A 274,640-nucleotide genomic window follows, 5' to 3' on the forward strand; every position below is an offset into this window, starting at 1 on the left:
CATGACCAAGGAAAGAACGGACTTATTTAACATTTGTAGGATAAGGCAGATTTTTAATTGTGTCTACCTTAGCCTTGTCTACTTTAATTCCTTTAGCTGAAATAACATGTCCTAAAACCATACCTTGATTAACCATAAAATGACATTTTTCATAATTAAGTACAAGGTTAGACTCAAGGCATCTTTATAGGATTTTTTTCAATTTGGCAAGGTATTCGTCAAAGGAGTTACCATGTACCGTGAAGTCATCCATGAATACTTCAATTGTCTTACCCATATAGTCAGAGAATATACTCATCATGCATCGCTGAAAGGTGGCAGGTGCATTGCATAGTCCAAATGGCATTCTTCTAAAGGCAAAAATGCCAAAAGGACAAGTGAAGGTGGTCTTCTCTTGGTCCTCTGGAGCAACTGGAATCTGATAAAAACCTAAATAACCATCAAGACAACAATAATGGGACTTACCTGCAAGCCTTTCAAGCATCTGATCAATGAAAGGTAGTGGGAAGTGGTCTTTCCTTATTGCAGCATTTAGCTTTCTGTAGTCCATGCACACTCTCCATCCATTCTGAACTCTTGTGGGAACAAGTTCTCCTTCAGCATTTGGAACAATGGTAATTCCAGTTTTCTTTGGAACTACATGCACAGGACTTATCCATTTGCTATCAGAGATAGGATAGATAATACCTGCATCTAGGAGCTTGACTATCTCCTTTTTCACCACTTCCATCATAGGAGGATTCAGTCTTCTTTGAGCATCTCTGACTAGCTTGCATTCATCCTCCATGTGTATTCTATGCATGCATGTGGAAGGAGAAATACCTTTGATGTCATCTATGGTCCACCCTATGGCTCCTTTATGTTTCTGCAGTACTTTCAAGAGGCTTGCTTCTTCATGTTGGCTCAACTCATTGGACACTATTACTGGTAGTGTCTTGTTAGCTCCCAAGTACATGTATTTCAGATGGCCTAGAAGAGGCTTCAGATCTGATTCTGATGCTTTCTGACTAGTGTTCTGCGTTGGACTCTTTGCAGTTGTTCCTTGCGCAAGTTCTGACTGCAAAGGCGGACTGGAAGAGCTTGCCTGGGCTGAAGGATGAAGAACTGTGCTGCAGATGGTTTCAGTCTATGATGGGAGCTGAGGTGAAAAGTTCTACGGCCGAAAGATGGTGGAGTTCGGCGGCCGAAGGGTGGTGGAGTCCGGTGGCCGAAAGGTCATGTCTTCAGTCCGTGATGAGAGCTGAGGTGAAAGATTCGGCGGCCGAAAGATGGTGGAGTTCGGCGGCTGAAAGGTGGTAGCTTCAGTCTGCGCAAGGTCTTTCTGAATTGGTGCAACTGAGATCTCTTCAATCTGTGCTTGGCTGCAATTTACCTGTTGGATGCTATAGACAGTCTCCTTCAGTTTTGGTTCTTTCTGGCTCTCATTCCTGCAAAGATCATCATTCAGAATACAATCTTGATTTTCATCAAAAATTTCCTGGCTGAAGCAGTCAACAATATCAAGACCATAAACAGGGGACATATCATGTGGATATTTCATAGCATCATAGACATTATATTTAATGACTTCCCCTTTAAATTCCATAGTTAAAGTACCATCATGCACATCAATCTTAGTCCTAGCAGTACTCAAGAAAGGACGTCCAAGAAGGATGTCAGAACTAGCATTGCAACTATCTTCCTTAGTATCAATCACATAAAAATCTGCAGGAAAGACAAGTTCATCTACTTGAACTAACACATCTTCTAGATCACTTACGGGATATACCACAGATCTATCAACTAATTGAATCACAACTCTTGTGTCTTTCAGTGCATATGCATTCAGAGAATTATAGATGGAAAGAGGCATAACATTGATGGATGCACCAAGATCACACATAGCTTTCTTAATACCAACATTCCCAATTTTGCAAGAAATAGCAAACATACCTTTTTCTTTGCATTTAGTAGGGAGTTCTCTTTTAATCACATCAGTAACAACTTCACCTACACTTACTTTTTCTCTCTCAGCAAGCTTTCTTCTATTGGTGCAAAGTTCTTTTAGAAATTTTGCGTACCTTGGAATCTGCTTAACAGCATCTAGCAGAGGTATGTTGATCTGGACCTTTCTGAAGGTGTCAAGGATCTCCTTTTCTTCCTTTTCTTTTTGTGTTCTTTCAAATCTCTTTGGAAAAGGAGGTGGAATGTGAAAGCTTACCTTTTGATCAGTCTTCTGCACAGGAGGTGCTTCAGGTGGAGCTCGGCTGGTCGGCTCATGGAGATAGGGTTGCGCAGATGTTTCAGTTTGCGCAGGAGAGGTTTCAGGTTGTACAGGCTCTTGTGCAACTTGCTTTTCTTCCTCATATCTGGCATCTTGAAGTTCTTTTCCACTTCTCAAAGTAATGGCACTAACATTTTGTCTAGGATTAGTTTTAGTTTGAGAAGGGAGCTTACCTTAGGATTCAGATCTGCTTATGGACGCAGTCAGTTGTCCTATGTCCTGTTGCATGCCTTGCATGGCATTTACTATTGTTTCCATCATCTTTTCAAGGTGCTGGATGGAATTTGGAGGTGCTGGTTGGGCTTGATTCCTTTGATAGTTCTGATAGTTCTGATTGCTGTTGGCCCTTCCATAGCTGAGATTGGGGTGGTCCCTCCAACCTGGGTTGTAAGTGTTGGAATATGGATCATGTCTAGGCTGGTTGTTATATCCTCCAATGGCATTAACTTGCTGGTTGTCTTCTTGAAAAGTAGGACATTGATCAGTTGGATGTCCTACATATGCACAAATACCACATGGCCTAGGTGGCTGGGTTGCTTGAATCTGTTGAACCAGTCCTATGGCAAAATCTTTCATAACAGATGTCAGTTCAGAAATAGTAGGTGAACTTACTTCATTGACTCCTCTCTGTAGTTGCTTTTCTTCTCCATATTGCCTAGATGAGGCTGCAAGTGTGGAGATCAACTCTCTCATCTCCCTAGGTGTCTTGTCTGCAATGGATCCACCACAAGCTACATCTATGAATCTCCTTTCTGATGAGAGCAATCCCCCATAGAAGAACTGTATGAGGGACTTGTCTGACATATCATGTTGTGGACAACCTGTACACAGTCTTTCAAACCTTTCCCAATAATCATATAAATCCTCAGTTGGTTTCTGTCTTATGCTAGTGATTTCTCTTATTATGCCAATTGACTTAGATGTTGGGAAGTATTTGTTTAAAAAGGTTTGGACCATATCATCCCAAGAAGTTATAGATCCAGGTGGTAAATAAAATAACCAATCTTTAGCATAGTCATCTAACGAAAAAGGAAAAGCTCTTAACTTAACATGATCTTCAGAAATACCTTGAGGTCTTATGGATGAACAAACAATATTGAACTCTTTCAAGTGCTTGTGTGGATTTTCATTTTGCAAACCTCTAAATTTAGGAAGAAGATGGATAAAACCTATTTTCAGTTCAAAGGGAACTGTCAGAGGTGGATAGGTGATGCAAAGTGGTGTTTGATCGCCTACAGGTGTTGCCAATTCTCTCATGGTCCTTTCTCTTGGCATTGGGGCTCTAATGGCTGGATTTTCTTGAATTATTTGGTCATGGACAGCCTGTCCATTTTGGGCAGCATGTTGTGCATTAGGTTCAGCCATTGGTGCTAAGTTTGGCGGCTGGAGAAGGGAAGGTTCGGCGGCCGAATGTTGATGAGGTTCGGCGGCCGAATGTGCAGCAGAATGTTCAGGCGCAGTGGCTTGCTTTTCGAATCTCCTGATTGTGCGTTCAATTTCCGGATCGTAAGGCAGAGTGTCCCTACGTTCAGATCTGGTCATGAAAGAAAAATAAACAAGTTAGAACAACTCTCCGGCAACAGCACCAATTTTTGACTCGCGGTTGTCGAAGCCGGTCAAAAATAACCTTTCCGGTTATCAATAATTTTACAACTGCAGATAGTGGTAAAGGATCGAATCCATAGAGAATTGAAAACTTATCTATTTTTCTTAACAAGACCAAGAGATTAAGCTGAATGAGAAACTGAAAGCAAGTAACTGAAAGCGGAACAAAAGTAAAGTGCAATAAAAGTAAAAAGGGGGGTTTTGAGATTGATTTGATTAGCAAACTACTGAAAGCAATTAAATCAGCAAGTAATTAAAATAAAAGAGAAATTCAATATGAGAAAGGTCTAGTTGAATAGATGGATCCACTTTGGTTGTTTGGATTGATCATTGAAAGTTATGTTCACTTGATTGATTCAATAGATTGGTTATGTCTCTCCTTATGATTAAATCAATTAGGGAATGTCCTCTAATCAATTACTAATTAATAAATTTCCAAGGAACGTCCTTGGGCTTTAGACATCAAAACAATTATCAATTGCATGAAGAAATAGAGAGATCCAATCCTAGCTACCCAAACACATGGAAATGTTGCTAGATCATACAATTCCTTAGTTTTTACACCAAGTGTTCTTATGTTAGAATAATTCTAGCAATTACGGACTAAAAATTATCCCAACTAACAATCAATTACCTTGCAATCAAGAATCAAGTGGCCAATTTGATCAAAACAACAAAGTGATCATAGATTCAAGCACCAAATTGTATGAATATTGAACAAATCAAAGACAAATAGTTTATGTTCAGATCTCACAATCCATAAAACAACCTTAGTTTCAATCAATCTTCAACTAGAATAAAAGGTTTCAGCCACTCATGGCTGAAACAAAATAGAAAATAAAGAGAGAACACAAAGGGAGATGAACCGAATTGATGGTGCTTGGTGCGCCTTGCTTGGCCGGATGGGGGAGAAGGAGTTGCTGTCCAAATCTACCTTGGATGGCCTCTTTGAGATCTTTAAATATGTCTAAGGTGCTGTCTTAGGGTTTCAAGAGGCTGCCCACGTTTTTAGAGGCTACCCAAAATGCCCTTGGTCCAAGATGTGCCATTTATGCACATGTGTGAAGGAAAAACGTGGGGCATGTGTGGCTTGTGCAAGAGTGAGTCTTTTGGTCTTTGTTTGCTGCCCAAATGTCTTCAAGATGCTGCCCAAATGTCTTCAAGATGCTGCAGAAGGTACTCAAGACTTGCCTTCACACTCTCCTTGCCGCCCATGAACAATTAAGGAAGGTGGAGCCTCCTTTGCAATTTGAATTTTGAATGTGCAAGGCATGAGGTGGCAAGCATGTGATCTTTGGATTTGGCTTCCTTAATAAGCTGGATTTTGAAATTCAAAATTTGAATATGAATCTTGAAGATTTAAATTTCAAAATACTTTCCTTATTTGGCTCTTCATATATGGCAACTTGAGACTTGGCTTCTTGAATAAGGAAGAGGCTACTTGGAGATTTGAAATTTGAATTTCAAATTGCTTTGGCTGAATGTTCTTTCCTTCTTTGCCACTTTCCTTATTTAGCTTCACTTGAATTCAATTTGGTAGGCTTGCACTCATTTGCTCCAATTAAGGCAGTTTTAGGGGGATTTTCTTCAAAATGTCCTTTTACACTATTTTCTGCAAAATAATGTCAAGAGCACTAAATTAAGTAGAAATTATGTAAATAATCGTCAATAATATCAAGATAAAATGGACTAAAATATGTTCTATCATGCACTCCTTTCCGTATCATATCATCACATATCGAGAGCTAATGGATCATCCAATATCCATCCACATCAACAACAATTTATGTAATGCATCATATTCGTGAATTCTAATGCAACAATCTAATCCATAAACATGTATCCATAATGCATGAGCATGCTTAAAATTTTAATTGCTTTATAAATAAGAGAGTTATGTTCAACTCACCTCTGGCTGACTCTGAACTAACTCTGAAGCAGCTAACACTGCTGGCCTCCTCGGTTCCTCTGGTCTGATCCTACACAGGTGGACTCAAATGAGGGACCAAACAAACTCTGACATGACTCTAAGCAACTCCCCCAAAACCCCCTAAAACACCATAAAACATTCATAGAAAACATGCAAAGGAAGGTTGGACAGGGCACTTTCGGCGGCAGGTTCAGCGGCCGAAAGTCCCTCCAGAGCCGAAAGTCAGGCACTTTCAGGGGCAGGGTTCGGCGGTCGAAAGTCCTTCCAGAGCCGAAAGTCACCCACTTTCGGGGGCAGGTTCAACGGCCGAAACTCCCCTCCAGAGCCGAAAGTCCAAACTTTCGGAGGCGAGTTTAGGCGGCCTAAACTGCCTTCCCTGGCAGGTTAGGCGGCCGAACCTTGCTTTGGCGGTCGAACCTGGATCCTTCTAAGTGGCAGAACCCGATTCTGCCATCCCACATTCACCCATCCCAACTTCCCAACAAGCATCAAAACTATACTAAAACATGCATAAACACATTTCCAAGCATATAGGGACATAAAACTAACCTATACCCCAACAAACATCACATTAAGCATACATTTAACAATAACCACACATAAACCCTAACACAACTAGCCTAAACATGCATCAAAACCCCTTAACCCTTCATAAAACTTACTTAAAATATGAAAGAAGAGAATGATCTACACTTACCTCTTGAAGATCGAGAGGAGGGTGATCCAAACATGGAGATTGGGAGAAATCGAGCTCCAGGGGTCTCCAAGCTTCAAAAACTTGATCTTAGCTCAAAAATCTTCAAAACAACGTAAAACTCATCAAAAACTTGAAGAGATTGAAGGAAAACACAAAATCAACCAAAGGAGGGCGAAATCTCACCTATGCCTGAAAATAGAGAGAGAAAACTCGCCCATTTTAGGACATGGGGCCTTTTATAGGTGGCTGGCCAGACCACCATCGGGGGCCAAAGGTGCCTCCGCAAGAGGCCAATGTTCGGTGGCCGAACATGAGGTTCGGCGGCTGAACTTGGATTTTTTCCTTCCTTGGTCTTGTCTTTCAAAACTCAATTTATTTCTTTATTAAAATTATAAAAACACATGAAAACACTTTAGAAAACCATATTTTACCATTCTAGAGGGTTCCGACATCTGAGATTCCGCCGAAAAGTGGGAATTTCGATGCCGGAGTCTAGCCGGGTATTACACTTTTAGCCCATTAATATGTCATAGCACATCAACAACATTCTTTTGTATGTGACCCAATAGGCTCACATTAATTGGCAATAGGCCCAGTCCCACAAGGCCCATAAGTTATAAGTGGCCTCTAGCAAGACATTATGACTACCCAACTAATATGAGGATCAATAGTCCGATAAAGCCTAATAAATAGAACATGTATTAATCCCTTTGTCACACGATATCTAGTTTGAACATAAGTCATGGTCAATGTCAAACTTATAATGTTCAAACTTATGATTTCTCGATCTCTAAGTAGATTGATAAATTCAAATGATATTGATCACACTATCAATTCATTTGAGCACGGCCATGTATTTCTCAGTCTCACTTATCGAGGGGCTTAGAAGATATCTCTCTCAGAGAGAGGGACAAATCCTATCTTGATTGTTCATTATCCTCTACATAATTTCTATTATGCTCAATCATAACCTTTATGATTGTCCGATTAAAGATAATGTTTGGTTATGTCAAAACATAATAGTCCTTATGTTGGAAACTATGACAATCTCAAGTCAAAGGATTAAGACATAACTACTTTGAGATTCACTTATGACAATAACTCATGTAGTGATCTCAACGCGGGTCCATCCAATACTTTGTTCTCTAACAAGTATCTATGATTATTGAATTATATCAACATATAAATAATCATCTCATGATTATCAATCAATAATCATACTAGCTATGTTTTATTATTATCAACATAATAATAAGTAACCAGGGATGATAATCATTATTATGTAACATGCAAACAAATAATAATGATAAAAACATCTTTTATTAATAATCAAAATGACATACAAAAAAGGCCCAAGATAATGGCCTAGGGCATATACACTAACACTACAATCCAGGTTGGAGAGACCACCCCAATTTCAGCTATGGAAGAGCTAACAACTACCAAAACTACCAAAGAAATCAAGTCCAACCAGCACCTCCAAGTTCCAATACTAGTCTTGATGAGGTAGTGAAGACTCTGCAAAGTCTCCAACAGCAAATGGAACAAATGGCCACTTCCATAAGCAAGCTTGAATCCCAAGGTAAGCTACCTTCCCAAACTGAAACTAATTCTAGACAGAATTGAGTGCTATCACATTAAGAAATGGAAAAGAGCTCCAAGATGCCAAATCTGAGGAAGAAAGGCCAATGACGCAAGAACAAGGTGTTTCAGAAGAACAACCGACGCACCACCTCTCCAAGCCGAATGAGCAATCCAAACTGGTTCAACAGCCAAATGCAAATCAACAAGTAAGTTTCAGAATTCCACCTCCTTTTCCAAAAAGATTTGAAAGGACACAAAAAGAAAAAGAAGAAAACGAGATCTTTAAGACCTTCAGGAAAGTGAAAATCAACATATACCTCTGCTAGATGCTGTGAAACAGATTCCAGGTACGCAAAATTTCTGAAAGAACTGTGTACCAACAGAAGGAAGCTTGCTAAGAGAGAAAAAGTAAGTGTAGGTGAGGTTGTTACTGCTGTGATGAAAAGAGAACTTCCAACTAAATGCAAAGATAAAGGAATGTTTGCTATTTCTTGTAAAATTGGCAATGTTGGGATAAAGAAAGCTATGTGTGATTTAGGTGCATCCATTAATGTTATGCATGTTGCTATTTATAATTCTTTGAATGCAGGTGCACTGAAAGACACCAGAGTAGTGATTCAGTTGGCTGACAGATCAGTGGTGTATCCAAAAGGAGTTCTAAAAGATGTTCTAGTACAAGTAGATGAACTTGTCTTCCCAGCAGACTTTTATGTGATTGATACAAAGGAAGACAATAGCAACGCTACTTCAGACATCCTACTTGGACGTCCTTTCTTAAGCACAGCCAAGACTAAGATAGATGTGCATGATGGCACATTGACCAAGGAGTTTGAAGGGGAAGTTATAAAGTTTAATGTTTATGATTCTATGAAATATCCCCATGACATGTCCCCTGTTTATGGTTTAGATATCATTGATTTTTTGAGCCAGGAAGTTTTTGATATGAATCAAGATGATATACTAAACAGTGACCTTTGCAGGGGAGAGAGCCAGAAAGAGCCAGAAGTGAAAGAAACAGTCTGCAGCATTCAACAGATGGACTGCAGCCTTGCGAAGAAAGAGGAAAGTCCAGTCGCACCTCTGCAGCTCCAATCGCAGATCACTCCCTCCAGCCTTCCACTGCAGACAAGTCTTGCGCAGAAGGAGGAAGCTGAATCCAGTCCTGCAATACACCCCTCTCAAAAAGGTCTTGCGCAAATGGAAAAGGGAGAATCCAGCTCAGCCAGACAGCCAACGCAAACATCCCATGTGCACAAGGAACAAATGGAATTTCAATCGCCCAAAGCAAAGGAGCATGAGGAACACTTTCTGCCCAAGCCACCAGATAAGGCAGAATCTTGTCTGCCCAAACAAAAGCTCTCAATGTGGCAACCTCCTGAATGCGTGGAAAGCGACTTCCCCTTTGATAGGCCCAAGCACACAAAAGACAAAATCAAGAAGCATGCAAAACATGATGTTTGGGAGGAACCATATCTGAAACCATACTACGAAGGGTTCACAATGCAAGTAGTGGAAGAAACTCCACTACACCATCTCACTCAGTCTGTCTAGTTGATCGCACCATGCAACACCACACCAGGGAGCACGCAGTTTCCTTTGAACTTTAATATTTCCAATACATTGAGGACAATGCATGAATTAGGTGTGGGGGTGCATATCTCTGAATTTATTTTTAGTCATTTCTTTGTTTTCAGTTTTAGTTTGAATAGCCACAGTTTGAATTTTTTTCCTTTTGTTATTTTTGCTTTCATAACACACACTTTAGCCACAGTTTTTTTTTTCTTTTTTGTGTTTTGATTTGCTTTATTCAAACTTATAGACTATGTTGGATGAGCTTTCTTTCCATGACCCCATTGATGTGATGACTCTTTAAACTTAAGTTGAATCAATTGCAGTGAGTTGTATTCATGTTTGGGAATTGCCTTTTGAATTGAATCTTTGAGCTTGCCATGGTGAAAAATATATGTTACTCATTAGAGAGAATGAATTGAAAGATGTGTGAATGAACTTAACATGACTTGTTTTAGCAATTGGTGTTGATTTGCACAATCCATTGAGATAGGAAATTCGGCAAAGGCTTAGACTTCAAAGCACAAATTTTAAACTGTTACAATGGTTGAAAGACTATGAACAAAGCTAGTAGCCACTTGGACAGGTGACCAACTGAAAATATATACTTTCACATCAAAAGGTTGGTGACTTTTTCAAGCAAGATTTAAGTGCAAAAGGCTGAATATAGTACTTCAAGATAAGGGCAAATCAATCTGAAAGCTAGAAAGAGTCTTAACTGAATTGTAATATGTGCATGTGTAATCTCTCTCTTGAGTAAAACAAATACTAGCCATGGTAGGTGAAGGGAGACAAGGAAAGAAGGTGAGTAACCTTGATGCATACATTCTTCACTGCAATGATTCAAAGTAAGTATCTAGAGTAAGAGCTTAAGTGGAAATAAAGGATCAAGTAGCAAAGAGAGATTGTCTGACTATGTTTATTTGCTTGAGGAAAAGCAAAAGGCTAGGTGTGGGGATATTTGATAGAGCATAATTTAGACCATTTTATCATGAAGTTATTGAGGTTAATTTACACTTTTTCTGCCTAATTTTGTGATTTTGATCTCATTCTGTAGAAAATGGTGTAAAGAGACAATTTGGTTAAAATGCCCCTAAAACTATCTAAAATGGAGCAAAGGAGAGCAAGCATGCCAAGTGCAACTTGAAAGGAGCCAAATAAGGAAAGTAATTTAAAATTCAAATTTCAAATCTTTAAGAGAATTCAAAATTCAAAATCAAGATTTAGCTCATTAAGGAAAGTGGCAAATAAGGAAAGTGCATTCAGTAGAGCATTTTGAAATTCAAGATCTTCAAGAATCATTTTCCTTATTAAAGAAGTCAAATCTTATGAAGATGCACATTCAAATTTGAAATTCAAATTCAGCTTGTCAAAGAAGTCAAAGAAGTCATGCATGCCACCTCAAGTCTTGCACATTCAAAATTTAAAATTCAAAAGGAGGTTCCACCTCATTAATGCAAGGATATGGGCGGCATGGGCATCACTTCGGCAGCCAAGAGTTCAACTTGGGCAGCAAGGAAGACCTAGGGCAGCACCTAAAAACTATATAAGGATCTTCTAAGGCCAGCTGAATCTCTCTTCCCCATTCACTCCAATCGGCCGGCACTCTCCAAGGCTCTCCATCTTCGGTTCTTCTTGTTTTCTTCTTCTTTTCTTTAATTTTCTGTTTTGGTTCAGCCATGAGTGGCTCAAACCTTTTATTCTAGTTGAAGATTAGGTGAAACTTTGGTTGTTTTATGGATTGTGAGATCTGAACATACATTGTTGTCTTTGGTTTATTCAATATTTATACAATTTCATGCTTGATTCCATTATTGCTTTGTTATTATGATCAATGTGGCCACTTGATTCTTGATTTTAAAGTAATATATTATTAGTTTGAATAATTTTGAGTCCGTAATTGCTTGGATTGTTCAAACACAAGAACACTTGGTGTAAAAACTAAGGAAGTTGTATAATCTAGCAATATCACCATACGTTTGGGTAGTTAGGATTAGATCTCTCTATTTCTTAATGCAATTGACAGTTATTTTGATGCGTAAGGCCCAAGGACGTTCCTTGGCAACTTGTTGATTAGTGATTAATTAGAGAACATTCCCTAATTGGTTTGTGATTAAGGAGAGACATGGTGGTGAGAAGCGTCTTCCATCTCCATAACTAATCTATTGAATCAATCAAAAGAACCTAAGTTTCAATGATCAATCCCAACAACTGAAGTGGATCCAATTCTTCAACTAGAGCTTTCTCATTATTGATTTCTCTTTATTTTAATTATTCGCTTTCTTTTATTGCTTTCAGTGTTAGTTCAACGGAATCAATCGCAAAACCCCCTTTTTTACTTTGCTTTCAGTTTACTTTGCTTTCAGTTTACTTTCAGTGTGTTCGCTTGGTCTTGATAAGAAAGATAGATAAGTATCAATTCCCTGTGGATTCGATCCTTTTACCACTATCTGCAGTAGTAATATTGTTGTTAACCGAAAAGATTATTTTTGACCGGTTTCGACAACCGTGAGTCATTCCTCCTCCCTTGCAAATTCTGTAACACATTCTAATAATCAATAAAGTTATTTTCTTTTATGCACTTTTTCTCTGTTTCTATTTATTGTGTTTTCTCTCTTGTTTTCTAACTTGGAACTTTTTGTATGATGACCTATGGATGTTTAATAGCTTCGTGTATTCCATATCAGTGTATTTTCACTTGTATACTTAGACTATTTTTAAATATGTGACTTTCTTTACTCTTCTGAGCTGTTTAGTCCTTTGGGACTTAGTTTGACAGCGCTTACTTCTATTTGTGTACTTAGATAATTTTTTAAGTATGTGACTTTCTTTGCTCTTCCGAGCTGTTTAGTCCTTTGGGACTCGGTTTGACTACGCTTATGTATGGAACTATCTTTGTATTATGGCTTACGAGCTCGTTTTAGTTTATCTTGGCGTGAAGTGCTTTGGGTTGTATGTTAAGCTTGTAAGCTTAACTTGCTTGGCTTACTTATCCTGTATTAACGAATTTAAGCTGTCCTTTGCGCAATCTACCAAGTAGATATAGGCTATCTTTCTGTGATTTCTCCTGGGCCACGAGCTCGATTATTTCATACTTAGTTTACTTTCACGTATTTACCTCGTGAGCTCGTTCACGCTTATGGGAATGATTGTCTTATATTTAAGCTTTTTTTGCGTGTTGTGGGCCCTTGAACTTGTCCGTGTTGTGAACTCGGATGCTTTATATTTGGTATTTTCGTGCGTTTATGACCAGCTAGGCCATCCATTCTGGGAGCTCGGTCATTTTATACTTAACTATTTTATCATATGCTTATAGGCTGCGAGCTCGTCCGAATTGCGAGCTCGTTTATTATTTTTTATACTTAGCCTATTTTATCATGTTTATAGGCTATGAGCCCATTCGTGCTGCGAGCTCAGTTATTTTTTATGCTTAGGCTATTTTTGCATGCTGATAACTTGTGAGCCCATCCCTGCTGTGAGCTTGGGGATTTGGATCTTTGCTTCCTATACCTTGCTGCCTCGAGCTCTTTTGTGAGGTCGGGCTCAATTTTTCGTTTACTCACTAAGCCTTATGTGGGCTATATTTTAGGTCGGCAGTTTGCTTGCTTAACTTAGCTTTTCTTTTGAGGGGAGGCTCAAGGCCTTTACTTATTCTTTCTTTGTTGATTTTCTCCCTCTTAGCCAGTTTTATGGTGCCGACGGTCATTCTCCGAGACCGATCACCTACCTTACTGTGGGCTTCTTCCTCTCAGCTGGTTTTGTGGTGCTGGCAGTAATTTTATGAGACCGATCACCTACCTCACTGAGGGCTTCTTCCTCTTAGTCGGTTTTATGGTGCCGGCGGTCATTTTCCAAGACTGGTCACCTACCTAACTGAGGGCTTCTTTCTCTAAGCCGGTTTTATGGTGCCGATGATTATTTTTCGAGACCGGTCACCTACCTAACTTGGGATTTCTTTCTCTCAGCCAGTTTTGTGGTGCCGGCGGTCATCTTTCGAGACCGGTCACCTACTTCATTGAGGGCTTCTTCCTCTTAGCCGGTTTTGTGGTGTCGACAGTCATTTTTCGAGACTAGTCACCTACCTCACTGAGAGCTTCTGTACCTGCTTCAAGGATACTCAAGATAGGGAAAATAGAGGCAACATTTCTCATTTATATTTTTAAAGTATAGGGTTTTACATTGCATGTTGCTTAAGGAAAATACCTCTTTAGGTGTTGGATGTTCCAGGTGTGAGGCTCCGGGTTCCCTTGCAGGTCTTCTATCCAGTATACCCCGGGCTTGATGACTTTAGTTATCCTGAAGGGACCTTCCCAGGTTGGTGCCAGTTTGCCCACAACTGCTCTTTTTCTAGTTGCTTCGAATCTTCTCAAGGCTAGGTCTCCGGCTTTCAGGCTCCTCTCTCGGATCTTTTGGTTGTAATACCGAGTTGCCTTCTGCTGATAAGCGGTAATGCGTATTTGAGCCTCTTCTTTGATTTCCTCCAGGGCATCCAAGTTGCTTCTCAACTTCTCCCCGTTGGTATTCTCGTTGTTGAATTGGACCTAGTGAGAGGGGATATGCAGCTTTATGGGGACTATCGCCTTGGTTCCGAATACCAATGCGAATGGTGTCTCCTTTTTTGGTGTCCGAGGTATAGTCCGGAATGCCCATAGGATGCTATTAAGCTCGACTGCCCAATTTTTCTCTGCTCCATCTAGCCGCTTTTTCAGCCCCTGAAGGATAGCCCGATTCGTCACTTCCGTCTGCCCATTTGTTTGGGGTTGAGCAACTGAGGAGAACTTATGCCATACACCCATATTCCTCGTGAAATCTTTGAAAGACTTGCAGTCAAACTGTTTGCCATTATCGGATATGAGTGTCCTTGATATGCTAAATCTGCATATGATGTTGCCCCAGACGAAGTCTATCACCTTGCGGGCTGTGATTGTGGGTACAGCTTCCGCCTCAGGCCACTTGGAGAAGTACTCCACAGCGACTATCACGAACCTCTTCTGCCCCATAGTTTTTGGGAAAGGGACCAAGATGTCAATTCCCCATTATGAGAATGGCCAGGGGCTGGATATACTGGACTGTGGTGTGGCCAGGCTGTTAATGGCGTTGGCAAACCTTTCGTAGATGTCACATCTTCTGACGAACTCTTTTGCTTCTTTTTTAACCGTAGGCCAATAGTACCCTTGCCTGAAAATTTTGTTTGCCAATGTAGTTGCCCCTTCATGTGCTCCATAAATTCCCTGGTGCACCTCCTGAATTACCCTGGCAGCCTCCTCAGGACCCACACATCTCAGCCATAGGCTAGACTTCCCCCTTCGGTATAAGGTTCCTCTTACCGCCTGGTAATTCGCCTTAGCTACGACTCTTCTTGCTTCTGTTTTATCTTCAGGAAACTTTTCGACCTCTAAGTATTCCAAGTACGAGGTCATCCAGCTTTGCCCTTCTTTGATCTGCATCACGATGGCTGGTTTGTCAAAAGTAGGAATATTAATGTGCTGTATATATACTTCATCTGGAAGTTGTTCCAGTTCTTCTTGGAAAATCTGCTGAGTAGGTTTGCTTCTTCATTTTCTTTCTTGGGTATCCTCTAATATTGTATATCAATCCCTTGTTCACCGAGCTCAGCTTCCACAGCTCGTACCCTGGCCAGATACTTTTGCATGACGGGGTCCCTCGCCTGGTATACTCCTGTTATTTGATTGATTACCAATTGGGAGTCACTATTTATCTTGAGGTCGGTTGCCCCCACTTCCAATTCTATCTACATCCCATTTATGAGGGCTTCATACTCAGCCATGCTATTAGATGCTGCGAACTCCAGGTGTAGGGCATAGTAGACCCAATATCCCTCTGGTCCTTTCAAAAGTATTCCTACTCCACTGCCCCCGGCACTGGATGCCCTATCTACAAATAAGTTTCAATTGAACTCCCGCGGCTGTTGGTCCCCGTCCCTTCCTTCAGTTGAGCTCAGTAACCCCTCACTCTATTCCTGTTGATCTGAGCTGAAAGAGCATTCAGCTATGAAGATAACTAGGGCTTGGGCTTTAATGGTTGTCCAAGGTCGGTATATGAGACAGTACGAGCTGATTTCTACAGACCAAGCCAGCATTCGTCCTGAAGTTTCAGGTCTGTGCAGGATTTTCTTCAAGGGCTTGTCTGTCATTACAACTCCTTGGTGGCACTCGAGGTATACTCTGAATTTTTTTACTGCTAGCAACAAGGAGAATGCCAATTTCTCTATGTTCATGTACCTGACCTCAGCATCCTTGAGCATTTTGCTGACATAAAAGATAGGCTTATGTTCCCCTGCTTCCTCTCTCACCAGTACAACACTTATGGCTTGTTTTGAGGTGGCTAAGTATATCAAGAGTTCTTCCTTGGATAGAGGGCTGCTGAGCACATGTGGTGAACTGAGGTATTACTTGAGGTTTTTGAAGGCCTCTTGGAAATCTTCTGTCCATTCGAAGTTTGGAACCTTCCTCAGTTTCTTGAAGAATGGGAGACACCTTTCTGCAGACTTTGACATAAACCGGTTAAGTGCCACCACCCTTCCTGTGAGCTTCTGCACATCCCTTACACAGGTCATCTCTAGCATTCTCAATATGGCCTCCACCTTTTCTGGGTTCGGCTCAATGCTTTTCCCACTGACCATGTATCCCAGGAATTTTCCTCCCCTGATAAAGAAGGCACACTTCACCAGGTTTAGCCTCATTCTGTATTATTGTAGCACTTCAAATACTTCTTTTAGGTCGGCCAAGTGCTGCTGGAAGGTTTGACTCTTTACCACCATGTCATCGACGTACACTTCTACATTCCTCCTATATAGCTTTTAAAAATCTTATTCATCAGTTGTTGATACGTCACCCCTGCATTTTTCAGCCCATAGGGCATGGCCTTATAATAGTATGTCCCATCCTTAGTTATAAATGAGGTCTTCTCTTCATTCAACATGTCCATAGGAATTTGGTGATATCCAGACATAGCATCAAGGGACGACATATAATCAAAACCGGCCCTAGAATCGACCATTTTATTTATATCTGGAAGGGGATAACAATTTTAGGGCGGACCTGGTTTAGGTCAGTAAAATCTTTACACATCCTGTATTTTCTATTGGCTTTTTAACTAAAATGGGGTTAGCTAATCACTGTGGATACACAACTTTCCTAATAAAACCAGCCTCCTCCAGCTTTTGGACTTCTTCCCTGGTAGCTTTTTGTTTCTCCTTCCCGAATACTCTCTTCTTTTGTTTTATTAGTTTGGCTCTAGGGAGGACATTCAGCTTATGTGTCATCACTTCAGAATCTATCCCTGGAATATCCGAAGGCTTTCAGGAGAAGCTTAAGGAATATTCTCTGATAAGAGCCATTGCTGTCTTTTTATGATCCTTTTCAAGGTTCACGTTAATGCTGAAGACTTTGTCAGCTTCCTCTTCAGATAATGGGAATGTCTCCAGCTCATCAACGGGCTCCGTCCTGGTTTCCTTCTTCTTATCCCAGACCTCCATAACTTTCGGATTCACCTCTTTTGAAGCTGTGCTTGGCTCTGCCACTGTGGCCAGATATACCACCCGGGCTTCCTCCTGCCTTCCTTAGACTACACCCACCCCTGCCTCCGTGGAGAACTTCATGGTCAAGTACCGTATATTGATTACTGCTTCAAAATCGTATAGCACCGGCCTTCCCAGAATGACATTGTAGCTCAGGGGCAGCTTCACCACAAGAAATATCGCATAGTGGGTGCGAGATATGGATGGTTCTCCCAGTGTCAAGGCCACTTTTATCTTTCCTTCCACCACCATAGGAGTCTCCCCTATCCCCTTAACTGGGGCGTCATCTCTAACCAGTTGTTCCTCTGGGATGTTCATCTGTTGAAAGACTCTGTAGGGTAGCAGGTTTACTTTACTCCCGTTATCCACCAGGATCTTGCGAACCCAAAAGTTGTGAATGATGGCCTCAATGGCTAAGGCATCATCATGAGGCATATGGACTCCGTGGGCATCTTCAGAAGAAAAGGAGATGGCCACTAAGGAGTGCTCCACTATTTGCATGACTTCATTGTTGCTTCCATCTCCGCTCCGGTTCCTTTTCTTTCCTCTCCTGCTCATCCGTCCTCCAGTTCCCCCCACAATCATGTTAATTGTCCCATTGGAGCTGTCATTCACAGGCCCTGCCCCCTGTTTGCAAGGTCTCTCTGCCACCGCATTCAGTTGAGGCCTCTCTCCCTCTGGTTTTTTCACGAAGTTCTTGAGGTGCCCCCCTCTTAATGAGTCTTTCTATTTCGTTTATCAACTGGTAACAACTATTGGTATTGTGGCCATGTGTTCGGTGGTACTGACAGTATTTGTCTGGATCCCTTCGGTTGGCCTCGGCTCTCATGGGTTTAGGCTACTGTATGAAGTTTTTGTCCTGCACAGCCATGGGCACCTTGGCTTTAGATACATTTAAAGGAGTGATTACCTCAAGGATCCGGGGCTGATATGCTCTCTGCTCTTTCCTTTCCCAGGGTTTTCTATTCATCTCTGGTCCCCGATCTACCTCCTTTCCTGCCTTTCAGGCCTTCTATCCTCCACTGCCTTTTCTCTATCCCCTGATTCCCTGGTTAACCTGCTTGTAGTCAAAGCGTCATCCTGCCTTATGTACTTTTCAACCCGTTTCATCAGTTCAGTCAGGGTATTGGGCGATTTTCTGCACAATGGGCCAAAAAACTCAAGAGACATGGTCCCTTTCTGCATGGCCTCCACGGCCCTTGCTTCGTCTAGCTCGGGGATTTGCAGGGCCTCCGAGTTGAACCTGGCTACATACTCTCTTAGAGACTCGTTCCTTCTTTGCTGGACTATCTCCAAGTAACTGATTTTTCTCTGTGTCGAGACCCTTGCAATAAACTGGCTGATGAAGATATTTGCAAGATCTGTGAAGCCTTTGATGCTTCCTGCCTCTAGGCTGTTAAACCACGCCCGAGCCAGTCTTGTGAGAGTGGTAGGGAAGACTTTGCACATTAGGGAGTCTGAGTGAGTTTGGAGCTCCATGAACGTCTTTTAGTTAAGGATGTATTCCCTGGGGTTTTCCGTGGCGGCATCATGTACTTCTTGGGGATGATCTCCTGTTGTATCCATCTTGAGAAAGGTGAGGATGTAGGTAAGAGGGTGTGGTTATTGTCTCGTGCCCCCAGTTCAGCTAGGAGTTGTTCTTTCAAACTCTCCAACTTTTGGTCCACATCTGTTTCCTCCTGCCTCAGCCTCTTTTCTAGGCAGTATCTCCTCTCTAACTCTTCGTTTTCTGACCTCCTTGTTGGCTCAGCGGAATAGCTCTCAGCTTCATTATTTTCGATGAGCTCTCTAACCCTCCGGCCTCTTACTCTAGCAGCATGCTCATTTTTCTTGTCAGCCTCTCCACTTCTTTCGCCCATCCTCTGGTTGCTTTGTTAGGGAACTTGGTAGTTGAAGGTGGGTTGGGGTTCGATGGCGTTGAAGCTTTTGGTTATAGGGGGTACATTTAGTGGGATATTGAAACCCCTCTGCTGCAGCATTTGCTCTAACCAGTGGGCGGTGTTTTGGAGCTGGAGAGCTATGGTTTGCAGCTCTTGGTCAGATAAGGTGGTTCTGAGTATGTTCCTTGCCGAGTTTGGTGAGGGGTTAAACAATAAGGGTGGTTGGTTTGATGGGGTTATAGGGCTGGAGAATGAGAACTGCTGACCTTCATGAGTAGAACTCAGGTCGTTTGGAGTATTGGTGGTATGGTTTTCGTTATGGTTAGTCATATGGATCTCAATGGGTGTTATGAAAATGAAAACATCTCTTTCATTCCCACATACGGCATCAGTTGATAATCTGAGATTCAGAAATAAGTAGGGTTTCTGTGTGTATGAGAAAACTTAGCCTAGATGGTTCACGCCTTTCTCTTTTATTCCTTTTTTCCTTATCATCTAGTGACGCATAACCGCCACCCTGCCACAGTATCACTTGTCATTGTCATACAGAGCCGTATGTACAGACGTACCTGCCTTCTCATCCCTGTTAGGCTGCCATTTAATTCCCTTCCGACGCTCGTACTGCTAAGGCCGTGGCATAATTGGGCCTATTCCCTACTCCCCTATCACGTCAGAGGAGCTGGGTTCCCTTTGGAGGAGTTTTGGGCTCCGATCAGCCGGCCTGCTTAATTGGGGACGAGGTTGTGCGCTAATGGATCATTTTACGTAGTGAATTTTGGTGGATTTTGAGTCTGACTCTCATTTAAGGGTTCGATTACGGCTCGGGTATTAGTGGCCCAGCGGTCATCACCGATAAAATAAGAGTCTCCCAAAGAATCAAAGTTCCAATAATTGCACTAGTTAGTGATAAAATAATCTTATTTAATTAATCTTAATAAGTGTAATACATTTATTAAAAACCAAATAATATTAATAAAAAAATTAGTATTATACAATCAATTGCGAATGCTAATTCCCATCCCATCAGCTTTTGATTTCAACAGTTTTTTTTTTTACTTAAATTCCTGCAATCTTTGTTTTCCATTTTCTTAAAAAAAAATTTACAAACTTGTGTTAGTTATTATTAGAACTGAGGTCTCCATATCGATTTTGCATTCATTTATTTTATATATGAATATATATTCTACATTGACTTCAAAAATAAATTGGATAAAAAGTATAAATTTTAATATTTCTAAGCTATCATACAAGACGGACTGGACTAAACTTTCATAAACTGACTTTGGATTTGCAAATAGACAGAGCTTGCTGTGGCAAGATAAAAATAGAGATATCACAAATGGTTAAACTGGTAGCTTTTGCCTTGAACAAACTCAACACACTCACTTTTCCATGCAAAGTTGAAGCTGAAGTAATATTCACGATCCCTCTAAGAAAATCTTGGGTGAAATTACCGTCTTGACGAAACAATTTATCAGCAAAAATGGTGACAGAAGTATTTAAATCATGCTTACTTCGAGCTGAAATTGTATCTGCAGCAATTGGAGCTTGACCTATCACATTTCCCCGATAACTAACATAAGCAGTAGTATTCTCGAACTTGAAGCCTCCATAATTTTTGTTATCGATTGTGACCCCTATGCCCAACGTAAAATTTAGAAACAGCTCTGGCCAAGCTGCTTTGTACCTTTCCAGGGTAACATATCGATTGGCTATGTGTGGTTCCTTAGGCTTAAAGATGGTGAAGAAAAGAATAACTAGAACCACAATTATTATGATCAACAGAAGAGAAGAGACAAGACAACAGATCTTGAGGCGACCATATGATTTTTTCTTGCTTTCCATGATAATTATGAGAAAAGGGTAGGATGAGAATGAGAGGAAAATGATCAATCAATTCATTAATTAATTAAGACACTGTGTATTTATATTGTGACTTCTCCAATGTGAAACTAACCATGGAGATTGTTCCAATGTAGCTTATTTGACATGTAGATGAAAGCCATGGAAGAAAATTTCTTTAATTGTTTTTGGATGGACGGTTCACTTGTTTATTTCCATTACTCTCTTTTTTCTATGGGCATTACAATGTTTTCTTTTGGCTTCATCCAAGTTTTTTTTTTTTTTTTTTTTTTTCATTCAATTTAGCAGGTATGATTAACCCCTTTAAGATTACCAAAAAAAGAATCAAGTTACTATTGAATTTTTCTATCTTGACTTGAAAATCTTTGATTTTTTTTTAATTTAAAATTCAATTTTTAGTGGTCAGAGTAGTAATTTTAAAATATAAACTAAATAATATTGTTTCATTTATATAAATATAAAATTTATTTCTTATTATTTATGAAAAAAATAATCTGTAAGTGTGTGTGTATGAGACGGCTATAAATGGCTTAAACGGGCCATGATGGGCCTATTATGCAAGAGGAGTCCGAAACATATTGTCCAGACCCTGTATTTAGATTGCCCTGTTTGCGGAAGTGATTTGCAGCCTCTCCCAAGTCCTAAAGCTTATATTAAGATAAGAAATCAGAGTTACAATAGAATATAAGCAGATATCAATATTGATTTTTCAATCCCATCAGTGCGAAGGCAACAAATACAGGAAGAGCTACGTGTAAAAGATTTACATGACAGTGGTTTCCATTTGCTATAGGAATTCTTTTAGGAAGCGAGCACTCTTCTCCATTAAACAAGATCTTTGAAGGAAATCCATCTCCTTTAACTATGTTGACCCTGCGGTGATGTTTCTTTGTAAAAGAAATCACAGTTTGCTGCTTTCCAGGAACCTTGGGATCAGATTTTGGATTCGTACCATTTGTTTCTCCCATCAAGAAATTCAGCCCAACTAACCCCTGTAAGAAGATTGTGTTCTTGTGGTCTTTGAGAAGAGTTCCATTGAAAGAGTAGGCTTTTTCATAGCCACTAGATGTTTTCTTCAGTTGAATTGCGGTGAACCAATTCTCAAAATTGATTTCTTGCCAGTTGAACAGAGTGATTCTTGCAGACCATCCAGTTTTGTAGTCAGTATTGATATGCCAGTTTATGCTCACCCCACAATTGTCACCGCAGGGCAAGCGCTTAGGAATCCGAAAATGCTTTAGTTTAGCCCAAGCTTTAGCTTTGGCTGTCCTGTTTGAGAAGGGGACTAAAAGTGCTTCTGATGGTAGAAGCATCGCCTGAGCATCTTCATTGCAAGTTGATGTGTCATCGCAGCCACAAGCACAAGTATTGCAGGGTATAACAGATTCATTATAGTAAGCAGAGAAGGAAACACAGCATCTTGAAGTCTTAGCTTTTCGCGTTGTGATGTTACAAACAATTTGCCAAGTTGCAATTGCAAGAGTAGAGAACTGAAGCCCACTAGTGTCAGGAAATTCTGTTGGAGCAACTCTAATTGGAGCTGAACATTTATATTCAGGGTTTAGAAGACCAACGATTTTCCATCTCTGAGGAGGATTAATAGCTGTTCGATTCATATCTGGTGGCAATTTATAGACTTGCATTTGAAACGCTGATTTTGATTGGCTTGGATCCATGAGTTTTGGCAAAATTGTACCATTCCTGCAGCAGTTTGGTACTTTTCCAATCTTTGTATCGTTTGCTCTCTCTTTAGGCAGGTCACTGATGATGGGCTTCTTCTGACAATTCAGGACGTTAGAGAAATCCATTTGCTGGTAGAATTGTCCTGCTGCTCCATAGATGCAATCCGTGTAGTCTACAAGACGAGTATAAGCTCCTTTCATTGAGTATATGAATTCTCCTCTCATCCATTCCCAAGTCAAGTTCCAGTGATCAAGACGTCCTAAAGGACTATTGTTCTCCATTGTCACCAGGGCCATGTAACTACTGTCATAGGCTGCAGTAATATCATATGAAATCGAAAGATCTCCTTCCTGTCGCGGAAAGAACTTCGTTTTGACAACTTTTTTTGGTTTGCGCTTTATTTTTTCCTTGGTGCAGCACACCCACATTGCTGTCTCTACAGATCAAAATTCCAGAAAAAAAATATTGAATCATGAAAAACTGATAAAAGAAAGCAAAAGAAAGAAAGGAAAAGCTGATGATCAGGTACTCACTGTGTGTCTTCACTGCTGGACATTTGTATCCAGGATTTACAAGTTTTATTGTTTTAGGCATCGGTATCCTAGGTGGTTTAACACCAAATTGAGTGCCAGTCAATTTAATTTGCACCTGCATTTGGTCAAGATCTCCAGCTGTGTCAGCAGCTGTTTTCAAAACTGAGGACGCGGATCCTGAGAGATGAGTCCCATTACTGGCATCTGCCGGGAAATCGTCACTGCCAACCAGAATGGCTCCCTCTGCACCAACTAAAACCTCACGATGTTGAAACCCAATATATATCTCCCATGCTTCAAGTTCAACCATGCCTGTGTTCAATATTGTTGCAGTGGATTGGAAGGCCCATCCTTGTGCGGTTGCATTCTTCAGACGGGGATATTCTTTCGTCCTTGAAAGGAATTGATAAGACAAGAAAATCCCATTGCATTTTTCTACTGATGGGGGTGGGGCAGATGGCGTTGCCTGTTCCTGATCTTCTTGGGCTAAAATCAAACGATTTGTTAAATAAGACAAATGTAAGAGAAGAAGAACATGTACCCATCCAAATTTCATGATTGTCTTGTAATGTTTAGCAAAAAACAAGGATATGAAACTCAAAGATGGAGCATAGATTCTGTAGGGAAAAGATTTGATCAACTAGGGGAGGTAACCGAGAAGGAACAATGGTGAAAAACAAAGATTGTTGAAAAGTTTTCTTGGCAAATCTGTTGAAGGACACTAGAGAGAAAGAGAGAGAGAGAGAGATTGATTGAGAAAGAATGAGAAAAGAAGGAAACCTGAATTGAGACTTGGAATTGGAATGACAAAATAGGTGGAGAATAAGTCAGCTAGAATCTCCTCCTCAAGGTGAGCGATGTACTTGGCAGGGTACAGAGACATTAACGGTAATTTGAATTTTTGTAATTCTGGTACATGGTGGAATAACAACAACACGCTTATTTAACTGTTTCTGTTCATTTAATTTTCAGAATGTTGAATTTTTATAGGAATTATGTTTTGTTGGAGATTTAGTGAAATCAATCACAAAAAATTCTAAGATAAAAAAAAATCACTAAAAAAATGGAAAATATATGAAATATAAAAGATATTCTTGATTAATATATAAATTAATGTTTCATAAAGGGAAAAATTGACAATTACATTAGGAATTTGCTTAATTTTAGCTAACTTTTTTTTCTTTATTAATTACAAAAGAAAATCTTTATAATTATTTCCTCATGACGTGTTTTGCGAAATTAATCAAAAGTAGCCGATCGATTTCTTGGACTCTGCAACCAATTGGAAAGGCTACTCTAGAAATTTTCTTAGTAAAATTTTATTTTGGATATCCCATTTTACCAAATTTAAATAATTATAATCTAATTCAAAATTTTAAATAATTATAATTTAATTCAAAATAAATTTATTGTGAATTCGGATCAAATTCAAATGATAGTCACTCATTATCCGAATTTATTTATATAAATAATTAATTTAATATAAAAAATATATTTTGCAATAATATTTATAAATTTTTTTATATAATTTTTATTTAAAAATTAAAATTAAAATATTTTTAGAAATATTAAATTTTTTAAATAAAAATTATTAATGAAAAATATTTTTATATAAATTATTAATTAAAATATAATAGAGTAAACAATTTAGATTTTATTCGAATAATAATATTCAGATTTAAAACGAATTTAGTTAATTTAAATTAATTTTTAATTGAATTCGAAACAAGATTCTAATATTGCTAATATAAATTGAATTCGAATGGTAATGAATTACTTGTTTACATCCGTCAAATCATTTGAATTGGCAAAAATTTTCACTAGCTCAATTTACCCATTACACATTTCTCAGTAATATATGGGTAGGAGGACAAAAACTTTTGCATCTTCACATTTTTCTCCATTGTAACATCTAACTTCCCTTGTGCTCTTGTGACACCGATCTCATCTTGAACGGTGACCTTTTGCAATTTTTGGCATGCAAGGTGGTAGTTTTCTGTGTTAATTTGCACCAAATCTTCATACTTCTAGATCTCTAACTTTGGTGATGACAAGTTCATGTCATGCAGCCTTGGAGTTCATGGCTGGTGGGGATCTTGAAGTGGTAGATGAGGATGTGGGGGAGGAACTTTTCGTCTTCTTTTTCCTTTTAGGTTTCTTGGTAATACTTGAAAGATGATCTGAAGATGAAATGTTAATGAGCGAATTGGGTATGGGTTGATTTCCAATAGATTGATCAAAATCTGTTGCAAAAAATCAAAACAAGATGATGAGAAATAGAAGGAATGTTATCCAAGAATTCTGTAAGAAACAACTGTTAGCAGTTATTGTGAGCTAGTGCTTCTACTCCACTTTTTGTCACATCTCTCTTTCAAATTTCTCTCTTCCTCAAGATTCCAAGTTGTAATAACTCCCAACTGAATGCTCTTTCTTACACCCTTATTTAATACCAACAGTTGGATAGGGTTAATTAAGATTATTTAAGACAAATCTGAATTCGAGTCAGATCACTTATTATGAAATATAATGCAGTAGTTGGATCATTATTGCATGAAAAGGATAAATATTCACAAAATTAGAAACCCAGAGTAATTATTTTTTTATTAATTATGATCATTACATAATTAAGAAATTGATTCCAAAAAAACATAATTAAGGAATTTTGAGAAAAAAATTAAGGAAAAAATGTTTTGATTATATAATTATAAATATCACAGGAAAACGTAACTCAATAGGCAATATTTAAGGAAATAAAATTTTAAATTATATTTTACATAATTAGTAAGTTGAAACCAATAAAAAAGGAAATAAAAAAATTAGCATGGGCATAGGAAATTAATATAATTGAAAAAGGAAATGATATAATTAAATTAAACACATAATAAGTTGAAAATTCCATTTCAAAAAAAAAAAAAGTTGAAAATTATGCTTTCCATCGGCTAAGGAAAATTCTAATTCCGTTTGTCATGATTTATTTTATAAAAAAAATTTAAATAAATGCTTTCAAAATTATATATAATTTTATTTTCTTTACAATAAAATTTTTATAAATTAAAAAATAAATAAATTCTTGTTTTTTTAAACATAAAATTTAATAAAAAAAGAAATGTATATGAAATTTTTGATTTTAAACTATGAATTTGTAATTTTTTTTTTATCAAAGTCATAGTAAAATTAGAAAAATAAAATATAAGATTTCTTAAATATATTTATCATTAGAACTAACTATGTAGAAATTTTAAATGATAAGTTTGTAATAACATTTTTTATTTTTTTTAGGAAAGGCCAGAAAATGTTGACTCCACAAAAAGTAAAGACTCGTGACACAAAAGCCAAACTCTGACTGTTTTGAGAGGCAAAGAATCTCATACAATACAAAATTACATTGGCTTTAATAAGTTTAAAAAAGACATTATAATAATGTACGTTTCCCCAGCAATGGGACAACTGAAAAAGACATATTCTTACTATGCTTGAAAAAAAGTATCAACAAGCATATAATTAAGAAGTAATTATTGGGTAATTAACTTAACAATTAATACCTTGAGAGGACCATGAGGGGAAAGCAATAGAATTAGGATCTCTTGCATTACTGAGCGTTGTTGTTGCAAAATCAGGAGTTGTCTTGAATTCATTCATCTGCAGTGCCCAAAATAAATCATAACTTATAAATTTGATCAGTTGAAAATTTTATAAACTGGCTATGCATGTGAACATACCCAACTGGGTGCATTACCAGAAGAACCATCCCAACCTATGTGTGCCACGTGCTTGACATCTGTTGGGTACCCAATTTCCATCTCTCTCTCCTTCACCACTGCTGAATAACAAAATCCATTTTCTCATTTCTTAGCTAGCTATATGCACAAATGAGAAAAGAAAAATGTGTAAAGGAAAAAATGGCTTACCAAAGATTTGGGTGATGTACTTGAAGCTCTTGTAGATCCCTTTGATCTTAGTAGCCATGGTGGAAGATGCAACAGCGCCTTTAACAAGAGAAGGAAAATCCAAAAGAACCCACTGCAATTTTACAGCAGAACAGATGCAAAAATACAAGAAAAGCTGCAGCAGATTATCAGAGAAGATAATAAAATGCATGTGATTTAGGAACTAGGAAAGCAGATTGGAATCAAAGCTTGGATTAAAAGAAAAGTACCTCTATAGGGAATGTTTGTGATGGTGCAGAGAAATGGGAGAGGTTTAAGAGAGAAGCAATATCTTCTTCTCCAGGCAACTTCTCAATGCTTTACTCTCCATACTATTCTTGATTTTTCTATCTTGAAATCACAAGCTTATTGATTTGCAGTAACAGAAAAAATAACCCACACTAAGGCAAACAGAAACTCAAATGGAAACGTTTAAAGAGAAATGAAGAGAAAGAGGGAAGCCATGAAAAGAAAAGGCCAATATTATTGATGAGAAGAGAAGGAACTAAAGAAGAAGAGATAAAAGAAGATAGGGAGCCATGAAAGAGATAAAATGCCAAAAGCAAAGAGGGTTTTAGATTTTAGAAAACAAAAACAAAAACTGGCAACTAGAGAATAAAAATTAGGTGGTGGGTTTCTTGACCTCAGGTCCTTTAATGTTTTATCTCTTATATAATTCTCTTAAGATGCGGGAGAAATTTCACAAGGGAAAGACGGGAAATTAAGAGTGAGGACAGAGTGGTTGAACTGGTATGCATAATTTTTTTATTTTGAAATAGATATTTGGGATTGCGGGGTAGAATATGAAACTATTTTAGATTTATTAAGATGCATTTATTACTATTAAATTAAATTTATAAATACAATAAATAAACTTATAAATATGTACAAAATTAATAGTATTTAATAATAATATTCTAACTATAATACTTTCAATTAATTTATTATTATATATATTTACAACATTTAAATTAGTTGAGCACATACACCTCCAAATCTAATAAATAAATTTATTTTTTTATTATTGAAATAGAAATGCTTCTCTGGCAAATATCGGACAAGCCTTTAGGTATTATTGTTGGTAATGTACTAAGTATGGTGGATGGTCGGAGCCACGTTTGTGGTGGTTGTTTCTTACAAGAAAACATAATCTTAAAAACCAAGTTTATGTATAGAGAGAGTTACCTTCAACGTTTGCTTAATTTTGTTTCTAATTTTTTTTTTTTCTTGTTTCTATTATTAGCACTCCAGATTTGATATTTCTTTTTGAAGAAAGAGATGTGTATGATTTTTGAAGTGCATAATAAAGTTGACATTTTTTTCATTAATTCAAAAGACTATTCCCTGCTAATCTGTCGACGTGGAATATAACCTCAAAATCCTGCCGTCATAATTGAAAGGGACTGGCTGAAGAGAAGATCTGGTGACCCATATGATATTCAAGCCAGGCCACAGAACTATCTAATATTTAGTTTTTAGCTGATAATATTACCCATTTTTAGGAAAAATGAAGTTAATAATATTAAACCCATGAAAAAAACTTTATTCAAACAAAACAACAGCCTGAAAAAAAAAAAAAAACAAAAAGAAGCAAAGTTGACCCTCTTGGTCCCGAATTTTATTTTTGCCGATTCTCCACCCATATTTATTCTCATAAAACATATCCTTACTAAATAAAAGAAAGCCTAATCCATGATTCACAGGCCTTCAGTATAAGCAACTCCAGTAGATTTCAACCATACCCCTCCTTGGATCAGCTCTGCAACCGTGAATTTCTCGGCCTCAGCAGTATTAAGGAGATGGTAACCTGGCCATTTGACTCTGTTACTAGTACCAGCACCTGCTCCCTTGTTCATATATTCCCCATAATACAATGTCTTCAGTGCAAAATCTCCATCCCAAGGCGACCACCCTGAAGGATCAATATGGTCACCGATGATTGACTGCATCACTACAGTTCTCGAATACTCTTTCCATGGACGGCCCAAGTATGCTTTGATCGACTTCTTAACTGGCTCAAGATCTGAGCTTGCTATTACGTCACATTGTTGGATTGAAGTGCCTGTATTTTGGTTTGGGTCAGTTCGGCCTTGGGCTGTCACCATGTTTTTTTGCCCAGTCATGGGCTTTCGAGCTACGATTTTGCACTTTTGGAACACAACAGCTGCGTTCCCGAATATAAAATCCACTGTGCCTGTGATGAAGCTCTCTCTGTAGAATTGACGATTGCTGTGAGCGTAGAGTGTGTCTTGGTAAGCATCAATACGGCAGCGGTTTATGACTGACTGATCGGCACCAACCCGGAGTGCCACCGCTTGATGTTTCGCCGGCCCTGCTGTGTTTTGGAACCAGATGTCTTGGGCTATGAATCCATCACCAACAGCAGCTGCAAAAAGAAGATTTTAAACATGCTTATATGAGATCATATATGAAGACTATGAGGCTGCAAATAAATTAAGAAGATGGTTACCTAAGGTTGCAGAGTTGAAAGTTGTTGATCCATCAACAACATTCAAACTACCAGTTATGATGGTTGAATCCATGCCATCACCAACCAGCATCACATTCTTTTTACTCTTTCCCACTTCGACATTCTCTTTATATGTCCCTTTCTTCACATAAATAACATATCTTGTCTTTCCATCATTTGGAGCAGAAGCCACAGCTTCTTTAACAGTCTTGTAATTACCACTCCCATCTTTCGCCACTATAACATTGGCCTTCACATCCCCAGGCAAAGCTTGCAAGAGTTTTCGATCCCTACTCGTTACCCATGACGGAAACTCTCCCTTCAATGGCCAAAGCAGGCCATCTTTCTCCGGTGAAACTTCCACCAGTATGGCTAGAGAGGCTCTTGCTCTTGCAATCAGGTCCTTGAGCCCTGGCTCAATTGAGAACCTGAATGGACCCTGCAGGTTTAGACCATCTAGACACGTAACATGGTTGGAAAGCACACTACTGAGCCATGTATGAGCATCTGCATGGGAATTGGGTGTAACACTTTGAAGAGCCAGTATAGAGTCTGCAAGTCTATCTATAGATAGCTCCATCAGATTCACACAATCAACTAGAGCACCTTGATTACCAGGATCATTGATCCGGTGGCTGTAATGGTTGGCTTGTTGGATGATATTTTGAATTTGAGATGTGGATTTCTTTAGCAAGAGTTGAAGTAAATGGACATGGTTGAGTTTGGTGGTGGTGGTGGTGTTGGAGGATATTTCTGAGACGATGGCTAGGCATGACTGGTGATCATGGGCATGGACACATATGTTTTGAAATGGAGGATTAAATAATAAGTTATTATTGATAACATAGAAGGTGAAGAAGATAGATGCAAAACAGAGAAGTAGATAAAGAGATTTGTGGTGAGAGGTTTTTGATGATGAGTGTAGCAGAGGCTGAACAGTTGTTTCCATGGTGGTACTTTCTCTGTGCTAGCTACCAGGCTCACCTAAGGGTGTCTTATTTATTTATTTATAAATCAGTTCAGTTTAATTTGATTTTTCAATTTAAATCCATCTCAAACCTTCATGTTTAAACTTATATTTTGATTATACATGCATTTCACATAAAATTTCCTAATATATGATTAAACTATGATTTTCTTTTCTTTCTCAATCTCACTTATAAACAATTAAAAGAACATTATTGTTTAAACTTATATTTTGATTATACATGCGTTTCACATAAAATTTCCTAACCCATGTTTCTGTGGTTTAAACTTTGATTTTCTTTTCTTTTCTTTTTAATTAATTGCTGCAACTTGCAATTTAATACTTCTAACTACAATTACTTAATAAATTAGTACATGCTTTTGAAAACTCTACTTAATTAGAATTGAAGTTGGAAGGTGAAAAGTTGTTTATTTAAAATAATATCTTTTAAGATATTGTTGAAAAATAATTAATTTTTTAAAATTAAAATATATTTTACTTTAATTTACATTTAATATTTTGTAATTGTAAATATTTTAAAACAAACAATGACCCCAACCAGAATGACTTTATTATGTGAGGGTCCAATTCCAAAAGCAATATGTAAGTGGATAAACATCAACACTAGTGCTTCTGTATCAAGTCTTAAATTCTCATCATTAACATGTCCAAAACATTTTATATTTTTAATTAGGGATAATTTTTTTTAAAGGACTCAAAAATTAAATTGAGAAAAAACTAAACGAATAAATTAAAATATAATCTCTAAAATTGTGACTCTAGCAGCATTATCTATGAAGTTTATTTAGATAGAAAGATCAACCAACTCCACTAAGCACAGCTTCCAAATAAAACTAGTGAAAGCCAATCAGTTTACATCCTCCTTCCCATCCATTAACAACACTTTGCAACAATGACATCAAGCAAGACCTTGCACATTTTTAGATTTTCTATTTTATTCACCATCCTTAATAACCTCATTGACTTCAGGTAGTGATCATGACTAAAATGCAGCTTATATGCTAATGCTATGCTGTAGGTAACCAAGCAAAACATTGGTGAAGCTCTACTCCATGTGTTGTCTATAAATATACAAGAACATAATTGAATAGGAGAAAAAAGGAACAAAATCTAGCTCATATGCGACTAAACGGACAAACATGCTGACTTGGGGAATGGCTTCCCTGGGTAATTGACTGAGGTAGACCTTGTGATAAATTAACTTTGTTCTTCCCAAACATGGATGTGATGTGATGAATAACTTGATTCTCAGTTCCAAAAAGAAAAGGAAACAAAGAAATACAGATCCTATGTTGCAGTTTTGTAAGAAAACACATTGGAAGATGACCACCAATGAGCCTTCATCTACCAGAAATATGATGGCGGGTGAAAAACACGTATATCTCATGGACTCTACTGACTTGCCATCCATTTTTCAAATAAAAGATTCTTGCCCAGCGATATGGTTTTCCAAACCCGAAAGATAGGAAGGATGCCTACTTCCTAAGATACAAAAACTCCCAACTTTTTCTTTTTTTTTAAAGCAAGATGCGCCTAAAGAAAAGAAGATAGGTTCAAAGGACACCTTAATGAGCCAAACCAACATACCTTACCTTCAGCAACTATAGATGCCAAGATTCTGAAGGCTCAATGAAACAGATGCACTGCCAATTTCTTTCCAGAACTCTCAAAATAATCAATATCTGGCTTTCACTAGAAAAAGCTAATAATACCATTTGGAAGATTCCATGGATCCTCCAAAAGCTTAAATGAAAAAACATTAGCAGGAAACTTATAGATAAGCAGCCACAAAGGCTTAGTATTACTATACCTGTCAATCTATGATTTGCTAATCAACACACACTTTGATATGGTTAAGACAACTTCCTGCCCCAAAGCTTTTCCAAAAGAATCCCAGTTTTTCCCCAGGCCTATCTTAATCCGGGGGTTTTTCCTTTGAAGGGGTAATTCAAATACCTTTTTCCATCAAAGCAGTGGGGAAAAGTAAATTTCCCCAGAAGGGGTGAATTATGCTGACTTGGAAAAGTCCCCCTCCAAATCGCGAATTATCTGTATAAAAGGCGACTTGTCAAGCCTGCACATGAATCTGTAATGCCCATCAAACAAAAGCACAAGTCATGTTTATTAAACATGACTAGAATGAATATATTTGATAATAAAATAAAATAATATTTATAAGTAAAAATTATTTAAATAAAAACTTTTACAGTAGAAAAATCAAGAATATTGCATAGAGTCAAAATACTTTTTCCACAGTTTTTTTATCACTGCCTCAGGGTCAAAAAAGTTTTTATTATATTTTGTTTCATAACCTATGCAAAAATAATTTTAGACTTCAAAAAATTATGAAAAATTAAATTTTGAGTTCCTCGAAGAATTCTTGATTGTTTTGATGTGAAAGTTTCTGCGTCTCACGCAAATTAGAATTAGCATCACTAGGACTCTTTCAAATATATGATTTAATACTTTTATAATTTGAACCATATTCAGTCTGTCATGTTTGTTAAACAGAATGTGCTTTTGTTTGATGGGCATTGCAAGTCACACTTCATGAAGGCAACTTGACCAAAAAATTCCAAGTCTCTGGTTTTACTCGTGACTCGGAGGAAGACTTTTCCATGTCAGCAGATTTGTTTTCCCCATCCCTTTCATAAAAAAAAAAGTTTTTGAATTACCCCTTCAAAGAAAAAAGCCAAAGAATCCCACTATAATTTGAAGTATGAAGCTATTTGGACTTAGTAACTATTGTCAAATTTCATTACTGATTTGAGTCATAAAGTACTGTAGAAGAATTTCGAATCTCCAGTCCTCATCTACATGATACAGACAAAAGCAGAGCCCAATACGATCAACATTTAAGAAAAAACTAATGGTTCTACGCCAGGTTGCATTTAAAATGAGAAACATAGGTAAAATCTCAGAGCCAACGGTCATCAGAAGCATATGACAATGATGATATAGCGTCAGCCATGCATAACTGCGTACCTCTAGGAGGAAAGGAATTCAAGTAATACTCACATGAAGTACCTAGAAAAATTTATCCATGTATGCTTCATCTATACTCCATGAGAATAGTCACTCAGTGAGAGGTATCTATACTTCAATGTCCAAACCGGAAATAGTTCAAACTAGCAACCAAAAAACAAACATGCACCATGACAAATTCTTTTAGCATAAAAACAGTAAGTATATGTGAAACAGCAAAATATTTCTGAAGCTAAAGTTCAAGCGAACCCATCTATTCTTAGTACATTGAAACATCAAAGTTTTGCACCAATATGACTAACGCATCCTTATCACCTTTCACTTCTCGATGTCTGAACTGCATTCTCATTTCCAACTTGAAGGCCAGAAAGCATGAACCCCATACCCAGTCTTCCAATTATCCAGGTAGATAACCTTATTCACAGCCCAAAATGAAACCACCAGTGAACCGACCATAATCAATCTCTGAGCAGCCACATTCTTAACAGTCACAAGCGCATGAGTCATAAACGCTAACAGTAGCCCCACAATGGTGTACAAGAACCCAATGGCGAACCCCTCTGTTCCCAGCTGCATCGCGGCCCCCGGGTAAAAGAAAACCAGATTGCTGGGGTCGTTTGGGTCTGCCAAAAACATGGGTATCTTACGAATTATATTGTGCATTGAGCCAGAAACACTGAAGAAGTACACAAATAACGCCCCACCAAGCCATATTTTCGGATCGTGAAGCAATGTCTGGCCGGTCAATACCTTCTTAACCATAAACGGCGTCCAGATTGAAAAAACGACGAATAAAAGACCCAATTGTTTCGTTGAGAGAAATGGGGGACGGTGAATAGGCCCCACAGAGACTTTGATGCTGGACTCGACGAAATCTGACATCAATTCAGCCGTTCCAGGGACATCCCCCTGTTCCACCTCATCAGAATCTTTTGGGTTCTTCACATTGGGGCCCACGAGGCGGATGTTAGGGACGGCATCGACGCCGAAGAGGGAGAAGGAAGATTCGGACTCCTTAAACTCGACATCACAGAAGAAAAGTTTAGCGTAGGACGCGGAAGATTTATCAGGGTTGTTGAGGATGAAGGAGGAGGCAACGAGAGAGAACTCGTCGTGGAGGTATTGGAGGCGGAGTTCGTGCTTGTCATGGAGATGCGTAGCGTCGAAGAAGATGAGGAGGGAGTAGGGGCGTGGAGTTTTGGTGGAGGTTAGGAAGCGAGAGATGGAATTGTCATCTAGATGGATTACGCCTGTTTTGGATTGAGATTGTAGGGAGAGGAGTTCATTGACGAGCTCTTCTGGGTCAGAAGCAGAAGTGGTGAGAGAGACAAAGAAGGAGAGGAGCGTTGCTAAGAGGAGGAGACAGGTGGTGGTGTTTGGAGAGAGCGCCATTTTTCTGGGTGGAGAGCAATTGTTTGGTTTCATTTCGTTTTTGTTTGGGTCAAGAAAATTGGAGTCAATATAAGAGGAGAGTTTTGACTTTTCCTTATTAAAACAAAAAATTCATTCATTCGTGTAGGCATCCAACGAGAAATTGACATGCACGCAGTCGTGGGCAACAAACGTCGAAACGACGTGGTTTCAACGTAAAATTCACCATGGCCTGGGAATTGCTCCAAGCCCAGAAAGACCATTTTGGTCTTCCTGACAAAAGAATTACAGATGCTTGATAAGCACTTCATTATTATGATACACCTCTCCTTTTCTTTCTTTGGGGAATGCCTTTTAAGTTACATCAACAAGTAGTTATGACCTTTTAAGTTATATCAACAAGTAGTGATGACGGTCAGGCTCTAGGCAGTCGTCTTGCGCTTTCAAGTCTTGGCTAAGTATGCACTAGAAAGATTGACCTTTAATTTTATTAGGATTCAATGCATAAGCTTACTTCTTATACAAGCTCAGGACTTATCTCAATAAATTGAGTTAGGTACGAACTTGCACATGAAAAATCTAGTCTTGAATATTCGTTAGTCCCGTAGGACAATAAATCTCGAAATGTTCGACATCGTATTCAAGTGGCATCGGATGAAATTAAATGGTCACTTCACGAAAGAAAAGAATGCAGTACTAATCAAATATAATTTAGCCACATTTTTACTATTATTATTAATGCTAAATTATATATTTTTCTAACTAATTTTGTATTTTTATAATATTTTACAGAAAAAAATGGAGAATGAAGAATTGGTAAAAAATGGCCTTAAATACATGAAGTGTAATATCCGGCTAGACTCCGGTATCGGAATTCCTACCGTCTAGTGGAATCTCGGATGTCGAAAACCTCTAGAAGGGTAAAATCATATTTTTATAAAATGTTTTAATGTATTTTATGGTTTTAAGCAAGAAAGAAATTAAGTTTTGAATGAAAATAGTCTTGAGAGGAAGACTCAGGTTCGGCCGCCGAACCTCAAGTTCGGCCGCCGAACTTGCATGCGCTTCGGGAGCGCTTTAGGCCCCCGAAGGCATAAGTGAGGGAAGTCCAGGTTCGGCCGCCGAACATGGCATGCATGCGGAGGCACGTTAGGTGTAATACCCGGCTAGATTCCGGCATCGTAATCCCTACCTTCCGGCGGAACCTCCGTTGGAATCTGGAATTTTGATGATGCCAGAGTCTTCTAGAGGGTTAAAATGTGGTTTCTAAAATGTTTTTAATGATTTCATGGTTTTAAATGAAAAAGATTTGAGGTTTGAAAAGAAAAGACCAAGGAGGCTTTTGTCAGGTTCGGCCGCCGAAAGTGAAGTTCGGCCGCCGAACATGGGAAGGTTTCGGGAGAGCCTTTGGCCTCTGAAAGTCTTGTTTGAATGAACCAAAGTTCGGCCGCCGAACATGCATGAGTTTAGGGGGCACGTTAGGCTGCCGAAAGTGGTTCAGCAGGCCAACTATAAAGAGCCCTCAGACCGGAAATGGGCGAGTTTTCTCCCCTTTCTCGAGCTCAGGTGAGTTTTTGTCCTCCCTTGGCCGTTTTCATGTTTTTCTTCATATCCTTCATGTTTTCATGAGATCCATGGTTATTTTGAAGAGTTTTAAAGCTTAGATCGAAGTTTTGGAAACTTGGAGCTTTTGGAGCTTGGATTCTCCACACCTCCGAGTTAGAGATCACGCAACCCTCGATCTTCAAGAGATAAGTGTAGATATTTGCTTTCCTAGTGTCTTTTGAAGTTTTATGAAGGTTTTAATGGTAGAGTATGGGTAGATATGCATGTTAGGGTTTTTGTGGGTTTTGTGCCCAAAGTGTGTTTATGTGATGCTATGTTGAAGGTTTGAGCTGGTTTATGCATGTGGGAGAGTGTATGCATGATTGGGAAAGAGCAAGTGAGATTATGGGTTGTTTTGGCCCATGTGGGTCATAAGCTATCTATGCATGCTTTGGATATTGTTTTTGGAGTTTAAATCTAGTTGTTAAGCTCCTTTATGCATGACTAAGGGTTTATGCATGGTTTTGAGAAGTTTATGCATGTTTAAAAGGTTGGATGCTTGTTTTGGGGGTTTTGGGAGGCTTGTATGCACAAGGGCTGAGTTCTGGAAGAACTCAGGTTCGGCCGCCGAAGGTGGTTTCGGCCGCCGAACATGCCTATGGATGCATGGATTGGCCGCCAAACCTTGCCCCCGAAAGTTATGTTTCGGAGCTGAAGCAGACTTTCGGCCGCCGAAGGTGATGTTCGGCCGCCGAAAGTGCATGGCTTTCGTCTCTGGAGAAAGGGTTCGGCCGCCGAAGGCGCCCCCGAACCTGCATGACTTTCATCTCTGGAAGGGACCTTCGACCGCCGAAAGTGCCCTGTCCAGCCCTTTCATGAGTGTTCTGTATGCATGTTTCCTTGATGCTTTAAGAGATTTTTGGGGAGTTGTTTATGAGTTGTTTAGAGTGTGTTTGGCACCTCATTAGAGTCCACCTGTGTAGGATCGGACCCGAGGAACCGAGGTGTTTAGCAGTGTCAGCCGTTTCAGAGTCGGGCCAGAGCTAGTCAAAGGTGAGTGGAACTAAACCTAATACCTTAAATTAAGAAATTAAATGTTTTTAGAGCATGATCCATGCATCATGAAATGCCATGATATGTATTAGGTTGTTTTGCATTAGAATCCACGAATATGATGCATTGCATAATATGTTGTTGATGTGGATGGATATTGGATGATCCTTAGCCCTTAGTATGAGATGAGATAATATGATATGAGATGACATAGTATGATATAAAAAGCCCAGGTGTGGCCTAATTGCCCCTGGCATTATGTATATGTAAGGAAAGACCAGGTGTGGCCTAATCGCCCCTGGCATAGTTGGACATGTTATGATATGAGTTATGTAAGCGAATACTAGGTGTGGCCTTATCGCCCCTGGTATAGTTGGACATATTTCGATATGTAGAGGGCTAATGGTGACAAGTTCATCCTTGATGTGGTATGTTTGTGATGTGATGCATTCCATGATGGCATACTTGTAAATGAACTGTTCTACTAGTGTGGTTTCCGCTCACTGGGCTTTTTAGCTCACCCCTCTCCCCTAACCCCAGGTATGCAGGGTCAGAGATAGATCAGGAAGTCACCAAGCTATGGCTATGGTTATGATGTGTAATAGAATAGTAGTGGACATGATGTAATGTAAGTTTATGTAATGATGTAAAGGAATTGTATTGTAAAATGATTTTATGTAATATGTTCAGAGTTATAGTATTGTGCTCGGCCCGAGTTGGATAATCCCTTTGTGCATGAGTTTTATATTATGTTGATATATGTTGGACCGAGTTTGACATAGGGTATGCTGACCCTAGGGGTTCTATGAGTTCAGTCATAGTGCATACACAGGTCAAACTGGGTAAAGGTAAAGTTTTAAATGTTTTATGGAAATGTTTGATCATGTTTGGGATTATACCAGCTATACAGGATGCATGGTAGGCTTGCTACGGGTCCCGGCGGCCTTATGCCGATCTGGATCCTAGCGCCGGTAGCGGTCCGGATTTCCGGGTCGTTACAGAATGGTATCAGAGCCCTAGGTTCACATGGTCGGACCTATAGTGTGTCGGGCTCATAGAGGTTATAGAAGGGCAAGCACAATAGGAAAGATCATGTCCACTAGGATAGGATGTGAAGTCCTGTCTTGTATGATGATGTGAAATGCCATGATTTTATGCATGTGCATTAATGATATGCTATGTATGTGATGCGGGTTCATGTGTTTGCACATGAACCATTTGATGTTAATGTTTATGCGTTATGTTATGCTTTCAGAAGTCAAGATGAGAGGAACTCGTCGATCGGTAAGGTTGACTGGAGCTCCGCCAGAGAATGAGGGCATGGATGCCCATTCCCCTGCTCTGCAGAGGGCAAGATCTTGTAGAACAAGCAGAGAAGGTACATCAAGGGACCCTAGAAGGTCTTTTGATGCAAGTCGGAGGAGATCAGTTCAGGGTGTTATGTCAGCGGATGTGATGGAAACAGAGGAGGATAATCAGAGAAGAGATAGTAGTTTGGGCATGAGTATGTCAGTAGAGGATATGGGAGAGTCCCAAGGAGGCACTCAGGCCTCGGGCTTTGTTCCACCACAGTATCCACCCTACCCGCAAGGGTCAGGGTATCCGATGGGAGGTACATCGGATTTCTTTAGCTATAACCCATATCCCACCTTTATGCCCTATCCTCCCTTTTACCCACAGTACCCCATGTTTCCACCCTCATCCTTTTACTCAGGTCCAGCAAACCCTAACCCAGAGAATGCTACACCTCCTCCACCAGCAGAACCAATAGTCCCTGATGTCCAGATACCCAAACCTGGTTCATCAGTTGGGGGTAAAGTAAAGATGACAGACTATCTAAAGTTGGATGCCCCCAAGTTTGAATCAGGTGATGACCCTTTTGAGTACCTCAGAACGGTGAAGATGATAACTGATGAGTTGGGAGCAAGTGACAGTAGAGCCATTCAGATGGCAGGGTTCACATTGAAATACAAGAAGGCAAGGGAATGGTTCAAAAACTATGTGGACCCAAGGTTGGAAGGCTTATCCTGGGAGCAGTTTGCTAATGAGTTTGCAGGATGGGCTTTTCCAGATAGTTCCAGAGAACTGAAGATGATTGAATTTGAACAGCTAAGGCAGACAGAAGAGATGAGTGTAGATGAGTTTACAGACAGGTTCCTGAAGTTGTTGCCGTTTACAGGACAAGGTCTTGATACAGACCTGAAGAAGTCTAGGAGATATGTTATGAAGCTTCACTCCAGGTATTCCTCGTTGATTCAATCAGCAGAAAGGGAGAGTTTCCATGCTATAGTGGATATGACACGGAAAATTGAGGCTAGTGCCACCCTTCAAGGGACAGTTAAACAGTACGTGACACAGTCTTCGGGTTCCAAAGCCCCGGGGACAAGTGATGTTAATCTCTCCCCTCTGAGCGAGGCTGTCACAAAGAGTAAGAAGGGAGGCAGAGGCCTCAGAAGATCGAAGAAGAGCAAGTTTTGGGATCAGATAAAGTCTGGTCTGGGTTTAGGTGATGGTTCGAGCTCTGGTTCGGGTAACTCCAGATGTACGAGGTGCGGTAGGCCGCACAAGGGAGTCTGTTTGGTGGGGACAACGGCATGTTTCAGGTGCGGACAAGAGGGGCACATGGCACGTTAGTGTCCCACCGCGACCTTGGTGACACAGTCCCAGCAGACAGTTTCAGGTAGAATGGCTCAGCCAGGAGCTCCAGCCATGGCGCAGGGTAGAGGCAGAGGAAGAGGGATAGCTCCTTCTTCGGCAAGTTTCCCAAGTGAAGGTCCATCAACTCCAGCCCGGATCTTCACTATGACCTAGCAGGAGGCTAACACATCGAACCCGATGGGATCAGGTAATCTCATTCTGATATGTTCTGATGTGTATGTTTTATGAACCCTGATGTTTCTCTTTCTTTGTTTGCTTTGCGAGCCATTGTGAGGTTGGGCTTAATAGCTTATGGGTTAGAGTATCCCCTTTGGGTCGGTGGACCCAAGTGTGATCCATCAGTGGCAGAGTCAGTCTGCCGGTATATGAGTAGATGCCTTTCAGCTGGCCTAACGGTTCTAGATTTGACTGTTTGACTTCATTCTAGGGTTGGATTGGTTCTTCTACTAGTGGTACTACCTAAGTCTGCAGAGACAAGGTAGTCAAGTTCAGAGGTCAGGATGGATCAGAGGTAGTCCTTAGAGAGGACAGAGTAGGGATACCTAGAGGTTTGTTATCAGCTCTATAGGCTTGTATGTTGCTCGGGAGAGGTTGTCAAGGGTTTCTAGTTTATGTGAGAGTGTATAGCAGTCAGGTCAGGGAGCCGCCTCAGTGCCCGTTGTCAGAGAGTTTTTAGATGTTTCCCCAGACGAGTTCCCAGGACTACCACCTGTCAGGGAGATAGAGTTCAAAATAGAAGTAATGCATGGAGTTGGACTAATCTCTATCCCTCCCCACAGGATGGTATTGACAGAGTTAAAAGAGTTGTAAGGATCAGTTGCAAGAGTTGGTAGACAAGGGTTCCCATCTGACTGAGCACTTCACCTTGGGGTGTTCCAGTGTTGTTATGAGGATGAAGGATGGATCCCTAGGACTTTGTATCGACTACAAGTCATTGAATAAAGTCACTACCCAGAATAAGTGTTTGTTACCTTGGATCGACGATCTATTTGAAATCAGCTAGCAGGAGCTGGTTGCTTTTCCAAGATAGATCTGAAGTCCAGGTACCATCAGTTAAGATCAGGGAAGAAGATGTACAGAAAGCAGTGTTTAGGACCAGATATGGGCACTATGAGTTTCTAGGAATGTCGTTCGGGTTAATGAACGCCCCTACAGCATTCATGGATCTCATAAGTAAAGTTTCAGTTGGTTTCTGGACCACTCCGTTATTGTCTTCATCGATGGTACCTCGGTGAGTTCCAGAAATGCAGAAGGGTATGCCCATTATCTGAAATCAGGATTGCAGATCCTGAGAGAACATGGCTTGGACGCCCAGTTCTCCAAATGTGAGTTCCGGTCGAGGAGCATACCTTTCTTGGGTCATGGTATGTCGGGAAAAAGAGAAAAGTGAGGTAGACCCGAGAAAGTTGAAGTTGTAGCTGACTAGCCCAGACCCATTGTAGTGACACAGATCAAGAGCTTTTTGGGTTGGGCAGGTTACCTACTGGAGGTTCATCTAGAACTTCTCTAGAGTTGCCGCTCCTATGACCAGATGGATTAAGAAGAACCAGAGGATTGTGTGGTCTACTCAGTGTGAAGGAGGATTTGAAGAGCCGAAGGAAATGTTGATGTCAGTACCAGTGGTGGCTCTGTCCGCCAGTAATGCAAATGTCACAGTGTCCTGTGATGTGTTCCGAGTGGAACTAGATTGTGTGTTGACGTAAAGTGGCTGGATGATTGCTTATGCTTCTAAGTAGCTGAAGAAGCATGAGTTGAATCATCTTACACATGATCTAGAGATGGCGATGGTAATCTTTGCACTCAAGATGTGGAGGCGATACCTGTATAAGGTATGATGACAGATCCTTACAGATCGAAAGAGCTTGCAATACATCTTGAGTCAAGGGAGAAGAACCGAAGGCAGAGGAGATGGGTAAAAACTGCGTAGTGGTTATGACTTCAAGGTTCAATATCCGGGTGAGGCAAATATTTGATAGATGCCCTCGACCGGAAACCACTCGACAGCTTATCCCATAGAAGAAGATCAATAGTCAAAGAATGAGAAGAATCAGAACTGCTGTGAGTCAGCAGGAGAGTTATGAAGTTGCCCGCAAGAGGCATGTAAGGTTTCAGAAGCAAGAAGAGTTTTGTCAGAGTGCGCAGCGGAAGCATGAGAAGGTTCTCGAAGAAGTTGAGGTTTGCTGGAGGTGTCTCCTAAAGAGAGAGTGATTCGTTATGGGCAGAAAGGTAAATTAGCTCTCAAATACATTGGACCCTTTGAAATCCTGCAAAGGATTGGGAATGTATCTCACGAGTTAGATTTACCCACTTCAATGGAAGAGATCCATTCATTTTTCTATGTTCCCACGGTATATGAGTTCGTGTCGGGTCCGAGCGAGGTTCGTGAAGGAACCAGAGGTGGAGACCGTAGAGGATCTCACCTATGTTGAGCAGCTAGTACGGACCGCAGACACACAAGTTAGAAAGTGTGGAAACAAGGAAATCCCGATGGTGAAAGTCCCTTAGAATCACCTTAAGATGAAAAGTGCACCAGGGAGACCGAGAGTTCGTACTCCAGTGATATCGTGTTTCTTTATAGATTAGAACTTATGTGTTGTTATGATTGTGCTTATGCTATGTATATGCATGTGTCTGTTTGTTTGAACATTCGGGGACGAATGTTCTTTAAGGGGGGAAGAATGTAATACCCGGCTAGATTCCGGCATCGGAATCCCTACCTTCCGGCGGAACCTCCGTTGGAATCTGGAATTTTGATGATGCCAGAGTCTTCTAGAGGGTTAAAATGTGGTTTCTAAAATGTTTTTACTGATTTCATGGTTTTAAATGAAAAAGATTTGAGGTTTGAAAAGAAAAGACCAAGGAGGCTTTTGCCAGGTTCGGCCACCGAAAGTGAAGTTCGGCCGCCGAACATGGGAAGGTTTCGGGAGAGCCTTTGGCCTCTGAAAGCCTTGTTTGAATGAACCAAGGTTCGGCCGCCGAACATGCATGAGTTTAGGGGGCACGTTAGGCTGCCGAAAGTGGTTCAGCAGGCCAACTATAAAGAGCCCTCAGACCGGAAATGGGCGAGTTTTCTCCCCTTTCTCGAGCTCAGGTGAGTTTTTGTCCTCCCTTGGCCGTTTTCATGTTTTTCTTCATCTCCTTCATGTTTTCATGAGATCCATGGTTATTTTGAAGAGTTTTAAAGCTTAGATCGAAGTTTTGGAAACTTGGAGCTTTTGGAGCTTGGATTCTCCACACATCCGAGTTAGAGATCACGCAACCCTCGATCTTCAAGCGGTAAGTGTAGATCTTTCCTTCCTAGTGTCTTTTGAAGTTTTATGAAGGTTTTAATGGTAGAGTATGGGTAGATATGCATGTTAGGGTTTTTGTGGGTTTTGTGCCCAAAGTGTGTTTATGTGATGCTATGTTGAAGGTTTGAGCTGGTTTATGCATGTGGGAGAGTGTATGCATGATTGGGAAAGAGCAAGTGAGATTATGGGTTGTTTTGATGGTTTTGGCCCATGTGGGTCATAAGCTATCTATGCATGCTTTGGATATTGTTTTTGGAGTTTAAATCTAGTTGTTAAGCTCATTTATGCATGACTAAGGGTTTATGCATGGTTTTGAGAAGTTTATGCATGTTTAAAAGGTTGGATGCTTGTTTTGGGGGTTTTGGGAGGCTTGTATGCACAAGGGCTGAGTTTTGGAAGAACTCAGGTTCGGCCGCCGAAGGTGGTTTCGGCCGCCGAACATGCCTATGGATGCATGGATTGGCCGCCAAACCTTGCCCCCGAAAGTTATGTTTCGGAACTGAAGCAGACTTTCGGCCGCCGAAGGTGATGTTCGGCCGCCGAAAGTGCATGACTTTCGTCTCTGGAGAAAGGGTTCGGCCGCCGAAGGCACCCCCGAACCTGCATGACTTTCGTCTCTGGAAGGGACCTTCGACCTCCGAAAGTGCCCTGTCCAGCCCTTTCATGAGTGTTCTGTATGCATGTTTCCTTGATGCTTTAAGAGATTTTTGGGGAGTTGTTTATGAGTTGTTTAGAGTGTGTTTGGCACCTCATTAGAGTCCACCTGTGTAGGATCGGACCCGAGGAACCGAGGTGTTTAGCAGTGTCAGCCGTTTCAGAGTCGGGCCAGAGCTAGTCAAAGGTGAGTGGAACTAAACCTAATACCTTAAATTAAGAAATTAAATGTTTTTAGAGCATGATCCATGCATCATGAAATGCCATGATATGTATTAGGTTGTTTTGCATTAGAATCCACGAATATGATGCATTGCATAATATGTTGTTGATGTGGATGGATATTGGATGATCCTTAGCCCTTAGTATGAGATGAGATAATATGATATGAGATGACATAGTATGATATAAAAAGCCCAGGTGTGGCCTAATTGCCCCTGGCATTATGTATATGTAAGGAAAGACCAGGTGTGGCCTAATCGCCCCTGGCATAGTTGGACATGTTATGATATGAGTTATGTAAGCGAATACTAGGTGTGGCCTTATCGCCCCTAGTATAGTTGGACATATTTCGATATGTAGAGGGCTAATGGTGACAAGTTCATCCTTGATGTGGTATGTTTGTGATGTGATGCATTCCATGATGGCATACTTGTAAATGAACTGTTCTGCTAGTGTGGTTTCCGCTCACTGGGCTTTTTAGCTCACCCCTCTCCCCTAACCCCAGGTATGCAGGGTCAGAGATAGATCAGGAAGTCACCAAGCTATGGCTATGGTTATGATGTGTAATAGAATAGTAGTGGACATGATGTAAAGTAAGTTTATGTAATGATATAAAGGAATTGTATTGTAAAATGATTTTATGTAATATGTTCAGAGTTATAGTATTGTGGTCGGCCCGAGTTGGATAATCCCTTTGTGCATGAGTTTTATATTATGTTGATATATGTTGGACCGAGTTTGACATAGGGTATGCTGACCCTAGGGGTTCTATGAGTTCAGTCATAGTGCATACACAGGTCAAACTGGGTAAAGGTAAAGTTTTAAATGTTTTATGGAAATGTTTGATCATGTTTGGGATTATACCAGCTATACAGGATGCATGGTAGGCTTGCTACGGGTCCCGGCGGCCTTATGCCGATCTGGATCCTAGCGCCGGTAGCGGTCCGGATTTCCGGGTCGTTACATTAGGCCCTCGAAAGTGGCCTGGCCAGCCACCTGTAATGGGGTCCCTTGTCCGAAACGGGAGAGCTTTTCTCCCCATTTTCAGCCAAAGTGAGCTCTCCGCCGTCCCTTGTTGATTTTGAGCTTCTTCCTTCGAGTTTTCATGATTGCTTATGGAAGTTTAGAGTTGTGCTTGACCATAGTATGTTGTTAATCCCTTTTTAGTACATGATTTTAAATGTTTAATGATGACTATGTAAACCAAGCTTAATGTATGTTATGATACCCCATTGGAGTATTTGATGAGGACTCCAGTGAGAGGTTTTATATTATGATTTGTGCATGCACAGGTTAAGCTTGGTGAAGGAATGAATGAATGAATGAATGAACGAATAAATGAGAAAGTTTTAAATTTTTATGTAATTGTTGATCATGTATGGGATTAAACAGGTATACAGGATGTATGTTAGGCTTGCTATGGGTCCCGGCGGCCTTAAGCCGATCTGGATCCTAGCGCCGGTAGCGGTCCGATTTTTGGGTCGTTACAGATTGGTATCAGAGCCCTAGGTTCATATGGTCGGACCTAGAAAGTGTCGGGCTCATAGAGATTATGGAATGGTAAGTTCTATGCAAAGCATCCAACAACACCTAGGACAGCTGACTGCATCCATTAGTAAGTCTGAATCCCAAGGTAAGCTCCCTTCTCAAACTGAAACTAATCCTAGACAGAATGTGAGTGCCATTACTTTGAGAAGTGGGAAAGAGCTTCAAGATGCCAGATATGAGGAAGAGAAGCAAGTTGCATAAGAGCCTGTGCAAACTGAAACCATTCCTACGCACCACCTCCTTGAGCCAGCTGGCCGAACTCCATCTGAAACCACTCCTGCGCAGAAGGCTGACCACCAGGTACGTTTTCAGATTCCACCTCCTTTTCCAAAAAGATTTGAAAGAACGCAAAAAGAAAAAGACGAAAAGGAGATCTTTGAGACTTTCAGAAAGGTAGAAATCAACATACCTCTGTTAGATGCTGTTAAGCAAATTCCCAAGTACGCAAAATTTCTGAAAGAACTTTGCACTAATAGGAGAAAGCTTGCTAAGAGAGAGAAAGTTAGTGTAGGTGAAGTTGTTACTGCTGTTATTAAAAGAGAACTCCCTGCTAAGTGCAAAGATAAAGGCATGTTTGCTATTTCTTGTAAGATTGGGAATGTTGGAATTAAAAAAGCCATGTGTGATCTTGGTGCATCAATAAATGTTATGCCCCTCGCCATTTATAATTCTTTGAATGCAGGTGCACTAAAAGACACAAGAGTTGTGATTCAACTAGCTGATAGATCTGTGGTGTATCCCATAGGTGTTCTAGAAGATGTTCTAGTTCAAGTAGATAAACTTGTCTTTCCTGCAGACTTTTATGTGATTGATACAAAGGAAGACAATTGCAACACTACTTCTGACATCCTTTTGGGACGTCCTTTCTTGAGTACTACTAGGACTAAGATTGATGTGCATGATGGTATTCTCACCATGGAGTTTGAAGGGGAAGTCATTAAATTTAATGTCTATGATGCTATGAAATATCCACATGATATGTCCCCTATTTATGGTCATTATATTATCGATTGCTTGAGTCAGGATATTTTTTATGAGAATCAAGATGAAATGCTAACCAATGATCTTTGCAGGGAGATTGACTAGGTAAAGTAGAGAGCCAAAAAGAGCTAGAATTGAAGGAAACAGTCTGCAGCATCCAACAGGTGAACTATAGACAACCACAGGAAAAACAAAAGCATATCGCACCACTTCAGAATGGTGCGCAGATTAGTCCTACGCAGAAAGAAGAACCTAAAAGCATTTCAGGCGCGCCTCTTCAACTTCCATCGCCGCCTCTTCAGCTTCCACTTTAGGTAAGTTCTGCACAGGAATGAAAGACTGATACTAGCTCAGCTAGGCAGCCAACGACCCATGCACACAAGAAACAAATGGAATTCCAATCGCCCAAAGCAAAGGGGCATGAGGAACACTTTCTGCTAAAGCCACCAGATAAGGCAGAATCCTGTCTGCCTAAATAGAAGCTCTCAATATGGCAACATCCTGAATGTGTAGGAAGCAACTTTCCCTTTGACAGACCCAAGCGGACAAAAGACAAAGTCAAGAAGAATGGAAAACATGATGTTTGGAAGGAACCATATCTGAAACCATACTATGAAGGATTCACAACGCAAGTAGTGGAAGAAATTCCACTACATCATCCATCTCATTCTGCTTAAGTGGATCACATCATGCACACCACACCCCAGGGGAGTACTCAGCTTCCTTTGCTCTTTTATTTTCTTATACATTGAGGACAATGCATGAGTTAGGTGTGGGGGTGCATATTTCTTCTTCTTCTTCTTCTTCTTCTTCTTCTTCTTCTTATCCTTTCAGTTTTTGCGCAAATTTTTCTTTTAGCTTTCTGTGAAATTTTTTTTTTCTTTTTCTTCCCTTCAGTTTGCGATTTTTGCTTTCTTTTATTTTAGTTCATGCGATTTTTTCTTTTTAATTTTCTTTTAGTTTATTTTCAATTTATGCTTTCAATAACACACACAACCACAATCTTCTTCTTTTTTATTTGCTCTACTCAAACTTATGAATTATGTTGGATGATTTTTTCTTTCCATGACCCCATTGATGTGATGACTCTTTAAACTTATGTTGAATCAATTGCAGTGAGTTATATTCATGTTTGAGAATTACCTTTTGAATTGAATCTTTGAGCTTGCCATGGTGAAAAATGTATTGATGACACTCATTAGAGAGTATGAAGTGAAATTTATGTGAATGAGCTTAACATGACTTGATTTAGCAATTGGTGTTGATTTGCCCAATGCATTGAGAAAGAAAATTCGGCAAAGGCTTAGACTTCATGAGCACAAATTGAAAACTATTCCAATGGTCAAAAGACTATGAACAGAGCTAGTAGCCACTTGAACAGGTAACCAACTAAGTAACTGGGGGGTGGGTATCACCAATATGTACCTTCACGTCAAAAGACTTGTGACTTTTTCAAGCAAGATTAAAGTGCAGAAAGCTGAATATAGTACTTCAAGATAAGGGCAAATCACTCTGAAAGCTAGAAAAAGTCTTAACTGAATAGAACATGTGCATGTATAATCTCTTTCTTGAGTAAAACAAATCCTAGCCATGGTAAGTAAAGTGTAATACCCGGCTAGACCCCGGCATCGAAATTCCTATTTTTCGGTGGAATCTCGGATGTCAGAAACCTCTAGAAGGGTAAAATATATTTTTCTAAAATATTTTAACATGTTTTTATGGTTTTAATGAAGAAAGAAATTAAGTTTTGAAAGAAAATATTTTGGAGGAGAAATCCAGGTTCGGCAGCCGAACCCCATGTTCGGCCCCCGAACATGGTGGAGTTGCGGAGGCACTTTTAGCTTCCGAAGGTGGTCTGGTCAGCCACCTATAAAAGACCCCCTGTCCGAAAATGGGCGAGTTTTTCTCTATATTTTCGGGCAAGGTGAGTCTTCGCCACCCCTTTTGTCGATCTTGTGTTTTCTCCTCAAATCCTTCAAGTTTTGACAACTTTTAACTTAGTTTTGAAGGTTTTTGAGCTAAGAATGAAGTTTTGAAGCTTGGAGACCTCAAAGCTTGATTCCTTCCATCTCCAAGTCTGGATCGCCTCCCCTCTCGTTTTTCAACAGGTAAGTGGGGATCCTACCCTTCTTTTATGCTTTATGTAAGTTTTGAGGGGTTTTAGAGAGTTTTAATGCTTGATTAGGCTAGTTGTAAATGTTAGGGTTTATGTGAGTTAAATGATAAAATGTATGTTTATTATTTGTTAAAATGTATGCTTATGCCTCTAGACAACTAAAGAAGCATGAGTTGAATTACCCTACACATGACCTAGAAATGGCAGCTGTGATCTTTGCACTTAAGATGTGGAGACATTAACTTTATGGAGTAAAGTGTGAGATCTTCACAGATCATAAGAGCTTGCAGTACATCTTGAGTCAAAGGGAGTTGAATCTGAGGCAGAGGAGATGGGTGGAACTGCTTAGTGACTATGATTGCAAGATTCAATACCATCCGGGTAAGGCAAATGTTGTAGCAGATGCCCTAAGCCGGAAGTCACTTGGCAGTCTATCCCATATTACAGCAGAGAGAAGACCGGTGGTGAGGGAGTTCTACAAGCTCATTGATGAAGGGCTGCAGTTGGAGTTGTCTGGTACATGTGCTTTGATAGCTCAGATGAGAGTAACACCCGTGTTTCTGGAGCAGGTGGCTCAAAAACAGCATGAGGACCCAGAGTTAGTGAAAATTGTCAGGACTATTCAGTCGGGCAAGAATGAAGAGTTCAGATTTGACAGCAAAGGGATTCTTCGCTATGGGAGTAGATTATGTGTACCAGATGACGTGAGTCTGAAAGGTGACATTATGAGGGAAGCTCATAATGCCAGATACAGTGTGCACCTTGGAGCCACCAAAATGTATCAAGATCTGAAGAGAGTTTATTGGTGGCCAGCTATGAAGAGAGAAGTGGCACAGTTCGTGTCTGCCTGCGAAGTATGTCAGAGGGTGAAGTTGGAACATCATAAGCCGGCTGGAATGCTTAACCCACTACCTATTCTAGAGTGGAAATGGGAGAATATAGCTATGGACTTCATGGTAGGGTTACTGGCAACGTCCAACAGATTAGACTCCATATGGGTGATTGTGGACAGACTGACCAAATCTGCTCACTTCATCCCTGTTAGGAGTGGCTACTCTGTGGATAAATTGGCACAGATGTTTGTTGATGAAGTGGTCAGGTTGCATGGGACTCCTGTTTCAATTGTGTCTGATAGGGGACCCCAGTTCACCTTTAGCTTTTGGCGGAGTCTGCAGAATGCTATGGGTACCAGGTTGGATTTCAGTACTGCTTTCCATCCACAGACTGATGGACAGTCAGAGAGGACCATCCAGACAATTGAAGATATGCTCAGAATGTGTGTGCTAGATTTTGGCGGTTCTTGGAGGCAGCATCTACCTTTGGTGGAGTTTGCCTACAATAACAGCTATCATGCTAGCATCGGGATGGCTCCTTATGAAGCTCTTTATGGGAGGAAGTGCAGGTCACCTGTTTGCTGGGAAGAAGTGGGAGAACGGTCCTTAGCAGGGCCTGAGCTTATAGAGATCACCAGCAGAGTAGTGCCCATCATCAGAGAAAGGATCAAGACTGCCGTGAGTCGGCAGAAGAATTATGCAGATGTCCGCAGGAAGCATATGGAGTTTCAGGAGGGAGATTTGGTATTGCTCAAGGTGTCTCCTATGAAAGGGGTGATTCGTTTTGGGAAGAAAGATAAGCTAGCTCCACGGTACATCGGACCCTTTGAAATCTTGCAAAAGATCGGGAATGTATCGTACAAGTTGGACTTACCTGCTTCAATGGAGAGAATCCATCCAGTTTTCCATATTTCTATGTTACGGAAGTTCGTGTCAAATCCGGGCAAGGTTCTTAGTGAGCCAGATGTGGAGATCCTAGGAGATCTCACCTATGTTGAACAGCCGGTGCGGATCCTAGACACCCAGATCAAAAAGCTGAGGAACAAGGAAATCCCGATAGTGAAAGTCCTTTCGAATCACCACAACATAGAAGAATGTACTTGGGAGACACGGGAGTCTATACTCCAGCAATACTCTAATCTCTTTTAAGGTTAGTATCTGTGTGTTTTTATGTGTTATGTGTGTTATGCCATGTTATGCTTGTTTGGTGAACATTCGGGGACGAATGTTCTTAAGGGGGGGAGAATTAATACCCGGCTAGACCCCAGCATCGGAATTCCTATTTTTCGGTGGAATCTCGGATGTCGAAAACCTCTAGAAGGGTAAAATATGTTTTTCTAAAATATTTTAACATGTTTTTATGGTTTTAATGAAGAAAGAAATTAAGTTTTGAAAGAAAATATTTTGGAGGAGAAACTCAGGTTCTGCCGCCGAACCCCAGGTTCTGCCGCCGAACCCCAGGTTCGGCCGCCGAACATGGTGGAGTTGCGGAGGCACTTTTGGCTTCCGAAGATGGTCTGGCCAGCCACCTATAAAAGGCCCCCTATCCGAAAATGGGCGAGTTTTTCTCTCTATTTTCGGGCAAGGTGAGTCTCCGCCACCCCTTTTGTCGATCTTGTGTTTTCTCCTCAAATCCTTCAAGTTTTGACAAGTTTTAACTTAGTTTTGAAGGTTTTTGAGCTAAGAACAAAGTTTTGAAGCTTGGAGACCCCAGAGCTTGATGCCTTCCATCTCCGAGTTTGGATCGCCTCCCCTCTCGTTTTTCAAGAGGTAAGTGGGGATCCTACCCTTCTTTTATGCTTTATGTAAGTTTTGAGGGGTTTTAGAGAGTTTTAATACTTAATTAGGCTAGTTGTAAATGTTAGGGTTTATGTGCGTTAAATTATGAAATGTATGTTTATTGTTTGTTAAAATGTGATGTTGTTGGGGTATAGGCTAGTTTTAAGCCCCTAAATGCTTAAGAATGTGTTTATGCATATTTTTGCATGGTTTGGTTTGAGTTTGGAGGGTTTGGGAGGCAAATTGTGCATGAGAGGCTGAGTTCTGCCATTTTGGAAGAACTCAGGTTCAGCAGCCGAAGCCATGTTCGGCCGCCGAACCTGCCTGTGGTGGCATGTTTTGGCCGCCTAAACTCACCCCTTAGCTCTCAGTCTGCGAAATTTTTTTTCATTTTTTCCTTTCAGAATTTGTGCTTTTTGCTTTCAGTTTTCCTTTAGTTTGTTTTCATTTATGCTTTCAATAATACACACACAACCACAACCTTCTTCTTCTTCTTTTTGTTTTGCTCCACTCAAACTGATGAACTATGTTGGATGAATTTTTCTTTCCATGACCCCATTGATGTGATGACTCTTTAAACTTATGTTGAATCAATTGCAGTGAGTTGTATTCATGTTTGAGAATTGCCTTTTGAATTGAATCTTTGAGCTTGCCATGGTGAAAAATGTATTGATGACGCTCATTAGAGAGAATAAATTGAAAATTGTGTGAATGAACTTAACATGACTTGATTTAGCAATTGGTGTTGATTTGCCCAAATCATTGAGAGAAAGAAAATTCAGCAAAGGCAAAGACCTCATAAGCACAAATTAAAAACTATTCCAATGGTCAAAAGACTATGAACAGAGCTAGTAGCCACTTGGACAGGTGACCAACTGAGTAACTTGGGGTGGGTATCACCAATATGTACCTTCACGTCAAAAGGTTGGTGACTTTTTCAAGCAATATTAAAGTGTAAAAAGACTGAATAAAGTACTTCAAGGTAAGGGCAAGTCAATCCGAAAGCTAAAAAGATTCTTATCTGAACAAATAATATGTGCATGTATGATCTCTCTCTTGAGTAAAACAAATCCTAGCCATGGTAAGTAAGGGGAAACAAGGAAAGAAGGTGAGTAATCTTCATGCATATATTCTTCACTGCAATGATTCAAAATAGGTGTCTAGAGTGAGAGTTTAAGTGGAAATAAGGATCAAGTAGCAAAGAAAGCTTATTTGACTATGTTTATTTGCTTGAGGACAAGCAAAAGGCTAAGTGTGGAGGTATTTGATAGAACATATTTTAGTCCTTTTTATCTTGATATTATTGATGATTATTTACATGATTTCTGCTTAATTTAGTGCTCTTGACATTATTTTGCAGAAAATGGTGTAAAAGGACATTTTGGAGAAAATCCCCCTAAAACTGCCTTAAATGGAGCAAAGGAGAGCAAGCCTGCCAAGTTGAATTCAAGTGAAGCTAAATAAGGAAAGTTCTAAATAAGGAAAGTGGCAAAGAAGGAAGGAACATTCAGCCAAAGCAATTTGAAATTCAAATTTCAAATCTCCAAGTAGCCTTTTCCTTATTCAAGAAGTCAAGTCTCAAGCTGCTATAAATGAAGAGCCAAATAAGGAAAGTATTTTGAATTTCAAATCTTCAAGATTCATATTCAAATTTTGAATTTCAAAATCCAGCTTATCAAGGAAGCCAAATCCAAAGATCACATGCTTGCCACCTCATGCCTTGCACATTCAAAATTCAAATTGCAAAGGAGGCTCCACCTTCCTTATTAGTGCATGGGCGGCAAGGAGAGTGTGAAGGCAAGTCTTGGGCACATTGGGCAGCATCTTGAAGATATTTGGGCAGCAAACAAAGACCAAAAGACCCACTCTTGCACAAGCCACACATGCCCCACGTTTTTCCCTTCACACATGTGCATAGATGGCACATCTTGGACCAAGGGCATTTTGGGCAGCCTCTAAAAACGTGGGCAGCCTCTTGAAACCCTAAGAAACCACCTTAAAACATATTTAAAGATCTCAAAGAGGCCATCCAAGGCAGATTGGGGTAGCAACTCATCAATACACCATTCGGCCAAGGCTCTCCAAGGCTTCTCCACTTCGGTTCTTCATCTTCTTGCTTTCTTTTCTTTTATTTTCTGTTTTGGTTCAGCCATGAGTGGCTGAAACCTTTTATTTTAGTTGAAGATTGGTTGAAACTAAGGTTGTTTTATGGATTGTGAGATCTGAATATAAACTATTTGTCTTTGATTAGTTCAATATTCATACAATTTGGTGCTTGAATCTATGATTACTTTGTTGTTTTGATCAAATTGGCCACTTGATCCTTGATTGCAGGGTAATTGATTGTTAGTTGGGATAATTTTTAGTCCGTAATTGCTGGAATTAATCTAACATAAGAACACTTGGTGTAATAACTAAGGAATTTTATGATCTAGCAACATCTCCATGCGTTTGGGTAGCTAGGATTGGATCTCTCTATTTCTTCATGCAATTGACAATTGTTTTGATGCCTAAGGCCCAAGGACATTCCTTGGCAATTTGTTAATTAGTAATTGATTAGAGGGCGTTTCCTAATTGATTTAATCATAAGGAGAGACATAGTGGTGAGAAGCATCTTCCACCTTCATAACTAATCTATTGAATCAATCAAGAGAACATAAGTTTCAATGATCAATCCAAACAACCAAAGTGGATCCATCTCTTCAACTAGACCTTTTTCATATTGAATTTCTCTTTTATTTCTATTACTTGCTTATTTAATTGCTTTCAGTAGTGTGTTAATCAAATCAACCTCAAAACCCCCCCATTTACTTTTATTGCACTTTACTTTTGTTCCGCTTTCAGTTATTTGCTTTCAGTTGCGCTTTCAGTTAATTCTCTTGATCTTGTTGAGAAAAATAGATAAGTTTACAATTCTCTATGGATTCGATCCTTTACCACTATCTGCAGTTGTAAAATTGTTGATAACCGGAAAGGTTATTTTTGACCGGCTTCGACAACCGCGAGTCAATAACCCAAAAATTTACCTCCTCTAATGAAGAAATCACACTTCACAGAATTAAACCTCATTATGTACCGCTACAGTACCTGAAAGACTTCTTCTAGGTCAGTCAGGTGTTGCTGGAAGGTTCGGCTTGTAACTACCATGTCATCGACGTACACCTCTACGTTTCTCCCTATCTAGTCATTGAGGATTTTATTCATCAGTCACTAGTATGTTTCCCAGCTTTTTTCAATCCAAAAGGCATAGCATTATAGCAATATGTCCTATCTTTAGTTATAAAGGAAGTCTTCTCTTCATCTGACTCATCTATGGGGATTTGGTGATACCCTGACATAGCAACCAGAGACGATAAGTAATCAAAATCGGTCGTAGAATGGACCATTTTATTAATATCAGAGAGGGGATAACAATCTTTAGGACAAGCCTAGTTTAGGTCGATGAAGTCTATACACATCTTATACTTTCCATTGGCCCTTTTTACTAACACAGGGTTAACTAACCACTATGGGTACATTACTTCCCTAATAAACCTGGCCTCTTCTAATTTCTCCACTTCTTCCCTCGTGGCCTGTTGTTTCTCCTTCCCGAATACTCTCTTCTTCTGTTTCACTGGCTTGGCATTAAGGAGGACATTTAATTTGTGGGTCATTACCTTAGGATCGATCCCTAGCATATTCGAGGGCTTCCAGGCAAAGCTCGAGGCATGCCCCCGAATCAAGGCCATTGAAGCTTCATTTTGGCTTTCTTCTAGGCTCGAATTGATGCTGAAGACCTTGTCACTTTCTTCTCTAGATAATGGAAAGGTCTCCAGCTTGTCCACAGGTTTGATCCTGGCCTCTTTCTTTTCATCTCTGACTTTCATAACTTCAGGATTTATCTCCTCTGACTGGGTACATTATTCCTCTATCATGGCTAGGTATACAGCTCTGGCCTCCTCCTGCCTTCCCCAGACGATTTTGACCCCTACCTTTATTGGGAACTTCATGGTCAGATACTAAATGCTGGTCACTGCTTCAAAATCATACATCATCGATCTTCCCAGGATGGCATTGTAATTCAGAGGTAACTTCACCACCAGGAATATTGTGTAGTGAGTCCGTGACAGGGGTGGGTGGCTCCCCTAGAGTGAGGGCTACCTTTACTTTTCCTCCCATCACTACCGAGGTTCCCCCTATCCTTTCGATTGGGGCTTAATCCCTGACGAGTTGCTCCTCAGGTATTTTCATCTATTGGAAGACCAGGTAGGGTAATAGATTCACCTTGCTGCCATCGTCCATTAGCACCTTATGAACCCTGAAATTATGGATGACTGCTTTGATGACCAAGGCTTCATTGTGGGGCATCTGCACCCCCTGTGCATCCTCTGGGAAAAAGGAGATGGTTATTAGGGGGTGCTCAGTGACTTGCATCACCTCTCACCTCTGTGCTGCTTTCATTTTCATTTCTTCCTCTTTTCTTCCCTCTCTTACTCATACGGCCTCCAGTCCCCCCTACAATCATGTTGATTGTTCCATTGGAGTCGTCGTTGATTGGTGCTTCGATCTGTCTCCTAGGCCTTTTTCTAGCCACACCTTGTTGTCGCCGGAGCTCGTAGCAAGCCTACTATACATCCTGTTATATCTGATATAATCCTATACATCATCACACGAACAACAAAAACATAATCATTACATGAACCAAGACTCGACCTGTGCATGTATCATAACTGAAAACATAAAACCCATACTAGAGCCCTCATCAATTGCTCCAGTATAGTCAACATAACATGCCTCAAGCTCGGTTCAAACATAAACTTATACTTAAAAACTTTTACATAAAAGGATCATGAAGCAGGGATTACAAAGAAGAACCTGGGCAAAGCACAATTCTAATCCACAAATGAATACATGTCCACAGTTCTACTATTACAATAGGCTATACCAGCAACTCATCCGACTTCCGGAGCTAACTCTGATCTTGCAAACCTGGGGTTAGGGAAAGGGGTAAGCTACGAGAGCCTAGTGAGCAGAATATAAAAAAATAGTTCAATAAACATATAATCATATGAATGCGTCATAATACAAATAATTCACATCAAGATGGACTTGTCACCAGTAACCCTCTACAAATTCCAATAGTACCCAGCCCGCGACGGGTGCTCCTCAGAACTTCCTCTTAAACATAACATAACATAACATATCCATAGTACCAGGGGCATAGAATGGGCATCGACTTGGACTTTCTCTTAATATTACTAGAGGCGTAGAATGGGCCTCGACCTGGACTTCCGTATCCATCATAATATATCATAATATACTTGAGGGCTAGTGGGTCATCCAACATCCATCCACAATAATAATAAATTATGCAATGCGTCATATTCGTGAATTCTAATGAAAAACAATCTAATTATATATACATGGCATTCATGATACATGAGCATACTTAAAAAGTTTGATTTCTTTAAATAATGATTCAATTTAGTTCTACTCACCTTTGGTTGACGCACGCCTAATACTGAAGCAGTTATCTCACTACAAGCCTCTTCGGTTTCCTAAGTCTGATCCTACACAAATGGACTTAAATGAGGGACTTAAATTTTACAATAATTAAAACAACACCCCAAGAAAACACAAGAACACTCATAGGAAACAAGCAGAAAAAAGATGAACAGGAGACTTTTGGCGACAGATTCAGCGACCAAAGGTCCCTCATAGATCCGAAAGTCAAAACCTTCGATGCAAGTTAGGCAGCCAAATGGCTGCTTCCACAGATAGGTTCGGGGGCCAAACCTTACATCAGCAGCCGAATCTGGGTTCTCCAGCAAGGCAGAACTCGATTCTGCCCTAAGCTCATAGCCCCAAAATGGTTTCCAAACATACATGCAGAAGCTTTAAACAGCCATACTCACTTAACACGCATAAGGAACACCTAAAATTGACCTAAACTCAATATGCATCAATCAAGAACCCTAGAGAAAACATCCATCATCAAAACTAAACTCAAACGTTACAACTTAAACTAGCAAACATGCATGCATTAATAACCCCTTAAACACCAATAAAACTTGTTGAAAACAGAAGAAAAGCAAGGAGTGAACTTACCTCTTGAAGAACACGAAAAACACAGAAATCACGATGAGAAATTTAGGGGAGAAGGACGGACGAGCTTTGAAGATTCCAAAGAGTTACAATTGGAAGGGATGATTTCGATTCTTCAAAACCACAGTTAAAAACCATGAGAAAGCTGTTGTAAAAGAGGTTTTGAGAGGATAAAGGGCAGGGGACTCACCTTTGCTTGAAATGGAGAGAAAGTTCTCTCCATTTCAGGTAGAGCCCCTTTTTATAGGTGGCTGGAGAAGCCACCTTCGGCAACCAAACTTGAAGGTGCGACAGTCGAACCTTAAAACTCCTCTAAACTTCTTTTTTTTAAACACGTTTAAAAAATGCTCCAAATTCATTTTATAAAAGCCCTATTTTACCCTTTTAAAGATTTCAGCTTTGAGATTCCGAATTTCGATGAGGATTCCGTCGAAAAGTGGGAATTTCGATGCTGGAGTTTAGCCGGATATTACATTCTTCTCCCCTTAAGAACATTCATCCTCAAATGTTCAACAAAGCAAGCAAGCAAAACATACACTTCAAGAAAGCACATGAAACCATTTAACAACTTACTTTAAAAGAGATGAGGATACTACTTAAGCATCGACTCTAGGGTTTTCCAGGTGCACTCTTCAATATTGTGGTGATTCCATAAGACTTTCACCATCATGATTTCCTTATTTCTCAGCTTTCTAATCTGCGTGTCTACGATCCACACTGACTGCTCAATATAGGTGAGATCTCCTAGGATCTTCATATTAGGTTCACTAAGAACCTTGCCCGGATCTTATACGAATTTTTATAATATAGAAATATAGAAACCGGATGGATTCTCTCCATGGAAGCAGGTAAATCTAACTTGTAAGATACATTTCTAATCTTTTGTAAGATGTCGAAGGGTTCGATGTACTTTGGAGCTAGTTTACCTTTCTTTACAAAACGAATCACCCCTTTCATAGGAGACACCTTAAGCAGTACTATATCTCCCTCCTGAAAAAAAACTTGCTTTCTGTGGATGTCTTCATAGCTCTTTTGCCTACTCACAGCTGTTTTGATTTTTTCTCTGATGATGGGCACTACCTTGCTGGTGATCTCTATCAATTCTGGCCTTGCTAAAGCCCTTTCTCCTACTTCTTCCCAGCAGACAGGTGACCTGCACTTTCTCCCATATAAATCTTCATAAGGAGCCATCCCAATACTAGCATGGTAACTGTTATTGTAGGCAAACTCCACTAATGGTAGATGTTGCCTCCAAGAACCACCAAAGTCTAGCACACATATCCTTAACATGTCCTATATAGTTTGGATGGTCCTTTCTGACTCGCGGTTGTCGAAGCCGGTCAAAAATAACCTCTACGGTTATCAACAATCTTACAATTGTAGATAGTGGTAAAGGATCGAATCCACAGAGAATTGAATACTTATCTATTTTTTCCAAACAAGATCAACTGAAAGCACACTTGAAAGTAAGTAATTGAAAGCAAAACAAAAGTAAAGTGCAATAAAGTAAAAGGGGGTTTTGAGATTGATTTGACTAACAACTATTGAAAGGAATTAAAACAACAAGCAATTGAAATAAATTAAAGAAATCAATATGAGAAAGGTCTAGTTGAAGATATGGATCCACTTTGGTTGTTTGGGTTGATCATTGAAACTTATCTTCTTCTTGATTGGTTCAATAGATTAGTTATGAGGATGGAAAACGCTTCTCACCACCATGTCTCTCCTTATGATTAAATCAATTAGGGAACGTCCTCTAATCAATTACTAATTAACAAATTGCCAAGGAATGTCCTTGGGCCTTAGGCATCAAAACAATTGTCAATTGCATAAAGAATGAGAGAGATCCAATCCTAACTACTTAAACGCATGAGATGTTGCTAGATCACACAATTCCTTAGTTTTTACACCAAGTGTTCTTAGGTCAGAATATTTTCAGCAATTACAGACTAAAAAATATCCCAACTAACAATCAATTAACTTTGCAATCAAGAATCAAGTGGCCAATTTGATCAAAACAACAAAGCAATCTTAGAATTAAGCACACAATTGCATGAATATTGAATAAACCAAAAGCAAACACTTTATGTTCAGATCTCACAACCCTTTAAACAACCTTAGTTTCAATCAAACTTCAACTAGAATTAGGGGTTTCAGCCACTCATGGCTGAACCAAAACAGAAAAATAGAAGAAGAGAAGAAGAGAAGGTGGAACCGGCAGTGGCACAAGGTGGAGGAGATCAGCGGCCGAACCTTGGAGAGGTTGGGAGATTGAATTCTTCAAATCTGAAAATCTTGTCTTCATGAGGCCTTTAAATAGGTCTTGGGAGATTGCCTAGGGTTTCTTGGGTGTCCATGCAACTTTTAGAGGCTATCCAAAATGCCCTTGGTCTTATATGTGCCTTCTATGTGTATTGCAAGGACTTTTTAGTCTTTTAATTGTTGTCCAAGTGTGTCCAAGAAGTTTCCTTCACATTATTGTTGCCACCCATGCACTAAAGAGGAAGGTGGAGCCTCTTTTTGAATTTTGAATGTGCATGGCATGAAGTGGGAAACATGTGATCTTCAAGATTTGGCTTCTTGAATAAGGAGGAGGCAGTTCGGGGGGACTTTTAGCCGCCTAAGCTTAGTTTCGGAAGCTGGACTTTCGGCTCTGGAGCAAACTTTTGGCCGCCGAAGGTGCCGCTAAAGATGGGTGACTTTCGGCTCTGGACCAGACTTTCGGCCACCGAAGGTGCTTCCGAAGATGACTGACTTTCGGCTTCCGAAGGTGGCTTTTCCAGATTTGGCACTTTTTGGCAGTTTTAAGAGCATTTTCTCTTGATTGTCTCTTTACACCTAATATCTGTAAAACATGATTAAAACCACAAAATTAGGTAGGAAAGGTGTAAATAAACATCAATAAGATCATGATAAAGTGGACTAAAATATGCTCTATCACTTTTCGACTGTCCATCAGTCTGTGGGTGGAAAGTAGTGCTAAAGTTTGGCCTCGTGCCCATAGCATTTTGCAGACTCCACCAAAACCTGAAGGTAAACTGGGGTCCCCTATCTGACACTATAAAAACTGAGCCCGATGCAACCTGATGATTTCTTCCACATAGATCTGCTCCAATTTGTCCACAGAGTAATCGCTCCTGACAGGAAAAAAGTGAGCAGATTTGGTCAATCAGTCCACTATTACCCATATAGAGTCATGTTTGTTGGACATTACTGGTAACCCCACTACAAAATTTATTGCCACGTTTTCTCATTTCCATTGTGGAATCGGTAGTGGGTTGAGCATTCCAGCTGGCTTCTGATGTACCAACTTTATCCTTTGACACTCCTCACAAGCGGACATAAAATGAGCCACTTACCTCTTCATAATGGCCACCAATACACTTTCTTCATATCCTGATACATCTTGGTGGCTTCAGGGTTAACATTGTACCTGACATTATGAGCCTCTCTCATAATGTCTCCTTTCAAGACTATGTCATCTGGTACAGACAATCTGTTCCCATAACAAAGAATCCCTCTATTGTCAAACCTAAAATCACCATTCTTACCTTTCTAAACAAATCCTACTATTTTTACCAACTCGGGGTCCTCGTGCTGTTTTTGTGCCACTTGTTCCAGAAATATGAGTGTCACTTTCATTTGTGCTACTAATGCACCTGTACCAGACAACTTGATTAGACCAAATTTAGACCGTTTTATTATGTTGTTATTAATGTTAATTTATACTTTTTCTGCCTAATTATGTGGTTTTGATCTTATTTTGCAGAAAATTGTGTAAAGAGACAATTTAGTGAAAATGCTCTTAAAACTGCCTAAAAGAGGATAAAGGAGAACAAGTTGTTTGCCCAAGTCAAGTTGCAGCTGAAGTGAAGATCAATAAGGAAAGTACAGTTAGCAGAGTAATTTGAAATTCAAATTTCAAATCTTCAAGAAGTCTTTCCCTTATTGAGGAAGCCATTCCCTTATTGAGGAAGCCAAATCTCAAGAAGATGCACTTGCCCCCCAAAAATTCAAAATTCAAAATTCAAAGGAGAACATTCAAAATTCAAAGGAGAACATTCAAAATTCAAAATTCAAAATTCAGCATTCAAAATTCAAAATTCAAAACAAGGCTCCACCTCATCAAGGAAATCTAGGGCAACACTTTCAACTATAAAAGGCCACATAAGGAGCTGCACAACCTTTTCTCTTACCACATTCGGATTGCACACCTCTCCCTCTCCAAGCCGCCGATTGGCTCTTCTTCTTCTTCTCTTTCTTTTATTTTTTGTTTTGTTTCAGCCATGAGTAGCTGAAACCTTTTTTTCTAGTTGAAGATTAGGTGAAACTTTAGTTGTTTTATGGATTGGGAGATCTGAACATACATTGTTTATCTTTTTTTTTCAATATTTATGCAATTTCATGCTTAATTCCATTGTTGCTAATCAATAGGGCTTATTGATTCTTGATTCCAAAGTAATAATTTGTTAGTTTGGGTAGTTTTAAGTCCGTAATTTCTTGAATTATTCAAACACAAGTAACTCTTGGTGTAAAAACTAAGGAAATTGCATGATCTAGCAGTATCACCATACGTTTGGGTAGCTAGAATTAGGTCTCTTTATTTCTTAATGCAATTGACGGTTGTTAGATGCCAAAGGCCTAAGGACGTTCCTTGGGAACTTGTTGATTAGTGATTAGTTAGAGGATGTTCCCTAATTAATTTATGCTTAAGGAGGGATATGGTGGTGAGAAGCGTCTTCTACCTTCATAACTAATTTATTGAATCAAATAAAGGAATCTTTGTGTAAATGATCAATCCCAACAACTGAAGTGGATCCAATTCTTCAACTAGAGCTTTTCTCATATTTGAATTACTTTACTTTATTATTTGCTTTACTTTATTGCTTTTAGTATTAGTTTAATTCATCAATCTTAAAATTCCCCTTTTATTTTACTTTCAGTTTATTTACTTGGTCTTGATAAGGAAAATAGGTAAGTATCAATTCCCTATGGATTCGATCCTTTTGCCACTATCTGCAGTTGTAAAATTGTTGATAACCAAAAAGGTTATTTTTGATCGGCTTCAACAACCGCACAGTAAAAAATTGGCGCCGTTGCCAAGGAGTTGATTTAACTAATTTATTTTTCTTTCATGACCATGATTGGACGCAAGGAAACTCTGCCTTATAATCCATAAATTGAGCGTACAATCAGGCATCTTGGGAAGCAAGTCACCACACTTTGGGAGCAAGCCACCACCGAATCTGCCGCCAAGGAACCTGCAATCACTGAAACTGAATCAGCCCTTGCTGAACTTGACCAAACAGCCGCAGAGATGGCTGAAAATAATTTACAACCTGCTGAACATGCTGAACCTGCTATTCATGATGAATTAATACTAGAAAATCCAGCAATGAGGCCACCAATACCAAGAGAAAGAACACTGAGAGAGTTGGCAGCCCCTATAGGCGATCAAGCACCTCTCTGCATCACCTATCCACCATTGACAGTCCCTTTTGAGCTCAAAACAGGTTTGATACACCTCCTACCTAAATTCAAAGGTTTGGAGAATGAAAATCCACATAAGCACTTGAAAGAATTTCACATAGTATGTTCATCCATGAGGCCGCAAGGCATATCTGAAGAGCATGTAAAACTGAGAGCATTCTCATTCTCACTTGATGATTATGCCAAATATTTACCTACCACATGGTTCAATCACTTCTTGGGATGGTATGGTTAGAGCTTTTCTGAATAAATATTTCCCAACTTCTAAAGCCATAGGCATAAGAAGAGAGATAAGTGGCATTAAGAAAAAAGAAACTGGAGGATTTGTATGATTATTGGGAAAGATTTAAGAGATTGTGTACAAGCTGTCATCAACATGACATTTCAGATAAATTACTCATAAAATTCTTCTATGGAGGTTTGCTACCATCCGAAAGGAAATTCATTGATGTAACATGTGGAGGTTCAATTGAGGATAGAACACCTCAAGTAATCAGAGAGTTGATTTCAACACTTGTAGCAGCATCTAGACAATATGGAGATGAAAAGCAGCTGCAAAGAGGAGTTAATGAGGTAAGTACATCTGTTCTCATTTCTCAAATTTCTGAACTAACCTCTGCTGTGAAAAGTTTTGTCATAGGTCCAGCTCAACAAGCTCAACAATTTCAGCAAATTAGACCATGTGGGATATGTGCACATGTAGGACACCCAACTGATCAATGTCCTACACTTCAAGAGGATGACCAGCAAGTAAATGCAATTGGAGGATTTAATGGCCAGCCAAGACATGATCCCTACTCTAACACCTACAATCCAGGTTGGAGGGACCATCCGAATTTGAGCTATGCAAGGGCTAACAACTACCAAAATTATCCAAGAAATCAAACCCAAGCAGCACCTCCAAGTTCCAACATGCACCTTGAGGAGATGATGAAGTCATTGGCAAACTCTGTCTAAAGCCTTCAACAGCAAATGGGTCAAATAGCCACCTTAGTGAGCAACCTTGAATCTCAAAGGAAGTTACCTTCCCAAACAGAGGTCAATCCCAAGCAAAATATAAGTGCTATCATGTTAAGAAGTGGGAAAGAGCTTCAAGATGTCAAGGCTGATGATGGAAGTTCACAAGTGCAAAGACAAGCTGCTCAAGAAAAACAACCAGAAAACTGTTTGTCCAAACAGACTGGGCAAATAGAACCAATACACCAGCAAAACACAAATCAGCAAGTAAGTTTCAAGATTCTGCCTCCCTTTCCAAAAAGGTTTGAAAAATCACAAAAAGAAAAAGAAGAAAAAGAGATCCTTGAAATATTCAGGAAAGTGGAGATCAACATACCATTGCTTGATGCTGTAAAAGAAATTCAAAGGTATGCAAAATTCTTGAAAGAACTGTGCACTAATAGAAGGAAGCTTGCTGAGAAAGAAAAGATAAGTGTGGGAGAAGTTTTGACAGCTGTCATAAAGAGAGAACTCCCAGCCAAGTGCAAAGATAGAGAGATGTTTGGTGTCTCTTGCAAAATTGGCAATGTGGGCATCAAAAAGGCCATGTGTGGCTTAGGTGCATTAATTAATGTTATGCCTCTTTCTATTTATAATTCTTTGAATGCAGGTACACTTAAAGACACTAGAGTAGTCATTCAATTGGCTGATAGATCTGTAGTATATCTAAAAGGAGTTCTAGAAGATGTTTTAGTGCAAGTAGATCAACTTGTCTTTCCAGTAGATTTCTATGTGATTGATATGGAGGAAGACAATAGCAACACTACTTCAGACATCCTACTTGGACGTCCTTTCTTGAGCATCGCTAGAACTAAGATAGATGTGCATGATGGCAAATTGACCATGGAATTTGAAGGGGAAGTAATAAAATTTAATGTTTATGATGCTATGAAATATCCCCATGACATGTCCCCTGTTTATGGTTTAGATATCATTGATTGTTTGAGCCAAGAAGTTTTTGATATGAATCAAGATGATATGCTAAACAATGACTTTTGCAGGGAGGCCAGCCAAAAAGATGAAGGAAGCCAAAGGGAGCCGAAACTGAAAGCAACAGTCTGCTGCATTCAGCAGATGGACTGCGACCAAATGAAGACAGACAGTGGACCGCCCATCCCACTTCAGCAAGCAGAACTCAAATCACCCAAACAAAAGGAGCAAGCAGAATCCAGTTCAGCCAAACATCCAGCACAGACAGACACTTATTTGCCCACACAAGTCATGGAGTTGATACAAGTAGAATCTTGTCTGCCCAAACAGAAGCTCCCCATGCGTCAACTTCCAGAATCTGAAGAAAATAAGAGTGACTTCTATGAACATATCTTCCATGCCCCAACTGATAAACCATTGTACGCAGACAAAATAAAGAAGAGTGCAAAACACTATGTTTAGGATGAACCACACCTAAAACCATACTATAAAGGGTTCACAGTGCAAGTAGTGGAAGGAGTTCCACTGTATCATCCTCCTCAGCTTGCTTAATGGATCGCACCACACAAACCACACCAGGGGAGTACTCAGTTTTCCTTGAACTTTAATATTTCCAATACATTGAGGACAATGCATGAATTAGGTGTGAGGGTGCATATATCTCTGAATTTTTATTTTAAGTCCATTTTAACTTTAATTTTTTTTAGTTTGGACACATTTTTCATTTTTGTTATTTTTGCCTTTAATGCACACACATGTAGCTACAATTTTTTCTTTTTCTATTTTGGTATGCTTTACTCAAACACATATGCTATGTTGAATGAGCTTTCTTTCCATGACCCCATTGATGTGATGACTCTTTAAACCTAAGTTGAATCAATTGCAGTGAGTTGTATTCATTTTTGAGAATTTTCTTTTCAATTGGATCTTTGAGCTTGTCATGGTGGAAAATATATTACATTACTCATTAGAGAGAATAATAAAGATGTGTGAAAAACTAAATATGACTTATTTTAGCAATTGGTGTTGATTTGCCTAATTCATTGAGGAAAAGAAATTTAGCAAAGGCAAAGACTTCAAAAGCACAAAATTAAAACTGTTCTAATGGTTAAAGACTATGAACAGAGCTAGTAGCCACTTGGACAGGTAACCAACTGAGTAACTAGGGGTGGGTATCACAAATATGTACCTTCACGTCAAAAGGTTGGTGACTTTTTCAAGCAAGAATAAAGTGCAAAAGGTTGAATAATGTGCTTCAAGTAAAGGCAAATCACTCCTAGAGCTAGGGGAAGTCTAAACTGAATAAGAATATGTGCATGTATAATCTCTCTCTTGAGGAAAATAAATACTAGCCATGGTAGGTAAAGGGAGACAAGGAAAGAAGGAGTGTAACCTTGGTGCATACACTCTTCACTGCAATGCTTCAAAGTAGGGGTCCAGAGTAAGAACTTAAGAGGAAATAAAGGATCAAGTAGCAAAGAGAGCTTGTTTGATTGAATTTATTTGCTTGAGGACAAGCAAAAGGCTAGGTGTGGGGGTATTTGATCAAACCAAATTTAGACCATTTTATTATGTTTTTATTAATGTTAATTTACACTTTTTATGCCTAATTCTGTGGTTTTGATCTTATTTTGCAGAAAATGGTGTAAAGAAGCAATTTGGTGAAAATGCTCTTAAAACTGCCTAAAAGAGGATAAAGGAGAACAAGTTGTTTGTCCAAGTCAAGTTGCAGCTGAAGTGAAGATAAATAAGGAAAGTACAGTCGGCAGAGTAATTTGAAATTCAAATTTCAAATCTTCAAGAAGTCTTTCCCTTATTGAGGAAGCCAAATCTCAAGAAGATGCACTTGCCTCCCAAGAATTCAAAATTCAAAGGAGAACATTCAAAATTCAAAATTCAAAATTCAGCATTCAAAATTGAAAATTCAAAATTCAAAATTCAAAAGAAGCCTCCACCTCATCAAGGAAATCTAAGGCAACACTTTCAACTATAAAAGGTCACATAAGGAGCCGCATAACCTCTTCTCTCGCCACATTCGGATTGCACACCTCTCCCTCTCCAAGCCGCTAATTGGCTCTTCTTCTTCTTCTTTTTCTTTTATTTTTTATTTTGTTTCAGCCATGAGTGGTTGCAACCTTTTTTTCTAGTTGAAGATTAGGTGAAACTTTAGTTGTTTTATGGATTGGGAGATATGAACATACATTGTTTATCTTTTATTTTTCAATATTTATGCAATTTCATGGTTAATTCCATTGTTGCTTTGTTGTTTAGATCAATAGGGCCCATTGATTCTTGATTGCAAAGTAATAATTTGTTAGTTTGGGTAGTTTTAAGTCTGTAATTGCTTGAATTATTCAAACACAAGTAACTCTTGGTGTAAAAACTAAAGAAATTGCATGATCTAGCAATATCACCATACGTTTGGGTAGCTAGAATTATGTCTCTCTATTTCTTAATGCAATTGACAGTTGTTAGATGCCAAAGGCCCAATGACGTTCCTTGGCAACTTGTTGATTAGTGATTAGTTAGAGGACGTTCCCTAATTAATTTATGCTTAAGGAGAGATATGGTGGTGAGAAGCGTCTTCCACCTCCATAACTAATTTATTGAATCAAATAAAGGAATCTTTGTGTCAATGATCAATCCCAACAACTGAAGTGGATCCAATTCTTCAACTAGAGCTTTTCTCATATTTGAATTACTTTACTTTATTATTTGCTTTACTTTATTGCTTTCAGTATTAGTTTAATTCATCAATCTCAAAACCCCCCTTTTATTTTACTTTAAGTTTATTTACTTGGTCTTGATAAAGAAAATATGTAAGTATCAATTCCCTGTGGATTCGATCCTTTTGCCACTATTTGCAATTGTAAAATTGTTGATAACCAAAAAGGTTATTTTTGACCGGTTTCGGTAACCTTACAGTCACAACTCTAGCCGCAAGCCTCCTTTAATAAGCCTGTAGAACTCTTTCACCACTAGTCTTCTTTCCATTGAGATGTGGGATAAATTGCCAAGTGCTTTCCAGCTAAGAGCATCTGCCACCATATTTGCTTTACCCAGATGATACTTGTAACGACTCGGAAACCGGACCGCTACCGGCTCTAGGATTCAAATAGACTTAAGGTCGCCGGAACCCGTAGCAAGCCTAACATACATCCTGTTGTACTTGATGAAATCCCATACATGATCATACATTTTCATAAAAATTTAAACTTTTCGTATACCAAGCTTGACCTGTGCATGCATCATAACGGTAAATATAAAAACCCTATACTAGAGCCCTCATCAAATGCTCTAGTAGGGTCAACATCTCATACATCAAGTTTGGTTCAACACATATCACTATTAAAAACATTTGCATAAAGAATCATGTACAAAAGGGATTACAATTGAAATTAGGGCCAAGCACAATACTAGTCCATAATACATTACATGTCCACTACTAATCTATTACATTAACATAAACATCACCCTTGCCGACTTCCCATGCTATCTCTGACCTGTAAGCCTGAGGGTTAGGGGAAAGGGGTGAGCTACTAAATCCCAGTGAGTAGAACAATAAAAATAATTTAGTAAACATATGCTTTCATGAAATGCATCACAACATAAACAATTCACATCAAGGATGGACTTGTCACCAGTAACCCTCTACATATCCAACTGTGCCAGGGGCGTAGAATGGGCAACCCTGGTCTTTCCCTTACATATCATAACATAACATGTCCAACTGTGCCAGGGGCGTAGAATGGGCAACCCTGGTCTTTCCCTTAATTCGTGCCAGGGGCATAGAATGGGCAGCCCTGGTCTTACACATCCGTATCATATCATAACCTGCTCGAGGGTTAGTGGGTCATCCAACATCCATCCACAATAACAGCAAATTATGCAATGCATCATATTCGTGAATTATAATGCAATACAACCTATTACATACATGGCAATCATGATGCATGAACATGCTTAAAAGTTTATTGCTTTGAAAATAAAAGAAGTTATGTTCTACTCACCTCTGGCTGACGCTTGACTGACTCTGAAGTAGCTGACTCACTGCTGGTCTCTTCGGTCTCTCAAGTCTGATCCTACACAGGTTGACTCAAATGAGGGACCAAACATACTCTAACATGACTCTAAACATCTCCCCAAAAACCCCCCTAAAACATCATAAAACATGCATAGAAAATAGGCAAAGGAAGGCTGGGCAGGGGACTTTCGGCGGCAGGTTCGGCGGCCGAAGATCCCTACAGATCCGAAAGTCAGGCACTTTTGGAGGCAAGGTTCGGCGGCCGAAAGCCTTCACAGACCCGAAAGTCACTAACCTTCGGGGGCAGGTTCGCCGGCCGAAACTCCTCTCCAGATTCGAAAGTTCAACTTTCGGGGGCGAGTTTAGGTGGCCAAAACTGCCTCCTTTGGCAGGTTCAGCGGCCGAACCTTGCTTCGGCGGCCGAACGTGGGTTCTCCAGGATGGCAGAACCCGATTCCGCCTCACACATCCAGGCACCAAAACTCTCCAAAACACACACCCAACTATTCTAAAACATGCATACACATTTCAACATGCATAAGGGGTAGAAAACTAGCCTAAACCCCAACAAACAACACATATAAACATAACATTAAGCATAAAGCTAACATAAACCCTAACATTTAGATCTACTCTAAACATGCATTAAACACCCTTAAAACCTCTTAAAACTTACTTAAAACATATAAAAAGGTATGGATCTACACTTACCTCTTGAAGATCGAGAGGAGATGCGATCCAAACTTGGAGATTAGGAGAATAGGTCTCCAGAGGTCTCCAAACTTCTAAAACCTTGGTCTTAGCTCAAAAATCTTCAAAACAAGGAAAAATCTTATAAAAAACTTGAAGGATTTGTAGGAAAACATAAAATCAACCATGGAAGGGCAAAATCTCACCTATGCCCGAAAATGGAGAAAGAAAATTCGCCCATTTTCGGACAAGAGGACTTTTATAGGTGGCTGGCCAGACCACCTTCGGGGGCCAAAAGAGCTTCCGCAACTCCACCATGTTCGGCAGCAGAACATGAGGTTCAGCGGCTGAACCTGGACTTTTCCTCCATGGTGTTTTCTTTTAAAACTCAATTTTCTTTCTTTGATTAAAACCATAAAAACATTAAAACATTTTATGAAAACCTTTATTTTCACCCTTCTAAGGGATTTCGACCTCAGGATTCCGGATTCCAACGGAGATTCCGCCGGAAGGTTGGAATTCAGATGCCGGAGCTTACCCGGGTATTATATTCTTCCCCCCTTAAGAACATTCATCCTCGAATGTTCAACAAACAAACAAAAGCAACAAGGAAGCACACATAAAAACATAAAACACTAACCTTAGAAGAGATAAGGGTATTGTTGGAGCATGGACTCCCGTGTCTCCCAGGTGCACTCTTCCATGTTGTGGTGATTCCAAAGAACCTGTTGACTCGCGGTTGTCGAAGCCAGTCAAAAATAATATTTCCGGTTATCAATAATTTTACAACTGCAGATAGTGGTAAAGGATCGAATCCACAGAGAATTATAAACTTATCTATTTTTCTCAACAAAACCAAGAGATTAAACTGAATGAGAAACTGAAAGCAAGTAACTGAAAGCGGAACAAAAGTAAAGTGCAATAAAAGTAAAAAAGGGGGGTTTTGAGATTGATTTGATTAGCAAACTACTGAAAGCAATTAAATCAGCAAGTAATTAAATAAAAAGAGAAATTCAATATGAGAAAGGTCTAGTTGAAGAGATGGATCCACTTTGGTTGTTTGGATTGATCATTGAAACTTATGTTCTCTTGATTGATTCAATAGATTAGTTATGGAGATGGAAAACGCTTCTCACCACCATGTCTCTCCTTATGATTAAATCAATTAGGGAACGTCCTCTAATCAATTACTAATTAACAAATTGCCAAGGAATGTCCTTGGGCCATAGGCATCAAAACAATTGTCAATTGTACGAAGAAATAGAGAGATACAATCCTAGCTACCCAAACGCATGGAGATGTTGCTAGATCATACAATTCCTTAGTTATTACACCAAGTGTTCTTAGGTCTGAATAATTTCAGTAATTACGGACTAAAAATTATCCAAACTAATAATAAATTACTTTGCAATCAAGAATCAAGTGGCCAATTTGATCAAACAACAAAGTAATCATAGATTCAAGTACCAAATTGCATGAATATTGAACAAATCAAAGACAAATAGTTTATGTTCAGATCTCACAATCCATAAAACAACCTTAGTTTCAACCAATCTTCAACTAGAATAAAAGGTTTCAGCCACTCATGGCTGAAACAAAACAGAAAATAAAAAGAGAATACAAAGGAAGATGAACCGAATTGGAGATGGAGGCTTGGTGCGCCTTGCTTGGCCGGATGGGGGAGAAGGAGTTGCTGTCCCAATCTGCCTTGGATGGCCTCTTTGAGATGTTTAAATATGTTTTAAGGTGCTGTCTTAGGGTTTCAAGAGGCTGCCCACGTTTTTAGAGGCTGCCCAAAATGCCCTTGGTCCAAGATGTACCATCCATTCACATGTGTGAAGGGAAAAACGTGGGGCATGTGTGGCTTGTGCAAGAATGGGTCTTTTGATCTTTGTTTGCTGCCTAAGTGTCTTCAAGATGCTGCCCAAGGTGCCCAAGACTTACCTTCACACTTTCCTTGCCGCCCATGCACTAATAAGGAAGATGGAGCCTTCTTTGCAATTTGAATTTTGAATGTGCAAGGCATGTGGTGGCAAGCATGTGATCATTGGATTTGCCTTCCTTGATAAGCTGGATTTTGAAATTCAAAATTTGAATATGAATCTTGAAGATTTGAATTTCAAAATACTTTCCTTATTTGGCTCTTCATATATGGCAACTTGAGACTTGGCTTCTTGAATAAGGAAAAGGCTACTTGGAGATTTGAAATTTGAATTTCAAATTGCTTTGGCTGAATGTTCTTTCCTTCTTTGCCACTTTTCTTATTTAGAACTTTCCTTATTTAGCTTCACTTAAATCCAACTTGGCAGGCTTGCTCTCCTTTACTCCAATTAAGGCAGTTTTAAGGGTATTTTCTCCAAAATGTCCTTTTACACCATTTTCTGCAAAATAATATCAAAAGCACTAAATTAAGTAGAAATTATGTAAATAATCATCAATAATATCAAGATAAAAAGGACTAAAATATGTTCTATCAAATACCCCCACACATAGCCTTTTGCTTGTCCTCAAGCAAATAAACATAGTTAAATAAGCTTTCTTTGCTACTTGATCCTTATTTCCACTTAAGCTCTTACTCTAGACACCTATTTTGAATTATTGTAGTGAAGAATATATGCATGAAGATTACTCACCTTCTTTCCTTGTTTTCCCTTACTTACCATGGCTAGGATTTGTTTTACTCAAGAGAGAGATCATACATGCAGATATTATTTGTTCAGATAAGACACTTTTTAGCTTTCAGATTGACTTGCCTTTACCTTGAAGTACTTTATTCAGTCTTTTTACACTTTAATATTGCTTGGAAAAGTCACCAACCTTTTGACGTGAAGGTACATATTGGTGATACCCACCCCCAGTTACTCAGTTGGTCACCTGTCCAAGTGGCTACTAGCTTTGTTCATAGTCTTTTGACTATTGGAACAGTTTTTTAAATTTGTGCTTATGAGATCTTTGCCTTTGCTGAATTTTCTTTCTCTCAATGATTTGGGCAAATCAATACCAATTGCTAAATCAAGTCATGTTAATTTCATTCACACAATTTCAATTTATTCTCTCTAATGAGTGTCATCAATACATTTTTCACCATGGTAAGCTCAAAAATTCAATTCAAAAGGCATTTCTCAAACATGAATACAACTCACTGCAATTGATTCAACATAAGTTTAAAGAGTCATCACATCAATGGGGTCATGAAAAGAAAAACTCATCCAACATAGTTCATCAGTTTGAGTAGAGCAAAACAAAAAGAAGAAGAAGAAGGTTGTGGTTGTGTGTGTGTTATTGAAAGCATAAATGAAAACAAACTAAAGGAAAACTGAAAGCAAAACTGATTAAGAAAAAATCGCAAATTCTGAAAGGAAAAAAAATGAAAAAAATTTTGCAGACTGAGAGCTATGTAAATTCGCAGAACTGAAAGGAAGGAGAAGAAGAAAAGAAGAGGAAGAAGAAGAAGAGAAGAAATATGCACCCCCACACCTAAATCATGCATTGTCCTCAATGTATAAGAAACATAAAAGAACAAAGGAAACTGAGTACTCCCCTGGGGTGTGGTGTGCATGGTGTGATCACTTAGGTAGAATGAGTGATGAACAGATGTTCGTCTGGAAAGTCTTCCTTGACTGGGCAAGGCGCAGAGCAAGATGGGAGCCAGCTGAGGTGGTCAGCTACAAGATTTTCTTTTCCTTTCTTGTCTCTTATCTCCAGATCAAACTCTTGTAATAGAAGAACCCACCGAATGAGTCTCGATTTTGCTTTTTTTTTTCTTGATCAAATATCGCAAAGCTGCATGGTCAGAATAGACAATGACTTTGGTCCCTGTAACGACCCCAAAATGGACCGTCACCGGCGCTAGGATTCAGGTCGGCTTAAGGCTGCCAAAACCCGTAGCAAGCCTGCTATACTCTCTGTGTACCTGTAAACTCATACATGATCATACATTTTCTGTGAAAATAAAAACTCTTTTCTGAACCAAGGCTTAACCTATGCATGCACTATCTCTGTACTCTGTACTCTGTACTCTGTACTCTGTACTCTGTCCCCCTGACTAGAGCTTGCTCTAGATGGGTTACCTCATACCTGTTAAGCCTGGTTTTTCACATACAGTAAAATATAACAGATCATGTACATACCAAACATCACTAAGGCAAGCACAAATCTAACTTTATACACAACTATTACATCTCTTTAATATTACATGTCCACTTTAAGCTATTACAAATCTCTTTACTCTTTCTGTACTCTGTGGTTCTCCTCTGTATACTGTACACTGAACCTGCAAAACTGGGGTTAAGGGAGTGGGATGAGCTCTATAGCCCAGTGAGTAGAACAGTAAAACATCTCAGTAAAATATGATCTCATGGAATGCACCATATCACAGACAAGCCACATCAAGGGTAAACCTGTCACCACATAGTCCCGGTAACTCTGCCGTGCCAGGGCGTAGAATCGAGCACCTAGTCTTCCTGTCATATATGTATATGTGTATATAACACCTCTGTACTTACCATTGCTAGGGCGTAGTCAAAGGCTCATGGACTTTACTATATACCTGCCAGGGCGTAGTCAAAGGCTCCTGGACTTCTCTATACCTGTCAGGGCGTAGTCAAAGGCTCCTGGACTTCTCTCAGAGACTATTGGATCATTCAGCATTCACCCACAACAACAATTAACTATGCAATGTAACATATTCGTGAATGCTAATGCAAACAACCTACTGTATACTCATGATGCATGACGTATGCTAAAAGCAGATTATTTCTCAATTAAAAACTGTAAGTTGAGTTCCACTCACCTCTGGCTAACTGGACTGACTCTGCAGGCTCTGACAAACTCTGGAGCAGGACTCACTGCTGCTCTCTCTGGTTCCTCTGGTCTGTACCTATACAGATGGACTCAAATGAGGGACCAAACTAACTCAAGAACACCTCTAATAAACTCCCCAAGAATCCCCTTAAACTCACTCTACTATCCATGCAAAGCATGCAAAGGAAAGCTGGACAGGACACTTTCGGCGGCAGGTTCGGCGGCCAAAAGTCCTCTCCAGAGACGAAACTCAAGCACCTTCGGCGGCCGAATCTCTACTTTCGGCAGCCGAACCCTTTCGGGGGCAAGTTTCGGAGGCCAAAAGGCACTCCAGAGACGAAAGTCTCTAACCTTCGGCGGCACCTTCGGCGGCCGAACTTCCCTCCAGAGCCGAAAGTCCAAAAGCTCGGGGGAAAGCTTGGGCAGCCGAAGCCACCTCCTCTCACCACCTCAGAGGTTCGGCGGCCGAATGTTCTTTCGGCTGCGAACCTGAGTTCATCAGCAGGGCAGAAACTTGCCCTGCCTCTCGCCAAATGCCCAAAACTCCTCCAAACTCACCTACCTCACTTCTTCAACTTGCATACCCTCAAGTATATGCTCAAAGGGGTCAAAAACTACCTAAAAACCCCAAACACACAACACATACAACACAGAAACAAGCTTTACTCACAAAATCATCAAAACCTCACAAATAAACCCTATTCATGCAACTCTCTCCCATAACCTCATAAAACCTTCAGAAAACATAAAAACAAGCTCAGGATCTTCACTTACCTCTTGAAACCAAGAAGATGAACGATCCTAACGTGGAGTTTTGGAGCACCTCTCCTTCAAACTCTCCAAACTTCACAACTTTGAGTTTTAAGCTTAAAACCTTCAAAATACCATCAAAACTAATCAAATCTTTGCAAGATTGAATGAAAACATGAAAGAAAACTCTACAAAGGACAGGGTCTCACCTCAGAAGACAAAAGAAACGGTGATCTTACCGCTTCAACCGACTGAGGGCCGTTTTATAGGTGGCTGGCCAGACCACCTTCGGCGGCCACACGTGAAACCGAAAGCCATGCATGTTCGGCGGCCGAACCTCAACTTCGGCGGCCGAACCTGGCTTTTCTGCCTTGGTTCATTTCACTCAAAAACTCATTTCCTTATGCTTTACAACAATGAAACATACCAAAACATTTAAGAACAACATAACTCTAACCCTTCTAGAGACTTCCGACATCCCGGACTCCACCGGAAGGTAGACTTCCGACGCCGGACTCCAGCCGGGTATTACATTCTCCCCCCCTTAAGAACATTCGTCCTCGATTGTTCCTAAAACAAACAATTAACACATAAAAAGGAGGAAACTAACCTCAAAACAAATATGGATACTGCTGGAGCATAGACTCCCGTGTCTCCCAGGTGCACTCTTCGAGATTATGGTGATTCCACAGAACTTTCACCATTGGGATCTCTTTGTTCCTTAGTTGTCTGATCTGCGTGTCAAGAATCCGCACTGGCTGCTCTATATACGTGAGATCTCCAAGGACCTCCACATCAGGTGCACTCAGAACCTAATTTGGATCTGACACAAACTGTCGTAGCATAGAAACATGAAATACCGGGTGAATTCTCGCCATAGAAGCAGGTAAATCCAGCTTATACGATACATTTCCGATCCTCTGCACAATCTCAAAGGGTCCAATGTATCGTGGGGCTAACTTACCCTTCTTCCCAAAACGAACCACTCCTTTCATTGGAGACACTTTTAGCAATACCCAATTACTCTCCTAAAACTCTAACTGCTTTCTGCGAACGTCTGCATAACTTTTCTGTCTGCTCTGCGCTGTTCTAATTCTCTCTCTGATCATGGGCACCACCCTACTGGTAAGCTCTACTAACTCTGGCCCTGCAAGAGCCTTCTTTCCTACCTCTTCCCAGCAAACAGGTGATCTGCACTTCCTCCCATACAAAGCTTCATAAGGAGCCATCCCTATGCTAGCATGATGGCTATTATTGTAGGCAAACTCCACCAAAGGTAGATGCTGCCTCCAAGAACCGCCAAAGTCTAACACACACAGTCGAAGCATATCCTCTATGGTCTGGATGGTCCTCTCTGACTGTCCATCAATCTGTGGGTGGAAAGCAGTGCTAAAATCCAATCTCGTGCCCATCGCACTCTGCAGACTTCGCCAAAATCTGGAGGTAAACTGAGGTCCTCTGTCTGAGACTATAGACACTAGAACTCCATGTAATCTCACTATCTCATCCAGATATACCTGTGCCAACTTATCCACAGACTAGTTACTCCGAACTGGAAGAAAATGAGCAGATTTCGTGAGTCTGTCCACAATCACCCATATAGAGTCTATCCTGTTGGATGTTGCTGGTAAACCCACTACAAAATCCATAGCTATGTTCTCCCATTTCCATTCTGGAATCGGCAATGGGTTAAGCATTCCGGCTGGTTTCTGATGTTCTAGTTTCACCCTCTGACAAACCTCACAGGCTGTCACAAACTGCGCCACTTCTTTCTTCATGGCTGGCCACCAATAGACCCTTTTCAGATCCTGATACATCTTGGTGGCTCCTGGGTGAACACTATACCTCACATTATGAGCTTCTCTCATAATGTCTTCTTTCACACTGCTCCTATCTGGTACACAAAGTCGACTCCCATAACGGAGGATCCCTTTACTGTCAAATTTGAACTCTGCACTGTTGCCTGACTGAACAGTCCTGGCAATTTTCATCAACTCCGGGTCCTCGTGCTGTCTCTGCGCTATCTGCTCCAGAAACACAGGTGTCACTCTCATCTGTGCTATCAATGCACCTGTACCAGACAACTCTAGCTGTAACCCTTCTGCTAAGAGCTTGTAAAGCTCCATCACGATTGGTCTCCGCTCTGCTGCAATATGGGATAAACTGCCTAGTGACTTCCGGCTTAGGGCGTCTGCCACAACATTCGCCTTACCCGAATGATACTGGATCTTACAATCATAATCACTGAGCAATTCTACCCATCTTCTCTGCCGCAAATTCAGCTCTCTCTGACTCAAGATGTACTGTAAACTCTTGTGATCGGTGAAGATCTCGCATTTAACCCCATAGAGGTAATGCCGCCACATCTTGAGTGCAAAAATAACTGCTGCCATCTCTAGGTCATGGGTAGGGTAATTCAACTCGTGCTTCTTCAACTGTCTCGAAGCATAAGCTATCACCCTATCACTCTGCATCAAAACACAACCCAATCCCACTCGAGATGCATCACAGAACACTGTGAAATCCTCATTACTGACAGGCAGAGCTAATACTGGTGCTGTTGTCAATCTCCTCTTGAGCTCCTCAAAGCTCTCTTCACACTGGTCTGACTTGACAAACTTCTGGTTCTTCTGAGTCCGTTTGGTCATAGGAGCTGCTATCTTTGAGAAGTCCTGAACGAACCTCCTGTAGTACCCTGCCAGTCCCAGAAAGCTTTTAATCTCAGTCACTGTCGTGGGTCTGGGCCAGTTAGCTACAGCCTCTATCTTCTTGGGATCTACCTCAATACCCTCTGCTGATACCACATGTCCCAAGAAGGAAATGCTCCTCAACCAAAACTCACACTTCGAGAACTTGGCATATAAACCATGCTCTCTCAGTGTCTGCAAAACTATCCGCAGATGCTGGGCATGCTCCTCTGCATCTCTGGAATACACTAATATATCATCGATGAAAACAATGACAAAGTGATCCAGAAACTCACTGAAAACTCTGTTCATGAGATCCATGAATGCTGCAGGGGCGTTAGTCAACCCAAACGGCATCACTAAGAACTCATAATGCCCATATCTGGTCCTGAAAGCTGTCTTTGGTACATCTGCCTCTCTAACTCTCAACTGATGATACCCGGATCTCAGATCTATTTTCGAGAAACAACCTGCTCCCGCTAGCTGGTCAAATAGATCATCAATCCTAGGTAAAGGATACCTATTCTTGGTAATGACCTTGTTCAACTGTCTGTAGTCGATACAAAGTCTGAGGGATCCATCCTTCTTTCTGACAAAGAGCACTGGAGCACCCTAAGGTGAGGTACTAGGGTGGATGAAACCCTTATCTACCAAATCCTGCAACTGTTCTTTTAACTCTTTTAACTCTGCTGGCGCCATCCTGTAGGGAGGAATAGAGATAGGTCTGGTATCAGGCAGCAATTCTATTTCAAACTCTATCTCCCTACTAGGTGGTAGTCCTGGAAGTTCGTCTGGGAAAACATCAAGAAACTCTCGGACTACTGGTACTGCGGCTAGTTCCCTCACCTGACTGTCTAGCTCTCTCACATGAGCTAGAAACCCCTGACAATCCCTCCTAAGCAAACGAAGAGCCTGAAGGGCTGAAATCAAACCTCTGGGTGTACCTCTCCTGTCTCCTCTGAAGACACACTCTGACCCATCCTGGTCTCTAAGACTAACTGTCTTCTCTCTACAGTCCAAAGTAGAACTATATGCAGATAGCCAATCCATCCCTAGAATGACATCAAAATCTGTCAAGTCTAGAACCACAAGGTCAGCTGGAAGGCATCTACCCTCTATGAACACTGGACTGAAACGACAGACTGACACTGCCACTGATGGGTCACATTTAGGTCCACTGACCCAGAGAGGATACTCTAACTCAGAACTGATCAAACCCAATCTCTCTATGGCTCTCGAAGCAATAAAGGAATGAGAAGCACCGGGGTCCATCAAAGCATACACATCGGAACACCCAATGATGAGATTACCTGACACCACTGTGTTCGACGTGTTAGCCTCCTCCTGTGTCACAGTGAAAATCCGTGTTGGGGCTACTGGATTTCCACCTCGGGAACCTGCTGCTGAAGTAGAGGCTGCCCCTCTCCCTCTACCTCTGCCACTACTCTGAGGCATGACTGGCGCTGCTGGCTGTACAACTGGCTGTACCACACTGCCTGAACTCATCTGCTGGGATGGTGCAAAAGTCACCTGAGGACAATCCCGAGCAATATGTCCTTCCTGTCCACATCTAAAACAAGCTGTAGATCCCAACCGACAAGCTCCTCCATGTGGTCTTCCACATCTTCTGCATACTGGAGCTGTGCCAGAGCTTGAGCCACTACCTATTCCCAGACCTGACTTGACTTTACTCCAGAACTTACTCTTTGTTCCTTTTGCTCTATCCCATCTCTTGCTGCCTGAACTGGGGGTCTTAGAACCCGAAGCCTGTGCCTTTGACTGTTTCTGAATATTGGCACGAGCTTCCATTTTCCTGGCTGCGTCTACTATCGTGTGGAAACTCTCCTTTTCTGCTGGAAGAATCAAGGAAGAATACCTGGGATGCAGTCTCATAATATATCTCCTTGCCTTCTTCTGATCAGTATCATAGGCTTGACCCACATACTGAAGCAAATCCAGGAACTTATCTGTGAATTCATCAACACTCATCTCATCTGTCTGTCTCAACTGTTCGAACTCTATTACTTTCATCTCCCTAAAACTGTCAGGAAAAGCCCACCCTGCAAACTCATTGGCGAACTCTCCCCAAGACATACTGTCCATCCTGGGTTCCACATAATTCTTGAACTATTCTCTGGCCTTCTTACATTTAAGTGTAAACCCCGCCATCTCAATGGCCCTACTATCATCAGCTCCCAATTCACTAGTTATCATCCTAACTGATCTGAGGTATTCAAATGGATCATCTCCCGTGTTGTATTTAGGAGCATCCAATTTCAAGTACTCTGTCATTTGTACCTTACCTCCAGATGAGCTAGGTTGATGTCTGTCAACAACAGGGGCTACTGGTTCTGGTGGTGGTGGTACTGGGTCATTTGGCTCTGGGTGTGCTGCACTTGGATGGGTAGGGGAAGGTGGATACATCGGATATGGTGGGTAATAAGGAGGATAAGGCATATATGGCATATAAGGAGGATATGGGACAAAACTAGAGTACTCCGACATACCTCCCATCGGATACTCTGAGTCCTGCGGAAAGACTGGATAGCCAAAACCTGAGGCCTGAGCACCTCCCTGCGACTCTCCCATACCTTCCTCAAAACCCATGCTGTCATCTCTAGACTGGTCAATCTCCATAGACTCTCTCCTTTCCTCTGATCTTACTCCTCTAGCTGTACCTCTTCTGCTCTCGTCTACAGACCGTCTCGGGTCTATTGACGTACCTTCCCTGCTAGATCTCTGAGACCTTGCCCTTGGCAATGCAGGAGGACGAGCAGTTGGTCTCTCACTATCTGGTGGGACTCCAGTCAATCGAGCTGATCGACGAGTTCCTCTCATCTTTACTCTCTGGAAAACAACACAGAAGATAGCAATTTAGCACATAAACAGCACCTATCACGCAGGCACATGCAAAACTCATGGCATATCATAGCAGTAAACAGATAGGACTCAAAACCCTATCCTAGTGGACATGCTTTCCTATTGTGCTTGACCATTTCTAACCTCTATGAGCCCAACATTGTCTCTATAGGTCCGATCATGTGAACCTAGGGCTCTGATACCAATCTGTAACGACCCCAAAATGGACCGTCACCGGCGCTAGGATTCAGGTCGGCTTAAGGCCGCCAAAACCCGTAGCAAGCCTGCTATACTCTCTGTGTACCTGTAAACTCATACATGATCATACATTTTCTGTGAAAATAAAAACTCTTTTCTGAACCAAGGCTTAACCTGTGCATGCACTATCTCTGTACTCTGTACTCTGTACTCTGTCCCCCTGACTAGAGCTTGCTCTAGATGGGTTACCTCATACCTGTTAAGCCTGGTTTTTCACATATAGTAAAATATAACAGATCATGTACATACCAAACATCACTAAGGCAAGCACAAATCTAACTTTATACACAACTATTACATCTCTTTAATATTACATGTCCACTTTAAGCTATTACAAATCTCTTTACTCTTTTTGTACTCTGTGGTTCTCCTCTGTATACTGTACACTGAACCTGCAAAACTGAGGTTAAGGGAGTGGGATGAGCTCTATAGCCCAGTGAGTAGAACAGTAAAACATCTCAGTAAAATATGATCTCATGGAATGCACCATATCACAGACAAGCCACATCAAGGGTAAACCTGTCACCATATAGTCCCGGTAACTCTGCCGTGCCAGGGCGTAGAATCGAGCACCTAGTCTTCCTGTCATATATGTATATGTGTATATAACACCTCTGTACTTACCATTGCCAGGGCGTAGTCAAAGGCTCCTGGACTTTACTATATACCTGCCAGGGCGTAGTCAAAGGCTCCTGGACTTCTCTATACCTGTCAGGGCGTAGTCAAAGGCTCCTGGACTTCTCTCAGAGACTATTGGATCATTCAGCATTCACCCACAACAACAATTAACTATGCAATGTAACATATTCATGAATGCTAATGCAAACAACCTACTGTATACTCATGATGCATGATGTATGCTAAAAGCAGTTTATTTCTCAATTAAAAACTGTAAGTTGAGTTCCACTCACCTCTGGCTAACTGGACTGACTCTGCAGGCTCTGACAAACTCTGGAGCAGGACTCACTGCTGCTCTCTCTGGTTCCTCTGGTCTGTACCTATACAGATGGACTCAAATGAGGGACCAAACTAACTCAAGAACACCTCTAATAAACTCCCCAAGAATCCCCTTAAACTCACTCTACTATCCATGCAAAGCATGCAAAGGAAAGCTGGACAGGACACTTTCGGCGGCAGGTTCGGCGGCCGAAAGTCCTCTCCAGAGACGAAACTCAAGCACCTTCGGCGGCCGAATCTCTACTTTCGGCAGCCGAACCCTTTCGGGGGCAAGTTTCGGAGGCCAAAAGGCACTCCAGAGATGAAAGTCTCTAACCTTCGGCGGCACCTTCGGCGGCCGAACTTCCCTCCAGAGCCGAAAGTCCAAAAGCTCGGGGGCAAGCTTGGGCAGCCGAAGCCACCTCCTCTCACCACCTCAGAGGTTCGGCGGCCGAATGTTCTTTCGGCTGCCGAACCTGAGTTCATCAGCAGGGCAGAAACTTGCCCTGCCTCTCGCCAAATGCCCAAAACTCCTCCAAACTCACCTACCTCACTTCTTCAACTTGCATACCCTCAAGTATATGCTCAAAGGGGTCAAAAACTACCTAAAAACCCCAAACACACAACACATACAACACAGAAACAAGCTTTACTCACAAAATCATCAAAACCTCACAAATAAACCCTATTCATGCAACTCTCTCCCATAACCTCATAAAACCTTCAGAAAACATAAAAACAAGCTTAGGATCTTCACTTACCTCTTGAAACCAAGAAGATGAACGATCCTAATGTGGAGTTTTGGAGCACCTCTCCTTCAAACTCTCCAAACTTCACAACTTTGAGTTTTAAGCTTAAAACCTTCAAAATACCATCAAAACTAATCAAATCTTTGCAAGATTGAATGAAAACATGAAAGAAAACTCTACAAAGGACAGGGTCTCACCTCAGAAGACAAAAGAAACGGTGATCTTACCGCTTCAACCGATTGAGGGCCGTTTTATAGGTGGCTGGCCAGACCACCTTCGGCGGCCACACGTGAAACCAAAAGCCATGCATGTTCGGCGGCCGAACCTCAACTTCGACGGCCAAACCTGGCTTTTCTGCCTTGGTTCATTTCACTCAAAAACTCATTTCCTTATGCTTTACAACAATGAAACATACCAAAACATTTAAGAACAACATAACTCTAACCCTTCTAGAGACTTCCGACATCCCAGACTCCACCGGAAGGTAGACTTCCGACGCTGGACTCCAGCTGGGTATTACAGTCCCCAAGAGATATGGTCTGAATTTCTCTAAAGCAAATACAACAACTAAGAGTTCTTTTTCTGTTGTTGTGTAGTTGCTTTGTGTAGCATCCAGTGTGCGAGAGGCATAGTGAATGACGTGGGTGAGTTTCCCACACGTTGCCCCAAGACTGCTCCTACAGCATGGTTGCTTGCATCACACATGATTTCAAAAGGCAGGTTCCAGTCAGGTGCCTGAATAATTGGAGCAGTCATAAGCAATTCTTTAATCAGATCAAATGCCTTTTTACAATCTGCATCAAAATCAAATGTTACATCCTGTTGGAGCAATTTGCATAATGGCAATGTAATTTTAGAGAAATCTTTGATGAATCTTCTATAGAACCCTGCATGGCCAAGGAATGACCGAATTTTCCTAACATTTATGGGATAAGGCAGATTTTTTATGGTATCCACCTTAGCTTTGTCCACTTCAATTCCCTTAGCTGAAACAACATGACCTAAAACCATACCTTGATTAACCATAAAATGACTGTAATACCCGGCTAGACTCCGGTATCGAAATTCCTACCGCCCGGTGGAATCTCGGATGTCGGAAACCTCTAGAAGGGTAAAATCATATTTTTATAAAATGTTTTAATGTATCTTATGGTTTTAAGCAAAAAGGAAATTGAGTTTTAAATGAAAAAGACCAAGGAGACATTTCCAGGTTTGGCCGCCGAACCTTAAGTTCGGCCGCCGAACGTGGGATGGTTTAGGGGGGCAAGTTAGGCTTCCGAAAGTTTCAAAGGTTCGGCTGCCGAACCTCATGTTCGGCCGCCGAACTTGCATGATTTTTGGAGGCACTTTAGGCTGCCGAAAGGTGGTCTGCCAGCCCCTATATAAGAGCTCCATGGCCGAAATGGGCGAGTTTTCTCCCTATTTTCGGCCACGGTGAGTTCTTGCTCTCCCATGGTTCATTTTAGATGTTTTTCCTTCAATCTTTCACGTTTTAACAAGCTTTATGTTGATTTGAAGATATTTGAACAAAAAGAGCGAGTTTTGGAAGCTTGGAGACCAAAGAGTTGAGATCTCTCCCATCTCCAAGTTGGATCGTCTCTCCTCTCATTCTTCAAGAGGTAAGAGTAGATCCATAGTTCCTTTAATGTTTTAAGTAAGTTTTATGAGGTTTCTTGGGGTAGAAATGCATGTGTAGGTTTATGTGGAGTTTATGGGTTTACTGTGCGTTTATGAACAATGTATGTTGGTTATGCATGTTTGATGTGTTGTAGATGGGGTTTAGGATAGTTTGAAACCCCTAGGAGCTTGTATGCTTGAGTATGCATGTTGTAGAATAGGAAAATGCATGATTGAATGAGTTGGGAGGCATTTATGCATGTTGAGCTGAGTTTTTGTCCTTTGGGAAGAACTCAGGTTCGGCAGCCGAAGGCTCTTTTGGCCGCCGAACCTGCCTTTGGTAGCATGTATCGGCTGCCGAACCCTGCCCCCGAAAGTGGACTTTCGGCTCTGGAAAGGAGTTTCGGCCGCCGAAGGTGCCGCCGAACATGCATGAGTTTCGTCTCTGGAGGGAACCTTCGGCCGCCGAAGGTGCATGACTTTCGGCTCTGAAGGGCCTTTCGGCCGCCGAACCTGCCGCCGAAAGTGCCCTGTTCAGCCCTCATTTTCATGAATTCTTTGATTGTTTTAAGGTGTATTAGGGGTTTTTTGGGGAGTATTTTAGAGTCATGTTCATGGATGTTTGGTCCCTCATTTGAGTCCACCTGTGTAGGTTCGGACCCGAAGAACCGAGGATCTCAACAGTGAGATAGCTGCTTCAGAGTCATTAGAGCTTCAGCCAGAGGTGAGTGGAATAAACACTTATGTTTTAAAGCAAATAAATATAGATTTGAGCATGTTCATGCATCACGAATGCCATGTGATATTCTAGGTTGTTTGCATTAGAATTCACGAATATGTTGCATTGCATAATTTGATGATGATGTGGATGGATGTTGGATGATCCTTAGTCCTCATTATGATACGATGTAATATGATACGGTATGATATGGTATGGAAGTCTGGTTGACCCATTCTACGTCCCGGCACTATGTAAGAGAAAGACCGGTTGACCCATTCTACGTCCCGGCATGTTGGAATGTTATGATATGTTATGTTTAAGAGAAAGACCGGTTGACCCATTCTACGTCCCGACACCTTGGAATGTAGAGCACTATTGGTGACAATACCATCCTTGATGTGATTTGTTTGTGCTGTGTTGCATTTCATGAAAGCATGAAATATGAATTGAATATGTTATTATTCTGCTCACTGGGCTTTATAGCTCACCCCTCTCCCTTAACCCCCAGGTTTGCAGGTACAGGGTAGACCAGGAGGTCAGCAGGAGTAGAGTTATGTTGTTGTAATAGCTAGATGTGGACATGAATATGATGTAATGTAAAAGTATAAGTATTGATGTTTATGGAAGTTTAGAATTGTGCTTGACCATAGTAGTATGTTAATCCCTTTCTAGTACATGATCTTAGTGTTTAATGATGATTATTGTAAACCAAACTTAATTTATGTTATGTCACCCCATTGGAGCATTGATGAGGACTCCAAGGTGGGGTTATATTTATGTTTATGAATAATGCATGCACAGGTTGAGTTTGGTGAATGAATGAAAGAAAAGTTTAAAAATTTTTATGTATGTTGTTGATCATGTATGGGATTAAACAGGTTCACAGGATGAATATTTGGCTTGCTACGGGTCCCGGCGACCTTAAGCCGATCTGGATCCTAGCGCCGGTAGCGGTCCGATTTTCAGGTCGTTACAATGACATTTTTCATAATTAAGTACAAGGTTAGATTCAAGGCATCTTTGTAGGATCTTTTCCAAGTTGGCAAGGCATTCTTCAAAAGAGTTGCCATGCACTTTGAAGTCATCCATAAACACTTCAATTGTCTTACCCACATAGTCAGAGAATATGCTCATCATGCATCGCTGAAAGGTGGCAGGTGCATTGCATAGTCCAAATGGCATTCTTCTGAAGGCAAAAGTGCCAAAAGGACAAGTGAAGGTGGTCTTCTCTTGGTCCTCTAGGACGACTGGAATCTAATAAAAACCTGAATAATCATCAAGACAACAGTAATGGGACTTACCTGCAAGCCTTTCTAGCATCTGATCAATGAATGGTAGTGGGAAGTGGTCCTTCCTTGTTGCAGCATTGAGCTTCCTATAATCCATGCATACTCTCCATCCATTCTGAACTCTAGTGGGGACAAGTTTCCCTTCAGCATTTGGAACAATGGTAATTCCAGTTTTCTTTGAAACTACATGCACAGGACTTACCCATTTGCTATCAGAGATAGGATAGATAATACCTGCGTCTAGGAGCTTGACTATCTCCATTTTCACCACTTCCATCATAGGAGGATTCAGTCTTCTTTGAGCATCTCTGACTGGCTTGCATTCATCCTCCATGTGTATTCTATGCATGCATGTGGAAGGAGAAATACCTTTGATGTCATCTATGGTCCACCCTATGGCTCCTTTATGTATCTGTAGCACTTTCAAGAGGCTTGCTTCTTCATGTTGGCTCGACTCATTGGACACTATTACTGGTAGTGTCTTGTTAGCTCCCAAGTACATATATTTCAGATAGCCTGGAAGAGGCTTCAGATCTGATTCTGATGCTTTCTGATTGGAGTTCTGCATTGGACTCTTTGCAGTTGTTCCTTGCACAAGTTCTAACTGCAAAGGTGGACTAGAAGATCTCGCTTAGGCTGGAGGTTAAAGAGCTACACTAAGGATGGTTTCAGTCTGCGATGGGAGCTGAGGTGAAGAGTTCGGCGGCCGAAAGATCATGGCTTTAGTTTGCGCAGGTCCTTCCTGAAGTGGTGCGACTGACTTTCCTTTATTCTGCGCTTGACTGCAGACTACCTGTTGGATGCTACAGACTGTTTCCTTAAGTTTTGGCCCTTTCGGGCTCTCAATCTGTAGCTGATCAGTATCTCTGCAGAAATCACTTTTAAGAATATCATCTTGATTTTTATTAAAAATTTCCTAGTTCAAACAGTCAATAATATCAAGACCATAAACAGGGGACATATCATGTGGATATTTCAAGCATCATAGACATTATATTTAATGACTTCCCCTTCAAACTCCATAGTCAAAGTACCATCATGTACATCAATCTTAGTCCTAGCAGTACTCAAGAAAGGACGTCCAAGAAGGATATCAGAACTAGTATTGCAACTATCTTCCTTAGTATCAATCATATAAAAATCTGCAGGAAAGACAAGTTCATCTACTTGAACTAACACATCTTCTAGGACACCTATGGGATATACCACAGATCTATTAGCTAATTGAATCACAACTCTTGTGTCTTTCAGTGCACATGTAAATTTGCAGAACTGAAAGGAAGGAGAAGAAGAAAAGAAGAGGAAGAAGAGAAGAAGAAGAGAAGAAATATGCACCCCCACACCTAAATCATGCATTGTCCTCAATGTATAAGAAAGAACAAAGAAAACTGAGTACTCCCCTGGGGTGTGGTGTGCATCATGTGATCACTTAGACAGAATGAGTGACGAACAGATGTTCGTCTGGAAAGTCTTCCTTGACTGGGCAAGGCGCAGAGCTAGATGGGAGCCGGCTGAGGTGGTCAGCTATAAGATTTTCTTTTCCTTTCTTGTCTCTTATCTCCATATCAAACTCTTGTAATAGAAGAACCCACCGAATGAGTCTCAGTTTTGCTTCCTTTTTCTTGATCAAATATCACAAAACTGCATGGTCAGAATAAACAATGACTTTGGTCCCCAAGAGATGTGGTCTGAATTTCTCTAAAGCAAATACAACAGCTAAGAGCTCCTTTTCTGTTGTTGTGTAGTTGATTTGTGTAGCATCCAGTGTGCGAGAGGCATAGTGAATGACGTGGGGTGAGTTTCCCACATGTTGTCCCAAGACTGCTCCTACAGCATGGTTGCTTGCATCACACATGATTTCAAAAGGCAGGTTCCAGTCAGGTGCCTGAATAATTGGAGCAGTCACAAGCAATTCTTTAATCAGATCAAATGCCTTTTTGCAATCTGCATCAAAATCAAATGTTACATCCTGTTGGAGCAATTTGCATAATGGCAATGTAATTTTGGAGAAATCTTTGATGAATCTTCTATAGAACCCTGCATGGCCAAGGAATGACCGAATTTCCCTAACATTTGTGGGATAAGGCAGATTTTTTATGGTATCCACCTTAGCTTTGTCCACTTCAATTCCCTTAGCTGAAACAACATGACCTAAAACCATACCTTGATTAACCATAAAATGACATTTTTTATAATTAAGTACAAGGTTAGATTCAAGGCATCTTTGTAGGATCTTTTCCAAGTTGGCAAGGCATTCATCAAAAGAGTTGCCATGCACTGTGAAGTCATCCATAAACACTTCAATTGTCTTACCCACATAGTCAGAGAATATGCTCATCATGCATCGTTGAAAGGTGGCAGGTGCATTGCATAGTCCAAATGGCATTCTTCTGAAGGCAAAACTGCCAAAAGGACAAGTGAAGGTGGTCTTCTCTTGGTCCTCTGGAGCAACTGGAATCTGATAAAAACCTAAATAACCATCAAGACAACAATAATGGGACTTACCTGCAAGCCTTTCTAGCATTTGATCAATGAATGGTAGTGGGAAGTGGTCCTTCCTTGTTGCAGCGTTGAGCTTCCTATAGTCCATACACACTCTCCATCCATTTTGAACTCTAGAGGGGACAAGTTCCCCTTCAGCATTTGGAACAATGGTAATTCCAATTTTCTTTGGAACTACATGCATAGGACTCACCCATTTGCTATCAGAGATAGGATAGATAATACATGCATCAAGGAGCTTAACTATTTCTTTTTTTACTACCTTCATCATAGGTGGATTCAGTCTTCTTTGAGCATCTCCGACTGGCTTGCATTCATCTTCCATGTGAATTTTATGCATGCATGTGGAAGGAGAAATACCTTTTATGTCATCTATGGTCCATCCTATGACTCCTTTGTGTTTCTGCAGTACTCTTAGGAGGCTTGCTTCTTCATGTTGGCTCAATTCATTGGACACTATGACTGGTAGTGTATTGTCAGCTCCCAAGTACATATATTTCAGATGGCCTGAAAGAGGCTTCAGATCTGGTTCTGACACTTTCTGATCTGCAGTCTGTAATTTGGGTGAGCAAGGAGGTGTCTGTGGTGACTGTCTAGCAGAACTGGATTCAGGAACATCCTTCTGCGCAGGACTTGACTGAAAGGGAGGCGGAAGAGAGCTGATTTGCGTGGGAAGCTGAAAGGGCGCGCCTGAGAGGCTTTAAAATGCCTCTTTCTGCGCAGGAATTGTCTGCACACCATTCTGAAGTGGTGCAACTGGATTCTGTACTTCATGTGGTTGTCTGCAGTTCATCTGTTGGATGCTGCAGACTATTTCCTTCAATTTTAGCTCTTTCTGGCTCTCTGTCTGTACCTGATCAGTATCTCTGCAGAAATCACTGTTAAGAATATTATCTTGATTTTTATCAAAAATCTCTTGGCTCAAGCAGTCAACAATATCAAGACCATAAATAGGGGACATATCATGTGGATATTTCATAGCATCATAAACATTGAATTTAATGACTTCCCCTTCAAACTCCATAGTCAAAGTACCATCATGCACATTAATCTTAGTCCTAGCAGTACTCAAGAAGGGACGTCCAAGAAGGATATCAGAACTAGTATTACAACTGTCTTCCTTAGTATCAATCACATAAAAATCTGCAGGAAAGACAAGTTCATCTACTTGAACTAACACATCTTCTAGGACACCTATGGGATATACCACAGATCTATCAGCTAATTGAATCACAACTCTTGTGTCTTTCAGTGTACATGCATTCAGAGATTTATAGATGGAAAGAGGCATAACATTGATGGATACACCAAGATCACACATAGCTTTCTTAATTCCAACATTCCCAATTTTGCAAGAAATAGCAAACATACCTTTATCTTTGCATTTAGTAGGGAGTTCTCTTTTAATCACAGCAGTAACAACTTCACCTACACTTACTTTTGCTCTCTCAGCAAGCTTTCTTCTATTGGTGCAAAGTTCTTTCAGAAATTTTGCGTACCTTGGAATCTGCTTAACAGCATCTAATAGAGGTATGTTGATTTGGACCTTTCTGAAGGTGTCAAGCATCTCCTTTTCTTCCTTTTCTTTTTGTGTTCTTTCAAATCTCTTTGGAAAAGGAGGTGGAATGTGAAATCTTACCTTTTGATCAGTCTTCTGCGCATGAGGTGCTGCAAAGTGCGCCGGAGAGGCTTCTAAATCAATTGGTTCTTGCGCTACTTGCTTCTCTTGCTCATAACTAGCATTTTGAAGTTCTTTTCCACTTCTCAAAGTAATGGCACTAACATTCTGTCTAGGATTAGTTTCAGTTTGAGAAGGGAGCTTACCTTGCATTTCAAATCTGCTCATGGACGCAGTTAGTTGTCCTATGTCCTGTCGCATGCCTTGCATGGCATTTACCATTGTTTCCATCATCTTTTTAAGGTGCTGGATGGAATTTGGAGGTGCTGGTTGGGCTTGATTCCTTTGATAGTTCTGATAGTTCTGATTGATGTTGACCCTTCCATAGCTGAGATTGGGGTGGTCCCTCCAACCTGGGTTATAAGTGTTGGAATATGGATCATGTCTAGGTTGGTTATTATATCCTCCAATGGCATTAACTTGCTGGTTGTCTTCTTGAAGAGTAGGACATTGATCAGTTGGATGTCCTACATATGCACAAATACCACATGGCCTAGGTGGCTGGGATGCTTGAAGCTGTTGAACCAGTCCTATGGCAAAATCTTTCATAACAGATGTCAGTTCAGAAATAGTAGGTGAACTTACCTCATTGACTCCTTTCTGCAGTTGCTTTTCTTCTCCATATTGCCTAGATGAGGCTGCAAGTGTGGAGATCAACTCTCTCATCTCCCTAGGTGTCTTGTCTACAATGGATCCACCAAAGCTACATCTATGAATCTCCTTTCTGATGAGAGCAATCCCCCATAGAAGAACTGTATGAGGGACCTGTCTGACATATCATGTTGTGGATAACCTGTACACAGTCTTTCAAACCTTTCCCAATAATCATATAAATCCTCAGTTGGTTTCTGTCTTATGCTAGTGATTTCTCTTATTATGCCAATTGACTTAGATGTTGGGAAGTATTTGTTCAAAAAGGTTTGAACCATATCATCCCACGAAGTTATAGATCCAGGTGGCAAATAAAATAACCAATATTTAGCATAGTCATCTAACGAAAAAGGAAAAGCTCTTAACTTAACATGATCTTCAGAAATACCTTGAGGTCTCATGGATGAACAAACAATATGGAACTCTTTTAAGTGCTTGTGTGGATTTTTATTTTGCAAACATCTAAATTTAGGAAGAAGATGGATCATGTAATACCCGGCTAGATTCCGGCATCGGAATCTCTACCTTCCTGCGGAATCTCCATTGGAATCTAGAATTTTGAATATGCCACAGGTTTCTAGAGGGGTAAAATGTGTTTTCTAAAAGGTTTTTACTGATTTCATGGTTTTAAATGAAAAAGAATTGAGTTTTGAAAAGAAAAGACCAAGGAGGCATTTGCCAGGTTCGGCCGCCGAAAGTGAAGTTCGGCCGCCGAACATGGAAAGGCTTCGGGAGCGCCTTTGGCCTCCGAAAGTCTTGTTTGAACGAGCCAAGGTTCGGCCGCCGAAAGTCAAGTTCGGCCGCCGAACATGCATGAGTTTAGGGGGCACATTAGGCCGCCGAAGGTCTTCGACCAGGCCGCCTATAAAAGGCTCTCAGATCGGAAATGGGCGAGTTTTCTCCCCATTCTCGAGCTCAGGTGAGTTTTTGTCCTCCCTTGGCCATTTACATGTTTTTATTCATCTCCTTCAGGTTTTCATGAGTTTTATGGTTATTTTGAAGAGTTTTAAAGCTTGGATCAAGGTTTGGAGAGCTTGGAGCTTTTGGAGCTTGGATTCTCCACACCTCAAGCTTTGGGTCACACCAGCCCTCGATCTTTAAGAGGTAAGTGCGGATCTATGCTTTCTTTTATGTTTCATGAAGTTTTAAGTAAGTTTTAAGAGGTTTTAATGGTTGAGTATGGGTAGATATGCATGTTAGGAGTTATGTGGGTTTTATGCCCAATGTATGTTTATGTGATGTTATGAAGAAGTTTTAAGCTAGTTTATACTTGTGGGAGTGAGTATGCATGATGGGGAGAGAGTATGTGAGATTATGGGTTGTTTTGATGGTTTTGGCCTATATGGGTCATAAGCTATCTATGTATGTTTTGATGTTGTTTTTGGAGTTTAATCTAGTTGTTAAGCTCCTTTGTGCATGGTTAAGGGTTTATGCATGTTTTGGTGAGGTTGGGTGTTTGTTTTGGGGTGTTGGAAGGTTTAGGAGGCTTGAATGCATGAGAAGCTGAGTTCTGGCCTTCTGGGAAGAACTCAGGTTCGGCCGCCGAAGGTGGTTTCGGCCGCCGAACCTGCCTTTGGATGCATGGATTGGCCGCCTAACCTTACCCCCGAAAGTTGAGTTTTGGCTTGAAAGCAGACTTTCGGCCGCCGAAGGAAGGATTCGGCCGCCGAAAGTCTGAAAGTGCCTGACTTTCGTCTCTGGAGTGGGACTTTCGGCCGCCGAAGGTGCCGCCGAAAGTGCCCGAGTTTCGTCTCTGGAGGGAGGGTTCAGCCGCCGAAGGTGCCGCCGAAAGTGCCCTGTCCAGCCTTTTCAAGGTTGTTTTCTATGCATGTTTAAGTGATGTTCTAGGGGGTTTTTGGGGAGTTGTTTATGAGTTGTTTAGAGTGTGTTGGCACCTCATTCGAGTCCACCTGTGTAGGATCGGACCCGAGGGATCGAGGAGGCCATCAGTGTTAGCAGTTGCAGAGTCGGTCCAGCGTCTGCCAGAGGTGAGTAGAACTAAACTTAATCTTTTATATACAAAATCAAATGCCTAAAGCATGTTCATGCATCATGTTTATATGTAATAGGGTTGATTGCACTAGTTTCACAAATATGGCGCATTGCATTATTTGATGTTGATTCAGGAGGTTTGGACCAAGGCGACTTCAATAGCCCACTTCTGTCATTGAGTCTTGGGTAAGTCCTTTGAGAGCCGGACAAGTACATATAGGAAAGTCCCTGTGCGCTCTCTGTGGACTAGGTACCCTGTCATGTATGTGAAAGTCCTGTGTGAGCTCCTTTGGGGGAGCTGGGCACCGACAGAGGGAATTTTGAGGTCATGTCCGATCCTTGAGAGGAAAGGATGCTAGCAAAAAGAACTCTCAGAAACAGGTCCGTGGGGAGTAGATAATTGCATGTTATGATGCATTTCATGAGAGCATGTAATTAATGAATTGTTTTCTTTGTTTCTACTCACTGGGCTTTTAGCTCACCCCTCTCCCCTAACCCCAGTTTTGCAGGTTAGAAGTAGTCCAGGAGGACGTCAAGGGTAAAGGTTATGGTTATGTAATAGATTAGTAAGCTTTTAGTGTGGACATGTATTAAGATTCGATATCCTTTTTGTAAGATGTTATGTATTGTAAGAGTTATGTTTATGGATTAGAAATGTGCTTGGCCCTAAGACTTGGTTAGTCCCTGTTCAATACATGATGTATGTTATGCTAGATGTTGAGTGGAGTTTGAACTAATCTTGTGGCATGTGTTGTTTACCACGTTATGTTATGGATGAGGACCCTAGTGGAGGTCTTATGTTTGTGGTTTGATGCATGCACAGGTTAGGTTCTAGTTCTTTGGATGTGATTCCGGCTTGATGTATGTTGTGTTGACCCAGCTAGAGTGATGAGGGCTCTAGTAAGGGGTTTCTTTAGTTATGTCGCATACAGGTCAGGCTCGGTTTGTACATCAGATGTTTCAGTTTTTATGTTAAAGTTTTGTTCATGTATGGGATTTGACCAGGTGATAGGAGGTATGTTTGGCTTGCTACGGGTCCCGGCGGCCTTAAGCCGATCTGGATCCTAGCGCCGGTGGCGGTTCGGGCCGTTACAGAGGGGTATCGGTTTCCGCGCTGTTACAGTTGGTATCAGAGCTTTGGGCCTCAAGAGTACGGTGTGTTGCACATCGGAAAGAGGTTGGTTTAAAGGTCATAGAAGGGCAAGCACAATAGGAAGAATCATGTCCACTAGGATAGGATGTTGAGTCCTGTCTTGATTGATGATGTGAAATGCCATGATTTTATGCATGTGCATTAATGTTATGTATGTATGATATGTATGCAGGTTCATGTGTTTCCATATGAACCGTATGATGCTAATGATTGATTGTATGCTTGTGTGTTGTTCTTCAGAGGAGCTAGAATGCGAGGTGCTCGTCGATCTGTGGAATCGACTGGAGTTCCATCTGAGAGGGAAGGTTTGGACACCTTTCCCCCTGCTCTGCCAAGAGCGCAGTCGTGGGGAGTCAGCAGATGGGAAACATCAAGGGACCCTGGAAGGTCTTTTGATGCACGCAGAGAAGGAATGGCTCCAAGAAGGATGTCAGCTAGTATGAGGGAAGTGGAGTTGGAGGTTCAGAGAAGAGATTTCAGTTTGGGAATCAGAGTGCCAGAGGAAGGCATGGGAGATTCTCAGAAGGATGCTCAGACTCAGGATTCTAGGATTTCAGGTTCAGGAGGGATTGATCCCTCCACTTTGAGTACAGCCTCCACGAAGAGTAAGAAGTGGGGCAGAGGCCTCAGAAGGTCGAAGAAGAAGTTTTGGCAGAATTTGAAGGCTAGTTTGGGTTTTGGTGGTTCGAGCTCTGGCTCAGGCAGTTCAAGATGCGTGAGGTGCGGAAGGCCGCACAAGGGAGTCTGCCGTTATGGGACTAATCTATGTTACAGGTGCGGACAGGAGGGGCACATAGCAAGTGAGTGTCCCACTGCGCCCAGGTTGGCTCCGTCCCAGCCAGCAGCTCCAGGTAGAACAGCTCAGCCAGTAGCTCCAACCATGTTTCAGGTTGGTGGTCGAGGCAGAGGAAGAGGGTCAGCCCCTCATTCCTCAGGTTTCCGTGAAGAAGGTCCGTCAGCTTCAGCTCGGATCTTCACCCAAACTCAGCAAGGGGCAGACACATCGAACACAGTGGTGCCAGGTATGCTCACTTTTAGATGTTCTGATGTGTGTGTTTTTATGAACCCTAGTGTTTTTCTCTTTCTTTAGTTGCTCTAGGAACCGTCGAGAGGTTGAGTTGATAGCTTCTGGGCGAGAGTGTTCTCTTTGGGTCGGTAGACCCGAGTGTGATCCATCTGTGGTAGAGTCAGTCTGCCGGTCCAGTTCTGTGTTAGTTGAGGGTAGATGCCTTCCACTCGATTTTGAGGTCCTAGACTTGACTGTCTGGACGTCAATCGAGGGATGGATTGGTTTCTGCTCGTGGTGCTATCTTGGTCTGTAGAGATAAGGTAGTCAAGTTCAGAGGACAGGATGGGTCAGAGGTAGTCTTCTGAGGGAACACAGTAGGGATGCCTAGAGGTCTGATGTCAGCCTATCAGGTTCGTAGGGTACATAGGAGGGGTTGTCAGAGGGTTCTAGCTCTTGTTTGAGAGTTTAGCCGTCAGGTCAGGGAACCAGCCTCAGTGTTAGTTGTTAGAGAGAGTTCTTAGTTGTTTTCTCAGGCTAGTTGTCAGGTTTACCACCTTTCAGGGAGTTAGAGTTTGGAGTAGGAGTGGTGTCTGGAATCAGAACCATTTCTTTCCTTCCCTACAGGATGGCGCCTACGTAGAGAGAGGTAGTAGTCCGAGTAGAGGCGAGACTTGGTAGACAAGGGGTTTTATCCGACCTAGTACCTCACCCTGGAGTGTTCCAGTGTGGTTGTGGGAAAAGAAGGATGGATCCTTGAGACTTTGTAACGACTGTAAGCAGTTAAACAAGGTCACTACCAAGAGCAGGTATTCCCATACAGGATGGATGATCTATTGGGACAGCTAGCAGAGGCTGTTTGTTTTCCAAGATAGATCTGAAATCCGGGTACTACCTGTGAGAGTTAGAGTTAGTTTTGGGTTAACAGTGAGAAGGAGCCAGTTAGTGAAGATGAAGAGAAGAGTAAGGATCAGAGTAGCGCAGTGGAAGCGTGTGGAGTTCAGGAGAAGGTTGGGGTACTGTTAAGGTGTTTCTTTTGGGAAAAGCGTGCCTAGAAGAACCGAGAGTTTTTACTCCAGCAGTACCTGTGTCTCTCTTTTAGGAGAGAGGTTTTTTAAGTTTTGCTTGCTTGTTGCTTGCATGTTATGTATGTTGATGCTATGTTTTGAGATGCCTGTTTGTTTGTGGAACATTCGGGGACGAATGTTCTTAAAGGGGGAAAGAATGTAATACCCGGCTAGATTCCGGCATCGGAATCTCTACTTTCCGGCGGAATCTCCGTTGGAATCTAGAATTCTGAATATGCCAGAGGTTTCTAGAGGGGTAAAATGTGTTTTCTAAAAGGTTTTTACTGATTTCATGGTTTTAAATGAAAAAGAATTGAGTTTTGAAAAGAAAAGACCAAGGAGGCGTTTGCCAGGTTCGGCCGCCGAAAGTGAAGTTCGGCCGCCGAACATGGAAAGGCTTCGGGAGCGCCTTTGGCCTCCGAAAGTCTTGTTTGAACGAGCCAAGGTTCGGCCGCCGAAAGTCAAGTTCGGCCGCCGAACATGCATGAGTTTAGGGGGCACGTTAGGCCGCCGAAGGTCTTCGACCAGGCCGCCTATAAAAGGCTCTCAGATCGGAAATGGGCGAGTTTTCTCCCCATTCTCGAGCTCAGGTGAGTTTTTGTCCTCCCTTGGCCGTTTTCATGTTTTTCTTCATCTCCTTCATGTTTTCATGAGTTTTATGGTTATTTTGAAGAGTTTTAAAGCTTGGATCAAGGTTTGGAGAGCTTGGAGCTTTTGGAGCTTGGATTCTCCACACCTCAAGCTTTGGGTCACACTAGCTTTCGATCTTTAAGAGGTAAGTGCGGATCTATGCTTTCTTTTATGTTTCATGAAGTTTTAAGTAAGTTTTAAGAGGTTTTAATGGTTGAGTATGGGTAGATATGCATGTTAGGAGTTATGTGGGTTTTATGCTCAATGTATGTTTATGTGATGTTATGAAGAAGTTTTAAGCTAGTTTATACGTGTGGGAGTGAGTATGCATGATGGGGAGAGAGTATGTGAGATTATGGGTTGTTTTGATGGTTTTGGCCTATGTCGGTCATAAGCTATCTATGTATGTTTTGATGTTGTTTTTGGAGTTTAATCTAGTTGTTAAGCTCCTTTGTGCATGGTTAAGGGTTTATGCATGTTTTGGTGAGGTTGGGTGTTTGTTTTGGGGTGTTGGAAGGTTTAGGAGGCTTGAATGCATGAGAAGCTGAGTTCTGGCCTTCTGGGAAGAACTCAGGTTCGGCCGCCGAAGGTGGTTTCGGCCGCCGAACCTGCCTTTGGATGCATGGATTGGCCGCCTAACCTTGCCCCCGAAAGTTGAGTTTTGGCTTGAAAGCAGACTTTCGGCCGCCGAAGGAAGGATTCGGCCACCGAAAGTGCCTGACTTTCGTCTCTGGAGTGGGACTTTCGGCCGCCAAAGGTGCCGCCGAAAGTGCCCGAGTTTCGTCTCTGGAGGGAGGGTTCGGCCGCCGAAGGTGCCGCCGAAAGTGCCCTGTCCAGCCTTTTCAAGGTTGTTTTCTATGCATGTTTAAGTGATGTTCTAGGGGGTTTTTGGGGAGTTGTTTATGAGTTGTTTAGAGTGTGTTGGCACCTCATTCGAGTCCACCTGTGTAGGATCGGACCCGAGGGATCGAGGAGGCCATCAGTGTTAGCAGTTGCAGAGTCGGTCCAGCGTCTGCCAGAGGTGAGTAGAACTAAACTTAATCTTTTATATACAAAATCAAATGCCTAAAGCATGTTCATGCATCATGTTTATATGTAATAGGGTTGATTGCACTAGTTTCACGAATATGGCGCATTGCATTATTTGATGTTGATTCAGGAGGTTTGGACCAAGGCGACTTCAATAGCCCACTTCTGTCATTGAGTCTTGGGTAAGTCCTTTGAGAGCCGGAAGAGTACATATAGGAAAGTCCCTGTGCGCTCTCTGTGGACTAGGTACCCTGTCATGTATGTGAAAGTCCTGTGTGAGCTCCTTTGGGGGAGCCGGGCACCGACAGAGGGAATTTTGAGGTCATGTCCGATCCTTGAGAGGAAAGGATGCTAGCAAAAAGAACTCTCAGAAACAGGTCCGTGGGGAGTAGATAATTGCATGAGCCCCGAGACGGACAAGATACGGTTATGTGATTCCTTTGTGTTATGACGCATTTCATGAGAGCATGTAATTAATGAATTGTTTTCTTTGTTTCTACTCACTGGGCTTTTAGCTCACCCCTCTCCCCTAACCCCAGTTTTGCAGGTTAGAAGTAGTCCAGGAGGACGTCAAGGGTAAAGGTTATGGTTATGTAATAGATTAGTAAGCTTTTAGTGTGGACATGTATTAAGATTCGATATCCTTTTTGTAAGATGTTATGTATTGTAAGAGTTATGTTTATGGATTAGAAATGTGCTTGGCCCTAAGACTTGGTTAGTCCCTGTTCAATACATGATGTATGTTATGCTAGATGTTGAGTGGAGTTTGAACTAATCTTGTGGCATGTGTTGTTTACCACGTTATGTTATGGATGAGGACCCTAGTGGAGGTCTTATGTTTGTGGTTTGATGCATGCACAGGTTAGGTTCTAGTTCTTTGGATGTGATTCCGGCTTGATGTATGTTGTGTTGACCCAGCTAGAGTGATGAGGGCTCTAGTAAGGGGTTTCTTTATGTTTTCAGTTATGTCGCATACAGGTCAGGCTCGGTTTGTACATCAGATGTTTCAGTTTTTATGTTAAAGTTTTGTTCATGTATGGGATTTGACCAGGTGATAGGAGGTATGTTTGGCTTGCTACGGGTCCCGGCGGCCTTAAGCCGATCTGGATCCTAGCGCCGGTGGCGGTTCGGGCCGTTACAGAGGGGTATCGGTTTCCGGGCTGTTACAGATCAAACCTGTTTTCAGTTCAAAGGAAACTGTCAGAGGTGGATAGGTGATGCAAAGTGGTGCTTGATCGCCTACAGGTGTTGTCAATTCTATCATGGTTCTTTCTCTTGGCATCTGTGGCCTCATTGCTGGATTTTCTTGAACTATTTGGTCATGGACAGCATATCCATTATGGGCAGCAGGTTGTGTATTAGGTTCAGCCATTGGTGCGGCTTGGTGGTGCATTCTGGTGGTGTTCAGATGATGGTCTGTGCAAGAAGCTCCTTCAGGCGCAGGTGCAGCTTCAGTTGGGTGTTCAGGCGCAAAGGCTTGCTTTCCGAGTCTCCTAATTGTGTGTTCAATTTCCGGATCGTAAGGCAGAGTGTCCCTACATTCAGATCTGGTCATGAAAGAAAAATAAACAAGTTAGAACAATTCCCCTGCAATGGCACCAATTTTTGACTCGCGGTTGTCGAAACCGGTCAAAAATAACCTTTTCGGTTTTCAATAATTTTATAACTGCAGATAGTGATAAAGGATCGAATCCACAGAGAATTGTAAACTTATCTATTTTTCTCAACAAGATCAAGAGAATTAACTGAAAGCGCAATTGAAAGCAAGTAACTGAAAGCGGAACAAAAGTAAAGTGTAATAAAAGTAAAAGGGGGGTTTTGAGGTTGATTTGCTTAACACACTACTGAAAGCAATTAAATAAGTAAGTAATAGAAATAAAAGAGAAATTCAATATGAGAAATGTCTAGTTGAAGAGATGGATCCACTTTGGTTGTTTGGATTGATCATTGAAACTTATATTCTCTTGATTGATTCAATAGATTAGTTATGGAGGTGGAAGACGCTTCTCACCACCATGTCTCTCCTTATGATTAAATCAATTAGGAAACATCCTCTAATCAATTACTAATTAATAAATTGCCAAGGAACATCCTTGGGCCTTAGGCATCAAAACAATTGTCAATTGCATGAAGAAATAGAGAGATCCAATCCTAGCTACCCAAACGCATGGAGATGTTGCTAGATCATACAATTTCTTAGTTATTACACCAAGTGTTCTTATGTTAGAATAATTCCAGCAATTACAGATTAAAAGTTATCCCAACTAACAATCAATTACCTTGCAATCAAGAATCAAGTGGCCAATTTGATCAAAACAACAAAGTAATCATAGATTCAAGCACCAAATTGTATGAATATTGAACTAATCAAAGACAAATAGTTTATGTTCAGATCTCACAATCCATAAAACAACCTTAGTTTCAACCAATCTTCAACTAGAATAAAAGGTTTCAGCCACTCATGGCTGAACCAAAACAAAAAATAAAAGAAAAGAAAGCAAGAAGATGAAGAACCGAAGTGGAGAAGCCTTGGAGAGCCTTGGTCGAATGGTGTGTTGATGAGTTGCTGTCCCAACCTGCCTTGGATGGCCTCTTTGAGATCTTTAAATATGTTCTAAGGTGCTGTCTTAGGGTTTTAAGAGGCTGCCCACGTTTTTAGAGGCTGTCCAAAATGCCCTTGGTCCAAGATGTGCCATCTATGCACATGTGTGAAGGGAAAAATGTGGGGCATGTGTGGCTTGTGCAAGAATGGGTCTTTTGGTCTTTGTTTGCTGCCCAAATGTCTTCAAGATGCTGCCTAAGGTGCCCAAGACTTGCCTTCACACTCTCCTTGCCGCCCATGCACTAATAAGGAAGGTGGAACCTCCTTTGCAATTTGAATTTTGAATGTGCAAGGCATGAGGTGGCAAGCATGTGATCTTTGGATCTGGCTTCCTTGATAAGCTGGATTTTGAAATTCAAAATTTGAATATGAATCTTGAAGATTTGAAATTCAAAATACTTTCCTTATTTGGCTCTTCATTTATGGCAGCTTGAGACTTGGCTTCTTGAATAAGGAAAAGGCTACTTGGAGATTTGAAATTTGAATTTCAAATTGCTTTGGCAGAATGTTCCTTCCTTCTTTGCCACTTTCCTTATTTAGAACTTTCCTTATTTAGCTTCACTTGAATTCAACTTGGAAGACTTGCTCTCCTTTGCTCCATTTAAGGTAGTTTTAGGGGGATTTTCTCCAAAATGTCCTTTTACACCATTTTTTGTAAAATAATATCAAGAGCACTAAATTAAGTAGAAATTATATAAATAATCATCAATAATATCAAGATAAAAAGGACTAAAATATGTTCTATCAGTTACGTGGTCAGTGGGAAAGACATAGAGCCAAACCAAGAAAAGGTAAAAGCCATATTGAACATACCTAAGCCGACCTACATGAGGGATGTACAGAGGCTAACATGGAGAGTAGTAGCACTTAACAGATTCATTTCCAGGTTTGTAGAAACATGTATACCCTTCTTCAAGAAGTTAAGGAAAATCCTAAATTTTGAATGGTCAGAGGATAGCCGAGAGGCCTTCAAGAGCCTTAAGGAATATCTCAACTCCCCACATGTGCTCAACAGTCCCTTAGAGGGGGAAGAGCTGTTGATCTACTTATCTACATCAGAACAGGCGGTAAGTGACATGCTAGTAAAAGAAGAGGCAAGGGTCCAGAAGTCAGTCTTCTATATCAGCAAGGTACTTAAGGACGCCGAGATCAGGTATATGAACATAGAAAAATTGGCATTTACTCTATTGCTAGCCATAAGGAAATTCAGAATGTATCTGGAAGATCATCAAGGAGTGGTAATGGCTGATAAGCTTTTGAAAAGATCCTGCACAAACCTAAAACTTCAGGATGGATACTAGCACGGTCAATAGAAATTAGCTCGTACTGTCTCATTTACCGACCTCAGACAATAATTAAAGCACAGGCTGACTCGCGGTTGTCGAAGCCGGTCAAAAATAACCTTTCTGGTTATCAACAATTTTACAACTGTAGATAGTAGTGAAAGGATCGAATCCACAGGGAATTGAGAAATTACCTATTTTTCTTATCAAGACCAAGAGAATTAACTGAAACAAAAATAAGCTGAAAGAGAAATAAACTGAAATGAGAACTAACTGAAAGCAAATAAATTGAAACGAGATAAATCTGAAACCAACTAAACTGAAAGTAAAATGGGGGGGTTTTGACATTGATTCAAGAGATCTAAAACTGAAAACAATAAAAGAAGCAAATACTAAAAAGAAATAAAGAGAAATCAAATATGAGAAAGATCTAGTTGAAGAGTTGGATCCACTTTAGTTGTTGGGATTGATCATTAACACTTAGTTTCCCTTGATAGATTCAATAGATTAGTTATGGAGATAGAAAACGCTTCTCACCACCATGTCTCTCCTTATGATTAAACCAATTAGGGAACGTCCTCTAATTAATTGTTAATTAACAAATTGCCAAGGAACGTCCAAGGGGCTTCAAAAGCATGGGGAGGCTCCTTATGTGTCTTTTTATACTTGAAAAGTGTTGTCCTAGATGATACTTGCTTCCTAATTAGTGAAGAGGTTGCCCAAGGTGTCAAGAGGCTGCCCAAAAGACTTCAAGAGGCTACCCAAAATGCCCTTAGTCCAAGATGTGCCATCCATGCACATGTGAGAAGGAAAAAACTGTTGGAAAATCCCGAGATTATTGCAACCCAGTTGCGCAGCGAAAAAATAAAATCTCTGTTGATTTCCTTTCCCAGAATCCGAGTGCTTCGTTTAATTCAAAAGATGGATATGAGACTAACCTGTTAATCTCGTCAAGAAGATACAATGCTGGACTGATGGTGCTGCCTTTTCAAACGAACACCCTCTATGGTATCCACACGAATGTCTTCTATCCTTCTAGAGTGCTAGCTCTCTCAAAGATGGATAGATTATGTGCTCCACAATCTGCAGCTATTAGACTGAGTTTTCTCAAAACGTCGTCAACCCCCACAATTCGTAGTAGGAGTATATATATATTTCAGTCTTTTATTTTCCACCAACTCTTTTCCCAAAAGAGTTGTGCTCAGAACCCACTATCACAATCTTGCAGATACTCAAATCTTATGTGATAGAGTCCTTTATCTGTAACACTTACAGATAGACTGCAGATCTTTTGAATATTATTATCTCATAATAATAAATAATTAATAATAATAACACTTTATTATTATTAACTATATTAATAATTAATATTAATAATAATAATAACACTTTTTTATTATTATTAATTATATTAATGATTAATAATAATAACACTTTATTATTATTAATTATATTAATGGGCTTTGGGCTTTTAGCCCACTAATATGACATAGCACATCAACAACGTTCTTTTGTGTGTGACCCAATAGGCTCACATTAATTGGCAATAGGTCCAGTCCCACAAGGCCCATAAGTCATAAGTGGCCTCTAGCAAGACATTATGACTACCCAACTAATATGAGGATCAATAGTCCAATAAAGCTTAATAAATAGAATATGAATTAATCCCTTTGTCACACGATATCTAGTTTGAACATAAGTCATGGTCAATGTCAAACTTATAATGTTCAAACTTATGATTTCTCGATCTCTAAGTAGACTGATAAATTTAAATGATATTGATCACACTATCAATTCATTTGAGCACGGCCATGCATTTCTCAGTCTCACTTATCGAGGGGCCCAAAAGATATCTCTCTCAAAGAGAGGGACAAATTCTATCTTGATTGTTCATTATCCTCTACATAATTTCTATCATGCTCAATCATAACCTTTATGATTGTCCGATTAAAGATAACGTTTGGTTATGTCAAAACATAATAGTCCTTATGTTAGAAACTATGACAATCTCAAGTCAAAGGATTAAGACATAACTACTTTGAGATTCACTTATGACAATGACTCATGTAGTGATCTCAATGCGGGTCCATCCAATACTTTGTTCTCTAACAAGTATTTATGATTATTGAATTATATCAACATATACATAATCATCTCATGATTATCAATCAATAATCATACCAGTTATATTTTATTATTATCAACATAATAATAAGTAACGAGGGATGATAATCATTATTATGTAACATGCAAACAAATAATAATGATAAAAACCTCTTTTATTAATAACTAAAACGACATACAAAAAGATCCAAGATAATGGCCTAGGGCATATACACTAACAATTTTCCACTTGCACTAGGCCTAATTATATAAGTATCTAATACCCATAGACCTAGTGTGCTGATCATGCTTGACCTGTGAAAGAGGCTTGGTCAGTGGATTTGCAATGTTGTCATTTGTGTCTACTTTGCATATTTTGATATCTCCTCTATCAATGATCTCTCGAATAAGGTGATATCGCCTGAGTATATGTTTAGATCTCTGGTGAGATCTGGGCTCATTTGCCTGTGCTATGGCACCGTTATTATCACAATAAAGGTCTATAGGATTTGCAATGCTGGGAACCACTCCCAACTCTGTGATGAACTTCTTCATCTAGACTGCCTCTTTAGCTGCATCTGATGCTGCTATATACTCAGCTTCTGTTGTAGAATCTGCTACAGTGCTCTGCTTGGAACTTTTCCAACTAACAGCTCCACCATTTAATATGAATATGAATCCTAACTGCGATCTGAAGTCATCTATGTCGGTTTGGAAACTAGCATCTGTGTAACCACTTACAACTAGCTCATCTTCCAATCCTCCATAAACTAGGAATGCATCCTTAGTCCTTCTAAGGTACTTTAGGATATTCTTAACAACTGTCCAGTGACTTTCACCGGGATCTGTCTGATATCTGCTTATTGTGCTCAAGGCATATGAGACGTCTAGTCTAGTACATAACATGACATACATGATAAATCTAATAGCAGAAGCATAAGGGACCTTATTCATCCATTCACGCTCATCAGATGTCATAGGACATTGATTCTTGCTAAGATGAATACCATGAGACATGGGCAAGATTCCTCTTTTGGAGTCTTGCATGCTGAACCTTTTCAGCACCTTGTCAATATAAGTACTCAGACCGATTATTCTCTTGGATCTATCCCTATAGATCTTAATACCAAGAATATATGCGGCCTCACCTAAGTCCTTCATTGAAAAAGAATTCCCTAACCAAGTCTTAACCTTTTGCAAGGTAGGGAAATCATTTCCAATGAGTAATATGTCATCCACATATAGGATTAGAAACACAACTGCACTCCCACTAACCATATTGTAAACACAAGGTTCATCTTCATTTTTTATGAATCCAAAGTCCCTGACTATCTCATCAAAACGAAGATTCCAGCTCCGAGAAGCTTGCTTCAATCCATAAATGGATCTCTGAAGCTTGCAAATCTTTCCAGAATTCTCAGGGATTACAAAACCCTTAGGTTGTGTCATGTACACATCCTCGAGCAAAAGTTCACGACTGTCAGTCATGAGAAATCCATATCTCTCAGGCTGATGACGTGTCCTATCAGATCTGCATGGGACTTGTGTCACCTTTTCAGTTTCCACAACTGTTTGTGGTTCTGAAAGTGGTTCTACTAGCGGTTCAATGCTCTCTTGTGGTACTTGAGTTTCCTCAAGTCGCAATGTACTCCCACTGAATCTCTGAGAGATAAATTCCTTTTTCAAAAAGGTACCATTTCGAGCAACAAACACTTTGTTCTCTGAGGGAATATAGAAATAGTATCCTTTGGTTTCCTTAGGATACCCCACAAAATTGCACTTGATAGATTTTGGAGCTAGCTTATCTGAAACTGGGCGTTTCATATAAGCCTCACAATCCCAAATCTTAAGAAAAGACAAATTGGGCAATTTCCCAGTCCATAACTCATATGGTGTCTTTTCAACCGCTTTTGATGGTACTCGATTTAAAATGAATGCAGCTGTTTCCAAGGCATAACCCCAAAATGATAAAGGGAGATTCGTTTGACTCATCATAGATCGAACAATATCTAATAAAGTTTGATTTCTCCTTTTAGAAACACCATTCCATTGTGGAGTTCCTGGAGGAGTTAATTGTGAAACAATTCCACAGTTTCTAAGATGTTCATCAAACTCTTGGCTCAAATATTCACCACCTCGATCAGATCGAAGCACTTTAATATTTCTACCAAGTTGATTTTGTACTTCATTTTGAAAAGTTCTAAACATTTCAAAAAATTCATGCTTATGCTTCATTAGGTAGACATAGCCATACCTACTGAAATCATCAGTGAATGTAATGAAGTACTGATAACCTCCCCTGGCACTAATGCTTAGTGGGCCACATACATCTGTATGTATTAAGCCCAATAAGTTTGAAGCCCTTTGACCTTGTCCAGTAAAAGGGTCCTTTGTCATCTTACTGAGTAAATAAGATTCACAATTTTCAAATGATTCAAAATCAAATGAATCTAATATACCATCTTTATGGAGCTTAGATATGTGATTCTCATTTATATGGCTAAAACGACAGTGCCATAAATATGTTGGGTTTAACTCATTTGGCTTAGTTTTCTTAAAAGTTATGTTATAGATATTGTTGTCTCTAAAATCATCTAGATCAAGGACATAAAGGCCATCATATGAATTTGCAATACAATAAAACAAATCATCTTTATTAATGGAGCATTTCTTATTCTTAATAAGAAATGAAAAACCTTCATCATCCAAAACAGAAACTGAAATAATATTCCTACTCAAAGTAGGAACATAAAAGCAATTGTTCAGAACTAACAAAAGCCCATCGGGCAAAATAAGTTCATAAGTCCCTACAACTATGGCAGCAACTCTTGCTCCATTGCCTACACGTAGGTCCACATCGCCCTTTTTTCAGTTTTCTACTCCTTTTGAGACCCTTCACATTTGTATAAATGTGAGAGCTACATCCGGTATCTAATACCCATGAAGTAGAAATAGATAAATTAATATCTATAACATAAATACCTGAAGTCGTAGTCTCACTACTCTTCTTCTTCTTACACTCATCCAAATAGAGTTTGCAATTTCTCTTCCAATGCTCTGGTTACTTGCAATGGAAGCAGATTCCTTCCTTAGAAACTATTTCCTTAGGAACTTTTTCCCTGGATTGCCATTTAGGCTTGCCTCGTCCCTTAGGCCCATTACCACCTTTAGGCTTGGGCTTCCCCTTATTTTTCATGGGCTTACCCTTATTGACATTCAAAATTTGGGTAGGCCTTTTCTTGATATTTACCTCAACTGTCTTTAGCATCCCATGCAGCTCAGGAATGGATTTCTCCATAGTGTTCATGTTATAGTTCATGACAAATTGAGAAAAACTATTAGGTAAAGAATGTAGGATCAGATCCGTAGAGAGTTCTAAACTCGGAGGGTAGCCAAGTCTAGCAAGGTGATCAATGTAGCCTTTCATCTTTAAAACATGAGCACTAACTGAATCACCTTCAGCCATTTTGCAATCATGCATTGCGATAGTGGTTTCATACCTGTCCTGCCTAGCTTGTTGTTGGAAAGCCTGTTTGAGATGGACACTCATCTCATAGGCCTCAAGGTGCTCTAGATCCTTCTGAAGTTCTAGGCACATAGTTGCCAACATAAGACATCCAATGTCATTAGAATCATCCATATGCTTCTTATGCTTATTCTTAACAGCATTAGTAGCATCAGCAGGAGGTGGTTCTGTGATAGCTTCATCAAGCACATAGGACTTTTTCTCTTGCTTGAGAACAATTCTCAAGTTTCTAAACCAGTCAACAAAATTAGTCCCATTTTCTTTCAGTTTATCCTTCTCAAGGATAGATCGCAGTGATAAGGTGGAATTGTTATTAGTAGCCATAATTATCTACAAAAATATGCAAACATAATCAATTTAGTAAATTAATATTGAGGTGATAATAATCTCCCACTAAAATATAACCCTCAAAATAATAATAATATTTTAGTGGACTAAGATCCATATTTCACCTAATTCTAAGTCAGCTTTGGCATGACACTTAGAATTAAGTTATTTAGGTAGGTAACCCCTTACCAATTACATCTAATGTAACTCTTAGATTATGAGGTATTGACATCATATGTCAAATGCATGTTATACCCCATCTAATGCCTTAGGCCCAAAACCGTTTTGATAGCCTAATTAAGCTCAACCAAAATTAAATAAATGAGTAACCATTACTCATCCTATCTTACTAGGATAACCTAATGCACTTTACTTTGGCAAAACCTGTATTTTGGTGATCTTAGTCTTGATAGGTGTTTAATATATGGGTGGCATTAAAACTTAAAATTTTAGAGTGAGGGTTCAATCTTTAATTTTAATTATTTTGTCTTGCATATATATATATATATATTATAGCATCCAATATGCATACATATATATATTTAGACTATCATGCATAGTATCTCATACTAATGTATAACAAAATAATAAAAATTAAAATAAAATTATTTTACATAGTCATTTAAATCTAATTTAAAAACTAAAATAAAATAATTTATTTTATATTTTCTTATAATTATTTTGTCTAGCATATATATTATAGCATCCTATATGCATACATATATATATAGACAATAATGCATAGTATCTCATACTAACATATGACAAAATAAAATATAGTCATTTAAATCTTATTTAAAGACTAAAAGAAAATAATAAAATATAGTCATTTAAATCTAATTTAAAGACTCTAAGAAATTTTTTTTTTAATTCCAGGGGCAGAATTGTAATTAGGGCATCTTCTTTCTCATGAGGAAGCCCAAGCCGCCGCCCCCACCATCGCGCGACTCACCGGCGCGCGACCCACCGGCGCGCGGCCCACCGGCGCGCGACACGCCGGCGCGCGGAGCGCGACCCACGGGCGCACGATCCACTGGTCGCGTGACCCATTGGGCGCGCAACCCCCGGGTTGCTCGACCCACCGGTCGCGCGACCTCTGGGTTGCTCGACCCACCGGTCGCAATAGCCCCCTGCGCATGCTGGCCATGCCATGTGCATGCTGGCTATGCCATGTGCAGCTTCACATCTGCCATCGCTTGCTCACCTTTGTTCAGCGCAGGTGATATGGCTGCAATTGGTCCTTGCCAATTTCTGGGTTCACGATGACTGTTCATCGTGAATTCCTTCTTTTTTTTAATTAATTATTTATTTTAATTTAATATTTAAATTAAAATAAAATTATCTAAATGATCCAATCATTCATCCAAAATTATCATACCATTCTAATAAACATATATCGCATATAAAATATCAATCATGGCATAATTAATTTAAACGAAAAGTACAGGTTGGCTCTGATACCACTGTTGGGAAATCCTGAAATTATTGCAACTCAGTTGCACAGCAGAAAAATAAAATCTCTGTTGATTTCCTTTTCCAGAATCTAAGTGTTTCGTTTAATTCAAAAGATGGATATGAGACTAACCTGTTAATCTCATCAAGAAGATACAATGCCGGACTGATGGTACTGTCTTTTCAAACGAATACCCTTTATGTTATCCACACGAACGTTTTCTATCCTTCTAGAGTGCAGCTCTCTCAAAGATGTTATGTGCTCCACAATCTGCAGCTATTAGACTGAGTTTTCTCAAAACGTCGTCAACCCCCACAATTCGTAGTAGGAGTATATATATATTTCAGTCTTTTGTTTTCCATCAACTCTTTTCCTAAAAGAGTTGTGCTCAGAACCCACTATCACAATCTTGCAGATACTCAAATCTTATGTGATAGAGTCCTTTATCTGTAACACTTACAGATAGACTGCAGATCTTTTAAATATTATTATCTCATAATAATAAATAATTAATAATAATAACACTTTATTATTATTAACTATATTAATAATTAATATTAATAATAATAGTAACACTTTTTTATTATTATTAATTATATTAATGATTAATAATAATAACACTTTATTATTATTAATTATATTAATGGGCTTTGGGCTTTTAGCCCACTAATATGACATAGCACATCAACAACGTTCTTTTGTGTGTGACCCAATAGGCTCACATTAATTGGCAATAGGCCCAGTCCCACAAGGCCCATAAGTCATAAGTGGCCTCTAGCAAGACATTATGATTACCCAACTAATAATATGAGGATCAATAGTCCAATAAAGCCTAATAAATAGAACATGAATTAATCACTTTGTCACACGATATCTAGTTTGAACATAAGTCATGGTCAATGTCAAACTTATAATGTTCAAACTTATGATTTCTCGATCTCTAAGTAGACTGATAAATTTAAATGATATTGATCACACTATCAATTCATTTGAGCACGGCCATGCATTTCTCAGTCTCACTTATCGAGGGGGCCAGAAGATATCTCTCTCAAAGAGAGGGATAAATCCTATCTTGATTGTTCATTATCCTCTACATAATTTCTATCATGCTCAATCATAACCTTTATGATTGTCCGATTAAAGACAACGTTTGGTTATGTCAAAACATAATAGTCCTTATGTTGGAAACTATGACAATATCAAGTCAAAGGATTAAGACATAACTATTTTGAGATTCACTTATGACAATGACCCATGTAGTGATCTCAATGCGGGTCCATCCAATACTTTGTTCTCTAACAAGTATTTATGATTATTGAATTATATCAATATATACATAATCATCTCATGATTATCAATCAATAATCATACCAGTTATATTTTATTATTATCAACATAATAATAAGTAACCAGGGATGATAATCATTATTATGTAACATGCAAACAAATAATAATGATAAAAACCTCTTTTATTAATAACCAAAACGACATACAAAAAGGTCCAGGATAATGGCCTAGGGCATATACACTAACAAAAACGTGGGGCATGTGTTCAAGTGCAAGGAGTGGGGCCTTTGGTCTTTGCTTGCTGCCCAAGTGTCTTCAAGATACTGCCCAAGGTGCCCAAGACTTGCCTTCACACTCTCCTTGCCGCCCATGCACTAATAAGGAAGGTGGAGCCTCCTTTGCAATTTGAATTTTAAATGTGCAAGGCATGAGGTGGCAAGCATGTGATCTTTGGATTTGGCTTCCTTGATAAGCTGGATTTTGAAATTCAAAATTTGAATATGAATCTTGAAGATTTGAAATTCAAAATATTTTCCTTATTTGGCTCTTCATTTATGGCAACTTAAGACTTGGCTTCTTGAATAAGGAAAAGGCTACTTGGAGATTTGAAATTTGAATTTCAAATTGCTTTGGCTGAATGTTCTTTCCTTCTTTGCCGCTTTTCTTATTTAGAACTTTCCTTATTTAGCTTCACTTGAATTCAACTTGGCAGGCTTGCACTCTTTTGCTCCAATTAAGGCAGTTTTAGGGGGATTTTATCCCAAATGTCTTTTTACACCATTTTCTGCAAAATAATATCAAAAGCACTAAATTAAGCAGAAATCATGTAAATAATCATCAATAATATCAAGATAAAATGGACTAATTTATGCTCTATCACAGGCCTTAGCCGACTTCATAGTTGAATGCTCCTTCAGCATGATCGAGAAAGAATAGAGTGATGTGCTGCCAACCTCAGATGAAAAAGGGGTAGGAAGCAAACCCCCAATGAATTCGTATTGGATCTATTTGTAGATAGCGCATTGAGTTCAACAGGTAGTGGGGCATGAATCCTTCTGAAAGGGCCTGATGAGCTCAAAGTATGTTATGCCTTGCACTTTGAGTTCCCAATTTCCAATAACATGGCTGAGTATGAAACTCTTCTAAATGGAATACAAATATCCTTGGAAGTGGGAGCAACTAACCTCAGAATAAACAGTGATTCACAGCTGGTAGTGAACCAAATAACTGGGATATACCAGGCGAAGGACCCAGTCATCCAAAAGTACTTAGCTCAAGTATGAGTCTTGGAAGCTGAGCTCGTTGAGCAAGGGATTATAGCTCAATACAGATGAATATCTCAAAAAGGAAATGAAGAGGCAGACATGCTCAACAAACTGTCTGTTGAAGAGCCAGAGTAACTCCCGGACAAGGTGTATGTGCAACAAATTAATGTTCCTACTTTTGAAAAGCCGGCCTCCATTATGCAGGTTGATGAAGAACGAAGCTGGATGACCCCTTATCTTGAGTATCTTGAAGCTGAAAGTTGCCAGGAGACAAAGGAGAAGCTTGGAGAATCATGGCTAAAGCTGCTAATTACTAGGCAGTAAGAGCGGCTCTATATCGGAGAGGGAAGTCCAGTCCGTGGTTAAGGTGTATAAGGCCAAAAGAGACATCCATAATAATCCAAGAAATAGAACAGGGGGTCTGGGAGTTCATGAAGGAGCAACCACGTTAGCGAATAAGATTTTTCAGTAGGGGTATTATTGCTCAACAGCAAAGGAAAAAAGCTTGAGAATTTGTGAAGAAATGTGATGTCTGCCAAAGGTTCACTAATGCAATCAACAGCCTACTACACCACAGTCAAGCATATCCAATCCGTGGTCGTTCTCACAGTGAGGGATAGACATTCTGGGACCATTCCCTAAGATTGTGGGGCAAAAGATGTTTGTGATCGTGGCTATGGAATATTTCTCCAAATGGCCTAAAGTAGAGGCTGTGCCCACCATCATAGCTCGAAAAATGATAGACTTTCTGTGGGGCAACATCATCTACCGGTTTGGGATACCCAAGATACTCATATTGGATAATGGAAAGCAATTCGATTGCAACTCTTTTCGAGATTTCACAAGAAAAATGGGTACATGGCATAAGTTTTCCTCGGTAGCTCATCCGCAGAAAAATAGCCAAACCGAAGTGATGAATTGAGCTATCCTTTAACGGCTGAAGAAACGATTAGACGGTGCTAAAAAGAATTGGGCATCTGAGCTGCACAAATTCCTGTGGGCACTCCAAACTACACACCTCGGACACCGACAGGGCAAATCCCATTTGCACTAGCATTTTGGACAGAAGCCGTAGTTCCTGTAGAGCTACAGATCCCCACTCATCGGGTTCAGTTTAATGATGAAGACACCAATGGTGAGAAATTGAGGAGCAACCTGATGCCTTAGAGGAAATCAGGGATGAAGTATAAGTGCGAACAGTCGCCTATTAGCATAAAGCAGGTCGGTACTACAACCAGAAAGTTCATAAGAGGAACTTGAAAGTTGGAGATTTAGCCTTGAGAAGAATAGAAACCATAAAGAAAGAGCTGCTATGGGAAAGGTAGCACCGACCTTGAAAGAATTATTTTGAGTCATCAAAGTCATCCGACCGAAAGTATACAGAATTGAGGATTTACAGGGGAATCTAGAACCTCACGCCTGGAACATTCAATATTTGAAAAGGTATTTTCCATGAGATGTACAGTGTAACTATTATAGTGAAAATATGAATAAAAATCCTCTTTTTACTCTTAAAATGCTTCTCACAAACAATGAAGACCTCAATGAGATAGGTGACCAGACTCAAAGACCGTTGGCACCACAAAACTGGTTGAAGAGATGAAAACCTCAATGAGGTAAGTGACCGGTCACGGAAATAAGACCGTCGTCACCACAAAACCAGTTGAGGAGATGAAGACCTCAATGAGGTAGATGACCAGTCTTAGAAATAAGATCGCCGACACCACAAAATCGATTGAGGAGATGGAGACCTTAATGAGGTAGGTGATCGGTCGGAAATAAGATCGTCGGCACCACAAAATCGGTTGAGGATATGAAGACCTTAATGAGGTAGGTAACTGGTCTCAAAAATAAGACCGCTGGCACCACAAAATCAGTTAAGGATGTGAAGACCTCAATGAGGTAAGTGACCAGTCTCAAAAACAGACTGTCGGCACTATGAAATCGGTTGAGGGGGTGAAGGCTATGCTAGAGACTTGTACTAGCAAAAACATAAGCCAAAAGAAATAAAGCAGAAGGCATGGTACCGACTTTAAAAATGGACCTTGGCACAAAGACCCGACTAAAAATAAAGCTAAAGAAGGGTGCCGACCTCAAAAGTGGACCTCGACACCAAGGCAAAATTAAAATAAAGCAAAGGCTAGGTGCTAACTTCAGAAATGGATCAAACAACTGAAAAATGACAAAAAGGTTCAAAAATTTATTAATGTATTTATTCTTTCCCTACACCATTTGAATAGGTTATAGAGCAGTAGAGAAAGGGGAGCAGAACTAATTAAGTCATTTACAGGGTTGCCCTCCTACAATGCAGGGGGCAAAAAAGGGGGGTTCTTAGGAAGAGGATTATCATCCTCTATGTAGCAGACCTCCTCACCATTGGAATCGAGTTTGGAGGCTTGTAAGTCACCCAACGGAGTGGAGGGGGCATCACGAGCAGCTTTGAGGCCCTAGTTGAAGCTTGAAGTGAACATGCGGAATGCCTCATTATATATTTTTTCCTTTAGCTCCGCCGAGCCCTTATACTCCTCCAATCATGCTTCATAGGCCTATTGAATTTTCTCCTTTAACTCTGCGAAGTCCATGTACTCCTACAACTGCGCTTCACAGGCCTGCTAAATTCTATCCTCTACAGCCTGGGAATCCCTCAATAAGGAGGCACATCTCTCCTCTAGGGCAGAAACCTCTTAGCGGAGTTGCTATTGTTGAAGTCGGGACTCCTTCGGTACTGAAGTCATGCCCTTCAGGTCCTCAATATGCTTATTAAACTCCTGCTAGAGGATATTAGCACGAGTCAAGGCCTCATAGCGCTGGGCCTAGGCCTCATCATGCTGACAATGGATCTCCTCCAAAGCAGATAGCTGCACGAGGGTTTCATCTCATTGAGACTCTACCGCAGAAGCTCGTTGGGAAGACTTAGCGACCTCCTCTCTCATCTTCCCTAATTGCTTGGTGAGATCTTTAATTTGACCCTAGAACTGGATAATGTGCCCACGAGCCTTACCAGTGGCAATCAGATTTTCATCCCGACGTGCCTCAATAATGCGACATCAATCTCTATAAACACGCCAAAGGACTGCCACAGAAAAGAAAAAGTAAAGTTAAAAAAGCTAGAAGATCAAAAAAACATTTTCGAGAAGGACATCTCCAAGGAGAGCAAGCTAAAGACTGCCTGTTATTTGGTAGCACAGGCTAGATGGCTGACAAGGGCCAGAAAGCGGGGGTCAGAAGCATTGGGGAGCCCCCCAAACATCCTTTCACACAGCATCCAAGCTATAAAGGCTGGCGTAGACTCAATAGTCACCTCGGCAGTGTTCAGTAGCTCGTTGTCCGGGGTAGATGACAAGTACTCTATTGCCTTTTCCCCTTATCAACAAGAGGGGAAGGGGCTGCCCCTGCGGGTTCTGAAGTCTGAGCACGTTAAGCAGCCTGCCGTCGATTGTGATAATCTCCACGGCTTGAATGGGTGGGACATCCAAGGGAGTAGTCCTGATGCCCTCTTCTGAGCTGCTCTCAACCGACTTGCTAATCTCGATAGGCTCCTTAGGGACTTCCTGTGGAGCAGGAGGAGCCTTAGAAGAAGCCGACACTTTAGGAGGGACCGATGTCCTAGAAGCTGCTCAATGAGAGCCCCCTGACACGGGCACCAAAGCCAAAGAAGGTGCGGGAGTAGGAGTAGAGCGACAAGCTAAAGATGCGGGAGCTGCAACCTGAAAAATCTCCCTAGCCACATCAGCTATAGACTTGTTGGCCTTAAAGGCGGCCAGAGTCTCCTTCATACTCTCTGTAACGACCCGAAAACCGGACCGCTACCGGCGCTAGGATCCTGATCGACTTAAGGTCGCCGGGACCCGTAGCAAGCCTAACATACATCCTATATACCTGTTAAATCCCATACATGATCATACAAAAACATAAAACTCTAAACTTTTTCTTTCATTTACCAAGCTTAATCTGTGCATGCACAGACTCATAACCATAAAACCCCACACTGGAGCCCTCATCAAATGCTCCAATGGGGTAACATATCATACATTAAGCTTGGTTTACATATACATCATTAAAACATTTCATTAAAAAGATCATGTACCAAAAAGGGATTAACATACACTAGGGTCAAGCACAATTCTATCCTCAATACAATTCTTTACATTACATCACATTATAATATTTTACAATACATGTCCACATCTAACTATTACATAAAACATGACTTCTTTACTCTTGCTGACTTCCTGGTCTATCCCGTACCTGCAAACCTGAGGGTTAAGGGAATGGGGTGAGTTACTAGAGCCCAGTGAGCAGAATAGTAAAACATTATATTAAAATTCATGCTTTCATGAAATGCATCACATCACAAACAAATCACATTAAGGATGAACTTGTCACCAATAACCCTCTACATATCCAATAGTGCCAGAATGTAGAATGGGTCTTGGTCTTTCCCTTACATAACATATCATAACATTCCAATATGTCAGGGACGTAGAATGGGTCTTCCTAGACTTTCTCTTACATTGTGCCAGAGACGTAGAATGGGTCTTCCTGGACTTCCATACCGTATCGTCATCATATCATATCATTCCATACGAGGGCTAATGGATCATCCAAAGTTCATCCACATCAACATCATATTATGCAATGCAACATATTCGTGAATTCTAATACAAACAACCTAATATATCTCATGGCATTCGTGATGCCTGAACATGCTCAAAATTCATTTATTTACTTTGCAACATAAAGAGTCATTCTACTCACCTCAGGCTAGCTCTGAAAAGACTCTGAAGCAGCTATCTCACTGTTGGGGTCCCCGGTTCCTCGGGTCCAAACCTACACAGGTGGACTCAAATGAGGGACCAACATACACTAACATGACTCTAAACAACTCCCCAAAAATCCCCTAAAACATCATAAAATAATCATGGAAATCATGCAAAGGATGGCTGAACAGGGCACTTTCGGCGGCAGGTTCGGCGGCCGAAAGTCCCTCAAGAGCCGAAACTCAGCCACTTTCGGCGGCACCTTCGGCGGCCAAAAGTCCCTTCTAGAGACGAAACTCATGCATGTTCGGCGGCACCTTCAGCGGCCGAAACTCCCCTCCAGAGCCGAAAGTCCAACTTTCAGGGGCAGGGTTCGGCAGCCAAAAGCTTGCCTCCACAGGCAGGTTCAGCGGCCGAAAGTCCTTCGGCTGCCGAACCTGAGTTCTTCCAAAGTGGCAGAACTCAGCCTCCTCATGCACATTTTGCCTCCCAAACCTTTCAAACTCACATCCAACACTTCCAAAACATGCATACACACATGCATAAGCATATAGGGGTCTCAAACTATCCTAAACCCCAACAACAACACAAAGCATATACACATACAACATACATTATCCATAAACTCAACATTAACTCTAACAAAAAATCAACTAACCTAAACATGCATTTCTACCCCATAACCTCTCATAAAACTCGTTTAAAACATGGAATAAGCTAAAGATCTACCCTTACCTCTTGAAGATCGAGAGGGGAGGTGACCTACACTTAGAGAAATGGAGAAAGAGAGCTCCGGGGTCTCCAAGCTTCAAATCTTGATCTTAGCTCCAAAAACTTCAAAAACCAAATTAAAACTCGTTAAAACTTGAAAGATTTGAGGAAAATCATCAAAACCAACCATGGGAGGGCATGGACTCACCGTTGACCGAAAATAGGGGAGAAAGCTCTCCCATTTTCGGCCATGGGGCCTTTTATAGGTGGCTGGCTAGACCACCTTCGGAAGCCAAAGGTGACTCCAAAACTCCACCAAGTTCGGCGGCCGAACCTGGATTTTCCTCTATGGTCATTTTCATTCAAAACTCAATTTATTTCTTATTTAAAACCATAAAATACATGAAAACATTCTATAAAAATATGATTTTTACCCTTCTAGAGGTTTCCGACATCCGAGATTCCACCGGACGGTAGGAATTCCTATACCGGAGTCTAGCCGGGTATTACACTCTCCTTAGACAGAATGAAGTTCTTGAAAAGATTGGTGGAATCCATTGGCACGACGAAAGCTGAAAAGAAAATATCAGTCCAGTCAGATCTCAAAACAACACAAGAAGAATATAAAAAGAAAGAAAACCAAAAAATATCAGCTTCTCGGCAGTCCTGCAAGTTAGACATAAATATGCACTTCTCAATGTCATATTTCTTCTTTACAGAGGTTAGTCAAAGAAGGCAAATTTGGTTTACTTGGTTTAGCCTAGGGAAGTCATTACAACCCTGAGTAACTTCTTCCCAGGAGAGGTCGATATTCTAGTTAATCCTTGAGCTTTTCTTTAGCTCAACAACCTCTTTAGCTCAACAACCACAAAATTTTCTGTTCAACCTTTAATCGAATTCTTGTACCCCGCGAATATAGACAACCCAGCCTGGGGACCGAAATAATAAAACTTATGATTGGACCTAACAAGGTGAAAGAAAGTAGAAAACAACTCGATAGAAGGGGCAAAACCCTAACATAGATAGACGGACTCAAAACATCACATAAACAGAATAGAGTTAGGGGATAACATTCAAGGAGTCACCCTTAAATGACAGAAAATCTCGATAAAGAAAGGGATAAAAGGGAAGGTCAGCCCGAAATTGTGTTGTTTGACGAAAAAAATCAAGTTACGTTCCTATTGAGCATCTATCAAGTCTGTCGGCGGTTGGTAGACCCACTACATTGGGAATTCTAGTAGAAGCCATGAGAAGGAGTAAAATGTACCTCATATTGGAAAATCAAGGATTATAGAGAAGGAAAAAAGCAAGATAGCAGAAGCAACGTAAGAGGCAGAGCAACGAGTGAAAGCAAGAACGCAAGTTTGAAATGGGTAAAGGCAAAAAATGGACGTTTTGATAGAACTCTCCTAGAGCTGCGTGGTAATAATTGAGATTTTAAAATTTACCCCCTCATAAATTATGGAATAATTGATGAGCGAGTAAATGGGCACTTGATGACGGCCGGGCTCTAGACGTCCAAGTCTTGGCTAAGCCGCACTAGAAAGACTGAGTCTTAGTTCTATTAGGACCCAATACACGGGCCTACTACTTGTATAAGTTCAAGACTTGCCTCAATGACCTGAGCTGGATGCGAACCTGTATGTGGAAAACTTGGCCTTGAATATTCGTTAATCCCGTGGGACAACAAACTCCGGAATGTCTGGGATCGTGTCCAAGTAGCGCCAGATAGAATTAAATAGTCACGTGATGGTAGAAAATAATGTAGTAGGTCTGTACATATAGCCAATATGACAATGACAGGAGGGTATGAGTACAGAACGATAGTTACACATCACTAAAAAAAAAAAGAGAAAATGAACAAAAGACAATAAAGGGGAAGAGACAAATCAAGTTTACCAAAATATACTCAACAAGTAGTATGCTGCCACCCACTCCATTAATTACAATCTCTATTGAAAAACATTATTGAAGCATTCATCTTTGGGAAGCAACCCTTGCATTTTATCCGCCATTGTTGCAATTACTTCTGAGGGTCAAGTTTTCTATGACTATGAGACATCTCATTTAAGCGATAAGGTGCAGCTTCACAATTACAAATACTCATGTCCAACAATTTAACAATTATCACTGACAAAGAATATGAGCAACCAGGAAACAAGTAAAATTATCGAGCAAAATCCCAACTCCAATCATAATCATGGCACCATAAAAACACCAGGCTAAGTTAATTTGAGTTTCTCTTTGGAAAACATCAAGCAGTGCATTACAGGCTTGAACGGGAGGAGTACATCCAGCGACTCTCATTTTCCATTATTCGAATAGAATTCAGAGCAAAGCTTAATGAATCATGTCTCTACAAGCTTCAACCATGGCCTCCACCTCCACGAGTACATCTGCAGGACGGTTTGAACTTGGACCCAAAGAATCCAAGATGGTCTCTGCAGATAGGGAAAGACTATACACGAGAGAAACTTGGATGACTTGGGAATTGGATTTGAGGATGGGATTGGCGGGTAAGCTTGAAGGAGAGATTAAGACTCTGGAGAAGTGAGAGCCAGTTCTGTCTTTGGATTAAAAATGGAGGAGATATGAGAAACCAGTTGTTTTTGCTTGATTTGGGTTCTCCAGCTGACTTTAGAAGTTGCAGTTCAATATGCTTTGTGATTGTGAAGAGAATAAGCGTTCGAGTCCAACGAGCACCCCGGTAGAGCGGCAACTGCAAATGTGGACTCGCGGAGGGAAATGGATTTGCAAGTGCGAAGGAATACGACGTCGCTCATATTCTATTGGAAAGATGAAAAAGGATAAAAATTTGACAGCTGTGGGATTTGAACCCACGCCCTTTCGGACCAGAGCCTAAATCTGGCGCCTTAGACCACTCGGCCAAACTGTCAGTGGATATTATGCTTTTTCTAATATAAAAAATCTTATGTGAAAAGGAATAATGGTAATTACTTTGTACTGCCACTTGAAACGCATTTTTTAATTTTTAAAATATGATTTTATTTTTAAAAATCTATTTTAATATGTATTAGGGTACAACCTTTTTTTTTTTTGCCTATTACTGCAGATTCTTATCTTCCAACAGAAAAAATTAAATTGCCAAAATGGCCCTGCCATTGAGATTGAATATAATAGCTCCATCATATAACCTTTGTGTATATTAACCAATGAAAAAGGTTGTACGTTCCTTTTTTTTTTCCTTAACCTTCACAATAATGCAAAAGTTGGGTCCAGCATCATCACCTCAGAATTAATACCATGTGGTACTGTGCAATCAACAAATTTTTGTTAACTGGGAATTTTAGGTAGTATAAGGGATTAATAAAATCTAAATAAATCACAATAATATAAAATAAAATTTTAAAAAAATGTATTAAAAACTGTATTATGTAAAACAATAGAAAAAAAAAAAAAAAAAAAAAAAAAAAGAAGATCAGAGTCACGAAAGTTATTTTTCTTTCCCTTTTGAGTGTAATTAAGGAAAAGTAATTCTTAATTTTTTGGAAATGGAGAAGCTATCAGATGAGAGGGCCCGTGCTGTACACCACTGCCATCGAGCAATTTAATATATAAAATATGCTGTTTTGCAAATTCCAGACAAATCTCTTCTCTCTCACACGCAACTCCATTTTCATTATTTAAACTGTCTTTCTTTAGGATGCCCCTGCTCTGCTCCTGACCAAATAATAATTTATAAACAATTGTAAATGTGAATTAGGTTTCCCTTCACTTGGAATGCTCAAATGCTGATCATTTATTGCACCTCCCTGACAATAATCCATCAAAGAAAATCTCATCTGTTCTTGACACCCTTCTTCAAGCAAAATGGAGAGATGGGTTTCTCTGATGGCAGCTCTTCTCTTCATTGAGGCTTTATTCGCCGCTTCTTGTGTACCATCTGAAGCAGCTATCTCCAAAGGATCTTTTGAAGATAATTTCAGCATTATGTGGTCAGAGGAGCATTTCAAAACTTCTGAAGACGGCCAGATCTGGTATCTCTCCCTGGACAAGGAAACAGGTATAGAAACCTGCTCATTTATGAGTCAATATTCAAAGCTATTTATTTACGTTGCTTACTCTGTTTATGTTGTGGCGTTTCTTGAATAGGCTGTGGATTTCAAACAAAGCAGAGATACAGATTTGGGTGGTTTAGTATGAAGCTAAAATTGGTGGGAGGTGATTCAGCTGGTGTAGTCACAGCTTATTATGTCAGTCTTTCTTGATATATTATAGCAGATAAAGCATTTTTCTCTTCCAATGTTTTAAAAATTTGATGGAATTGAATTAATTTAAAATTTTAATTTGATTTTTTATTTATTTTAATTCGATTTGATTTTTAATTTTAAAATATTTGGTTATTTCAGTTTGATTCAATTTTGATAAAAAAATCAAAAAAATTAAACCGAACCAATTAGTGATAATAATATATTATTTTTAATAATGTATAGAGATTAGATTATATTAAAATCAAAATATTTTAATTAAATTTTAAAATACTAAAAATAAAATATAAAAAATAAAAAATTTTATTAAAAATTCAAATCGATGAAACTGAATTGAATTGAATCAGATCGGTTCAATTTGATTTTTAATCAAAATCGATTCGATTTGATTTTTATAAATACCAAAATTTCAATTTTTAGTTTATTTGGTTCGGTTTGATTTTGAACCGAAATTTTAGTTGGTAAAAACCGGTTTGGTTGGTAAAAAATAATATAATATTTTATTAGGTTATAATTTACTTAATCATAAATGCAAAGTTTAAAGTGAACTTATTCCAACTTCAATAAAAAGTGGAGACTTATTTGTAATTTTTATCTTTATTTTCATAATTAGTCAACATAATAAGGGACAGACCTAAAAAAAAAGAATTTAATTTTTGAATGTGAAAGCTTCCCTTTCATCATGATATTCAATATCATCAAAATGCTTTAAAATTATTTATTCAAAATAAATCTAATTAAATTTTTATATTATTATTTAAAAGTTAAATAAATTCAATTCAATTTTTTATTAATTGATTTTTTATTCTTTTATTAAAAACTAAATAAATCATAATTTAATAAAATATTTTTATAATAAAATTTTATTTTATAACTTTAAAAATTATTTACTACTTCTGTGTATTTTTTTAACTTTATGTTAATTAAAATATTAAATTTTTTATATGTCAAATTATCAAACTAATATTTTATTATTAAAATAAATTATTACATACTTTTTGACATTCATATGATGTATTTTTATTCAAATTCAACTTAAATTAACAAGGGGGAAAATTTTGACGAGGAATAAAGGGCAAAAAACCCACCGGCCCAGCAGAGGCAGTTACATTTATTTATGCTCCGAGGAAAGGATATTTTGGTAAATTCATTCGGTCAAACAAAAACCTTCAAAAATCAGGTGTCGATCTGTCTTGGCCCCTTTTTGTTTTTGAGACTCAAAAGAGTCCCAATTAGGGTTGCTATTGTGCCAGAACAGAAACAATGGTTTGCGAGAAGTGTGAGTTTCTCAGCTATCTACTCAATTAAAGTCCTTTCAGCTTATTTAGTTGTTGATTTTGTTCTTTTTTTTCCAAGGATTGTGGATTAATTTTGGAAGGGATGATTTTGTTTAGGCGAGAAGAAGTTATCGAAGGTGATAGTACCAGATAAGTGGAAGGAAGGAGCTAGCAATACCACCGAAGGCGGTGGTCGTAAGATCAACGAGAACAAACTCCTCTCTAAGAAGAAAAGGTTCTTTTTTTTTTCGATGACATTACCTCTTTGTTTAATTTCATGGCTTCTTTTATTAATTAGTTGGATTTTGTTCTCTTTTACCTCAGTAAATTGGTGGAAATTGGTTCTAGGTTTTGCTTATTGTACATCTCAACCGATTGTTTTCATGCAATTTGGTAGTCGCCTGCTTGTTTGTGGGCGTGCTCCTTTTGAATTTTTGGTATATTACCATCAATTTCTGTATACCTTGATGGAGCTCTCGATTATATATATTTATTAATTTGGAATTAAATTTGGCATCTATTGGTTTAAAGGAATCTAGTATTTGACATGTATTGCTTTAGTAAATTTGACATGTAGTTTTCGAATAGCTTTTTCATCGTATTTGGATTATAATCCATGTCTAATATGCTACCCCTATAAGTGGAAGCAAATTGTTGAGTATAGGATTGTTGACTTGATCTCAGCTATATTAATGGCTTTGCTACTCTTATAATATAAAGTGGCTTAGTGTAGCTAATGATGTTCTGCGACAATTATGAGTTACAAGCCAGTAATTCAGTGCTGTTTGCATCTCAAAAACTATATTAAGGATACGTGATTGCTGGATAACAGTAGTAGAGTGTTGATAAATCAGCAACCAGAGTGCGGAGCTATTTGGCATCAGGGTCTGAAGTTTCTTTTTTTTGTTGTTTGTTATATACCTTTTTTCTTCCCATCATGTTGTCTTTAACACTATTTGTGTTTACACAGTAATGTAGTTTACATTTGAAAATCTGATGGGATGATTCTATGTTACATGGAATTTATATTGCTTGTAGATGGACTCCTTATGGAAATACAAAGTGCATGATTTGCAAGCAGCAAGTACACCAAGATGCCAAGTACTGCCACACCTGTGCCTATACCAAAGGTGGTATAGTTGATGTGCTGAACTGCTGATAAGTGATTTTCTGATTTTTATTTTTTCAACATATATATTAGTTTGTAACTAGTTCTGACATTGTTATGAATTTTCCAGGGGTTTGTGCAATGTGTGGTAAGCAAGTACTTGATTTAAAGCTTTACAAGCAAAGCAATGTATAATTCAAAGCAGATGCTATTTGGCATGTTGAAGTAGACCTAATGGTTTAGGGACTCTTGACTGTTTCAAGCTCAGTTGATCACTATCATTAACTTGCAGTATTGAAACTGGGGCTGTAAAGTTCACCAACTGTTATGTAATGTAGTGGCATGCTTTGTACGTTTAATTCTTCCTGGGTAATGAAATATGATGGTAATAACTTCTCTACATTCTCTTTTTTCAATAATCCTGTAGTCAAATAGGTTTGTGATGCTTGTTAGAATTATGCATTTTCCTTGCGTTGATACAGCTCTAATATGCACTAACTGCATATTTGGCAAGTTTCTGTTCAATCATCAATTTCCATTTGTTCTTATGGAGGCAATGTACCTGACGTTGGAGAATATGTCCGCATATAGGTTGCAGGTTCTGTATGAGTTCGCTCCCAAGGGTTAAGGAGTTGACATCTATTCAAAGTTGTTGTTAATCGTGTAACTAATAGTAGCAACCGAAGATACTGCAGTTGAGATTAAATTGGAGGAATTTGGATTGAAAAGAAAATATTTATTGCGTTGATGCTGCTAATCATGCATTAGGTGTATTGTTGGGCATCTTATCAGGATCACCTCAGTATTCTATCAAAGCTTTCTGATTCTCTACTGGAAAAGCCTTAATTTGACATCTCCATAGTTGTAACATTTTCCAATCTAGCTGTGCGTAAGCTGAGTTCTATATGCCTTTGACATCTTCATTCTTGTAACATTTTCCTGTTTCACTGTGTACACTGAATCCATGTCTTCTTCTGGCGAAAGGTTCTGTGAGCCCGTGTTCTCGAAGGATTTAAACTAATTCATCTTTCAGATGCAAGAAAATTTTCACTGCTATGCATTTCTTATAGTTCAATAATTTAACAAATGGCGCATTAGTGGCACTGGCAACCTCTCCTATCAATTTCTTCCGTTTCTTTCAGCTTACCGGAGACTGGTGGAAGAACAAACGCTTGGAAAGAACTCTCATTCTCCAGCCAACTACAGCTGAGCATTGTAGCGAAAATGAGAAGGGCTCCAGGCATCAGCAAGGCGAGACAACTCTAAGACAACGGACGACACCTCGTGTCCGTATGCTGGTCCTATAACTTCTTTTAGATAAAATTAGAAGCAAAACTCCAACAGGGATGTTGCGGATTAGCACAATCACATGGTGATGTCGGTGTAAGGAAGTAGTTGGTTAAAAAAAAAAAAAAACCTCAACCCAAATTCCAATCCCAAATTAATTTAGACAATCCGATTGGTGCGCATGAAAACATAGGAAAGAACTCAAACAACGCTTACATGGGGACTCGATCCTTATTGAAAGATAAGAAATGAAAACAAACCCAGAAAAATTATAGACTAAGCTCTGCACAGTAACACTTCAGAGTCGCAGGAGAAGAATTTGGAATCGTCTGGTCCTTTAAATAAATACAAGCAGACATGATATTGTCAACTCCGAACTCCAAAGTAATACTTGGGTTGGTAGTTTCATTCACTGGTCGAGTATCTAGACTTCCAGTACTTTTCAATCTCCTCTGCTGTTTTTCCAGGAATCCTCCCAGCAATTAGAGGCCACCTAATTACAATATCAGAAACTTGACATAAAAAACATGATATTGAATATGGAGACTGAAAAGGTTGACAAACTCATAACCTGCAAACATACCTCTCCCCAACTAGATTAAACATCCTAATTACAAGCTCTTCCTCTTCCTCAGAGAATTCAAGCCTCGCCTCTAGATTCCTTCTCTCTGAAACCAAACAACTCAAAACCAACACTAGAGGAAAAAGATTACATGACACACGGTAGAACTTGGAACAAGTAGCTACTGGGACATGGAACAAACAATAAGAACAAACAAGAAATAAAACTCAGAGAAAGCAGTATATTTCAAATAGAATACCTTGAGAGTTTACATAGGTCTCATCAGAAGAAGAATGTTCAGATTCAGCCATGTGGATGGGAATGAAGCAAAAGACACGACCTCACCAAGTTTCCTATATAAACACTCAATTATGAGCAAACAGAGATACATTTGAGGCAGTGTAAGTGTCTGTGCGTGTTAATATATTAATGGGGTAGGAGAGAAGAGGGTCCCTCTGCTATTACCATGAGCATATGGATCAATATAAAATATTGTAAACTTTTTAACTATTTTAGCAGATAATGAGAAAATGTAGATTTTACAGTCAAATCATATAAATTCTATGCCCTCGTTTACTCGCATCAATGTTCCTGTTATCACAAATAGCATCTTTAAAATAACAAATGTATGGTGTTAAGAAAACGAAGAAAGTAAGTTGTATTTGTATAACAGGGATGAATCTGGCTAGTTTGATGGCTACCTATCATGCAAAAGAAAGAAAAAGAATATATAATAACTCTGTACTTTTCTTATTTAATAAAGATTTCTCAGGATTTCAGGTGTCTACTTTGTCTCATAGTAAACTATTGAGGAGCACTATCTGGTACAATCAATTATGATATTTTGTCTAAATGCCCCTGTCTTCTATTGTTATTCCTTTCAAATAGATTTAAGAATATTAATTTTAGGTAAAGTGGCTTGCTTTTAATCAATCAAATGAGAAATTTCTTACAAAGACTCTTTATGAGTTAGTTTAATCAATTAATTGAGATAAACTTATACTTGGAATTCATCAGATATAGAACTCAGTGGCAAAAACTGAAGCCAAGAGTTCCCAGATTCAAAATTCCAACTCTTTGGGGTTGATTTTAATATTATTTAATTGTTTGTATTTGATTTGCAAAAGTACTTTAGTTTTGGCCAACTCTAATTGTATTTAGCATAATTATGATGGCAAATAAATATATATGTATACAAATAAGGTAAATCTTTAGCTCAAATAGAAACTAGAGAATGAGTAAAATATTATGATTATTTAAATTTCGTCGGAAGTTCTAATTAATAACATTCGGTTAAAATGAAATTTAAAAATAGAAAAGTAGAAGTCTTAATTTATTATTAAATTTTTAAAAATTGAAAAATATTTCAAACGGTTAAAAAAATAATTATTTATAATAACAAAAATTTTAATGTGAAAAATTATAAAAAAAACTTTAAAAAATAATTAAATATAAAATTAATTTTTCAAATGATAGGAATTTTCATTTTAAATTTTATAATAGATCTATAATTCTCATCACAAGTTATGTTTTTCAAAATTTTCTACAAATATCTGCGATAAAAATTAAATTCGGTTGAAATTGATGATAATCGCTATGTATCAATATCAATAACTTATTCTTGAAAGTACTGAACAACAGTTTCCTTAGAAATTTCTTATATTCACCTGATTTATGTATAACCAACCAATAGGATGTAATTAATTGTAGAACTTATCATGATTTTAATTACTCTATTATTTATTTATTAACCGAATATACATGCACCAAGTGCATGTAAAAGTTTATCTTCTTAGCTAGGATGGGCAATAAGCTATGCATATAATAAATGTTAATTCCTAACCAGGCCTTTGCTGGTGAAATGTCCTTATCTTTGGGTTGTTGATGAAGGCTGGATATACGCTTTAAATCAATATTTATCAACATTTGTATTGGCCCTCAAAAAGAATTCATGCTTACGATATGATCTATCCGACTCAGAAAAATTGAAAGTAGCCGCAATCTTTCAAGAGATCAAGGACATCTTGAAAACCTAACGAAGCTTTAATCTGTCTGGAATCCGTATGGACAAGCTGCAAGTATCTTCAATGGACTCAGGCTGGATGAATGCATAAATCAAGTGTTTTAGGTCATGCTAGCTCTCTGTTTGAAATTTTAAATTTTATAAAAATTTAATTTAGTTGATTTATTTTTTCATCAATTCTCTTATTTAAAAGCAAAAGAATTAATTTTAAAAATTTTCATTTTAAAATAAATTAAAAATTTTCATGACTTTACAAAAATTTATTTTTTTAAAAAAAATAAATTATATCAAATAAAAAATAATAGAAATAGCACTAGGAATTCTAACGAGAGAGAGTTACTCTCCCTGGATACTAGTTGAATATCTTGCAGCTGCTGTATAACTATAAAATTAAGTTTCAACTCAGTCCTGTCAGAGTAATTTCTAAAATTGTGAAATCTAAATTTCTTAGTTCCAATTGAAGTTGCATGAAAAAGAAACAAACAGCTTTTCAGTACACCCTGGAAAGTTTGTCAGTTGAAGTCTACTTCTGAACCGTCAGATGTTATTGATAACGTGACATGTTCATGACTGGAACCGATGAAAGTATACAGATGGGTGCTACTCACTTCGATAAGTACGTCAGATCAAACTTACGAGCTCAACTATGAAGCTGAAGCTAATCATTGAGCTCATTTTCTAAGATCAAACTAAACAAAAGTTGTAAAATTTTGGCCAGCCAAGAAATTGTGAATACGAAGGCCACTTTGTACTTGATAATATGATAAATCTACTCTTTGATACTTGAGAAGCTTTTGAATCAGGATGAAGATTTTGAAGGGGATCATTATGATTTACATTCTTCTGGTTACTTCTCTGTTAAAATCATAATAGCAATAGCTCCAAGGTGCTACGAGTTTCCAGGCACAACAGGACAATAAATGAAGAAAGTTGGTCGTTGAGTTCAGATATGAAACCTTGGCTCTGATGGATTGATGGAAAGGAAGGAAAAAAATAAAGAAGAAATGAATTATAGGATAATAAAAAGAAGATGATTAAAATGAAAATTATACATTTCAAGGAGAAGAAAGCATCTTCTCTGGTTAAAGAGAGTGAGAAAGAAAAGGATAAGGTTGGAGAGAAATGGTGTGGGAAATACGTAAAATGACAAAGAAAAATGAAAAAAAAAAGATGTTTTACATGATTGGGTAGGCAAGAACAATTATCTAAGAACATCTCTTCTTTTTCATCTAAAGAAATCTGCTTTTTCATTTTTTTCTTCTTGTAAATGGTCATGGCATTGCAGATATGCCTTGAAGGTTCGAGATAAAGGATTGGTCAACAGCAACAAATGAACAGAACAGAACAGAAACAGATCAATTTTTATTTAATAAACGTTAAGTCAAAACAGAGCAGACATCATTCACAAGGCCATGAAGAGGTCAATCACACATGATCACATCTTAAAACAAAAGAGACCCATTAATTAAGATCACCCATAAACCACAAATCCATAGCAGAAACATAGAAACAACCACGCAGACGCAGACGCACGACAAGGTGAAGGGTAGACTCTTTCTGGATGTTATAATCTGCAAGAGTCCTTCCATCCGCTTCCCAGCAAATATAAGCTTTCAATTTTCGTGGAGAACAAAACCACGAAAATGAAGATAAAATTGAAGATAAAAAGCAGATAATTATTTTATGTAACATACCCTTAAGCTCTTCAAGTTTTAAATTTTCTTATTTTTAGACTAAATTCTTCTAGGCTACTTCAGACACAAAAAGATTAAAAATGGACTAAATTAAGAATCTTCAACAAGTTTAAGAGCGAAATTAAGTATTAAACCAGCTCCAATTTCCAAAATAATCATTAGTAAAAAAGCATTGCGAAGACAAACTCTTTTTTTTCCCCCGAGCCACAAGTCATGCCATAACAAAAACCAGGTTTAAGAACAAATGTCCAATATTTAACCTAATGAAGGTGTGCCGATTCAGTAGAAACTAAAACTAATGACTTTGCTAATGCAATAAGAATTAGAGGCAACTTCTATTGGCAGACATTGTGGGCTCAAACGCCCTTGCAGCCTCCTCCATTCTGGTGCATGAAGGCTTCAATTTGAACACCATCCTTTAGATTGAGCTACAAATTTGCAAACCAAAACTTGTATTTTAAAATGAATAATCACCAAACCACAATTTAAAAAAAAAAAAGGAACCTCAGCTGGTGTTTTCGTTTGGTTGAAGCGTCTGCCTTTGATTAAAAACACCATCGTATAATATTCCAATTGCTTGGTGTCACAATAATAACGAAGGAGCTTGGCGATTGGGGTTCCCAGCTTTATTCTGTAATGCTTCTCTTGTCCATCCTACATATAAATAAAACATTAGTTAATAACACAGCACAGTGAACAAAATTTCAGATGAAAATCTAATTATCTTGTGATCAGCTTGGATGAACTTCTAAACCTTGAACAGCATTTGTATCTTGGGTCCATATTAGATCTAGTTCTAGAACATGGGAAAGGTCCAAGGTTCTCTTACATTTTTCTAATGTTGTTCTGCCAAACATTGATAACAAACAAACAATTGTTGTGGGCACAAACATGCGTCCGAGTTTTCTTTTGGGGAAAAGAAAAAATGGAAAATCAAACACACCCATTAAAAAAAACACAGAAACTGAACAGGGAACGGAGGAAGAGGACGAAGGTCTCTACCTTTTCTCAGCCATTTGTAACAAATGAAAATGCAACAGAAAGCAAAAGGAAAAAAGATAGAAGACCTGGCTCCTCACAGTGACATTAATACCTTCAGCTGGGCGATCCATAGAAAGGCACTAGCTTTAATCTGCAACCGAGAGACAGAAAAAGAAACGCAGAGAAAAAAAGAGAGAAAATGAAGGGGGTAATGCAGTCAAAAAGCAATGGAAAATGAGGTTTATGTCTAAGGCTGAGTTCCATTAAATTCACGTCAAAGGGAGCAACGATTCTCTGTGTATACATGCACCGCCACTGCTCCCAGTTTCCCATGTTTCAGAACTTCACTCAAAGTACAAGCCTGTCACTTTCAACATTGGGACCACCCTTGTGGGGATTACGGGTTCAGCTCCGGTTTCTCCAAGAAATTATCTCGAAACTGAAATTGAAAGTGGGTTTTTTAAATTTTGTAGAATCAGAATTAAAGTTATAAAATGATATTATTTATATGAAATCACTGTAATTTAACGTGTAATATATTTATATTCTTATTATTTATAATATAATTTTTTACAATAATAAATATTTTTAATGATTTTTCATAATATATTAATATAGTTATATATAATTAAGAAGTATCAATTATGAGTTTATTTTTAATATTTATTATATTTTTAAAAAATATTTCAAATATTTATCATTAAATATGTGGTAACAGGTTTTAATTTTTTTAATTATTATTATATTTTAATAATATATATTATATTAATTTGATGGAATTATTTTTAATTTAATTAATTTATATTCTTTATAATATTTTTTATAACAATAAATATTTTTTGTTTTTAAAATATATTATATTACAATAATATATTTTATTATTTTTAACAAATAATTTTATTATACTGAAATTAAATAATATCAGTTATAAATTTACTAAATAATTTTTTTACAAAATTCTCTTATGCAGTCATAACCATCTATTATAATAATCCTTATTAGTTGAGTATTTTTTTAGAGTAACCCTTATTAGTTGAGTATTTTTTTTATAGTAACTCTTTTTTTTTTTCAATACTCCTTATTTTTGTAATATAATATTAAATATATTATATTAATATTTAATGTTAACATAGAAATATTCTAATTATTATACTATATATTATAATAATATATTTTATAAAAATATATTTAGTTATGTTATTAATAAATAAAAAAATTCATAATAAAAAAGTCTATTCTCCACTTTTTACATATAAACAAAATATATTTAATTAATTTTATCATATTTTTACGGTATTCTTTAATTTTATAATATAATATTAAATATATTCTATATAAGAATTACGATAGAAAATTAACATTAATATTAATATAGTATAATACTATTATAATATATAATATAACAATTAAATTATACTACTTTAATATATAATATAACAATTAAAATATTTTTATGTTAATATTAAATATTAATATAATATATTTAATGTTATATTATAAAAATAAGAAGTATTAAAAAAATTATGTAAACTTATATAAAAAATTATTCTAATAATATAAAAATTTTTCTAATCATTCACACAAAATTTATAAAATTTTAATTTTAACATGTAAATATAATAAATTTATGTTTTTAATGTAACAAAAATTAAGATTGAATTATAATTAATTAGTCTGTACACAAAAAAAACTGTGAAATTGTTGATATTTATAATTCGTTATTTTGATATTTAAATTGATATACTAATAAAATGAATATAATAAATTATTTTTAATTTAGAATTAATTTGTAATAATATGTATTATTTTATTTTATATTATGAAATAATAAGATTAATTATTAAATTTTCTAAAAACCTGTCTTATACTCGTTAATATATAGAAACTCTATGTTTATAAATATAATAGAATATGTTAATATAATAAAATTTATTAAATTACATCTACTAATAATAACTTTTCGTGAACATCCCATTTATTTGGAGAGTAAATATTAATGAAAAATATTATAACATCTAAATTATTTTTTTATGCGTGGGACATCTATAATTGAATATCAATTTATCATATACTTATAATTTGACTTTAACGATTATGATGTCGCAAGAATTTTATAATATAATATTAAATATATTTTATATTATATTTAATTTTATTAAAAATAATATTTAATTTATTGTATATTATAATAAAATATATATTATTATATTAATTTAAAATTAAAAAATAATATATATATATATATAATTAAAAAATGGGAGGCTTTTTATTACAGTGCGACCGATACGACAGGTTGAGTTTTTTTTTTTTTTTTAAAAAAAAGAAAAACACTTGTGTGACAGATGCCTCCTCTTAACGCCTGTCATGTGTGGATTTGACTAACATGTGTGCCGTTAAACCTCTATTTAATAAATAATTTTGGATCAAATTCAAAAGATCAAATATTTGTTTTAACCCTAAAAACTCAAAAATCTGGCTGTTCTACCTGGAATCCTCCCAGCAATTAGAGGCTACCTAATCACAATATCAGCACATAAAAAACATGATGAATCTGGACACGGAAAAGGTTGAGAAACTCATAACCTGCAAACATACCTCTTTCCAACTAGATTAAACATCCTAATTAAAAGCTCTTCCTCGTCCTCAGAGAATTCAAGCTTCGACTCTTGATTCCTTAATTCTGAACCAAACAACTCAAAATCAGCATAAGTGGAAAAAGATTCAATCTTCTTGATACATAGAAGAAGTTGAAACAAGTAGCTACTGAGACATGGAACAAATAATAAGAACAATACAAGAAATAGAATACCTTGAGAGTTCACATAAATCACATCAGAAAAAGAATATTCAGATTCAGCCATGTGGATGGGAATGAAGCAAAAGACAGAACCTTACCAAGTTTCCAATATGACCGCTCAATCATGAACAAACAAAAATAGGTTTGAGGCAATGCAAGTGTCTGTGCATGGGATAGGAGAGAAGAGTACGGGCTTTTCATGACTGAAACTATGGCACTCTGCTATTATCATGAGCATATGGGTGAATATAAAACATTATAAACTTTTTAACTATTTTAGCAGACAATGAGACAATGTAGATTTTACACTCATTATCGTTTACTTCACATCAATGTCCTTGATATCACAAAAAGCATCTTTAAAAATAACAAATGTATGGTGCTAAGAAAACGAAGAAAGTTGGTTGTATTTGTATAACAAGGATGAATCTAGCAAGTTTGATGGTTAGCGCAGCCGGCCCACCTATCATGCGAAAGAAAGAAAGAAAAATGTATAACTTCTCTTATTTAATGAAGATTTAATCAGGATCAGGTGCCTACTTTATCTCATACGTACACTAAACTATTGAGGAGCGCTGCCCAAATTATGACATTTTGTCTTATTGCACTTGTCTCCTATTGTTATTCTTTTCAAATAGCTTTAAGCATATCTGTGATTTTTTATATTATTAAATTTAGGTAAAGTGGCTTGCTTTTAATCAATCAAATGAGAGAAATTTCTCACCAAGTTTTTTTGTGAGTTAGTTTAATCAATTAATTGAGAGAAATTTGTACTTGGAATTCATCACATATAGAACTCAGTAGCAAAAACTGAAGCCAAGAGCTCCTAAATTCAAAATTTCAATTCTTTTTGAGTTGGTTTAATCAAATTAATTATTACTAGCATCACGTGATTGATAATATAGTAGATGGATGTTATCTACCAACTAATTGCCTTCTACTATTTCTATTTGAAACAAATTTGAAATTGCTTATACTCCTATCAATGAGTTTCGACGAGAAGCACCAGATCAAGAGGAGATCAGAAAATTGAAATGACATCCTCTTTTTCATCATCTAGTTCAATCCGATTAGTAAGTGCATCCAATAAAATGAGGGTTTATAACACATTTAATGGAGGCGGAATTGTGAGATGCCACTGCTGATTACAAGCAAAGATTTAGATCACTTGAAAGGAAAAAAAATCCTAGGAGGAGATTTTTTTAGTTGTGCAAACTTATGAAATTCATAAAACTAAACAAGAACTAGGATCTTTTTGTAAACAATTTGATTATGGAATAGCTCAAAATAAGAGTTGTAATGGTCAATGTTCAAAATCACAACCAAGAAAATATTATAAGAAGAACCAATATTACAAAAAAGGATACATAGCAAAACCAAGTAAAGAAAAATATTATAAAAAGAAAAATTATAAATCGTATAGGAAATATAAAAAGAACGCACAAACAAGTAAAACCCAAAATAAAAAATCATTTAAAGATTTAACATGCTATAATTTAGGAAAGAAATGACATACATCTAAATTCTGTAAGTTCAATAAAAAAAACTAAATGAATTAAATTTAGAGGAAGAAGTGGTAAATAAAACTCAAGAATTATACATAGACTCAGAAACTTCAGGATCAGATATAATGGAAAATGAAAATCAAATAGATGAATTACAGATTAGTTCGTCAGAAAAATCAATAAGTGTTTTAACTAAAGAACAAAATTTATTATTAGAATTAATAAATAATATTGAAGATAGTAATACTAAAGAAAAATTCCTTAAAAAATTAATAAAGAGCTTTGATGAAATAGAAGAAATTGGTCACAATATCCCTAAAATAAATAAACAAACTTATAATTTAACTAAAATACTAAATAAAAATAAACAATTAAAAGAAAGAATATCTATAGAAGATTTACATAAAGAAATAAGAATAATAAAAACAGAAGTAAAAGAATTAAAAAATCAGCTTCAAAAAGATGCAAAAAAGATAAAACTATTGGAAGAACAATTAATTTCTGAATCATCTTCTTCATCAGAAAGAGAGGAGGAGGATGAACATAATGAAATAAGTCAATTAGATAGCAAAGAAGTAGATGATAATTTCATATTATTATTACAAGAAATAACCTCTAAAAAATATTTAATAAAATTAACAATTAAATTATCAGAAGAATTTATAATAGATACCATAACATTATTTGATATAGGAGCAGATCTAAATTGTATAAAATAAAGCCTAATACCTAAAAGATTTTAGAAAGAAACTAACGAGAAACTAACAACAACAAATAAAACTAATTTAAATATTTTAGGAAAGACAATAATAGTAAATCAGGATCTAGAAATAAAAACTGTGTTCTTATTGTCTCAATAAATAAATCACATGGTAATACTAGGAATACCTTTTATAAACCTTATAACACCTTATTCAATAAAAGATGATTGTATAAAATTTAAAACAAAAAACAAAACAATCAGATTAGTATTTACGGAGAAACTAAAAAGAAAAAATTTAAATTTAATAAAAACACATTCCATTAGGGCAATGGAATAAATTCAATAATAAAATCCAAGACAGAAGACCTAAGAGATTTAAAGAATAATGTACATTTAAATAGAATAAAAAAATCAATTAGAACAAAACTTTGTAAAAACTAAAATAGAAAATTTAAGAAATTATATGGAAAACGAATTATGTTCGGAACATCCAAATGTTTTTGGAATAGAAAACAACATATAGTAAACTTACCATATAAATAATATTTTGATGAAAAGATAATATCAACTAAAACAAGACCAATTCAAATGAAACCAGATTCAATGGAACATTGTAAAAAGGAAATTAAAAGTCTTGAAGGAAAGAAATTAATAAGTAAATCGAGAAGTCATTAGTCGTGTGCAGCTTTTTATATCAATAAAAATGCAGAAATTGAGAAAGGAACACCGAGATTAGTTATAAATTATAAACCGTTAAATAAAGTACTAAAATGGATCATGTACCCAATCCCAAATAAAAAGATCTTTTAAATAAATTATTTAATGCTAATATTTTTAGTAAATTTGATATGAAATCAGGTTATTGGCAAATTCAAATACATCGTAAAGATCGTTATAAAACTACATTCATTGTTCCATTTGAACAATATGAATGGAACGTAATGCCCTTTGGTTTAAAAAACGCATCATCAGAATTTCAAAAAATTATGAATGATATTTTTAATCCGTATTCAAAATTTTGTGTTATTTATATTGATGATGTTTTAATATTCAGTCAAACTATTGAAGAACATTTTAAACATCTAAAAATATTTTGCATGATTATAAAAAAGAATGGTTTAGCGTTAAGCAAAACTAAAATGGATCTATTTCAAACTAAAGTCAGATTTTTAGGACATTATATTGAACAAAGGAAGATTCAACCAATTGAAAGAACAATGATATTTGGAGATAAATTTCCTAATGAGATAACAAATAAAACTCAATTACAAAGATTCCTTGGATGTCTAAATTATATCATTGATTTTTACCAAAATCTAAACAGAATGATAAAACCACTTTATGACAGGTTAAAGAAAAATACGGGTCTGTGGACTAATAAACATACAGACATTGTAAAACATATTAAATCATTAGTAAAAGAAATTCCATGTTTGTATATTCCTAATCCAACAGCATTTAAAATTGTAGAAACAGATATTTCAGATATAGGATATGAAGGAATTTTAAAACAAAGGATAGATGGTAAAGAAAGTATAATTCAGTTTACTTCAGGACACTGGAATTCAACACAAATAAATGATTCAACTATTAAGAAAGAGATTTTGAGTATAGTTGTAACGACTCGGAAACCGGACCGCTACCGGCTCTAGGATCCTGATCGACTTAAGGTCGCCGGGACCCGTGGCAAGCCTAATGTAACGACCCGAAAATCGGACCACTACCGGCGCTAGGATCTGGGTCGGCTTAAGGCCGCCGGGACCCGTAGCAAGCCTAACATGAAACCTATATACCTGTTAAATCCCATACATGATCAACACATACATAAAAATTTTGAACTTTTCTCATTCAATTTCCAAACTCAACCTGTGCAAGCACAACTCATAATCATCATTCACCCTATTGGAGTTCTCAACTATGCTCCAATGGGAAACATTCACTCATACATTGAGTTTGATTTTCATAAAATAACATTAAACCATTACATTTGAAAGATCATGTATTAAAAGGGATAAATCACATACTAGGGTCAAGCACCACACTAATCCTCAATAACATTATTACATTACATAATTATTCAATACTATTCATTACATTACATTTCAACATTTACCATGTCCACCACTAGCTATTACATGACCATAACTTTATTCTAGTTGACTTCCTGGTCTAACCCGTACCTGCAAACCTGGGGAAATAAGGGAGTGGGGTGAGCTACTAGAGCTCAGTGAGCAGAATAATAAAACATATGCTATCATGGAATGCATCACAGCACAGACAAATCACATCAAGGATGAACTTGTCACCATTTAGCCCTCCATGCAGTCTAATCATGCCAGGGGTGTAGTGCAGGCTCGCCTGGACTTCCATAGCATAACATACATATCCAATAGTGCCGGGAGCGTAGTGCAGGCTCGCCCGGACTTTCTCTTACATAGTGCCAGGGGCGTAGTGCAGGCACGCCTGGACTTCCATATCCTATCATCATGTCATAATATATGAGGGCTAATGGATCATTCAACATTCATCCACATCAACAACATAATATGCAATGCAACATATTCGTGAATTCTAATGCAAGCACCCTATATAACTCATGGCATTCATGATGCGTGAATCATGTTAAACTTTCATTATTCGCTTTGAAAACATAGAGAGTTATTCCACTCACCTCTGGCTAGCTCTGACAGACACTGAAGTAGCTGACTCATTGCTGGGGTCCTCAGTTCCTCGGGTCCGTACCTACACAGGTGGACTCAATTGAGGGACCAAACATACATAAATATGACTCTAAGATACTCCTCAAAAACTCCCCTAAAATACCTTAAAACAATCATAGAAATCATGCAAAGGAGGGCTGAACAGGGCACTTTCGGCGGCAGGTTCGGCGGCTGAAAGTCCCTCCAGAGCCGAAAGTCATGCACCTTCGGCGGCACTTTCGGCGGCCGAAGGTTCCCTCCAGAGACGAAACTCATGCATGTTCGGCGGCACCTTCGGCGGCCGAAACTCCCTTCCAGAGCCGAAAGTCCACTTTCGGGGGCAGGGTTTGGCAGCTGAAAGTTGGCCTCCACAGGCAGGTTCGGCGGCCGAAAGTCCCTTCGGCTGCCGAACCTGAGTTCCTCCCAAGGGCAGAAACTCAGCCTCTAACATGCACAAAGCCTCCCAACTCATTCAAACATGCATTTACCTATTCTACAACATGCAAACTCAAGCATACAAGCTCCTAGGGGTTCAAACTATCCTAAACCCCAACTTACAACACATCAAACATACATAAACATCATACATTGTACAATAACTCAATATAAACCCATGAACTCAAAAATAACCTAGCATGCATATCTACCCCATAAATCTTCATGAAACTCGCTTAAAACATATAATGAGCTAAAGATTGACTCTTACCTTTTGAGGATCTAGAGAGAGTGTGACCTAACTTGGAGATTTGGGGAAGATGGGTTCCTGAGGTCCCCAAACTTCACAACTTCAATCTAAGCCCGAAATCTTCAAAACCAAGTTAAAATCCATAAGAAATCATGAAAACTCGAAGGAAGAAGCTCAAAATCAACAAGGGACGGCGGAGAGCTCACTTTGGCCGAAAATGGGGAGAAAAGCTCGCCCATTCGGACATGGGGATCCCTTTATAGGTGGCTAGCCAGGCTACTTTCGGGGGCCTAATGTGCCTCCGCATGCATGCCATGTTCGGCGGCCGAACATAAGGTTCGGCGGCCGAACCTGGACTTCCCTCACTTATGCCTTCGGGGGCCTAAAGCACTCCCGAAGCGCATGCACGTTCGGCGGCCGAACCTGAATCTTCCTCCAAGGCTATTTTCATTCAAAACTCAATTTCTTCCTTGTGTAAAACCATAAAATACATTAAAATATTTTATAAAAACATGATTTTACCCTTCTAGAGGTTTCCGACATCCGAGATTCCACCGGACGGTAGGAATTCCGATACCGGAGTCTAGCCGGGTATTACATTCTTCCCCCCTTAAGAACATTCGTCCCCAAATGTTCACCAACAAACATGGCATAGCATAAAACGTGAACATACAAAGCATAAAACATAAACATACAACAAAATACATAACACTCACCTTAGAAGAGATGAGGATATTGCTGGAGCATGGACTCCCGTGTCTCCCAGGTACACTCTTCGATGTTGTGGTGATTCCAAAGGACTTTCACCATCGGGATTTCCTTGTTCCTTAGCTTTCTGATCTAGGTGTCTAGGATCCGTACTGGCTGTTCAACATAGGTGAGATCTTCTTGGATCTCCACATCAGGCTTACTAAGAACCTTGCTCGGATTTGATACGAACTTTCTTAACATGGAAACATGGAAAACCGGATGGATTCTTCTCATTGAAGCAGGCAAGTCCAGCTTGTACGATACATTCCTAATCTTTTGCAAGACTTCAAAGGGTCCGATGTACCGTGGAGCTAGCTTACCTTTCTTCCCAAACCGAATCACCCCTTTCATTGGAGACACCTTGAGCAATACCAAATCCCCCTCCTGAAACTCTACTTGCCTTCTGCGGATATCTGCATAACTCTTTTGCCTGCTTGCAGCAGTCTTGATTCTTTCTCTGATTATGGGCACCACTCTGCTGGTGATCTCTACAAGCTCAGGCCCTGCCAAGGCCCTTTTCCCAACTTCTTCCCAGCAAACAGGTGACATGCACTTCCTTCCATACAAAGCCTCATATGGAGCCATCCCTATGCTAGCGTGATGGTTGTTATTGTAGGCAAACTCCACCAGAGGTAGATGCTGCCTCCAAGAACCGCCAAAATCTAGCACACACATTCTGAGCATATCCTCTATTGTCTGGATGGTCCTCTCTGACTGTCCGTCCGTCTATGGATGGAAAGCAGTGCTAAAATCCAACCTGGTATCCATAGCATTCTGCAGACTCCGCCAAAACCTGGAGGTGAACTGGGGCCCTCTATCAGACACTATTGAAACAGGAACCCCATGCAGCCTGACGATCTCATCAACATACACCTGCGCTAACTTGTCCACAGAATAGCCACTCTTGACAGGGATGAAGTGAGCAGATTTGGTGAGTCTGTCCACAATCACCCATATGGATTCCAATCTGTTGGACGTTGCCGGTAACCCCACCACGAAGTCCATAGCTATATTCTCCCATTTCCACTCTGGAATAGGTAGTGGGTTAAGCATTCCAGCCGGCTTCTGATGTTCCAGCTTCACCCTCTGACACACTTCGCAGGCTGACACAAACTGTGCCACTTCTTTCTTCATAGCTGGCCACCAATACACTTTCTTCAGATCTTGATACATCTTGGTGGCCCCGGGGTGAACGCTGTATCTGGCATTATGAGCCTCTCTCATAATGTCTCCCTTCAGCCCTACATCATCTGGTACACACAATCTGTTTCCATAGCGGAGGATCCCCTTGCTGTCGAATCTGAACTCACTATCCTTGCTTGACTGAACAGTCCTGGCAATCTTCACTAACTCTGGGTCCTCATGCTGTTTCTGAGTCACCTGCTCCAGAAACACGGGTGCCACTCTCATCTGGGCAACTAAAGCATCTGTACCAGACAACTCCAACTGTAGACCTTCATTCATGAGCTCGAAAAACTGCCTCACCACTGGCCTCCTCTCTGCTGAAATATGGGACAAACTGCCAAGTGATTTCCGGCTTAAGGCGTCTGCCACAATATTTGCCTTACCCGGATGGTACTGGATCTTGTAATCATAGTCACTAAGCAATTCAACCCATCTTCTCTGCCTCATATTCAGCTCCCTCTGACTCAAGATGTACTGCAGGCTTTTATGATCTGTGAAGATCTCACATTTAACCCCATAAAGGTAGTGCCTCCACATCTTGAGTGCAAAGATCACCGCTGCCATCTCTAGGTCATGTGTAGGGTAATTCAGCTCGTGCTTCTTTAGCTGCCTAGAAGCATAAGCAATCACCCTTTCATTCTGTATTAGCACACAACCCAGTCCCACACGGGACGCATCGCAAAAGACTGTGAAGTCTTCATTACTAGTCGGCAGAGCTAACACCGGCGCTGAAGTCAACCTCTTCTTTAGCTCCTCAAAGCTCTCTTCACACTGGTCGGTCCACACGAACCTCTGGTTCTTCTTAGTCAATCTGGTCATGGGAGCTGCAATCTTAGCGAAGTCCTGAACGAACCTCCTGTAGTAACCTGCCAAACCTAAGAAACTCTTGATCTCTGTCACCGTAGTGGGTCTAGGCCGCCAGTTAGCTACAGTTTTCACTTTCTTGGGGTCTACCTCGATTCCATTTTTTGACACCACATGCCCCAAGAAGGAGACGCTCCTCAGCCAGAACTCACACTTAGAGAACTTGGCATACAAGCCATGTTCCCTCAAGGTCTGCAGAACTAACCTCAGATGATGGGCATGCTCCTCTGCATTCCTGGAATACACTAAGATATCATCTATGAAGACAATAACAAAGTGATCCAGGTACTGGCTAAACACTCTGTTCATGAGATCCATGAATGCTGCAGGGGCATTGGTTAACCTGAACGGCATCGCAAGGAACTCATAATGCCCATATCTGGTCTTGAATGCTGTCTTCAGTACATCCTCTTCCCTTATCCTCAGCTGATGGTACCCTGATTTCAGATCTATCTTGGAGAAACAACCTGCTCTTGCTAGCTGGTCGAATAGATCGTCGATCCTTGGCAACGGGTACTTATTCTTGGTAGTGATCTTGTTCAACTGCCTGTAGTCGATACAAAGTCTAAGGGATCCATATCCTTCTTTTTCACAAATAGCACTGGAGCACCCCAAGGTGAGGTACTCGGTCGGATGAAGCCCCTATCTACCAGCTCTTGCAACTGCTCTTTCAACTCTTTTAATTCTACTGGTGCCATCCTGTAGGGAGGGATAGAGATCGGTCTAGTTCCAGGCATCAATTCAATTTCGAACTCTATCTCCCTAGCAGGTGGTAAACCTGGCAGCTCGTCTGGGAAAACATCTAAGAACTCTCTGACCACTGGCACTGAGGCGGGCTCTCTAACATGACTATCCAGCTCTCTCACATGAGCCATAAAACCCTGACAACCCCTCTTGAGCAACCTACGAGCCTGAAGGGCTGATATCAAACCTCTAGGTGTACCCCTCCTGTCTCCTCTGAAGATAACCTCTAACCCATCCTGACATCTGAACCTGACTACCTTGTCTCTGCAATCCAAGGTAGCACCATGGGTAGATAGCCAATCCATCCCTAGAATGACGTTAAAATCTGTCAAATCTAGAACCACAAGGTCGGCAGAAAGGCATCTTCCCTCCACAAAGACTGGACTACACTGGCAGACTGACTCTGCCACTGACGGGTCACACTTGGGTCCCCTGACCCATAGGGGACACTCTAACCCAGAGACCATCAATCCCAACCTTTCGACGGCCCTCGGAGCAATGAAAGAATGAGATGCACCAGGGTCCATTAATGCATACACATCAGAATAACCAATGATGAGATTACCTGACACCACGGTGTTGTGTAATACCCGGCTAGCTCAGGCATCGGAATTCTTACCGTCCGGTGGAAGTCGAGGATGCCAGTGTTGTTAGAAGGGTAAGAGAATGATTTCTAAACTGTTTTCAGTATTTAATGCGTTTTGAATGAGTTTTGGATTAAGTTTTGAAGAGAAAAGACTTTGGGAACTTTTGCCATGTTCGGCCGCCGAAGGTAATGTTCGGCCGCCGAAAGTGTTATAGATTCGGCTTCCGAAGGTCATGTTCGGCCCCCGAACGTTGCATGGTTTTGCATGCAGGTTTGGCAGCCGAAGGTGAGTCGGCCAGCCCTCTATTTCAGTGCCTCCAGTCGGTGAATTGGATGGATTTCCGTTCCTTTCACTTCCTGAGGTGAGGCCACGTCCTCCCTGAGTCACTTGCTTTGGTTTTATCACCTTGTAACGTTTTAATGGGTTGATGGTGAAGGGTTTGAGTGAAAAAGAGAGGTTTGGTAGTGTGGAGAAGGTGAAGGGAAGGTGGTGCATGTCCTTAGGTTCAGGTTGATAAGCTTTTGTTTTCAGGAGGTAAGGGCAGCTTTTTTACCTTGTTTTACTGATTTATACCAGCTTTTAAAGAGGTTAAGGGTAGAGTTGCATGTATAGGGTTTAAGTTTAGTTTTTGATGAGTTATGCATGAAAGCTTGTCTATGTGTTTGTTTGTTGTTTTGTTGGGATTGTAAGTTAGTGTTGGACCCCTTTGTTCATATACTTGAGTATATGTGTGTTAAGGAGTGGTGTTATGCATGTTTAGAGAGGTGAAAAGGATGGAGGAGCTAGGTTGCAGGTGAAGCTGAGTTCTTGAAGAACTCAGGTTCGGCAGCCGAAGGAGCATTCGGCCGCCGAACCTCCTGCATGGTGGCTTGGTTGCCACAGCTTGCCCCTGAGTGTTTTTGTATGTTCGGCTCTGTTTAAGGGGTTTCGGCCGCCGAAGGTGCCGCCGAAGGTTACAGACTTTCGTCTCTGGAGTATGTTGTGGCCCCCGAAGCTTGCCCCCGAAAGGGTTCGGCAGCCGAAAGTAGACATTCGGCCGCCGAAAGTATGCAAGTTTCGGCTCTGGACAGGGCATTCGGCCGCCGAACCTGCTGCCGAATGTGTTCTGTCTAGCCTTTCTTTTGCATGCCTTATGTGATTGTTTTAGGAGCTTTTTAAGGGGTTTTGGGATGTTGTTTACGAATTGTTTAGAATGTGTTTGACACCTCATTCGAGTCCTTTTGTGTAGGATTGGACCCGAGAGTGCGAGGAGGTCATCAGTGGTAGGTGTTGCTGAGTCAGTTCTATTTTCTGCTAGAGGAGCAGAGGTGAGTGGAACGAAACTTAATGCTTTTCATTAAGACATAAACTACTTCCAGCATAGTTCATGCATCATGAGTATATAGTAGGTTGCGTGCATTAGAGTTCACGAATATGCCGCATTGCATTACGTACTTGTTGTTGTGGGTAAATGCTGAATGAGCCAATAGTCTCAGACAGGAAGTCCAGGAGCCTTTGACTACGCCCTGGCAAATGGTAAGTACTGATGACAGGAAGACCAGGTGCTCGATTCTACGCCCTGGCACAGAGTTACTGGGACTATGTGGTGACAGGTTTACCCTTGATGTGGATTGTCTGTGATATGATGCATTCCATAAGATCTGTGTTAATGACTTGTTTTATTTACTGTTCTACTCACTGGGCTTTAGAGCTCATCCCACTCCCTTAATCCCAGTTTTGCAGGGTCAGAGTAGCGGGGAAGAGTCAGCAAGAGCAGCGTGTTGATTAAAGGACTGTATGTGTAATAGCCTAGTGTGGACATGATGTAACTAAAAAGAGTTATATGGAAAAGCATGTAATAGCGTGTAAGTTAGTATGAGATGGTTTAGAATGTGCTTTGCCTAGTGTTTGTTTATCCCTTGTATATGCATGTATCCTGTTTTCAGTTTCTTGATGAGAACTGTGTCAAAACAGACTTAATCAATGTTGTATTTCGAAAACCCAGTGAATGATAACTGTGAGGGAAGATAGGGTTTCATTCCCTTGACCCAAGACCAGTGCAGAGGGAAGACCAGGTTTGATTCCTGTGACTCTATGGTAGCCAAGGTTAACTTATGATATGCTGACCCTACAGAGTGGGTTCTATGTTTCAGAACATAGTGCATGGAGGTTACTTGGTAAGTATCACTGGTTTAGCCCTGAGGGCTATTATGTCTGATGTTCTAAAGGTTAAGTCTAGTAGTTATACAGAAAAAGTGTAAAAGACTAGTAGTCGAGTCGGATCATGTATGGGATGCTTGGAGTTCAGGTTAGGCTTGCTACGGGTTCTGGCGGCCTTAAGCCGATCTGGATCCTAGCGCCGAGCAGTTTGGGCCGTTACAGAGAGGTACCGGTTTCCGGGCTGTTACAGATGGTATCAAAGCATAGGTTCCTCAAAATTACGGTGTGTGAGCATGTTTGTTCAAGGATGATAGATCCCACATCGGAAAGAGGTTGCTTCAGTCATAGCAAGGCAAAGCACAATAAGTAAAATCATGTCCATTAGGTTGTTAAGTTTTGTTTTGCGTGCTGATGTGAAATGCCATGAGGGATGCTATGCATGTATATGTTCTATGTTCATGTGTCTTTCATATGAACTATATGTGTGCTAATGTTTGTCTATTTGTGATTTGTGTTTTCAGAAGAGCTAAGATGAGTGGAATTAGTCCTCAGATGGATTCAGATCCGTCTGAAGGGTCTTTTGATGAAAGCAGGGATGGAATGGATCTAGAAAGAGTATCTGGAGATAGGAAAGAGAGGGAAGTGGATGTGCAAAGAAGGGATATAGGTTTGCAGGTGAATATGGACAACGAATCTTTAGAGGATATGCAGGCCATGTAATACCCGGCTAGACTCCGGTATCGGAATTCCTACCGTCCGGTGGAATCTCGGATGTCGGAGACTTCTAGAAGGGTAGAATCATGTTTTATAGAATGTTTTCATGTATTTTAATGTATTAAAATATGTTATTAAATGAGTTTTTGCATGAAAATAGCTTTGGAGGAAAACTCAGGTTCGGCCGCCGAAAGTCAAGTTCGGCCGCCGAACATGCATGCGTTTTGGAGGCACGTTAGGCCCCCGAAAGCATGAGTGAGGGAAGTCAAGGTTCGGCCGCCGAACCTCATGTTCGGCCGCCGAACATTGCATGGATACGGAGGCACATTCGGCCCCCGAACGTGGCCTGGCCAGCCACTATAAAAGGGTCCCCTTGGTCCGCACGGGCGAGCTTTTCTCTCCCATTGTCGGCCAAGGTGAGTCTCCGCCGCTCCTTCCTCAATCTTGAGTGTTTTCCTTGGATCTTTCATGGTTTTAACGAGTTGATAACCTTGTTTTGAAGATTTGTGAGCTTTGAGTAAGTTTTGAGCAAGTTTTGAGCTTGGAGACCCAAAGAGCCAAATCTCTCCCATCTCCAAGTTTAGATCTCCTCAACCCTCGATCTTCAAGAGGTAAGAGCCGATCTTAAGCTTAATGTATGATTTAAACAAGTTTTATGAAGCTTTAAAGGGTAGAATGCATGTTAGGGTATATGTTGAACCTATGGGTTTTTGATGACTTTTTGAACAATGTAGCTTGATTGTGTGTTTGTGGAGTGTTGTAGATGGGGTATATGCATGTTTGAGGCCCCTAGGAACTTGTATGCATGCCTTGGATGAGAAATATGCATGATTTGTAGGTTTGGAGGCGAAATGTGCAAAGTGAGCCAAGTTTCTGCCCTTTGGCAGAAACCAGGTTCGGCAGCCGAAGGTACTTTCGGCCGCCGAACATGGCTGGGGAGGCAGGCCTTTCGGCTGCCGAAGTTGCCCCCGAAAAGAGACTTTCGTCTCTGTCTGGCACTTTCGGCCGCCGAAGGTGCCGCCGAACCTAGCTGAGTTTCGTCTCTGTCCAGGACTTTCGGCCGCCGAAGGTGCCGCCGAAGGTGCCCTGTTCAGCCATTTCATGCATATTTTCTGTGATGTTTTCATGATGTTTTAGGGGGTTTTTGGGGGATATATTAGAGTCATGTTTATGTATGTTTGGTCCCTCATTGGAGTCCACCTGTGTAGGTTCGGACCCGAGGAACCAAGGACCCCAGCAGTGAGCCAGCTGCTGCAGAGTTGTCAGAGTCAGCCAGAGGTGAGTGGAACCATACTTAACTTTTAATTTAAGAAAGTAAATGTTTTATCATGCTTCATGCATCATGACTATATTATAGGATGCCCGCATTAGAATCACGAATATGATGCATTGCATTATTTATTTGTTGTTGTTGATGAGGATGGACATTGCACGACTCACCAGTCCTAATTACGAAGTCCTGTGGTGCCCATAATAGGGCCGGGCAATACGAAGTCCTGTGGTGCCCATAATAGGGCCGGGCAATAGCTCCGATTTACGAAGTCCTGTGGTGCCCATAATAGGGCCGGGCAATACGAAGTCCTGTGGTGCCCTCAATAGGGCCGGGCATGGAGCTTAGGGACTTTTGGGTCAGTCCATCCATGATGTGAAATGTTTGTGTAATGATGCATTCCATTACGGCATGTTTTAAATATTCTTTTTAGAGTTCTACTCACTGGGCATCTAGCTCACCCCTCTCCCCTAACCCCCAGATTTGCAGGTACGGGATAGATAGAGAAGGCTATGAAGAGAAAAGTCACATGTTTGTAATAGATAGATTTGTGGACATGACAAATTTGTAAAATGATGTATAATTAAATAGTCCCTTTATGTATTAATGTTATTGAGGATAGAGTTGTGCTTGACCATAGTATGTTGTTAATCCCATTTGTATCTTTACATGATCCTCATGTTATGATGTTTAAGTAAACCAACTCACCATATGATGTATAGCCTTTATGGCTTGATGAGATCCCACAGAGGGACGATGTTTATGTTTATGTTCAGTTTGTGCACAGGTTGAGTTGGTAATTGATAGCATGTATGAAAGTAAAGTTTTAAATTTTTATGTTTTATGTTGATCATGTATGGGATTTGACAGGTTTACAGGTACATGTTAGGCTTGCTACGGGTCCCGGCGGCCTTATGCCGATCTGGATCCTAGCGCCGGTAGCGGTCCGAATTTCCGGGGCGTTACAGAGTGGTATCAGAGCCCTAGGTTCATATGGTCGGACCTAGAGTGTCGGGCTCATAGAGGTTATAGAAGGTCAAGCACAATAGGGAAAGGTCATGTCCACTAGGATAGGATATAGAGTCCTGTCTTGCTATGATGATGTGAAATGCCATGATTTTATGCATGTGCATTGATAATATGTTATGCTATGTGATGTATGTGATGAGGGTTCATGTGTGCCCACATGAACCATATGATGCTAATGTTTGTGAGTTATGTGCTGTTTTTCAGAAACAGAATGAGAGGAACTCGTCGATCTGCACGATTGACAGGAGTCCCACCAGAGGATGAGGGCACAAGCGCCCGTCCTCCCACATTGCCTAGGGCAATGTCGTGCAGAGTAAACAGAGAAAGAGTGTCAAGGGACCCTAGAAGGTCTTTTGATACTAGCAGAAGGGGAACAGAAAGAGGAGGAAGTTCTTCAGATGTGAGGGAGGTTTTGGAAGAAGATCAGAGAAGGGATGGAAATCTGGATGTTAGCATGTCAGAAGAAGGGACAGGGGAGTCACAAGGAGGCACTCAGGCCTCGGGGTATGGTTTTCCACCCTATTATCCACCCTATGCACAGAGTCCCGGGTATCCGATGGGAAGTACATCGGATTACTCCAGCTTTAACCCCTACCCTACTCACATGCCTTATCCACCTTTCTATCCACCCTATACACAGTACCCAGCTTATCCACCCTCACCCTTCTATCCTAACCCAGCAAACCCCACCTCGGGGAATGCTGCACCTCCACCTCCACCTCCTACAGAACCAGTAGCCCCAGTTACTCAACCTCCTAGACCTAGCTCAGCCAGTGGGAGTAAGGTGAAAATGACAGCTTACCTTAAGCTGGATGCTCCTAAATATAAGTCAGGGGATGATCCCTTTGAATACCTGAGAGCAGTGAAGACAATCACTGATGAGCTAGGGGCAGATGATAGAAGAGCCATTGAGATGGCAGGGTTCACCCTGAAGTGCAAAAAGGCAAAGGAATGGTTCAAGTGTTATGTGGACCCGAGACTAGACAGTATGACATGGGAGGAATTTGCCAATGAGTTTGCTGGATGGGCATTTCCAGATAGTTCCAGAGAGTTGAAGATGATTGAGTTTGAACAACTGAGACAGACAGAAGACATGAGCATAGAGGAGTACACAGATAAATTTCTAGAGCTATTACCCTTTTCAGGGCAAGCTCTAGATACAGATGTGAAGAAGGCCAGGAGATATGTCATGAAATTACAGTCCAGGTACTCCTCATTGATTCAATCAGCTGAGAGGGAGAGTTTTCACACGGTGGTAGATATGGCTCGAAGAATGGAGGCCAGTGCCATAGTTGAGGGGTCAGTAAAGCAGTCAGTGACCCAGTCTTCAGGGGTTAAGACCCCAGGCAGAGGAGGGTCAGGACCCTCTACTCAGAGTTCAGGTAGTAAGAGATGGAGTAGCACTAAGAAGCCCAAGAAGAACAAGTTCTGGAACAAGCTGAAATCCGGTCTAGGATTTGGCGGTGGCTCGAGTTCAGGCTCAGATGGTGCAGAATGCCAAAGGTGTGGGAGGCCACACAGGGGAGCGTGTCGATGGGGGACCAATGCATGTTTCAGATGTGGCCAGGAGGGACACATGGCTCGGGATTGTCCTAGAGCACCTTTCATGGGCCAACCCCAGCAGACAGCTTCAGGCAGTGTGGCACAGCCAGCAGCTCCAGCCACAACGCAGGGCAGTGGCAGAGGTAGAGGGAGAGGGGCAGCCTCTTCTTCTGGTTCCCGAGGTGAAGGTCCATCAGCTCCAGCCAGGATCTTCACAATGACTCAGCAGGAGGCGAACACATCCAACACCGTGGTGTCAGGTAATCTCATCATTGGGTGTTCTGATGTGTATGCATTAATGGACCCGGGTGCATCTCATTCCTTTATTTCTCCGAGGGCAGTTGAGAGGTTAGGGTTGATGGTCTCTGGGTTAGAGTGTCCCTTATGGGTCAGTGGACCCAAGTGTGACCCGTCAGTGGCAGTGTCAGTCTGCCAGTACAGTCCAGTTTTTATTGAGGGAAGATGCCTCTCCGCCGACCTTGTGGTTCTAGATTTGACAGACTTTGACGTCATTCTAGGGATGGATTGGCTATCTACCCATGGTGCTACCTTGGACTGCAGAGACAAGGTAGTCAGGTTCAGAGATCAGAACGGGTCAGAGGTTGTCTTCAGAGGAGACAAGAGGGGTACGCCTAGAGGTCTGATATCGGCCCTACAGGCTCGTAGGCTGCTTAGGAAGGGATGTCAGGGGTATGTAGCTCACGTGAGAGAGCTAGACAGTCAGGTCAGGGAGCCAGCCTCAGTGCCAGTTGTCAGAGAATTTCTGGATGTCTTTCCAGAAGAGCTTCCAGGACTACCACCTGCTAGGGAGATAGAGTTCGAGATTGAACTGATGCCTGGAACTAGACCGACCTCTATCCCTCCCTACAGGATGGCACCAGCAGAATTAAAAGAATTGAAAGAGCAGTTGCAAGATCTGGTAGATAAGGGTTTCATCCGACCGAGTACCTCACCTTGGGGTGCTCCAGTGCTATTTGTGAGAAAGAAGGATGGATCCCTCAGACTTTGTATCGACTACAGGCAGTTGAACAAGGTCACTACCAAGAATAAGTACCCATTGCCAAGGATCGATGATCTATTCGACCAGCTAGCAGGAGCGGGTTGTTTCTCCAAGATAGATCTGAGATCAGGGTACCATCAGTTGAGGATAAGGGAAGAAGACATACCGAAGACAGCTTTCAGGACCAGATATGGGCACTATGAGTTCCTTGTAATGCCGTTTGGGTTAACTAACGCCCCTGCAGCATTCATGGACCTCATGAATAGAGTATTCAGACCATACCTGGATCACTTTGTTATTGTCTTCATAGATGATATCCTAGTGTATTCCAGGAATGCAGAGGAGCATGCCCAGCATCTGAGGATTGTATTGCAAACCTTGAGGGAACATGGCTTGTATGCCAAGTTCTCCAAGTGTGAATTTTGGTTAAGGAGCATATCGTTCTTGGGGCATGTAGTGTCAGAGAATGGGATAGAAGTGGACCCCAAGAAGGTTGAAGCTGTGACTAACTGGCCAAGACCCACCTCAGTAACAGAGATCAGAAGTTTCTTGGGTTTGGCTGGTTATTACAGGAGGTTCGTACAGGACTTCTCCAAAATTGCAGCTCCTTTAACCAGATTGACCAGAAAGAACCAGAGGTTCGAATGGACCGACCAGTGTGAGGAAAGCTTTGAGGAGCTCAAGAAGAGGTTGACTTCAGCACCAGTGTTAGCTCTGCCAAACAGCAATGAGGATTTCACAGTGTTCTGTGATGCGTCCAGAGTAGGCCTGGGTTGTGTGTTGATGCAGAATGGTAGGGTGATCGCTTATGCCTCTAGACAGCTAAAGAAGCATGAGTTGAATTACCCCACACACGACCTGGAAATGGCAGCAGTTATCTTTGCCCTCAAGATGTGGAGGTATTACCTCTATGGGGTAAAATGTGAGATCTTCACAGATCATAAAAGCCTGCAGCACATCTTGAGCCAGAGGGAGCTGAATTTGAGACAGAGGAGATGGGTAGAACTGCTCAGTGACTATGATTGCAAGATACAGTACCATCCGGGTAAGGCTAATGTTGTAGCTGATGCCTTAAGCCGGAAATCACTTGGCAGTCTATCCCATATCACGGCAGAGAGGAGACCGGTGGTGAAGGAATTTTATAAGCTCATTGAGGAAGGCTTACAGATGGAGTTATCTGGTACAGGTGTTTTGATAGCCCAGATGAAAGTAACACCCGTGTTTCTGGAGCAGGTGGCTCAGAAACAGCATGAGGACCCAGAGTTAGTGAAGATTGCCAGGACTGTTCAGTCAGGCAAGGACAGTGAGTTCAGATTTGACAGCAAAGGGATCCTCCGCTATGGGAATAGACTATGTGTACCAGATGACATCGGGTTAAAAGGAGACATTATGAGAGAGGCTCATAATGCAAGATACAGTGTTCACCCTGGAGCCACCAAGATGTATCAGGATCTAAAGAGGGTGTATTGGTGGCCAGCCATGAAGAGAGAAGTGGCACAGTTCGTGTCAGCCTGCGAAGTGTGTCAGAGGGTGAAGCTGGAACATCAGAAGCCGGCTGGAATGCTTAACCCACTACCTATTCCAGAGTGGAAATGGGAGAATATCGCTATGGATTTTGTAGTGGGGTTACCGGCAACATCCAACAGACTAGACTCCATATGGGTGATTGTGGACAGACTCACCAAATCTGCTCACTTCATCCCTGTTAGGAGCAACTACTCTGTGGATAAGTTAGCGCAGGTTTATGTGGATGAAGTTGTCAGGCTACATGGGGTCCCGATATCTATAGTGTCAGATAGAGGGCCCCAGTTCACCTCCAGGTTTTGGCGGAGTCTGCAGAATGCTATGGGTACCAGGTTGGATTTCAGTACTGCCTTCCACCCCCAGACTGATGGACAGTCAGAGAGGACCATCCAGACAATAGAGGATATGCTCAGGATGTGTGTGCTAGATTTTGGCGGTTCTTGGAGGCAACATCTGCCCTTGGTGGAGTTCGCCTACAATAACAGCTATCATGCTAGCATCGGGATGGCTCCATATGAAGCTTTGTATGGGAGGAAGTGCAGGTCACCTGTTTGCTGGGAAGAGGTTGGAGAGAGGTCCTTAGCAGGGCCTGAGCTTGTAGAGATCACCAGCAGGGTGGTGCCCATGATCAGAGAGAGAATCAAGACTGCTACAAGCAGGCAGAAGAGTTATGCAGACATCCGCAGGAAACAGGTAGAGTTTCAGGAGGGGGATCTAGTATTGCTCAAGGTGTCTCCAATGAAAGGGGTGGTTCGGTTCGGAAAGAAGGGTAAGCTAGCTCCACGATACATCGAACCTTTCGAGATCTTGCAGAAGGTTGGGAATGTGTCGTACAAGCTGGACTTGCCTGCATCTATGGAGAGAATCCATCCGGTTTTCCATGTTTCCATGTTGAGAAAGTTTGTGTCAGATCCGGGCAAGGTTCTTAGTGAACCTGATGTGGAGATCCAAGAGGATCTCACCTATGTAGAGCAGCCAGTGCGGATTCTTGACACTCAGATCAGGAAGCTAAGGAACAAGGAAATCCCGATGGTGAAAGTCCTTTGGAACCACCACAACATCGAGGAGTGTACCTGGGAGACACGGGAGTCCATGCTCCAGCAATATCCCTATCTCTTTTGAGGTTAGTCTCTACGTGTTTTATATGCATGTTATGTTTGTTTTGCTATGCATGTACTAGTTGAGGAACATTCGGGGACGAATGTTCTTAAGGGGGGGAGAATGTAATACCCGGCTAGACTCCGGTATCGGAATTCCTACCGTCCGGTGGAATCTCGGATGTCGGAGACTTCTAGAAGGGTAGAATCATGTTTTATAGAATGTTTTCATGTATTTTAATGTATTAAAATATGTTATTAAATGAGTTTTTGCATGAAAATAGCTTTGGAGGAAAACTCAGGTTCGGCCGCCGAAAGTCAAGTTCGGCCGCCGAACATGCATGCGTTTTGGAGGCACGTTAGGCCCCCGAAAGCATGAGTGAGGGAAGTCAAGGTTCGGCCGCCGAACCTCATGTTCGGCCGCCGAACATTGCATGGATACGGAGGCACATTCGGCCCCCGAACGTGGCCTGGCCAGCCACTATAAAAGGGTCCCCTTGGTCCGCACGGGCGAGCTTTTCTCTCCCATTGTCGGCCAAGGTGAGTCTCCGCCGCTCCTTCCTCAATCTTGAGTGTTTTCCTTGGATCTTTCATGGTTTTAACGAGTTGATAACCTTGTTTTGAAGATTTGTGAGCTTTGAGTAAGTTTTGAGCAAGTTTTGAGCTTGGAGACCCAAAGAGCCAAATCTCTCCCATCTCCAAGTTTAGATCTCCTCAACCCTCGATCTTCAAGAGGTAAGAGCCGATCTTAAGCTTAATGTATGATTTAAACAAGTTTTATGAAGCTTTAAAGGGTAGAATGCATGTTAGGGTATATGTTGAACCTATGGGTTTTTGATGACTTTTTGAACAATGTAGCTTGATTGTGTGTTTGTGGAGTGTTGTAGATGGGGTATATGCATGTTTGAGGCCCCTAGGAACTTGTATGCATGCCTTGGATGAGAAATATGCATGATTTGTAGGTTTGGAGGCGAAATGTGCAAAGTGAGCCAAGTTTCTGCCCTTTGGCAGAAACCAGGTTCGGCAGCCGAAGGTACTTTCGGCCGCCGAACATGGCTGGGGAGGCAGGCCTTTCGGCTGCCGAAGTTGCCCCCGAAAAGAGACTTTCGTCTCTATCTGGCACTTTCGGCCGCCGAAGGTGCCGCCGAACCTAGCTGAGTTTCGTCTCTGTCCAGGACTTTCGGCCGCCGAAGGTGCCGCCGAAGGTGCCCTGTTCAGCCATTTCATGCATATTTTCTGTGATGTTTTCATGATGTTTTAGGGGGTTTTTGGGGGATATATTAGAGTCATGTTTATGTATGTTTGGTCCCTCATTGGAGTCCACCTGTGTAGGTTCGGACCCGAGGAACCAAGGACCCCAGCAGTGAGCCAGCTGCTGCAGAGTTGTCAGAGTCAGCCAGAGGTGAGTGGAACCATACTTAACTTTTAATTTAAGAAAGTAAATGTTTTATCATGCTTCATGCATCATGACTATATTATAGGATGCCCGCATTAGAATCACGAATATGATGCATTGCATTATTTATTTGTTGTTGTTGATGAGGATGGACATTGCACGACTCACCAGTCCTAATTACAAAGTCCTGTGGTGCCCATAATAGGGCCGGGCAATACGAAGTCCTGTGGTGCCCATAATAGGGCCGGGCAATAGCTCCGATTTACGAAGTCCTGTGGTGCCCATAATAGGGCCGGGCAATACGAAGTCCTGTGGTGCCCTCAATAGGGCCGGGCATGGAGCTTAGGGACTTTTGGGTCAGTCCATCCATGATGTGAAATGTTTGTGTAATGATGCATTCCATTACGGCATGTTTTAAATATTCTTTTTAGAGTTCTACTCACTGGGCATCTAGCTCACCCCTCTCCCCTAACCCCCAGATTTGCAGGTACGGGATAGATAGAGAAGGCTATGAAGAGAAAAGTCACATGTTTGTAATAGATAGATTTGTGGACATGACAAATTTGTAAAATGATGTATAATTAAATAGTCCCTTTATGTATTAATGTTATTGAGGATAGAGTTGTGCTTGACCATAGTATGTTGTTAATCCCATTTGTATCTTTACATGATCCTCATGTTATGATGTTTAAGTAAACCAACTCACCATATGATGTATAGCCTTTATGGCTTGATGAGATCCCACAGAGGGACGATGTTTATGTTTATGTTCAGTTTGTGCACAGGTTGAGTTGGTAATTGATAGCATGTATGAAAGTAAAGTTTTAAATTTTTATGTTTTATGTTGATCATGTATGGGATTTGACAGGTTTACAGGTACATGTTAGGCTTGCTACGGGTCCCGGCGGCCTTATGCCGATCTGGATCCTAGCGCCGGTAGCGGTCCGGATTTCCGGGGCGTTACAGGCCAAGGATGCCAAACTTTCAGTTATAGGAGAGAATGATCCCTCTACTTGGAGTACAGCTACCTCAAAAGGAGTGCAATGGGGGAGCACTAGTAAGCACAAAGTCAGAGGCCTTAGAAGGTCAAAGCAAAAGGAGTGGGATAGGACTAGGAAGGGTAGGTTGTGGAAGCAGTTTAGAGAAGGGTGTGGGAGGTGTGGAAGGTTGCATAAGGGAGTCTGTCGTGTAGGGATCACAGGATGTTATAGGTGTGGTCAGGAAGGACATATGATACGTGAGTGTCCTGTTGCGCCTTGGATAGTTCAGTCCCAGCGGACATTTTCTGGTAGAACTGCTCAGCAGGAGGCAACCACATTTGACACAGAGGTGCCAGGTATGCTTGTGTTTTTGGGTCGTCTGTTGTCTATATGTTGTGAGATTCATAGAGGAAAACAGAATTATAGGAATGCTGAGGAAAGTGAATAGCTAAGAGATTAGTGAACTAAAGAAAAGGTAAAGAGAGAATTGCTATGAAATGTGGTAACCTTGGGTTGGTACGTGTAGTTATAGTACGAATGTAAAATAAACGAAAGAGAAAAGAAGAAAGACGAAGGTTAGAAAGAGAAGAGAGTGCGTCTGGGAATAGGTGGTCTTTGAGGCAGAGAAAAATGCCAGGCTTTTCTTATGAAGATTCCCGTGGGAAGTTCCGTTAGCTTTGGCTTGGATCTTCACCCTGATTCTATAGGAGGCTATCACATTGAACACGGTGACGTCAGGTACGGTCACTGGAAGTGTTTGGATGTGTATGCTATTTGGTTTGGACCCTAGTGTTTTGCTTTCCTTTCTGTTTGTGAGCCTTAACTAGGGTGGGTTTGATGACTTCTGGGCTTAGAGAGTTTTCTTTGGGTTAGTAGACCCGAGTGTGATCCATCTGTGGCAGAGTCAGTCTGTCGGTTCAGTTCAGAGCATGTGAGAGTAGTGGATGCAATCCAGCTGACCTTATGGTTCTAGAGTTGACTCGTGATGTCAATCTAGAGCGGATTGGCTAGCTACTCATGGTACTACCTGAGTCTGCAGAGACAAGGTAGGAAAGTTCAGAGTATAGAGCCTAGAATGGATCAGAGTGAGTCCTGAGAGAGGACAAAGTATCAGAATGCCTAGAAGTTGGTATCAGCCCCGTAAGCTCATAGTTTTGCAGGAAAGGTTGCTAGGGGGTTTTCGCTCTTGTGAGCAAGGTTTGCAGTCAGGTCAGGGAATCAGCCTCAGTGCCAATGTTCGTATTGACTAGATGTTTCCAGTATGGAGGCTTGGTAGCTAAGGGGTTTTATCTGACTTAGTACCTCACCCTGGAATGGTCCAGAGTTGTGATGGGAAACGAAGGATGACTTCTTGAGCTGTTATAGTACCGGTCAATGGTGACAAAGTATGTCTAGTTAGGAGTGATCTAGAAAGAACAGCGACGAAGAATCGATTGTGGTTTTCCTAGGTAAAACCTAGATTTGAGTATTATCTGTTGAGAGGTAGAATGTGAAAGTTAGAAAAGAGATGAGAGGAAAAAGGATAAAGAGAAAAAGGAGTTAGGATCAGAGTAGCGCAGCAGAAGCTGTAAAGTTCAGGCATAGCTTTCGTTCTTGATTGTTTACTTGTTTGTTTTTAACATTCGAGGACGAATGTTTTTAAAGGGGGGAAGATTGTAATACCCGGCTAGCTCAGGCATCGGAATTCTTACCGTCCGGTGGAAGTCGAGGATGCCAGTGTTGTTAGAAGGGTAAGAGAATGATTTCTAAACTGTTTTCAGTATTTAATGCGTTTTGAATGAGTTTTGGATTAAGTTTTGAAGAGAAAAGACTTTGGGAACTTTTGCCATGTTCGGCCGCCGAAGGTAATGTTCGGCCGCCGAAAGTGTTATAGATTCGGCTTCCGAAGGTCATGTTCGGCCCCCGAACGTTGCATGGTTTTGCATGCAGGTTTGGCAGCCGAAGGTGAGTCGGCCAGCCCTCTATTTCAGTGCCTCCAGTCGGTGAATTGGATGGATTTCCGTTCCTTTCACTTCCTGAGGTGAGGCCACGTCCTCCCTGAGTCACTTGCTTTGGTTTTATCACCTTGTAACGTTTTAATGGGTTGATGGTGAAGGGTTTGAGTGAAAAAGAGAGGTTTGGTAGTGTGGAGAAGGTGAAGGGAAGGTGGTGCATGTCCTTAGGTTCAGGTTGATAAGCTTCTGTTTTCAGGAGGTAAGGGCAGCTTTTTTACCTTGTTTTACTGATTTATACCAGCTTTTAAAGAGGTTAAGGGTAGAGTTGCATGTATAGGGTTTAAGTTTAGTTTTTGATGAGTTATGCATGAAAGCTTGTCTATGTGTTTGTTTGTTGTTTTGTTGGGGTTGTAAGTTAGTGTTGGACCCCTTTGTTCATATACTTGAGTATATGTGTGTTAAGGAGTGGTGTTATGCATGTTTAGAGAGGTGAAAAGGATGGAGGAGCTAGGTTGCGGGTGAAGCTGAGTTCTTGAAGAACTCAGGTTCGGCAGCCGAAGGAGCATTCGGCCGCCGAACCTCCTGCATGGTGGCTTGGTTGCCACAGCTTGCCCCTGAGTGTTTTTGTATGTTCGGCTCTGTTTAAGGGGTTTCGGCCGCCGAAGGTGCCTCCGAAGGTTACAGACTTTCGTCTCTGGAGTATGTTGTGGCCCCCGAACCTTGCCCCCGAAAGGGTTCGGCAGCCGAAAGTAGACATTCGGCCGCCGAAAGTAGACATTCGGCCGCCGAAAGTATGCAAGTTTCGGCTCTGGACAGGGCATTCGGCCGCCGAACCTGCTGCCGAATGTGTTCTGTCTAGCCTTTCTTTTGCATGCCTTATGTGATTGTTTTAGGAGCTTTTTAAGGGGTTTTGGGATGTTGTTTACGAATTGTTTAGAATGTGTTTGACACCTCATTCGAGTCCTTTTGTGTAGGATTGGACCCGAGAGTGCGAGGAGGTCATCAGTGGTAGGTGTTGCTGAGTCAGTTCTGTTTTCTGCTAGAGGAGCAGAGGTGAGTGGAACGAAACTTAATGCTTTTCATTAAGACATAAACTACTTCCAGCATAGTTCATGCATCATGAGTATATAGTAGGTTGCGTGCATTAGAGTTCACGAATATGCCGCATTGCATTACGTACTTGTTGTTGTGGGTAAATGTTGAATGAGCCAATAGTCTCAGACAGGAAGTCCAGGAGCCTTTGACTACGCCCTGGCAGGTATATGTGAAGTCCAGGAGCCTTTGACTACGCCCTGACAAATGGTAAGTACTGATGACAGGAAGACCAGGTGCTCGATTCTACGCCCTGGCACAGAGTTACTGGGACTATGTGGTGACAGGTTTACCCTTGATGTGGATTGTCTGTGATATGATGCATTCCATAAGATCTGTGTTAATGACTTGTTTTATTTACTTTTCTACTCACTGGGCTTTAGAGCTCATCCCACTCCCTTAATCCCAGTTTTGCAGGGTCAGAGTAGCGGGGAAGAGTCAGCAAGAGCAGCGTGTTGATTAAAGGACTGTATGTGTAATAGCCTAGTGTGGACATGATGTAACTAAAAAGAGTTATATGGAAAAGCATGTAATAGCGTGTAAGTTAGTATGAGATGGTTTAGAATGTGCTTTGCCTAGTGTTTGTTTATCCCTTGTATATGCATGTATCATGTTTTCAGTTTCTTTATCAAGAACTGTGTCAAAACAGACTTAATCAATGTTGTATTTCGAAAACCCAGTGAATGATAACTGTGAGGGAAGATAGGGTTTCATTCCCTTGACCCAAGACCAGTGCAGAGGGAAGACCAAGTTTGATTCCTGTGACTCTATGGTAGCCAAGGTTAACTTATGATATGCTGACCCTACAGAGTGGGTTCTATGTTTCAGAACATAGTGCATGGAGGTTACTTGGTAAGTATCACTGGTTTAGCCCTGAGGGCTATTATGTCTGATGTTCTAAAGGTTAAGTCTGGTAGTTATACAAAAAAAGTGTAAAAGACTAGTAGTCGAGTCGGATCATGTATGGGATGCTTGGAGTTCAGGTTAGGCTTGCTACGGGTTCTGGCGGCCTTAAGCCGATCTGGATCCTAGCGCCGAGCAGTTTGGGCCGTTACAGAGAGGTACCGGTTTCCGGGCTGTTACATGTTGGATGTGTTTGCCTCCTGCTGAGTCATGGTGAAGATCCGTGCTGGAGCTGACGGGCCCTCACCCCTGAAACCTGCTGAAGAAGAGGCTGCCCCTCTTCCCCTGCCTCTGCCATTAGCCTGAGTCGCGGCTGGAGCTGCTGGCTGAGCCACACTACCAGAAGCTGTCTGCTGAGACTGTGCCACAAAAGCTGCCCTAGGACACTCCTGTGCCATGTGTCCCTCCTGCCCACATCTGAAGTAGGCTGTCGTCCCAACCAGACATACCCCTTTGTGCGGCTTCCCACACTTCATGCATACTGCATTATCTGCACCTGAGCTCGAGCCACTTCCTAATCCCAGACCTGACTTGATCTTGCTCCAAAACTTGTTCTTCTTGGACTTCCTGTGGCCTCTGTCCCACTTCTTGCTGCCTGAAGCTGCTGAACTCAAGGAAGAAGGATCCAACTTTCCCCCACCTGGGGTCTTGGAACCAGAAGACTGTGCCACTGACTGCTTAACTCTTCCCTCGATTATGGCACTAGCCTCCATCCTCCGGGCCATATCCACTATGGCATGGAAACTCTCCCTCTCTGCTGACTAGATCAAGGAGGAATACCTAGAATGAAACTTCATGATATACCTCCTTGACTTCTTCTGATCTATGTCAAGATTCTGCCCAGCAAACGGCAACAGCTCCAAAAACCTGTCTGTGAACTCATCCACACTCATCTCATCCGTCTGCCTCAGCCGCTCGAACTCAATCATCTTCAATTCTCTTGAACTGTCAGGGAAAGCCCATCCTGCAAACTCATTTGCAAATTCCTCCCATGATAGGCTGTCCAATCTCGGGTTCACATAGTTCTTGAACCACTCACAGGCCTTCTTGCATTTTAGTGTGAACCCAGCCATCTGAATGGCTCTACTGTCATCAGCTCCTATCTCATCTGTAATAGTTCTGACCCTTTCAAGATACACAAACGGGTCATCACCGATTTCATACTGGGGAGCACCCAGCTTCATATAATCGGTCATCTTGACCTTGCTCCCACCAGATGAGCTAGGCTTAGGCATTTGGGTTTCTGGGACAGTAGGTGCTGCTGGTGGTGGAGGAGGTGCAGCATCCCCTGGGGTAGGGTTTGCTGTACCTGGATGGTAGGGTGGGGGTGGATACATAGGGTACTGTGGGTACGGTGGGTAGAAAGGTGGGTATGGCATCTGAGAGTGATAAGGGTTAAAACTGGGGTAATCCGATGTACCTCCCATTGAATACCCAGGATTATGTGAAAAGGGTGGGTAGTAAGGTGGCTGAACAAATCCCGAGGCCTGAGTGCCTCCTTAGGACTCTCCCATTCCCTCTTTCGACATACTTACTCCGAGACTGCCATCCCTCCTCTGGTCCACATCCATCTGATCCCCCACATCCTCTGACCTATCCCCTTGCACTGTTCTCCTCACTGATCTGCTTCTATCCAGATCCAAAGACCTTCTAGGGTCTCTTACTGCTCTTTCTCTGCTGGACCTACTTGACATTGCCCTAGGCAATGCAGGAGGACGGGCGTCAGTGCCCTCGTCCTGGGATGGTACTCCAGTCAATCGTGCAGATCGACGAGTTCCTCTCATCCTGTTTTCTGAAAAACAGCATACATCACATAGAACATTAGCATCCAATGGTTCATGTAAAAACACATGAACCCGCATCACATACATCACATATCAAAGCATAACATTAATGCACATGCATAAAATCATGGCATTTCACATCATCATTTCAAGACAGGACTCTACATCCTATCCTAGTGGACATGGTTTTCCTATTGTGCTTGACCTTCTAGAACATCTATGAGCCCGACACTCTAGGTCCGACCATATGAACCTAAGGCTCTGATACCAATCTGTAACGACCCAAAAATCGGACCGCTACCGGCGCTAGGATCCGGGTCGGCTTAAGGCCGCCGGGACCCGTAGCAAGCCTAACATGAAACCTGTATACCTGTTAAATCCCATACATGATCAACACATACATAAAAATTTTGAACTTTTCTCATTCAATTTCCAAACTCAACCTGTGCAAGCACAACTCATAATCATCATTCACCCTATTGGAGTTCTCAACTATGCTCAAATGGGAAACATTCACTCATACATTGAGTTTGATTTTCATAAAATAACATTAAACTATTACATTTGAAAGATCATGTATTAAAAGGGATAAATCACATACTAGGGTCAAGCACTATACTAATCCTCAATAACATCATTACATTACATAATTATTCAATACTATATATTACATTACATTTCAACATTTATCATGTCCACCACTAGCTATTACATGGCCATAACTTTATTCTAGCTGACCTCCTGGTCTAACCCGTACCTGCAAACCTGGGGAAATAAGGGAGTGGGATGAGCTACTAGAGCCCAGTGAGCAGAATAATAAAACATATGCTATCATGGAATGCATCACAGCACAGACAAATCACATCAAGGATGAACTTGTCACCATTTAGCCCTCCATACAGTCTAATCATGCCAGGGGCGTAGTGCAGGCTCGCCTGGACTTCCATAGCATAACATACATATCCAATAGTGCCGAGGGCGTAGTGCAGGCTTGCCTGGACTTTCTCTTACATAGTGCCAGGGGCATAGTGCAGGCACGCCTGGACTTCCATATCCTATCATCATGTCATAACATATGAGGGCTAATGGATCATTCAACATTCATCCACATCAACAACATAATATGCAATGCAACATATTCTGAATTCTAATGCAAGCACCCTATATAAGTCATGGCATTCATGATGCGTGAATCATGTTAAACTTTCATTATTCGCTTTGAAAACATAGAGAGTTATTCCACTCACCTCTGGCTAGCTTTGACAGACACTGAAGCAGCTGACTCACTGCTGGGGTCCTCGGTTCCTCGAGTCCAAACCTACACAGGTGGACTCAATTGAGGGACCAAACATACATAAATATGACTCTAAGATACTCCTCAAAAACCCCCCTAAAACACCTTAAAACAATCATAGAAATCATGCAAAGGAGGGCTGAACAGGGCACTTTCGGCGGCAGGTTCGGCGGCCGAAAGTCCCTCCAGAGCCGAAAGTCATGCACCTTCGGCGGCACTTTCGGCGACCGAAGGTTCCCTCCAGAGACGAAACTCATGCATGTTCGGCGGCACCTTCAGCGGTCAAAACTCCCTTCTAGATCCGAAAGTCCACTTTCGGAGGCAGGGTTTGGCAGCTGAAAGTTGGCCTCCACAGGCAGGTTCGGCGGCCGAAAGTCCCTTCGGCTGCCGAACTTGAGTTCCTCCCAAGGGCAGAAACTCAGCCTCTAACATGCACAAAGCCTCCCAACTCATTCGAACATGCATTTACCTATTCTACAACATGCAAACTCAAGCATACAAGCTCCTAGGGGTTCAAACTATCCTAAACCCCAACTTACAATACATCAAACATACATAAACATCATACATTGTACAATAACTCAATATAAACCCATGAACTCAAAAATAACCTAGCATGCATATCTACCCCATAAATCTTCATGAAACTCGCTTAAAACATATAATGAGCTAAAGATTGACTCTTACCTTTTGAGGATCTAGAGAGAGTGTGACCTAACTTGGAGATTTGGGGAAGATGGGTTCCTGAGGTCTCCAAGCTTCACAACTTCGATCTAAGCCCGAAATCTTCAAAACCAAGTTAAAATCCATAAGAAATCATGGAAACTCGAAGGAAGAAGCTCAAAATCAACAAGGGACGGCGGAGAGCTCACCTTGGCCGAAAATGGGGAGAAAAGCTCTCCCATTCGGACATGGGGACCCCTTTATAGGTGGCTGGCCAGGCTACTTTCGGGGGTCTAACGTTCCTCTGCATGCATGCCATGTTCGGCGGCCGAACATAAGGTTCGGCGGCCGAACCTGGACTTCCCTCACTTATGCCTTCGGGGGCCTAAAGCACTCCCGAAGCGCATGCACGTTCGGCGGCCGAACCTGAATCTTCCTCCAAGGCTATTTTCATTCAAAACTCAACTTCTTCCTTGTTTAAAACCATAAAATACATTAAAACATTTTATAAAAACATGATTTTACCCTTCTAGAGGTTTTCGACATCCGAGATTCCACCGGACGGTAGGAATTCCAATACCGGAGTCTAGCCGGGTATTACACCTAACATACATCATGTATACCTGTTAAATCCCATACATGATCATACAATTACATAAAACTTTAAACTTTTTCTTTCATTTACCAAGCTTAACATGTACATGCACAAAGTCATAAACATAAAACCCCATACTGGAGCCCTCATCAAATGCTCCAATGGGGTAACATATCATACGATAAGCTTGGTTTACATAAAACATCAATAAAATATTTTACAGATCATGTGCAAAAGGGATTAACCAACATACTAGGGTCAAGCACAACTCTAAACCTCAATAAATATCATTACATTACATTACTGTACTATACTTTACATTACATTATTTTCATGTCCACATCTAGCTATTACATAAAATATGACTTCTTTACTCTTGCTGACTTCCTGATCTATCCCGTACCTGCAAACCTGGGGGTTAAAGCAATGGGGTGAGCTACTAGAGCCCAGTGAGCAGAATAGTAAAACATTATATTTAAAATTCATGCTTTCATGAAATGCATCACATCATAAACAAATCACCTTAAGGATGAACTTGTCACCAATAGCCCTCTATATATCCGATAGTGCCAGAACGTAGAATGGGTCCTAGTCTTTCTCTTACATAACATATCATAACATTTCAATGTGCTAGGGACGTAGAATGGGTCTTCCTGGACTTTCTCTTACATAGTACCAGGGACGTAGAATGAGTCTTCCTGGACTTCCGTACCGTGTCATCATCATATCATATCATACCATACGAGGGCTAATGGATCACTCAATGTTCATCCATATCAACAACATAATATGCAATGCAACATATTCGTGAATTCTAATGCAAACAACCTAATAAATATCATGGCATTCATGATGCGTGAATCATGCTAAAACTTTCATTATTTGCTTTGAAATATAAAGAGTCATTCTACTCACCTCAGGCTAACTCTGAAAAGACACTGAAGCAGCTAACTCACTGCTAGGATCCTCAGTTCCTCAGGTCCGAACCTACACAGGTGGACTCAAATGAGGGACCAAACATACATGAACATGACTCTAAACAACTCCCCAAAAACCCCCTAAAACACCTTAAAACAACCATAGAAAACATGCAAAGGAAGGCTGAACAGGGCACTTTCGGCAGCAGGTTCGGCGGCCGAAAGTCCCTCCAGAGCCGAAACTCAGCCACTTTCGGCAGCACCTTCGGGGCCGAAAGTCCCTTCCAGAGACGAAACTCATGCATGTTCGGCGGCACCTTCGGCGGCCGAAACTCCACTCTAGAGCCGAAAGTCCAACTTTCGGGGGCAGGGTTCGGCAGCCGAAGGCTTGCCTCCACAGGCAGGTTCGGCGGCCGAAAGTCCTTTGGCTGCCGAACCTGAGTTCTTCCAAAGTGGCAGAACTCAGCCTCCTCATGCACATTTTGCCTCCCAAACCATTCAAACATGCATTTTGCTATTCTACAACATTCATACTCATGCAACAAGCATATAGGGGTCTCACACTATCCTAAACCCCAACAACAACACAAAGCATATACACATACAACATACATTATCCATAAACTCAACATTAACCCTAACAAAATCAACTAACCTAAACATGCATTTCTGCCCCACAACCTCTCATAAAACTTGTTTAAAACATGGAATAAGCTAAAGATCTACCCTTACCTCTTGAAGATCGAGAGGGGAGGCGACCTACACTTGGAGAAATGGAGGAAGAGAACTCCGGGGTCTCCAAGCTTCAAATCTTGATCTTAGCTCCAAAAACTTCAAAAACCAAGTTAAAACTCGCTAAAACTTGAAAGATTTGAGGAAAATCATCAAAACCAACCATGGGAGGGCATGGACTCACCGTTGACCGAAAATAGGGGAGAAAACTCGCCCATTTTCGGCCATGGGGCCTTTTATAGGTGCCTGGCCAGACCACCTTCGGAAGCCAAAGGTGACTCCAAAACTCTACCATGTTCGGCGGCCGAACATGAGTGTAGTACCCGGCTAGACTCCGATATCGGAATTCCTACCGTCCGGTGGAATCTCGGATGTCGGAGACGTCTAGAAGGGTAAAACCATGTTTTCATGAAATGTTTTAATGTTTTGATGATTTTAAGTAAAGAGGAAATGAGTTTTTAAATAAAAACACCCTTGGAGGAAACTCAGGTTCAACCGCCAAAACTCAAAGTTCGGCCGCCAAACATGCATGCATTTCGGGTGAGCCTTAGGCCCCCGAAGGCAAAGGTGAGGGGAGCCCAGGTTCAGCCGCCGAACCTCAAGTTCGGCCGCCGAACATGGCATGCATGCGGAGGCACATTCGGCCCCCGAATGTGGCCTGGACAGCCACTATAAAAGGGTCCCTTAGCCGAAAACGGGCGAGCTTTTTCCCCATTTTCGGCCAAGGTGAGCTCTCCGCCGTCCCTCACCGATCTTTGATGTTTTTCCTCTAGATCTTTCAAGTTTTTCATTTGTTTTAACTTTGTTTTGAAGATTTGAACTTTTGAGCAAAGTTTTGGAGCTTGGAGGTTCAAGAACCCAATCTCTCCCACCTCCGAGTTTTGGGTCGTCTCTCTCTCGATCTTCAAGAGGTAAGAGCCGATCTTAAGCTCATTGTATGTTTTAAGTAAGTTTTATGAAGTTCATGGGGTAGAAAATGCATGAGTAAGTTTATGTTGAGTTTATGAGTTTTTGATGAGTTTTTGAGTAATGTGGCTTGTAATGTGCGTTTGATGTGTTGTAGTTGGGGTTTAAGATAGTTTGAGACCCCTAGGAGCTTGTATACATGTTTTGGTTGAGCTAAATGCATGATGGTTTGAGTTTGGAGGCATTTGTGCATGTTTGAACCAAGTTTCTGCCCTTTGGGAGAAACCAGGTTCGGCAGCCGAAGGGACTTTCGGCCGCCGAACCCTCTTGTGGAGGCAGCCTTCGGCTGCCGAAGCTTGCCCCCGAAAGGAGACTTTCGTCTCTGTCTGGGAGTTTCGACCGCCGAAAGTGCCGCCGAACATGCATGAGTTTCGTCTCTGTCTGCGAGTTTCGGTCGCCGAATGTGCCGCCGAACCTGCCTGACTTTCGGCTCTGGAGGGACTTTCGGCCGCCGAACCTGCCGCCGAAAGTGCCCTGTCCAGGCCTCCCTTGCATGTTCTTCTATGGTTGTTTCATGATGTTTTAGGGGGTTTTTGGGGGATGTTTTTAGAGTTATGTTCTAGTTGTTTGGTCCCTCATTTGAGTCCACCTGTGTAGGTTCGGACCCGAGGAACCGAGGACCCCAGCAGTGAGTCAATTGCTTCAGTCAGTGTCAGAGCTAGCCAGAGGTGAGTGGGATAACTCTTATGCTCTTAAGTAAATAAATCAGTTTTGAGCATGTTCATGCATCACGGATGCCATGTGATATTTTAGGTTGTTTGCATTAGAAATCACGAATATGTTGCATTGCATAATATGTTGTTGATGTGGATGAATGTTGAATGATCCATTAGCCCTCATATGTTATGACATGATGATATGGTATGGAAGTCCAGGTGTGGCCTGCACTACGCCCCTGGCACTATATAAGAGAAAGACCGGACGTGGCCTGCACTACGCCCCCGGCACCATGGATTATGTATGTTATGTTATGTATAAGAGAAAGACCAGGTGTGGCCTGCACTACGCCCCTGGCATGATTGGAATATGTAGAGGTCTAAATGGTGACAAGTTCATCCTTGATATGATTAGTTGTGATGTGATGCATTCCATGATAGCATGTGTTTTAAATGCTTTATGATGCTGCTCATTGGGCTCTAGTAGCTCACCCTTCTCCCAATTTCCCCAGGTTTGCAGGTACGGGTTAGACAGAGAAGTCAAGAATAGTAATGAAGTCTTATGCATGTAATAGTTAGAATGTGGACATGACAAATTGTATAATGATGTATGGATATGTAATGTAATGATATTAAGGTTAGAAGTGTGCTTGACCATAGTATATTGTAATCCCTTTTTGATACATGATCTTAATGTTTATTGATGACTATGTTTAGCCAACTCAATACTTGTTATGCCGCCCATTGGGGGTGTAACGACCTGAAAATCGGACCGCTACCGGCGCTAGGATCCAGATCGGCATAAGGCCGCCGGGACCCGTAGCAAGCCTACTATGCATCCTGTACAGTCAGTATAATCCCAAACATGAATAATACATTTTCATAAAACATTTAAAAACTTTACCTTTAACCAGTTTGACCTGTGTATGCACTATGACTGAGCTCATAGAACCCTTAGGGTCAGCATACCCTACGTCAAACTCGGTCCATCACATGAACAACATAAAATAAAAACTCATGTACAAAGGGATTATCCAACTCGGGCCAAGCACAATACTATAACTCTGAACTTATAACATCAAGTCATATTACAATATAACTCTTTTACTTCCTTACATAACTTTACATTACATCATGTCCACTACTATTCTATTACATAAACATGACTATGGACGTAACCTGCTGATCTCCTGACTATCTCTAACCCTGCAAACCTGGGGTTAGGGGAGAGGGGTGAGCTAAAAAGCCCAGTGAGCAGAAACCATAAAAGAAAACAGTTCATTTTAACATATGCTATCATGGAATGCGTCACATCACAAATATATCACCTCAAGGATGAATCTGTCACCAATAGCCCCCTACACAATCAATCTCGTACCATAACAAGTCAACGATACTCTATGCCAGGGGCGATACGGCCACGCCTGGACTTGACATACTCTATGCCAGGGGCGATACGGCCACACCTGGACTTCTCATGCTCTATGCCAGGGGCGATACGGCCACGCCTGGGCTTCTCATCTCATATCATATCGTACATGCCATATCATATCATTCCACATCATGTCATAACATACTGAGGGCTAGAGGATCATCCAGTGTGCATCCACATCATTATCATCGTATTATGCAATGCAACATATTCGTGAATTCTAATGCAAACAACCTATTGCATAACATGGTATTCATGATGTATGAACATGCTTGAAAACATTTGATTTAAAACATAAGGGTTAGTTCCACTCACCTCTGGCTAGCTCTGGACTAACTCTGAAGCAGCTAACACTGCTAAACACCTCGGTTCCTCGGGTCCGATCCTACACAGGTGGACTCCAGTGAGGTACCAGACATACTCAAAAAAACTCATAAACAACTCCCCAAAAACCCCCTAAAACATCATAAAATAATCATAGAAGAACATGCATGAAATGGCTGAACAGGGCACTTTCGGCGGCAGGTTCGGCGGCCGAAAGTCCCTCCAGAGCCGAAAGTCAGGCACTTTCGGCGGCACCTTCGGCGGCCGAAAGTCCCAGACAGAGACGAAAGTCTTCTTTCGGGGGCAGGCTTCGGCAGCCGAAAGCTGCCTCCATAAGAGGGTTCGGCGGCCGAAAGTCCCTTCGGCGGCCGAACCTGAGCTTCTCCCGAATGGCAGAAACTCAGCTCTCCTATGCACATATCGCCTCCCAAGCTCAAATCATGCAAGAACTAGTTCTAAAACATGCATACATAACATACATTACACCTAGGGGTCTCAAACTAACATATACCCCAACTACAACACTTCAAACAACACATTTCCAACATACATAGCTCAAAACATAACATTTATCCAAAAACTCATACAACCCTATACATGTCATTCTACCCCATGAAACTTCATAAAACTTGTTTAAATCATACATTGAGCTTAAGATCGGCTCTTACCTCTTGAAGATCGAGGGTTGAGGAGATCTAAACTTGGAGATGGGAGAAGTTCCAACTTTTGGTCTCCAAGCTCCAAAACTCGTTCTAAGCTCAAAGATCTTCAAAACCAAAGTTATAAACTTGTAAAAATCATGGAAAAAGGAAGGAAAAACTCAAGATTGGGGAAGGATGGCAGAATGCTCACCTTGGCCGAAATGGGGAGAAAAAGCTCGCCCGTTTTCGGCTAAGGGACCCTTTTATAGGTGGCTGGCCAGGCCACGTTCGGGGGCCGAAAGTGCCTCCGCATGCATGCCATGTTCGACGGCCGAACTTGACTTTCGGCGGCCGAACCTGGACTTCCCTCGCTCATGCTTTCGGGGGCCTAACGTGCCTCCAAAACGCATGCATGTTCGGCGGCCGAACTTGACTTTCGGCGGCCGAACCTGAGTTTTCCTCCAAGGACTTTTTCATACAAAACTCATTTTATTTCATACTTAAAACATTAAAATACATGAAAACATTTTATAAAAACATGCTTTTACCCTTCTAGAGGTTTCCGATATCCAAATCCCACCGGACGGTAGGAATTTCGATGTCGGAGTCTAGCCGGGTATTACATTCTTCCCCCCTTTAAGAACATTCGTCCTCGAATGTTCAAACAAACAAACAGGCAGCTCAAAGCATAGCATCTAACATACATAAGCAAGCAAGCAACAAGCAAGCAAAACCTAAAAACCTCTCTTCTAAAAGAGAGACACGGTCATTGCTGGAGTATAAACTCTCGGTCTCCCCGGTGAACTTTTCATCTTAAGGTGATTCTAAGGGACTTTCACCATCGGGATTTCCTTGTTTCCACACTTTCTGACTTGTGTGTCGGTGGTCCGTACTAGCTGCTCAACATAAGTGAGATCCTCTACGGTCTCCACCTCTGGTTCCTTTAAGAACCTCTCTCGGACCCGACACGAACTCATATATCGTGGAAACATGGAAAAACGAATGGATCTCTTCCATTGAAGTGGGTAAATCTAACTCGTGGGATGCATTCCCAAATCCTTTGCAGGATTTCAAAGGGTCTAATGTATCTTAGAGCTAATTTACCTTTCCGCCCATAGCGAATCACCCTCTCTTTAGGAGACACCTCCAGCAAACCTCGACTTCCTCGAGAACCTCAACACGCTTCCGCCGTGCACTCTGACAAAACTCTTCTTCTCTTCTGAAACTCTACATGCCTCTTGCGGACGACTTCGTACTCTCCTGCTGACTCACAGCAGTTCTGATTCTTCTCATCTTCTGACTATGCAGCTCTTACTCCTTTTCTCTGCCTCTGATTCTCCTCTCTTGACTCAAGATGTATTGCAAACTCTTTTGATCTGTAAGGATCTGTCCTCATACCTTATACAGGTACCGCCTCCACATCTTGAGTGCAAAGATCACCATCGCCATCTCTAGATCATGTGCAGAATGATTCAACTCATGCTTCTTCAGCTACCTAGAAGCATAAGCAATCATCCTATCACTTTACATTAACACACAATCTAGTCCCTCACGGGACGCATCACAGGACACTGTGAAATCTCCATCACTGGCGGACAGAGCCACCACTGGTGCTGACATCAACATTTCCTTTGGCTTTTCAAAGCCTTCATCACTCTGAGTAGACCACACACCCTCTGGTTCTTCTTGATCCATCTGGCCATAGGAGCGGCAACTCTAGAGAAGTTCTAGATGAACCTCCATTAGGTAACCTGCCCACCCCAAAAAGCTCTTGATCTTAGTCATTACCATGAGCCTGGGCTAGTCGGCTACAACTTCAACTTTCTCAGGTCTACTTCACTTTCTTTTCCCCGACACACATGACCCAAGAAAGACATGCTCCTCGACCAGAACTCACATTGGAGAACTAGGCATCCAAGCCATGTTCTCTCAGGATCTACAATCCTGATTTCAGATGATGGGCATACTCTTCTGCATTTCTGGAACTCGCCGAGATACCGTCAATGAAGACAATAACGGAGTGATCCAGAAACCGACTAAAACTCTGCTTATGAGGTCCATGAATGATGTAGGGGTGTTCATTAACCCGAACGACATTCCTAGGAACTCATAGTGCCCATATCTGGTTCTAAACACTGCTCTCTGTACATCTTCTTCCTTGATCTTAACTGATGGTACCTAGACTTCAGATCTATCTTGGAAAGGATACTAGCTCCTGCTAGCTGGCTTAAAATAGACCGTCGATCCAAGGTAACAAATACTTGTTCTGGTAGTGACTTTGCTCAACGACTTGTAGTCGATACAAAGTCCTAGGGATCCATCCTTCATCCTCATAACAACACTGGAACACCCCAAGGCGAAGTGCTCAGTCAGATGGGAACCCTTAACTACCAACTCTCACAACTGATCCTTATCACTCCTTTAACTCTGTTGATATCATCCTGTGGGGAGGAATAGAGATTGGTCCAATTCCATGCATTACTTCTATTTTGAACTCTATCTCCCTGACAGGTGATAGTCCTGGGAACTCGTCTGGGGAAACATCTAAACTCTCTAACAACGGGCACTGAGGCGGGCTCCCTGACCTGACGGCTATACTCTCTCTCAAGAGCTAGAACCCCTGACAACTTTTCCTGAACAACCTACGAGCCTATAGGGTTGATACTGAACCTCTAGGTATCTCTATTCTGTCCCCTCTAAGGACTACCTCTGATCCATCCTTACCTCTGAACCTGACTACCTTGTCTCTGCAGACTAGGTAGTACCACTAGTAGAAGAACCGATCCAACCCTAGAATGACGTCAAACAGTCAAATCTAGGACCGCTAGGTCAGCTGGAAGGCATCTACTCACAACACATACTCTGACTATACCGGCAGACGGACTCTACCACAGATGGATCACACTTGGGTGCACTGACCCCAAGAGGATACTCTAACCCATAAGCTATCAACCCAACCTCACAAGGGCTCACAAGCAAACAAAGAAAAGAGAAACATCAGGGTTCATGAAACAGACACACCAGAACACCAGAGTGAGATTACCTGATCCCATCGGGTTCGATGTGTTAGCCTCCTGCTGAGTCATGGCGAAGATCCGCGCTGGAGCTGATGGACCTTCCCCACGGGAACCTGCTGAAGAAGGGGCTGTCCCCCTGTCTCCGCCTCTACCACTGCTCTGAAACATGACTGGAGCTGATGGCTGTGCCATACTGCCTGGAGTTGTCTGATGGGACGGTGTCATAAAAGCTGCCTTAGGGCACTCCCGAGCTATGTGCCCCTCCTGGCCGCATCTGTAACATGCTGTAGTCCCAAACCGAAAGACTCCCTTGTGCGGTCTACCGCACCTCGTACACTCTGGAACCTCTGTGCCTGAGCTCGAGCCACCTCCTAATCCCAGACCAGACTTTATCCGATTCCAGAACTTGTTCTTCTTCGATCTTCTGAGACCTCTGTCTCCCTTCTTACTCTTTGTGACAGCCTCGCTTAGAGGGGAGAGATCAACATCACTTGACCCCGGGATTTTGGAACCCGAAGACTGTGCCACGTACTGTTTAACTGTCCCTTGGACAATGGCACTAGCCTCCATTCTCCGTGCCATATCCACTATAGCATGAAAGCTCTCCCTTTCTGCCGATTGAACCAACGAGGAATACCTGGAGTGAAGCTTCATAACATATCTTCTAGACTTCTTCAGGTCTGTGTCAAGACCTTGTCCTGCAAACGGCAACAGCTCCAGGAACCTGTCCGTAAACTCCTCCACACTCATCTCTTTCGTCTGCCTTAGCTGCTCAAACTCAATCATCTTCAGTTCTCTGGAACTATCCGGAAAAGCCCATCCTGCAAACTCGTTGGCAAACTGCTCCCAGGATAAGCTCTCCAACCTTGGGTTCACATAGTTTTTGAACCACTCCCTTGCCTTCTTGCATTTCAATGTGAACCCTGCCATCTGAATGGCTCTACTGTCACTTGCTCCTAGTTCATCTGTTATCATCTTTACCGTTCTGAGATACTCAAAAGGGTCATTGCCTGCTTCGAACTTGGGGGCATCCAACTTGAGGTAATCTGTCATCTTTACTTTACCCCCAACTGATGAACCAGGTTTGGGTATCCGGACATCAGGGACTATTGGTTCTGCTGGTGGAGGAGGAGGTGCAGCATCCCCTGGGTTAGGGTTTGCTGGACCTGGGAAAAAGGGTGAGGATGGAAACATGGGGTACTGTGGGTAAAAGGGAGGATAGGGCATAAAGGTGGGATATGGGTTATGGCTAAAGAAATCCGATGTACCTCCCATCGGATACCCTGGCCCTTGCGGGTAGGGTGGATACTGTGGTGGAACAAAGCCCGAGGCCTGAGTGCCTCCTTGGGACTCTCCCATATCCTCTACTGACATACTCATGCCCAAACTACTATCTCTTCTCTGGTTATCCTCCTCTGTTTCCATCACATCCGCTGACATAACTTCATGAACTGATCTCCTCCGACCTGCATCAAAAGACCTTCTAAGGTCCCTTGATGTACTTTCCCTGATCGTCCTACAAGATCTTGCCCTCTGCAGAGCAGGGGAATGGGCATCCATGCCCTCATTCTCTGGCGGAGCTCCAGTCAATCTCGCAGATCGACGAGTTCCTCTCATCTCGACTTCTGAAAGCATAACATAGCACATAAACATTAGCATCATACGGTTCATATGGAAACACATGAACCTGCATCACATACATATCATAGCATTAATGCACATGCTCATCATCATGGCATTTCACATCATCATACAAGACAGGACTCCATATCCTATCCTAGTGGACATGATCTTCCTATTGTGCTTGCCCTACTATAACCTCTATGAGCCCGACACACTATAGGTCTGACCATGTGAACCTAGGGCTCTGATACCATTCTGTAACGACCCGAAAATCGGACCACTACCGGCGCTAGGATCCAGATCGGCATAAGGCCGCCGGGACCCGTAGCAAGCCTACTATGCATCCTGTACAGTCAGTATAATCCCAAACATGAATAATACATTTTCATAAAACATTTAAAAACTTTACCTTTAACCAGTTTGACCTGTGTATGCACTATGACTGAGCTCATAGAACCCTTAGGGTCAGCATACCCTACGTCAAACTCGGTCCATCACATGAACAACATAAAATAAAAACTCATGTACAAAGGGATTATCCAACTCGGGCCAAGCACAATACTATAACTCTGAACTTATAACATCAAGTCATATTACAATATAACTCTTTTACTTCCTTACATAACTTTACATTACATCATGTCCACTACTATTCTATTACATAAACATGACTATGGACGTAACCTGCTGATCTCCTGACTATCTCTGACCCTGCAAACCTGGGGTTAGGGGAGAGGGGTGAGCTAAAAAGCCCAGTGAGCAGAAACCATAAAAGAAAACAGTTCATTTTAACATATGCTATCATGGAATGCGTCACATCACAAATATATCACCTCAAGGATGAATCTGTCACCAATAGCCCCCTACACAATCAATCTCGTACCATAACAAGTCAACGATACTCTATGCCAGGGGCAATACGGCCACGCCTGGACTTGACATACTCTATGCCAGGGGCGATACGGCCACACCTGGACTTCTCATGCTCTATGCCAGGGGCGATACGGCCACGCCTGGGCTTCTCATCTCATATCATATCGTACATGCCATATCATATCATTCCATATCATGTCATAACATACTGAGGGCTAGAGGATCATCCAGTGTCCATCCACATCATTATCATCGTATTATGCAATGCAGCATATTCGTGAATTCTAATGCAAACAACCTATTGCATAACATGGTATTCATGATGTATGAACATGCTTGAAAACATTTGATTTAAAACATAAGGGTTAGTTCCACTCACCTCTGGCTAGCTCTGGACTAACTCTGAAGCAGCTAACACTGCTAAACACCTCGGTTCCTCGGGTCCGATCCTACACAGGTGGACTCCAGTGAGGTACCAGACATACTCAAAACAACTCATAAACAACTCCCCAAAAACCCCCTAAAACATCATAAAATAATCATAGAAGAACATGCATGAAATGGCTGAACAGGGCACTTTCGGCGGCAGGTTCGGCGGCCGAAAGTCCCTCCAGAGCCGAAAGTCAGGCACTTTCGGCGGCACCTTCGGCGGCCGAAAGTCCCAGACAGAGACGAAAGTCTTCTTTCGGGGGCAGGCTTCGGCAGCCGAAAGCTGCCTCCACAAGAGGGTTCGGCGGCCGAAAGTCCCTTCGGCGGCCGAACCTGAGCTTCTCCCGAATGGCAGAAACTCAGCTCTCCTATGCACATATCGCCTCCCAAGCTCAAATCATGCAAGAACTAGTTCTAAAACATGCATACATAACATACATTACACCTAGGGGTCTCAAACTAACATATACCCCAACTACAACACTTCAAACAACACATTTCCAACATACATAGCTCAAAACATAACATTTATCCAAAAACTCATACAACCCTATACATGTCATTCTACCCCATGAAACTTCATAAAACTTGTTTAAATCATACATTGAGCTTAAGATCGGCTCTTACCTCTTGAAGATCGAGGGTTGAGGAGATCTAAACTTGGAGATGGGAGAAGTTCCAACTTTTGGTCTCCAAGCTCCAAAACTCGTTCTAAGCTCAAAGATCTTCAAAACCAAAGTTATAAACTTGTAAAAATCATGGAAAAAGGAAGGAAAAACTCAAGATTGGGGAAGGATGGCAGAATGCTCACCTTGGCCGAAATGGGGAGAAAAAGCTCGCCCGTTTTCGGCTAAGGGACCCTTTTATAGGTGGCTGGCCAGGCCACGTTCGGGGGCCGAAAGTGCCTCCGCATGCATGCCATGTTCGGCGGCCGAACTTGACTTTCGGCGGTCGAACCTGGACTTCCCTCGCTCATGCTTTCGGGGGCCTAACGTGCCTCCAAAACGCATGCATGTTCGGCGGCCGAACTTGACTTTCGGCGGCCGAACCTGAGTTTTCCTCCAAGGACTTTTTCATACAAAACTCATTTTATTTCATACTTAAAACATTAAAATACATGAAAACATTTTATAAAAACATGCTTTTACCCTTCTAGAGGTTTCTGATATCCAAATCCCACCGGACGGTAGGAATTTCGATGTCGGAGTCTAGCCGGGTATTACAGGGGGCATTGATGAGATCCCACTGAGGGGTCAAGTTTATGATTATGTATATGTTCAGTGCATGCACAGGTTGAGTTTGGTGTATGATAGAATGTATGAAAGAAAAGTTTTAAATTTTTATGTATGTTGTTGATCATGTATGGGATTAAACAGGTTTACAGGTTACATGTCAGGCTTGCTACGGGTCCCGGCGGCCTTAAGCCGATCTGGATCCTAGCGCCGGTAGCGGTCCGATTTTCGGGTCATTACAGAATGGTATCAGAGCCCTAGGTTCATATGGTCAGACCTAGAGTGTCGAGCTCATAGATGTTATAGAAGGTCAAGCACAATAGGAGGATCATGTCCACTAGGATAGGATGTGGAGTCCTGTCTTGCATGATGATGTGAAATGCCATGATTATATGCATGTGCATTAATGATATGCTATGATGTGTGATGCGGGTTCATGTGTGCCCACATGAACCATATGATGCTAATGTTTGTATGATGTGTACTGTTTTTCAGAAAACAGGATGAGAGGAACTCGTCGATCAGCAAGATTGACTGGAGTACCACCTGAGGATGAGGGCACGAGCGTCCGTCCTCCAGCATTGCCTAGGGCAATGTCTAGTAGGTCTAACAGAGAAAGAGCAATAAGAGACCCTAGAAGGTCTTTGGATCTGGGTAGAAGCAGATCAGTCAGAGGAACAGTTCAGGGAGGAGCGTCAGAGGACTTGGGGGATGATATGGATGTAGAGCAGAGGAGGGATGATAGTTTGGGAGTTAGCATGTCAGAAGAGGGAATGGGAGAATCCCAAGGAGGCACTCAGGCCTCGGGATTTTTTCAGCCACCTTACTACCCACCCTTCTCACAAAACCCTGGGTATTCGATGGGAGGCACATCGGATTACCACAGCTTTAGCCCTTATCCCACACAGATGCCATACCTACCTTATTATCCACCATATTCACAATACCCAATGTATCCACCCCCACCTTACTATCCAAACCCAGCAAACCCTACCCCAGGGGATGCTGCACCTCCTCCTCCTCCAGCTGAACCAGCAGCCCCAGTTACTCAACCTTCTAGACCTAGCTCAGCCAGTGGGAGCAAGGTCAAGATGACCGACTACATGAAGTTGGGTGCTCCCCAGTATGAAAAAGGGGATGACCCGTTTGTGTATCTTGAGAGGGTCAAGGTGATCACAGATGAGATTGGGGTTGATGATAGTAGAGCCATTCAGATGGCTGGGTTCACACTTAAGTGCAAGAAGGCACGAGACTGGTTCAAGAATTATGTGAACCCGAAAGTGGATAGCATGTCTTGGGAGGAGTTTGCAAACGAGTTTGCAGGATGGGCTTTCCCAGATAGTTCAAGGGAGCTGAAGATGATAGAGTTTGAGCAGTTGAGGCAGACTGATGAGATGGGTGTAGAGGAGTTCACAGACAGATTTTTGGAGTTGTTGCCATTTGCAGGGCAAAACCTTGATTCAGACCAGAAAAGGTCAAGGAGGTATATCATGAAACTCCACTCCAGATATTCCTCCTTGATCCAGTCAGCAGATAGGGAGAGCTTGTAACATCCTCAAACCCATAGGTAGAGTAGTGTCATCAGATACCAAGGCCATTATCATAGCTGGTTGTTTTGAGTCTCTGAGTCATAGTGCAGTTATAATTTGGCATGTACATATTTAATAGAGTGAGTTGTAAAGGTTATGTAATCAAAGAATAGTAAGATGTCAAATATCAGTTGATAATTTTTCATGTGTTTTTCATGTGCTACAGTTTGAAATATTAATGAAACAGATGAGACTCTGTTAACTTTTTGGTTTAAAATCTCACATTTATTTGATGAAATTTACATGCATTACCTTAAAACTTGATATTTACAGATAAAGGTAATTGATTAGTTGTGATATATCTAAAAAGGTATAGTTTGTGACATTCCTTGCTCTGTCTACTCTTTGATAGGGTAAGGGGTGTTACAGAGCTTCCATGCCATAGTGGATATGGCCCGGAAAATGGAGGCCAGTGCCATCGTTCAGGGGACAGTTAAACAGTCAGTGGCACAGCCTTCTGGTTCTAAGACCCCAGGCTCTTCTTCAATGAGTGCAGCAGCTTCAGGTAGCAAGAAGTGGGATAGAGATCCCAGGAAGTCTAAGAAGAACAAGTTCTGGAACAAGGTTAAGTCCAGTCTGGGACTAGGGAGTGGCTCAAGCTCTGGTGCGGATAATGCAGTTTGTGCAAGGTGTGGTAAGCCACACAAGGGAGTATGTCGGTTCGGGACGACAGCCTGTTTCAGATGTGGTCAGGAGGGGCATATGGCTCGAGAATGTCCAAGAGCAGTCCCGATGGCTCAGTCCCAGCAGACAGCTTCAGGTAGTGTAGCGCAGCCAGCAGCTCCAGCCATGACTCAGGCCAGTGGCAGAGGCAGAGGGAGAGGGACAACCTCTTCTTCAGCGGGTTTCAGAGGTGAAGGTCCATCAGCTCCAGCACGGATCTTCACGATGACTCAGCAGGAGGCAGATGCATCTAACACCGTGGTGGCAGGTAACTTAGTCATTGGTTGTTCAGATGTGTATGCCTTGATGGACTTGGGCGCATCTCACTCTTTTATTGCACCGAGAGCCGTCCAGAGGTTAGGGTTGATGATCTCTGAGCTAGAGTGTCCTCTCTGGGTCAGTGGACCCAAGTGTGATCCATCTGTGGCAGAGTCAGTCTGCCAGTGTAGTCCTGTGTTTGTTGAGGGAAGATGCTTGTCCGCCGACCTTGTGGTTCTAGACTTGACAGATTTTGACGTCATTCTAGGGATGGACTGGTTATCTACCTATGGTGCTACCTTGGACTGCAGGGACAAGGTAGTCAGGTTCAGAGGTCAGGATGGGTCAGAGGTAGTCTTCAGAGGAGACAGGAGGGGTACACCTAGAGGTCTGATATCAGCTCTTCAGGCTCGTAGGTTGCTTAGGAGGGGATGTCAGGGGTATTTGGCTCATGTGAGAGAGCTTAGCAGTCAGGTTAGAGAGCCCGCCTCGGTGCCAGTGGTTAGAGAGTTTCTAGACGTCTTCCCAGACGAGTTGCCAGGTTTACCACCTGCTAGGGAGATAGAGTTCGAGATAGAATTGATGCCTGGAAACCGACCGATCTCTATCCCTCCCTACAGGATGGCTCCAGCGGAGTTGAAGGAATTGAAAGAACAGTTGCAAGAGCTGGTAGACAAGGGCTTCATCCGACCGAGTACCTCACCCTGGGGTGCTCCAGTCTTGTTTGTCAGAAAGAAGGATGGATCCCTTAGACTTTGTATCGACTACAGACAGTTGAACAAAGTCACTACCAAGAACAAGTACCCTTTGCCAAGGATCGACGATCTATTCGACCAGCTAGCAGGAGCGGGTTGTTTCTCCAAAATAGATCTGAGATCTGGGTACCATCAGCTGAGGATCAGAGATGAGGATGTGCTAAAGACGGCTTTCAGGACCAGATATGGGCATTTTGAGTTCCTGGTAATGCCGTTTGGGTTAACCAACGCCCCTGCAGCATTCATGGATCTCATGAATAGAGTGTTTAGCCAATACCTGGATCACTTCGTTATTGTCTTCATAGATGATATCTTAGTGTATTCCAGGAATGCAGAGGAGCATGCCCATCATCTGCGGTTGGTTTTGCAGACCTTGAGGGAACATGGCTTGTATGCCAAGTTCTCTAAGTGTGAGTTCTGGTTGAGGAGCATTTCATTCTTGGGGCATGTAGTGTCAGAGAATGGGATAGAGGTGGACTCCAAGAAGACAGAAACTGTGGCTAACTGGCCTAGACCCACTTCAGTGACGGAGATCAGGAGTTTCTTGGGTTTGGCAGGTTACTACAGGAGGTTCGTTCAGGACTTCTCGAAAATAGTAGCTCCTCTGACCAGACTAACCAGGAAGAATCAGAAGTTTCTGTGGACCGACCAGTGCGAAGAGAGTTTTGAAGAGCTTAAGAAGAGGTTGACTTCAGCACCAGTTTTAGCTCTGCCATCTAGTGATGAGGACTTTACAGTCTTTTGTGATGCGTCCCGTGTGGGACTGGGTTGTGTACTGATGCAGAGTGAGAGGGTGATTGCTTATGCTTCTAGGCAGCTAAAGAAGCATGAGTTGAATTACCCCACACATGACCTTGAGATGGCAGCAGTAATCTTTGCGCTCAAGATGTGGAGGCACTACCTCTATGGGGTAAAATGTGAGATCTTCACAGATCATAAAAGCCTGCAGTACATCCTGAGTCAAAGAGATTTGAATTTGAGACAGAGGAGATGGGTAGAGCTGCTGAGTGACTATGATTGCAAGATTCAGTATCATCCAGGTAAGGCGAATGTCGTGGCAGACGCCCTAAGCCGGAAGTCACTAGGCAGTCTATCCCACATCACGACAGAGAGGAGATCAGTGGTGAAGGAGTTTTACAAGCTTATTGATGAAGGTCTACAGTTGGAGTTGTCTGGTACAGGTGCTTTAGTGGCCCTGATGAGAGTGGCACCCGTGTTTCTGGAGCAGGTGGCTCAGAAACAGCATGAGGACCCAGAGTTAGTGAAGATTGCCAGGACTGTTCAGTCAGGCAAGGATAGTGAGTTCAGATTCGACAGCAAAGGGATCCTCCGCTATGGGAGCAGACTATGTGTACCAGATGACATAGGGCTAAAAGGAGACATTATGAGGGAGGCTCATAATGCAAGATACAGCGTTCACCCGGGAGCCACCAAGATGTATCAAGATTTGAAGAAGGTTTATTGGTGGCCAGCGATGAAGAAAGAAGTGGCACAGTTTGTGTCAGCCTGCGAAGTGTGTCAGAGGGTGAAGCTGGAACATCAGAAGCCGGCTGGAATGCTTAACCCGCTACCTATTCCAGAATGGAAATGGGAGAATATAGCTATGGACTTCGTAGTGGGGTTACCGGCGACGTCCAACAGATTGGACTCCATATGGGTGATTGTGGACAGACTCACCAAATCTGCTCACTTCATCCCTGTCAGGAGTGGCTACTCTGTGGACAAGTTGGCGCAGGTATATGTGGATGAGATCGTCAGGCTGCATGGGGTTCCTGTTTCGATAGTGTCGGATAGAGGGCCCCAGTTCACCTCCAGGTTTTGGCGGAGTCTGCAGAATGCCATGGGTACTAGATTGGATTTCAGTACTACCTTCCACCCCCAGACGGACGGACAGTCCGAAAGGACCATCCAGACTATCGAGGATATGCTTAGAATGTGCGTGCTGGACTTTGGCGGTTCTTGGAGGCAGCATCTACCTTTGGTGGAGTTTGCCTACAATAACAGCCATCATGCTAGCATTGGGATGGCTCCATATGAAGCCTTATATGGGAGGAAGTGCAGGTCACCTGTTTGTTGGGAGGAAGTTGGAGAAAAGGCCTTGGCAGGGCCTGAGCTAGTAGAGATCACCAGCAGGGTGGTACCCATAATCAGAGAGAGAATCAAGACTGCTGCAAGCAGACAGAAGAGTTATGCAGACGTCCGCAGAAGACAGGTAGAGTTTCAGGAGGGGGATCTGGTATTGCTCAAGGTGTCCCCAATGAAAGGAGTGGTTCGCTTTGGGAAGAAAGGTAAACTAGCCCCACGATACATCGGACCCTTTGAAATCTTGCAGAAGATTGGGAATGTGTCGTACAAGCTAGATTTGCCTGCTCCAATGGCAAGAATCCATCCGGTTTTCCATGTTTCAATGTTGAGGAAATTTGTGTCAGATCCGGGCAAGGTTCTTAGTGAGCCTGATGTGGAGATCCAAGAGGATCTCACCTATGTTGAGCAGTCAGTACGGATCATAGACACCCAGATCAGAAAGCTGAGAAATAAGGAAATCCCGATGGTGAAAGTCCTATGGAACCACCACAATATGGAAGAGTGCACTTGGGAGACACGGGAGTCCATGCTCTAGCAATACCCTTATCTTTTCTGAGGTTAGTTCCCTGTGAGTTTTATGTGCTTTGCATGTTGGTTATGTGTATGCCATGCTATGTGTTAGTTGAGGAACATTCGGGGACGAATGTTCTTAAGGGGGGGAGAATGTAACGACCCGGAAATCGGACCGCTACCGGCGCTAGGATCCAGATCGACTTAAGGTCGCCGGGACCCGTAGCAAGCCTAACATACATCCTGTACAGCTGGTATAATCCCAAACATGATCAAACATAATCGTAAAACTTTACCTTTAACCAGTTTGACCTGTGTATGCACTATGACTGGACTCATAGAACCCCTAGGGTCAGCATACCCTATGTCAAACTCGGTCCATCACATGTATATAAACATAAGGAAAAAATAAAACTCATGTACAAAGGGATTATCCAACTCGGGCCAAGCACAATACTATAACTCTGAACATATATCATAATGTCATATTACAACATAACTCTTTTATATCCTTACATAACTTTACATTACATCATGTCCACTACTATTCTATTACATATCATGACCATAACCGTATCTCGTCATCTTCCTGAACTACCTCTGACCCTGCAAACCTGGGGTTAGGGGAGAGGGGTGAGCTAAAAAGTCCAGTGAGCAGAAACCATAAAAGAAAACAGTTCATTTTAACATATGCTATCATGGAATGCGTCACATCACAAATATATCACTTCAAGGATGAATCTGTCACCAATAGCCCTCTACATATCAATCTCGTACCTTAACAAGTCAACAATACTCTATGCCAGGGGCGATACGGCCACGCCTGGACTTCATATGCTCTATGCCAGGGGCGATACGGCCACACCTGGACTTCTCATGCTCTATGCCAGGGGCGATACGGCCACACCTGGACTTCTCATCTCATCTCATATCGTACATGCCATATCATATCATACCATATAATGTCATAACATACTGAGGGCTAGAGGATCATCCAGTATCCATCCACATCATTGTCATCGTATTATGCAATGCATCATATTCGTGAATTCTAATGCAAACAACCTATTGCATAACATGGTATTCATGATGCATGAACATACCTGAACATGCTGAAAACATTTGATTTAAAACATAAGGGTTAGTTCCACTCACCTCTGGCTAGCTCTGGACTAACTCTGAAGCAGCTAACACTGCTAAACACCTCGGTTCCTCGGGTCCGATCCTACACAGGTGGACTCCAGTGAGGTGCCAAACATACTCTAAACAACTACCCAAAAACCCCCTAAAGCATCACTTAAACATGCATAGAAAATACTCATGAAAAGGCTGGACAGGGCACTTTCGGCGGCCGAAAGTCCCAGACAGAGACGAAAGTCAGGCAGGTTCGGCGGCACCTTCGGCGGCCGAACTCTCTCTCCAGAGACGAAAGTCAGGCACTTTCGGCGGCCGAACATTACCTTCGGCGGCCGAAAGTCTGCTTTCAAGCCAAAAACCCAACTTTCGGGGGCAAGGTTAGGCGGCCAAACCATGCATCCTCAGGCAGGTTCGGCGGCCGAAACCACCTTCGGCGGCCGAACCTGAGTTCATCCAGAACTCAGCCTTTGTGCATTTCAAGCCTCCCAAACCTTCCATACACCCCCAAAACAAGCATCCAACTCCTCAAACACATGCATACATCCTTAACCATGCATAAAGGAGCTCAAACAAGCTTAAACTCCCCAAAAACAACATCTAAAGCATACATAGATAGTTTATGACCCACATAGGCCAAAACCATCAAAACAAACCAAACCTCACATACTCTTTCCCAATCATGCATACTCTCTCCCATATGCTCAAGGGGCTTGAAAACTGACCTAAACCCCAACACAAACATCACATGAACATACATTATCATACATTGGGCATAAAACCCACATAAACCCTAACATGCATATCTACCCATACTCAACCATCAAAACCTCTTAAAACTCACTTAAAACTTCATGAAACGTAAAAGAAAGCATAGATCCACATTTACCTCTTGAAGATCGAGGGTTTGTGCGAGCTCTAACTTGAAGATGGGAGGAAACTACTCCTTGGGTCTCCAAGCTCCCAAAACTTTGATCTAAGCTTGAAAACTCTTCAAAACAACCATGGAACTCATAAAAATATGAAGGAGATGAAGAGAAAACATGAAAATGACCAAAGGAGGACATGAACACACCTGAGCTCGAGAATGGGGAGAAATCTCGCCCATTTTCGGTCTGAGGGGCTTTTATAGGTGGCCAGCCAAACCTCCTTCGGCGGCCTAACATGCATGCAAAACACCCCCATGTTCGGCGGCCGAACTTGAGGTTCGGCGGCCGAACTTAAGGTTCAGCGGCCGAACTTGGTTTGTTCAAACATAGCTTTCGGAGGCCAAAAGCGCTCCCAAAACCCACTCATGTTCGGCGGCCGAACTTCACTTTCGGCGGCCGAACCTGGCAAAAACCTCCTTAGTCTTTTCTTTTCAAAACTCAAATCTTTTTCATTTAAAACCATGAAATCAGTAAAAAAAAAAAAATCATTTTAGAAATCACATTTTTACCCCTCTAGAAGACTCTGGCATCATCAAAATTCCATATTCCAACGGAGATTCCGCTGGAAGGTAGGGATTCTGATGCCGGAATCTAGCCGGGTATTACATTCTTTCCCCCTTTAAGAACATTCGTCCTCGAATGTTCAAACATCAAAACATGCATCAAGCATACATCAGCAAGCAAGCAACAAGCAAGCAAAACCTAAAAACCTCTCTTCTAAAAGAGAGACACGGTCATTGCTGGAGTATAAACTCTCGGTCTCCCTGGTGCACTTTTCATCTGAAGGTGATTCTAAGGGGCTTTCACCATCGGGATTTCCTTGTTTCCACACTTTCTGACTTGTGTGTCTGTGGTCCGTACTAGCTGCTCAACATAGGTGAGATCCTCTACGGTCTCCACCTCTAGTTCCTTTAAGAACCTCACTCGGACCCGACACGAACTCATATATCGTGGAAACATGGAAAAACGAATGGATCTCTTCCATTGAAGTGGGTAAACCTAACTCGTGGGATGCATTCCCAAATCCTTTGCAGGATTTCAAAGAGTCCAATGTATCTGAGAGCTAATTTACCTTTTCGCCCATAGCGAATCACCCTCTCTTTAGGAGACACCTCCAGCAAACCTCGACTTCCTCGAGAACCTCAACACGCTTCCGCCGTGCACTCTGACAAAACTCTTCTTCTCTTCTGAAACTCTACATGCCTCTTGCGGACGACTTCATACTCTCCTGCTGACTCACAGCAGTTCTGATTCTTCTCATCTTCTGACTATTGGCTTTCTTCTTACTGTACTAAGGGATGGGGTAAGCTGCCAAGTGGTTTCCGGTTGAGGGCATCTATCGAAATATTTACCTCAGCCGAATATACCGAACCTTGAAGTCGCGAATACCACGCAATTTTTTTACCCATCTCCTATACCTCATGTTCTTCTCCCTTGACTCAAGATGTATTGCAAGCTCTTTCGATCTGTAAGGATCTGTCCTCATACCTTATACAGGTATCGCCTCCACATCTTGAGTGCAAGTATTACCATTGCCATCTCTGGATCGTGTGTAATATGATTCAACTCATGCTTTTTCAGCTACCTAGAAGCATAAGCAATCATTCTACCACTTTACATTAACACACAACCTAGTCCCTCACGGGACGCATCACAGGACACTGTGAAATCTCCATCACTGGCGGACAGAGCCACCACTGGTGCTGACATCAACATTTCCTTTGGCTCTTCAAAGCCCTCTTCACTCTAAGTAGACCACACACCCTCTGGTTCTTCTTGATCCATCTGGCCATAGGAGCGGCAACTCTAGAGAAGTTCTAGATGAACCTCCATTAGGTAACCTGCCCAACCCAAAAAGCTCTTGATCTTAGTCACTACAAGGGGTCTGGGCTAGTTAGCTACAACTTCAACTTTCTCAGGTCTACTTCACTTTTCTTTTCTCCGACACACATGACCCAAGAAGGATATGCTCCTCGACCAGAACTCACATTGGAGAACTAGGCATCCAAGCCATATTCTCTCAGGATCTGCAATCCTGATTTCAGATGATGGGCATACTCTTCTGCATTTCTGGAACTCGCCGAGATACCGTCAATGAAGACAATAACGGAGTGATCCAGAAACCGATTAAAACTCTGCTTATGAGATCCATGAATGATGTTGGGGCGTTCATTAACCCGAAAGACATTCCTAGGAACTCGTAGTGCCCATATCTGGTTCTAAACACTGTTCTCAGTACATCTTCTTCCTTGATCTTAACTGATGGTACCTAGACTTCAGATCTATCTTGGAAAGGCAACCAGCTCCTGCTAGCTGGCTTAAAATAGATCGTCGATCCAATGTAACAAATACTTGTTCTGGGTAGTGACTTTGTTCAACGACTGGTGGTCGCCACAAAGTCCTAGGGATCCATCCTTCATCCTCATAACAACACTGGAACACCCCAAGGCGAAGTGCTCAGTCAGATGGGAACCCTTAACTACCAACTCTTACAACTGATCCTTATAACTCTTTAAACTTTGTTGATACCATCCTGTGGGGAGGGATAGAGATTGGTCCAATTCCATGCATTACTTCTATTTTTAAACTCTATCTCCCTGACAGGTGGTAGTCCTGGGAACTCATCTGGGTAAACATCTAAACTCTCTAACAAAGGGCACTGAGGCGGGCTCCCTGACCTAACTGCTATACTCTCTCTGAAGAGCTAGAACCCCTGAAAACTTTTCCTGAACAACCTACGAGCCTATAGGGTTGATACTGAACCTCTAGGTATCCCTATTCTGTCCCCTCTAAGGACTACCTCTGATCCATCCTTACCTCGGAACCTGACTACCTTGTCTCTGCAGACTAGGTAGTACCGCTAGTAGAAGAACCAATCCAACCCTAGAATGACGTCAAACAGTCAAATCTAGAACCGCTAGGTCAGCTGGAAGGCATCTACTCACAACACATACTCTGACTAAACCGGCAGACTGACTCTGCCACAGATGGATCACACTTGGGTGTACTGACCCCAAGGGGATACTCTAACCCATAAGCTATCAACCCAATCTCACGAGGGCTCACAAGCAAACAAATAAAAGAGAAACATCAGGGTTCATAAAACAGACACATCAGAACATACCGGAGTGAGATTACCTGATCCCATCGGGTTCGATGTGTTAGCCTCCTGCTGGGTCATGGCGAAGATCCGTGCTGGAGCTGATGGACCTTCCCCACGGGAACCTGCTGAAGAAGGGGCTGTCCCCCTGTCTCCGCCTCTACCACTGCCCTGAAACATGACTGGAGCTGATGGCTGAGCCATACTGCCTGGAGTTGTCTGATGGGACGGTGTCATAAAAGCTGCCTTAGGGCACTCTTGAGCTATGTGCCCCTCCTGGCCGCATCTGTAACATGCTGTAGTCCCAAACCGACAGACTCCCTTGTGCGGCCTACCGCACCTTGCACACTCTGCAACCTCTGTGCCTGAGCTCGAGCCACCTCCTAATCCCAGACCAGACTTTATCCGATTCCAGAACTTGTTCTTCTTTGATCTTCTGAGACCTCTGTCTCCCTTCTTACTTTTTGTGACAGCCTCGCTCAGAGGAGAGAGATTAACATCACTTGTCCTCGGGAGTTTGGAACCCGAAGACTGTGCCATGTACTGTTTAACTGTCCCTTGGACAATGGCACTAGCCTCCATTCTCCGTGCCATATCCACTATAACATGGAAGCTCTCCCTTTCTGCTGATTGAACCAACGAGGAATACCTGGAGTGAAGCTTCATAACATATCTCCTAGACTTCTTCAGGCCTGTGTCAAGACCCTGTCCTGCAAACGGCAACAGCTCCAGGAACCTGTCTGTAAACTCCTCTACGCTCATCTCTTCCGTCTGCCTTAGCTGCTCAAACTCAATCATCTTCAATTCTCTGGAACTATCTGGAAAAGCCCATCCTGCAAACTCATTGGCAAACTGCTCCCAGGATAAGCTCTCCAACCTTGGGTCCACATAGTTTTTGAACCATTCCCTTGCCTTCTTGCATTTTAATGTGAACCCTGCCATCTGAATGGCTCTACTGTCACTTGCTCCTAGCTCATCTGTTATCATCTTTACCGTTCTGAGGTACTCAAAAGGGTCATCGCCTGCTTCGAACTTGGGGGCATCCAACTTGAGGTAATCTGTCATTTTTACTTTACCCCCAACTGATGAACCAGGTTTGGGTATCTGGACATCAGGGACTATTGGTTCTGCTGGTGGAGGAGGAGGTGCAGCATCCCCTGGGTTAGGGTTTGCTGGACTTGGGAAAAAGGGTGAGGATGGAAACATGGGGTACTGTGGGTAAAAGGGAGGATAGGGCATAAAGGTGGGATATGGATTATGGCTAAAGAAATTCGATGTACCTCCCATCGGATACCCTGGCCCTTGCGGGTAGGGTGGACACTGTGGTGGAACAAAGCCCGAGGCCTGAGTGCCTCCTTGGGACTCTCCCATATCCTCTACTGACATACTCATGCCCAAACTACTATCTCTTCTCTGGTTATCCTCCTCTGTTTCCATCACATCCGCTGACATACCTTCATGAACTGATTTCCTCCGACCTGCATCAAAAGACCTCCTAGGGTCCCTTGATGTACTTTCCCTGATCGCCCTACAAGATCTTGCCCTCTGCAGAGCAGGGGGATGGGCATCCATGCCCTCATTCTCTGGCGGAGCTCCAGTCAATCTCGCAGATCGACGAGTTCCTCTCATCTTGACTTCTGAAAGCATAACATAGCACATAAACATTAGCATCTTATGGTTCATGTGGAAACACATGAACCTGCATCACATACATAACATAGCATTAATGCACATGCTCATCATCATGGCATTTCACATCATCATACAAGACAGGACTCCATATCCTATCCTAGTGGACATGATCTTCCTATTGTGCTTGCCCTACTATAACCTCTATGAGCCCGACACACTATAGGTCCGACCATGTGAACCTAGGGCTCTGATACCATTCTGTAATGACCCGGAAATTGGACCGCTACCGGCGCTAGGATCCAGATCGACTTAAGGTCGCCGGGACCCGTAGCAAGCCTAACATACATCCTGTACAGCTGGTATAATCCCAAACATGATCAAACATAATCGTAAAACTTTACCTTTAACCAGTTTGACCTGTGTATGCACTATGACTGGACTCATAGAACCCCTAGGGTCAGCATACCCTATGTCAAACTCGGTCCATCACATGTATATAAACATAAGGAAAAAATAAAACTCATGTACAAAGGGATTATCCAACTCGGGCCAAGCACAATACTATAACTCTGAACATATATCATAATGTCATATTACAACATAACTCTTTTACATCCTTACATAACTTTACATTACATCATGTCCACTACTATTCTATTACATATCATGACCATAACCGTATCTCGTCATCTTCCTGAACTACCTCTGACCCTGCAAACCTGGGGTTAGGGGAGAGGGGTGAGCTAAAAAGCCCAGTGAGCAGAAACCATAAAAGAAAACAGTTCATTTTAACATATGCTATCATGGAATGCGTGACATCACAAATATATCACTTCAAGGATGAATCTGTCACCAATAGCCCTCTACATATCAATCTCGTACCTTAACAAGTCAACAATACTCTATGCCAGGGGCGATACGGCCACGCCTGGACTTCATATGCTCTATGCCAGGGGCGATACGGCCACACCTGGACTTCTCATCTCATCTCATATCGTACATGCCATATCATATCATACCATATAATGTCATAACATACTGAGGGCTAGAGAATCATCCAGTATCCATCCACATCATTGTCATCGTATTATGCAATGCATCATATTCGTGAATTCTAATGCAAACAACCTATTGCATAACATGGTATTCATGATGCATGAACATGCCTGAACATGCTAAAAACATTTGATTTAAAACATAAGGGTTAGTTCCACTCACCTCTGGCTAGCTCTGGACTAACTCTGAAGCAGCTAACACTGCTAAACACCTCGGTTCCTCGGGTCCGATCCTACACAGGTGGACTCCAGTGAGGTGCCAAACATACTCTAAACAACTACCCAAAAACCCCCTAAAGCATCACTTAAACATGCATAGAAAATACTCATGAAAAGGCTGGACAGGGCACTTTCGGCGGCCGAAAGTCCCAGACAGAGACGAAAGTCAGGCAGGTTCGGCGGCACCTTCGGCGGCCGAACTCTCTCTCCAGAGACGAAAGTCAGGCACTTTCGGCGGCCGAACATTACCTTCGGCGGCCGAAAGTCTGCTTTCAAGCCAAAAACCCAACTTTCGGGGGCAAGGTTAGGCGGCCAAACCATGCATCCTCAGGCAGGTTCGGCGGCCGAAACCACCTTCGGCGGCCGAACCTGAGTTCATCCAGAACTCAGCCTTTGTGCATTTCAAGCCTCCCAAACCTTCCATACACCCCCAAAACAAGCATCCAACTCCTCAAACACATGCATACATCCTTAACCATGCACAAAGGAGCTCAAACAAGCTTAAACTCCCCAAAAACAACATCTAAAGCATACATAGATAGTTTATGACCCACATAGGCCAAAACCATCAAAACAAACCAAACCTCACATACTCTTTCCCAATCATGCATACTCTCTCCCATATGCTCAAGGGGCTTGAAAACTGACCTAAACCCCAACACAAACATCACATGAACATACATTATCATACATTGGGCATAAAACCCACATAAACCCTAACATGCATATCTACCCATACTCAACCATCAAAACCTCTTAAAACTCACTTAAAACTTCATGAAACGTAAAAGAAAGCATAGATCCACACTTACCTCTTGAAGATCGAGGGTTTGTGCGAGCTCTAACTTGGAGATGGGAGGAAACTACTCCTTGGGTCTCCAAGCTCCCAAAACTTTGATCTAAGCTTGAAAACTCTTCAAAACAACCATGGAACTCATAAAAATATGAAGGAGATGAAGAGAAAACATGAAAATGACCAAAGGAGGACATGAACACACCTGAGCTCGAGAATGGGGAGAAATCTCGCCCATTTTCGGTCTGAGGGGCTTTTATAGGTGGCCAGCCAAACCTCCTTCGGCGGCCTAACATGCATGCAAAACACCCCCATGTTCGGCGGCCGAACTTGAGGTTCGGCGGCCGAACTTGGTTTGTTCAAACATAGCTTTCGGAGGCCAAAAGCGCTCCCAAAACCCACTCATGTTCGGCGGCCGAACTTCACTTTCGGCGGCCGAACCTGGCAAAAACCTCCTTAGTCTTTTCTTTTCAAAACTCAAATCTTTTTCATTTAAAACCATGAAATCAGTAAAAAAAAAATCATTTTAGAAATCACATTTTTACCCCTCTAGAAGACTCTGGCATCATCAAAATTCCATATTCCAACGGAGATTCCGCCGGAAGGTAGGGATTCTGATGCCGGAATCTAGCCGGGTATTACAGAGAATGTAATACCCGGCTAGACTCCGATATCGGAATTCCTACCGTCCGGTGGAATCTCGGATGTCGGAGACCTCTAGAAGGGTAAAACCATGTTTTCATGAAATGTTTTAATGTTTTGATGATTTTAAGTAAAGAGGAAATGAGTTTTTAAATAAAAACACCCTTGGAGGAAACTCAGGTTCGGCCGCCGAAACTCAGAGTTCGGCCGTCGAACATGCATGCATTTCGGGTGAGCCTTAGGCCCCCGAAGGCAAAGGTGAGGGGAGCCCAGGTTCGCCCGCCGAACCTCAAGTTCGGCCGCCGAACATGGCATGCATGCGGAGGCACATTCGGCCCCCGAACGTGGCCTGGACAGCCACTATAAAAGGGTCCCTTAGCCGAAAACGGGCGAGCTTTTTCCCCATTTTCGGCCAAGGTGAGCTCTCCGCCGTCCCTCACCGATCTTTGATGTTTTTCCTCTAGATCTTTCAAGTTTTTCATTTGTTTTAACTTTGTTTTGAAGATTTGAACTTTTGAGCAAAGTTTTGGAGCTTGGAGGTTCAAGAACCCAATCTCTCCCACCTCCGAGTTTTGGGTCGTCTCTCTCTCGATCTTCAAGAGGTAAGAGCCGATCTTAAGCTCATTGTATGTTTTAAGTAAGTTTTATGAAGTTCATGGGGTAGAAAATACATGAGTAAGCTTATGTTGAGTTTATGAGTTTTTGATGAGTTTTTGAGCAATGTGGCTTGTAATGTGCGTTTGATGTGTTGTAGTTGGGGTTTAAGGTAGTTTGAGACCCCTAGGAGCTTATATGCATGTTTTGGTTGAGCTAAATGCATGATGGTTTGAGTTTGGAGGCATTTGTGCATGTTTGAACCAAGTTTCTGCCCTTTGGGAGAAACCAGGTTCGGCAGCCGAAGGGACTTTCGGCCGCCGAACCCTCTTGTGGAGGCAGCCTTCGGCTGCCGAAGCTTACCCCCGAAAGGAGACTTTCGTCTCTGTCTGGGAGTTTCGGCCGCCGAAAGTGCTGCCGAACATGCATGAGTTTCGTCTCTGTCTGGGAGTTTCGACCGCCGAAGGTGCCGCCGAACCTGCCTGACTTTCGGCTCTGGAGGGACTTTCGGCCGCCGAACCTGCCGCCGAAAGTGCCCTGTCCAGGCCTCCCTTGCATGTTCTTCTATGGTTGTTTCATGATGTTTTAGGGGGTTTTTGGGGGATGTTTTTAGAGTTATGTTCTAGTTGTTTGGTCCCTCATTTGAGTCCACCTGTGTAGGTTCGGACCCGAGGAACCGAGGACCCCAGCAGTGAGTCAGTTGCTTCAGTCAGTGTCAGAGCTAGCCAGAGGTGAGTGGGATAACTCTTATGCTCTTAAGTAAATAAATCAGTTTTGAGCATGTTCATACATCACGGATGCCATGTGATATTTTAGGTTGTTTGCATTAGAAATCACGAATATGTTGCATTGCATAATATGTTGTTGATGTGGATGAATGTTGAATGATCCATTAGCCCTCATATGTTATGACATGATGATATGGTATGGAAGTCCAGGTGTGGCCTGCACTACGCCCCTGGCACTATGTAAGAGAAAGACCGGACGTGGCCTGCACTACGCCCCCGGCACCATGGATTATGTATGTTATGTTATGTATAAGAGAAAGACCAGGTGTGGCCTGCACTACGCTCCTGGCATGATTGGAATATGTAGAGGGCTAAATGGTGACAAGTTCATCCTTGATATGATTAGTTGTGATGTGATGCATTCCATGATAGCATGTGTTTTAAATGCTTTATGATTCTGCTCACTGGGCTCTAGTAGCTCACCCCTCTCCCAATTTCCCCAGGTTTGCAGGTACGGGTTAGACAGAGAAGTCAAGAATAGTAATGAAGTCTTATGCATGTAATAGTTAGAATGTGGACATGACAAATTGTATAATGATGTATGGATATGTAATGTAATGATATTAAGGTTAGAAGTGTGCTTGACCATAGTATATTGTAATCCCTTTTTGATACATGATCTTAATGTTTATTGATGACTATGTTTAGCCAACTCAATACTTGTTATGCCGCCCATTGGGGGCATTGATGAGATCCCACTGAGGGGTCAAGTTTATGATTATGTATATGTTCAGTGCATGCACAGGTTGAGTTTGGTGTATGATAGAATGTATGAAAGAAAAGTTTTAAATTTTTATGTATGTTGTTGATCATGTATGGGATTAAACAGGTTTACAGGTTACATGTCAGGCTTGCTACGGGTCCCGGCGGCCTTGAGCCGATCTGGATCCTAGCGCCGGTAGCGGTCCGATTTTCGGGTCGTTACAATGAGGTTCGGCGGCCTAACCTGGACTTTCCTCAATGGTCATTTTCATTCAAAACTCAATTTCTTTCTTACTTAAAACTATAAAATACATGAAAACATTTTATAAAAACATGATTTTACCCTTCTAGAGATTTCCGACATCCGAGATTCCACCGGGCAGTAGGAATTTCGATACCGGAGTCTAGCCGGGTATTACAATAGTAATATGTATAAATAAATTTCCATCTGATTTGTTAAATAAAAAATTTTTAGTCAGAATTGATTGTAAATCGGCAAAAGATGTTTTAAAGAAAGATGTCAAGAATCTTGCTTCTAAACAGATTTTTGCTATATGGCAAACACTTTTAAGTACTTTTGATTTTGATATTGAATATATTAAAGACAGTAACAATAATATACCAGATTTTCTAACTCGAGAATTCTTACAGAACAATGGGGTGAAAGAAGAATAAACAAAAAGAAATAAAGTCCAGTTCAAGTTCTACTCCTAAAGCTCTTTCAGAGCATTCAGAAGATTTAAATCAAACCCTAAAACCCCAGTTAAAAGACTAGAGTCAGACAGATCTAAAGAAGTGGATTGAGGAACTAATTCAATCACCAGAGGTGATTAAAGCAATACAGAATATGGCGTCTTCCTCAGGAGACTCAGGTATGAATTATAAATCTAAAGCGATCGTACCCGTTAATGGTACGGCTAATCTGTCTCAAACGGTGGACAGTAAAGACTCATAAAATCCGTTAAAGGCTGTGGGTTTGCCAAAAATCCAATCTTCCTATGGTTATAATACTGGTGTTCATAAATGGCTTTTAAAGAATATTTCAGAGTTTGAAATTGAAATTGAAAATGGTTTTAATGACATAAACCCATGGGAAGTAATACGAAAATATTACCCTGAGAACTGATATTTCACACCAAAAGATCTTTCAAAACCTCAGGAATATTATTGTAGTATTTTGGAAGAAACGAATTCAGTAAAAATAAAACATAATTTTGATAAAAACCATAAAAATATAATAGCATATTCTTCTATAAAAATATAAAGGGTTATCCATCCAAAAGATTGCCGACCTCGAATTTATACACTGCCTTGACATTTAAAAATCTAAAAAAGTATTGTACTTTGTTTAATTATTTTGACTATATAGATGCATGGAAAAATATTTTTAGTATTCAAAACCGTACCACTACTTACTCATAGTTAATATATTTTGATCAACATAGTATTAAAACAACCACCAGATTTCCCAACTGGTTTTTAAGATGGTGGCAATATAGAGGTATTACTGATGAAATTCTATCACCAAAAGTACTTCAAATATATCAGTATTTTAAAGCTAATCATAAACCAGCTCAGAGTGAGATATATATACCTTCTTTAATGTATTTTTGTATGCGGTTTTTATCCCTTGGGTATATTAGTGGTTTTTTGATTTCCAACATACGACAGGATCTAATATTCCAATTATAGTAAGAAAGCACAAAATAAAATGTTGGGGATCATTCAAAAATACCACCACGGAACTTCTTGTAAAAAATTGGATCATTAAAAGAGCTCAGTTTCCCACTATCTCTTATGCTAGTAAATTAACTCTGCAAGATCAACCTTTATTTGGAGCACAGAAAGCTCAGTGCCAGGCATTACTTGCAGCAGCTAAAATTCCTGAAGAATATAAGATGATTTACCAGCAAATGTTCAGTCATCTTGACTCATCAGGAGAATCAGTAAAGAAGGAAGAACTAAAGCAAGAAGAAATTAAATCTTCCAATAAAGATTCACCAAGAAAAGCACTCAGTAGAAGGAAGAATAAAAAACAGTCCAGTTCGGAATCGGAGTCGACAGCGTCATCCAGTACGTCATCCTCCAGTAAAAATTCGATATCTTCCTATTGTGACAGCAATGAAGATGACTGCTATGGAGATGACTGCTATGGAATACTTCCAGCTATCAAGATAAAAAGCAAGACAGACAAGATAAAAAGAAAAGAAAAAAAAAAGAAAAAGAGAGAAAAAGAAAAGAAAGAAAAGTTAAAGAAAAAAGGAAAGAAAAAGAAGAATACCTCTTCAGACTCAGAATAAAGCCAGAAATAGTAAGATTCGGTGGCAGACAAACTATTCATAAATAGTAAAGATTCGGTGGCAGACAAACTATTCATGAACAGTACAAACTATTCATGAACAGTAAAAGGTTCGTCGTCATATGATCACATGAAAACAGTAAAGATTCAAAAATTTTCTTTAAATAGGGAGCCTATCCCCTTGTGAAGGCACACACTTGTATTCCATTCTCTTCTCATTCAATTGTAATTGCTTTCTCATATTCTCTCTAAAAGCCTTCAGCAATTCTGTAAAAGTTCTCAAGTTTAGAAATAAAGTAAATTATTTACATGTTTATATTGTAAGTCCATATTGACGGCACCTTTCTCTTCTCCCTCCACAATCTGACTTAATTCTAGAGATCACAGGCTAAGGTTGCAGGAACCCTAAACCAATTAATAATTTCTTTTACTAATTTTATTGGCTATGATCTTGGAAGCCATATTTTGGCTATGATCTTGGAAGTCATTAATTTAGTTATTTTATAACTGTACTGATTTTTGTAAACGGTCCAAGAGTTTTGATGGTATCATATATATATATATATTAAATTTAGGTATTTAAAAGTAATATTTTTAAAATTTAAATATTTATTAAATTACGATGAAAATTAAGGTATTTAATAAATAAAAATGCTCAAGTACATGAATTATACTTAACATAATTATGATGGCAAATGTATATTTATATATGTAGAAGGTAAATCTTTAGTTCAAATACAAACTAGAGAATGAAAAAGATAAAAGCACCAGAAAAACCAGAAAGTAAGATGAAGTTCACTGTTAAGAAGTACTCAACAACATCTTCCTTAGCTAGACATTTCTTATATTTACTTATTATATGTGCAGCTTGCTATAATTAATGTAATATCCGACTAAATTCCGGCATCGAAATTTCCACTTTCCGACGAAATCTCCATCGGAATCCGAAACCTCGATACTGAAATCTTTAGAAGGGTAAAATAGGGTTTTTATAGATTGAAAATTGAGTTTTTTTTTAAAGGTTTTAAGGTTCGGTCGCCGAAGGTGGTTTCTCCAATCATCTATAAAAGCCCTTCAGCCTAGGGGTGAGTAGTATTCGGTTCAAATCGAAAAAACCGACCGAACCGAATTAATTTCAAAATTCAGTTCGGTTTTTTATTCAATTCAATTCGGTTCGGTTCGGTTTTCAATTTTAAAAATTTTGGTTATTTCGGTTCGGTTTAGTTTTGATCAGAAAAAAATAAAAAAAAATGAACCGAACCGAACCGAACCGATTAGTGATAATAATATGTTATTTTCAATAATATAGAGAAATTAAATTATATTAAAATTAAAATATTTTAATTAAATTTTAAAATATTAAAAATAAAGTATAAAAAATAAAAAATTTATTAAAAATTGAAACCGATCAAACCGAACCAAATCGAACCGAATCAGACCGGTTCAGTTCGATTCGGTTTTTGACCAAAATCGATTCGGTTTGATTTTTATAAATACTAAAATTTCAATTTTTGATTTATTCGATTCGGTTCGATTTTGAACCGAATCGACCGAATGCTCATCCCTACTTCAGCCCGAAAATCGAGAGAACTTTTCTTCATCTTCGGGCAAAGGTAAGCCCATGTCTTGTTCTTGAGGTTCTTGCTGAATCTTTGCTTCAATTCCTTGGAGAATTCACAAGTTTTTAGCTTGTTGTTGAAGATTCGGATTGGAACTTCAATATTAGCTTTGGAGATCTTCAGAAAGCTTTTTTCCCTCTTCCTTCAAGTGGTTTTTGCTGTGTTTTCCATTGTCCTCAAGAGGTAAGTCGACCCCTTGCTTCTCCTATGTTTTTTGAAGTTTTTAAACCAAAATTTACAAGTTTTTGGGGCATGCATGATTGTTTATCCAAAAAGTTTAAGGTTTATCTTAGTTTTGATGTGAAATATTTGTCTCTTGAGAAACTGTGATGCATGTTTTAGTTTAGGACAAGTTTTGAGGTCCCTTATGTGTGTTAGGTGGTTATAGTAGCTTTTGGTTTGTTGCACGTGAGAAAGGGAGCTTTTAGGTGATTGTAAGTATAGGGCAGAATCAAGTTCTGCCTTGCTGGAGAACCTAGGTTCGGCTGCCGAACCTGCTTGTGGAGGCAGCTCTGCCTCCGAAGGTTCCAATCTTCGGATTTGTGTGGGGCTTTAGGCCGCCGAACCTGCCCCGAAGGTTTGGCTTTCGGATTTGTGACAGGCCTTTGGCCGCCGAACCCGCCTCCGAAAGTTTGGACTTTCGGATCTGTGAGGGACCTTCGACTACCGAACTTGCCGCTGAAAGTCCCCTGCCCAGCCTTTTTCTGCTTATTTTTCATGTATGTTCTAGTATGTTTTTAGGGATTCTTGGGCGGTTGTTTAGAGTCTTGTAAAAATTACGTTTAGTCCCTCATTTGAGTCCATCTTTGTAGAATCGAACTTGGGAGACTGTAGATGCCTACAGTGAGATAACTGCTTCAGTTTTAGGCTAGCGTCAGCCAGAGGTGAGTAGAACTGAACTAATATATTATTTTAAAGAAATCAAACTTTTTAAGTGTACTCATGCATTATGAATGCCATGTATATGTAATTAGGTTGTTTGCATTAGAATTCACGAATATGATGCATTGCATATTTTATCTGTGGTTGTGGATGGATGTTGGATGGCATACTAGCCCTCGAGTATGATATGTTATGACAGATATGGAAAGACTAGGCTGCCCATTCTATGGCCTGACACTATGTAAGGGAAAGACTAGGGCTGCCCATTCCACGCCCTGACATTATGGACATGTTATTATATGTTTAAGAGGAAGTCTTGAGGAGCACCCGTCGTAGGCCGGACACTATTGAAATTTGTAGAGGATTACTGGTGACAAATCCATCTTGATGTGAATTGTTTGTATTGTGACGCATTTATACGATCATATGTATATTAAATTGTTTTTATATTCTGCTCATTAGACTCTTGTAACTTATCCCTTTTTCCTAACTCCAGGTTTGTAGGATCAGAGTTAGCTCGGGGAAGTCGGCTGAATTGCTGGTACAGTCTGTTTTAATAGTATAGATGTGGACATGTATTGCTTTATGGTTTTAGAATTGTGTTTTGCCCTAATTTTTGTCCTTGTAATCCCTTTTTACATGATCTTTATGTAAAAGTTTTCAGTATAAGTTTATGTTTGAACTAAGCTTGAGGCACGTGATGTTTACCATACTGGGGCATTTGATGAGGGCTCTAGTATGAGTTTTATATTTTCAGTTCTGATGCATGCATCGGTCGAGTCTTGGTTCGTGAAATGTTTAGGTTTTTGTTATCGTGTGATTGTGTATGAGATTTTATCAGGTATAATAGAATATGTTACGGGTTTCGGCGACCTTAAGTCGATCTGAACTCTAGCGCCAGTAGCGATTCGATTTTCGGATCGTTACAATTTTAGTTAATTTGTTATTTATTTATTGACCGAATATATGTGTATTAGTGCATGTAAAAGTTTATCTTTTAGCTAGAGTAGGCAAGAGAAGTTATGCATATGATGAATGTTAGTTCCTAACTCGCACTTTGCTGGTGAAATGTCCTTATCTTTCGGTTGTTGATGGAGACTAGACATATGCTTTAAATCAATAATTATCAACATTTGTATTGGCCCTTAAAAAGAATTCATGCTTACATTATGAGCTTTCAGACTCAGAAAGATTGCAATTAGCTGCAATCTTTGAAGAGATCAAGGACATTTCGAAAGCCTAATGTGGCCTTACTTAATCTGTCAGGAATCTACATGAACAAGTTGTAAGTATGTTCAATGAACTGTCATGTGAACTTTTAACTGCTGTATTTGTATTAATATATTAAGTGACAGTATAGAGATTATGAAATAATAGAACATCAGGATTATGCACAACTTTAACAGAAGCAGCACTAGGAAATCTAGCCAGAGAGAGTTACTCTCCCTGAATGCCACTTCGAATATCTTGTTGCTGCTGTGTAAATGTAAAATAAGTTTTAACTCAGCACTAGCAGAGTAATTTCCAAGATTGTGAAATCCAAAGTTCTGAAGTTACATGAAAAAGAAAAATATAGCTTTTCAGTACACCCTGGAAAGTTTAGCTGAATCATCTCCTCAATAGTATGATGTGATTGAAAACGTAATAGACTCATGATTTGTACTGATGAGAGTATGCAGATGGAAGCTGTTCCAGCTTACTCACTTCTATAATTAAGCCGGATCAAACTTACGAGCTCAACTATCGAGCTGAAGCTAATTATTGAGCTTATTTTCTAAGTTCAAACTAACTAGAAGTTCTAAAATTTTGGCCAGCCAAGAAATCGTAAATACATGACCAATTTGTACTTTTGATAAATCTACACTTTGATACTTCTGAAGGCTTTGAATCAGGATGAGAATTTGAATATATTTTTCTGGTTACTCATCTGTTAAAATCATAATAGCAATAGCTCCAAGGTGCTAAGAGTTTCCGGGCACAACAGGACAATAAATGAAGGAATTTGGACGTTGAGTTCAGATATGAACCTTGGCTCAGATGGATTGATGGAAAGGAAGTAAAGAAAGGGAAATGAATCATAGGATAAAAAAAAGAAAATGAAAGTTACATATTTTCAGGAGAAGAAAGTATCAGCTCTGGTTAAACAGAGGAGAGAAGGCAAAGGATCAGATTGGAGAGAAATGGTGTGGGAAATACGTAAAATGAAAAAGAAGAAATTTTACATTTCTTCTTAAACTAAGAAATAAATCAGATGAAAGGGTAGGCAAGAAGAATTATCTAAGAACATCTCCTTTTTCACCCAAAGAAATCTGCTTTTTCATTTTTTCTTCTTGTAAATGATTGTATTGCAGATAAGCCTAAGTATCCAGATGAGGATTGGTCAACAGCAAAATGATGAAGATAATAACAAAATATCAATTGCCACAAATGAACAGAACAGAAACAGATAAATTTTTATTTAATAGAAGTTAAGTAAAAACAGACATCATCCACAAGGCCATGAAGAGGCCAATCACACATCATCACATCTTAAAATAAGAGAGACCCATTAATTATGATCTCCCAACAACAAATTCATAGTAGAAATATAGAAACCCCTCAGATTCCACCACGCAGACGCAGGACAAGGTGAAGGGTCGACTCTTTCTGGATGTTATAATCAGCAAGAGTCCTTCCATCCTCCAGCTGCTTCCCAGCAAAGATAAGCCTCTGCTGATCTGGGGGAATACCCTCCTTATCCTGAATCTTCGCCTTCACATTATCGATTGTGTCGCTGCTCTCCACCTCCAAAGTGATGGTCTTCCCAGTCAAGGTCTTGACAAAGATCTGCATTCCTCCCCGAAGCCTGAGCACTAGGTGCAAAGTGGATTCCTTCTGAATGTTGTAATCAGCCAAAGTCCGGCCATCTTCCAGCTGCTTCCCGGCGAAGATCAGCCTCTGCTGATCTGGTGGGATACCTTCCTTGTCCTGAATTTTTGCCTTAACATTATCAATGGTGTCGCTGCTCTCCACCTCCAGGGTAATAGTTTTTCCAGTCAAGGTCTTCACGAAAATCTGCATCCCTCCACGCAGACGAAGCACGAGGTGAAGGGTAGATTCCTTCTGAATGTTATAATCGGCTAATGTGCGGCCGTCCTCCAGCTGTTTTCCGGCAAAGATAAGCCTTTGCTGATCTGGGGGAATTCCTTCCTTGTCCTGAATCTTAGCCTTGACGTTGTCAATGGTGTCGCTGCTCTCGACCTCAAGGGTAATAGTCTTTCCGGTCAAGGTTTTCACAAAGATCTGCATGCCACCACGGAGACGGAGGACGAGGTGGAGAGTCGACTCCTTTTGGATGTTGTAATCAGCCAAGGTACGGCCGTCCTCAAGTTGCTTTCCGGCAAAGATGAGACGCTGCTGGTCTGGTGGGATACCTTCTTTATCCTGGATTTTGGCTTTGACGTTGTCGATGGTGTCGCTGCTCTCGACCTCGAGAGTGATGGTTTTTCCGGTGAGGGTCTTAACGAAGATCTGCATCTGTATTATGACAGAACATCATTTAGCAAAACAGAACTAACAAAAATAAAAACCCACCATAAAATACATAAAAAAGAAATCAATTTTACCTTGAAGGAGCTTTTCTGATTGATTTCTTAGAACTTCACGAGAGAAGATAATGGAACAAACTAAGGCGGAGAGCAAAGGCAATTTTGGCGTTTAATTTATAGAAAGAGATGGCCGACTTCGTAACGGCAACGGAGTAATTCACGCAATGGGTTTTAGACACGTGTACGATTGAGGTGTCGTGCCTTATTTGAGACGGTAAAGAATAGCGTCTGGTAGCCGTTGGAAATTGGAATCCGATGTGGACAGATGGATAGGTTGACGGAGTTTGCAAAGTGGAATTGGGATATTATTAGGTTTTTGAGGTGGATCCCACATTGCAAGTGGGACTTCTTTTTTAGTTTATTTTTATTAGGATTAGGTCTCAATCTGTGGGCTTTTCTTTATTTTTAATTTTATTTTTATGTTTGGGTGGGAATCTAATCATTGTTTTTGGCGTGACTTTGAGATGATTACGCCTTAATTAAAAAAGTAAAATAAGATAAGTTTTTTTTTAATGGTAAAATAGATATTATTTTCCTTTCTTGTTATACGAAAAAAAAGATAAAATATTATAAAATTAGTAACATATCTATTTTATGTATATTTTTGAATAAATTTTCATTTTTTAATTTTTTTCCCCAATTTTTTATTTTATTTTCTCAGTCTTATAAATGCATTTTTTACATGGCAAAAGAAAAAAAAGACTATCAAGGCTTGCAGAATTAAAATTTATATACACACACTAAAATTTATATTAAGGTTTTTTAAGGTTTAAAATTCAAATGCTAAGAAGATCTTTAAATACTTTTAAGAATTTTATTTTTTTCAAACAATAAAAAATTAAAAAATTTAGCTTTTTCAAACAATAAAGAAATGATCAAATTTGAAATTATAAACCTTATGTCATAAAATGTTATATTATAAAAAATTTTCTCTACTGACGAGTTAAAATGATTCCTTAAAAAGTAGGGCATCACTTTGTGGGAAAACTTGGGGTTGGGCCGCGGAAGTTGCTCCTCTTACGGGCCTTTGGGTAGTCCAAAGACTCCAACACCCAAATTCAGTGGCTCTGTGTGGTGCGCGCGGTCCAGTTTCGGACAGGTTGAAATGAGACTTGGGCCCTGTATCGAAGTAATAAATATATTTTTATTGTTAAAATTTAAGAATTTCATTAATAATATTTCTAAAAATACCCTAATTGCCATGTGCTTTTTCCTACTTTATTTATTTTTTATCCATATATTAATTTAATTTAAAATTTATAATTAAATTGTTTATATTTTATGCCCTTATCAAATATACAGCTATATCAATTATCTAAAAAATTAGTTTGATAATATTGTAAATAAAGTTTATAATTATAATTAATAATAATATTTTAAAATATAAGAATATCACCTCTAGCGTAGACAACATCGATCATGGTGTGTGCAGCAAAGTACCCTATGTTAATTAGTATCGTCTGGGAGGCTACTTGTATGTGTGACGCCAGCAATTTGAGATTGCAGTGAGCGGTTAACAGTCAAGAGAATTCGAATCTAGTGATGGTGTTGCCTCCTCTTTGCGACACTCCATCCGTGGATTTCTTGTATAGTTTTATCTAGATTTTGGATGTTCTTTGTAATGTAAAATTACATATCTAGAGTTTTTTTCTTATTTTTTGGTGTTTGTCTTCGTTTTCTCACAGTGGCTACTGCTGGGTTGCTGTGGTAGGAGTTTCGCTTAGCCCCTTGCTAGTTCAGGACGAACTTTTCTGGATTTGTCTATGGAAGGCTACATCGCAGTACGTACTGTCGAGGAGGTTCCTTGTATGTGTGACATCAGCAATTTGAAATTGCACCGCTATGTTTGGTGAGTCCCGTGAAAGCTCTGCCGCGTCCCTCCTCTAGTGGTGGTTCGATGCAATTTTGGTAGGATCTACCTTGATCTTTTGGTTTTTATCGGTATTTGCGTCTGGTGCCTGTTGTATGCATGTCTTTATTTTTAGTGTCTTGCGATGTCTTTTCGATTTTTTCAATACCATCGATGTACTGCTTCGATGACTTTTGGTGGACGGTATCGAAGATTGCCTGTTTAGTTTAGCCTTTGATAGTGGTTTTGCCATAGCCTTAGGCCGATTGTTATTACTTTTTTGTATTTTCATGTTGTGTATTATGGTTGTTCACTGTGGTTGGTTTGATGTTGCTGTTGCCGGATTTATTCTATTCGCCCTCAATGGTGTTGGTTAGTTGGTGCTCGGCAATACTTTGGTAGTGACAAGAGTGTGTTCGGTTTGGTTGGTTTAGATATTAATTTTTTGTCAGATTTAAAGTTGGTTAAATTTTTTTTCCCTTTTTTCGTATAGTGGTTCAATTTAAATTTTATATGTTTATTTGATTTTCTTTGTTAAGCTTAGCTGTAAATCCTCTCTTTGTACTTGTCTTGATGGACTTAGAAATATAATCCTCTATTTGCATGGTCAAAAAAAAAAAAAAAACTAGTAATTATAAGAAAAAAAAGAAATTTAAATTAAGCATTTAACTAAGTACTTTTTTAGGTTAAATAAATAAATTAATTAAAACACATATTAATGCTATTATACATCAGTATTTTGATCAAATATATTATAAGGAACCCACAAGTATCTTTTTCATCTCAAATGTCAAACTATTTAAAATATATCTTTCTATATTTAAAAAAAATAAAAAATATATAAAATTAAGTTATGTATATATCCTCACTTAAAATCACGAAAATATAGAAATAGTTAAAAAAAAAAAGACTTTGAGAGTTTCTGAATGAAATAGGAAACAATTGAAACATGGATCACTACAACAGTTCTTTCACTACAGCAGTTCTTCGATAGGAAGACACAAAAAAGTAACAAATTACATTAATTTGAAAGGATACAATACATCAAATTAATATCTAAGTAAGAAAAAAACTTATAACTAGAAATTAACGAAGCACGCAAACAAGATTACCCATAAGTATATTAAGAATTTAGGATCCTTCGGTGACACTTCCATTGAAGATCTCAATTGTATCACCTTGGCAGACATGATGCCACCTGAATGACCTATTGATTAAGCATAAAATTATGCATTTTCTATCTAATTTTGTACTTTTGATCATATTTTGCAAAAAATGATGAAAGATTAAGGTTTGGTGTAAAATGGCTTTTTGATGCTAAATTATGCATTTTCTACCTAATTTTGTAATTTTGATTATATTTTGCAGAAAAAGATGAAAGATGAAGGTTTGGTGTAAAATGGCCTAAAAAGCATGAAGATTGATTTGGTTAGAGCAATTTGGGCAAATCACCCACAGAATGACCAATAAGGCTGCACAAAATAAATAGAAGCATGAAACTAAACTCCAAGTTTTGATGGCCTAGAGTCGATTTGCCCAAATCACTAGGCAAATCGACAGTATCACACAGACTCATAGAAATGTCCAGGCCTGTGACTAACGATTTACCCAAATCACCGGGCAAATCAATTTATGATTAGCGCAGTACATAGAGCTGCGACAAATGACTTGCCTGAAGATGATTTGCCCAAATCACTGGGCAAATCGATGGACGCAGACAGAGAACGAGCAGAAAGGCGAGAAACTCAAAATTCAAAAATCAGAAGTCTAAATCCATCTCAAACATGCCAAGGACACATTTGAAACTCATTAAGCTCTCAGTAAAAAGAACTCCTTCACTCAAGAAAAGTTCATTCATGAAGAAATACATTTAAGGGAGGAGTCCTAAATCAAATTAAAGTAGAATTAACATTCCAAAAGGGGATCTACTAGGGTTCTAAATGCCTATAAAAGTAGGAGGACAGCAGTATTAAAGAAACACCAGCACCAAATTTGCCACCTTTCTTTTCTTTTCCTCTTCTTTGTATTTTCTTTACCAGCTATGAGTGGCTAAATACACAATTTCTAATTGAAGTTAGGAGAAATTTCAGTTTATATATGAATTTAGAGATCTGAAACTCTATTGTTAATATTTTATTCTTCAATATTTAAGCAATTTGATTCTTCATATCATTATTACTTTATTATTTGGATTAATAGGGCCCATTGTTCTTGATTGCAAGGTAATATAATATTGGTTTGAATACTTTAAGTCCCTAATTGCTTATATTATTCAAACACAAGTAACAATTAGTATAACAACTAAGAAGTTGTATGGTCTAACTCACCACACAGTGATTAGTTAGAATTATGTCTCTCTATTACTTAAAGCAGTTGACAGTTGAAAAGTAAAAGAAACTCCAAGGATGTCCTTTAGGCGACTTGTTACCTAGTGATTGATTAGCGAACATTTCCTAATTGATCTAAACCTAAGGAGAGATTTGGTTGTGTGGAGTGTCTTCCACAATCAAAACTAATTTATTGAAATGAATAAAAGAATTCAGGTATCGATGATCAATTCCAAACTGAAATGGATTCTATGCTTCAACTAGAGCTTTTTCTCATTAATTTATTCTTCTTTCAATTATTACTTTCTTATATTGCTTTAGTTTTAATTTTTGTTCATCATCAAAATCCACCCTTACTTTACTTTTATTGTTGATTTGCCCAAGTCAGTGTTTGGAAAATCATAGTGTCAATTCCCTATGGATTAGATCCTATTACCACTATTTACAATTCTTAATTGTTGATATTTTAATAGGTTATTTTTAGTGGTTTCAACATCCATCAAAAAATTGGCGCCGTTGCTGGGAAGTTGATTTAACTAAAGTTCCTTTTATGACCAGGGCTAGACGTAAAGAGGCTCTTCTTTACGATCCAGAAATTGAATGTATCGCCAAGAGCTTGAGAAAACAAGCAACCACAAGGAACCAAGCCTCAAAACCATCTTCATCTGCCATACAATTTGCTACACAAATTACTGAGCAACTAGCTGTCCAAACTGCTATACCTGTGACTGAACCAGCATCAGAAGCTGAAATGCAAGCTGCTGCACCAGAAAACCGAGTACCTATTAAAGCACCTGCTATCTACGCTGAGATCGAAGCTGAAAACGCAGCAATAAGAGCTCCAATGCAACAAGAAAGGACACTTCGTGAACTAACCACACCCGTGGGTGATCAAGCACCCTTGTGCATCACCTATCCGCCTTTGACAGCACCTTTCAAATTGAAAACAAGTTTGATATATCTCCTTCTAAAATTCAAAGGTTTGGAAAATAAGGACCCACATAAGCACTTAAAAGAATTTCACATCATATGCTCAACCATGAGACCTCAAGGTATTTCTAAAGAACATGTTAAACTTAAAGCTTTTTCTTTCTCCCTTGATAATTATGCCAAGGATTGGTTATTCTATTTACTACTCAGATCCATCACCTCATGGGCCGGTATAGTAAGAGCATTCTTGAGCAAGTACTTTCCTACCTCAAAAGCCATTTGCATCCGGAGAGAAATAAGTGGTATTAGGCAAAGGGATTTTGAAGAATTATATGAATATTGGGAGAGATTCAAGTGGTTATGCACAAATTGCCCTCAACATGATATTTCAGAAAAATCACTCATTGAATACTTCTACGGAGGTTTGTTACATTCGGAAAGGAAATTTATTGATGCAACATGTGGAGGATCAATTGAAGACAAAACACCTCAAGCCATAAGAGACCTAATTTTCATAATGGCAGCAGCTTCAAAGTAATATGGAGATCAAAGACAACTGCCAAGGAGAGTAAATGAGGTAAGTACTTCTTCCTTAACTTTCTAAATTTCTGATCTAATCTCTTGACTGTGCGGTTGTCGAAGCCGGTCAAAAATAACTTTTTTGTTTATCCACAATTTTACAACTGTAGATAGTGGTAAAAGGATCGAATCCACAGGGAATTGATACTCACCTATTTTTCTTATCAAGACCAAGTAAATAAATAGATAATAAAGGTAAAAAGGGGGGTTTTGAAGTTTGATGAATTAAACTAGAATTAAAAGCAATAAACTAAAGCAAATAATTAAAGTAAAGAGAATTCAATAATGAGAAAAGCTCTAGTTGAAGAATTGGATCCACTTTAGTTGTTGGGATTAATCATTGACACTTATGTTCTTTTATTTGACTCAATAAATTAGTTATGGGGGTGGAAGACGCTTCTCACCACCATATCCCTTCTTAATCATAGATTAACTAGGGAACGTTCTCTAATTAATCACTAATCAACAAGTTGCCAAGGAACATCCTATGGGCTTTTAGCATCTTACAACTGTCAATTGCATTAAGAAATAGAGAGACCTAATTCTAGCTACCTAAATGTATGGTGATCTTGCTAGATTATGCAATCTCGGTTTTTACATCAAGAGTTACTTGTGTTTGAATAATTCAAGCAATTACGGACTTCAAACTATCCAAACTAACAAATTATCACTTTGCAATCAAGAATCAATGGGCCCTATTGATCTAAACAACAAAGCAACAATGGAATTAAGCATGAAATTGCATAAATATTGATAAATAAAAGAAGAACATAATAGGTTCAGATCTCCCAATCTATAAACAACTTAAAGTTTCACCTAATCTTCAACTGGAAAAAAAGAGTTTCAGCCACTCATGGCTGAAACTAACAAGAAAATAAATAAAGAAAACAAGAAAGAAGATGGAGAAGGGCCAACTAGGGGCACGCGACTGCTGGTGTTGTTCTACCAAAGATTTATGATGATCCAAAGATGCTTTGGTTGCTGGTTTGCTGTTCTTTAATAGCTGAAGAGGTTGCCCTAAGTTTCCTTGTTGAGATGGAGTTCCCTTTCCTATTTGGAGTTGAATTCTTGGAAAGCAATTGTATCTTCTTGAGATTTGGCTTTCTAAATATATAGGATAGAGTGCCGAGGTGTATTATTGACTTGCTGAGCTGTCCTCACGTGTTTGGGGAGGAGAAGACTTCTTGAAGACTTGAATTCCAAGTTTCCCGCATTTTGCTGTCTTGCTGTCGCAGACCTTGTTTGCCCGGGTTGTGTGGGCAAACAGCTCGGGCAAACAGTCTGTCTTGCCTACTGTCTGCGGACTGCTTCTGTTCTGCGAGTCTGTTTGCCTAGTCTGTTTGGGCAAACAGTCTGGTCAAACAACAAATCATTCTTCTCCCATTTCAGCTGCAACTTGATTTGGGCAAACCAGACTTGTTCTCTTTTGCTCTCTTTTGGATAGATTTAAGGCTATTTTTACCAAATTATCCTTTTACTCCATTTTCTGCAAAATAAGATCAAAGCCACAAAATTAAGTAGAAAATGTGTAAATTAATATAAATAACAACATGAAAAATGGGTCTAAAATTTGCTTGATCACCTCTGCTGTTCATAACCTTTTCGTAGGACAAGCTCAACAAATTCAGCAAATAAGGCCATGTGGAATATGTGCAAACGTAGGACATCCAACTGACCTATGTCCTACCTTTCAAGAAGAGGACCAACAAGTTAATGCGGTTGGAGGATTTAATGGCCAACGAAGATATGATCCCTACTCTAACACCTACAACCCAGGTTGGAGGGAGCACCCAAACTTCAGTTATACTAGGGCAAATCAATATCAAAATTATCAATAAAGAAATTTAGCCCAAGCAGCACCTCAGGAATCCAACGTACCCCTTGAAAAGATCGTAAAATCTTTAGCAAACACGGTGGAAAATCTTGAACAATAAATGAGTTATGTGGCCACCTCTATGAGTAAGCTAGAATCATAAGGGAAATTACCTTCCTAAACAGAGATTAACCCAAAATAAAATGCTAGTGCCATCACCTTGAGAAGTGGGAAAGAGCTTCAGACTGACAGATCAAAGCATTGATTTGCCCAAACACATGAACAGACTGTTGAAAAGGAGCTGTTGAGTGGTGACCTAAGGCATTGATTTGCCCAAATCGATAGACAAATAGATTTTTTCAGCAGAGTCAATTTGCCCAAATCGATAGTCCAAGCAGAAACCAGTCAAAAGGAAAAGAAAACAGAAGAGCAACCCGAAGGAAAGTTCAAAATTCCACCTCCCTTTCCAAAAAGGTTTGCAAGATCTCAAAAAGAAAAAGAAGAAAAAGAAATACTTGAAACCTTTCGCAAAGTGGAGATCAATATACCTTTGCTTGATGCTATAAAACAAATACCCAGGTATGCCAAATTCTTGAAAGAGCTATGCACCAACCATAGAAAGCTTGCTGAACATGAAAAAGTGAGTGTAGGGGAATTTGTTTTAGCCTTCATTCAAAGAAAGCTTCCAACTAAGTGCAAGGACAGAGGGATGTTCGTTGTTTCGTACAAAATAGGTAACGTGAGTATAAAGAAAGCTATGTGTGACCTTGGGGCATCAATCAATATTATGCCTCTTTCCATCTATGATTCATTAAATACAGGCACACTTAAAAGCACCAAAATTGTTATTCAGCTGGCTGACAGTTCTATTGTTTACCTCAAAGGTGTCTTAGAAGATGTTTTAGTACAGGTGGACCAACTAGCCTTCCCAGCGGACTTTTATGTAATTGATATGGAGGAAGACAAAGGCAACATGATTGATTGTCAAAATCGTAAAAAATAACCTATTAATGATCAATAATTAAGAACTACAAATAGTGGTAATAGGATCGAATCCACAGGGAATTGACACTATGACTTTCCTAACAATGACTTGGGCAAACTAACTATAAAAGTAAAATAAAGGGGTTGATTTTTGATGATGATGAACTAAGACTAAACTAAAATAATATAAGAAAGCAATAATTGAAAGAAGAGTAAATCAATAATAAAAAGACTCTAGTTGAAGTGTAGGATCCATTTCAGTTTGGAATTGATCATCGATACTTTGATTCTTCTATTTGTTTTAATAAATTAGTTTTGGTTGTGGAAGACGCTCCTCACAATCAATTCTCTCCTTAGGTTTAGATTAATTAGAAAATGTTCACTAATCAATCCCTAGCTAACAAGTTGCCAAGAAATGTCCTTGGGGGTTTTTACTTTTCAATTGTTAACTGCTTTAAGAAATAGATAGACCTAATTCTATCTTAGCCAACCGCGTGGTGAGTTAGATCATGCAACCTCTTAGTTGTTACATTAATTGTTACTTGTAATTGAACAATCTAAGCAATTATGGACCTAAAACATTCAAACTAATAATATAATATTTTGCAATTAAAAGCAACAGGCCCTATTGATCCTAACAGCAAGGTAATAATGACATGAAAAATGAAGTTGCATAAATACTGAAAAATAAAAGATTGACAATAGAGTTTCAGATCTCCCAATTCATAAATAAATTGAAATTTCTCCAACTTCAACTAGAAGAAGAATGTATTTAGCCACTCATGGTTGGCAAAGAAAATACAAAGAGAAAAGAAAGAAGAAAAGAAGGCAGATTTGGTGCTGCCGAGGGATCTGCAATTCTTGATGATGTTTTGCTGCTAGTTTGCTGTCCCTTTTATAGATGAAAAACCCTAGAACAACCCCTTGTGAGATGGAATTCCTTTTCAATTTGGTTTCTAATTCCTTTCTTAATTGTATTTCTTTATAAATAGACTTTCTTGAGTGAAGGAATTCTTTTTGCAAAGTATTTGATGCGTTTTAGATGTGTCTTGGTGTGTTTGAGATGGAATAGAACTCTTGAAATTTGAATTTTGGTGTTTCCCATCGTTCTACACTTTTCTGCTCTGTGATAATCAATTTGCCCAGTGATTTGGGCAAATCGCTTGCCCTTGTCGCGAGTCTGTGCCGTTCTTCCCTTCTCTGTTCTGCGATAATCGATTTGCCCAGTGATTTGGGCAAATCACTTCTGGCATATCAAAATCTTGAGTTTTAGCTTATTGCTTCCATCTACTTGTGCAGCCTCCTTTGTCATTCTTGAGGGTAATTTGCCAAATTGTTCCAGCCAAATAAAGTTTTTATGCATTTTAAGCCATTTTTTTACCAAATCTTCATTTTTCACATTTCTCTGCAAAATATGATCAAAAGTACAAAATTAGCTGGAAAATGTATAATTTAGCATCAATAATAATAGTAAAAATGTGCCTAAATTATGCTTGATCAAATACCCTCACACCTAGCTTCTTGCTTATCCTCAAGCAATGAACAACTTAGTCAATCAAGCCCCCTTTTCTTCTTGATCCTATTCACCACTTAATTTACCACCCTAGACTCCTAATTTGAAGTATTGCAGTGTAATGTATATGCACTAAGGTTACTCCTCCTTGTTTCCTTTCGCCCACTGTAATTGAGAGTTGTCTTTTTATTCATGCACAAATTTTTGTTTAGTTTGACTATGCAACCTTGGGAGTGATATGCCCTTCTTTTAAGCATTTTGTTCAGCTTTATGCATTTTTATTCTTGCTTGAAAAAGTCATCAATCTTTTACGCGAAGGTGCATATTTGTGATACTCACCCCCGGTTACTCAGTTGGTCACTTGTTCAAGTGGCTACTAGCTCTGTTCATAGTCTTTAACCATTGGAATAGGTTTAGGTTTTGGATTTGTGCTTTGTGCCTCTTAAATTTGCTGCTTTTTTTGTTTACTTTTCACAATGATTTGAGCAAATCAAAACACTAATTGCTGCATGAGTCATTTTCCATTACACACATTTTCAGATTTATTATTCTCTCTTGACCACAACGAGCTTAAAGATTCAATTCAAAAAGAAACTCCTAAAATGAACACAACTCACTGCAAGTGATTCAATTCAGGTTTAAAGAGTTGATAAATCAATGGGATCATGAGAAAGGAGGCTCATTCAACCTAGCTGTTTATGCTGAGTAAAGCAAAAATTTAACAATTTTTGTGCATATAGGGGAAAACGAGTTGGGAAAATATGTGTAAGTTCAAAAGGAAAGGAAATAGAAAATAAATATGTGTGAAAAGAGAAAAGAAACATGCATATTTTAATAACTAAAGCTATATACAGTGAGTCAAAGTTAGTGCAATAATACCCCCACACCTAGCCTAGCCATTGTCCTCAATGCGAAATATTTAAATAAAGAGAAAGGGACTTCTTGGGGTGTGTGATTTGGGCAAATCATTGACCAAATCAAGGGTGTTGATGGTCTCTGGGCAGAAGGTGAGTCACCAGTAGCTGCAGCAGTCCCTCCATATGCAGAATTCTTTCTTCAATTTGGTCCAAGGGGGTCTCTACTGAGGGGTTCTGTGGTGCACCAGAAGGTTGTGCTGCTGTATCTGCTATAGGTGGTGCTACTGCTTGGGAAGCTTCTGCCTAAGATGATGCATTTTTTTGGAAGACACGCTTGTGGCGTGGTATCACTGGTCCTATAGTTGCAAGAGAGAAAATACCCTTAACCTTACGAAGCAACCCATGTCGTCCAAGGCACGCAGATCCAGTGGGGTTGGCTCGCCAGTTAGGGTGAGGTCATGACTCACGGTTATCGAAACCGGTCAAAAATAACCTTTACGGTTATCAACAATATTACTACTGCAGATAGTGGTAAAGGATCGAATCCACAGAGAATTGAAAACTTATCTATTTTTCTTAATAAGACCAAGAGAATTAACTGAATGAGAAACTGAAAGCAATTAACTGAAAGCAAAATGAAAATAAAGTGCAATAAAATTAAAATGGGGGGTTTTGAGATTGATTTGATTAAGCAACTACTGAAAGCAATTAAATAAGCGAATAATAAAATAAAAGGGAAATCAAATATGAGAAAAGTCTAGTTGAAGAGTTGGATCCACTTCAATTGTTTGGATTGATCATTGAAACTTATGTTCTTTTGATTGATTCAATAGATTAGTTATGGAGATGGAAAACGCTTCTCACCACCATGTCTCTCCTTATGATTAAACCAATTAGGGAACGTCCTCTAATTAATTACTAATTAACAAATTGCCAAGGAACGTCCTTGAGTCTTAGGCATCAAACAATTGTTAACTGCATGAAGAGAGAGAGAGATCCAATCCTAACTACTGAAACGCATGAGATGTTGCTAGATCATACAATTTCCTTAGTTTTCACACCAAGTGTTCTTACGTTTGAATAATCAAAGCAATTACGGACTTAAAATTATCTAAACTAACAATATATTACCTTGCAATCAATAATCAAGTGGCCAATTTGATCAAAATAACAAAGCAATAATAGAATCAAGCATGAACTGTATGAATATTGAATAACCAAAAGACAAACAATGTGTGTTCAGATCTCACAATCCATAAAACAACCAAAGTTTCAACCAATCTTCAACTAGAATAAAAGGTTTCAGCCACTCATGGCTGAATCAAAAACCAAAAAATTAAGAAAGGAAGAAGAAGAGATGGTATCACTTGCAATCTCGTAGGTGTGTCCAAGGGGGTCTGGAAAAAGCTATGGGGAGGCTCTTTATGTGTCTTTTTATAGTTGAAAGTGTTGCCCTAGGTCCTTACATGCTACCCTTGCTGCCCAAGAGGTGCTTGCTGCCCAAGAGGTGCTTGCTGCCCAAGTTGTGTCTGAAAAGGAAAGAATCGCGTTGCAAGCTCTTCAGAAGGCAAGAAGCACGCGCGAATGCTCTGCAGAGGGAAGTTGGCGCGCGCAGATGGATGTGCAGAAGGGAAAGTGAATCTGTCCAGTCTTTCCTTTTTAGGTGGAGCCTTCGTTTGATTTTTGAATGCTGAATGCAGAAGAGGCAAGTGCGTCTTCATGAAATCTTGCTGCCTAAATAGGAAGATATGACTGCTGTAGTGTGTGCACATTTTTGAACAAGGAAAGAAAGATCTGCGATTTGAATTTCAAATAATCTTCTGACTGAGCTTTCCTTATTTGCTTTTGCTTCTGCACTTTCCTTATTTGAAAATTTTTCTTTTCTGAAAACTTTCCTTATTTGAAAACTTTTCTTTTTTGGCACTTTTCATATTTCGCACTTTTTGGCAGTTTTAAGAGCATTTTCACCAGATTGTCTCTTTACACCTATTATATGCAAAACATGATTAAAACCACAAAATTAGGCAAAAAAGATGTAAATAAATATCAAGAACATAATGATAAAGTGGACTAAAATATGCTCTATCAAATACCCCCCACACCTAGCCTTTTGCTTGTCCTCAAGCAAATAAACATTGTCAAACAAACTTTCTTTGCTACTTGATCCTTATTTCCACTTAAGCTCTTACTCAAGACACCTATTTTGAATCATTGCAGTGAAGAATATATGCATGAAGATTACTCACCTTCTTTCCTTGTTTCCCTTCACTTACCATGGCTAGGATTTGTTTTACTCAAAAGAGAGATTATACATGCATATGTTCTGTTCAGTTAAGACTTTTTCTAGCTTTCAGAGTGATTTGCCCTTACCTTGAAGTTCTTTATTCAGCCTTTTGCACTTAAGTTTTGCTTGAAAAAGTCACCAACCTTTTGATGTGAAGGTACATATTGGTGATACCCACCCCTAGTTACTCAGTTGGTCACCTTTCCAAGTGGCTACTAGCTCTATTCATAGTCTTTCAACCATTGGAACAGTTTCTAATTTGTGCTCATGAAGTCTAAGCCTTTGCTGAATTTCTTTGATCAATGCATTGGGCAAATCAACACCAATTGGTAAAATAAGTCATGTTAAGTTCATTCACACAACTTTCAATTCATTCTCTCTAATGAGTGTCATCAATATATTTTTCACCAGGGCTAGCTCAAAGATTCAATTCAAAAGACAATTCCCAAATATGAATATAACTCACTGCAATTGATTCAACATAAGTTTAAAGAGTCATCACATCAATGGGGTCATGAAAAGAGAAGCTCATCCAACATAGTCTATCAGTTTGAGTAGAGCAAATAAAAAAGAAGAAGACTGTGGTTGTGTGTGTTATTGAAAGCAAAAACTGAAAGAAAAAGAAAGAAAAATCACAAAAAAAACTGAAAGGAAAAAAAAAGAAAAAATTTCGCAAAAACTGAAAGGCTGAAAGGAAAAGATTCAGAGATATGCACCCCCACACCTAAACCATGCATTGTCCTTAATGTATAGGAAATATTAAAATCCAAAAGAAAACTGAGTACTCCCCTGGGTGTGGTGTGCATGGTGCGGTCCACTTGATCAAGGCTCAAGTAATTGGGGAAGGGAAAAGAGTCCCAACTGAATTGAGAAGAAAGTGTAGCACTCCTTTTGATTTGGTCATAACCCATCCTAATTTTTCCATGTACTCATGAAGTAACATGATTAGCTTCTCCTCTTTCAGATGAGGTGTGCCTCTAGCTCTCATGTTTGCATTCTTGAGCATTTCTAACTTCAATTCATATTTCTCCATAGCTAGCTGCAATTTAGTACTGAATTCAGGCAAAACAAACTCTACCTTATCCGGAGGTTTGGGAAGGCATTGATCCGCATGGTCCTTTGGTTTAGGTGCTTGGAATACCATTTGTTCCTTGTGAGCATGGGCTGTTTGCGTTGGATCTATGGCTGAATTGGTTCAGTTTGCTCCTTCTGCGCATGATTGGTCTGCAATGGAAGGCTGGAAGGAGTTTCATGCGATGGAAGCTTAAGAGGTACGATTGGAAGTGTTGCAGGACTGTCCTGCGCAAGGCCTTTCTGCGAACTCATCTGAAGAGGTGCAATTGAGCTTTCTTCAGCTTGTGCAAGGTTGATCTGCGCACCAAGCTGAAGTGGTGCGGTCTACTTTTGTTCATTCTGTGCATGGCTGCAATCCATCTGTTGGATGCAACAGTCAGTTTCTTTTATTTCTGGCTCTTTCTGGCTCTTTTTCCTGCAAAGATCATTGTTCAGAATATCATCTTGATTTATATAAAAAACATTTCTCAAATAATCAATGATATCTAAACTATCAACAGGTTCTGTTTGACCAGTTTGTTTGGACAAACAATATTCTGGTTGTTTCTCTTCAGCAGCTAGTTCTTGTACTTGCAAACTTTCATCATCTGTCTCATCATCTTGAAACTCTTCCTCTTTTCTTACATTTAATGCGGTGGTCATTTGTTCTATCTGCTGTTGGATGCTTTGCATAGAACTTGCCAATGTCTCCATCATCTTCTCAAGGTGCTGGTTAGTACTTGGAGGTGCTGGTTGGGCTTGATATCCTTAATAATTTTGATAATTGTTAGCTCCGGCATAGCCATAGTTTGGATGGTCTCCCTAACCTGAATTGTATGTGTTAAAGTAGGGATCATGTCTTGGCTGTTCATAGAATCCTCCAAATGCATGCACTGGTTGGTTATACTCATAAAGTGTAGGACATTGATCGGTTGGGTGTCCTGCATATGCATAAATCCCACATGGCCTAGGTGGCTGGGATGCTTGAACCTGTCGAGCTATTCCTATGGCAAAATCTTTCATAACAGATGTGAGTTGAGAATAGAGAACAGATGTACTTACTTCATCCATGATTTAGATATGCAATGGTGACTTGCTTTGATGAAAAGATGGGCAATCCGAATGGCAAAGAGAAGGTGAGATGTGCGATGGAGATGTTTCAGAAGAGATCTGCGATGGTGGCTTCTTCAGAGGCAGATTCGGTGGTGCTTTATTCCAGATTTGGTCCTGAAAGAAAAACAAACAAGTTAAATCAATTCCCTGGCAACGGCGTCAATTTTTGACTCGCGGTTGTCAAAGCCGGTAAAAAATAACCTTTCCGGTTATCAATAATCTTACTACTGCAGATAGTGGTAAAGGATCGAATCTACAGAGAATTGAAAACTTATCTATTTTTCTTAACAAGACCAAGAGAATTAACTGAATGAGAAACTGAAAGCAATTAACTGAAAGCAAAATGAAAATAAAGTGCAATAAAATTAAAATGGGGGGTTTTGAGATTGATTTAATTAAGCAACTACTGAAAGACATTAAATAAGCGAATAATAAAATAAAAGGGAAATCAAATATGAGAAAGGTCTAATTGAAGAGTTGGATCCACTTCAATTGTTTGGATTGATCATTGAAACTTATGTTCTTTTGATTGATTCAATAGATTAGTTATGGAGATGGAAAACGCTTCTCACCACCATGTCTCTCCTTATGATTAAACCAATTAGGGAACGTCCTCTAATTAATTACTAATTAACAAATTGCCAAGGAACGTCCTTGGGCCTTAGGCATCAAATAATTGTTAACTGCATGAAGAGAGAGAGAGATCCAATCCTAACTACTCAAACGCATGAGATGTTGCTAGATCATACAATTTCCTTAGTTTTCACACCAAGTGTTCTTATGTTTGAATAATCAAAGCAATTACGGACTTAAAATTATCCAAACTAACAATATATTACCTTGCAATCAATAATCAAGTGGCCAATTTGATCAAAATAACAAAGCAATAATAGAATCAAGCATGAACTGTATGAATATTGAATAACCAAAAGACAAACAATGTGTGTTCAGATCTCACAATCCATAAAACAACTAAAGTTTTAACCAATCTTCAACTAGAATAAAAGGTTTTAGCCACTCATGGCTGAATCAAAAATCAAAAAATAAAGAAAGGAAGAAGAAGAGGTGGTATCACTTGCAATCCCGTAGGTGTGTCTAAGGGGGTCTGGAAAAAGCTGTGGGGAGGCTCCTTATGTGTCTTTTTATAGTTAAAAGTGTTTCCTTAGGTCCTTACATGCTACCCTTGCTGCCCAAGAGGTGCTTGCTGCCCAAGTTGTGTCTGAAAAGGAAAGAATCGCGTTGCAAGCTCTTCAGAAGGCAAGAAGCGCGCGCGAATGCTCTGCAGAGGGAAGTTGGCGCGCGCGGATGGATGTACAGAAGGGAAAGTGAATCTGTCCAGTCTTTCCTTTTTAGGTGGAGCCTTCATTTGAATTTTGAATGCTGAATGTAGAAGAGGCAAGTGCGTCTTCATGAAATCTTGCTGCCTAAATAGGAAGATATGACTGCTGCAGTGTGTGCACATCTTTGAACAAGGAAAGAAAGATCTGCGATTTGAATTTCAAATAATCTTCTGACTGAGCTTTCCTTATTTGCTTTTGCTTCTGCACTTTCCTTATTTGAAAATTTTTCTTTTCTGAAAACTTTCCTTATTTGAAAACTTTCCTTATTTGAAAACTTTTCTTTTTTGGCACTATCCATATTTGGCACTTTTTGGCAGTTTTAAGAGCATTTTCACCAGATTGTCTCTTTACACCTATTATCTGCAAAACATGATTAAAACCACAAAATTAGGCAGAAAAGGTGCAAATAAACATCAAGAACATAATGATAAAGTGGACTAAAATATGCTCTATCAGATCAATATGCTCAGGATGCAGAATTTTTAAATTTACTGCAAGTAAGGTGATGACATGCCCAAGAATTAAAGGGTAGTGATTAGTCAATATGCCCAAAATTTGTATGGCAATCCAGAATCCAAAATTAACTTTTTGCTTAATTACCATACTCTAAAGAATGTAGAGTTCAGTTTTGGTGAGTATGTTTGGTGCATCTTTTCAGCCAGAGAAAGTATAGGCTAGAAACCTATGCAAGTATTTTAAGCAAGGATTGCGTAAATGCAGGTCTTTGGATCTGGTGGGGGAGTAAGAATCAGGTGGGTTGTCACATAATTCAGCATACACAGTATTAGTATTGAATTTAGCAGGATAATCACAACTAGTATTGTAATACCCGGCTAGATCCTGGCATCGGAATCCCGACTTTCCGGTGGAATCTCCGTTGGAATCTGGAATTCAAAGATGTCGGAGCCTTCTAGAGGGGTAAAATGTGTTTCTAAAATGTTTTCACATGATTTTATGGTTTTAAATGGAAAAGAAATGAGTTTTGAAAAGAATAGGCCAATGAGGAAGGACCTAGGTTTGACCGCCGAACCTCAAGTTCGGCCGCCGAATATGGGGCTGTTTCGAGAGTGCTTTAGGCCTCCGAAGGCTTTGAGGGAAGAAACCAGGTTCGGCCGCCGAACCTCAAGTTCGGCCACCGAACATGGGGGAGTTTCGGGAGCAAGTTTGGCTTCCAAAGGTGTTCTGCTCAGCCACCTATAAAAGGCCCTCAGACAAAAAATGGGCGAGTTTTCTCCCCATTCTCAAGCTCAGGTGTGTTCATGTCCTCCTTTGGTTGATTTCATGTTCTTTCTTCCAATCTTTCAAGTTTTAACAAGCTTTAGCTTGGGTTTTGAAGTTGTGAGCTTAAGATCAAGTTTTAGGAGCTTGGAGACCCAAGGAGTTGTTTCCTCCCATCTCCAAGTTAGGAATTTCACCAACCCTCGATCTTTAAGAGGTAAGTGTAGATCCTTGCTTTCCTTTATGTTTAATAAAGTTTTAAGTAAGTTTTAAGAAGTTTTGATGCTTGAGTATGGGTAGATGTGCATGTTTAGGTTTATGTGGGTTTTATGCTCAATGTATGTTTATGTGATATTATGTTGGGGGTTTAAGTTAGTTTATGCCCCTATATGCATGTGGGAGTGTGTATGCATGTTTGGGATAGAGCATGTAAGGTTTTGGGTTGTTTTGGGGTTGGTTTTGCTTGTGACGGATTCAGACCTGCTGTTCATAAGGGACCAGGTTCGGCCACCGAAGGTATGTTCGGCCGCCGAACCTGCATGGAAGGCAGCTTTGGCCGCCTAACATGCCCCCGAAGGCCAGGACTTTCGGATATGTGAGAGGCTTCTGCCGCCGAACCTGCCGCCGAAGGTGCCAGACTTTTAGCTCTGGAAGGACTTTCGGCCGCCGAAAGTGCCGCCGAAAGTGCCCTGTCCAGCCTTTTCATGGTTATTTTCTATGCATGTTTTGAGGTTATTTTAGGGGGTTTTTGGGGAGTTGTTTATGAGTTTTTTAGAGTGTGTTTGGCACCTCATTTGAGTCCACCTGTGTAGGAGCAGACCCGAGGGATTGAGGAGGCCAACAGTGTTAGCTGTTGCAGAGTCAGTCCAACGTCTGCCAGAGGTGAGTAGAACTAACTCAAATGTTTTAAGCATGTTCACGCATCATGAATACCATGTATATGTATTAGGCTGTTGCATTAGATTTCACGAAGATGTTGCATTGCATAATTTGCTGTTGATGTGGATGGACCAAGGCGACCCCAATAGCCCTAGATATGATATGTTACAGAAGTCCTGAGGAGCCCCTTCGATGGCCGGGCACCATGTTATGTTACAGAAGTCCTGAGGAGCCCTTTCGAGGGCCGGGCACCATGATATATTACAGAAGTCCTGAGGAGCTCCTTCGAGGGCCGGGCACAGACAGAGGGAGTTTTGGTGGTCATGTACATCCGTGATGTGAAATGTTTGTGATGTGGCGCATTCCATGATAGCATATGATTTATTAAACTGTTTTTCCCTGTTCTGCTCACTGGGCTTTTTAGCTCACCCCTTTCCCCTAACCCCCGGGTTTGCAGGTTTGAGGTCGATCAGGAAGTCGGCAAGGGTTAATGTTATGTTTATGTAATAGATTAGCTTGTTAGCGTGGACATGTAATGTAAATTGATATAATGTATTGTAAGATAATGTAATGTAATGTAAAGTAGAGTTATGTTTATGGATAAGTATTGTGCTTGGCCCTAAGGCTTAGTTAGTCCCTTTTTAGTACATGATGTATGTAATGTTTTAGTGTTGAGTTGTGTTTGAACCAAACTTGTGGCATGTGATGTTTACCACGCTAGAGTATTTGATGAGGACTCTAGTGGAGGTTTTATGTTTATGGTTTTGATGCATGCACATGTTAGGTTTTGGTTTATCGGATGTGATCCAAGTTTGATGTATGTTATGTTGACCCAGCTAGAGCATTTGATGAGGGCTCTAGTAGAGGGTTCTTTATGTTTCTAGTTATGTAGCATACAGGTCAAGCTCGGTATATACATCAGATGTTTAAGTTTTTATGTTTATATTTTTATCATGTATGGGATTTGACCAGGTGATAGGAGGTATGTTAGGCTTGCTACGGGTCTCGGCGGCCTTAAGCCGATCTGGATCCTAGCGCCGGTAGCGGTCCGGTTTCCGGGTCGTTACAAGTATTTTGGCAATCAAAACCTAATGCAGAATTGAATTCATGCATAGACATGCGAAATCGCTGTCCTATCAATATGAAATTGACGGTGTCAGGTGTGTGCATGGTGGCCATGGCAGTTTTATCTAAGAAGAAGGTGCAAAAGAACTCTTGAATGAGTTTTGTGAATGCTGGCATACATAGATGAAAGAATGTGCCCCAACGGATGCTATCAACAAGAGAGTCTATTTTTGTTCGAATCCCCAATGCATTGAGTGTTTCAGAGTGCAGAAATTTACCTAGGTGATAGGGAAGGGATGAGATATGCTCAAACATGGTGTGATCTGTCTGTTTGTTGAAGGTTAGAGCCTTCGCTGCATGATCCACGGCTAAGGGTTTGGGCAAATCACCTTGGCTGTTGTTTCCCTCAGAAGTTGCTTTTGGCCCGCTGGTTGAGGTATCCATGCAGTGCCTAGTGCTGGGTCACCGTGAAGAGACTGTGGGTGCTTGGCACTTCTATCTATGACCATTTGAAAGGGGTTCTAATGGCATTGGTGTGGCTAGGGGAGTCCCCATCTCGACTGCTTGAGTTTCGAAAAGTGGTGCCATGGACATCGCCCGTGGCCGACTGGCGGCAACGAAGTGTGAAGAGATGCTTCAGCTGTTGATCCAGTATCAACGGTGATGTCCATAATGGGTGGTAGATTGATGATTGGTTCTTCGTCGCTGTCTATCGGCGTGCACATTGATTTGGGTAGACCTAGCTGCTGCCATTGGCCCAAACTGGAGGTAGCCACCATCTTCGTGATCACCATGCTAGTTTGTATCGGCCTGAAAGAAAACTTAAGGAAGAAAGAAAGAGAGGAAACAAAGGAGGTTGAGTAGCGTGAGTGAAAGAAAGAGAAAAAAAAACAATTTAAAGGGATTTGGGGAAAGCGATCTGCCCTGATAATAAATGCAGTGCCTCTGTCATCTGGCTTGGTGATTTGCCTAGTGGATTTGGGGAAATCACCTTGGGCAAATCACTTCTTTAGTGCATTTTTTCATTTTTCCTTTGTCGAATCCCTTTTGCTGATTTGCCCATCGATTTGGGCAAATCACCTGTTCTGTAGTTCAGTCAGTCGATTTTTCCGATGATGTGGGCAAATCGATTCCGCTGGGTAGCCTCCCAATAGCACCTTGGTTTTCTGTAGCGGGCTGGACTATCTTGATTCGATAAAAAAGATATGGAAGGGTGATCCAAGGGAACCTCTTCCACTAGTTGCACAACAAATCCTTCATAATATGGCTTAAGTCGGTGTCCATTGACTTTAAAGATTTTACCTATTTTTGGACTGCGAATGTCTATAGCTCCATGGGGAAAGACATACTCCACTATAAAGGGTCCAATCTATCGAGATCGCAGCTTTCCTAGAAACAATTTCAACCGTGAGTCAAAAAGTAAAACCTTATTACCAATCTTGAATTGTTTAATAGAAATATGGCTATCATGGAAAGCTTTGGTTTTGGCCTTGTAATCCTGAGAAGTATCATATGCATCTCGCCTTATCTCTTCTAACCCTTGAAGTTGTAATTTCCTCTTGGATCTGGCTTTTTTAATATCAAGATTGCAGCTTTTAACAGCCCAATAAGCTCCGTGTTCAAGTTCAACAGGTAGATGGCATGCCTTTCTATAGATTAATCAATATGGGGACATTCCTATTAGTGTCTTGTAGGCTGTTCGGTATGCCCACATGGCATCATCAAGGAGTGCACTCTAGTCCTTGCGATTTGGGCATACTGTCTTCTTTAGGATGGACTTGATCTCTCTGTTTGACACCTCGGCTTGCCCATTGCTTTGAGGATGGTAGGCAGTGGACGTTCTGTGGATAACATGATATTTTTTTAGAAGAGTTTCCACCACCTTATTGCAAAAGTGAGTTTCCGATCACTAATAATTGCTTTGGGCAAACCATTTTTGGAAAAGATGTAAGATTTTACAAAGTCCATCACTACTTTTGCATTATCAGTCCTTTTTGCATTAGCTTCTATCCATTTTGATACATAATCTACAGCGAGAATTATATACGTGTATCCGAAGGATGGTAGGAATGGTCCCATGAAGTCTATGCCCCATATGTTAAAGATCTCGCAAACCATGATAGGCGTCTGTGGTATTTGATTCCGGTTGCTGAGATTTCCAGATTGTTGGCACCTTGTACATGACCTGCAAAATAAATAAGCATCACGAAATATGTTAGTCCAAAATAACCCTCATTCAAGAATCTTTTAGGCTGTTTTGCGTGGACCAAAGTGTCTGCCACAACAATATGAATGGCAGAAGGTCAAGACTGAAGCTATTTCTTGATCTGGGATGCATCTTCGTATCACTTGGTCAGAACAGTGCTTCCATAGGTAAGGCTCATCCCGCACATAATACTTTTCATTTTTCCTCACTTTGTCCCTTATGTGTTTGGGCAAATCAGGGGGCAAATCACCTGTGGCTAGGTAATTCACTATGTCAGCATACCACGGCTCGTCAATTTGGGTAGCAAATAGGTGTTCATCGAGGAAGGCTTATCGATTGGATATGTCTCCGAGTTCGTAGGTGTACAGCTGAGGTGATCAGTTACAAGGTTTTCCTTCCCTTTCTTGTCCTAAATTTCTAGATCAAATTCTTGTAAGTTCTTGATCAAATACCTCAATGCTGCATGATCTAAATACATTATGACTTTTGTCCCTAGAAGGTATGACTGAAACTTCTCCAATGGAAACACCACGTCTAAGAGTTCCTTTTCTGTTGTTGAATAATTACACTAGGCAGCATCTAAGGTATGGGAAGTATAATGAATGACATGTGGAGTGTTACCTATACGCTGTCCCAGTACTGCTCCCACTGCATAGTTGCTGGCATTGCACATTATTTCGAAGGGTAGGCCCAATTAGGTGGTTGGATGAATGGGGCCGTCACTAGCAGCTCTTTGATCAAATCAAATGCTGTCTTGCAATCTGCATCAAAATCACATGTCACATCTTTCTGGAGCAATGTGCATAATGGCTGCATAATCTTGGAGAAATCTTTGATGAACCTTCGATAGAATCCTGCGTGGCTAAGAAAAGAAAGGATTTCTCGAATGCTTATGGGATAAGGCAGATTTTTAATTGTATCTACCTTAGCTTTGTCTACCTCTATCCCTTTGGCTGAAACAATGTGGGCTAAAATCAAACCTTGGTTAACCATGAAGTAACACTTTTCATAGTTTAAAACCAGATTTGATTCTAAGCATCTTTCAAGTATCTTTTCTAAGTTAGCAAGGCATTCGTTGAAAGAATTATTATATACCGTGAAGTCTTCATGAAGACTTCAATGATCTTCTCCATATAGTCAGAAAATATACTCATCATGCAGCGTTAAAAGGTAGCTGGTGCATTGCAAAGGTCGAGGGCCATCCTTCTGAATGCAAAGGTACCGAAAGGACAAGTGAATGTTGTATTTTCTTAGTCTTCTGGAGCCACGGGGATTTGGTAGAATCCCGAATATCCATCTAACTAGCAATAATATGATTTACCTGCAAGTCTTTCAAGCATCTGGTCAATGAAGGGCAAAGGAAAGTGGCCTTTCCTTGTTGTTGCATTAAGCTTTCTATAGTCCATGCATACTCTCCACCTATTTTGCACACGAGTGGGTACTAGTTCACCTTTAGAATTTGGAACAATAGTGATCCCAGTCTTTTCTGGAACTACATGGGTAGGGCTTACCCATTTGTTGTCAGAGATTGGGTAGATGACTAATAGCGGTTGTCGAAACTATAAAAAATAAACCTATTAGAAATCAACAATTAAGAACTATAAATAGTGGTAATAGGGTCGAATCCACAGGGATTTGATACTAAGAACTTTCCTAACAATGACTTAGGCAAATCAACAATAAAATTAAAAGAGGGGTGATTTTTGAAGATAGTAAACTAAGATTAAAACTAAAGTAGCAAAAGAAAGCAGAGATTAAAAGAAGAGTAAATCAATAATAAAAAGACTCTAGTTAAAGCATAGGATCCATTTCAGTTTGGAATTGATCATTAATACTTTGATTCTTCTATTTATTTCAATAAATTAGTTTAGGTTGTAGAAGATGCTCCTCACAACTAAATTCCTCCTTAAGCTTAGTTTGATTTGGAAACGTTTGCCAATCAAACACTAGTTAACAAGTTGCCAAGGAACGTCCTTGGGGTTCTTCACTTTTCAACTGTTAACTGCTTTAAGAATTAGAGAAACCTAATTCTAACCTTGCCAACCACGTGGTTAAGTTAGATCATGCAACCAATTGTTACTTGTGTTCAAATAATCTAAACAATTACGGACCTAAATCATTAAAACTAACAATATATTGCTTATGCAATTAAAAACAATGGGCCCTTATTGATTCTAATAGCAAGGCAATAATAAACATGAAGAACAAGTTGCATAAATATTGAAAAATAGAAGTTTAACAATGGAGTTTCAGATCTCCCAATTCATAACAAAACTGAAACTTCTCCTACTTCAATTAGAGGAAAGAATTTTAGCCACTCATGGTGGACAAAGAACACATAAAGAGAAAAGGAAGAAGAAAGGGAGAAAGGCGCTGCTGGTGTTGCTGCCGAAAAGTTAGATTATGTTTGCTGCTAGTTGCTGCTGAAAAGTTGGATTATGTTTGCTGCTGGTTGCTACCTTTTTATGGATGCAAAAACCCTAGATCAGTCCTTTATGAGATTAAATTCCTTTTTGACTTGATCTTTGATTCCTTCCTTCCTTGTATTTCTTCATAAATAGACTTTCTTGGGTGAAGAAATTCTTTTTGCAGAGTGTTTGATATGCTTCAGATGTTTCTTGATGTGTTTGAGATAGGATAGAACTCTTAAAATTCGAATTCATGCAATTCACGCATTTTTACAATTTTCTGCTGGTGACAGTCGATTTGGACAGTGATTTGGGCAAATCGACTGCCGCAATCGCAAGTCTGTGTTGTCCTATTTTTCTCTGTTCTGTGGTAATTGATTTGGGAAAATCGCTTGCCCTAATCGTTTCTATGCTATCCCGTCCTTTTTAGTTTCTGCGGAAATCGATTTGGCATATCAAAAACTTGAGTTTTGGCATCTTCTTCTATGCACTTGTTCAGCCTCCTTGGTTATTCTTTGAGGTTGATTTGGCTAAATCACTTAGGCCAAATCAACTTTTCAGCATTTTTAGGCTATTTTTCACCAAATTTTCATTTTCCATCATTTTCTACAAAATCTAATCAAAAGCACAAAATTATATAGGAAATGTATAGTTTAGCATTAATAATAATAGAAAAAATGCACCTAATTTACGTTCGATCAAATACCCCCACACTTAACTTCTTGCTTGTCCTCAAGTAATAAACTTAGTCAAACAAGCTTCCTTTTCCACTTGATCCTTATTTTTCACTTAAGCTATTACCCTAGACTCCTAATTTGAAGCATTGCAATGAAGTGTGCATGCACCAAGGTTACTTTCTTCTTTTCCTTGTTTCCTTTTACCCACCATGGTTGAAAGTTGTCTTCTTTAAGTGATAGTTTTATTTATACATGCACATATTTTAGTTAGACTATTATCGCTCTTGGAGTGACTTTCCCTTTCATTTTTAGCACTTTTTATTTTCAGCTTTTATGCACTTTTATTCTTGCTTGAAAAATTCATCAACCTTTTGACGCGAAGGCATTTGTGATATCCACTCCCGGTTACACAGTTGGTCACCTGTTCAAGTGGCTACTAGCTCTGTTCATAGTCTTTGACCATTGAAACATGTTTTTGATTTGTGCTTTGTGCCTTTTGACTTTGCTGAATTTTCTTTTTCTTTCATAATAATTTGGGCAAATCAAAACACGAATTGCTAGACAAGTCATATTTTTTATTTACACATTTTCATTTTTATTGTTCTCTCTAGTGAGTCATGACATACATCTTTCACCATGATAAGCTCAAAGATTCAATTCAAAAAGAAATTTCCAAAATGAATGCAACTCACTGCAAGTATTCAACTTAGGTTTAAAGAGTTGTTACATTAATGGGGTCATGAGAAAGAAAGCTCATTTAACCTAGTTATCATGCTGAACATGTGAAAACATAAAGCAAGAAAAAAGAAAAAAATTTTGGTGAATATGTGAAAACAAGGTAATTATGAAGGAAAACATGTGTGTGGAAAGTGAAAGATGTGTATAAAGGAACAAAATATGTGTAAAAAGAGATAGATATAATTATTAAGGAAAACTAAAACTATATGAACAGTAAAGTGATCAGAAAAATGTACCTCCACATCTATTCTAGGCATTATCCTCAATGCAAAAGAAATATGAAAGTTTAAGAGAAAGGGACTCCCTAGAGTGGTGATTTGGCCAAATCAGGTGTGATGGTGGTCCGCAGGTATGAAATGTTGAACCAGCAGCTGCAACATGCTTTCCATGTATATGATTCGGGCCTCCATTCTGTCAAGGCGAGATTCTGTAGATTGATCAGCTGTTAGAGGTTCTGCTGATTTGGACAGTGATTTGGGCAAATCACTTGGCCAAATCACCTCTGCTGTAGTTAAGCTCTGTTGATTTGCCCATCGATTTGGGCAAATCGCCTCCACTGGGTTGCCTCCTAGTAGCACCCTGGTTTAAAGTCGCAGGCCGGACTTTCCCGACTTGATCAAGGCTCAAGTAATTGGGGGAGAGAAAAGGGTCCCAATAGAATTAAGTAAGAAATGCAGCACACCTTTCGTTTTGGTTATAACCCATCCTATTTCTTTCATGTGCTCATCAAGTAACATGAGTAATTTCTCCTCTTTCAAGTGAGGTGTGCCTCTAACCCCTATGTTTGAATTTTTGAGGTGATTGGGTAGCACTTTGAACTCCAATTCATATTTTTCCATAAAAGGTGGTTGCAATCTGGTATTGAATTTGGGCAAATCGAATTCTGCTTGCACTGATGATTTGGGCAAATCAAAATCTGTCTGCACTCTTGATTTGGGCAAATTGAATTCTGCCTGTATAAGCGATTTGGGCAAATTGCCTCTGGACTAGTCTGTGTAGCATGCTGTCTTGTCCCTTTCTGTTTCTTTCAAAATTTTCCTGTTCTCCTCATCCTCTTGGTTGGTGTCCCTTAGTATTTTTTTATAGAATCAAGCAAGGGTATATTGATCTCCACTTTGCGAAAGGTATAAAGTATCTCTTTTTCTTCTTTTTCTTTTTGTGATCTTGCAAACCTTTTTGGAAAGAAAGGTGATATCTTGAATTTTTCTTCTGGTTGTTGTTCTTTCTTGTACTGCTTTGGTCTGGATTCTGCCTGGATTGTCGATTTGGGCAAATTGAAGTCTGCTTTCTCTGGAGGTTTGAGCAATTCGTTCTTGCTGGGCAATTTTGTCTGCCTGTCGATTTGGTCAGTGATTTGGGCAAATCGATGCCCTGGATCATCAATCGGCAGTTTCTCCTCAACAACTTGTTCTTGTGTTTAAGCTAACCGATGCTCAGATCTACCACCTTGAAGCTCTTTCCCACTCTTCAATGTGATAGCACTAGCATTTTGCTTTGAGTTTATCTTTGTTTGGGAAGGTAACTTCCCTTGTGATTCTAGCTTGCTCACTGAGGTGGCTATTTGACCCATTTATTGTCCAAGGTTTTGCACTATATTTGCCAAAGACTTCACGATCTCTTCAAGGGGCACATTTGATTTCTGAGGTGCTGCTTGGGCTAGATTTCTTTGTTGGTAGCTTGGATATTGATTTTCCCTAGTATAACTAAAGTTTGTGTGCTCCTTACAACCTGGGTTGTAGGTGTTAGAGTAGGGATCATACCTTCTTTAGCCATTAAACCCTCCAACTGCATTGACTTGCTGGTCCTCTTCTTGAAGGGAAGGACATAGGTCAGTTGGGTGTTCCATGTTTGCACATATTCCACATGTCCTTGGTTGCTAAAGTTGCTGAGCTTGTTGGGCCTATCCTACAATAAGGCTACGAACAACAGAGGTTAGATTAGAAATTTGGGAAGCTAAGGAAGATTTACTTACCTCGTTTACTCTCCTTGGCAGCTGTCTTTGATCTCCATATTGTTTTGAGGCTGCTGCTATTTTGGAAATTAGGTCTCTTATGGCTTGAGGTGTTTTGTCTTTAAGTGATCCTCCACACGCTGCATTAATAAATTTTCTTTCCGAAGGTAACAAACCTCCATAAAAGTATTCAATTAGGGACTTATTAGAGATGTCATGTTGAGGACAACTTGCGCACAATCGATTGAATCTTTCCCAATATTCATATAGCTCTTCATAATCCTTTTGCTTGATGCAATTGATCTCTCTTCTGATGCCAATAGCTTTTAAGGTTAGGAAGTAGTCGCTCAAGAAGGCTCTCACCATCCCAGCCCATGAAGTGATGGATCCGGGTGGTAAACAGAACAACCAATCTTTGGCAAAATCATTAAGAGAAAAGGGAAAAGATCTTAATTTAACATGCTCTTCGGAAATACCTTGAGGCCTCATTGTTGAGCACACAATGTGAAATTCTTTAAGGTGCTTGTGTGGATCTTCATTTTTCAAACCTCTAAATTTTGAAAATAGGTGAATTAATCCGGTTTTAAGCTCAAAAGGGACTGTCAAAGGTGGGTAAGTGATGCACCATAATACTTGATCACCCACGGGTGTTGCTAGTTCGCAAATAGTCATTTCTTGTGCTGTTAGAGCTCTTATCTCAATGTTTTAAGCTTTAAGTTAAGCAAGGGCAGCAGCTGGTTCAAGAGCAGCAGCTGCTGCATTTTCTACCTCTTCAGGTGCTGTTGTGACTGCCTTTATTGCAGCTAATTCAGCTGCTGCTTTAGGGGCTGGTTGTGGAATTTTTTGGCAAAAATTTTTAGTTTTTTGGGTTGGTTCTGATGCAGTTTTAGGGGCTGGTTTTGGGTGCATCAACAGATTCAACAAGTGCAGCAAGTACAACAGTTTCAACAATTAATTCAGCAAGTACAACAGTGATTTGTGCAGTAGATAAAGCAGCAGGTGTAGTAGGTTCAGCAGGTTCAGCAACCGGTTCAATTTCAGGTGTAGCTACTGTTACAGCAGGTGCAGCAGGGGATTCTGCTTCGAGTACAACAATTGTTTCTGTGAATTGTACAGTAGAATGTATTGCAGTTTCCAGATTAGTTGTTGTTGTTGATAAAGACAGTCTTGAGGCTTGATTCCTTGGATTTGCCTGTCTTCTTAGGTTCCTTGTTGTTCGTCAATTTCTAGATCATAAAGTAAGTTTTCTTTACGTCCAACTCTAGTCATAAAAGGAAAATACGTTAGTTAAATCAAATCCCCGGCAACGACGCTAATTTTTTATAATGGTTGTCGAAGCCGTAAAAAATAAACTTATTAGAAATCAACAATTAAGAATTGTAGATAGTGGTAATAGGGTCGAATCCACAGGGATTTGATACTAAGAACTTTCCTAATAATGACTTGGGCAAATCAATAATAAAAGTAAAAGGAGGGTGGTTTTTGAAGATGGTAAACTAAGATTAAAACTAAAGTAGCAAAAGAAAGCAAGGATTAAAATATGAGTAAATCAATAATAAAAAACCTCTAGTTGAAGCATAAGATCTATTTCAGTTTGGAATTGATCATTGATACATTGATTCTTCTATTTATTTCAATAAATTAGTTTAGGTTGTGGAAGACGCTCCTCACAACCAAATTCCTCCTTAAGCTTAGTGTAACGACCCAGAAACCGGATCGCCACCGGCACTAGGATCCAGATCGGCTTAAGGCCGGCGGGACCCGTAGCAAGCCTACTAAGCACTCTGTGTACCTGATAAATCCCATACATGATCAACAATTTCATAAAAACTTTAAAACTTTTCTCTATATACCAGACGTAACCTGAGCATGCTCTGCAACTGATACCTACTATGGTACCACTCTGAAACTGTAAACATAAAAACCCCTTATTGGAGCCCTCATCAAATGCTCCAGTTGGGTTAGCATATCATATGTTAAGCCTGGTTCATCATATCTCATCATAAAATATATAAAAGATCCATGAACAAAGGGATTATCCATACACTAGGGCCAAGCACAATTCTATCATCAATATACATTACATGACTATACATCATTACATGTCCACTACTGCTCTTACAAAGACTTCACTCTAACTGCTATCTCGTGCTATCTCTGACTGGACCTGCAAAACTGAGAGATTGGGAGAGGGATGAGCTACTAAAGCCCAGTGAGCAGAACAATAAAAACAAGTTATAAACATATGCCATCGTGGAATGCATCACATCACAAACAAATCACATCACGGATGAACATGATCCAAAACTCCCTCTGAGCTATGCCCGGCCCTCAAAGGAGCTCCACAGGACTTTTATTACATCATAGTGCCCGGCCCTCAAAGGGGCTCCACAGGACTTCTATTATATATCATAACATCTCAGATCAGACTTGGGCTATTGGATCTCGTCCGGTTCATCCACACCAACAACATAATATGCAATGCATAATCTTCGTGAATACTAATGCAATACATCCTAACATATACATGGCATTCATGATGCATGTTTCATGCTAAAACTTACATTTAATTAAAAACATAGTTCTGTTCCACTCACCTCTGCTCCTCAAGCAGATACTAGACTAACGCTGCACCGACTAACACTAAGGGCCTCCTTGATTCCTCGGGTCCGATCCTATAATGGAGGACTCAAATGAAGGATCAAACACACTCTATCATAGCTCTAAACATACCCCCAAAAACCCCCTTAAAACATCATAAATATGCATGGAAAAACAGGCAAAGGAAGGCTGGACAGGGCACCTTCGGCGGCCGAACCCCCTCTCCAGATCCGGAAGTCAGGCACTTTCGGCGGCACCTCCGGCAGCCGAACCCCCTCTCCAAATCCGAAAGTTAGGCATCTTCGGCGGCCGAACCTTCTTTCGGCGGCCGAAAGTCTGCTTTAAAGCCAAAACTCAACTTTCGGGGGCAAGGTTAGGCGGCCAAACCATGCATCCATAGGCAGGTTTCGGCGGCCGAAACTACCTTCGGCGGCCGAACCTGAGTTCATCCAGAACTCAGCCTCTTATGCATACAAGCCTCCCAAACCTTCCAAACACCCAAAACAAGCAGCCAACCTCTCCAAAACATGCATAAACCCTCTTATCCATGCAAAAAGGAGCTTAAAACAAGCTTAAACTCCAACAAACACCACATATACAAATATATATGCATAAAGGGTACATAAACCCCTATCATGCACAACCATGCAACTCATGCATTCCTACCCCTTTTCCCTTCATAAAACTCATTTAAAACATCATAAAAGCCAAGGATCTACACTTACCTCTTGAAGATCAAGAGTTGGTGCGACCCAAACTTGAAGATCTGGAGATCCAAGCTCCAAAAGTCTCCAAGCTCCACCTCCTTGCTCCAAGCTCACAACTCTTCAACATAAGGAGAAAACGCATGAAAACCTTGAAGGATTTGAAGAAACACCATGAAGACAACCAAAGGAGAGCATGAACTCACCTATGCCCAAGAATGGAGAGAAAACTCCCCCTTTTTCCAGACAAGGGGCCTTTTATAGGCGGCTTGGTCAACCATTTCCGGCGGCCAAACCTGCATGCAAACCTCCACCACGTTTGGCGGCCGAACATGGACTTCGAAGGCAGCAAAACCATGCAATGTTCAGCGGCCGAACATTACTTTCGGCGGCCGAACCTGGCCAATGCCTCCTTGGTCTTTTCTCTTCAACACTCAAATCCTTTCTCATTCCAAACCTTAAAACACTTAAAAACATTTGCGAAAACCTTTCTTTTACCCTTCTAGGAACCTCCGACATCCTCGAATTCAAGATTCCAACGGAGATCCCGCAGTAAAGAGGGAATTTCGGTGCCAGGGTCTAGCCGGGTATTACACTTAGTTTGATTAGGAAATGTTCGCCAATCAAACACTAGTTAACAAGTTGCTAAGGAACGTCCTTGGGGTTCTTCACTTTTTAACTGTTAACTGCTTTAAGAATTAGAGAAACCTAATTCTAACCTTGCCAACCGCGTGGTTAAGTTAGATCATGCAATCAATTATTACTTGTGTTCAAATAATCTAATCAATTACAGACCTAAATCATTCAAACTAACACTATATTGCTTATGCAATTAAAAGCAATGGGCCCTTATTGATTCTAATAGCAAGGCAATAATAAACATGAAGAACAAGTTGCATAAATATTGAAAAATAGAAGTTTAACAATGGAGTTTCAGATCTCCCAATTCATAACAAAACTGAAACATTTTCTACTTCAACTAGAGGAAAGGTTTTTAGCCACTCATGGTGGACAAAGAACGCATAAAAAAGAAAAGGAAGAAGAAAGGGAGAAAGGCGTTGCTAGTGTTGTTGCTGAAAAGTTGGATTATGTTTGTTGCTGGTTGCTGCCTTTTTATAGATGCAAAAACCCTAGATCAGTCCTTTATGAGATGAAATTCCTTTTTTACTTGATCTTTAATTCCTTCCTTGCTTGTATTTCTTCATAAATAGACTTTCTTGGGTGAAGAAATTCTTTTTGCAGATGTTTGATATGCTTCTGATGTGTCCTGATGTGTTTGAGATAGGATAAAACTCTTAAAATTTGAATTTATTCAATTCCTGTGTTTTTGCACTTTTCTGCAGGTGACAGTCGATTTGGACAGTGATTTGGACAAATCGAATGCCCCAATCGTGAGTCTGTGATGTTCTATTTTTCTCTATTCTGCGGTAATTGATTTGGGCAGTGATTTGGGCAAACCGCTTGCCCCAATTGTTTCTATGTTGTCCTATCCTTCTCAATTTTTGTGGTAATCGATTTGGCATATCAAAAACTTGAGTTTTGGCATCTTCTTCTATCCACTTGTGTAGCCTCTTTGGTCATTCTTTGAGCTTGATTTGGCCAAATCACTTTAGCAAAATCAACTTTTCAGCATTTTTAGGCCATTTTTCATCAAGTTTTCATTTTCCATCATTTTCTACAAAATATAGTCAAAAGCATAAAATTAGATAGAAAATGTATAGTTTAGTATCAATAATAATAAAAAAATGCGCCTGATTTACATTCGATTAATGACCCTAGTGTCTAGGAGCTTTATTATCTCTTTCTTCACAACCTCCATCATTGGAGGGTTTAGCTTCCTTTGAGCATCACAGACAGGTTTACAGTCCTCTTCCATGAGTATTCAGTGCATACATGTTGATGGTCAGATGCCTTTTATGTCCTCTATATGGTCCAACCTATGGCTTTCTTGTGCTTTTTCAATACTTGGAAGAGGCTTTCTTCTTCATGTTGGCTCAGTTGATTTGACACTATGACTAGTAGTGTCTTTTTTGCTCCCAAGTATATGTATTTCAGGTGTCCAAGTAGAGGTTTTAGTTCTGGTGCTGATGTTTGCTATTCTGAAAGTTGTTGTTTGTCTATCAATTTGGCCAAATCAAATTCTGCCTGCTCTGGTTATTTGGGCAAATCAAAATTTGGCTGTACTATTGATTTGGAAAAATCGAAATTTGCCTGTACTAGCAATTTGGGCAAATCGCCTCTGGTTGAGTCTGTGCAGCATATTGTTTCCCCTGCTTCTATTTCATTAAAGCTTTTTTTGTTCTCCACGTTCTCCTGGCTGGTGTTTCTGCATAAATCAGCGTTTAGTAAATCATCTTGATTTATTTCAAAAATTTCTTGACTTAAGCAATGAATAACATCTAAACCATATGAAGGGAATACATCATTAAGGAATTTCATTGCATTATAAACATTAAACTTGATTACTTCCCCTTCAAAATCCATAGTTAATGTGTCATCGTGCACATCTATCTTTGTTTTGGCTGTGCTAAAAAATGGTTGTCCGAGTAGGATGTCCGAGGTAGCGTTGATTTTGTCTTCCTCCATGTCAATTACATAAAAGTTTGCTGGGAAGACTAGTTGGTCCACCTGCACTAAAACATCTTTTAAGACACCTTTAGGGTAAACAATGGACCTGTCAGACAGCTGGATAACAATGCTGGTGCTCTTTAGTGTGCCTACATTTAATGAATTATAGATGGAGAGAGGTATAACATTAATTGATGCCCCAAGGTCACACATGGTTTTTTTTATTCCCACATTACCTATCTTGCTTGAAACGACAAACATTCCTCTGTCTTTGCACTTGGCTAGAAGCTTCCTTTGAATTACAGCTGAAACACATTCCACTACACTTACCTTTTCATTGTCAGCAAGCTTCATTCGGTTGGTGCATAGTTCTTTCAAGAATTTGACATACCTTGGTATTTGTTTAACAACATCAAGTAAAGGTATATTGATCTCCACCTTGCAAAAGGTTTTAAGTAGTTCTTTTACTTCTTTTTCTTTTTGAGATCTTGCAAACCTTTTTGGAAAGGGAGGTGGTTTGAACTTTTCTTCAGGTTGTTGTTCTGCCTTCTTCTGCTTTGGCTTGGATTTTGCCTGGACTGTCGATTTGGCCAAATCGAATTTTGTCTTTTCTGGCGATTTGTGCAAATCAAATCTACTAGGTAATTTTGCCTGTCTGTCGATTTGGCCAGTGATTTGGGAAAATCGATGTCCTGGGTCATCACTCGACAGTTTCTCCTCAGCAGCCTGTTCATGCGTTTGGGCAAACTGATGCTTAGATCTGTCACTTTGGAGCTCTTTACCACTTCTCAATGTCATGGCACTAGCATTTTGCTTTGGGTTAATCTCTGTTTGGGAAAAGGCAGACGCTGACTGACTCTGCAACAGCTATCACTGATAAACACCTCGGTCCCTCGGGTCCAATCCTACAATGGAGGACTCAAATGAGGCACCAAACATACTCTAAACAACTCATAAACAACTCCCCAAAAACCCCCTAAAACATTCTAGAACAATCATAAAAATCATGCAAAGGAAGGCTGAACAGGGTACCTTCGGCGGCACATTCGGCGGCCGAATGCTCCCTCCAGAGCCGAACCTCGGGCATGTTCGGCGGCCGAATCTTCCTTCGGATGCCGAACCTGAGTTCATCCAGAACTCAGCTTCGGGCATAAACACGCCTCCCAAACCTTCCAATCTCTCAAAACATGCAAAGCTTAACTCCTCAACATACATATACTCTAGTATATGCACAAAGGGGTCCAAAACTACCTTAAAACCCCAACAAACAACATAAAACAACACATATACATACTTTCATCAATAAAACACCAAAAACCCTAAACATGCATATCTACCCATAAACTTCCATAAACTCCTCAAAAATCATGAAAAGAAGTTTAGGATCTTCACTTACCTCTTGAAAATAAGAAGATGAACGATCCTACCGTGGAGATATGGAGCAACTCTCCTTCAAACTCACTTGAGTAGGCCCTGAGGGCTGTTTCAGATTTGTATATCTGAGTAGCAGTAGTTAAGCTTGGTAGTTTTACAGGATTGTTGATTATGTTTGATCATGTATGGGATTTATCAGGTACACAGAGAATATAGTCGGCTTGCTACGGGTCCCGGCGTCCTTAAGCCGATCTGGATCCTAGTGCCAATGGCGGTTCGGGCCGTTATAGAGGGGTACCGGTTTTCGGGCTGTTACAAATTTCCCTTGTGATTCTAGCTTACTTATAGAGGTGGCCATTTGACTCATTTGCTGTTCAAGGTTTTGCACCATGTTTGCCAAAGACTTTATGATCTCTTCTAGGGGCAAGTTGGATTTTTGAGGTGCTGCTTGGACTGAATTCCTTTGTTGATAATTTAGATATTGATTTGCCCTAGCATAACTGAAGTTCGGGTGCTCCTTCCAACCTGTGTTGTAGGTGTTAAAGTAGGGATCATATCTTCTTTGACCACTAAATCCTCCAACCGCATTTACTTGTTGGTCCTCTTCTTGAAGGGAAGGACATAGATCAATTGGATGTCCAATGGTGGCACAGATTCCACATGGCCTTAGTTGCTGATTTTGTTGAGCTTGCTAGGCCTATTCTATAACAAGGCTACGAACAGCAGAGGTTAGATAAAAAATTTGGGAAGCTAAGGAAGAAGTACTTACCTCATTTACTCTCCTTGGCAGTTGTCTTTGATCTCCATATTGCTTTGAGGCTACTGCCATTATGAAAATTAGGTCTCTTATGGCTTGAGGTGTTTTGCCTTCAATTGATTCTTCACATGCTGCATCAATAAATTTCCTTTCTGAAGGTAACAAACCTCCATAGAAGTATTCTAAGAGTGATTTGTCTGAAATATCATGTTGAAGGCAGCTTGTGTATAATCGCTTGAATCTCTCCCAATATTCATATAATTCTTTAGAATCTCTTTGCTTATTACCACTTATTTCTCTATGGATGCCAATGGCTTTTGAGGTAGGAAAGTATTTGCTAAAAAATGCTCTTACAATACCAGCCCTTGAGGTGATGGATCCAGGTGGCAAATAGAACAACCAAACCTTGGCATAATCATCAAGGGAGAAAGGAAAGGCTTTAAGTTTAACATGTTCTTTAGAAATACCTTGAGGTCTCATGGTTGAGCATATGATGTGAAATTCTTTTAAGTGCTTATGGGGTCCTCATTTTCCAAACCTCTGAATTTGGGAAGGAGATATATCAAACCTGTTTTCAATTCGAAAGATGTTGTCAAAGGTGGATAGGTGATGCACAAGGGTGCTTGATCACCTATGGGTGTGGCTAGCTCGCGAAATGTCCTTTCTTGTTGCAATGGAGCTCTTATTGCTGCATTTTCAGCTTCGATTTCTGCGTAGACAGCAGCTGGTTCAATAGGTACTCGATTTTCTGGTGCAGCAGTTTGCATTTTAGCTTCTAGTGTTGGTACAGTAACAGGTACAATAGGTTCCTCAGTGATCTGTGCAGCAGATTGTATGGCAGATTCCAGATGTGTTGCTGTTGCTGACGAAGATAGTTTTGAGGCTTGGTTCCTCAGGTTCGCTTGTTTTCTCAAGCTCTTGGTTGTATGTTCAATTTTTGGATCATAAAGAAGAGCTTATTTATGACCAGCACTGGTCATAAAAGGAAAATTCATTAGTTAAATCAAGTTCCCGACAATTATACCAATTTTTGATAGCGGTTGTCAAACCCGTAAAAAATAACTTATTAATGATCAACAATTAAAAACTGCAGATAGTGGTAATAGGGCCACAGGAAATTGATACTATAACTTTTCTAACAATGACTTGGGCAAATTAACAATGAAAGTAAAATAAAGAGGGTGGTTTTTGATGATGATGAACTAAGACTAAACTAAAGTAATATAAGAAAGCAATAATTGAAAGAAGAGTAAATAAATGATAAAAAGACTCTAGTTAAATAGTAGGATCCATTTTAGTTTCAGAATTGATCATCGATATTTTGATTCTTCTATTTGTTTCAATAAATTAGTTTTGGTTGTGGAAGACGCTCCTCACAACCAATTCTCTCCTTAGGTTTAGATTAATTAGAAAACGTTCACTAATCAATCCTTAGCTAACAAGTTGCTAAGGAACGTTCTTGAGGGTTTTTACTTTTCAACTGTTAACTGCTTTAAGAAATAGAGAGACCTAATTCTAACTTAGCCAACTGCATGGTGAGTTAGGTCATGCAACCTCTTAGTTGTTACACTAATTGTTACTTGTGTTTGAACAATCTAAGCAATTACGGACCTAAAACATTCAAACTAATAATATACTATTTTGCAATTAAAAACAACGGGCCTTATTGATCCTAACAGTAAGGCAATAATGACATGAAGAATGAAGTTGCATAAATACTGAAAAATAAAAAATTGACAATAGAGTTTCAGATCTATCAATTCATAAATAAACTGAAATTTCTCTAACTTCAACTAGAAGAAGGATGTATTTATCCACTCATGGTTGGCAAAGAAAACACAAAGAGAAAAGTAAGAAGAAAAGAAGGCAGATTCGATGCTGCTGGTTTGCTGTCCCTTTTATAAATGAAAAACCCTAGAACAGCCCCTTGTGAGTTGGAATTCCTCTTTAATTTGGTTTCTAATTCCCTCCTTGATTGTGTTTCTTCATAAATAGACTTTCATGGGTGAAGGAATTCTTTTTGCAAAGTGTTTGATGTGTTTGAGATATATCTTAGTGTGTTTGAAATCGAATGGAACTCTTAAAATTCGAATTTTGGTGTTTCCTGCCGTTCTGCACTTTTCTGCTCCGTGATAATCGATTTGCCCAGTGATTTGGGCGAATCGCTTGCCCTTGTTGCGAGTCTGTATCGTTCTTCCCTTCTCTGTTTTGCAATAATCAATTTGCCCAGTGATTTGGGCAAATTAGTTTTGGCCATCAAAATCTTGAGTTTTAGCTTCTTGCTTCCATCTATTTGTGCAGTCTCCTTGGTCATTCTTAAAGGTGATTTGCCCAAATTGCTCCGGCCAAATCAACTTTTCATGCATTTTAAGCCATTTTTCACTAAATCTTCATTTTTCATCTTTTTCTGCAAAATATTATCAAAAGCACCAAAATTAGTTGAAAAATGTACAATTTAGCATCAATGATAATAGTAAAAATATGCTTAAATTATGCTTGATCACAACACCACCTCGGACATCCTACTAGGATGACCCTTTTTTAGCACAGCCAGAACAAAGATAGATGTGCACGATGGTACATTGACTATGGAATTTGAAGGGGAAGTAATCAAGTTTAATGTCAATGATGCAATGAAATTTCCTAATGATGTATCTCTTGTATATGGTTTAGATGTTATTGATTGCTTAAGTTAATAAAGTTTTAAAATAAATCAAGATGATTTACTTGTAATACCCGGCTAGACTCCGGTATCGAAATTCCTACCGTCCGGTGGAATCTCGGATGTCGAAAACCTCTAGAAGGGTAAAATCATGTTTTTATAAAATGTTTTAAGGTATTTTATGGTTTTAAGCAAGAAAGAAATTAAGTTTTGAATGAAAATAGTCTTGAGAGGAAGACTCAGGTTCAGCTGCCGAACCTCAAGTTCGACTGCCGAACATGCATGCGCTTCGGGAGCGCTTTAGGCCCCCGAAGGTATAAGTGAGGGAAGTCCAGGTTCGGCCACCGAACCTTAAGTTCGGCCGCCGAACATGGCATGTATGCGGAGGCACGTTAGGCCCCCGAAAGTGGCCTGGCCAGCCATCTATAAAGGGGTCCTTTGTCCGAAACGGGCGAGCTTTTCTCCCCATTTTCGGCCAAGGTGAGCTCTTTGCCGTCCCTTATTGATTTTGAGCTTCTTCCTTCGAGTTTTCATGATTTCTTATGGATTTTAACTTGGTTTTTGAAGATTTCGAGCTTAGATCGAAGTTGTCAAGCTTGGAGACCTCAGGAACCCATTTTTCCCAAATCTCCAAGTTAGGTCACACTCTCTCTCGATCTTCAAGAGGTAAGAGTCAATCTTGAGCTCATTATACGTTTAAACAAGTTTTAAGTTGATTCTTGGGGGTAGAAATGCATGTGTAGGTTTATGTTGAGTTTAAGGGTTTATGTTGAAGTTATTGTGCAATGTGGGTTGTTTGATGTGTTGTAGTTGGGGTTTAGGATAGTTTGAAGCCCCTAGGAGCTATTGTATGTGTTTATGCATGTTTTGGTTCAGTTGTGAAGTTTGGGAGGCATTTGTGCATGAGTTGAGGCTGAGTTCTGCATTTGGAAGAACTCAGGTTCGGCAGCCAAAGGGACTTTCGGCCGCTGAACCTGCCTGTGGAGGCCAGCCTTTGGCTTCCGAACCCTGCCCCCGAAAGTGGACTTTCGGCTTTGGAAGGGAGTTTCGGCCGCCGAAGGTGCCGCCGAACATGCATGAGTTTCATCTCTAGAGGGAACCTTCGGCCGCCGAAAGTGCCGCCGAAGGTGCATGACTTTCGGCTCTAGAGGGCCTTTTGGCCGCCGAACCTGCCGCCGAAAGTGCCATGTGCAGCCCTCCTTTGCATGTTTTCTATGATTGTTTTGAGGTGTTTTAGGGGGATTTTGGGGAGTATTTTAGAGTCATGTTCTTGTATGTTTGGTCCCTCATTTGAGTCCACCTGTGTAGGTTCGGACCCGAGGAACCGAGGATCCCAGCAGTGAGCCAGCTGCTCCAGTGTTTGGTCTGAGCTAGCCAGAGGTGAGTGGAATAACTCTTTATGTTTTAAAGTAAATAATGAATATTTCAGCATGATTCACGCATCATGGATACCATGTGATATGTTAGGGTGTTTGCATTAGTATTCACGAATATGTTGCATTGCATATTATGTTGTTGATGTGGATGAATGTTGAGTGATCCATTAGCCCTCGTATGTTATGTCAGGATATGATGATGATATGGTATAGAAGTCTAGGAAGACCCATTCTACGTCCCTGGCACTATGTAAGAGAAAGTCCAGGAAGATCCATTCTACGTCCCTAGCATCTTGGAATGTTATGTTATGTTATGTAAGAGAAAGACCAGGACCCATTCTACGTTCTGGCACTAATGAAAATGTAGAGGGCTATTGGTGACAAATTCATCCTTGATGTGATTTATTGTGATGTGATGCATTTCATGAAAGCATGAACTTTTAGTATAATGTTTTATTATTCTGCTCACTGGGCTCTAGTAGCTCACCCCACTCCCTTAATTCCCCAGGTGTGCAGGTACGGGATAGACCAGGAGGTCAGCTAGAGTAAAGTTATGGTCATATAATAGCTAGTGGTGGACATGATAAATGTTGAAATGTAATGCTTAGTACAATCATGTAATGAATTATATTAATCAGTTATGTAATGTAATGATGTTATTGAGGATAGAATTGTGCTTGACCCTAGTATGTTGTTAATCCCCTTGAGTACATGATTTTAATGATGCTTATGTAAACCAAACTTAATGTATGTTATGTTACCCCATTGGAGCATTGATGAGGACTCCAATGTGGGGTTGATGATTATATTTTTGATTAGTGCATGCACAGGTTGAGTTTGGTAAATGAATGAAAAGAAATGTTCAAAATTTTTATGTATGTGTTGATCATGTATGGGATTAAACAGGTGTACAGGTGGTATGTTAGGCTTGCTACGGGTTCCGGCGGCCTTATGCCGATCTGGATCCTAGCGCCGGTAGCGGTCCAGATTCCCGGTTGTTACAGATTGGTATCAGAGCCCTAGGTTCATATGGTCGGACCTAGAATGTCGGGCTCGTAGATGTTCTAGAAGGTCAAGCACAATAGGAAAATCATGTCCACTAGGATAGGATGTAGAGTCCTGTCTTGAATGATGATGTGAAATGTCATGATTATATGCATGTGCATTAAGGATATGCTATGTATGTGATGTATGTGATGTGGGTTCATGTGTTTGTGATACGGATCCAATAGGGCAAGTTTCTGACAATGGTGTGGAGCAAACTTATGTCATTCAAATGGACCTAAAAGGAGTTCAAAATCATATTCATATGATCCATATATATTTGGGGCATGCTTCAACTCATATTGGACAGATTTGGTGCAACACTTGCAATCATAGGCTTAGGGAGCCTAATCAAACCCATGGGCTAAAACTACACAGAGGGAAGCCTAAAGTGAAGATCAAGGCTTTTGTGAAGATTCAGCTTTGTTATGATGGGCTTGATATATTTTTATTATTTGAACACTTATTTTATTTTAGCTTTGTTTGGGCTTGTATTCTGGCCATATTTTATCTTTTAAGTTTTAGAGTATTGGGCCATATTTTGGGCTTATGTTTTAATACTTGTGTTATTTTAGTGTGTGATTGGGCTTGGGCCTTATGTGTTTAAGTCAGGCCCAAGAAGAGTGTCTTAGGGTTTTATTTGTTTTTCTCCTTACTATATAAGGATAAGAAACAATTGTAAGAGGTAGCTTTTAATCAAACTTTTCAGAATTTCTTTCATGCCTTTGGCGTGTATTGCTTTGAGTGAGAGTGAGGATTTGCTTTCATCAATTGCACCAGGAATCTTGGCTAACTTATCAACTATTCGTTGTGGCGTTTGTCGGATTCTCATCTAAAATCCTTCGATCATTGGTGTTTCAGCTTCTCTAAGTTTGGGGTGCCATAGGAGGTGAGTTTATCAGATCTTTGGATTCCGTATCTACTTGTGCGTGTGAGTTTGAGGCTTGTGCCATAGGGTTCCGCGTCAGTTGGTATCAGAGCCAAAGTGAGGTAAATTCTTATTTATCTCAGGATCTAGAGTTTTTTTTCTGAGTTTTCCTTTTCTTCGTTATTGATTTCTGTGAGTTTCCTTTTCTTCGTTATTGAGTTTTCCTTTTTTTCTGAGTTTTCCTTTTCTGAGTGCATCACAAAAAAAAAAAAAAATTCGCAATACAAAAAAAAAAAAAATTGAAAAAAAAAAATTCGCCTTTGCCATATTTATCTTAATCTGGCCGAAATTGTGATATGCTTCCTTTTTCATCCATATTTTTACTTGCCTATCTCAATTGATTGCTGTAGTTTATGGAAATCAATTTTGAATTTTGAATTACGTTGAATCCGGATTAGGAGACAAAAGAAATATGCCTAATTCCTTAAGGTGCACATTTAAGGAAACTGGATCTAAATTGATTTGGTGTCAAATCCTTTTTTTTTAATGCCCATTTTCGTCCATGTTTCTGATCTGACAGAAATTTACATTTTTTTTTTCTGATTCTATTTGTGGTGTTTTGATACTTGCCTTTTTGGGTAGATTTAAGTAGATCCATATTTAATTTGCGTTGAAGTGAATTAAATTCAAACTTTTGTCCAGATTCGTCTTTATTTCAATTCAAAGTTTCTTTTTGGTTTAAGCTTGCTTTTACTTCCTTGACATTGCTGGAGTATTGTTTGTTTGTGTCTATACTCTAGGTAATATTTTTCAAGTAGCACAAAACCTAGTTCATGTGTTACTTTCCAAATTGTCAGTGTCTTCTTTCTAGTTTTTGCGCGCTTCGTTCTTTCTTTAGGTTTTCTTTTTTGTTTCATTAAACGCACCTTGTGGTTAGTTGGTTGACCTTAGTTTCTGAAGTGCAATTGAAGAATCAGCAAAAGAGTGGTAAGTGTGCAAACACTTGAGTTCTTTCTTTTCTAACACAATATTTGCTAGTTCTCTTTGTTCTTTGTTGATTTAAGGTAGGATGAGTAAAGATCAGAATGTCTCACCAGCGTCCACTTCTACAAGAATACATCAAAGAACTCATAATTGCAATAATGACTGTGATGATTCGGATGTGTTTGTTAATAATATGTTGCTTACTGCACATTATGAGATGCTTGTTGCTAGGCGTGCTCTGAATATGCAGGTTAAGGAAGAAAGCCTGGAACAACGGGAAAACATATTTCACACTAGGTGTTTGGTTAATGGAAAAGTGTGTACTGTCATTATTGATGGAGGTAGTTGTGCAAATGTGGCTAGTGTGTATATGGTGGAGAAATTGGGCTTGGGTTCGATTAAACACCCTAAGCCATACAGATTGCAATGGTTGAACGATTGTGGTGAGGTCAGAGTTACACGCCAGGTGGTTATACCATTTTCTATTGGTAGGTATAAGGATGAGATCTTGTACGATGTGGTACCTATGCAGGCAAGCCATATATTGTTGGGTAGGCCGTGGCAATATGATAGAAAGGTGCAATATGATGGGCTCAATAACAAGTACTCCTTCACTCATGAAGGACAGAAGCTTATACTCGCTCCTTTATCACCTCAAGAGGTATATGCCGATCACATAAAAATGCTGGAGAGGGAGAGGGAGGCTTCGGCCTTGGCTACAAAGCAGAGTGAGAGCTTGAGTTCTGTGGGAAAAATGAGAGAAAAGTGTGAGTCTGAGGGTAAAGAGGCTGGAAAAGAATCAAGACTAGTTCAAGGAGGGAAGGTGGAGAAAGAAAAGGAGAAAGAAGAGGCTAAAATTCCAATCTCAACTTCCATAGAGATTGAAATTGAAGAGGAAGTTCTAATGCATGAATCTAATGTAGTTGTTGTTGAGAATTCCATCAATGAACTTATAGAAGAGATTGTGAATGATGAGGGACATGGGGAGCACGTGATTGATGAGGTGGAGGAGGCGAATGAGACTGTTTTGGAAGTTGTAGAGGAGAATGGGTCACATCCACAGGATGTTTCTATGACTAATATTTGTATGCCTAGTTCATTTGTTCTTGATGTGCAGTTTGTTAATGAAAACATTCATGACGAAAGTTTTATCCTATTTCCACCTATTCAAAAGGAGGTCTTTGAAGATACATGGGTTCCTAAAGCTTTCCTTTTTGACATAAATATCAGCAAGATTCGAGGACGAATCTTTTCTAAAGAAGGAGAGAATGATACGAATCCAATAGGGCAAGTTTCTGACAATGGTGTGGAGCAAACTTATGTCATTCAAATGGACCTAAAAGGAGTTCAAAATCATATTCATATGATCCATATATATTTGGGGCATGCTTCAACTCATATTGGACAGATTTGGTGCAACACTTGCAATCATAGGCTTAGGGAGCCTAATCAAACCCATGGGCTAAAACTACACAGAGGGAAGCCTAAAGTGAAGATCAAGGCTTTTGTGAAGATTCAGCTTTGTTATGATGGGCTTGATATATTTTTATTATTTGAACACTTATTTTATTTTAGCTTTGTTTGGGCTTGTATTCTGGCCATATTTTATCTTTTAAGTTTTAGAGTATTGGGCCATATTTTGGGCTTATGTTTTAATACTTGTGTTATTTTAGTGTGTGATTGGGCTTGGGCCTTATGTGTTTAAGTCAGGCCCAAGAAGAGTGTCTTAGGGTTTTATTTGTTTTTCTCCTTACTATATAAGGATAAGAAACAATTGTAAGAGGTAGCTTTTAATCAAACTTTTCAGAATTTCTTTCATGCCTTTGGCGTGTATTGCTTTGAGTGAGAGTGAGGATTTGCTTTCATCAATTGCACCAGGAATCTTGGCTAACTTATCAACTATTCGTTGTGGCGTTTGTCGGATTCTCATCTAAAATCCTTCGATCATTGGTGTTTCAGCTTCTCTAAGTTTGGGGTGCCATAGGAGGTGAGTTTATCAGATCTTTGGATTCCGTATCTACTTGTGCGTGTGAGTTTGAGGCTTGTGCCATAGGGTTCCGCGTCAGTTTGCACATGAACCATTTGATGCTAATGTTTGTGTGATGGGTGTTGTTTTCAGTAAGCAAGATGAGAGGAACTCGTCGATCTGCACGATTGGCTGGAGTGCCACCCCAGGACGAGGGCACGGATGCCCGTCCTCCTGCATTGCCTAGGGCAATGTCAAGTAGGTCCAGCAGAGAAAGAGCAATAAGAGACCCTAGAAGGTCTTTGGATCTGGGTAGAAGCAGATCAGTGATGGGAACAGTTCAGGGAGGAATGTCAGGGGATGTGGGGGATGATATGGATGTGGATCAGATGAGGGATGGCAATCTTGGAGTGAGTATGTCGGAAGAGGATGTGGGAGAGTCCCAAGGAGGCACTCAGGCCTCGGGATTTGTTCAGCTACCCTAGTACCCACCCTTTTCTCAAAATCCCGGGTATTCGACGGGAGATACATCGGATTACCCCAGCTATAACCCTTATCACTCTCACATGCCGTACCCACTTTTCTACCCACCATACCCACAGTACCCTATGTACCCACCCCCATCATTCTATCCCGGTACAGCAAACCCTACCCCGGGGGATGCTGCACCTCCTCCACCACCAGCAGAACCTACTGTCCCAGTAACCCAAATGCCTAAGCCTAGCTCATCTGGAGGGAGCAAGGTCAAGATGACCGATTACATGAAGCTGGGTGCTCCCCAGTTTGAAACAGGTGATGACCCATTTGTGTACCTTGAGAGGGTCAAGGTGATAACAGATGAGATAGGAGCTGATGACTGTAGAGCCATTCAGATGGCTGGGTTCACACTGAAGTGCAAGAAGGCCCGTGAGTGGTTTAAAAATTATGTGAACCCGAGGTTGGATAGCCTATCATGGGAAGAGTTTGCAAACGAATTTGCAGGATGGGCTTTCCCTGACAGTTCAAGAGAGTTGAAGATGATTGAATTCGAGCAGTTAAGGCAGTCAGATGAAATGAGTATGGATGAGTATACAGACAGATTCTTGGAGCTGTTGCCATTTGCTGGGCAGAATCTGGACACAGATCAAAAGAAGTCAAGGAGGTATATCATGAGGCTCCATTCCAGGTATTCCTCCTTAATCCAGTCAGCAGAGAGGGAGAGCTTCCATGCCATAGTGGATATGGCTCGGAGGATGGAGGCTAGTGCAATCATCGAAGGGAAAGTCAAGCAGTCAGTGGCACAGCCTTCTGGTTTCAAGACCCCAGGTGGGGGAAGATTAGACCCTTCTTCTCTGAGTTCAGCTAGTAAGAGGTGGAGCAATACCACCAAGAAGTCAAAGAAGAGCAAGTTCTGGAATAAGATCAAGTCCGGTTTGGGATTAGGAAGTGGCTCGAGCTCAGGTGCAGATAATGCAGTATGTATGAAGTGTGGGAAGCCGCACAAAGGAGTATGTCAGTTTGGGACGACAGCCTGCTACAGATGTGGGCAGGAGGGGCACATGTCACGGGAGTGTCCTAGAGCAGCTTTTGTGGCACCGTCTCAGCAGACAGCTTCGGGTAGTGTGGCTCAGCCAGCAGCTCCAGCCGCGACTCAGGCTAGTGACAGAGGCCGAGGGAGAGGGGCAGCCTCTTCTTCAGCGGGTTTCAGGGGTGAAGGTCCATCAGCTCCAGCACGGATCACCATGACACAGCAGTAGGCAAATGCATCAAACACAGTGGTGTCAGGTAATCTCATCATTGGTTGTTCTGATATTTATGCCTTAATGGACCCTGGTGCATCGCATTCTTTCATTGCTCCGAGAGCCGTCGAGAGGTTGGGGTTGATGGTCTCTGGGTTAGAGTGTCCCCTATGGGTCAGTGGACCCAAGTGTGACCCGTCAGTGGCAGAGTCAGTCTGTCAGTGTAGTCCAGTTTTTGTTGAGGGAAGGTGCCTTTCCGCCGACCTTGTGGTTCTAGATTTGACAGATTTTGACGTCATTCTAGGGATGGATTGGCTATCTACCCATGGAGCTACCTTGGACTGCAGAGACAAGGTAGTCAAGTTCAGATGTCAGGATGAGTCAGAGGTTGTCTTCAGAGGAGACAGGAGGGGTACACCTAGAGGTTTGATATTAGCCCTACAGGCTCGTAGGCTACTCAGGAGGGGTTGTCAGGGTTTTCTAGCTCATGTGAGAGAGCTGGATAGTCATGTCAGAGAGCCCGCCTCAGTGCCCGTGGTCAGTGAGTTCTTAGATGTGTTCCCAGACGAGCTGCCAGGTTTACCACCTGCTAGGGAGATAGAGTTTGAAATTGAATTGATGCCTGGAACTAGACCGATCTCTATCCCTCCCTACAGGATGGCACCAGCTGAATTGAAAGAGCTTAAGGACCAGTTGCAAGAGTTGGTAGATAGGGGCTTCATCCGACCGAGTACCTCACCATGGGGTGTTCCAGTGATGTTTGTGAAAAAGAAAGATGGATCCCTTAGACTTTGTATCGACTACAGGCAGTTGAACAAGGTCACTACCAAGAATAAGTACCCGTTGCCGAGGATCGACGATCTATTCGACCAGCTAGCAGGAGCAGGTTGTTTCTCCAAGATAGATCTGCGATCTGGGTACCATCAGTTGAGGATAAGAGAAGAGGATGTGCCGAAGACGGCGTTCAGAACCAGATATGGGCACTATGAGTTCCTTGTAATGCCGTTCGGGTTGACCAATGCCCCTGCAGCATTCATGGATCTCATTAGCAGAGTTTTCAGTCAATACCTGGATCACTTCGTTATTGTCTTCATAGATGATATCTTAGTGTATTCCAGGAGTGCAGAGGAGCATGCCCATCATCTGAGGTTAGTTCTGCAGACCTTGAGGGAACATGGCTTGTATGCCAAGTTCTCCAAATGTGAATTTTGGTTGAGGAGCATTTCATTCTTGAGGCATGTGGTGTCAGAAAATGGAATCGAGGTAGACCCCAAGAAAGTGGAAGTTGTAGCTAACTGGCCTAGACCCACTACAGTGACAGAGATCAAGAGCTTCTTGGGTTTAGCAGGTTACTACAGGAGGTTCGTTTAGGACTTCTCTAAAATTGCAGCTCCCATGACTAGATTGACTAAGAAGAACCAGAGGTTCGTGTGGACCGACCAGTGTGAGGAGAGCTTTGAGGAGTTAAAGAAGAGGTTGACTTCAGCACCAGTGTTAGCTCTGCCATCTAGTAATGAAGACTTCTCAGTCTATTGCGATGCGTCCCGTGTGGGACTGGATTGTGTGCTAATGCAGAATGAAAGGGTGATTGCTTATGCTTCTAGGCAGCTAAAGAAGCACGAGTTGAATTACCCTACACATGACCTAGAAATGGCAGCTGTAATCTTTGCACTCAAGATGTGGAGGCACTACCTTTATGGGGTAAAATGTGAGATCTTCACCGATCATAAGAGCCTGCAGTGCATCCTGAGTCAGAGAGAGCTGAATCTGAGGCAGAGGAGGTGGGTAGAACTTCTTAGTGACTATGATTGCAAGATTCAGTACCATCCGGGTAAGGCGAATGTTGTGGTAGACGCCTTAAGCCGAAAATCACTTGGCAGCTTGTCCCACATTTCAGCAGAGAGGAGGCCAGTGGTGAGGCAGTTCTTCGAGCTCATTAATGAAGGTCTACAGTTGGAGTTGTCTGGTACAGGTGCTTTGATAGCCTAGATGAGAGTGGCACCAGTGTTTCTGGAGCAGGTGGCTCAGAAACAGCACGAGGACCCAGAATTAGTGAAGATTGCCAGGACTGTTCAGTCAGGCAAGAACGAAGAGTTCAGATTTGACAGCAAAGGGATCCTCCGCTATGGGAATAGATTATGTGTACCAGATGACGTAGGTCTGAAGGGAGACATTATGAGGGAGGCTCATAATGCCAGATACAGTGTTCACCCTGGAGCCACCAAGATGTATCAAGATTTGAAGAGAGTGTATTGGTGGCCAGCTATGAAGAGAGAAGTGGCACAGTTCGTGTCAGCCTGCGAAGTATGTCAGAGGGTGAAGCTGGAACATTAGAAGTCGGCTGGGATGCTTAACCCACTACCTATTCTAGAGTGGAAATGGGAGAATATAGCTATGGACTTCGTGGTGGGGTTACCGGCAACGTCCAACAGATTAGACTCCATATGGGTGATTGTGGACAGACTGACCAAATCTGCTCACTTCATTCCTGTCAGGAGTAACTACTCTGTGGACAAGTTGGCGCAGGTGTATGTTGATGAGGTTGTCAGGTTGCATGGAGTTCCTGTTTCAATAGTGTCTGATAGAGGACCCCAGTTCACCTCCAGGTTTTGGCGGAGTCTGCAGAATACTATGGGTACCAGGTTAGATTTTAGCACTGCTTTCCATCCACAGACGGATGAACATTACCTCTATGGGGTTAAATGCGAGATCTTCACTGATCACAAGAGTTTACAGTACATCTTGAGCCAGAGAGAGCTGAATTTGAGGCAGAGAAGATGGGTAGAATTGCTCAGTGATTATGATTGTAAGATCCAGTACCATCCTGGTAAGGCGAATGTTGTGGCAGACGCCCTAAGCCGGAAGTCATTAGGCAGCTTGTCCCATATATCAGCAGAGCGAAGACCAGTTGTGATGGAGTTTTACAAGCTCATCGAGGAAGGGTTACAATTAGAGTTGTCTGGTACAGGTGCGTTGATAGCACAGATGAGAGTGATACCAGTGTTTCTGGAGCAGGTAGCTCAGAAACAGCATAAGGACCTGGAGTTAGTGAAAATTGCTAGGATTGTTCAGTCAGGCAACAGTGCAGAGTTTAGATTTGACAGCAAAGGGATCCTCCGCTATGGAAGTCGACTATGTGTACCAGATGATAGTAGGCTGAAGGAAGACATTATGAGGGAAGCTCATAATGCGAGGTATAGTGTTCACCCAGGAGCCACCAAGATGTATCAGGATCTGAAGAGGGTATATTGGTGGCCAGCCATGAAGAAAAAGTGGCACAGTTCATGTCAGCATGTGAGATTTGCCAGAGGGTGAAATTAGAACATCAGAAGCCGGCTGGAATGCTTAACCCACTGCCGATTCCAGAATGGAAATGCGAGAACATAGCTATGGATTTTGTAGTGGGCTTACCGGCAGCGTCCAACAGGATAGACTCCATATGGGTGATTGTGGACAGACTAACGAAATCTGCTCATTTCATCCCAGTTAGGAGTAACTATTTTGTGGATAAGTTGGCACAGGTTTATCTGGACGAGATAGTAAGATTACATGGAGTCCCAGTATCTATAGTTTCAGACAGAGGACCTCAGTTCACCTCTAGATTTTGGTGGAGTCTGCAGAGTGCAATGTGCACGAGGTTGGATTTTAGCACTGCTTTCCATCCATAGACTGATGGACAGTCAGAGAGGACCATCCAGACCATAGAGGATATGCTCAGAATGTGTGTGTTAGACTTTGGCGGTTCTTGGAGGCCGCATCTACCTCTGGTGGAGTTTGCCTACAACAACAGCCATCATACTAGCATCGGGATGGCTTCTTATGAAGCGTTGTATGGGAGGAAATGCAGATCACCTGTTTGCTGGGAAGAGGTAGGAGAGAAGGCTCTTGCAGGGCCAGAGTTAGTAGAGATTACCAGTAGAACGGTGCCCATGATCAGAGAGAGGATCAGAACAGCTCAGAGCAGGCAGAAAAGCTATGCATACATTCGCAGGTGTCACAGTCCGGAAACCGGTATCCCTCTGTAACGGCCCAAACTGCTCGGCGCTAGGATCCAGATCGGCATAAGGCCGCCGGGACCCGTAGCAAGCCTAACCTGAACTCTGTGTATCTGATCAATCCCATACATGATCCAACTAGACCACTAGCTTTTTAAAACTTTTTCTGAAAAACCACCAGGCTTAACCTTCAAAACACTCAGACATATCAGTCTGAACTAGCCCCCAGGGCCTACACCAGCGATTCACTACCAAGCTCAACCTCCATGCCCTATGTCTGAAAACATAGAACCCGCTCTCTTAGGGTCAGCATGTCACAGGTTAGCCTTGGTTTCCGCTTTAGGTCAAGGGATTGAAACCCTTTCTTCCCTCACAGTTTACTTTTGGGTCAAGGGATTGGAACCCTTTCTTCCCTAATCACTGGAGTTTGATAAACACATCATATGTTAAGCTTAGTTTGACACATTTCTCATTAAAAAACGTAAAACAGGATACATGCAGACACCAGGGATTAAGCATACACCAGGCAAAGCACATTCTAAACCATAAACAGACATCTCTTTAAATTTACATCATGTCCACTATTCTATTACATAATCACAACCTGAGCTATGACTTCATTCTTTACTCTTGCTGTCTCTGACATCCCACAGCTAACGCTGACCTGCAAAACTGGGGTTAAGGGAGAGGGATGAGCTAAAAAGCCCAGTGAGCAGAAACTATAGAAAACAGTTCATTCCATACATGCTCTCATGAAATGCGTCACAGCACAAACATTTCACATCACGGACTGGACATGACCTCAAAACTCCCTCTGTCGGTGCACGGCCCCCTACGGAGCTCGTCACTACATGTACTAGCGCCCGGCCCCTCCTGTGGAGCTCACACAGGTCTTACCTAGACATAACAGATTATGGCTATTGAAGTCGCCTGGATCCAATCCCCATCACAGTAAAAAATGCAATGCAGCATATTCGTGTCTACTAATGCAATCAACCTATTGCATACTCATGGTACTCATGATGCATGAAACATGCTAAAAACATTTAATTCCTCAATTTAAAACATTAAGTTTAGTTCCACTCACCTCTGGCTGACGCTGGACTGACTCTGCAACCGCTAACACTGGTGGCCTCCTCGGTCCGTCGAGTCCGATCCTACACAGGTGGACTCGAATGAGGTGCCAAACACACTCTAAACAACTCTTAAACAACTACCCAAAGAACCCCTAAAACCTTCTAGAACAATCACATAAAGCATGCAAAAAGAAGACTGGACAGGACACTTTCGGCGGCAGGTTCGGCGGCCGAATGTCCTCTCCAGAGCCGAAACTCAAGCACCTTCGGTGGCTGAATCTCTACTTTCGACTGCCGAACCCTTTCGGGGGCAAGGTTCGGGGGCTGAAACACACTCCAGAGATGAAAGTCTCTAACCTTCGGCGGCACCTTCGGCGGCCGAACCTCCCTGTAATAGCCCGGAAATCGATACCCCTCTGTAACGGCCCAAACTGCTCGGCGCTAGGATCCAGATCGGCTTAAGGCCGCTGGGACCCGTAGCAAGCCTAAACTGAACTCTGTGTACCTGCTCAATCCCATACATGATCCAACTAGAACACTAGCTTTTAAAACGTTTTCTGTAAAACCACCAGACAAACTTCTGATTCTTCTGAGTCAGTTTGGTCATAGGAGCAGCTATCTTTGAGAAGTCCTAAACGAACCTCCTGTAGTAACCTGCCAGTCCCAAAAAGCTTTTAATCTCTGTCACTGTAGTGGGTCTGGGCTAGTTAGCTACAGCCTCTATCTTCTTGGAGTCTACCTCGATCCCTTCTACTGATACTACATGTCCCAAGAAGGAAATGCTCCTTAACCAAAATTCGCACTTAGAAAACTTGGCATACAATCCATGCTGTCTCAGTGTCTGCAGAACTGTCCTCAGATGCTGGGCATGCTCCTCTGCATCTCTGGAGTACACTAAGATATCGTCAATGAAAACAATAACAAAGTGATCCAGATACTCGCTGAAAACTCTGTTTATGAGATCCATGAATGCTGCAGGGGCGTTAGTCAACCCGAACGGCATTACTAAGAACTCATAATGCCCATATCTGGTCCTGAAAGCTGTCTTTGGCACATCTACCTCTCTGACTCTCAATTGATGATATCCAGATCTCAGATCTATTTTAGAGAAACAACCTGCTCCAGCTAGCTGGTCTAATAGATCATCAATCCTAGGTAGAGGATACCTATTCTTGGTTGTGACCTTGTTCAACTGTCTGTAGTCGATACAAAGTCTGAGGGATCCATCCTTCTTTCTGACAAAAAGCACTGGAGCACCCCAAGGTGAGGTACTAGGGCGGATGAAACCCATATCTACCAAATCTTGCAACTGTTCTTTCAATTCTTTTAACTCCGCTGGCGCCATCCTGTAGGGAGGAATAGAGATAGGTCTGGTACCAGGCAGCAATTCTATTTCAAACTCTATCTCCCTACTAGGTGGTAGTCCTGGAAGTTCGTCTGGGAACACATCTGGAAATTCTCGGACTACTGGTATCAAGGCTGGTTCCCTAACCTGACTGTCTAGCTCCCTCACATGAGCTAGAAACCCCTGACAACCCCTCCTAAGCAAACGACGAGCCTGAAGGGCTGAAATCAAACCTCTGGGTGTACCTCTCCTGTCTCCTCTGAAGACACACTCCGACCCATCCTGGTCACTGAGACTAAATACCTTGTCTCTACAGTCTAAGGTAGCACCATATGCAGATAGCCAATCCATCCCTAGAATGACATCAAAATCTGTCAAATCTAGAACCACAAGGTCAGCTGAAAGGCATCTACCCTATATGAACACTGGACTGAAACGACAGACTGACACTGCCACTGATGGGTCACATTTGGGTCCACTGACCTAGAGAGGATACTCTAACTCAGAACTGATCAAACACAATCTCTCTATGGCTCTCGAAGCAATAAAGGAATGAGAAGCACCGGGGTCCATCAAAGCGTACACATCAGAACACCCAATGATGAGATTACCTGACACCACTGTGTTCGACGTGTTAGCCTCCTCCTGAGTCACAGTGAAGATCCGTGCTGGGGCTACCGGATTTTCACCTCGGGAACCTGCTGCTGAAGTAGAGGCTGACCCTCTCCCTCTACCTCTGCCACTACTCTGAGGCACGGCTGGAGCTGCTGGCTGTACTACACTACCTGAACTCATCTGCTGGGATGGTGCCACAAAGGTCACCTGAGGACAATCCCGAGCAAAATGCCCTTCCTGTCCACATTTGAAACAAGCTGAAGATCCCAACTGACAAGCTCCCCTGTGTGGTCTCCCACATCTCCTACATATTAGATTGCTTGCGCCAGAGCTTGAGCCACTACCCATTCCCAGACTAGACTTGACTTTACTCCAGAACTTGCTCTTGGTTCCTTTTGCCCTTTCCCATCTCTTGCTACCTGAAGTTGCTGCACTGAGGGCCTTAGAACCCGAAGGCTGTGCCTTTAACTGTTTTAATGTACTCTGAATATTGGCACTTGCCTCCATTTTTCTGGCGGCATCCACTATCAAGTGGAAACTCTCCTTCTCTGCTGGAAGAATCAAGGAAGAATACCTAGGATGCAGTCTCATAGTATATCTCCTTGCGTTCTTTTGATCAGTATCATAGGCTTGACCCACGTACTGAAGCAAATTCAGGAACTTATCTGTAAATTCATCAACACTCATCTTGTCCGTCTGTCGCAACTGCTCAAATTCTATTACTTTCATCTCCCTGGAACTATCAGGAAAAGCCCACCCTGCAAACTCATTGGCGAACTCTCCCCAGGACATGTTGTCCATTCTGGGTTCCACATAATTCTTGAACCACTCTCGAGCTTTCTTACATTTGAGTGTGAATCCCGCCATCTCAATGGCTCTACTATCATCAGCTCCCAACTCATCAGTTATCATCTTTACCGTTCTAAGATATTCAAATGGATCATCTCCTGTATTAAATTTAGGAGCATCCAATTTCAGGTACTCTGTCATTTTCACCTTACTTCCCCCAGATGAACTCGGTTGAGGTGCTTGGACAACAGGGACTACTGGTTCTGGTGGTGGTGGTGGAGGTACTGTTTCATTTGGCTCTGGGTGTGCCGCACTTGGATGGATAGGTGAGGGTGGATACATAGGATATGGTGGGTAAAAATGAGGATAAGGCATATATGGCATGTAAGTAGGATATGGGGCAAAACTAGAGTACTCCAACGTACCTCCCATCGGATACCCTGGGCCCTGAAGAAAGGGTGGATAACCAAACCCCGAGGCCTGAGTGCCTCCCTGAGACTGTCCCATACATTCTTCAGGCCTGCCTATACCCATGCTTTCATCTACTGACTGATCAACCTCCATAGCCTCCCTCACTTCTTCTGACCTTACTCCTCTAGCTATACCTCTTTTGCTCTCGTCTAAAGACCTTCTAGGGTCCATAGATGTACCTTCCCTGCTTGATCTTTGAGACCTTGCCCTTGGCAATGCAGGAGGACGAGTAGCTAATCTCTCACTATCTGGTGGGACTCCAGTCAATCGTGCAGATCGACGAGTTCCTCTCATCTTAACTCTGGAAAACAACACATAACATAGCACATCAGCATAGAAACATCACATATCAATAATGCACAAGCAGATTCATGGCATTTCATAGCATCAAATAGACAGGACTCAACATCCTATCCTAGTGCACATGATTTCCTATTGTGCTTGACCTCCTCTAACCTCTATGAGCCCAACACTCTCTCTATAGGTCCGATCCTGTGAACCTAAGGCTCTGATACCAATCTGTAACGACCCGAAAATCGGACCGCCACCGGCGCTAGGATTCAGGTCGACTTAAGGTCGCCGAAACCCGTAGCAAGCCTACTATACTCTCTGTGTACCTGTAAATCCCATACATGATCATACATTTTCTGTGAAAATAAAAACTTTTCTCTGGACCAAGGCTTAACCTGTGCATGCACTATCTCTGTACTACTGAACCCCCTGACTAGAGCTTGCTCTAGATGGGTTAACTCATACCTGTTAAGCCTGGTTTTTCACATACTCATAAAACTGTTGCATACACATAAAATAGACCATGTATACTAAAAAGGATTTACAAAACAAACTGATAAAGTCAAGCACAATTCTAACTTTATACAACTATTACTTCTCTTTAATATTACATGTCCACTTTACTCTATTACAAAGCTCTTTATTCTTTTGATACTCTGCTGAACTTCCCCTGTACAACCTGTACACTGAACCTGCAAGACTGGGGTTAAGGGAGTGGGATGAGCTCTATAGCCCAGTGAGTAGAACAGGAAAACAGGTCGTTAAAACATGCTCTTATGGAATGCATCATATCACAGACAATTCATATCAAGGGTAAATCTGTCACCAAATAATCCCAGTATCTCTTCCATGCCAGGGCGTAGAATGGGCACCTGGTCTTCCTGTCATGTATATCTATATGTGTATATAACACTTGTACTTACCATTGTGCCAGGGCGTAGTCAAAGGCTCCTGAACTTCTATACCTGCCAGGGCGTAGTCAAAGGCTCCTGGACTTTCTCAGAGACTCATCTGGATCATCCAGCATTTACCCACATCAACAATTAAGTATGCAATGCAACATATTCATGGATTCTAATGCAATCAACCTACTGTATAATCATGGTGCATGAAATATGCTAAAAGCATTCAATTTCTCAATTAAAAGAATTAAGTTTAGTTCCACTCACCTCTGGCTATCTCTGGACTGACTCTACAAACTCTGAAGCAGTACTCACTACTGCTCTCTTTGGTTCCTCTGGTCTGTGCCTACACAGATGGACTCAAGTGAGGGACCAAACTAGCTCAAAGACCACTCTATAAAACTCCCCAAGAATCCCCTTAAACACCCTAAAATAATCATGCAAAGCATGCAAAGGAAGGCTGGACAGGGCACTTTCGGAGGCAGGTTCGGCGGCCGAAAGTCCTCTCCAGAGCCGAAACTCATGCACCTTCGGCGACCGAATCTCTACTTTCGGCAGCCGAACCCTTTCGGGGGTAAGTTTCGGGGGCAAGTTTCGGGGGTTGAATGGCACTCCAGAGACGAAAGTCCATAACCTTCGGCGGCACCTTCGGCGGCCGAAACTCCCCTCCAGAGCCGAAAGTCCAAATGCTCGGGGGCAAGCTTAGACAACCGAAGCCACCTCCTCAGCACATTCGGCGACCGAACCATTCTTCGGTGGTCGAAGCTGGGTTCATCAGCAAGGCAGAACCTTGCTCTGCCTCACGCCAAAATGCACCAAACTCTCCCAAACTCAAACACTTCAATTCCTCAACATGCATACACCCAAGTATATGCTCAAAGGGGTCAAAAACTATCTAAAACCCCAACAAAACAACAAAGCATAACACAGAAACATACTTTTCTCACAAAACATTAAAAACACTCTATCTACCCTAACCATGCAACTCTCTCCCAAAACTTCATAAAACCTCCATAAATCATAAAAATAAGTTCAGGATCTTCACTTACCTCTTGAAATCAAGAAGATGAACGATCCTAACGTGGAGATATGGAGCAACTCTCCTTCAAACTCTCCAAACTTCAAAACTCAAGTTTTTTAGCTCAAAACCTTCAAAATAACATAAAAACCAATCAAACCTTAGCATAATTTGATGAAAACATGAAAAATACTCAAGAAAGACAGGGTCTCACCTCTGAAAGTGAAAGAAAAAGGCAATCCTTATCCTTTCAACCGACTGAGGGCCTTTTATAGGTGGCTGGCCAGACCACCTTCGGCGGCCTATCGTGAAACCGAAAGCCATGCATGTTCGGCGGCCGAACCTCACCTTCGGCGGCTGAACCTGGCTTTTCTGCCTTGGTTCTTTTCTTTCAAAAACTCATTCCATTTCAACTTTAAAACATTCTAAAACATTCTAAAATACTTTAGAAAAAACATAAATCTTACCCTTCTAGAGAATTCCGACATCCTGGATTCCACCGGACGATAGGAATTCCGATGTCAGACTCTAACCGGGTATTACATTTCACATCATCATTCAAGACAGGACTTGACATCCTATCCTAGTGGACATGATTTTTCTATTGTGCTTGACCTTCTAAGACATCTATGAGCCCAAAACTCTAGGTCCGACCATATGAACCTAGGGCTCTAATACCAATCTGTAACGACCTGAAAATCAGACCGCTACCGGCGCTAGGATCCGGGTCGGCTTAAGGCCGCCGGGACCCGTAGCAAGCCTAACATAAAACCTGTATACCTGCTAAATCCCATACATGATCAACATATACATAAAAAAATTTAAACTTTTCTTCTCATTCAATCACCAAACTCAACCTGTACATACACTATTCATAAACATAAACATTAACCCCACCTTGGAGTCCTCATCAATGCTCCAATGGGGTGACATAACATGTATTAAGTTTGGTTTGCATAAGCATCATTAAAATCATGTACTCAAAGGGATTAATAACATACTAGGGTCAAGCACAATTCTATCCTCAATAATACCATTACATTACATGACTATTCAATACTATACATTTCAATAATCATCATGTCCACCACTAGCTATTACATAACACTTCTAATCTTGCTGACCTCCTGGACTAGCCCGTACCTGCAAACCTGGGGTTAAGGGAGTGGGGTGAGCTACTAGAGCCCAGTGAGTAGAATAATAAAACATTGTATTTAAAACATATGATATCATGGAATGCATCACATCACAAACATTTCACATCAAGGATGAACTTGTCACCACTTAGCCCTCTATACAGTCTAATTATGCCAGGGGCGTAGTGCAGGCTCGCCTGGACTTCCATAGCATATCATACATATCCAATCATGCCGGGGGCGTAGTGCAGGCTCGCCCAGACTTTCTCTTCCATAGTGCCAGGGGCGTAGTGCAGGCACGCCTGGACTTCCATAGCATATCATCATTATATCATGTCATAACATATGAGGGCTAATGGATCATTCAACATTCATCCACATAGACATCGTAATATGCAATGCAACATATTCATGAATTCTAATGCAAGCACCCTAATACATCTCATGGCATGCATGATGTGTGAATCATGCTAAAACTTTCATTATTTGCTTTTAAATATAGAGAGTTATTCCACTCACCTTACGCTAGCTCTGACGAGACTCTGAAACAGCTGACTCACTGCTGGGGTCCTCGGTTCCTCGGGTCCGAACCTACACAGGTGGACTCAAATGAGGGACCAAACATACATAAATATGACTCTAAGATACTCCCCAAAAAACCCCCTAAAACACCTCAAAACAATCATAGAAATCATGCAAAGGAAGGCTGGACAGGGCACTTTCGGCGGCAGGTTCGGCGGCCGAAAGTCCCTCCAGAGACGAAAGTCATGCACCTTCGGCGGCACTTTCAGCGGTCGAAGGTTCCTTCCAGAGATGAAACTCATGCATGTTCGGCGGCACCTTCGGCGGCCGAAACTCCCTTCCAGAGCCGAAAGTCCACTTTCGGGGGCAGGGTTCGGCAGCCAAAGGCTGGCCTCCACAGGCAGGTTCGGCGGCCGAAAGTCCCTTCGGCTGCCGAACCTGAGTTCTTCCAAAGGGCAGAACTCAGCCTCCTCTAAGCACATTTACCTCCCAAACCATTCCATCATGCATTTACCTATTCTACAACAAGCAACTCAAGCCAACAAGCATAAAGGGGTCTCAAAATAACCTAAACCCCAACCAAAGCACATCAAACATGCATAATCAACCCACATTGCTTAAAAACTCAACATAAACCCATAAACTCAAAAAATAATCTAACATGCATTTCTACCCCATAAATCTTCATGAAACTCGTTTAAAACATATAATGAGCTCAAGATCGACTGTTACCTTTTGAAGATCGAGAGAGAGTGTGACCTAACTTGGAGATTTGGGAAAGATGGGTTCCTGAGGTCTCCAAGCTTCACAACTTCGATCTAAGCTTGAAATCTTCAAAAACCAAGTTAAAACTCATAAGAAATCACGAAAACTCGAAGGAAGAAGCTCAAAATCAACAAGGGACGGCGGAGAGCTCACCTTGGCCGAAAATAGGGAGAAAAGCTCACCCGTTTCGGACAAGGGACCCCTTTATAGGTGGTTGGTCAGGCCACTTTCGGGGGCCTAACGTGACTCCGCATGCATGCCATGTTCGGCGGCCGAACATAAGGTTCAGCGGCAGAACATAAGGTTCGGCGGCAGAACATAAGGTTCGGCGGCCGAACTTGGACTTCCCTCATTTATGCCTTCGAGGGCCTAAAGCACTCCCGAAGCGCATGCACGTTCGACGCCTTCCTCCAAGGCTGTTTTCATGCAAAAACTCATTTTCTTTCTTGCTTAAAACATAAAATACCTTAAAACAATTTATAAAAACATGCTCTTACCTTTCTAGAGGTCTCTGACATCCGAGATTCCACCGGACGGTAGGAATTCCGATACCGGAGTCTAGCCGGGTATTACAAAATTAGTGTAAAGATTTATCTCTTGTCTTGCCAACTGCATTAATTCTTAGTCCTCTACTATATTCTTAGTGTTGCTAACGTATATTTTGAAGTTTATGGTGGATGTATGGGATGATGGCTAGAGGGATGAAGAGTATTATTTTTGTTAAAGTGCTGCTAACATTAATGTTAAAGTTCAAAGTGCCAGCCTTGAATGAAGAATATTATTTTTGTTATATATTTGTTAGTGCTATGCTGATATATTTTATCCTTGACTTATTGGGCAAGCATTACTTTTATTTGTTTAGTCAGCAAGGCTATGTTATAATGCTAATTTCTTTAGCGCTATATTTCTCTAGTATTGACTGTATATCCAAGTGAATAGTCTATTGGTTTATAGTGCGTTTTACCACCATCTGTATTTTCACATCCAGATTACATGCATGTTAAATGTGTATCATCTATTGAAGAGAACTTTGAAAGAGCAGTCCATCACCGTCCACCACTACACCGTTGTCAGGTGCGTCATTCCTACTATCATAGTCGATAAATGAGCCATTCCTACCAGTCGCGCCATTCACCATCGACAATAATTCATTTTAATAGATGCCCTAGTCCCAAAGATGTCTCATGTACTGGTAATCTCCAAACCAAAAAAAAGAGCAGTTGTTTTGTAGTGTTTGTTTCTTGTTAAGGTGACTTCATATATGTTCTTGTATCTTTTCTTCAATGATCTACTTCCAAATGGACTGGACTCTTTTTGTATGTGGATGGAGCTGTTTTTTTTTTTTTTTTTTTTTTTTTTGAGAGTGAAAGTTTTTTGTTATTTTAGGATATATTTTCCCGAACATGGAGAAATTTTGATTATTGACAAAAGTTGAAGCCATAAGACCTATTGATCATACTGTTAAAATAGAAATTGGATAGTTCTCATAGGCAATTCTTTGGAGCACTTTGGAGCATGATCTTTATAAATGTAACTGACAGTAATATGCACTAAAAATGACTGCTTTATAGAATGAAAATTGTGTAGGGTGCTTGGTAAGGTATAATTTGGGATATATATATATATATATCATCACTTGTAAATCTTGTGATAATTCTAGGTAAGATAGAAAGGGCTAGATACTGATTGGGATGTTTTCAGTTGATCAATTAATATCTGTATAATAATTGCTTTCTAGCTCTTTCAGACTTGGTTAGTTGATTTTTGCATTCTGTCCTGTTAAGGTAATCTGGTCTTGCTGATGGTCTTCCAAAATTTTGGAATTTAAAAATTCATGTTGACTTCTTTACTTCTTCTTTTCCTACCCAGTTGATTTTGTATAGTGGGTGATTCTTTACTTCATAGTTTATACTAGAAGATTGAGATAAGTCAGTGTTATATATGATTTTGTGTAGGAAGAAAAGAGAAGTTTTACACTTATTTTTGTGGACTGGACAACAGATAGAAAGGGCTCTCTAGGTTTTAGCTGCTCTGAGCAATATCTCATTCTCTTATATGTTTTGAATATGTAATTCATCTTGCAAATTAAATTAATTTCATTGGTAAATAAGTTATCATGTTTGCATTTGTAAATCAGTTAATTAAAGTGAAATTTGAATGTTAATCATTTAAAATTAGTGTAAACATTTATCTCTTGTCTTGCCAACTACATTAATTCTTAGTCCTCTACTATGTTCTTAGTGCTGATATTTTAAAGTTTATCGTGGATGTATGGGATGATGCCTAGAGGGATGAAGAGTATTATTTTTATTAAAGTGCTGCTAACAATAATGTTAAAGTTCAAAGTGCCAGCCTTGAATGAAGAGTATTATTTTTGTTATATAGTTGTTAGTGCTATGCTGATATATTTTATCCTTGGCTTGTTGGGCAAACATTACCTTTATTTGTTTAGTCAGCAAGGCAGTGTTATAATGCTAATTTCTTTAGCGCTATATTTCTCTAGTATTGACTGTATACTCAAGTGAATAGTCTTTTGGTTTATAGTGTGTTTTACCACCATTTGTATTTTCACATCCAGATTACATGCATGTTAAATGTGTATCGTCTATTGAAGAGAACTTTGAAAGAGCAGTCCAATCAATTGCTTGATGTGCAGTTGATTTTCTTTTGTTAAGTCATTTATGCATTTACATAAATTACATAGATTTATTAATATATGACTTTTGTCCATAACTTGTCTTTTGCGTATATTTTTGTAAATGCAATGGACACATCAATATTGACTTTTGTTCATAACTTGTCTTTTGCATATATTTTTGAAATGCAATGGACACATCATATAAGTAAATATATGGTTAAGTCAATATAATGCATAAAGAGCAGTCCAAATGAATTAATATATGACTTTTGTCCATAACTTGTCTTTTGCTTTCTAAAAATCCCTCTTCACTAAAAATTCCTCTTCCTCGTCCCCCTATAGCTCCTCCCCGTCCCACTGCAGCTCCACGACTTTCAGCATCACATTCACAGTCATCTCATCCTGCATCATCTTTTGCTACTGCATCAGCTAGTGCAGCAGGATTTGCATCAGCATCTGCACCAGCATTTGGATCACTCGATCCGTATGGGTCATCTGCAGTTCGACCACTGCTGTAGGCGGCACACAGTCATTCCAACAGACCATTTCACTCTTTAATAATATGTTATAATGATAGCTTTTTTTAATTACTATTAATTTCATTAGTTTCCTTTATTCAGTAACTGTTGTGAATGTATGTTACATCCGTCGGAGTTGTGCAGTCGCAGAATTACTCTTATAATAAAAGAGAGACTGGCCGCGGAAGGTCACTGTTTGAAGATAGTACCAAATAACACGAAGGAGTTTTATTGACAAGAATTCAAGGTGAACCATAAAATTTTATGTATATTGAACTATAATATGAAATCTAAATGTACTAACTATTCATATGTTTTAATTTTTTTACAGAAATACTTCCTATGGGACCAAGCGATTGACAGCTTGGTCAAAATTGCATGCAGAAGAAGGCTGTTGAGAGATACAGGGGCCTTATGTGTGAAATCATAAAAGGAAAGACAAAAAATCTAGCTACACCAGATTCTGTTTTGAGGAAGTGGCAGAAAACTTTCTATGGAACCAAGCGATTGACTGCTTAGTCAAAATTGCATGGTAAAAGAAGGCTGCTGAGAGATACAAGGGCCTTATGTGTGAAATCATAAAAGGAACGATATAGAATCTAGCTACACCAGATTCTGTTTTGAGGAAGTGGCAGGAAACTTGGAACACTTATGAATATAAAAAGAAGTGTGACAAGTTTTCAGCCAATAGGCGCAGTGAGGCTGGAGGGACAAGACTGACATTTCCAAGCATGCTTGTGAATCAGTTTCACAATATACCCACCAGTAGAGGATGCTATTAATAATCACTTTAATATTTATTTTGTTATATATATTTTATTGTGATACTAATTGTTATCCATCTTACACTTGGTAACAGAGAGAAAGATTAGAAAGAGAACCACATCCTTATGAGCTCTTCGAGGCCGCACGTAAGAGAAAGTGTAATACCGGGCTAGAATCTGACATCGGAATTCCTGTCGTCCGGTGGAATCCAGGGTGTCGACATTCTCTAGCAGGGTAAGCTTTATGTTTTTCTAAAGTCATATAGTATGTTTTAATGTTTTAAAGTTGAAATGAAACGAATTTTTGAGAGAAAAGAACCAAGGCAGAAAAGCCAGGTTCGGCCGCCGAAGGTGAGGTTCGGCTGCCGAACATGCATGGCTTTCGGTTTCACGATAGCCCACCGAAGGTGGCCTGGCCAGCCACCTATAAAAGGCCCTCAGTCGGTTGAAACGATAAGGATTGCCTTTTCTTTCACTTTCTGAGGTGAGACCCTGTTCTTCTTGAGTTTTTATCATGTTTTCATCAAATCTATCAAAGGTGTGATTGATTTTTATGTTATTTTGAAGGTTTTGAGCTAAAAACACAAAGTTGTGTATTTTGGAGAGTTTGAAGAAGAGTTACTCCAAAACTCCACGTTAGGATCGTTCATCTTCTTGGTTTCAAGAGGTAAGTGAAGATCCTGAGCTTGTTTTCATGTTTTCTGAAGGTTTTATGAGGTTTTGGGGGAGAGTTGCATGAATAGGGTTATTTATGAGGTTTTGATGATTTGTGTGAGAAAAACTTGAATATGTGTTATATGTTTTGTGTGTTTGGGGTTTTTAGGTAGTTTTTGACCCCTTTGAGCATATACTTGGGTGTATGCATGTTGAGTAGTTGAGGTGTTTGAGTTAGAGGAAGATTGGTGCATTTTGGCGTGAAGCAGAGCAAGGTTCTGCCTTGCTGATGAACCCAGCTTCGGCCGCCGAAGAATGGTTCGGCCGCCGAATGTGCTGAGGAGGTGGCTTCGGTTGCCTAAGCTTGCCCCTGAGCCTTTGGACTTTCGGCTCTGGAGGGGAGTTTCGGCCGCCGAAGGTTAGAGACTTTCGTCTCTTGAGTGCCTTTCAGTCCCCGAAACTTGCCCCCGAAAGGGTTCGGCTGCCGAAAGTTGAGATTCGGCCGCCGAAGGTGCATGAGTTTGGTCTTTGGAGAGGACTTTCGGCCGCCGAACCTGCCGCCGAAAGTGTTCTGTCCAGCTTTCCTTTGCATGCGTTGCATGGATGTTTGAGTGAGTTTAAGGGGATTCTTGGGGAGTTTAATAGAGTTGTTCATAAGTTAGTTTGGTCCCTCATTTGAGTCCATCTGTGTAGGCACAGACCAGAGGAACCAGAGAGAGCAGCAGTGAGTACTGCTTCAGAACCTGCAGAGTCAGTCCAGATAGTCAGAGGTGAGTGGAACTAAACTTATTACTCGTTTTAATTGAGACATTAACTGCTTTTAGCATCTTTCATGCACCATGATTATGCAATAGGTTGATTGCATTAGAATTCACAAAGATGTTGCATTGCATACTTATTTGTTGGTGTGGGTAAATGCTGAATGATCCAATAGTTCCAGACAGGAAGTCCAGGACCCCATTCTACGGCCTGGCAGGTATAGAAAAGTCCAGGACCCCATTCTACGGCCTGGCAGGTATAGTAAAGACCAGGTGCCCAGTCTGCGCCCTGGCAAATGGTAAGTACAGGTGTTATATACACATATACATATACATGTAACGACCCGAAAATCCGGACCGCTACCGGCGCTAGGATCCAGGTCGGCATAAGGCCGCCGGGACCCGTAGCAAGCCTAACATTCATCCTGTGAACCTGTTTAATCCCATACATGATCAACAACATACATAAAAATTGAACTTTTCTTTTTCATTCATGAACCAAACTCAACCTGTGCATACATTAACATAGACATTAACATTAACCCCACCTTGGAGTCCTCATCAATGCTCCAATGGGGTGACATAATCATGCATTAAGTTTGGTTAAACATAATCATCCATAAACATTTAAGATCATGTATCTAAAAAGGGATTTACAACATACTATGGTCAAGCACACTTCTAAACCTCAACATCATCATTACATTACATAACTCAACATTACATTACAAAATCCATCATGTCCACTACGAGCTATTACATGACTAAGACTTTACTCTATCCAACCTCCTGCTCTATCCTGCACCTGCAAACCTGGGGGTTAAGGGAGAGGGGTGAGCTAACAAGCCCAGTGAGTAGAACCATAAAAACATGTTAACAAACATGCTCATATGAAATGCATCATAACTCAGACAATTCACATCAAGGGTTGGGTGAACTTGTCACCAAATAGTCCCAGCATCATTTCGTGCCAGGCCGTAGCATGGGGTCCTGGTCTTCCTGTCATATCATACATTACTTACCATTGCCCAGGGCCTCCTCTAGGCACCTGGTCTTCGAGTCCCATATCCGTGCCAGGCCGTAGAATGGGGTCCTGGTCTTTCCTCAGGGACTACTTGGGTCATCCAACATTCACCAACATCAACAACAAAGAATGCGATGAAACATATTCGTGAAATCTAATGCAATCATCCTATTGCATAATCATGATGCATGAAACATGATAAAAAAAACATTTAATTTCTCATTTTAAAAGATTAAGTTTAGTTCCACTCACCTCTGGCTGAATCTGACAAACACCAAAGCAGCTGAACTCACTGCTGGGGTCCTCGGTTCCTCGGGTCCGAACCTACACAGGTGGACTCAAATGAGGGACCTAACATACATAAACATAACTCTAAAAACATCCCCCAAAAACCCTCTAAAACACCTTAAAACAATCAAGGAATTCATGCAAAGGAGGGCTGAACAGGGCACTTTCGGCGGCAGGTTCAGCGGCCGAAAGTCCCTCCAGAGCCGAAAGTCATGCACCTTCGGCAGCACCTTCGGCGGCCGAAGGTTCCCTCTAGAGACGAAACTCATGCATGTTCGGCGGCACCTTCGGCGGCCGAAACTCCCTTCCAGAGCTGAAAGTCCACTTTCGGGGGCAGGGTTCGGCAGCCGATACATGCTACCACAGACAGGTTCGGCGGCCGAAGGAGCCTTCGGCTGCCGAACCTGGTTTCTCCCAAAGGGCAGAAACTTGGTTCCAACATGCACAAACGTCTCCCAACTCATTCAATCATGCATTTTCCTATTCTACAACATGCATACTCAAGCATACAAGCTCCTAGGGGCTTTAAACCATCAAAAACCCCAACTACAACACATCAAACAACCCACATTGCTCATAAACATACATAAACCCATAAACATAATAAAAACCTAACATGCATTTCTACCCCATAGATCTTCATAAAACTTGTTTAAAACATGCAAGAAAGGTTGGATCTAAGCTTACCTCTTGAAGATCGAGAGGGAAGACGATCCTAGCTTGGAGGTAGGGAGAAATCCACTCTTTGTTCTCCAAGCTTCCAAACTTGCTCTTTTGCTCAAAGATCTTCAAACCAAGTGAAAGCTCATAAGAAAAACATGGAGATTCGAAGGAAGAAGCTCAAAATCGATGAGGGACGGCGGAGAGCTCACCTTGGCCGAAAACAGGGAGAAAAGCTCTCCCGTTCAGACATGGGAACCCCTTTATAGGTGGCTGGCCAGACCACTTTCGGGGGCCTAACGTGCCTCCGCATGCATGCCATGTTCGGCGGCCGAACCTGGACTTCCCTCACTTATGCTTTCGGGGGCCTAAAGCACTCCCGAAACGCATGCACGTTCGGCTACCGAACTTGGGATTCGGCGGCCGAACCTGGGTCTTCCTCTAAGGCTATTTTCATTTAAAAACTCAACTTCCTTTTTACTTAAAATCATAAAATACATCAAAATATTTTATAAAAACATGATTTTACCCTTCTAGAGGTTTTCGACATCCGAGATTCCACCGGACGGTAGGAATTCCGATACCGGAGTCTAGCCGGGTATTACACGGACAGTCAGAGAGGACCATCCAGATAATAGAGGATATGCTCAGAATGTGTGTGCTAGATTTTGGCGGTTCTTGGAGGCAGCATCTACCTTTGGTGGAGTTTGCCTACAATAACAGCCATCATGCTAGCATAGGGATGGCTCCATATGAAGCTTTGTATGGAAGGAAGTGCAGGTCGCCTGTTTGTTGGGAAGAAGTTGGAGAAAGGGTCTTAGCAGGGCTTGAGCTAGTAGAGATTACCAGCAGAGTGGTACCCATAATCAGAGAAAGGATCAAGACTGCTGCAAGCAGGCAAAAGAGTTATGTAAATGTCCGCAGAAGGCTAGTAGAGTTTCAGGAGGGGGATTTGGTATTGCTCAAGGTGTCTCCAATGAAAGGAGTGATTCGGTTTGGGAAGAAAGGTAAGCTAGCTCCACGGTACATCGGACCCTTTGAAATCTTGCAAAAGATTGGGAGTGTATCGTACAAGCTGGACTTGCCTGCTTCAATGGAGAGAATCCATCCGGTTTTCCATGTTTCTATGTTAAGGAAATTTGTGTTAGTTCCGGGCAAGGTTCTCAGTGAGCCTGATGTGGAGATCCAAGAAGATCTCACCTATGTTGAGCAGCCAGTACGGATCCTAGACACCCAGATCAGAAAGTTGAGAAACAAGGAAATCCCGATGGTGAAAGTCCTTTGGAATCACCACAACATCGAAGAGTGTACCTGGGAGACACGGGAGTCCATGCTCCAGCAATATCCTCATCTCTTTTAAGGTGAGTGTTTATGTTTTATGCATTGTATGTTCATGTTTTATGCTATGCCATGTTTGTTGGTGAACATTCGGGGACGAATGTTCTTAAGGGGGGAAGAATGTAATACCTGGCTAGACTCCGGTATCGGAATTCCTACCGTCCTGTGGAATCTCGGATGTCGAAAACCTCTAGAAGGGTAAAATCATGTTTTTATAAAATGTTTTAAGGTATTTTATGGTTTTAAGCAAGAAAGAAATTAAGTTTTGAATGAAAATAGTCTTGAGAGGAAGACTCAGGTTCGGCCGCCGAACCTCAAGTTTGGCTGCCGAATATGCATGCACTTCGGGAGTGCTTTAGGCCCCCGAAGGCATAAGTGAGGGAAGTCCAGGTTCGGCCGCCGAACATGGCATGCATGCGGAGGTACGTTAGGCCCCCGAAAGTGGCCTGGCCAGCCACCTATAAAGGGGTCCTTTGTCCGAAACGGGCGAGCTTTTCTCCCCATTTTCGGCCAAAGTGAGCTCTCCACTGTCCCTTGTTGATTTTGAGCTTCTTCCTTCGAGTTTTCATGATTTCTTATGGATTTTAACTTGGTTTTTGAAGATTTCGAGCTTAGATCGAAGTTGTGAAGCATGGAGACCTCAAGAACCCATTTTCCCCAAATCTCCAAGTTAGGTCACACTCTCTCTCGATCTTCAAGAGGTAAGAGTCGACCTTGAGCTCATTATACATTTAAAAAAGTTTTAAGTTGATTCTTGGGGATAGAAATGCATGTGTAGGTTTATGTTGAGTTTAAGGGTTTATGTTGAAGTTATTGTGCAATGTGGGTTGTTTGATGTGTTGTAGTTGGGGTTTAGGATAGTTTGAAGCCCCTAGGAGCTATTGTATGTGTTTATGCATGTTTTGGTTGAGTTGTGAAGTTTGGGAGGCATTTGTGCATGAGTTGAGGCTGAGTTCTGCCTTTGGAAGAACTCAAGTTCGGCAGCCGAAGGGACTTTTGGCCGCCGAATCTGCCTGTGGAGGGCAGCCTTTGGCTGCCGAACCCTGCCCCCGAAAGTGGACTTTCGGCTCTGGAAGGGAGTTTCGGCCGCCGAAGGTACCGCCGAAGGTGCCGCCGAACATGCATGAGTTTCGTCTCTGGAGGGCACCTTCGGCCGCCGAAAGTGCCGCCGAAGGTGTATGACTTTCGACTCTGGAGGGCCTTTCGGCCGCCGAACCTGCTGCCGAAAGTGCCCTGTGCAGCCCTCCTTTGCATGTTTTCTATGATTGTTTTGAGGTGTTTTAGGGGGATTTTGGGGAGTATTTTAGAGTCATGTTCTTGTATGTTTGGTCCCTCATTTGAGTCCACCTGTGTAGGTTCGGACCCAAGGAACTGAGGACCCCAGCAGTGAGCCAGCTGCTCCAGTGTTTGGTCTGAGCTAGCCAGAGGTGAGTGGAATAACTCTTTATGTTTTAAAGTAAATAATGAATATTTCAGCATGATTCACGCATCATGGATACCATGTGATATGTTATGGTGTTTGCATTAGTAGTCACGCATATGTTGCATTGCATATTATGTTGTTGATGTGGATGAATGTTGAGTGATCCATTAGCCCTCGTATGTTATGTCATGATATGATGATGATACGGTATGGAAGTCCAGGAAGACCCATTCTACGTCCCTAGCACTATGTAAGAGAAAGTCCAGGAAGACCCATTCTACATCCCTGGCATCTTGGAATGTTATGTTATGTTATGTAAGAGAAAGACCAGGACCCATTCTACGTTCTGGCACTAATGGAAATGTAGAGGGCTATTAGTGACAAATTCATCCTTGATGTGATTTATTGTGATGTGATGCATTTCATGAAAGCATGAACTTTTAGTATAATGTTTTATTATTCTGCTCACTGGGCTCTAATAACTCACCCCACTCCCTTAATTCCCTAGGTGTGCAGGTACGGGATAGACCAGGAGGTCAGCTAGAGTAAAGTTATGGTCATGTAATAGCTAGTGGTGGACATGATAAATGTTTAAATGTAATGTTTAGTACAGTCATGTAATGAATTATATTAATCAGTTATGTAATGTAATGATGTTATTGAGGATAGAATTGTGCTTGACCCTAGTATGTTGTTAATCCCCTTGAGTACATGATTTTAATGATGCTTATGTAAACCAAACTTAATGTATGTTATGTTACCCCATTGGAGCATTGATGAGGACTCCAATGTGGGGTTGATGATTATGTTTTTTATTAGTGCATGCACAGGTTGAGTTTGGTGAATGAATGAAAAGAAAAGTTCAAAATTCTTATGTATGTGTTGATCATGTATGGGATTAAATAGGTGTACAGGTGGTATGTTAGGCTTGCTACGGGTCCCGGCGGCCTTATGCCGATCTGGATCCTAGCACCGGTAGCGGTCCGGATTCCGGGTCGTTACATTACTAAACACTGATTTATGTAGGGACACCAGCCAGGAGAATGAAGAGGACATAAAAAGCTTAAATGAAACAGAAATGAGAGAAACAGAATGCTACACAGACTTATCTAGAGGCGATTTGCCCAAATCATAAGCACAGGCAGATTTCGATTTGCCCGAATCAACACAATAGAAAAATTGGCCCAGAAGTGATTTGCCCATATCGCTAGTACAGACAGATTTTGATTTGCCCAAATCACCAGAGCAGACAGAAATCAGATGTAGTCAAATCGATGGTCAAACAACAACCTTCAGTACAAGCAGCTTCAGCACCAGAACTGAAACCTCTATCTTGACACCTTAAATACATATACTTGGGGGCAAAAAAGACACTACCAGTCCTAGTGTCAAATCAACTAAGTCAACACGAAGAAGAAAGCCTCATACAAGTATTGAGAAAGCACAAGAAAGCTATAGGTTGGACCATAGAGGACATAAAAGGCATCTCACCATCAACATGTATGTACAGAATACTTATGGAAGAGGATTGCAAACCTACCTATGATGCTTAAAGAAGGCTAAACCCTCCTATGATGGAGGTTGTGAAGAAAGAGATAGTCAAGCTCCTAGATGCTGGGGTCATCTACCCAATCTTTGATAGCAAATGGATAAGCCCTGTCCATGTAGTTCCAAAGAAGACTGGGATCACCATTGTTCCAAATTCTGAAGGTGAACTAGTGCCCACTCGTGTTCAAAATGGGTGGAGAGTATGCATGGATTACAGAAAACTTAATGAAGCAACAAGGAAAGACCACTTTCTTTTGCTCTTCATTAACCAGATGCTTGAAAGACTTGCAGGTGAATCACACTATTGTTGTTTGGATGGATATTCGAGATTCTACCAAATTCCCGTGGCTCCATAAGACCAAGAAAAGATGACGTTCACTTATCCTTTTGGTACCTTTGCATTTAGAAGAATGCCATTCAGCCTATGAAATGCATCAGCTACCTTTCAACGCTGCATGATAAGTATATTTTTTGACTATGTGGAGAAGATCATTGAAGTTTTTATGGACAACATTAGGGTATACGGTAATTCTTTCAATGAATGCCTTGCTAACTTGGAAAAGGTACTTGAAAGATGCTTAGAATCAAATCTGATTTTAAACTATGAAAAGTGTCACTTCATGGTTAACCAAGATTTGATGTTAGGTCATGTTGTTTCAGCCAAAAGGATAGGGGTAGACAAAGCTAAGGCAGATACCATTAAAAATCTGTCTTATCCCACAAGCATTCGAGAAATCCATTCCTTCCTTGGCCATGCAGGATTCTGTCAAAGGTTCATTAAAGATTTCTCCAAAATTGCGCAGCCATTATGCAGATTGCTCCAACAAGATGTGACCTTTGATTTTGATGTAGACTGCAAACAACATTTGATTTGATCAAAGAGTTGCTAATGACAGCCCTAGTCATCCA

General features: G+C 40.8%; 9 protein-coding genes, 1 long non-coding RNA gene, 1 other non-coding gene and 1 pseudogene across 17 annotated transcripts; 2 read left to right on the forward strand and 10 right to left on the reverse strand.

Moving 5' to 3' along the window:
* Nucleotides 1-19,456: 19,456 nt before the first annotated feature.
* LOC110604868 (late embryogenesis abundant protein At1g64065) lies at nt 19,457-20,913 on the reverse strand. Its single transcript, XM_021743166.1, has 2 exons — nt 20,350-20,913; nt 19,457-19,585 (listed from the first exon to the last, which is right to left on the reverse strand). The coding sequence occupies exons 1-2, from the start codon at nt 20,911-20,913 to the stop codon at nt 19,457-19,459; spliced, it is 693 nt and encodes a 230-aa protein (XP_021598858.1).
* A 713-nt stretch (nt 20,914-21,626) lies between these two features.
* LOC110604867 (COBRA-like protein 10) lies at nt 21,627-23,703 on the reverse strand. Its single transcript, XM_021743165.2, has 2 exons — nt 23,148-23,703; nt 21,627-23,050 (listed from the first exon to the last, which is right to left on the reverse strand). The coding sequence occupies exons 1-2, from the start codon at nt 23,701-23,703 to the stop codon at nt 21,627-21,629; spliced, it is 1,980 nt and encodes a 659-aa protein (XP_021598857.1).
* A 1,196-nt stretch (nt 23,704-24,899) lies between these two features.
* On the reverse strand, nt 24,900-27,823 carry LOC110605033 (CRIB domain-containing protein RIC10). 3 transcript variants are annotated; one of them, XM_043952335.1, is made up of 5 exons: nt 27,304-27,823; nt 27,056-27,167; nt 26,867-26,964; nt 26,690-26,786; nt 24,900-25,390 (listed from the first exon to the last, which is right to left on the reverse strand). In XM_043952335.1, exons 2-5 carry the CDS (start codon nt 27,111-27,113, stop codon nt 25,209-25,211), a joined length of 435 nt encoding a protein of 144 aa, XP_043808270.1. In that variant the 5' UTR covers nt 27,114-27,167; nt 27,304-27,823; the 3' UTR covers nt 24,900-25,208. The 3 variants fall into 3 exon arrangements, with proteins under 3 accessions (XP_043808270.1, XP_021599020.1, XP_021599019.1); XM_021743328.2 differs by having other exon boundaries at nt 27,056-27,823; XM_021743327.2 differs by having other exon boundaries at nt 26,867-26,967; nt 27,056-27,821.
* An 839-nt stretch (nt 27,824-28,662) lies between these two features.
* On the reverse strand, nt 28,663-30,919 carry LOC110604626 (pectinesterase). Its single transcript, XM_021742883.2, has 2 exons — nt 29,544-30,919; nt 28,663-29,459 (listed from the first exon to the last, which is right to left on the reverse strand). Exons 1-2 carry the CDS (start codon nt 30,490-30,492, stop codon nt 28,771-28,773), a joined length of 1,638 nt encoding a protein of 545 aa, XP_021598575.1. The 5' UTR covers nt 30,493-30,919; the 3' UTR covers nt 28,663-28,770.
* A 2,711-nt stretch (nt 30,920-33,630) lies between these two features.
* On the reverse strand, nt 33,631-34,974 carry LOC110604627 (probable dolichyl-diphosphooligosaccharide--protein glycosyltransferase subunit 3B). Its single transcript, XM_021742884.2, has one exon. It carries the CDS (start codon nt 34,939-34,941, stop codon nt 33,862-33,864), a length of 1,080 nt encoding a protein of 359 aa, XP_021598576.1. The 5' UTR covers nt 34,942-34,974; the 3' UTR covers nt 33,631-33,861.
* Nucleotides 34,975-73,534: 38,560 nt separating this feature from the next.
* LOC110604866 lies at nt 73,535-225,470 on the reverse strand (annotated as a pseudogene).
* TRNAL-UAG lies at nt 120,291-120,370 on the reverse strand. The gene has a single exon. It is a non-coding gene; the product is annotated as a tRNA-Leu (tRNA).
* On the forward strand, nt 121,083-121,731 carry LOC110604418 (probable xyloglucan endotransglucosylase/hydrolase protein 8). The gene is made up of 2 exons (XM_021742577.2): nt 121,083-121,498; nt 121,588-121,731. The coding sequence occupies exons 1-2, from the start codon at nt 121,306-121,308 to the stop codon at nt 121,701-121,703; spliced, it is 309 nt and encodes a 102-aa protein (XP_021598269.1). The 5' UTR covers nt 121,083-121,305; the 3' UTR covers nt 121,704-121,731.
* On the forward strand, nt 122,825-124,488 carry LOC110604417 (cysteine-rich PDZ-binding protein). Of its 3 annotated transcripts, none has more exons than XM_021742575.2 (4): nt 122,825-122,982; nt 123,098-123,215; nt 124,019-124,138; nt 124,219-124,488. In XM_021742575.2, exons 1-4 carry the CDS (start codon nt 122,967-122,969, stop codon nt 124,238-124,240), a joined length of 276 nt encoding a protein of 91 aa, XP_021598267.1. In that variant the 5' UTR covers nt 122,825-122,966; the 3' UTR covers nt 124,241-124,488. The 3 variants fall into 3 exon arrangements, with proteins under 3 accessions (XP_021598267.1, XP_021598265.1, XP_021598266.1); XM_021742573.2 differs by having other exon boundaries at nt 124,019-124,134; XM_021742574.2 differs by having other exon boundaries at nt 124,019-124,110.
* Nucleotides 125,507-126,485, reverse strand: LOC110604419 (MYB-like transcription factor ETC1). Of its 2 annotated transcripts, none has more exons than XM_021742579.2 (3): nt 126,197-126,485; nt 125,959-126,043; nt 125,507-125,868 (listed from the first exon to the last, which is right to left on the reverse strand). In XM_021742579.2, exons 1-3 carry the CDS (start codon nt 126,246-126,248, stop codon nt 125,781-125,783), a joined length of 225 nt encoding a protein of 74 aa, XP_021598271.1. In that variant the 5' UTR covers nt 126,249-126,485; the 3' UTR covers nt 125,507-125,780. The 2 variants fall into 2 exon arrangements, with proteins under 2 accessions (XP_021598271.1, XP_021598270.1); XM_021742578.2 differs by having other exon boundaries at nt 125,959-126,070; nt 126,197-126,482.
* On the reverse strand, nt 129,776-133,727 carry LOC110604420. 2 transcript variants are annotated; one of them, XR_006349162.1, is made up of 4 exons: nt 133,445-133,727; nt 133,231-133,315; nt 130,734-131,074; nt 129,776-130,308 (listed from the first exon to the last, which is right to left on the reverse strand). It is a non-coding gene; the product is annotated as an uncharacterized LOC110604420 (long non-coding RNA). The 2 variants fall into 2 exon arrangements; XR_002486229.2 differs by having other exon boundaries at nt 130,748-131,074; nt 133,445-133,718.
* On the reverse strand, nt 201,629-202,966 carry LOC110604415 (polyubiquitin). Its single transcript, XM_021742572.2, has 2 exons — nt 202,806-202,966; nt 201,629-202,716 (listed from the first exon to the last, which is right to left on the reverse strand). Exon 2 carries the CDS (start codon nt 202,714-202,716, stop codon nt 201,799-201,801), a length of 918 nt encoding a protein of 305 aa, XP_021598264.1. The 5' UTR covers nt 202,806-202,966; the 3' UTR covers nt 201,629-201,798.
* Nucleotides 225,471-274,640: the final 49,170 nt, after the last annotated feature.

Source organism: Manihot esculenta, chromosome 17 (genome assembly GCF_001659605.2).
Source record: "Manihot esculenta cultivar AM560-2 chromosome 17, M.esculenta_v8, whole genome shotgun sequence".
In the NCBI taxonomy this organism is placed as follows: domain Eukaryota; kingdom Viridiplantae; phylum Streptophyta; class Magnoliopsida; order Malpighiales; family Euphorbiaceae; genus Manihot; species Manihot esculenta.

Coding starts and splice junctions, on each gene's coding strand:
- LOC110604868 (XM_021743166.1), bottom strand. CDS start 20,913: ATGGAAAGCAAGAAAAAATCATATGGTCGCCTCAAGATCTGTTGTCTT. Junction 19,586..20,349: donor TGTCTATTTGCAAATCCAAA/GTCAGTTTATGA, acceptor ATACTGTGGCAG/GGTGGCGGTTATGCGTCACT.
- LOC110604867 (XM_021743165.2), bottom strand. CDS start 23,703: ATGAAATTTGGATGGGTACATGTTCTTCTTCTCTTACATTTGTCTTAT. Junction 23,051..23,147: donor TCCAGCAGTGAAGACACACA/GTGAGTACCTGA, acceptor TTTGATCTGTAG/AGACAGCAATGTGGGTGTGC.
- LOC110605033 (XM_021743327.2), bottom strand. CDS start 27,245: ATGCATTTTATTATCTTCTCTGATAATCTGCTGCAGCTTTTCTTGTAT. Junction 26,787..26,866: donor CTGGTAATGCACCCAGTTGG/GTATGTTCACAT, acceptor TGGGCACTGCAG/ATGAATGAATTCAAGACAAC. Junction 25,391..26,689: donor CCCCTCATGGTCCTCTCAAG/GTATTAATTGTT, acceptor TTTTTGCAACAG/ATTTTGATCAATCTATTGGA.
- LOC110604626 (XM_021742883.2), bottom strand. CDS start 30,492: ATGGAAACAACTGTTCAGCCTCTGCTACACTCATCATCAAAAACCTCT. Junction 29,460..29,543: donor TTTCAACTCTGCAACCTTAG/GTAACCATCTTC, acceptor TTCTTTTTGCAG/CTGCTGTTGGTGATGGATTC.
- LOC110604627 (XM_021742884.2), bottom strand. CDS start 34,941: ATGAAACCAAACAATTGCTCTCCACCCAGAAAAATGGCGCTCTCTCCA.
- LOC110604418 (XM_021742577.2), top strand. CDS start 121,306: ATGGAGAGATGGGTTTCTCTGATGGCAGCTCTTCTCTTCATTGAGGCT. Junction 121,499..121,587: donor CTCCCTGGACAAGGAAACAG/GTATAGAAACCT, acceptor TTTCTTGAATAG/GCTGTGGATTTCAAACAAAG.
- LOC110604417 (XM_021742573.2), top strand. Junction 123,216..124,018: donor CTCCTCTCTAAGAAGAAAAG/GTTCTTTTTTTT, acceptor TATTGCTTGTAG/ATGGACTCCTTATGGAAATA. Junction 124,135..124,218: donor TATAGTTGATGTGCTGAACT/GCTGATAAGTGA, acceptor TGAATTTTCCAG/GGGTTTGTGCAATGTGTGGT.
- LOC110604419 (XM_021742578.2), bottom strand. CDS start 126,248: ATGGCTGAATCTGAACATTCTTCTTCTGATGAGACCTATGTAAACTCT. Junction 126,071..126,196: donor GACCTATGTAAACTCTCAAG/GTATTCTATTTG, acceptor TTTTTCCTCTAG/TGTTGGTTTTGAGTTGTTTG. Junction 125,869..125,958: donor TTTAATCTAGTTGGGGAGAG/GTATGTTTGCAG, acceptor TATTGTAATTAG/GTGGCCTCTAATTGCTGGGA.
- LOC110604415 (XM_021742572.2), bottom strand. CDS start 202,716: ATGCAGATCTTCGTTAAGACCCTCACCGGAAAAACCATCACTCTCGAG.